Source organism: Heptranchias perlo, chromosome 39 (assembly GCF_035084215.1).
Source record: "Heptranchias perlo isolate sHepPer1 chromosome 39, sHepPer1.hap1, whole genome shotgun sequence".
Classification (NCBI taxonomy): domain Eukaryota; kingdom Metazoa; phylum Chordata; class Chondrichthyes; order Hexanchiformes; family Hexanchidae; genus Heptranchias; species Heptranchias perlo.
In genome coordinates, this window is record NC_090363.1 from 20,379 (window position 1) to 308,736 (window position 288,358).

General features: G+C 48.3%; 3 protein-coding genes across 6 annotated transcripts in view; 2 read left to right on the forward strand and 1 right to left on the reverse strand.

Moving 5' to 3' along the window:
* The first annotated feature begins 6,334 nt into the window (after positions 1 to 6,334).
* LOC137305031 (HEPACAM family member 2-like) lies at positions 6,335 to 120,399 on the forward strand. Of its 2 annotated transcripts, none has more exons than XM_067973798.1 (5): positions 6,335 to 6,488; positions 87,140 to 87,481; positions 93,840 to 94,115; positions 105,753 to 105,887; positions 119,895 to 120,399. In XM_067973798.1, the coding sequence occupies exons 1-5, from the start codon at positions 6,437 to 6,439 to the stop codon at positions 119,999 to 120,001; spliced, it is 912 nt and encodes a 303-aa protein (XP_067829899.1). In that variant the 5' UTR covers positions 6,335 to 6,436; the 3' UTR covers positions 120,002 to 120,399. The 2 variants fall into 2 exon arrangements, with proteins under 2 accessions (XP_067829899.1, XP_067829898.1); XM_067973797.1 differs by having other exon boundaries at positions 6,345 to 6,488; positions 105,750 to 105,887.
* A 105,558-nt stretch (positions 120,400 to 225,957) lies between these two features.
* On the reverse strand, positions 225,958 to 267,112 carry LOC137304865 (uncharacterized). Of its 3 annotated transcripts, none has more exons than XM_067973662.1 (8): positions 267,004 to 267,112; positions 264,819 to 265,145; positions 258,883 to 259,224; positions 231,470 to 231,739; positions 229,725 to 229,838; positions 229,487 to 229,588; positions 227,640 to 227,768; positions 225,958 to 226,437 (listed from the first exon to the last, which is right to left on the reverse strand). In XM_067973662.1, exons 1-8 carry the CDS (start codon positions 267,041 to 267,043, stop codon positions 226,346 to 226,348), a joined length of 1,416 nt encoding a protein of 471 aa, XP_067829763.1. In that variant the 5' UTR covers positions 267,044 to 267,112; the 3' UTR covers positions 225,958 to 226,345. The 3 variants fall into 3 exon arrangements, with proteins under 3 accessions (XP_067829763.1, XP_067829762.1, XP_067829764.1); XM_067973661.1 differs by having other exon boundaries at positions 225,958 to 226,440; XM_067973663.1 differs by lacking the exon at positions 229,487 to 229,588 and having other exon boundaries at positions 225,958 to 226,440.
* Positions 267,113 to 267,590: 478 nt separating this feature from the next.
* LOC137305033 (cell surface A33 antigen-like) overlaps positions 267,591 to 288,358 on the forward strand; it is a 55,998-nt gene continuing 35,230 nt past the window's right edge. Inside the window, exons 1-2 of the mRNA XM_067973799.1 lie at positions 267,591 to 267,775; positions 274,737 to 275,090. Of these exons, the coding sequence (XP_067829900.1) occupies positions 267,733 to 267,775; positions 274,737 to 275,090 (397 nt within the window). The 5' untranslated portion in view covers positions 267,591 to 267,732. The remainder of the gene's footprint in view (positions 267,776 to 274,736; positions 275,091 to 288,358) is intronic.

The window sequence follows — 288,358 nt, forward strand, 5'->3', positions numbered from 1 at the left end:
GAGAGGGACAGAGTGGGGAGAGACGGGGAGAGGGACAGAGTGGGGAGAGACGGGGAGAGGGACAGAGTGGGGAGAGACGGGGAGAGGGACAGAGTGGGGAGAGACGGGGAGAGGGACAGAGTGGGGAGTGACGGGGAGAGGGACAGAGTGGGGAGTGACGGGGAGAGGGACAGAGTGGGGAGTGACGGGGAGAAGGACAGAGTGGGGAGAGACGGGGAGAGGGACAGAGTGGGGAGAGACGGGGAGAGGGACAGAGTGGGGAGAGACGGGGAGAGGGACAGAGTGGGGAGAGACGGGGAGAGGGACAGAGTGGGGAGTGACGGGGAGAGGGACAGAGTGGGGAGAGACGGGGAGAGGGACAGAGTGGGGAGAGACGGGGAGAGGGACAGAGTGGGGAGAGACGGGGAGAGGGACAGAGTGGGGAGAGACGGGGAGAGGGACAGAGTGGGGAGAGACGGGGAGAGGGACAGAGTGGGGAGAGACGGGGAGAGGGACAGAGTGGGGAGTGACGGGGAGAGGGACAGAGTGGGGAGAGACGGGGAGAGGGACAGAGTGGGGAGAGACGGGGAGAGGGACAGAGTGGGGAGAGACGGGGAGAGGGACAGAGTGGGGAGAGACGGGGAGAAGGACAGAGTGGGGAGTGACGGGGAGAGGGACAGAGTGGGGAGAGACGGGGAGTGGGACAGAGTGGGGAGAGACGGGGAGAGGGACAGAGTGGGGAGAGACGGGGAGAGGGACAGAGTGGGGAGAGACGGGGAGAGGGACAGAGTGGGGAGAGACGGGGAGAGGGACAGAGTGGGGAGAGACGGGGAGAGGGACAGAGTGGGGAGAGACGGGGAGAGGGACAGAGTGGGGAGAGACGGGGAGAGGGACAGAGTGGGGAGTGACGGGGAGAGGGACAGAGTGGGGAGAGACGGGGAGAGGGACAGAGTGGGGAGAGACGGGAAGAGGGACAGAGTGGGGAGTGACGGGGAGAGGGACAGAGTGGGGAGTGACGGGGAGAGGGACAGAGTGGGGAGAGACGGGGAGAGGGACAGAGTGGGGAGAGACGGGGAGAGGGACAGAGTGGGGAGAGACGGGGAGAGGGACAGAGTGGGGAGAGACGGGGAGAGGGACAGAGTGGGGAGAGACGGGGAGAGGGACAGAGTGGGGAGTGACGGGGAGAGGGACAGAGTGGGGAGAGACGGGGAGAGGGACAGAGTGGGGAGAGACGGGGAGAGGGACAGAGTGGGGAGAGACGGGGAGAGGGACAGAGTGGGGAGAGACGGGGAGAGGGACAGAGTGGGGAGAGACGGGGAGAAGGACAGAGTGGGGAGTGACGGGGAGAGGGACAGAGTGGGGAGAGACGGGGAGTGGGACAGAGTGGGGAGAGACGGGGAGTGGGACAGAGTGGGGAGAGACGGGGAGAGGGACAGAGTGGGGAGAGACGGGGAGAGGGACAGAGTGGGGAGAGACGGGGAGAGGGACAGAGTGGGGAGAGACGGGGAGAGGGACAGAGTGGGGAGAGACGGGGAGAGGGACAGAGTGGGGAGAGACGGGGAGAAGGACAGAGTGGGGAGTGACGGGGAGAGGGACAGAGTGGGGAGAGACGGGGAGAGGGACAGAGTGGGGAGAGACGGGGAGAGGGACAGAGTGGGGAGTGACGGGGAGAAGGACAGAGTGGGGAGAGACGGGGAGAGGGACAGAGTGGGGAGTGACGGGGAGAGGGACAGAGTGGGGAGAGACGGGAAGAGGGACAGAGTGGGGAGAGACGGGGAGAGGGACAGAGTGGGGAGAGACGGGGAGAGGGACAGAGTGGGGAGAGACGGGGAGAGGGACAGAGTGGGGAGAGACGGGGAGAGGGACAGAGTGGGGAGAGACGGGGAGAGGGACAGAGTGGGGAGAGACGGGGAGAAGGACAGAGTGGGGAGAGACGGGGAGAGGGACAGAGTGGGGAGAGACGGGGAGAGGGACAGAGTGGGGAGAGACGGGGAGAGGGACAGAGTGGGGAGAGACGGGGAGAAGGACAGAGTGGGGAGAGTGTGGACAGAGGGACAGAGGGGGGAGAGACAGGGAGAGGGACACAGTGGGGAGAGGGACAGAGGGGGGAGTGGGGGAGAGAGAGAGAGAGAGATAGAGGTGGAGGGGGAGAGACAAACAGGCAGAGTCAGAGGGGACGGGGCAGGGGAGTGACAGGTAGAAGGGGAGTCAGGGATGGGGGGTGTTATGGAGCCAGAGGGGAAAGGGAAGTGGAGAGAGATGGGGAGGGGGAGAGAGATGGAAGAGAGAAGGAGGGAGGAGAGACAGAGGAGGGAGCGAGACCGATGGGGAGAGAGTGAGACAGAGGGAGAGATAGAGACAGAGGGGGAAGGGGAGAGGGAGAGAGGGAGAAAGGAGGAGGGTGAGAGAAATAGGGAGTGAGACAGAGGGGGAGGGAGGCAAAGGGGCAGAGAGACAGAAGGAAGGGGGGAGAGAGAGAGGGGGTGAGAGAGAGAGGGAGAAGGGGAGAAGGGCAGGGGAGAGAGGGGGAGGGGAGAAGGGCAAGGGAGAGAGAGGGAGAGGGGGAGAGAGAGGAGGAGAGAGCACGAGGGAGAGAAAAGGGGAGAGAGAGGGAGAAAGAAATGAGGGGGCAGGAGAGACAGTGGGGTTAAGAAAGAGATAGAGGGGGAAATAGAGTGGGGGGGAGAGGCAGAGGGGGAGATGGAGGGAGAGAGATGGAGAAAGACAGAGTGGGGAGAGAGGGGGAGAGAGAGAGAGAAAGGGGGAGAGCACGAGGGAGAAAGAGATGAGGAGAGAAAGACGGTGGCGAGAGAGACAGAGGGGGTGAGAAAGAGATGGAGAAATAGAGTGGTAGAGAGAGGCAGAGGGGGAAAGAGATGGAGGGGAGATAGAGGGAGGGAGAGAGAGAGAGGTAGACAGAGGGGGAGAGAGGGGGTTGGGAAGGGACACGGGTAGAGAGACAGAGGGGAGGGGAGAGGTGGAGACTCAGAGTGGGGGAGGGGAAGGCGAGAGAGAGAGAGAGACAGAGTGGGGGGAGGGAGGGAGACAGAGGCGGAGAGAGAGAGAGACAGAGGGCGAGAGAGATGGAGTTGAGAGCCATAAAGGGTAGGGGAGAGAGACGGAGGGGGAGAGATGGGGGAAGAGGAGGAGGGGAGAGGGGGAGGGGATGAGACAGATGACAAGAGGGGTAAAGCGGAGAGACAGAGGGGAGAGGGGAGGAGAAGATAGACAGAGGATTGAGGGGGAAGGGAGAGACTGAGGTGGGGGAGGGAGAGACAGAGGAGGAAAGAGAGAGACAGAGGGGAAGAGACAGCAACAGAGGGGGGAGAGAGAGAGAGTCAAAGGGGGTAGAGAGAGAGACAGAGGGGGCAGAGTCAGAGAAAGATGGAGAAGGGGCAGAGAGAGAGACAGAGGGGGCAGAGAGAGAGACAGAGGGGGCAGAGAGAGAGATGGAGAGGGGGCAGAGAGAGAGAGATGGAGAGGGGGCAGAGAGAGAGAGATGGAGAGGGGGCAGAGAGAGAGATGGAGAGGGGGCAGAGAGAGAGATGGAGGGGGGGCAGAGAGAGAGATGGAGAGGGGGCAGAGAGAGAGAGATGGAGAGGGGGCAGAGAGAGAGATGGAGAGGGGGCAGAGAGAGAGAGTCAGAGGGAGGGGGCAGAGAGAGACGCACACACAGAGGGAAAGGGGGCAGAGAGATAGAGGGAGAGGGGGCAGAGACAGACAGACAGGAGGGAGAGGGGACAGAGAGAAACAGAGACAGGAGGGAGGGGGGACAGAGAGAGACAGAGACAGGAGTGAGAGGGGGCAGAGAGAGAGAGACAGACAGGAGGGAGAGGGGGCAGAGAGAGAGAGACAGGAGGGAGAGGGGGCAGAGAGCAAGATAGACAGGAAGGAGAGTGGGCAGCGAGAGAGAGATAGGAGGGGAGGGCGCAGAGAGAGACAGAGACAGCAGGGAGAGAGAGAGACAGGGAGAGGGGGCAGAGAGAGAGAGACAGACAGGAGGGAGAGGGGACAGAGAGACAGAGACAGGAGGGAGAGGGGGCAGAGAGAGACAGAGACAGGAGGGAGAGAGAGCAGAGAGACAGAGACTGGAGGGAGAGTGGGCAGAGAGAGGTAGAAACAGGAAGGAGAGGGGTCAGAGTGAGAGAGATCTAGAGACAGGAGGGAGGGGGGCAGAGAGAGACAGAGACTGGAGATAGAGGGGGCAGAGAGAGACAGAGACAGAAGGTAGAGGAGACAGAAAGGGAGAGACTCAGGAGGGAGAGGGGGCAGAGAGAGACAGAGAAAGGATGGAGAGGGGGCAGGGAGAGACAGAGACAGAGGTCTGAGGGAGAGGGGCAGAGAGAGTGAGATACAGGAGGGAAATGGGGCACAGAGAGAGAGAGGGCCAGGAGGGAGAGGGGGCAGAGATAGAGAGAGACAGGAGGGAGTGGGGACAGAGAGAGACATAGACAGGAGGGAGTGGGGGCGGAGAGAGACAGAGGCAGGGGGGAGGGGGGCAGAGAGAGACAGAGAAATGAGGGAGAGGGGGCAGAGAGAGATAGAGTCAGGAAGGAGAGGGGTCAGAGCGAAAGCGATCTAGAGACAGGAGGGAGGGGGGCAGAGAGAGAGAGAGAGAACATGAGGGAGAGGGGCCAGAGAGAGACAGATATTGGAGGGAGAGGGGCAGAGAGAGAGAGAGAGAACATGAGGGAGAGGGGCCAGAGAGAGACAGACAGGAGGGAGAGGGGGCAGAGAGAGTGACAGACAGGAGGGAAAGGGGGCACAGAGAAAGAGAGAGAGACAGGAGGGAGAGGGGGCAGAGAGAGACACACATACAGGAGGGAGAGGGGGAAGAGAGAGACAGAGACAGGAGGGAGTGGGGGCAGAGAGAGACAGAGACAGGAGGGAAAATGGCAGAGAGAGACTGACTCAGGAGGGAGAGGGGGCAGGGAGAGACAGAGACAGGAGGGAGAGGGGGCAGGGGAGAAAGGAGGGAGAGGGGCCAGAGAAAGACAGAGACAGGAGGGAGAGGGGCAGAGAGAGACAGAGACAGGAGGGAGAGAGGGCAGAGAGAGACAGAGACAGGAGGGAGAGGGGGCAGGGAGGGACAGAGAAAGGAGGGAGAGGGGGCAGAGAGAGACAGAGGCGGAAGATAGAGGGGGCAGATAGAGACAGAGTCCGGAGACGGAAGGGGGCAGAGAGAGACAGAAGCAGGAGACGAGGGAGAGGGGAAAGGGTGAAATATAGAGGAGGAGGGTGATAGACATGGGGGGAGAGAGGCAGGGGAGAGACAGGAGTGGGGAAAGGGTCAGGGCAGGGGGGAGAGACAGAGGTTGGGTGAGAAAGAAAGAGGGACAGGCGGAGGAGAGGTAGGTGGAGAGGCAGAGGGGAGAGAAAGACAGACAGACAGAGGGGGAGAGAGAGAGAGAGAGACAGACAGAGGAGGAGTGAGAGAGAGAGACAGAGGGGGAGAGAGAGAGACAGAGGGGGAGAGAGAGAGAGACAGAGGGGGAGAGAGAGAGAGAGAGAGACAGATGGGGAGAGAGAAAAAAAGAGGGGAGAGAGAAAGAGACAGAGGAGAGAGAGAGAGAGACAGAGGGGGAGAGAGAGAGAGAGACAGACAGAGGAGGAGACAGAGAGAGAGACAGAGGGGGAGAGAGAGAGAGACAGAGGGGGAGAGAGAGAGAGACAGAGGGGGAGAGAGAGAGAGACAGAGGGGGAGAGAGAGAGAGAGACAGAGGGGGAGAGAGAGAGAGACAGAGGGGGAGAGAGAGAGAGACAGAGGGGGAGAGAGAGAGAGACAGAGGGGGAGAGAGAGAGAGACAGAGGGGGAGAGAGAGAGAGACAGAGGGGGAGAGAGAGAGAGACAGAGGGGGAGAGAGAGAGAGACAGAGGGGGAGAGAGAGAGACAGAGGGGGAGAGAGAGAGAGACAGAGGGGGAGAGAGAGAGAGACAGAGGGGGAGAGAGAGAGAGACAGAGGGGGAGAGAGAGAGAGACAGAGGGGGAGAGAGAGAGAGACAGAGGGGGAGAGAGAGAGACAGAGGAGAGAGAGAGAGAGACAGAGGGGGAGAGAGAGAGAGAGAGAGGGGGAGAGAGAGAGACAGAGGAGAGAGAGAGAGAGACAGAGGGGGAGAGAGAGAGAGAGACAGACAGAGGAGGAGACAGAGAGAGAGACAGAGGGGGAGAGAGAGAGAGACAGAGGGGGAGAGAGAGAGAGACAGAGGGGGAGAGAGAGAGACAGAGAGCGACAGAGACAAAGATAGATAGAGGGGGAGAGAGACAAACATTGAGAAAAAGAGGGAGAGGGGAGAGAGAGAGGAGAGAGAGAGACCTTGGACACACACACCCTGCACACACATAACCTCCTTCCTAAACAGTCGCCACAACTGTTTCCTTTGCTATTCACGTGACGGGCTTGCTCTGATATTATTTACTGACTTGTTATTTCAGGAGGCGAGTGCTGGAACAGAAGACATGAAACTTCTGCTGATTGCTGCAATGCTGCAGATTTTGCAAACATTTACAGGTAAAGTAGCTTTCACATATGCTCGATTTTTAAGAATTATTGGCATTGGGAAGGAGTTTACACCGTCTCCTACAACATTCTGGACAGTAAAGAGCCTGGGAAATAGGCAGCTGCTCTTGATTCTTGTACACGACCGAATGCAGCTTTTAATTCCAACTAGGCAGCCTCCCGGGCCAGTTTTGTCTTTCTTCCCAGATAGACTGGAAGAGTCTGTAGCCTGTTGCTGCCAGTTTAATAGACTACTTGGATTGACAGCAACTAACAGCAGAAACCTTTAATCCCCATCCATTCCTATACACAGAAACGCTGGAGGTGATTTTAACCCCCAAGAACGGGTGGGTTGGGGGCGGGTGGGAGTTGAAAATAGTTGATTTTTGGGTCACGACCGCAACCCAGCTTTATTTCCAAGTTTAACTTGGGCGCGTGAAATTACAGGCTTCCCACTGGGAATGCAAAGTCCGAAAATTTTGCAGTTGAGACCCAAAAAAACAACTATTTTCAAATCCCACCCGCCCCCAACCCACCCGTTCTTGGGGTTTAAAATCACCCCCCACTATGTCCTATTGGAGCTGTATCAATACCTGACATTGTTGAGTCCTTGGCAGCTGCCCTCTGACCAGACTCACGGCATTCATTCAAATTACATTCTGGTGGTGTCTTTGACTTTTTTTCTTCTTTCTTCTCGGTACAGCAGGAAGGAGGCCATTTGGCCCATCGAGTCTATGCCAGCTCTATACAAGAGCAATCCAGCTAGTCTCACTCCCCCGCCCTTTCCCCTTAGTTCTGCAAATGTTTTCCTTTCAAGTACTTGTGCAATTCCTCTTTGAAGGCCATGATTGAATCTGCCTCCACCACCCCCTCGGGCAGTGCATTCCAGATCCTCACCACTCATGTTGCTCATGATAACATGGTGGGACAGCTGGGGCCTATCGCATACACATTCTGTGCCATGTGGGAATTTGTGTGTTTTGGAGAACCACATGTGCAGGAAGTGCCGCCAACTGCTCGAGCTTGAGCTCAGGGGAAGCTGGCATCACTACAGCGCATGCAGGAAGCTGAGAGTTTTGTGGATAGTAAGTTTCAGAAGGTGGTCACCCCACAGCTACTGAGAGTTCAGGTGGAGAGGGAGTGGGTGACCACCAGACAGACTAGGAGTAACAGGCAGGAGTTTCCTGGGAGTGTGGCACTCACAAACTGATATTCAGTGTTGAATACCAGTGAGGGTGTTGACACTGCAGGGAAGTGCAGTCAGGAGCAAATCCATGGCATTGTGGGAGACTCGGCTGCACAGGGGGGCAAAAGAAATGCAGTTGTTATGAGGATTCAATAGTCAGGGAGATAGACAGGCGTGTCTGCAACGCTGATGTGGGTCTCGCATGGCATGTCGCCAGGGTAAAGAATATCACTAAGAGGGTGCAGAACATTTTAAGGGGGAAAGGGGAACAGCCAGAAGTCGTGGTCCATGTGGGAACCAATGACATAGGAAAGAAAAGGGTTGAGGTCCTGCAGTCAGAGTTTCAGGAGCTAGGGAGGAAGTTAAAAAGCAGGACCTGAAAGGTAGTAATCTCTGGATTACTCCCAGTGCCACTTACTAGTGAGTAAAGGAATAGTAGGATAAGACAGGTTAATGCGTGGCTGGAGCAATGGTGCAGGAGGGAGGGCATCAGATTCCTGAGCATTGGGACCAGTTCTTGGGCAGGAGGGACCTGTTCAAGATGGACGGTTTGCACCTCAACAGAGGTGGGACCAATGTCCTTGCAGGGAGGTTAACTAGAACTGTGGGGGAGGGTTTAAACTAATTTGGGATGGGCACCAGGATGAAACATTAGAGAGGAGAAACAAGCTGCACAGAGGATTGGGAGGGGCAAATAGCACTATAGTAAAGAATAGTCCAGAAATAAGAGGGATCAGACTAGGGGCAAATGTGAGGCAATCTAAGATGAGATTGGAGTCCATGTGTGTAAATGCACGTAGCGTGTTAAATAAGGTTAGTGAGCTGCAGGCTCGAGTCACCACATGAGACTATGATATAGAGGCAATAACAGAGACCTGGCTCAAAGAAGGGGAGGATTGGGTACTTAATATTCCTGGCTACAAGATATTCAGGAAAGATAGGGAAGGAAAGAAAGGATCGGATGTGACAGTATTGATCAAAGAAACTATTATAGCACTGGAAAGGGATGATGTAGTTGAGGGGTCAAAGATAGAATCTATTTGGTTAGAATTAAGGAACAATAGAGGAGCTATTACACTACTGGTTGTAAACTATAGGCCACCAAATAGTGGGAAGGAGATAGAGGAGAACATTTGCAGGCTAATTACAGAAAGATGCAAAAAACTATAGAGTAGTGAAAACGGGGGACTTCAATTATCCCAATGTAGACTGGGACAGTAACAGTGTAAAGGGCAAAGAGGAGGAGGAATTCCTGAAATGTGTACACGAGAACTTTCTGGAACTGTGTGTTTCCAGCCCAACCAGGAAGGAAACAGTGCTTGATCTAGTTATGGGGAATGAAGTGGGGCAGGTGGAGCATGTTTCAGTGGGGGAGCATTTGGGGAACAGGGATCATAATATCATTAGGTTTAGAATAGTGATGGAAAAGGACAAGGTACAATCAAATGCGAGAATTCTTAACTGGAGGAGGGCAAATTTCAGTGAGTTAAAAAGGGCTCTTGCCCATGTGGATTGGAATCAAAAATTGGTCGGCAAAACATTAATTGAACAATGGGAGGCCTTCAAGGAGGAGATGGTTCGGGTACAGAGTAGACACATCCCTACGAGGGGGAAAGGAAAGGCATCCAAAGCTAGAGCTCCCTGGGTGACTAAAGATATAGAGATTAAAATGAAACAGAAAAACAAGGTTTATGATGAATGTAAGGTTCATAATACAGTAGAGAACCAGGCTGAATACAGAACGTACAGAGGAGATCTAAAAAAGAGAATAAGAGGGGCAAAGAGAGAGTAAGAGAATAGATTAGTGGCCAACATAAAAGAGAATCCAAAAGTATTTTATAAACATATAAATAGTTAAAGGATATTCAAAGGAAGGGTGGGGCTGATTAGAGACAAAAAATATCTTCTTGTGGAGGCAGAGGGCATGGCTGAGGTACTGAGCTACTTCACATCGGTCTTCACTAGAGAAGAGGATGCTGTCAATGTAGCAGTAAAGGAGGAGGTAGTAGCGATTTTGGATAAGATAAAAATAGATAAAGTGGAGGTACTTAAAAGGTTGGCAGTGCTCAAAGTAGAAAAGTCACTCGGCTTGGATGGGATGCATCCTAGGATAATGAGGGAAGTAAGGGTGGAAATTATAGACGTTCTGGCCACAACTCCACATCCAACTCCCCACCCTTTCACAGGGACACTGTACCCCATCCAACTCCCCACCCTTTCACAGGGACACTGTACCCCATCCAACTCCCCACCCTTTCACAGGGACACTGTACCCCATCCAACTCCCCACCCTTTCACAGGGACACTGTACCCCATCCAACTCCCCACCCTTTCACAGGGACACTGTACCCCATCCAACTCCCCACCCTTTCACAGGGACACTGTACCCCATCCAACTCCCCACCCTTTCACAGGGACACTGTACCCCATCCAACTCCCCACCCTTTCACAGGGACACTGTACCCCATCCAACTCTCCACCCTTTCACAGGGACACTGTACCCCATCCAACTCCCCACCCTTTCACAGGGACACTGTACCCCATCCAACTCCCCACCCTTTCACAGGGACACTGTACCCCATCCAACTCCCCACCCTTTCACAGGGACACTGTACCCCATCCAACTCCCCACCCTTTCACAGGGACACTGTACCCCATCCAACTCCCCACCCTTTCACAGGGACACTGTACCCCATCCAACTCTCCACCTTTTCACACAGACACAAGGATAGGATTAGTGAGAATGGATCTTAGCTCAGAAAATCAGGATGTACAATCAGTATGGGTGGAGCTAAGAAATAACAAGGAGCAGAAAACACTGGTGGGAGTAGTTTATAGGCCCCTTAACAGTAGTTATAATGTTGGACAACGTATAAATCAGGAAATTGAAGTAGCATGTAACAAGGGTAATGCAATAATCATGGGCAAACCAAATTGGCAAAAGTAGTTTGGAGGACAAGTTCATGGAATGCATTTGAGACAGTTTTCGAGATCAATATGTTGAGGAACCAACTAGGGAACAGGCTATTTTAGATCTAGTAATGTGTAATGAGACAGGGTTAATTAGTTAATTAGTAATCTTATAGTTAAGGATCCTCTAGGGCAGAGTGATCATCATATGATAGAATTTCATATTGAATTTGAGAGTGATGTAGTTAAGTCCAAAACCAGGGTTTTAAATTTAAACAAAGCCAATTACGGAGGTATGAGGGGCGAGGTAGCTACGGTAGATTGGGAAATTAGATGTAAAGATATGATGGTCGATAAGCAATGGTGAACATTTAAAGAAATAATTCATAATTCTCAACGAATATACATTCCGTTGAGGAATAAAAGCTCCATGGGAAAAGTGATCCAACCGTGGTTAACTAGAGAAGTTAGGGATGGTGTTAAATTAAAACACAAAAGGCATCAAGGGGTATGGGGAGAGAGCGGGAATATGGTATTGAGATAGAGGATCAGCCATGGTCATATTGAATGGCGGAGCAGGCTCGACCGGCCGAATGGCCTATTCCTGCTCCTATTTTCTATGTTAAGAAGAGGCTTGCAATGTTGCCAAAAAGAATAGCATGCCTGAGGATTGCGTGGGTTTTAGAAATCAGCAATGAATGACAAAGAAATTGATAAAGGGGGAGTGCAACAAAGGTTCACTGGATTGATTCCTGGGATGAGAGGGTTGTCCTTTGGGAAGAGATTGAGTAAAATGAGCCTATACTCTGTGGAATTTAGAAGAATGAGAGGTGATCTCATTAAAACATATAAAATTCTTAGAGGCCTTGACAGGGTAGATGGTGAGAGGTGGTTTCCCTTTGCTGGGGAGTCTAGAACTAGGGGGCATAGTCTCAGGATAAGGGGTCGGCCATTTAGGAACGAGATGAGGAAAAATTTCTTCACTCAGAGGGTTGAGAATCTTTGGAATTCTCTACCCCAGAGGGCTGTGGATGCTCAGTTGTTGAGTATATTCAAGGCTGAGATCGATAGATTTTTGCACACTCGAGGAATCGAGGGATATGGGGCTAAGGCAGGAAAGTGGAGTTGAGGTCGAAGATCAGCCATGATCTTATTGAATGGCGGAGCAGGCTCGAGGGGCCGTGTGGCCTACTCCTGCTCCTATTTCTGATGTTCTTAAAATTGAATATTAGAGTAAACGAGGAAGAAATATAAAAACAGATTGTAAGAGCTTCTACAAGTGTGTAAAAAGGAAGAGATTAGTGAAAGTGCATGTGGGTCCCTTAGAGGCTGAGACAGGAGAAATTATAATGGGGAATAAGGAAATGGCAGAGACGTTAAACAAATATTTTGTATCTATCTTCACAGTAGAAGACACAAAAATAATGGGGAACCAAGAGTCTAATAAGAGTGAGGAACTTAAAGTAATTAAGATTAGTAAAGAAAAAGTACTGGAGAAATTAATGGGACTAAAAGCCAACAAATCCCCTGGACCTGATGACCTACATCCTAGGGTTCTAAAAGAGGTGGCTGCAGAGATAGTGGATGCATTGGTTGTGATCGTCCAGAATTCCCTAGATTCTAGAACGGTCCTAGTGGATTGGAAGGTAGCAAATGTAACCCCGCTATTCAAGAAAGGAGGGAAGAGAGAAAACAGGGAACTGCAGGCCAGTTAGCCTGACATCAGTCATTGGGAAAATGCTGGAATCCATTATTAAGGACGTGGTAACAGGGCACTTAGAAAATCATAATATGATTAGGGAGAGTCAACATGGTTTTATGAAAGGGAAATCATGTTTTATAAAACTACTGGAGTTTTTTAAGGGTGTAACTAGCAGGGTAGATAAAGGGGAACCAGTGGATGTAGTATATTTGGATTTTCAAAAGGCATTTGATAAGGTGCCACACAAGAGGTTTGTTGACCGGAGGTCACCGGTTACATTTATTGGCTTAGTACAAAGAGGAGAAGAGTCAATTCTCTATTAATTCTCAATTCACTTTATTAACGTTGTTAGATTATGTACATATAGCTTATATGTCTGGTTAGATATAGGCATGCAGTTTACAGCAGGTTATACAGTTTAATACCCAAACTAGGATTTAAACGCGCACCCACTAGGTCTCTCTGACACTCCCTGAGTGGTCACAGAGTAGAAAGGATATTATATTACCCGGAAAGGGGAGCTGACGCTGGCCAGGTGTTCCGTTCTCTCTCTCTTGATGTTGTCTCCACGTCCCTGACGTAGGGTCTTCCACTTACGCGATGGTTAGTCTCCGGAGTCTCGCACTGGCACCGAGCCTGCAATTCTTCATTCTTATTCCAAGTCTTATCTCTTCGAGTTGTGTTGTCTTTCTCCTGTTGGCTTAGATTTTCTCGAGTGGTCGGTGTCATCCCCTGATTGGCTCTGTTCCAAGGGGTTAGGTAGCATCACCTCATTACTACTTTTCTAAATAAGGACTGGTGTCTCATTACATCCCCTTTGTCTCTTAGAAGCGTAACTAATTCAAACCGGTTCCGGCCAGCTCAGACCAGTGACTAAACTCCAGGTCACTTCAGTTCAAAAGCTACTTTTGCCTGAGTGTTAGCAATTTGGAATAAACTCAGTAGTTTTTGCAGCCCCTGGTCAACAGGTTGTTACACACGATTAGGGCTCCTGGGGTTGGGGGTAATATATTAGCATGGATTGAGGATTGGTTAACGGACAGAAAACAGAGAGTAGGGATAAACGGGTAATTTTCAGGTTGGCAGGTTGTAACTAGTGGGGTGCCACGAGGATCAGTGCTTGGGCCTCAGCTATTTACAATCTATATTAATGACTAAGATGAGGGGACCGAGTGTAATGTATCCAAGTTTGCTGATGATACAAAGCTAGGTGGTAAAGTAAGCTGTGAGGAGGACACAAAGAGTCTGAAAAAGGATACAGACAGGTTAAGTGAGTGGACGAGAAGGTGGCCGATGGAGTATAATGTGGAGAAATGTGAAAATATCCACTTTGGTACGAAGAATATAAAAGCAGAATATTTTTTAGAAGTGAGAGACTAAGAAATGTTGGTAGTCAGAGGGATTTGAGTGTCCTTGTACACGAATCATAGAAAGTTAACATGCAGGTGCAGCAAGCAATTAGGAAGGCAAATGGTGTGTTGGCCTTTATTGCAAGGGGGCTGGAGTGTAAGAGTAAGAAACATAAGAAATAGGAGCAGGAATAGGCCATTCGGCCCCTCGTGCCTGCTCCGCCATTCAATAAATTCATGGCTGATCTTCGACCTCAACTCCACTTTCCCGCCCAATCCCTATATCTTTTGATTCTCTTAGAGTCCAAAAATCTACCGATCTCAGTCTTGAATATACTCAACACCTCAGCAACCACAGCCCTCTGGGGTAAAGAATTCCAAAGATTCACAACTCTCTGAGTGAAGAGATTCCTCCTCATCTCAGTCTTAAATGGTCGACCCCTGATCCTGAGACTATGCCCCATAGCTCTAGACCCTCCAGTCAGCGGAAACAGGCTCTCAAGCCCCCTCAGAATCTTATATGTTTCAACGAGATCACCTCTCATTCTTCTAAACTCCAGGAGGTCTTGCTGCAATTATATAGGGCTCTGGTGAGACCACACCTCGAGAACTGGATACAGATTTGGTCTCCTTATCTAAGGAAGGATATACTTGCCTTAGAGGGGGTGCAACGAAGGTTCACTAGATTGATTCTTGGGATGAGAGAGCTGTCCTATGAGGAGAGATTGAGTAGAATGGGCCTATATTCTCTGGCCTTTAGAATAATGAGAGATGGTCTCATTGAAACATATTCAATTCTTAGAAGGTTTGACAGGGTAGATGCTGAGAGGCTGTTTCCCCTGGTTGGAGAGTCTAGAACTAGGGGGCATAGTCTCAGGATAAGGCGATTAGGACCGAGATGAGGGTTGATTTCTTCACTCAGAGGGTTGTGAATCTTTGGAATTCTCTATCCCAGAGGACTGTGGATGCTCAGTCATTGAGTATATTCAAGACTGAGATCGATAGATTTTTGGACACTAAGGGAATCAAGGGATATCGGGATCGAGCGGGAAAGTGGAGGAGAGGTGCAAGATCAGACATGATCTGATTGAACGGCGGAGCAGGCTAGAAGGGCCGTATGGCCTACTCCTGCCCCTATTTCTAATCCCCATCCAACTCCCTGCACTTTCACAGTGATACTGTACCCCATCAAATTCCCACCCTTTCAACACAAACACTGAACCCCATCCTATTCCCCACACTCTCACATATAGACACTGCACCCCATCCAACTCCCCACCTTACACACAGACACTGCACCCCATCCAACTCCACACTCCCTCACACTGACACTGCACCCCATCCAACTCCCCACTCCCTCACACAGACACTGCACCCCATCCAACTCCCCACCCTCTCACAGACACTGTACCCCATCCAACTCCCCACTCCCTCACACAGACACTGCACCCCATCCAACTCCCCACTCCCTCACACAGACACTGCACCCCATCCAACTCCCCACTCCCTCACACAGACACTGCACCCCATCCAACTCCCCACTCCCTCACACAGACACTGCACCCCATCCAACTCCCCACTCCCTCTCACAGACACTGCACCCCATCCAACTCCCCACTCCCTCACACAGACACTGCACCCCATCCAACTCCCCACTCCCTCACACAGACACTGCACCCCATCCAACTCCCCACTCCCTCACACAGACACTGCACCCCATCCAACTCCCCACTCCCTCACACAGACACTGCACCCCATCCAACTCCCCACTCCCTCACACAGACACTGCACCCCATCCAACTCCCCACTCCCTCTCACAGACACTGTACCCCATCCAACTCCCCACTCCCTCTCACAGACACTGTACCCCATCCAACTCCCCACTCCCTCACACAGACACTGCACCCCATCCAACTCCCCACTCCCTCACACAGACACTGTACCCCATCCAACTCCCCACTCCCTCACACAGACACTGTACCCCATCCAACTCCCCACTCCCTCACACAGACACTGCACCCCATCCAACTCCCCACTCCCTCACACAGACACTGCACCCCATCCAACTCCCCACTCCCTCACACAGACACTGCACCCCATCCAACTCCCAACTCTTTCACACACGCAAACTGTACCACATCTAATCCCCACCCGTTCACACAGACACAGTAGCTCATACAACTCCCCCCCCTTTCACACATACTGCACGCCACCCAACTCCCCACGCTTTCTCGCAGACACCGTACCCCATCCAATTACCCACCCTCTCACAGACACTATACTCCGTCCAACTCCCCACCCTTTCACAGAGACACTGTACCCCATCCCACTCCCCACCTTTCAGAGACACTGTACCCCATCCCACTCCCCACCTTTCACAGAGACACTGTACCCCATCCCACTCCCCCCCTTTCACACAGACACACTGTACCCCATCCCACTCCCCACCTTTCACAGAGACACACTGTACCCCATCCCACTCCCCCCCTTTCACAGACACACTGTACCCCATCCCACTCCCCACCTTTCACAGACACACTGTACCCCATCCCACTCCCCCCCTTTCACAGACACACTGTACCCCATCCCACTCCCCACCTTTCACACAGACACACTGTACCCCATCCCACTCCCCACCTTTCACAGAGACACTGTACCCCATCCCACTCCCCCCCTTTCACACAGACACACTGTACCCCATCCCACTCCCCACCTTTCAAAGAGACACTGTACCCCATCCCACTCCCCACCTTTCAAAGAGACACTGTACCCCATCCCACTCCCCCCCTTTCACAGAGACACTGTACCCCATCCCACTCCCCACCTTTCAAAGAGACACTGTACCCCATCCCACTCCCCACCTTTCAAAGAGACACTGTACCCCATCCCACTCCCCCCCTTTCACAGAGACACTGTACCCCATCCCACTCCCCACCTTTCAAAGAGACACTGTACCCCATCCCACTCCCCACCTTTCAAAGAGACACTGTACCCCATCCCACTCCCCCCCTTTCACAGAGACACTGTACCCCATCCCACTCCCCACCTTTCACACAGACACACTGTACCCCATCCCACTCCCCACCTTTCAAAGAGATACTGTACCCCATCCCACTCCCCCCCTTTCACAGACACACTGTACCCCATCCCACTCCCCCCCTTTCACACAGAGACACTGTACCCCATCCCACTCCCCACCTTTCACACAGACACACTGTACCCCATCTCACTCCCCACCTTTCAAAGAGACACTGTACCCCATCCCACTCCCCACCTTTCAAAGAGACACTGTACCCCATCCCACTCCCCCCCTTTCACAGAGACACTGTACCCCATCCCACTCCCCACCTTTCACACAGACACACTGTACCCCATCCCACTCCCCACCTTTCACAGAGACACTGTACCCCATCCCACTCCCCCCCTTTCACAGAGACACTGTACCCCATCCCACTCCCCACCTTTCAAAGAGATACTGTACCCCATCCCACTCCCCCCCTTTCACAGAGACACTGTACCCCATCCCACTCCCCACACTCTTCACCACAGACACACTGTACCCCATCCCACTCCCCACCCACCTTCACAGACCTGTACCCATCCCACTCCCCCCCTTCCCAGTCACCCCATACACTACCCCATCCCCACTCCCACACTTACACCATCCCACTCCCACTCCACAGCCACTACCACCCCCTTCACAGAGACACTGTACCCCATCCCACTCCCCACCTTTCACAGAGACACTGTAAACTACCCATCCCACTCCCCACCTTTCACAGAGAGACACTGTACCCCATCCCACTCCCACCTTTCACAGAGACACTGTACCCCATCCCACTCCCCACTCCCCTCCCCCTTCACAGACACACTTACCATACCCCATCCCACACCCACCTTTCACGACAGACCCACCCCCTAAGGACTGTACCCCCATCCCACTCCCCACCTTTCACAGAGACACTGTGTACCCCATCCCACTCCCCACCTTTCACAGAGACACTGTACCCATCCCACTCCCCACCTTTCACACGACAACCCTGACACCCATTCCCACAGACACACTGTCAAGACACTCCCATCCCACTCCCCCCCTTTCACAGAGACACTGTACCCCATCCCACTCCCCACCTTTCACAGAGACACTGTACCCCATCCCACTCCCCACCTTTCACAGAGACACTGTACCCCATCCCACTCCCCCCCTTTCACAGACACACTGTACCCCATCCCACTCCCCCCCTTTCACAGAGACACTGTACCCCATCCCACTCCCCACCTTTCACACAGACACTGTACCCCATCCCACTCCCCCCCTTTCACACAGACACACTGTACCCCATCCCACTCCCCCCCTTTCACAGAGACACTGTACCCCATCCCACTCCCCACCTTTCACAGAGACACTGTACCCCATCCCACTCCCCACCTTTCACAGAGACACTGTACCCCATCCCACTCCCCACCTTTCACAGAGACACTGTACCCCATCCCACTCCCCCCCTTTCACAGACACACTGTACCCCATCCCACTCCCCCCCTTTCACACAGACACACTGTACCCCATCCCACTCCCCCCCTTTCACACAGACACACTGTACCCCATCCCACTCCCCCCCTTTCACACAGACACACTGTACCCCATCCCACTCCCCACCTTTCACACAGACACACTGTACCCCATCCCACTCCCCACCTTTCACAGACACACTGTACCCCATCCCACTCCCCACCTTTCACACAGACACACTGTACCCCATCCCACTCCCCCCCTTTCACAGAGACATTGTACCCCATCCCACTCCCCACCTTTCACAGAGACACTGTACCCCATCCCACTCCCCACCTTTCACAGAGACACTGTACCCCATCCCACTCCCCACCTTTCACAGAGACACTGTACCCCATCCCACTCCCCACCTTTCACACAGACACACTGTACCCCATCCCACTCCCCCCCTTTCACAGAGACATTGTACCCCATCCCACTCCCCACCTTTCACAGAGACACTGTACCCCATCCCACTCCCCACCTTTCACAGACACACTGTACCCCATCCCACTCCCCACCTTTCACAGAGACACTGTACCCCATCCCACTCCCCACCTTTCACAGAGACACTGTACCCCATCCCACTCCCCACCTTTCACAGACACACTGTACCCCATCCCACTCCCCACCTTTCACAGAGACACTGTACCCCATCCCACTCCCCCCCTTTCACAGAGACACTGTACCCCATCCCACTCCCCACCTTTCACAGAGACACTGTACCCCATCCCACTCCCCCCCTTTCACAGAGACACTGTACCCCATCCCACTCCCCCCCTTTCACAGAGACACTGTACCCCATTCCACTCCCCCCCTTTCACACAGACACACTGTACCCCATCCCACTCCCCCCCTTTCACACAGACACACTGTACCCCATCCCACTCCCCACCCTCTCACACAGAGACACTGTACCCCATCCCACTCCCCCCCTTTCACACAGACACTGTACCCCATCCCACTCCCCACCTTTCACACAGACACACTGTACCCCATCCCACTCCCCACCTTTCACAGAGACACTGTACCCCATCCCACTCCCCACCTTTCACAGAGACACTGTACCCCATCCCACTCCCCACCTTTCACAGACACACTGTACCCCATCCCACTCCCCCCCTTTCACACAGACACACTGTACCCCATCCCACTCCCCACCTTTCACAGACACATTGTACCCCATCCCACACCCCACCTTTCACAGACACACTGTACCCCATCCCACTCCCCACCTTTCACACAGACACACTGTACCCCATCCCACTCCCCACCTTTCACACAGACACACTGTACCCCATCCCACTCCCCACCCTCTCACACAGAGACACTGTACCCCATCCCACTCCCCACCTTTCACACAGACACACTGTACCCCATCCCACTCCCCACCTTTCACAGACACATTGTACCCCATCCCACTCCCCCCCTTTCACAGAGACACTGTACCCCATCCCACTCCCCCCCTTTCACAGACACACTGTACCCCATCCCACTCCCCACCCTTTCACACAGACACACTGTACCCCATCCCACACCCCACCTTTCACAGAGACACTGTACCCCATCCCACTCCCCACCCTTTCACACAGACACACTGTACCCCATCCCACTCCCCACCCTTTCACACAGACACACTGTACCCCATCCCACACCCCACCTTTCACAGACACACTGTACCCCATCCCACTCCCCACCCTTTCACACAGACACACTGTACCCCATCCCACACCCCACCTTTCACAGAGACACTGTACCCCATCCCACTCCCCCCCTTTCACAGACACACTGTACCCCATCCCACTCCCCACCCTTTCACACAGACACACTGTACCCCATCCCACACCCCACCTTTCACAGAGACACTGTACCCCATCCCACTCCCCACCTTTCACAGAGACACTGTACCCCATCCCACTCCCCCCCTTTCACAGACACACTGTACCCCATCCCACTCCCCACCCTTTCACACAGACACACTGTACCCCATCCCACACCCCACCTTTCACAGAGACACTGTACCCCATCCCACTCCCCACCCTTTCACACAGACACACTGTACCCCATCCCACTCCCCACCCTTTCACACAGACACACTGTACCCCATCCCACTCCCCCCCTTTCACAGAGACACTGTACCCCATCCCACTCCCCACCTTTCACACAGACACACTGTACCCCATCCCACACCCCACCTTTCACAGAGACACTGTACCCCATCCCACTCCCCACCTTTCACACAGAGACACTGTACCCCATCCCACTCCCCCCCTTTCACACAGACACACTGTACCCCATCCCACTCCCCACCTTTCACAGAGACACTGTACCCCATCCCACTCCCCCCCTTTCACAGAGACACTGTACCCCATCCCACTCCCCCCCTTTCACAGACACACTGTACCCCATCCCACTCCCCACCCTTTCACACAGACACACTGTACCCCATCCCACACCCCACCTTTCACACAGACACTGTACTCCATCCCACTCCCCCCCTTTCACACAGACACACTGTACCCCATCCCACTCCCCCCCTTTCACAGACACACTGTACCCCATCCCACTCCCCCCCTTTCACAGAGACACTGTACCCCATCCCACTCCCCCCCTTTCACAGACACACTGTACCCCATCCCACTCCCCACCCTTTCACACAGACACACTGTACCCCATCCCACACCCCACCTTTCACACAGACACTGTACTCCATCCCACTCCCCCCCTTTCACACAGACACACTGTACCCCATCCCACTCCCCCCCTTTCACAGACACACTGTACCCCATCCCACTCCCCCCCTTTCACACAGACACACTGTACCCCATCCCACACCCCACCTTTCACAGAGACACACTGTACCCCATCCCACTCCCCCCCTTTCACACAGACACATTGTACCCCATCCCACACCCCCCCTTTCACACAGACACACTGTACCCCATCCCACTCCCCCCCTTTCACACAGACACACTGTACCCCATCCCACTCCCCCCCTTTCACACAGACACACTGTACCCCATCCCACTCCCCCCCTTTCACACAGACACATTGTACCCCATCCCACACCCCACCTTTCACAGACACATTGTACCCCATCCCACTCCCCACCTTTCACAGACACATTGTACCCCATCCAAATCCCCACCCTCTCACAGACACTGTACCCCATCCCACTCCCCACCCTTTCACAGAGACACTGTACCCCATCTAACTCCTCACCTCTCACACAGACAAACATAGTGAGAGAGGAAGTATTAAGGGGATTAGCATCTTTGAAAGTAGATAAATCGCCAGGCCCCGATGAAATGTATCCCAGGCTAAGAGAAGGAAGGAAGGAAATAGCGGAAGCTCTGATCATCATTTTCCAATCCTCACTGGATACAGGCGTGGTGCCGATGGATTGGAGGATTGCTAATGTTGTGCCGTTGTTTAAAAAGGGAGAAAGGGATCGACCGAGTAATTATAGGCCAGTCAGTCTAACCTCAGTGGTGGGCAAATTATTGAAATCGATTCTGAGGGACAGCACAAATCGTCATTTAGAAAGTCTCCGGTTATGGATTTGTTAAGGGAAAGTCGTGTCTGACGAACTTGATTGAATTTTTTGAGCAGGTAACAAGGAGGGTCGATGAGGGTAATGTGTTTGATGTTGTCTACATGGATTTTAGCGAGGCTTTTGACAAGGTCCCAAATGGCAGACTGGTCAAAAAAGTAAAAGCCCATGGGATCCAAGGGAAAGTGGCAAATTGGATCCAAAATTGGCTCAGTGGCAGGAAGCAAAGGGTAATGGTCGACGGGTGTTTATGCGACTGGAAGGCTGTTTCCAGTGGGGTTCCCAAAGCTCAGTACGAGGTCCCTTGCTTTTTGTGGTATATATTAATGATTTGGACTTAAATGTAGAGGGCATGATCAAGAAGTTTACAGATGATATAAAAATTGGCCGTGTGGTTGATAGTGAGGAGGAAAGCTGTAGACTGCAGGAAGATATCAATGGACTGGTCAGGTCCGGAGAAGTGTGAGGTAATGCATTTGGGGAGAGCAAACAAGGCAAGGGAATACACAATAAATGGGAGGATACTGAGAGGTGTAGAGGAACAAAGAGACCTTGGAGTGCATGTCCACAGATCCCTGAAGATAGCAGGACAGGTAGATAAGGTGGTTAAAAAGGCATAAGGGATACTTTCCTTTATTAGCCGAGGCATAGAATATAAGAGCAGGGAGGTTATGCTAGAACTTTATAAAACATTGGTTCGGCCACAGATAGAGTACTGCATACAGTTCTGGTCACCACATTACAGGAAAGATGTGATTGCACTAGAGAGAGTACAGAGAAGATTTGCGAGGATGTTGCCAGGGCTGGAGAATTTTAGCTATGAAAAGATTGGGTAGGCTGGGGTTGTTTACTGTGGAACAAAGGAGGCTGAGCTGAGATTTAATTGAAGTGTATAAAATTATGACAGGACTAGATAGAGTGGATAGGGAGGACCTATTTCCCTTAACAGAGGGGTCAGTGACCAGGGGGCATAGATTTAAAATAATTAGTAGGAGTATTAGAGGGGAGCAGAGGAAAAGTTTTTTACCCAGAGGGTGGTGGGGGTCTGGAACTCTCTGTCTGAAAGGGTGGTAGAGGCAGAAACCCTCAACTCATTCAAAAAGTACCTGGATGTGCACTTCAAGTGCTGTAACCTACAGGGCTACGGACCAAGTGCTGGAAAGTGGGATTAAGCTGGATAACTCTTTTTCAGCCGGCACGGACATGATTGGCCGAATGGCCTCTTCCTGTGCCGTAAGTTTCTATGATATAAAGATTCTATGATTTTATGATTCTTCCCGATCCAACATCCTATCACCTCAAAATCACTGCACCCCATCCAACTGCCCACTCCCTCTCACAGACACTGGACCCCATCCAACTCCCCACTCCCTCTCACAGACACTGGACCCCATCCAACTCCCCACTCCCTCTCACAGACACTGTACCCCATCCAACTCCCCACTCCCTCTCACAGACACTGGACCCCATCCAACTCCCCACTCCCTCTCACAGACACTGGACCCCATCCAACTCCCCACTCCCTCTCACACCGACACTGCACCCCATCCAACTCCCCACTCCCTCTCACACACACTGTACCCCATCCAACTCCCCACTCCCTCTCACACCGACACTGCACCCCATCCAACTCCCCACTCCCTCTCACACACACTGTACCCCATCCAACTCCCCACTCCCTCTCACAGACACTGTACCCCATCCAACTCCCCACTCCCTCTCACACTGACACTGTACCCCATCCAACTCCCCACTCCCTCTCACAGACACTGTACCCCATCCAACTCCCCACCCTCTCACACACACTGTACCCCATCCAACTCCCCACCCTCTCACAGACACTGCACCCCATCCAACTCCCCACCCTCTCACAGACACTGTACCCCATCCAACTCCCCACCCTCTCACAGACACTGTACCCCATCCAACTCCCCACCCTCTCACAGACACTGTACCCCATCCAACTCCCCACTCCCTCTCACAGACACTGCACCCCATCCAACTCCCCACCCTCTCACACAGACACTGTACCCCATCCAACTCCCCACTCCCTCTCACAGACACTGGACCCCATCCAACTCCCCACTCCCTCTCACACTGACACTGTACCCCATCCAACTCCCCACTCCCTCTCACACTGACACTGTACCCCATCCAACTCCCCACTCCCTCTCACAGACACTGGACCCCATCCAACTCCCCACTCCCACTCACACCGACACTGTACCCCATCCAACTCCCCACTCCCTCTCACAGACACTGCACCCCATCCAACTCCCCACTCCCTCTCACAGACACTGTACCCCATCCAACTCCCCACTCCCTCTCACACTGACACTGGACCCCATCCAACCCCACCCTCTCACACAGACACTGTACCCCATCCAACTCCCCACTCCCTCTCACAGACACTGGACCCCATCCAACTCCCCACTCCCTCTCACACCGACACTGTACCCCATCCAACTCCCCACTCCCTCTCACAGACACTGTACCCCATCCAACTCCCCACTCCCTCTCACAGACACTGTACCCCATCCAACTCCCCACTCCCTCTCACACTGACACTGTACCCCATCCAACTCCCCACTCCCTCTCACAGACACTGTACCACATCCAACTCCCCACTCCCTCTCACAGACACTGTACCCCATCCAACTCCCCACTCCCTCTCACAGACACTGTACCCCATCCAACTCCCCACTCCCTCTCACACCGACACTGCACCCCATCCAACTCCCCACTCCCTCTCACAGACACTGGACCCCATCCAACTCCACACTCCCTCTCACAGACACTGGACCCCATCCAACTCCCCACTCCCTCTCACAGACACTGTACCCCATCCAACTCCCCACTCCCTCTCACAGACACTGCACCCCATCCAACTCCCCACTCCCTCTCACAGACACTGTACCCCATCCAACTCCCCACTCCCTCTCACAGACACTGCACCCCATCCAACTCCCCACCCTCTCACACTGACACTGCACCCCATCCAACTCCCCACTCCCTCTCACAGACACTGGACCCCATCCAACTCCCCACTCCCTCTCACACCGACACTGGACCCCATCCAACTCCCCACTCCCTCTCACAGACACTGTACCCCATCCAACTCCCCACTCCCTCTCACAGACACTGTACCCCATCCAACTCCCCACTCCCTCTCACACCGACACTGCACCCCATCCAACTCCCCACTCCCTCTCACACTGACACTGTACCCCATCCAACTCCCCACCCCCTCTCACAGACACTGTACCCCATCCAACTCCCCACTCCCTCTCACACCGACACTGTACCCCATCCAACTCCCCACCCTCTCACAGACACTGTACCCCATCCAACTCCCCACCCCCTCTCACAGACACTGTACCCCATCCAACTCCCCACCCTCTCACAGACACTGTACCCCATCCAACTCCCCAACCCCTCTCACAGACACTGTACCCCATCCAACTCCCCACCCTCTCACAGACACTGTACCCCATCCAACTCCCCACTCCCTCTCACAGACACTGTACCCCATCCAACTCCCCACTCCCTCTCACAGACACTGTACCCCATCCAACTCCCCACTCCCTCTCACAGACACTGCACCCCATCCAACTCCCCACCCCCTCTCACAGACACTGTACCCCATCCAACTCCCCACTCCCTCTCACAGACACTGTACCCCATCCAACTCCCCACTCCCTCTCACAGACACTGTACCCCATCCAACTCCCCACTCCCACTCACACCGACACTGTACCCCATCCAACTCCCCACTCCCTCTCACAGACACTGCACCCCATCCAACTCCCCACTCCCTCTCACAGACACTGTACCCCATCCAACTCCCCACTCCCTCTCACAGACACTGCACCCCATCCAACTCCCCACTCCCTCTCACAGACACTGTACCCCATCCAACTCCCCACTCCCTCTCACACTGACACTGGACCCCATCCAACTCCCCACTCCCTCTCACACCGACACTGGAACCCATCCAACTCCCCACCCTCTCACAGACACTGTACCCCATCCAACTCCCCACCCTCTCACACAGACACTGTACCCCATCCAACTCCCCACTCCCTCTCACAGACACTGGACCCCATCCAACTCCCCACTCCCTCTCACACCGACACTGTACCCCATCCAACTCCCCACTCCCTCTCACAGACACTGTACCCCATCCAACTCCCCACTCCCTCTCACAGACACTGTACCCCATCCAACTCCCCACTCCCTCTCACACTGACACTGTACCCCATCCAACTCCCCACTCCCTCTCACAGACACTGTACCACATCCAACTCCCCACTCCCTCTCACAGACACTGTACCCCATCCAACTCCCCACTCCCTCTCACAGACACTGTACCCCATCCAACTCCCCACTCCCTCTCACACCGACACTGCACCCCATCCAACTCCCCACTCCCTCTCACAGACACTGGACCCCATCCAACTCCCCACTCCCTCTCACAGACACTGGACCCCATCCAACTCCCCACTCCCTCTCACAGACACTGTACCCCATCCAACTCCCCACTCCCTCTCACAGACACTGCACCCCATCCAACTCCCCACTCCCTCTCACAGACACTGTACCCCATCCAACTCCCCACTCCCTCTCACAGACACTGCACCCCATCCAACTCCCCACCCTCTCACACTGACACTGCACCCCATCCAACTCCCCACTCCCTCTCACAGACACTGGACCCCATCCAACTCCCCACTCCCTCTCACACCGACACTGGACCCCATCCAACTCCCCACTCCCTCTCACAGACACTGTACCCCATCCAACTCCCCACTCCCTCTCACAGACACTGTACCCCATCCAACTCCCCACTCCCTCTCACACCGACACTGCACCCCATCCAACTCCCCACTCCCTCTCACACTGACACTGTACCCCATCCAACTCCCCACCCCCTCTCACAGACACTGTACCCCATCCAACTCCCCACTCCCTCTCACACCGACACTGTACCCCATCCAACTCCCCACCCTCTCACAGACACTGTACCCCATCCAACTCCCCACCCCCTCTCACAGACACTGTACCCCATCCAACTCCCCACCCTCTCACAGACACTGTACCCCATCCAACTCCCCAACCCCTCTCACAGACACTGTACCCCATCCAACTCCCCACCCTCTCACAGACACTGTACCCCATCCAACTCCCCACTCCCTCTCACAGACACTGTACCCCATCCAACTCCCCACTCCCTCTCACAGACACTGTACCCCATCCAACTCCCCACTCCCTCTCACAGACACTGCACCCCATCCAACTCCCCACCCCCTCTCACAGACACTGTACCCCATCCAACTCCCCACTCCCTCTCACAGACACTGTACCCCATCCAACTCCCCACTCCCTCTCACAGACACTGTACCCCATCCAACTCCCCACTCCCTCTCACACCGACACTGTACCCCATCCAACTCCCCACCCTCTCACAGACACTGTACCCCATCCAACTCCCCACCCTCTCACAGACACTGTACCCCATCCAACTCCCCACCCTCTCACAGACACTGTACCCCATCCAACTCCCCACCCCCTCTCACAGACACTGTACCCCATCCAACTCCCCACCCTCTCACAGACACTGTACCCCATCCAACTCCCCACCCCCTCTCACAGACACTGTACCCCATCCAACTCCCCACTCCCTCTCACACCGACACTGTACCCCATCCAACTCCCCACCCTCTCACAGACACTGTACCCCATCCAACTCCCCACTCCCTCTCACACCGACACTGGACCCCATCCAACTCCCCACTCCCTCTCACACTGACACTGCACCCCATCCAACTCCCCACTCCCTCTCACACAGACACTGTACCCCATCCAACTCCCCACCCTCTCACAGACACTGTACCCCATCCAACTCCCCACCCTCTCACAGACACTGTACCCCATCCAACTCCCCACTCCCTCTCACAGACACTGGACCCCATCCAACTCCCCACTCCCTCTCACACCGACACTGTACCCCATCCAACTCCCCACTCCCTCTCACACCGACACTGTACCCCATCCAACTCCCCACCCTCTCACAGACACTGTACCCCATCCAACTCCCCACCCCCTCTCACAGACACTGTACCCCATCCAACTCCCCACTCCCTCTCACAGACACTGCACCCCATCCAACTCCCCACTCCCTCTCACAGACACTGGACCCCATCCAACTCCCCACTCCCTCTCACAGACACTGGACCCCATCCAACTCCCCACTCCCTCTCACAGACACTGGACCCCATCCAACTCCCCACTCCCTCTCACAGACACTGTACCCCATCCAACTCCCCACTCCCTCTCACAGACACTGTACCCCATCCAACTCCCCACTCCCTCTCACACCGACACTGTACCCCATCCAACTCCCCACCCTCTCACACAGACACTGTACCCCATCCAACTCCCCACTCCCTCTCACAGACACTGGACCCCATCCAACTCCCCACTCCCTCTCACACCGACACTGTACCCCATCCAACTCCCCACTCCCTCTCACACTGACACTGTACCCCATCCAACTCCCCACTCCCTCTCACAGACACTGTACCCCATCCAACTCCCCACTCCCTCTCACACTGACACTGGACCCCATCCAACTCCCCACTCCCTCTCACAGACACTGTACCCCATCCAACTCCCCACTCCCTCTCACACTGACACTGTACCCCATCCAACTCCCCACTCCCTCTCACAGACACTGTAACCCATCCAACTCCCCACTCCCTCTCACAGACACTGTACCCCATCCAACTCCCCACTCCCTCTCACAGACACTGTACCCCATCCAACTCCCCACTCCCTCTCACAGACACTGTACCCCATCCAACTCCCCACTCCCTCTCACAGACACTGTACCCCATCCAACTCCCCACTCCCTCTCACAGACACTGTACCCCATCCAACTCCCCACTCCCTCTCACACTGACACTGGACCCCATCCAACTCCCCACTCCCTCTCACCGACACTGGACCCCATCCAACTCCCCACTCCCTCTCACAGACACTGGACCCCATCCAACTCCCCACCCTCTCACAGACACTGTACCCCATCCAACTCCCCACTCCCTCTCACAGACACTGGACCCCATCCAACTCCCCACTCCCTCTCACACCGACACTGTACCCCATCCAACTCCCCACCCTCTCACAGACACTGTACCCCATCCAACTCCCCACTCCCTCTCACAGACACTGTACCCCATCCAACTCCCCACCCTCTCACAGACACTGTACCCCACCCAACTCCCCACTCCCTCTCACACACACTGTACCCCATCCAACTCCCCACCCTCTCACAGACACTGTACCCCATCCAACTCCCCACTCCCTCTCACAGACACTGTACCCCATCCAACTCCCCACCCTCTCACAGACACTGTACCCCATCCAACTCCCCACTCCCTCTCACAGACACTGTACCCCATCCAACTCCCCACTCCCTCTCACACTGACACTGTACCCCATCCAACTCCCCACCCTCTCACAGACACTGTACCCCATCCAACTCCCCACCCTCTCACAGACACTGTACCCCATCCAACTCCCCACTCCCTCTCACAGACACTGTACCCCATCCAACTCCCCACCCTCTCACAGACACTGTACCCCATCCAACTCCCCACTCCCTCTCACACCGACACTGGACCCCATCCAACTCCCCACTCCCTGTCACAGACACTGTACCCCATCCAACTCCCCACTCCCTCTCACAGACACTGTACCCCATCCAACTCCCCACTCCCTCTCACAGACACTGTACCCCATCCAACTCCCCACCCTCTCACAGACACTGTACCCCATCCAACTCCCCACCCTCTCACAGACACTGTACCCCATCCAACTCCCCACTCCCTCTCACAGACACTGGACCCCATCCAACTCCCCACTCCCTCTCACAGACACTGGACCCCATCCAACTCCCCACTCCCTCTCACACTGACACTGTACCCCATCCAACTCCCCACCCTCTCACACCGACACTGCACCCCATCCAACTCCCCACTCCCTCTCACACAGACACTGTACCCCATCCAACTCCCCACTCCCTCTCACAGACACTGTACCCCATCCAACTCCCCACTCCCTCTCACAGACACTGCACCCCATCCAACTCCCCACTCCCTCTCACAGACACTGCACCCCATCCAACTCCCCACTCCCTCTCACAGACACTGTACCCCATCCAACTCCCCACTCCCTCTCACAGACACTGTACCCCATCCAACTCCCCACTCCCTCTCACTGACACTGCACCCCATCCAACTCCCCACTCCCTCTCACAGACACTGTACCCCATCCAACTCCCCACTCCCTCTCACAGACACTGGACCCCATCCAACTCCCCACCCTCACACCGACACTGTACCCCATCCAACTCCCCACTCCCTCTCACAGACACTGTACCCCATCCAACTCCCCACTCCCTCTCACAGACACTGGACCCCATCCAACTCCCCACTCCCTCTCACAGACACTGGACCCCATCCAACTCCCCACTCCCTCTCACTGACACTGGACCCCATCCAACTCCCCACCCTCTCACACCGACACTGCACCCCATCCAACTCCCCACCCTCTCACACCGACACTGTACCCCATCCAACTCCCCACCCCCTCCCACAGACACTGGACCCCATCCAACTCCCCACTCCCTCTCACACCGACACTGGACCCCATCCATCTCCCCACTCCCTCTCACAGACACTGGACCCCATCCAACTCCCCACTCCCTCTCACAGACACTGTACCCCATCCAACTCCCCACTCCCTCTCACAGACACTGTACCCCATCCAACTCCCCACCCTCTCACAGACACTGTACCCCATCCAACTCCCCACTCCCTCTCACAGACACTGTACCCCATCCAACTCCCCACTCCCTCTCACAGACACTGTACCCCATCCAACTCCCCACCCTCTCACAGACACTGTACCCCATCCAACTCCCCACTCCCTCTCACACACACTGCACCCCATCCAACTCCCCACTCCCTCTCACACTGACACTGTACCCCATCCAACTCCCCACCCTCTCACAGACACTGTACCCCATCCAACTCCCCACTCCCTCTCACAGACACTGTACCCCATCCAACTCCCCACTCCCTCTCACAGACACTGTACCCCATCCAACTCCCCACTCCCTCTCACAGACACTGTACCCCATCCAACTCCCCACCCTCTCACAGACACTGTACCCCATCCAACTCCCCACTCCCTCTCACACCGACACTGGACCCCATCCAACTCCCCACTCCCTCTCACAGACACTGTACCCCATCCAACTCCCCACTCCCTCTCACAGACACTGTACCCCATCCAACTCCCCACCCTCTCACAGACACTGTACCCCATCCAACTCCCCACCCCCTCTCACAGACACTGTCCCCCATCCAACTCCCCACCCTCTCACAGACACTGTACCCCATCCAACTCCCCACCCCCTCTCACAGACACTGTACCCCATCCAACTCCCCACTCCCTCTCACACCGACACTGTACCCCATCCAACTCCCCACCCTCTCACAGACACTGTACCCCATCCAACTCCCCACCCTCTCACAGACACTGTACCCCATCCAACTCCCCACCCTCTCACAGACACTGTACCCCATCCAACTCCCCACCCCCTCTCACAGACACTGTACCCCATCCAACTCCCCACTCCCTCTCACACCGACACTGTACCCCATCCAACTCCCCACCCTCTCACAGACACTGTACCCCATCCAACTCCCCACTCCCTCTCACACCGACACTGGACCCCATCCAACTCCCCACTCCCTCTCACACCGACACTGTACCCCATCCAACTCCCCACTCCCTCTCACACTGACACTGGACCCCATCCAACTCCCCACTCCCTCTCACAGACACTGGACCCCATCCAACTCCCCACTCCCTCTCACAGACACTGTACCCCATCCAACTCCCCACTCCCTCTCACAGACACTGTACCCCATCCAACTCCCCACTCCCTCTCACACCGACACTGTACCCCATCCAACTCCCCACCCTCTCACACAGACACTGTACCCCATCCAACTCCCCACTCCCTCTCACAGACACTGGACCCCATCCAACTCCCCACTCCCTCTCACACCGACACTGTACCCCATCCAACTCCCCACTCCCTCTCACACTGACACTGTACCCCATCCAACTCCCCACTCCCTCTCACAGACACTGTACCCCATCCAACTCCCCACTCCCTCTCACACTGACACTGGACCCCATCCAACTCCCCACTCCCTCTCACAGACACTGTACCCCATCCAACTCCCCACTCCCTCTCACACTGACACTGTACCCCATCCAACTCCCCACTCCCTCTCACAGACACTGTAACCCATCCAACTCCCCACTCCCTCTCACAGACACTGTACCCCATCCAACTCCCCACTCCCTCTCACAGACACTGTACCCCATCCAACTCCCCACTCCCTCTCACAGACACTGTACCCCATCCAACTCCCCACTCCCTCTCACAGACACTGTACCCCATCCAACTCCCCACTCCCTCTCACAGACACTGTACCCCATCCAACTCCCCACTCCCTCTCACACTGACACTGGACCCCATCCAACTCCCCACTCCCTCTCACCGACACTGGACCCCATCCAACTCCCCACTCCCTCTCACAGACACTGGACCCCATCCAACTCCCCACCCTCTCACAGACACTGTACCCCATCCAACTCCCCACTCCCTCTCACAGACACTGGACCCCATCCAACTCCCCACTCCCTCTCACACCGACACTGTACCCCATCCAACTCCCCACCCTCTCACAGACACTGTACCCCATCCAACTCCCCACTCCCTCTCACAGACACTGTACCCCATCCAACTCCCCACCCTCTCACAGACACTGTACCCCACCCAACTCCCCACTCCCTCTCACACACACTGTACCCCATCCAACTCCCCACCCTCTCACAGACACTGTACCCCATCCAACTCCCCACTCCCTCTCACAGACACTGTACCCCATCCAACTCCCCACCCTCTCACAGACACTGTACCCCATCCAACTCCCCACTCCCTCTCACACACACTGTACCCCATCCAACTCCCCACTCCCTCTCACAGACACTGTACCCCATCCAGCTCCCCACTCCCTCTCACACTGACACTGTACCCCATCCAACTCCCCACCCTCTCACAGACACTGTACCCCATCCAACTCCCCACCCTCTCACAGACACTGTACCCCATCCAACTCCCCACTCCCTCTCACAGACACTGTACCCCATCCAACTCCCCACCCTCTCACAGACACTGTACCCCATCCAACTCCCCACTCCCTCTCACACCGACACTGGACCCCATCCAACTCCCCACTCCCTGTCACAGACACTGTACCCCATCCAACTCCCCACTCCCTCTCACAGACACTGTACCCCATCCAACTCCCCACTCCCTCTCACAGACACTGTACCCCATCCAACTCCCCACCCTCTCACAGACACTGTACCCCATCCAACTCCCCACTCCCTCTCACAGACACTGTACCCCATCCAACTCCCCACTCCCTCTCACAGACACTGGACCCCATCCAACTCCCCACTCCCTCTCACAGACACTGGACCCCATCCAACTCCCCACTCCCTCTCACACTGACACTGTACCCCATCCAACTCCCCACCCTCTCACACCGACACTGCACCCCATCCAACTCCCCACTCCCTCTCACACAGACACTGTACCCCATCCAACTCCCCACTCCCTCTCACAGACACTGTACCCCATCCAACTCCCCACTCCCTCTCACAGACACTGCACCCCATCCAACTCCCCACTCCCTCTCACAGACACTGCACCCCATCCAACTCCCCACTCCCTCTCACAGACACTGTACCCCATCCAACTCCCCACTCCCTCTCACTGACACTGCACCCCATCCAACTCCCCACTCCCTCTCACAGACACTGTACCCCATCCAACTCCCCACTCCCTCTCACAGACACTGGACCCCATCCAACTCCCCACCCTCACACCGACACTGTACCCCATCCAACTCCCCACTCCCTCTCACAGACACTGTACCCCATCCAACTCCCCACTCCCTCTCACAGACACTGGACCCCATCCAACTCCCCACTCCCTCTCACAGACACTGGACCCCATCCAACTCCCCACTCCCTCTCACTGACACTGGACCCCATCCAACTCCCCAACCTCTCACACCGACACTGCACCCCATCCAACTCCCCACTCCCTCTCACAGACACTGTACCCCATCCAACTCCCCACCCCCTCTCACAGACACTGTACCCCATCCAACTCCCCACTCCCTCTCACACCGACACTGTACCCCATCCAACTCCCCACCCTCTCACAGACACTGTACCCCATCCAACTCCCCACCCTCTCACAGACACTGTACCCCATCCAACTCCCCACCCTCTCACAGACACTGTACCCCATCCAACTCCCCACCCCCTCTCACAGACACTGTACCCCATCCAACTCCCCACTCCCTCTCACACCGACACTGTACCCCATCCAACTCCCCACCCTCTCACAGACACTGTACCCCATCCAACTCCCCACTCCCTCTCACACCGACACTGGACCCCATCCAACTCCCCACTCCCTCTCACACCGACACTGTACCCCATCCAACTCCCCACTCCCTCTCACACTGACACTGGACCCCATCCAACTCCCCACTCCCTCTCACACCGACACTGTACCCCATCCAACTCCCCACTCCCTCTCACACCGACACTGTACCCCATCCAACTCCCCACTCCCTCTCACAGACACTGTACCCCATCCAACTCCCCACTCCCTCTCACAGACACTGCACCCCATCCAACTCCCCACTCCCTCTCACACCGACACTGTACCCCATCCAACTCCCCACTCCCTCTCACACCGACACTGGACCCCATCCAACTCCCCACTCCCTCTCACAGACACTGTACCCCATCCAACTCCCCACTCCCTCTCACAGACACTGCACCCCATCCAACTCCCCACTCCCTCTCACACCGACACTGCACCCCATCCAACTCCCCACCCTCTCACAGACACTGGACCCCATCCAACTCCCCACTCCCTCTCACACCGACACTGGACCCCATCCAACTCCCCACTCCCTCTCACACTGACACTGTACCCCATCCAACTCCCCACCCTCTCACAGACACTGTACCCCATCCAACTCCCCACCCTCTCACAGACACTGCACCCCATCCAACTCCCCACTCCCTCTCACACCGACACTGTACCCCATCCAACTCCCCACCCTCTCACAGACACTGTACCCCATCCAACTCCCCACTCCCTCTCACAGACACTGTACCCCATCCAACTCCCCACTCCCTCTCACAGACACTGTACCCCATCCAACTCCCCACTCCCTCTCACAGACACTGTACCCCATCCAACTCCCCACTCCCTCTCACACCGACACTGCACCCCATCCAACTCCCCACCCTCTCACACAGACACTGTACCCCATCCAACTCCCCACTCCCTCTCACAGACACTGCACCCCATCCAACTCCCCACTCCCACTCACACCGACACTGCACCCCATCCAACTCCCCACTCCCACTCACACCGACACTGTACCCCATCCAACTCCCCACTCCCTCTCACAGACACTGGACCCCATCCAACTCCCCACTCCCTCTCACAGACACTGCACCCCATCCAACTCCCCACTCCCTCTCACAGACACTGTACCCCATCCAACTCCCCACTCCCTCTCACAGACACTGTACCCCATCCAACTCCCCACTCCCTCTCACAGACACTGTACCCCATCCAACTCCCCACTCCCTCTCACAGACACTGGACCCCATCCAACTCCCCACTCCCTCTCACAGACACTGTACCCCATCCAACTCCCCACCCTCTCACACAGACACTGGACCCCATCCAACTCCCCACTCCCTCTCACAGACACTGGACCCCATCCAACTCCCCACTCCCACTCACACCGACACTGTACCCCATCCAACTCCCCACCCTCTCACAGACACTGCACCCCATCCAACTCCCCACTCCCTCTCACACCGACACTGTACCCCATCCAACTCCCCACTCCCTCTCACAGACACTGTACCCCATCCAACTCCCCACTCCCTCTCACAGACACTGTACCCCATCCAACTCCCCACTCCCTCTCACACCGACACTGTACCCCATCCAACTCCCCACTCCCTCTCACACCGACACTGTACCCCATCCAACTCACCACTCCCTCTCACACACACTGTACCCCATCCAACTCCCCACCCTCTCACAGACACTGTACCCCATCCAACTCCCCACTCCCTCTCACACCGACACTGTACCCCATCCAACTCCCCACTCCCTCTCACACCGACACTGTACCCCATCCAACTCCCCACTCCCTCTCACACCGACACTGTACCCCATCCAACTCCCCACCCTCTCACAGACACTGTACCCCATCCAACTCCCCACTCCCTCTCACACCGACACTGGACCCCATCCAACTCCCCACTCCCTCTCACAGACACTGTACCCCATCCAACTCCCCACCCTCTCACAGACACTGTACCCCATCCAACTCCCCACTCCCTCTCACAGACACTGTACCCCATCCAACTCCCCACCCTCTCACAGACACTGTACCCCATCCAACTCCCCACTCCCTCTCACACTGACACTGTACCCCATCCAACTCCCCACTCCCTCTCACAGACACTGTACCCCATCCAACTCCCCACTCCCTCTCACACTGACACTGTACCCCATCCAACTCCCCACCCCCTCTCACAGACACTGTCCCCCATCCAACTCCCCACCCTCTCACAGACACTGTACCCCATCCAACTCCCCACCCCCTCTCACAGACACTGTACCCCATCCAACTCCCCACTCCCTCTCACACCGACACTGTACCCCATCCAACTCCCCACCCTCTCACAGACACTGTAACCCATCCAACTCCCCACCCTCTCACAGACACTGGACCCCATCCAACTCCCCACCCTCTCACAGACACTGTACCCCATCCAACTCCCCACCCTCTCACAGACACTGTACCCCATCCAACTCCCCACCCCCTCTCACAGACACTGTACCCCATCCAACTCCCCACCCTCTCACAGACACTGTACCCCATCCAACTCCCCACCCCCTCTCACAGACACTGTACCCCATCCAACTCCCCACTCCCTCTCACACCGACACTGTACCCCATCCAACTCCCCACCCTCTCACAGACACTGTACCCCATCCAACTCCCCACCCTCTCACAGACACTGTACCCCATCCAACTCCCCACCCTCTCACAGACACTGTACCCCATCCAACTCCCCACCCTCTCACAGACACTGGACCCCATCCAACTCCCCACTCCCTCTCACACCGACACTGGACCCCATCCAACTCCCCACTCCCTCTCACAGACACTGTACCCCATCCAACTCCCCACTCCCTCTCACACCGACACTGGACCCCATCCAACTCCCCACTCCCTCTCACACCGACACTGGACCCCATCCAACTCCCCACCCTCTCACAGACACTGTACCCCATCCAACTCCCCACTCCCTCTCACACCGACACTGGACCCCATCCAACTCCCCACTCCCTCTCACAGACACTGTACCCCATCCAACTCCCCACCCCCTCTCACAGACACTGTACCCCATCCAACTCCCCACCCTCTCACAGACACTGTACCCCATCCAACTCCCCACCCCCTCTCACAGACACTGTACCCCATCCAACTCCCCACTCCCTCTCACACCGACACTGTACCCCATCCAACTCCCCACCCTCTCACAGACACTGTACCCCATCCAACTCCCCACTCCCTCTCACACCGACACTGGACCCCATCCAACTCCCCACTCCCTCTCACAGACACTGTACCCCATCCAACTCCCCACTCCCTCTCACACCGACACTGGACCCCATCCAACTCCCCACTCCCTCTCACACCGACACTGGACCCCATCCAACTCCCCACCCTCTCACCGACACTGTACCCCATCCAACTCCCCACTCCCTCTCACAGACACTGTACCCCATCCAACTCCCCACTCCCTCTCACACTGACACTGGACCCCATCCAACTCCCCACTCCCTCTCACAGACACTGTACCCCATCCAACTCCCCACTCCCTCTCACACCGACACTGGACCCCATCCAACTCCCCACTCCCTCTCACACCGACACTGGACCCCATCCAACTCCCCACCCTCTCACAGACACTGGACCCCATCCAACTCCCCACTCCCTCTCACACCGACACTGTACCCCATCCAACTCCCCACTCCCTCTCACAGACACTGTACCCCATCCAACTCCCCACTCCCTCTCACAGACACTGTACCCCATCCAACTCCCCACTCCCTCTCACACCGACACTGCACCCCATCCAACTCCCCACCCTCTCACAGACACTGTACCCCATCCAACTCCCCACTCCCTCTCACAGACACTGTACCCCATCCAACTCCCCACTCCCTCTCACAGACACTGTACCCCATCCAACTCCCCACTCCCTCTCACAGACACTGTACCCCATCCAACTCCCCACTCCCTCTCACAGACACTGTACCCCATCCAACTCCCCACCCTCTCACAGACACTGTACCCCATCCAACTCCCCACTCCCTCTCACAGACACTGTACCCCATCCAACTCCCCACTCCCTCTCACACCGACACTGCACCCCATCCAACTCCCCACCCTCTCACACAGACACTGTACCCCATCCAACTCCCCACTCCCTCTCACAGACACTGCACCCCATCCAACTCCCCACTCCCTCTCACACTGACACTGTACCCCATCCAACTCCCCACTCCCTCTCACAGACACTGCACCCCATCCAACTCCCCACACCCTCTCACACAGACACTGTACCCCATCCAACTCCCCACTCCCTCTCACAGACACTGCACCCCATCCAACTCCCCACTCCCACTCACACCGACACTGTACCCCATCCAACTCCCCACTCCCTCTCACACCGACACTGCACCCCATCCAACTCCCCACTCCCTCTCACAGACACACACTGTACCCCATCCAACTCCCCACTCCCTCTCACACCGACACTGTACCCCATCCAACTCCCCACTCCCTCTCACACACACTGTACCCCATCCAACTCCCCACTCCCTCTCACACTGACACTGTACCCCATCCAACTCCCCACTCCCTCTCACACCGACACTGTACCCCATCCAACTCCCCACTCCCTCTCACACCGACACTTTACCCCATCCAACTCCCCACTCCCTCTCACACCGACACTGTACCCCATCCAACTCCCCACTCCCTCTCACACCGACACTGTACCCCATCCAACTCCCCACTCCCTCTCACACCGACACTGCACCCCATCCAACTCCCCACTCCCTCTCACACAGACACTGTACCCCATCCAACTCCCCACCCCCTCTCACAGACACTGTACCCCATCCAACTCCCCACCCCCTCTCACAGACACTGTACCCCATCCAACTCCCCACCCCCTCTCACAGACACTGGACCCCATCCAACTCCCCACTCCCTCTCACAGACACTGCACCCCATCCAACTCCCCACTCCCTCTCACAGACACTGGACCCCATCCAACTCCCCACCCTCTCACAGACACTGTACCCCATCCAACTCCCCACCCTCTCACAGACACTGGACCCCATCCAACTCCCCAACTCTTTACAATCTATGTTAACGATTTGGAAGAGGGGACCGAGTGTAACATATCAAAGTTTGCAGATGATACAAAGATGGGAGGGAAAGTGGAGAGTGAGGAGGACATAAAAAACCTATAAGGGGATATAGACAGGCTGTGTGAGTGGGCGGAGATTTGGCAGATGCAATACAATATTGGAAAATGTGAGGTTATGCACTTTGGCAGGAAAAATCGGAGAGCAAGTTATTATCTCAATGGCGAGAAACTGGAAAGTACTGCAGTACAAAGGGATCTGGGGGTCCCAGTGCAAGAAAATCAAAAGGTTAGTTTGCAGGTGCAGCAGGTGATCAAGAAGGCCAATGGAATGTTGGCTTTTATTGCTAGGGGGATAGAATATAAAAACAGGGAGGTATTGCTGCAGTTATATAAGGTATTGGTGAGACCGCACCTGGAATACTGCATACAGTTTTGGTGTCCATACTTAAGAAAGGACATACTTGCTCTCGAGGCAGTACAAAGAAGGTTCACTCGGTTAATCCCGGGGATGAGGGGGTGGACATATGAGGAGAGGTTGAGTAGATTGGGACTCCACTCATTGGAGTTCAGAAGAATGAGAGGCGATCTTATTGAAACATATAAGATTGTGAAGGGGCTTGATCGGGTGGATGCGGTAAGGATGTTCCCAAGGATGGGTGAAACTAGAACGAGAGGGCATAATCTGAGAATAAGGGGCTGCTCTTTCAAAACTGAGATGAGGAGAAACTTCTTCACTCAGAGGGTAGCAGGTCTGTGGAATTTGCTGCCCCAGGAAGCTGTGGAAGCTACATCATTAAATAAATTTAAAACAGAAATCGACAGTTTCCTAGAAGTAAAGGGAATTGGGGGTTACGGGGAGCGGGCAGGAAATTGGACATGAATTTAGATTTGAGGTTAGGATCAGATCAGCCATGATCTTATTGAATGGCGGAGCAGGCTCGAGGGGCCGATTGGCCTACTCCTGCTCCTATTTCTTCTGTTCTTATGTTCTTATGTTCCCCACTCCCTCACAGAGACACTGTACCCCATCCAACTCCCCACCCTCTCACACAGGAGGACACTGCCCCTCCAACACTGCTCCACAGACACTGTTCCTCTCACACTGTTCCTCACTCACTGTTCCTCACACACTGTTCCTCTCACACTGTTCCTCTCACACTGTTCCTCTCACACTGTTCCTCACTCACTGTTCCTCACACACTGTTCCTCTCACACTGTTCCTCTCACACTGTTCCTCTCACACTGTTCCTCACTCACTGTTCCTCACACACTGTTCCTCTCACACTGTTCCTCTCACACTGTTCCTCTCACACTGTTCCTCACACACTGTTCCTCACACACTGTTCCTCTCACACTGTTCCTCACACACTGTTCTCACTCACTGTTCCTCTCACACTGTTCCTCTCACACTGTTCCTCACACACTGTTCCTCTCACACTGTTCCTCACACACTGTTCCTCACACACTGTTCCTCTCACACTGTTCCTCACACACTGTTCCTCACACACTGTTCCTCTCACACTGTTCCTCACACACTGTTCCTCTCACACTGTTCCTCACACACTGTTCCTCACACACTGTTCCTCTCACACTGTTCCTCACACACTGTTCCTCACTCACTGTTCCTCACACACTGTTCCTCACTCACTGTTCCTCTCACACTGTTCCTCACACACTGTTCCTCTCACACTGTTCCTCTCACACTGTTCCTCACACATTGTTCCTCACACACTGTTCCTCACACACTGTTCCTCGCACACTGTTCCTCACACACTGTTCCTCTCACACTGTTCCTCTCACACTGTTCCTCTCACACTGTTCCTCTCACATTGTTCCTCTCACACTGTTCCTCTCACACTGTTCCTCTCACACTGTTCCTCTCACACTGTTCCTCACACACTGTTCCTCTCACACTGTTCCTCTCACACTGTTCCTCTCACACTGTTCCTCACACATTGTTCCTCACACAGTGTTCCTCACACAGTGTTCCTCACACAGTGTTCCTCTCACACTGTTCCTCACACATTGTTCCTCACACATTGTTCCTCACACAGTGTTCCTCTCACACTGTTCCTCACACACTGTTCCTCACACACTGTTCCTCACACACTGTTCCTCTCACACTGTTCCTCTCACACTGTTCCTCACACACTGTTCCTCACACACTGTTCCTCTCACACTGTTCCTCACACATTGATCCTCTCACACTGTTCCTCACACATTGATCCTCTCACACTGTTCCTCACAAACTGTTCCTCACACACTGTTCCTCACAAACTGTTCCTCACACACTGTTCCTCACACACTGTTCCTCTCACACTGTTCCTCACACATTGATCCTCTCACACTGTTCCTCACACACTGTTCCTCTCACACTGTTCCTCACACACTGTTCCTCACACACTGTTCCTCTCACATTGTTCCTCTCACACTGTTCCTCACACACTGTTCCTCTCACACTGTTCCTCAGGCACTGTTCCTCTCACACTGTTCCTCTCACACTGTTCCTCTCACACTGTTCCTCTCACACTGTTCCTCTCACACTGTTCCTCACACACTGTTCCTCACACACTGTTCCTCTCACACTGTTCCTCTCACACTGTTCCTCACACACTGTTCCTCTCACACTGTTCCTCTCCCACTGTTCCTCTCACACTGTTCCTCTCACACTGTTCCTCAGGCACTGTTCCTCTCACACTGTTCCTCACACACTGTTCCTCACACACTGTTCCTCAGGCACTGTTCCTCACACACTGTTCCTCACACACTGTTCCTCTCACACTGTGCCTCACACACTGTTCCTCTCACACTGTTCCTCAGGCACTGTTCCTCACTCACTGTTCCTCACACACAGTTCCTCTCACACTGTTCCTCACTCACTGTTTGTCTCACACTGTTCCTCACACATTGTTCCTCACTCACTGTTCCTCTCACACTGTTCCTCACTCACTGTTCCTCTCACACTGTTCCTCTCACACTGTTCCTCACACACTGTTCCTCACACACTGTTCCTCTCACACTGTTCCTCTCACATTGTTCCTCACACACTGTTCCTCTCACAGTCACTGTTCCTCTCACACTGTTCCTCACACACTGTTCCTCACACACTGTTCCTCTCACACTGTTCCTCACACACTGTTCCTCACACACTGTTCCTCTCATACTGTTCCTCTCACACTGTTCCTCACACACTGTTCCGCTCACACTGTTCCTCTCACACTGTTCCTCACACACTGTTCCTCACACACTGTTCCTCACACACTGTTCCTCTCACACTGTTCCTCACACACTGTTCCTCTCACAGTCACTGTTCCTCTCACACTGTTCCTCTCACACTGTTCCTCACACACTGTTCCTCTCCTCACACACTGTTCCTCTCACACTGTTCCTCACACACTGTTCCTCTCACAGTCACTGTTCCTCACACACTGTTCCTCTCACACTGTTCCTCACACACTGTTCCTCACACACTGTTCCTCTCACACTGTTCCTCTCACACTGTTCCTCTCACACTGTTCCTCACACACTGTTCCTCTCACACTGTTCCTCTCACACTGTTCCTCTCACACTGTTCCTCACACACAGTTCCTCTCACACTGTTCCTCACTCACTGTTTGTCTCACACTGTTCCTCACACATTGTTCCTCACTCACTGTTCCTCTCACACTGTTCCTCACTCACTGTTCCTCTCACACTGTTCCTCTCACACTGTTCCTCACACACTGTTCCTCACACACTGTTCCTCTCACACTGTTCCTCTCACATTGTTCCTCACACACTGTTCCTCTCACAGTCACTGTTCCTCACACACTGTTCCTCTCACACTGTTCCTCACACACTGTTCCTCACACACTGTTCCTCTCACACTGTTCCTCACACACTGTTCCTCACACACTGTTCCTCTCATACTGTTCCTCTCACACTGTTCCTCACACACTGTTCCGCTCACACTGTTCCTCTCACACTGTTCCTCACACACTGTTCCTCTCACACTGTTCCTCACACACTGTTCCTCACACACTGTTCCTCACACACTGTTCCTCTCACACTGTTCCTCACACACTGTTCCTCACACACTGTTCCTCTCACACTGTTCCTCACACACTGTTCCTCACACACTGTTCCTCTCACACTGTTCCTCACACACTGTTCCTCACACACTGTTCCTCTCACACTGTTCCTCACACACTGTTCCTCTCACAGTCACTGTTCCTCACACACTGTTCCTCTCACACTGTTCCTCACACACTGTTCCTCACACACTGTTCCTCCCACACTGTTCCTCTCACACTGTTCCTCACTCACTGTTCCTCTCACACTGTTCCTCTCACACTGTTCCTCACACACTGTTCCTCTCACACTGTTCCTCTCACACTGTTCCTCTCTCACTGTTCCTCACACACTGTTCCTCACACACTGTTCCTCTCACACTGTTCCTCTCACACTGTTCCTCACACACTGTTCCTCTCACACTGTTCCTCACTCACTGTTCCTCTCACACTGTTCCTCACACACTGTTCCTCTCACACTGTTCCTCTCACACTGTTCCTCACTCACTGTTCCTCTCACACTGTTCCTCACACACTGTTCCTCTCACACTGTTCCTCTCACACTGTTCCTCACTCACTGTTCCTCTCACACTGTTCCTCACACACTGTTCCTCACACACTGTTCCTCTCATACTGTTCCTCTCACACTGTTCCTCACACACTGTTCCGCTCACACTGTTCCTCTCACACTGTTCCTCACACACTGTTCCTCTCACACTGTTCCTCACACACTGTTCCTCACACACTGTTCCTCTCACACTGTTCCTCACACATTGATCCTCTCACACTGTTCCTCTCACACTGTTCCTCTCACACTGTTCCTCTCACACTGTTCCTCACACACTGTTCCTCACAAACTGTTCCTCTCACACTGTTCCTCACACATTGATCCTCTCACACTGTTCCTCACAAACTGTTCCTCACACACTGTTCCTCACAAACTGTTCCTCACACACTGTTCCTCTCACACTGTTCCTCACACATTGATCCTCTCACACTGTTCCTCACAAACTGTTCCTCACACACTGTTCCTCTCACACTGTTCCTCACTCACTGTTCCTCACACACTGTTCCTCACTCACTGTTCCTCTCACACTGTTCCTCTCACACTGTTCCTCTCACACTGTTCCTCACACACTGTTCCTCACACACTGTTCCTCACAAACTGTTCCTCACACACTGTTCCTCACACACTGTTCCTCTCACACTGTTCCTCACACATTGATCCTCTCACACTGTTCCTCTCACACTGTTCCTCTCACACTGTTCCTCTCACACTGTTCCTCACTCACTGTTCCTGTCACACTGTTCCTGTCACACTGTTCCTCTCACACTGTTCCTCTCTCAGTCACTGTTCCTCACACACTGTTCCTCACACACTGTTCCTCACACACTGTTCCTCACACACTGTTCCTCTCACAGTCACTGTTCCTCACACACTGTTCCTCTCACACTGTTCCTCTCACACTGTTCCTCACACACTGTTCCTCTCACACTGTTCCTCTCACACTGTTCCTCTCACACTGTTCCTCACACACTGTTCCGCTCACACTGTTCCTCTCACACTGTTCCTCACACACTGTTCCTCTCACACTGTTCCTCACACACTGTTCCTCACACACTGTTCCTCACACACTGTTCCTCTCACACTGTTCCTCTCACACTGTTCCTCTCACACTGTTCCTCACACATTGTTCCTCTCACACTGTTCCGCTCACACTGTTCCTCTCACACTGTTCCTCACACACTGTTCCTCTCACACTGTTCCTCTCACACTGTTCCTCACACACTGTTCCTCTCACACTGTTCCTCTCACACTGTTCCTCACACATTGTTCCTCTCACACTGTTCCTCTCACACTGTTCCTCACAAACTGTTCCTCACAAACTGTTCCTCTCACACTGTTCCTCTCACACTGTTCCTCTCACACTGTTCCTCACACACTGTTCCTCTCACACTGTTCCTCACACACTGTTCCTCTCACACTGTTCCTCACACACTGTTCCTCTCACACTGTTCCTCTCACACTGTTCCTCTCACACTGTTCCTCTCACAGTCAGTGTTCCTCACACACTGTTCCTCTCACACTGTTCCTCACACACTGTTCCTCTCACACTGTTCCTCTCACACTGTTCCACACACACTGTTCCTCTCACACTGTTCCTCTCACACTGTTCCTCTCACACTGTTCCTCACACATTGTTCCTCTCACACTGTTCCTCTCACACTGTTCCTCACACACTGTTCCTCTCACACTGTTCCTCACACTGTTCCTCACACACTGTTCCTCTCACACTGTTCCTCACACACTGTTCCTCACATACTGTTCCTCTCACACTGTTCCTCACACATTGATCCTCTCACACTGTTCCTCTCACACTGTTCCTCTCACACTGTTCCTCTCACACTGTTCCTCTCACACTGTTCCTCACACACTGTTCCTCTCACACTGTTCCTCACACACTGTTCCTCTCACACTGTTCCTCACACACTGTTCCTCTCACACTGTTCCTCTCACACTGTTCCTCTCACACTGTTCCTCACACACTGTTCCTCACACACTGTTCCTCACACACTGTTCCTCACTCACTGTTCCTCACACACTGTTCCTCTCACACTGTTCCTCACACATTGTTCCTCACTCACTGTTCCTCTCACACTGTTCCTCACTCACTGTTCCTATCACACTGTTCCTCTCACACTCTTCCTCTCACACTGTTCCTCTCACACTGTTCCTCTCACACTGTTCCTCTCACACTGTTCCTCTCACACTGTTCCTCACACACTGTTCCTCTCACAGTCACTGTTCCTCTCACACTGTTCCTCTCACACTGTTCCTCTCACACTGTTCCTCACACACTGTTCCTCTCACACTGTTCCTCTCACACTGTTCCTCTCACACTGTTCCTCACACACTGTTCCGCTCACACTGTTCCTCTCACACTGTTCCTCACACACTGTTCCTCTCACACTCTTCCTCTCACACTGTTCCTCACACACTGTTCCTCTCACACTGTTCCTCTCACACTGTTCCTCACACACTGTTCCTCTCACACTGTTCCTCTCACACTGTTCCACACACACTGTTCCTCTCACACTGTTCTTCACACATTGTTCCTCTCACACTGTTCCGCTCACACTGTTCCTCTCACACTGTTCCTCACACACTGTTCCTCTCACACTGTTCCTCTCACACTGTTCCTCACACACTGTTCCTCTCACACTGTTCCTCTCACAGTGTTCCTCACACATTGTTCCTCTCACACTGTTCCTCTCACACTGTTCCTCACACACTGTTCCTCTCACACTGTTCCTCTCACACTGTTCCGCTCACACTGTTCCTCTCACACTGTTCCTCACACACTGTTCCTCTCACACTGTTCCTCTCACACTGTTCCTCACACACTGTTCCTCACACACTGTTCCTCTCACACTGTTCCTCTCACACTGTTCCTCTCACACTGTTCCACACACACTGTTCCTCACACACTGTTCCTCTCACACTGTTCCTCACACACTGTTCCTCTCACACTGTTCCTCACAAACTGTTCCTCACACACTGTTCCTCACACATTGTTCCTCACACACTGTTCCTCTCACACTGTTCCTCTCACACTGTTCCTCTCACACTGTTCCTCTCACACTGTTCCTCACACTGTTCCTCTCACACTGTTCCTCACAAACTGTTCCTCACACACTGTTCCTCTCACACTGTTCCTCACACACTGTTCCTCTCACACTGTTCCTCACAAACTGTTCCTCACACACTGTTCCTCTCATACTGTTCCTCTCACACTGTTCCTCACACACTGTTCCTCCCACACTGTTCCTCACAGACTGTTCCTCACACACTGTTCCTCTCACACTGTTCCTCTCACACTGTTCCTCTCACACTGTTCCTCTCACACTGTTCCTCACACACTGTTCCTCTCACACTCTTCCTCTCACACTGTTCCTCTCACACTGTTCATCACTCACTGTTCCTCTCACACTGTTCCTCTCACACTGTTCCTCTCACACTGTTCCTCACACACTGTTCCTCAGGCACTGTTCCTCACTCACTGTTCCTCTCACACTGTTCCTCACACACTGTTCCTCCCACACTGTTCCTCTCACACTGTTCCTCACACACTGTTCCTCTCACACTGTTCCTCTCACACTGTTCCTCTCACACTGTTCCTCACACACTGTTCCTCTCACACTGTTCCTCACAAACTGTTCCTCACACACTGTTCCTCACACACTGTTCCTCTCACACTGTTCCTCACACACTGTTCCTCTCACACTGTTCCTCTCACACTGTTCCTCTCACACTGTTCCTCTCACACTGTTCCTCTCACACTGTTCCTCACACACTGTTCCTCACACATTGTTCCTCACACACTGTTCCTCTCACACTGTTCCTCACTCACTGTTCCTCACACACTGTTCCTCTCACACTGTTCCTCTCACACTGTTCCTCACACACTGTTCCTCTCACACTGTTCCTCACAAACTGTTCCTCACACACTGTTCCTCTCACACTGTTCCTCTCACACTGTTCCTCACACATTGTTCCTCACACACTGTTCCTCTCACACTGTTCCTCACACACTGTTCCTCACTCACTGTTCCTCACACACTGTTCCTCTCACACTGTTCCTCTCACACTGTTCCTCTCACACTGTTCCTCACACACTGTTCCTCTCACACTGTTCCTCACACACTGTTCCTCACACACTGTTCCTCTCACACTGTTCCTCTCACACTGTTCCTCTCACACTGTTCCTCACACACTGTTCCTCACACACTGTTCCTCACACACTGTTCCTCACTCACTGTTCCTCACACACTGTTCCTCTCACACTGTTCCTCACACATTGTTCCTCACTCACTGTTCCTCTCACACTGTTCCTCACTCACTGTTCCTATCACACTGTTCCTCTCACACTCTTCCTCTCACACTGTTCCTCTCACACTGTTCCTCTCACACTGTTCCTCTCACACTGTTCCTCTCACACTGTTCCTCACACACTGTTCCTCTCACAGTCACTGTTCCTCTCACACTGTTCCTCTCACACTGTTCCTCTCACACTGTTCCTCACACACTGTTCCTCTCACACTGTTCCTCTCACACTGTTCCTCACACACTGTTCCGCTCACACTGTTCCTCTCACACTGTTCCTCACACACTGTTCCTCTCACACTCTTCCTCTCACACTGTTCCTCACACACTGTTCCTCTCACACTGTTCCTCTCACACTGTTCCTCACACACTGTTCCTCTCACACTGTTCCTCTCACACTGTTCCACACACACTGTTCCTCTCACACTGTTCTTCACACATTGTTCCTCTCACACTGTTCCGCTCACACTGTTCCTCTCACACTGTTCCTCACACACTGTTCCTCTCACACTGTTCCTCTCACACTGTTCCTCACACACTGTTCCTCTCACACTGTTCCTCTCACACTGTTCCTCACACATTGTTCCTCTCACACTGTTCCTCTCACACTGTTCCTCACACACTGTTCCTCTCACACTGTTCCTCTCACACTGTTCCGCTCACACTGTTCCTCTCACACTGTTCCTCACACACTGTTCCTCTCACACTGTTCCTCTCACACTGTTCCTCACACACTGTTCCTCACACACTGTTCCTCTCACACTGTTCCTCTCACACTGTTCCTCTCACACTGTTCCACACACACTGTTCCTCACACACTGTTCCTCTCACACTGTTCCTCACACACTGTTCCTCTCACACTGTTCCTCACAAACTGTTCCTCACACACTGTTCCTCACACATTGTTCCTCACACACTGTTCCTCTCACACTGTTCCTCTCACACTGTTCCTCTCACACTGTTCCTCTCACACTGTTCCTCACACTGTTCCTCTCACACTGTTCCTCACAAACTGTTCCTCACACACTGTTCCTCTCACACTGTTCCTCACACACTGTTCCTCTCACACTGTTCCTCACAAACTGTTCCTCACACACTGTTCCTCTCATACTGTTCCTCTCACACTGTTCCTCACACACTGTTCCTCCCACACTGTTCCTCACAGACTGTTCCTCACACACTGTTCCTCTCACACTGTTCCTCTCACACTGTTCCTCTCACACTGTTCCTCACACACTGTTCCTCTCACACTCTTCCTCTCACACTGTTCCTCTCACACTGTTCATCACTCACTGTTCCTCTCACACTGTTCCTCTCACACTGTTCCTCTCACACTGTTCCTCTCACACTGTTCCTCACACACTGTTCCTCAGGCACTGTTCCTCACTCACTGTTCCTCTCACACTGTTCCTCACACACTGTTCCTCCCACACTGTTCCTCTCACACTGTTCCTCACACACTGTTCCTCTCACACTGTTCCTCTCACACTGTTCCTCTCACACTGTTCCTCTCACACTGTTCCTCTCACACTGTTCCTCACACACTGTTCCTCTCACACTGTTCCTCACAAACTGTTCCTCACACACTGTTCCTCACACACTGTTCCTCTCACACTGTTCCTCACACACTGTTCCTCTCACACTGTTCCTCTCACACTGTTCCTCTCACACTGTTCCTCTCACACTGTTCCTCACACACTGTTCCTCACACATTGTTCCTCACACACTGTTCCTCTCACACTGTTCCTCACTCACTGTTCCTCACACACTGTTCCTCTCACACTGTTCCTCTCACACTGTTCCTCACACACTGTTCCTCTCACACTGTTCCTCACAAACTGTTCCTCACACACTGTTCCTCTCACACTGTTCCTCTCACACTGTTCCTCACACATTGTTCCTCACACACTGTTCCTCTCACACTGTTCCTCACTCACTGTTCCTCACACATTGTTCCTCACACACTGTTCCTCTCACACTGTTCCTCTCACACTGTTCCTCACACACTGTTCCTCTCACACTGTTCCTCACAAACTGTTCCTCACACACTGTTCCTCTCACACTGTTCCTCTCACACTGTTCCTCACACATTGTTCCTCACACACTGTTCCTCACTCACTGTTCCTCACACACTGTTCCTCTCACACTGTTCCTCTCACACTGTTCCTCTCACACTGTTCCTCAAACACTGTTCCTCTCACACTGTTCCTCACAAACTGTTCCTCACTCACTGTTCCTCACACACTGTTCCTCTCACACTGTTCCTCACACACTGTTCCTCGCACACTGTTCCTCACACACTGTTCCTCTCACACTGTTCCTCACACACTGTTCCTCACACACTGTTCCTCTCACACTGTTCCTCACACACTGTTCCTCCCACACTGTTCCTCACAGACTGTTCCTCACACACTGTTCCTCTCACACTGTTCCTCACACACTGTTCCTCACACACTGTTCCTCTCACACTGTTCCTCTCACACTGTTCCTCACTCACTGTTCCTCTCACACTGTTCCTCTCACACTGTTCCTCTCACACTGTTCCTCTCACACTGTTCCTCAGGCACTGTTCCTCTCACACTGTTCCTCTCACACTGTTCCTCAGGCACTGTTCCTCTCACACTGTTCCTCTCACACTGTTCCTCACTCACTGTTCCTCTCACACTGTTCCTCACACACTGTTCCTCTCACACTGTTCCTCTCACATTGTTCCTCACACACTGTTCCTCTCACACTGTTCCTCTCACACTGTTCCTCTCACACTGTTCCTCTCACACTGTTCCTCACTCACTGTTCCTCACTCACTGTGCCTCACACACTGTTCCTCTCACACTGTTCCTCAGGCACTGTTCCTCACTCACTGTTCCTCACACACTGTTCCTCTCACACTGTTCCTCTCACACTGTTCCTCACACACTGTTCCTCAGGCACTGTTCCTCACTCACTGTTCCTCACTCACTGTTCCACTCACACTGTTCCTCACACATTGTTCCTCACTCACTGTTCCTCTCACACTGTTCCTCACTCACTGTTCCTCACACACTGTTCCTCTCACACTGTTCCTCACACATTGTTCCTCACTCACTGTTCCTCTCACACTGTTCCTCACTCACTGTTCCTCATACAATGTTCCTCTCACACTGTTCCTCACAGACTGTTCCTCACACACTGTTCCTCACACACTGTTCCTCTCACACTGTTCCTCTCACACTGTTCCTCACACACTGTTCCTCTCACAGTCACTGTTCCTCTCACACTGTTCCTCTCACACTGTTCCTCACACACTGTTCCTCTCACACTGTGCCTCACACACTGTTCCTCTCACACTGTTCCTCAGGCACTGTTCCTCACTCACTGTTCCTCACACACTGTTCCTCACACATTGTTCCTCACTCACTGTTCCTCTCACACTGTTCCTCACTCACTGTACCTCCCACACTGTTCCTCACAGACTGTTCCTCATACACTGTTCCTCTCACACTGTTCCTCACTCACTGTTCCTCTCACACTGTTCCTCTCACACTGTTCCTCTCACACTGTTCCTCACACACTGTTCCTCACACACTGTTCCTCACACACTGTTCCTCATTCACTGTTCCTCACACACTGTTCCTCTCACACTGTTCCTCTCACACTGTTCCTCATTCACTGTTCCTCACACACTGTTCCTCACACACTGTTCCTCTGACACTGTTCCTCACACACTGTTCCTCTGACACTGTTCCTCACACACTGTTCCTCTCACACTGTTCCTCATTCACTGTTCCTCACACACTGTTCCTCACACACTGTTCCTCTCACACTGTTCCTCACACACTGTTCCTCTCACACTGTTCCTCTCACACTGTTCCTCACACACTGTTCCTCACACACTGTTCCTCACACACTGTTCCTCTCACACTGTTCCTCATTCACTGTTCCTCACACACTGTTCCTCTCACACTGTTCCTCACTCACTGTTCCTCTCACGCTGTTCCTCTCACACTGTTCCTCTCACACTGTTCCTCTCACACTGTTCCTCACACACTGTTCCTCACACACTGTTCCTCACACACTGTTCCTCTCACACTGTTCCTCATTCACTGTTCCTCACACACTGTTCCTCTCACACTGTTCCTCTCACACTGTTCCTCTCACACTGTTCCTCATTCACTGTTCCTCACACACTGTTCCTCACACACTGTTCCTCTGACACTGTTCCTCACACACTGTTCCTCTGACACTGTTCCTCACACACTGTTCCTCTCACACTGTTCCTCATTCACTGTTCCTCACACACTGTTCCTCTCACACTGTTCCTCTCACACTGTTCCTCACTCACTGTTCCTCTCACGCTGTTCCTCTCACACTGTTCCTCTCACACTGTTCCTCACACACTGTTCCTCTCACACTGTTCCTCACTCACTGTTCCTCTCACACTGTTCCTCTCACGCTGTTCCTCTCACACTGTTCCTCTCACACTGTTCCTCACTCACTGTTCCTCACACACTGTTCCTCTCACACTGTTCCTCACTCACTGTTCCTCTCACACTGTTCCTCTCACACTGTTCCTCTCACATTGTTCCTCACACACTGTTCCTCACACACTGTTCCTCACACACTGTTCCTCTCACACTGTTCCTCTCACACTGTTCCTCTCACACTGTTCCTCACACACTGTTCCTCTCACACTGTTCCTCTCACACAATGTTCCTCTCACACTGTTCCTCTCACACTGTTCCTCTCACACTGTTCCTCTCACACTGTTCCTCACAAACTGTTCCTCTCACACTGTTCCTCACACACTGTTCCTCTCACACTGTTCCTCACTCACTGTTCCTCTCACACTGTTCCTCACACACTGTTCTCTCTCACACTGTTCCTCTCACACTGTTCCTCTCACACTGTTCCTCACTCACTGTTCCTCTCACACTGTTCCTCACACACTGTTCTCTCTCACACTGTTCCTCTCACACTGTTCCTCTCACATTGTTCCTCTCACACTGTTCCTCTCACACTGTTCCTCTCACACTGTTCCTCACACACTGTTCTCTCTCACACTGTTCCTCTCACACTGTTCCTCTCACACTGTTCCTCACACACTGTTCCTCACACATTGTTCCTCACACACTGTTCCTCTCACACTGTTCCTCTCACACTGTTCCTCTCACACTGTTCCTCTCACACTGTTCCTCACACACTGTTCCTCACACACTGTTCCTCTCACACTGTTCCTCACTCACTGTTCCTCACACACTGTTCCTCACACACTGTTCCTCTCACACTGTTCCTCATTCACTGTTCCTCACACACTGTTCCTCACACATTGTTCCTCACACATTGTTCCTCACTCACTGTTCCTCACACACTGTTCCTCTCACACTGTTCCTCTCACACTGTTCCTCACTCACTGTTCCTCACACATTGTTCCTCACACACTGTTCCTCTCACACTGTTCCTCTCACACTGTTCCTCTCACACTGTTCCTCACACACTGTTCCTCACACATTGTTCCTCACTCACTGTTCCTCACACATTGTTCCTCACACACTGTTCCTCTCACACTGTTCCTCTCACACTGTTCCTCTCACACTGTTCCTCTCACACTGTTCCTCTCACACTGTTCCTCACACACTGTTCCTCACACATTGTTCCTCACTCACTGTTCCTCACACACTGTTCCTCTCACACTGTTCCTCTCACACTGTTCCTCACACACTGTTCCTCTCACACTGTTCCTCACTCACTGTTCCTCACACACTGTTCCTCACACACTGTTCCTCACACACTGTTCCTCACACATTGTTCCTCACACACTGTTCCTCACTCACTGTTCCTCTCACACTGTTCCTCTCACACTGTTCCTCACTCACTGTTCCTCTCACATTGTTCCTCACTCACTGTTCCTCTCACACTGTTCCTCACACACTGTTCCTCTCACACTGTTCCTCACACACTGTTCCTCTCACACTGTTCCTCACACACTGTTCCTCTCACACTGTTCCTCACACACTGTTCCTCTCACACTGTTCCTCACACACTGTTCCTCACACACTGTTCCTCACTCACTGTTCCTCTCACACTGTTCCTCACTCACTGTTCCTCACACACTGTTCCTCTCACACTGTTCCTCACACACTGTTCCTCTCACAGTCACTGTTCCTCACACACTGTTCCTCTCACACTGTTCCTCACACACTGTTCCTCTCACACTGTTCCTCACACACTGTTCCTCTCACACTGTTCCTCAGACACTGTTCCTCACACACTGTTCCTCACAGACTGTTCCTCTCACACTGTTCCTCACACACTGTTCCTCTCACAGTCACTGTTCCTCACACACTGTTCCTCTCACACTGTTCCTCTCACACTGTTCCTCACACACTGTTCTCTCTCACACTGTTCCTCACACACTGTTCCTCACACACTGTTCCTCTCACACTGTTCCTCACACACTGTTCCTCTCACACTGTTCCTCTCACACTGTTCCTCACACATTGTTCCTCTCACACTGTTCCTCACACACTGTTCCTCTCACACTGTTCCTCTCACACTGTTATAGAATCATAGAATCACAGAAGTTACAACATGGAAACAGGCCCTTCGGCCCAACATGTCCATGTCGCCCAGTTTATACCACTAAGCTAGTCCCAATTGCCTGCACTTGGCCCATATCCCTCCATACCCATCTTACCCATGTAACTGTCCAAATGCTTTTTAAAAGACAAAATTGTACCCGCCTCTACTATTGCCTCTGGCAGCTCGTTCCAGACACTCACCACCCTTTGAGTGAAAAAATTGCCCCTCTGGACCCTTTTGTATCTCTCCCCTCTCACCTTAAATCTATGCCCCCTCGTTATAGACTCCCCTACCTTTGGGAAAACATTTTGACTATCGACCTTATCTATGCTCCTCATTATTTTATAGACTTGTATAAGATCACCCCTTAACCTCCTGCTCTCCAGGGAAAAAAGTCCCAGTCTGTCTAACCTCTCCCTGTAAGTCAAACCATCAAGTCCCGGTAGCATCCTAGTAAATCTTTTCTGCACTCTTTCTAGTTTAATAATATCCTTTCTGTAATAGGGTGACCAGAACTGTACACAGTACTCCAAGTGTGGCCTCACCAATGCCCTGTACAACTTCAACAAGACATCCCAACTCCTGCATTCAATGTTCTGACCAATGAAACCAAGCATGCTGAATGCCTTCTTCACTACCCTATCCACCTGTGACTCCACTTTCAAGGAGCTATGAATCTGTACTCCCAGATCTCTTTGTTCTATAACTCTCCCCAACGCCCTACCATTAACGGAGTAGGTCCTGGCCCGATTCGATCTACCAAAATGCATCACCTCACATTTATCTAAATTAAACTCCATCTGCCATTCATCGGCCCACTGGCCCAATTTATCAAGATCCCGTTGCAATCCTAGATAACCTTCTTCACTGTCCACAATGCCACCAATCTTGGTGTCATCTGCAAACTTACTAACCATGCCTCCTAAATTCTCATCCAAATCATTAATATAAATAACAAATAACAGCGGACCCAGCACCGATCCCTGAGGCACACCGCTGGACACAGGCATCCAGTTTGAAAAACAACCCTCCACAACCACCCTCTGTCTTCTGTCGTCAAGCCAATTTTGTATCCAATTGGCTACCTCACCTTGGATCCCATGAGATTTAACATTATGTAACAACCTACCATGCGGTACCTTGTCAAATGCTTTGCTGAAGTCCATGTAGACCACGTCTACTGCACAGCCCTCATCTATCTTCTTGGTTACCCCTTCAAAAAACTCAATCAAATTCGTGAGACATGATTTTCCTCTCACAAAACCATGCTGACTGTTCCTAATTAGTCCCTGCCTCTCCAAATGCCTGTAGATCCTGTCCCTCAGAATACCCTCTAACAACTTACCCACTACAGATGTCAGGCTCACTGGTCTGTAATTCCCAGGCTTTTCCTTGCCGCCCTTCTTAAACAAAGGCACAACATTTGCTACCCTCCAATCTTCAGGCACCTCACCTGTAGCGGTGGATGATTCAAATATCTCTGCTAGGGGACCCGCAATTTCCTCCCTAACCTCCCATAACGTCCTGGGATACATTTCATCAGGTCCCGGAGATTTATCTACCTTGATGCGCGTTAAGACTTCCAGCACCTCCCTCTCTGTAATATGTACACTCCTCAAGACATCACTATTTATTTCCCCAAGTTCCCTAACATCCATGCCTTTCTCAACCGTAAATACCGATGTGAAATATTCATTCAGGATCTCACCCATCTCTTGTGGTTCCGCACATAGATGACCTTGTTGATCCTTAAGAGGCCCTACTCTCTCCCTAGTTACCCTTTTGCCCTTTATGTATTTGTAGAAGCTCTTTGGATTCACCTTTGCCTGATCTGCCAAAGCAATCTCATATCCCCTTTTTGCCCTCCTGATTTCTCTCTTAACTCTACTCCGGCAATCTCTATACTCTTCAAGGGATCCACTTGATCCCAGCTGCCTATGCATGTCATATGCCTCCTTCTTCTTTTTGACTAGTGCCTCAATCTCCCGAGTCATCCAAGGTTCCCTACTTCTACCAGCCTTGCCCTTCACTTTATAAGGAATGTGCTTACCCTGAACCCTGGTTAACACACTTTTGAAAGCCTCCCACTTACCAGACGTCCCTTTGCCTGCCAACAGACTCTCCCAATCAACTTCTGAAAGTTCCTGTCTAATACCATGAAAATTGGCCTTTCCCCAATTTAGAATTTTAACTTTTGGGCCAGACCTATCCTTCTCCATAGCTATCTTAAAACTAATGGAATTATGATCACTGGTCCCAAAGTGATCCCTCACTAACACTTCTGTCACCTGCCCTTCCTTATTTCCCAAGAGGAGGTCAAGTTTTGCCCCCTCTCTAGTCGGGCCATCCACATACTGAATGAGAAATTCCTCCTGAATACACTCAACAAATTTCTCTCCATCCAAGCCCCTAATGCTATGGCTGTCCCAGTCAATGTTGGGAAAGTTAAAGTCCCCTACTATTACCACCCTATTTTTCTTGCAGCTGTCTGTAATCTCCTTACATATTTGCTCCTCAATTTCCCGTTGACTATTTGGGGGTCTGTAGTACAATCCTATCAAAGTGATCTCTCCCTTCTTATTTTTCAGTTCTACCCATATAGACTCAGTGGGCGAACCCTCGGATATATCCCCTCTCACTACTGCCGTGATGTTCTCCCTAATCAAGAACGCAACTCCCCCTCCTCTCTTACCTCCTGCTCTATCTTTCCTATAGCATCTGTACCCTGGAACATTGAGCTGCCAGTCCTGCCCCTCCCTTAGCCATGTTTCAGTAATAGCTATAACATCCCAGTCCCATGTACCCATCCATGCCATGAGTTCATCTGCCTTGCCCATCAGACTTCTTGCATTGAAATAAATGCAGTTTAATCTAGACTTCCCTTGGTCTTTGCCCTGCTTTCTCAGACCATCTGTCCGGTCATGTTCTGTACACTCTCCCTTACTGCCTTTTGTTTCTGTCACCACTTTATTTCCCACTGACTTCCTGCATCGGTTCCCATCCCCCTGCCACATTAGTTTAAACCCTCCCCAACAGCACTGGCAAACACTCCCCCTAGGACATTGGTTCCAGTCCTGCCCAGATGCAGACTGTCCAATTTGTACTGGTCCCACCTCCCCCAGAACCGGTTCCAATGGCCCAGGAATTTGAATCCCTCCCTCTTGCACCATCTCTCAAGCCACGTATTCATCTTAGCTATCCTGTCATTCCTACTCTGACTAGCCCGTGGCACTGGTAGCAATCCTGAGATTACTACCTTTGAGGTCCTACTCTTTAGTTTAACTCCTAACTCCCTAAATTCAGCTTGTAGGACCTCATCCTGTTTTTTACCTATATCGTTGGTGCCTATATGCACCACGACAACTGGCTGTTCACCCTCCCCCTCCAGAATGTCCTGCAGCCGCTCCGAGACATCCTTGACCCTTGCACCAGGGAGGCAACATACCATCCTGGAGTCTCGGTTGCGTCCGCAGAAACGCCTGTCTATTCCCCTTACAATCGAGTCCCCTATCACTATAGCTCTGCCACTCTTTTTCCTGCCCTCCTGTGCAGCAGAGCCAGCCACGGTGCCATGAACCTGGCCACTGCCACCTTCCCCTGGTGAGCCATCTCCCCCAACAGTATCCAAAACGGTATACCTGTTTTGGAGGGAGATGACCGCAGGGGACCCCTGCACTGCCTTCCTACTCTTCCTCTGTCTGTTGGTCACCCATTCACTATCTCCCTCAGTAATTTTTATCTGCGGTGTGACCAACTCACTGAACGTGCTATCCACGACTTTCTCAGCATCGCGGATGCTCCAAAGTGAGTCCATCCGCAGCTCCAGAGCCGTCAAGCGGTCAAACAATAGCTGCAGCTGGACACACTTCCCGCAGGTGAAGGAATCAGGGAGACAGGAAGGAGCCCTGAATTCCCACATCCCACAAGAGGAACATGACACGGCGCTGGGATCTCCTGCCATGACTTAACCCTTAAATTAGCTTAAGAACAACTACAAAATCAAGAGAAAAAAAAAGGAAAGAAAAACTACTTACCACTCCCTTTAAGGAGTTTACTCCTTTAAATTGTTCTCAATTTAGAGAATGTTAACTACACCAGGGACCTTGATTGACTAAAAAATAAACGCTACTTCCTATAAGACCTGCAGACCTTCCCTTTCCTTTCACTTCAGTTACTGTCGATAAGTAGAAATACTCACCTGAACCTACTCACCAATCAGGTGCCTCCCCTGTGTCGCGTCCCGATCTGATTCCTGACGTCACTTCGAACTCGGTCGCAGCTCCGCTCGGCTCGGCTCCTCTCAGCTGTTCTCAGCGCTCTGAAATCCCGCCTTTTATCGGACGCTCCCTCCGCTCGGCTCGGCTCCTCTCACACTGTTCCTCTCACACTGTTCCTCACACACTGTTCCTCACACACTGTTCCTCTCACAGTCACTGTTCCTCACACACTGTTCCTCTCACACTGTTCCTCACACACTGTTCCTCTCACACTGTTCCTCTCACACTGTTCCTCACACACTGTTCCTCACACACTGTTCCTCACACTGTTCCTCTCACACTGTTCCTCACACACTGTTCCTCTCACACTGTTCCTCTCACACTGTTCCTCACACACTGTTCCTCTCACAGTCACTGTTCCTCACACACTGTTCCTCTCACACTGTTCCACACACACTGTTCCTCTCACACTGTTCCTCTCACACTGTTCCTCACACACTGTTCCTCTCACACTGTTCCTCTCACACTGTTCCTCACACACTGTTCCTCACACACTGTTCCTCTCACACTGTTCCTCTCACACTGTTCCTCTCACACTGTTCCTCTCACACTGTTCCTCTCACAGTCACTGTTCCTCACACACTGTTCCTCTCACACTGTTCCTCACACACTGTTCCTCTCACACTGTTCCTCACACACTGTTCCTCTCACACTGTTCCTCTCACACTGTTCCTCACAAACTGTTCCTCTCACACTGTTCCTCACACACTGTTCCTCACACACTGTTCCTCACACACTGTTCCTCACTCACTGTTCCTCACACACTGTTCCTCACACACTGTTCCTCACACACTGTTCCTCTCACACTGTTCCTCTCACACTGTTCCTCACACACTGTTCCTCACTCACTGTTCCTCACACACTGTTCCTCACACACTGTTCCTCACACACTGTTCCTCACACACTGTTCCTCTCACACTGTTCCTCTCACATTGTTCCTCACACACTGTTCCTCTCACACTGTTCCTCACTCACTGTTCCTATCACACTGTTCCTCACACACTGTTCCTCTCACACTGTTCCTCACACACTGTTCCTCTCACATTGTTCCTCACACACTGTTCCTCTCACACTGTTCCTCACTCACTGTTCCTATCACACTGTTCCTCTCACACTGTTCCTCTCACACTGTTCCTCTCACACTGTTCCTCTCAAACTGTTCCTCACACACTGTTCCTCTCACACTATTCCTCACTCACTGTTCCTCTCACACTGTTCCTCTCACACTGTTCCTCACTCACTGTTCCTCTCACACTGTTCCTCTCACACTGTTCCTCACACACTGTTCCTCTCACACTGTTCCTCTCACACTGTTCCTCACACACTGTTCCTCTCACACTGTTCCTCACTCACTGTTCCTCTCACACTGTTCCTCACTCACTGTTCCTCTCACACTGTTCCTCTCACACTGTTCCTCTCACACTGTTCCTCTCACACTGTTCCTCACACACTGTTCCTCTCACACTGTTCCTCACACACTGTTCCTCACACATTGTTCCTCTCACACTGTTCCTCACTCACTGTTCCTCTCACACTGTTCCTCTCACACTGTTCCTCAGTCACTGTTCCTCTCACACTGTTCCTCTCACACTGTTCCTCTCACACTGTTCCTCTCACACTGTTCCTCTCACACTGTTCCTCTCACACTGTTACTCACACACTGTTCCTCACACATTGTTCCTCTCACACTGTTCCTCACTCACTGTTCCTCTCACACTGTTCCTCTCACACTGTTCCTCAGTCACTGTTCCTCTCACACTGTTCCTCACTCACTGTTCCTCACTCACTGTTCCTCTCACACTGTTCCTCTCACACTGTTCCTCTCACACTGTTCCTCACACACTGTTCCTCTCACACTGTTCCTCACACACTGTTCCTCACACATTGTTCCTCTCACACTGTTCCTCACTCACTGTTCCTCTCACACTGTTCCTCTCACACTGTTCCTCACTCACTGTTCCTCATTCACTGTTCCTCACTCACTGTTCCTCTCACACTGTTCCTCTCACACTGTTCCTCACAAACTGTTCCTCTCACACTGTTCCTCACACACTGTTCCTCACACACTGTTCCTCACTCACTGTTCCTCACACACTGTTCCTCACACACTGTTCCTCACACACTGTTCCTCACACACTGTTCCTCACACACTGTTCCTCACACACTGTTCCTCACTCACTGTTCCTCACACACTGTTCCTCTCACATTGTTCCTCACACACTGTTCCTCTCACACTGTTCCTCACTCACTGTTCCTATCACACTGTTCCTCACACACTGTTCCTCTCACACTGTTCCTCACACACTGTTCCTCTCACATTGTTCCTCACACACTGTTCCTCTCACACTGTTCCTCACACATTGTTCCTCTCACACTGTTCCTCTCACACTGTTCCTCTCACACTGTTCCTCACACACTGTTCCTCTCACACTGTTCCTCACTCACTGTTCCTATCACACTGTTCCTCTCACACTGTTCCTCTCACACTGTTCCTCTCACACTGTTCCTCTCAAACTGTTCCTCACACACTGTTCCTCTCACACTGTTCCTCACTCACTGTTCCTCTCACACTGTTCCTCTCACACTGTTCCTCACTCACTGTTCCTCTCACACTGTTCCTCTCACACTGTTCCTCTCACACTGTTCCTCTCACACTGTTCCTCTCACACTGTTCCTCACACACTGTTCCTCTCACACTGTTCCTCTCACACTGTTCCTCACACACTGTTCCTCTCACACTGTTCCTCACTCACTGTTCCTCTCACACTGTTCCTCACTCACTGTTCCTCTCACACTGTTCCTCTCACACTGTTCCTCTCACACTGTTCCTCTCACACTGTTCCTCACACACTGTTCCTCACACACTGTTCCTCACACATTGTTCCTCTCACACTGTTCCTCACTCACTGTTCCTCTCACACTGTTCCTCTCACACTGTTCCTCAGTCACTGTTCCTCTCACACTGTTCCTCACTCACTGTTCCTCTCACACTGTTCCTCTCACACTGTTCCTCTCACACTGTTCCTCTCACACTGTTCCTCACACACTGTTCCTCACACACTGTTCCTCTCACACTGTTCCTCACACACTGTTCCTCTCACATTGTTCCTCACACACTGTTCCTCTCACACTGTTCCTCTCACACTGTTCCTCACACATTGTTCCTCTCACACTGTTCCTCTCACAGTCACTGTTACTCACACACTGTTCCTCTCACACTGTTCCTCACACACTGTTCCTCTCACACTGTTCCTCTCACACTGTTCCTCTCACACTGTTCCTCACACACTGTTCCTCTCACACTGTTCCTCTCACACTGTTCCTCACAAACTGTTCCTCTCACACTGTTCCTCACACACTGTTCCTCACACACTGTTCCTCACTCACTGTTCCTCACACACTGTTCCTCACACACTGTTCCTCACACACTGTTCCTCTCACACTGTTCCTCTCACACTGTTCCTCACACACTGTTCCTCACTCACTGTTCCTCACTCACTGTTCCTCACACACTGTTCCTCACACACTGTTCCTCACACACTGTTCCTCTCACACTGTTCCTCTCACACTGTTCCTCACACACTGTTCCTCTCACATTGTTCCTCACACACTGTTCCTCTCACACTGTTCCTCACTCACTGTTCCTATCACACTGTTCCTCACACACTGTTCCTCTCACACTGTTCCTCACACACTGTTCCTCTCACATTGTTCCTCACACACTGTTCCTCTCACACTGTTCCTCACTCACTGTTCCTATCACACTGTTCCTCTCACACTGTTCCTCTCACACTGTTCCTCTCACACTGTTCCTCTCACATTGTTCCTCACACACTGTTCCTCTCACACTGTTCCTCACACACTGTTCCTCTCACACTGTTCCTCACTCACTGTTCCTATCACACTGTTCCTCTCACACTGTTCCTCTCACACTGTTCCTCTCACACTGTTCCTCTCAAACTGTTCCTCACACACTGTTCCTCTCACACTGTTCCTCACTCACTGTTCCTCTCACACTGTTCCTCTCACACTGTTCCTCACTCACTGTTCCTCTCACACTGTTCCTCTCACACTGTTCCTCTCACACTGTTCCTCACACACTGTTCCTCTCACACTGTTCCTCTCACACTGTTCCTCACACACTGTTCCTCACACACTGTTCCTCTCACACTGTTCCTCACTCACTGTTCCTCTCACACTGTTCCTCACTCACTGTTCCTCTCACACTGTTCCTCTCACACTGTTCCTCTCACACTGTTCCTCTCACACTGTTCCTCACACACTGTTCCTCTCACACTGTTCCTCACACACTGTTCCTCACACATTGTTCCTCTCACACTGTTCCTCACTCACTGTTCCTCTCACACTGTTCCTCTCACACTGTTCCTCAGTCACTGTTCCTCTCACACTGTTCCTCTCACACTGTTCCTCTCACACTGTTCCTCACACACTGTTCCTCTCACACTGTTCCTCTCACACTGTTCCTCACACACTGTTCCTCACACACTGTTCCTCTCACACTGTTCCTCACTCACTGTTCCTCTCACACTGTTCCTCACTCACTGTTCCTCTCACACTGTTCCTCTCACACTGTTCCTCTCACACTGTTCCTCTCACACTGTTCCTCACACACTGTTCCTCTCACACTGTTCCTCACACACTGTTCCTCACACATTGTTCCTCTCACACTGTTCCTCACTCACTGTTCCTCTCACACTGTTCCTCTCACACTGTTCCTCAGTCACTGTTCCTCTCACACTGTTCCTCACTCACTGTTCCTCTCACACTGTTCCTCTCACACTGATCCTCTCACACTGTTCCTCTCACACTGTTCCTCTCACACTGTTCCTCACACACTGTTCCTCACACACTGTTCCTCACACACTGTTCCTCTCACACTGTTCCTCACACACTGTTCCTCTCACATTGTTCCTCACACACTGTTCCTCTCACACTGTTCCTCTCACACTGTTCCTCACACATTGTTCCTCTCACACTGTTCCTCTCACAGTCACTGTTACTCACACACTGTTCCTCTCACACTGTTCCTCACACACTGTTCCTCTCACACTGTTCCTCTCACACTGTTCCTCTCACACTGTTCCTCACACACTGTTCCTCACACACTGTTCCTCTCACACTGTTCCTCTCACACTGTTCCTCACAAACTGTTCCTCTCACACTGTTCCTCACACACTGTTCCTCACACACTGTTCCTCACTCACTGTTCCTCACACACTGTTCCTCACACACTGTTCCTCACACACTGTTCCTCTCACACTGTTCCTCTCACACTGTTCCTCACACACTGTTCCTCACACACTGTTCCTCACTCACTGTTCCTCACACACTGTTCCTCACACACTGTTCCTCACACACTGTTCCTCACACACTGTTCCTCTCACACTGTTCCTCTCACACTGTTCCTCACACACTGTTCCTCTCACATTGTTCCTCACACACTGTTCCTCTCACACTGTTCCTCACTCACTGTTCCTATCACACTGTTCCTCACACACTGTTCCTCTCACACTGTTCCTCACACACTGTTCCTCTCACATTGTTCCTCACACACTGTTCCTCTCACACTGTTCCTCACTCACTGTTCCTATCACACTGTTCCTCACAGACTGTTCCTCTCACACTGTTCCTCTCACACTGTTCCTCTCACACTGTTCCTCACACACTGTTCCTCTCACATTGTTCCTCACACACTGTTCCTCTCACACTGTTCCTCACTCACTGTTCCTATCACACTGTTCCTCACACACTGTTCCTCTCACACTGTTCCTCACACACTGTTCCTCTCACATTGTTCCTCACACACTGTTCCTCTCACACTGTTCCTCACTCACTGTTCCTATCACACTGTTCCTCACACACTGTTCCTCTCACACTGTTCCTCACACACTGTTCCTCTCACATTGTTCCTCACACACTGTTCCTCTCACACTGTTCCTCTCACACTGTTCCTCTCACACTGTTCCTATCACACTGTTCCTCACACACTGTTCCTCTCACATTGTTCCTCACACACTGTTCCTCTCACACTGTTCCTCTCACACTGTTCCTCTCACACTGTTCCTCTCAAACTGTTCCTCACACACTGTTCCTCTCACACTGTTCCTCACTCACTGTTCCTCTCACACTGTTCCTCTCACACTGTTCCTCACTCACTGTTCCTCTCACACTGTTCCTCTCACACTGTTCCTCTCACACTGTTCCTCACACACTGTTCCTCTCACACTGTTCCTCTCACACTGTTCCTCACACACTGTTCCTCACACACTGTTCCTCTCACACTGTTCCTCACTCACTGTTCCTCTCACACTGTTCCTCTCACACTGTTCCTCACTCACTGTTCCTCTCACACTGTTCCTCTCACACTGTTCCTCTCACACTGTTCCTCTCACACTGTTCCTCTCACACTGTTCCTCACACACTGTTCCTCTCACACTGTTCCTCACACACTGTTCCTCACACATTGTTCCTCTCACACTGTTCCTCACTCACTGTTCCTCTCACACTGTTCCTCTCACACTGTTCCTCAGTCACTGTTCCTCTCACACTGTTCCTCTCACACTGTTCCTCTCACACTGTTCCTCACACACTGTTCCTCTCACACTGTTACTCACATACTGTTCCTCACACATTGTTCCTCTCACACTGTTCCTCACTCACTGTTCCTCTCACACTGTTCCTCTCACACTGTTCCTCTCACACTGTTCCTCTCACACTGTTCCTCTCACACTGTTCCTCACACACTGTTCCTCTCACACTGTTACTCACACACTGTTCCTCACACATTGTTCCTCACACACTGTTCCTCACACACTGTTCCTCTCACACTGTTACTCACACACTGTTCCTCACACATTGTTCCTCACACACTGTTACTCACACACTGTTCCTCACACACTGTTCCTCTCACACTGTTCCTCAGTCACTGTTCCTCTCACACTGTTCCTCACTCACTGTTCCTCTCACACTGTTCCTCTCACACTGTTCCTCTCACACTGTTCCTCTCACACTGTTCCTCACACACTGTTCCTCTCACACTGTTCCTCACACACTGTTCCTCACACATTGTTCCTCTCACACTGTTCCTCACTCACTGTTCCTCTCACACTGTTCCTCTCACACTGTTCCTCAGTCACTGTTCCTCTCACACTGTTCCTCACTCACTGTTCCTCTCACACTGTTCCTCTCACACTGTTCCTCTCACACTGTTCCTCACACACTGTTCCTCTCATACTGTTCCTCTCACACTGTTCCTCACACACTGTTCCTCTCACACTGTTCCTCACACACTGTTCCTCACACACTGTTCCTCACTCACTGTTCCTCTCACACTGTTCCTCACTCACTGTTCCTCATTCACTGTTCCTCACACACTGTTCCTCTCACACTGTTCCTCTCACACTGTTCCTCATTCACTGTTCCTCACTCACTGTTCCTCTCACACTGTTCCTCACTCACTGTTCCTCATTCACTGTTCCTCACACACTGTTCCTCTCACATTGTTCCTCTCACAGTTCCTCACTCACTGTTCCTCACACACTGTTCCTCACACACTGTTCCTCACACACTGTTCCTCACACACTGTTCCTCACACACTGTTCCTCACTCACTGTTCCTCACACACTGTTCCTCACACACTGTTCCTCACTCACTGTTCCTCACACACTGTTCCTCTCACATTGTTCCTCACACACTGTTCCTCTCACACTGTTCCTCACTCACTGTTCCTATCACACTGTTCCTCACACACTGTTCCTCTCACACTGTTCCTCTCACACTGTTCCTCTCACATTGTTCCTCACACACTGTTCCTCTCACACTGTTCCTCACACACTGTTCCTCTCACACTGTTCCTCACTCACTGTTCCTATCACACTGTTCCTCTCACACTGTTCCTCTCACACTGTTCCTCTCACACTGTTCCTCTCAAACTGTTCCTCACACACTGTTCCTCTCACACTGTTCCTCACTCACTGTTCCTCTCACACTGTTCCTCTCACACTGTTCCTCACTCACTGTTCCTCTCACACTGTTCCTCTCACACTGTTCCTCTCACACTGTTCCTCTCACACTGTTCCTCACACACTGTTCCTCTCACACTGTTCCTCTCACACTGTTCCTCACACACTGTTCCTCTCACACTGTTCCTCACTCACTGTTCCTCTCACACTGTTCCTCACTCACTGTTCCTCTCACACTGTTCCTCACTCACTGTTCCTCTCACACTGTTCCTCACTCACTGTTCCTCTCACACTGTTCCTCTCACACTGTTCCTCTCACACTGTTCCTCTCACACTGTTCCTCACACATTGTTCCTCTCACACTGTTCCTCACTCACTGTTCCTCTCACACTGTTCCTCTCACACTGTTCCTCAGTCACTGTTCCTCTCACACTGTTCCTCACTCACTGTTCCTCTCACACTGTTCCTCTCACACTGTTCCTCTCACACTGTTCCTCTCACACTGTTCCTCTCACACTGTTCCTATCACACTGTTCCTCTCACACTGTTCCTCTCACACTGTTCCTCACACACTGTTCCTCACACACTGTTCCTCTCACACTGTTCCTCACTCACTGTTCCTCTCACACTGTTCCTCACTCACTGTTCCTCTCACACTGTTCCTCTCACACTGTTCCTCTCACACTGCTCCTCTCACACTGTTCCTCACACACTGTTCCTCTCACACTGTTCCTCACACACTGTTCCTCACACATTGTTCCTCTCACACTGTTCCTCACTCACTGTTCCTCTCACACTGTTCCTCTCACACTGTTCCTCAGTCACTGTTCCTCTCACACTGTTCCTCTCACACTGTTCCTCTCACACTGTTCCTCTCACACTGTTCCTCTCACACTGTTCCTCTCACACTGTTCCTCTCACACTGTTACTCACACACTGTTCCTCACACATTGTTCCTCTCACACTGTTCCTCACTCACTGTTCCTCTCACACTGTTCCTCTCACACTGTTCCTCAGTCACTGTTCCTCTCACACTGTTCCTCTCACACTGTTCCTCTCACACTGTTCCTCTCACACTGTTCCTCACACACTGTTCCTCTCACACTGTTCCTCACACACTGTTCCTCTCACACTCTTCCTCACTCACTGTTCCTCAGTCACTGTTCCTCTCACACTGTTCCTCACACACTGTTCCTCTCACACTGTTCCTCTCACACTGTTCCTCTCACACTGTTCCTCTCACACTGTTCCTCTCACACTGTTCCTCTCACACTGTTCCTCACTCACTGTTCCTCTCACACTGTTCCTCACTCACTGTTCCTCTCACACTGTTCCTCTCACACTGTTCCTCAGTCACTGTTCCTCTCACACTGTTCCTCACACACTGTTCCTCTCACACTGTTCCTCTCACACTGTTCCTCTCACACTGTTCCTCACACACTGTTCCTCTCACACTGTTCCTCACACACTGTTCATCACTCACTGTTCCTCACACACTGTTCCTCACTCACTGTTCCTCACACACTGTTCCTCTCACACTGTTCCTCACTCACTGTTCCTCTCACACTGTTCCTCACTCACTGTTCCTCATTCACTGTTCCTCACACACTGTTCCTCTCACACTGTTCCTCTCACACTGTTCCTCACAAACTGTTCCTCTCACACTGTTCCTCACACACTGTTCCTCACACACTGTTCCTCACTCACTGTTCCTCACACACTGTTCCTCACACACTGTTCCTCACACACTGTTCCTCTCACACTGTTCCTCTCACACTGTTCCTCACACACTGTTCCTCTCACACTGTTCCTCACACACTGTTCATCACTCACTGTTCCTCACACACTGTTCCTCACTCACTGTTCCTCACACACTGTTCCTCTCACACTGTTCCTCACTCACTGTTCCTCTCACACTGTTCCTCACTCACTGTTCCTCATTCACTGTTCCTCACACACTGTTCCTCTCACACTGTTCCTCTCACACTGTTCCTCACAAACTGTTCCTCTCACACTGTTCCTCACACACTGTTCCTCACACACTGTTCCTCACTCACTGTTCCTCACACACTGTTCCTCACACACTGTTCCTCACACACTGTTCCTCACACACTGTTCCTCATTCACTGTTCCTCACACACTGTTCCTCTCACAATGTTCCTCTCACACTGTTCCTCACTCACTGTTCCTCTCACACTGTTCCTCTCACACTGTTCCTCTCACACTGTTCCTCTCACACTGTTCCTCACACATTGTTCCTCTCACACTGTTCCTCACTCACTGTTCCTCTCACACTGTTCCTCTCACACTGTTCCTCAGTCACTGTTCCTCTCACACTGTTCCTCACTCACTGTTCCTCTCACACTGTTCCTCTCACACTGTTCCTCTCACACTGTTCCTCTCACACTGTTCCTCTCACACTGTTCCTATCACACTGTTCCTCTCACACTGTTCCTCTCACACTGTTCCTCACACACTGTTCCTCACACACTGTTCCTCTCACACTGTTCCTCACTCACTGTTCCTCTCACACTGTTCCTCACTCACTGTTCCTCTCACACTGTTCCTCTCACACTGTTCCTCTCACACTGCTCCTCTCACACTGTTCCTCACACACTGTTCCTCTCACACTGTTCCTCACACACTGTTCCTCACACATTGTTCCTCTCACACTGTTCCTCACTCACTGTTCCTCTCACACTGTTCCTCTCACACTGTTCCTCAGTCACTGTTCCTCTCACACTGTTCCTCTCACACTGTTCCTCTCACACTGTTCCTCTCACACTGTTCCTCTCACACTGTTCCTCTCACACTGTTCCTCTCACACTGTTACTCACACACTGTTCCTCACACATTGTTCCTCTCACACTGTTCCTCACTCACTGTTCCTCTCACACTGTTCCTCTCACACTGTTCCTCAGTCACTGTTCCTCTCACACTGTTCCTCTCACACTGTTCCTCTCACACTGTTCCTCTCACACTGTTCCTCACACACTGTTCCTCTCACACTGTTCCTCACACACTGTTCCTCTCACACTCTTCCTCACTCACTGTTCCTCAGTCACTGTTCCTCTCACACTGTTCCTCACACACTGTTCCTCTCACACTGTTCCTCTCACACTGTTCCTCTCACACTGTTCCTCTCACACTGTTCCTCTCACACTGTTCCTCTCACACTGTTCCTCACTCACTGTTCCTCTCACACTGTTCCTCACTCACTGTTCCTCTCACACTGTTCCTCTCACACTGTTCCTCAGTCACTGTTCCTCTCACACTGTTCCTCACACACTGTTCCTCTCACACTGTTCCTCTCACACTGTTCCTCTCACACTGTTCCTCACACACTGTTCCTCTCACACTGTTCCTCACACACTGTTCATCACTCACTGTTCCTCACACACTGTTCCTCACTCACTGTTCCTCACACACTGTTCCTCTCACACTGTTCCTCACTCACTGTTCCTCTCACACTGTTCCTCACTCACTGTTCCTCATTCACTGTTCCTCACACACTGTTCCTCTCACACTGTTCCTCTCACACTGTTCCTCACAAACTGTTCCTCTCACACTGTTCCTCACACACTGTTCCTCACACACTGTTCCTCACTCACTGTTCCTCACACACTGTTCCTCACACACTGTTCCTCACACACTGTTCCTCTCACACTGTTCCTCTCACACTGTTCCTCACACACTGTTCCTCTCACACTGTTCCTCACACACTGTTCATCACTCACTGTTCCTCACACACTGTTCCTCACTCACTGTTCCTCACACACTGTTCCTCTCACACTGTTCCTCACTCACTGTTCCTCTCACACTGTTCCTCACTCACTGTTCCTCATTCACTGTTCCTCACACACTGTTCCTCTCACACTGTTCCTCTCACACTGTTCCTCACAAACTGTTCCTCTCACACTGTTCCTCACACACTGTTCCTCACACACTGTTCCTCACTCACTGTTCCTCACACACTGTTCCTCACACACTGTTCCTCACACACTGTTCCTCACACACTGTTCCTCATTCACTGTTCCTCACACACTGTTCCTCTCACAATGTTCCTCTCACACTGTTCCTCACAAACTGTTCCTCTCACACTGTTCCTCACACACTGTTCCTCACACACTGTTCCTCACTCACTGTTCCTCACACACTGTTCCTCTCACACTGTTCCTCACACACTGTTCCTCACACACTGTTCCTCACTCACTGTTCCTCACACACTGTTCCTCACACACTGTTCCTCACTCACTGTTCCTCACACACTGTTCCTCTCACATTGTTCCTCACACACTGTTCCTCTCACACTGTTCCTCACTCACTGTTCCTATCACACTGTTCCTCACACACTGTTCCTCTCACACTGTTCCTCACACACTGTTCCTCTCACATTGTTCCTCACACACTGTTCCTCTCACACTGTTCCTCACACACTGTTCCTCTCACACTGTTCGTCACTCACTGTTCCTATCACACTGTTCCTCTCACACTGTTCCTCTCACACTGTTCCTCTCACACTGTTCCTCTCAAACTGTTCCTCACACACTGTTCCTCTCACACTGTTCCTCACTCACTGTTCCTCTCACACTGTTCCTCTCACACTGTTCCTCACTCACTGTTCCTCTCACACTGTTCCTCTCACACTGTTCCTCTCACACTGTTCCTCTCACACTGTTCCTCACTCACTGTTCCTCTCACACTGTTCCTCTCACACTGTTCCTCACACACTGTTCCTCTCACACTGTTCCTCACACACTGTTCCTCACACACTGTTCCTCTCACACTGTTCCTCTCACACTGTTCCTCACACACTGTTCCTCACACACTGTTCCTCTCACACTGTTCCTCACTCACTGTTCCTCTCACACTGTTCCTCACTCACTGTTCCTCTCACACTGTTCCTCTCACACTGTTCCTCTCACACTGTTCCTCACACACTGTTCCTCTCACACTGTTCCTCACACACTGTTCCTCACACATTGTTCCTCTCACACTGTTCCTCACTCACTGTTCCTCTCACACTGTTCCTCTCACACTGTTCCTCAGTCACTGTTCCTCTCACACTGTTCCTCACTCACTGTTCCTCTCACACTGTTCCTCTCACACTGTTCCTCTCACACTGTTCCTCACACACTGTTCCTCTCACACTGTTCCTCACACACTGTTCCTCTCACACTGTTCCTCACACACTGTTCCTCACACACTGTTCCTCTCACACTGTTCCTCACTCACTGTTCCTCTCACACTGTTCCTCTCACACTGTTCCTCAGTCACTGTTCCTCTCACACTGTTCCTCACTCACTGTTCCTCTCACACTGTTCCTCTCACACTGTTCCTCTCACACTGTTCCCCACACACTGTTCCTCTCATACTGTTCCTCTCACACTGTTCCTCACACACTGTTCCTCTCACACTGTTCCTCACACACTGTTCCTCACTCACTGTTCCTCTCACACTGTTCCTCACTCACTGTTCCTCATTCACTGTTCCTCACACACTGTTCCTCTCACACTGTTCCTCTCACACTGTTCCTCTCACACTGTTCCTCTCACACTGTTCCTCTCACACTGTTCCTCTCACACTGTTCCTCACACACTGTTCCTCTCACACTGTTCCTCTCACAGTCACTGTTCCTCACACACTGTTCCTCTCACACTGTTCCTCACACACTGTTCCTCACACACTGTTCCTCTCACAGTGTTCCGCTCACACTGTTCCTCTCACAGTCACTGTTCCTCTCACACTGTTCCTCACACACTGTTCCTCACACACTGTTCCTCTCACACTGTTCCTCACACACTGTTCCTCACACACTGTTCCTCTCATACTGTTCCTCTCACACTGTTCCTCTCACACTGTTCCTCTCACACTGTTCCTCACTCACTGTTCCTCTCACACTGTTCCTCACTCACTGTTCCTCTCACACTGTTCCTCTCACACTGTTCCTCTCACACTGTTCCTCTCACACTGTTCCTCACACACTGTTCCTCTCACACTGTTCCTCACACACTGTTCCTCTCACACTGTTCCTCACACATTGTTCCTCACACACTGTTCCTCTCACACTGTTCCTCTCGCACTGTTCCTCTCACACTGTTCCTCACACACTGTTCCTCTCACACTGTTCCTCTCACACTGTTCCTCTCACACTGTTCCTCACACACTGTTCCTCTCACACTGTTCCTCTCACACTGTTCCTCACACACTGTTCCTCTCACACTGTTCCTCTCGCACTGTTCCTCACACACTGTTCCTCTCACACTGTTCCTCACACATTGTTCCTCACATACTGTTCCTCTCACACTGTTCCTCACACACTGTTCCTCTCACACTGTTCCTCTCACACTGTTCCTCTCACACTGTTCCTCTCACACTGTTCCTCTCACACTGTTCCTCAGGCACTGTTCCTCACACACTGTTCCTCTCACACTGTTCCTCTCACACTGTTCCTCACACACTGTTCCTCTCACACTGTTCCTCTCACACTGTTCCTCACACACTGTTCCTCTCACACTCTTCCTCACTCACTGTTCCTCTCACACTGTTCCTCTCACATTGTTCCTCTCACACTGTTCCTCTCACACTGTTCCTCACACACTGTTCCTCTCACACTCTTCCTCACTCACTGTTCCTCTCACACTGTTCCTCTCACACACTGTTCCTCACTCACTGTTCCTCACACACTGTTCCTCTCACACTGTTCCTCTCACACTGTTCCTCACACACTGTTCCTCTCACACTCTTCCTCACACACTGTTCCTCTCACACTGTTCCTCACACACTGTTCCTCTCACACTGTTCCTCTCACACTGTTCCTCACTCACTGTTCCTCACACACTGTTCCTCTCACACTGTTCCTCTCACACTGTTCCTCTCACACTGTTCCTCACTCACTGTTCCTCACACACTGTTCCTCTCACACTGTTCCTCTCACACTGTTCCTCTCACACTGTTCCTCTCACACTCTTCCTCACTCACTGTTCCTCTCACACTGTTCCTCTCACATTGTTCCTCTCACACTGTTCCTCACTCACTGTTCCTCTCACACTGTTCCTCTCACACACTGTTCCTCTCACACTGTTCCTCTCACACTGTTCCTCTCACACTCTTCCTCACTCACTGTTCCTCTCACACTGTTCCTCACACACTGTTCCTCTCACACTGTTCCTCTCACATTGTTCCTCACACACTGTTCCTCACACACTGTTCCTCTCACACTGTTCCTCACACACTGTTCCTCACACACTGTTCCTCACACACTGTTCCTCACTCACTGTTCCTCTCACACTGTTCCTCTCACACTGTTCCTCACTCACTGTTCCTCTCACACTGTTCCTCACACACTGTTCCTCTCACACTGTTCCTCTCACACTGTTCCTCACTCACTGTTCCTCTCACACTGTTCCTCACACACTGTTCCTCTCACACTGTTCCTCTCACACTGTTCCTCTCACATTGTTCCTCACACACTGCTCCTCTCACACTGTTCCTCTCACACTGTTCCTCACTCACTGTTCCTCTCACAATGTTCCTCACTCACTGTTCCTCTCACACTGTTCCTCACTCACTGTTCCTCTCACATTGTTCCTCACTCACTGTTCCTCACTCACTGTTCCTCTCACACTGTTCCTCACACACTGTTCCTCACTCACTGTTCCTCTCACACTGTTCCTCACTCACTGTTCCTCACTCACTGTTCCTCTCACACTGTTCCTCACTCACTGTTCCTCACTCACTGTTCCTCACTCACTGTTCCTCTCACACTGTTCCTCTCACACTGTTCCTCACACACTGTTCCTCACTCACTGTTCCTCACTCACTGTTCCTCACTCACTGTTCCTCTCACACTGTTCCTCACACACTGTTCCTCACACACTGTTCCTCTCACACTGTTCCTCACTCACTGTTCCTCTCACACTGTTCCTCACTCACTGTTCCTCACTCACTGTTCCTCACACACTGTTCCTCACTCACTGTTCCTCTCACACTGTTCCTCACTCACTGTTCCTCACTCACTGTTCCTCACTCACTGTTCCTCACACACTGTTCCTCTCACACTGTTCCTCACTCACTGTTCCTCTCACACTGTTCCTCACTCACTGTTCCTCACTCACTGTTCCTCACTCACTGTTCCTCACACACTGTTCCTCTCACACTGTTCCTCACTCACTGTTCCTCTCACACTGTTCCTCACTCACTGTTCCTCACTCACTGTTCCTCACTCACTGTTCCTCACTCACTGTTCCTCACTCACTGTTCCTCACTCACTGTTCCTCACACACTGTTCCTCACTCACTGTTCCTCACTCACTGTTCCTCTCACACTGTTCCTCTCACATTGTTGCTCTCACACTGTTGCTCTTTGCTCTCACACTGTTCCTCACACTGTTTCTCAGCAAATACAGAGCTAGTGTAATAATGGCTGGGGAAAGTTATTATTGAATTGATTTGTCATTTTTAAATTAAAACAATGGGTCTATTTTGCCGGCTTTTCCTGAAAGCTTGAGGGGGTCTCTGTTTCACAAACTCAGAAACTGACCCTCAAAATATCAGACTTGTGGCTGTTTGCTGCAGAGGGACTAGTCGAGAATTTGTGATGTCACTTGACCTACTGGATACAGACACTCACTGTTCCTCACTCACTGTTCCTCACACACTGTTCCTCACTCACTGTTCCTCTCACACTGTTCCTCACTCACTGTTCCTCACTCACTGTTCCTCACTCACTGTTCCTCACACACTGTTCCTCTCACACTGTTCCTCACTCACTGTTCCTCTCACACTGTTCCTCTCACACTGTTCCTCACTCACTGTTCCTCACTCACTGTTCCTAACTCACTGTTCCTCACTCACTGTTCCTCACTCACTGTTCCTCACTCACTGTTCCTCACACACTGTTCCTCACTCACTGTTCCTCACTCACTGTTCCTCTCACACTGTTCCTCTCACATTGTTGCTCTCACACTGTTGCTCTTTGCTCTCACACTGTTCCTCACACTGTTTCTCAGCAAATACAGAGCTAGTGTAATAATGGCTGGGGAAAGTTATTATTGAATTGATTTGTCATTTTTAAATTAAAACAATGGGTCTATTTTGCCGGCTTTTCCTGAAAGCTTGAGGGGGTCTCTGTTTCACAAACTCAGAAACTGACCCTCAAAATATCAGACTTGTGGCTGTTTGCTGCAGAGGGACTAGTCGAGAATTTGTGATGTCACTTGACCTACTGGATACAGACACTCAGTGAAGACTCGAGACATTATCTTATTTTGTCTGATTGTGATCGTGGTGATTGGTCCTCACGCCCATATTGCTTGCTCTCTCGTTTGTTCAGGCTGTTAGCTCATTGGTGGATAAGTCTTAAAGTCGATTCCCAAAGTCTGTTAGTATCAGCAACTTGTGCTTGATGCCAATTAATGGGGACAATACGAGTGGCTCCAGGGCTCAGTCCTTGCACGATATGACCCACTTCACATCCAGCCATGGGGGGAAGTTAACATTGAAAGGTATAATTTCCTCAGTATCACAGTACTGAACAGGGCCCGGGTACAGCTCTGGCGTTAGGGCATTGACAGATCATAGAACCCAGAGTCAGAGGTCAGAAAGGGTGCTGAGTTTGATAAAATAGTTCAAGTTCTTAATACCACAAGCGGTTTGATGGTGGGATCTAAGTTTATAATTCAGTTCCTGTTTTGCTAGCTCTTGTTTTCTCCGTATTTACCTGGTGTGTTTCTGGCAGTTTGAGGTTTAAGTCTGTGCGAAGAAATTGCTTGAGGTTAGTCTGCTGGTGGGAGTGATAATGTGTGAAACTCCAGCCCGCACTTCCTGCTGTCACCAGTGTAGTTCAGATTGATCACAACCAGAGGCCGATCCTCAGTGTGGAGTCGAGCCAGGAGATCAGGAAGCTTCCAGCTCGGATTCCTGACCTCTGCAGCAGAAGGTTTTAATTTATCCTTTAAATGTGAATGACAGAATAGACACATTCCTACGGGGGAAAGGAAGGGCATCCAAAGCTAGAACTCCCTGGATGACTAAAGATACAGAGATTAAAATGAAACAGAGAATGGAGGCTTAGGACAAATGTAAGGTTCATAATACAGTAGAGAACCAGGCTGAATACAGAACGTACAGAGGAGATCAAAAAAAGGAATAAGAGGGGCAAAGAGAGTAGATTATTAGAATAGATTCGTGACTAACATAAAAAGGAACTCAAACATCTTTTATAAATATATAAATAATAAAAGAGTAATCAAAGGAAGAAGATCTTCTTGATCTTCTTGTGGAGGCAGAGGGCATGGCTGAGGTACTAAATGAATACTTCACATCTGTCTTCACTAGAGAGGATGCTGCCATTGTAGTTGTAAAGGAGGAAGTGGTAGCGATATTGGACAGGATAAAAATAGATAAAGAGGAGGTACATAAAAGATTGGCAGTACTCACAGTAGAAAAGTCACACAGTCCAGATGGGATCCATCCTGGGTTACTGAGGGAAGTAAGGGTGGAAATTGTGGAGGCTCTGGCCAAAATCTTCCAATCCTCCTTAGATATGGGACTTGCAGCCAGAGGACTGGAGGATTGCAAATGTCACACCCCTGTTAAAAAAGGGGCAATTACAGGCAAGTCAGCCTAACATCGATGGTGGGGAAATTTTTAGATTCAATAATCCGGGACAAAATTAATTGGAACTTGGAAAAGTATAAGCTAATCAGTACGGATTTGTTAAAGGAAAATCATAGAATCATAGAAGGTTACAGCACGGAAGGAGGCCATTCGGCCCCTCGAGTCTGCTTCGACTCTATGAAAAAGCAATCCAGTTAGTCCCACTGCCCCGCCCTTTCCCTGTAGCCCTGCACATTTTTTCATTTCAATTACTTATCCAGTTCCCTTTTGAAGGCCATGATTGAATCTGCCTCCATCACCCCCTCGGGCAGTGCATTCCAGATCCTAACCACTTGCTGTGTAAAAAAGTTTTTCCTCATGTCACCTTTGGTTCTTTTGCCAGTCACCTTAAATCTATGTCCTCTGGTTCTTGACCCTTCCGCCAATGGGAACAGTTTCTCTCTATCTACTCTGTCTGGATCCTTCATGATTTTGAACCTCGATCAAATCTCCTCTCAACCTTCTCTGTTCCAAGGAGAACAACCCCAGCTTCTCCAGTCTATCCACGTAACTGAAGTCCCTCATCCCTGGAATCATTCTAGTAAATCTCTTCTACACCCTCTCTAAGGCCTTCACATCCTTCCTAAAGTGCGGTGCCCAGAACTGGACACAATACTCCAGTTGTGGCCGAACCAGTGTTTTATAAACGTTCATCATGACTTCCATACTTTTGTACGCTATGTGTTTATTTATAAAGCCCAGGATCCAGTATGTTTTTTTAACCGCTTTCTTAACCTGCCCTGCCACCTTCAATGATTTGTGCACATATACCCCCAGATCTCTCTGTTCCTGTACCCCTTTTAGAGTTGTGCCCTCTAGTTTATATTGCCGCTCCTCATTTTTCCTACCGAAATGCATCACTTTGCATTTTTCCATGTTAAACTTCATCTGCCACGTGTCCGCCCATTCCACCAGCCTGTCTATATCCTCTTGAAGTCTATCACTATCCTCCTCACTGTTCACTACCCTTCCAAGTTTTGTGTCATCCGCAAATTTTGAAATTGTGCCCTATACTCCCAAGTCCAAATCATTAATATATATCAAGAAAAGCAGTGGTCCCAGCACCGACCCCTGGGGAACACCACTGTACACCTCCCTCCAGTCCGAAAAACAACCATTCACCACTAATCTCTTGTCATTTGGCCAATTCTGTATCCATGTTGCTATTGCCCCCTTTATTCCATGGGCCGCAATCTTAGTAGCAAGCCTACCATGTGGCACTTTATCAAACGCTTTTTGAAAATCCATATACACCACATCAGCTGCATTGCCCTCATCAACCCTCTCTGTTACCTCATCAAAAAACTCTATCAAGTTGGTTAAACACGATTTGCCTTTAACGAATCCGTACTGGCTTTCCCTAATTAATCCACACTCGTCCAAGTGACTGTTAATTATGTCCCGGATTATCGTTTCCAAAAGTTTCCCCACCACTGAGGTTAAACTGACTGGCCTGTAGTCCATGGGTTTATCCTTACACCCTTTTTTGAACAACGGTGTAACATTTGCAATTCTCCAGTCCTCTGGCACCACCCCCGTATCTAAGGATGTTTGGAAGATTATGGCCAGCAGCTCCGCAATTTCCACCCTTACTTCCCTCAGCATCCTAGGATGCATCCCATCCGGACTGGGTGACTTATCTACTTTACGTACAACTAGCCTTTCTAGTAGCTCTTCTTTCTCAATTTTTAGCCCATCCAGTATCTTAACTATATCTTCCTTTACTGAGACTCTGGCAGCATCTCCTTCCTTGGTAAAGACAGATGGAAAGTGCTCATTTAGTACCTCGGCCACGCCCAATGCTTCCTTGAGCAGATCTCCTTTATGGTCCCTAATCCAAGAACTCTAACCACTCTAAAGTAAAGAAAATCATGTTTGGCGAACTTGATTGAGTTCTTTGATGAAGTAATGGAGAGGGTTGATGAGGGTAGTGTGGTTAATGTTGTGTATATGGACTTTCACAAGGCATTTGATAAAGTGCCACATAATAGACTTGTTAGTAAAATTAAAGCCCATGGGATTAAAGGGACAGAGGCAGCGTGGATACAAAATTGGCAGAGAGACAGAAAGCAGAGAGTTGGGCACCTGGTTGTTCTTCGAGCCGGCGCGGACACGATGGGCCGAATGGCCCCCTTCTGTGCTGTATCTTTTCTATGGTTCTATAGTTGTGGTGAACGGTTGTATTTCAGACTGGAGCGAAGTATACAGTGGTGTTCCCCACGGGTCAGTAATAGGATCACTGCTCTTTTTGATATATATCAATAACCTGGACTTGGGTATAGAGGGTATAATTTCAAAGTTTGCAGATGACACGAAACTCGGAAATGTAGTAAATAGTGAGGCGGATAGTAACAGACTTCAGGAGGACAGAGACAGACTGGTGAAATGGGCAGACACATGGCAGGATGAAATTTAACGCAGTGAAATGTGAAGTGATACATTTTGGTAGGAAGAATGAGGAGAGGCAATATAAACTAAATGGTACAATTTTAAAGGGGGTGCAGAAACAGAGAGACCTGGGGGTTTATGTACACAAATCTTTGAAGGTGGCAGGACAAGTTGAGAAGGCTGTTAAAAAAAAGCATACGGGATCCTGGGCTTTATTAACAGAGTACAAAATATTACCCCGCTGTTCAAGAAAGGAGGGAGAGAGAAAACAGGGAACTACAGGCCAGTTAGCCTGAAAACAGGGAATTACAGGCCAGTTAGCCTGACATCAGTCGTCGGGAAAATGCTGGAATCCATTATTAAGGAAGTGGTAACAGGGCACTTAGAAAATCATAATATGATTAGGCAGAGTCAACATGGTTTTATGAAAGGGAAATTGTGTTTGACAAATTTATTAGAGTTTTTGAGGATGTAACTAGCAGGATAGATAAAGGGGAACCAGTGGATGTCGTATATTTGGATTTTCAAGTGGCATTCAATAAGGTGCCACATAAAAGATTGTTTAACAAGATAAGGGCTCATGGGATTTGGGGTAATATATTAGCATGGATAGAGGATTGGTTAACGGACAGAAAAGAGAGCGTAGGAATAAACAGGTCATTCTCAGGTTGTCAGGCTGTAACTAGTGGGGTGCTGCAAGGATCAGTGCTTGGGCCTCAGCTATTTACAATCTATATTAATGACTTAGATGAAGAGACCGAGTGTAATGTATCCAAGTTTGCTGACGATGCAAAGCTAGGTGAGAAAGTAAGCTGTGAGGAGGACACAGCTGTCGGGAAATGTGAGGTTATTCACTTTGGTAGAAAGAATAGAAAAACAGAATATTTTTTAAATGGTGAGAAACTATTAAATGTTGGTGTTCAGAGGGATTTGGGTGTCCTTGTACATGAAACACAGAAAGTTAACATGCAGGTACAGCAAGCAATTAGGAAGGCAAATGGCATGTTGGCCTTTATTGCAAGGGGGTTGGAGTACAAGCATAAGGAAGTCTTGCTGCAATTGTTCGGGGCTTTGGTTAGACCACAACTGGAGTACTGTGTACAGTTTTGGTTTCCTTACCTAAGGAAGGATATACTTGCCTTAGAGGCAATGCAACAAAGGTTCATTAGATTGATTCCTGGGATGAGAGGGTTGTCCTATGAGGAGAGATTGAGTAGTATGGACCAATAATCTCTGGAGTTTAGAAGAATGAGAGGTGATCTTGTTGAAACATGCAAGATTCTTAGAGGGCTTGACAAAATAGATGCTGAGAGGCTGTTTCCCCTGGCTGGAGGGTCTAGAACTAGGGGGCATAGTCTCAGGATAAGAGGTCGGCCATTTAGGACTGAGACGAGGAAAAATTTCTTCACTCAGAGGGTTGTGAATCTTTGGAATTCTCTACCCAGTGGGCTGTGATGCTGAGTCGTTGAGTATATTCAAGGCTGAGATCGATAGATTTTTGGCTCCAAGGGAATCAAGGGATTATGGGGATCAGGCAGGAAAGTGGAGTTGAGGTTGAAGATCAGCCATGATCTTATTGAATGGCGGAGCAGGTTCGAGGGGCCGTTTGGCCAGAATGGAACGGGTGGGATGGGAGTCATGTGTGGGCCAGACTGGAATGGGTGGGATGGGAGTCATGTGTGGGCCAGACTGGAATGGGTGGAACAGGAGTCATGCGTGGGCCAGATTGGAACGGGTTGGACGGGAGTCATGTGTGGGCCAGACTGGAACGGGTTGGACGGGAGTCATGTGTAGGCCAGACTGGAATGGGTGCAACAGGAGTCATGTGTAGGCCAGATTGGAACGGATGGGACGGGAGTCATGCGTGGGCCAGACTGGAACAGGTTGGACGGGAGTCATGTGTGGGCCAGACTGGAACGGGTTGGACGGGAGTCATGTGTGGGCCAGACTGGAACAGGTGGGACGGGAGTCAAGTGCAGGCCAGATTGGAATGGATGGGACGGGAGTCAAGTGTAGGCCAGATTGGAATGGATGGGACGGGAGTCAAGTGTAGGCCAGATTGGAATGGATGGGACGGGAGTCAAGTGTAGGCCAGATTGGAATGGGTGGGACAGGAGTCATGTGTAGGCCAGATTGGAACGGGAGGGATGAGAGTCATATGTGGGCCAGACTGGAACGGGTGGGACAGGAGTCATGTGTGGGCCAGACTGGAACGGGAGTCACGTGTCGGCCAGACTGGAATGGTTGGGACAGGAGTCATATGTGGGCCAGACTGGAACGGGTGGGACAGGAGTCATGTGTGGGCCAGACTGGAACGGGAGTCACGTGTAGGCCAGACTGGAATGGTTGGGACAGGAGTCATATGTGGGCCAGACTGGAACGGGTGGAATGGGAGTCACCTGTAGGCCAGATTGGAACGGGTGGGACGGGAGTCATGTGTGGGCCAGATTGGAACGGGTGGGACGGGAGTCACATGTAGGCCAGATTGGAACGGGTGGGACAGGAGTCATGTGTGGGCCAGACTGGAACGGGAGTCACGTGTAGGCCAGACTGGAATGGTTGGGACAGGAGCTATGTGTAGGCTGGACTGGAACGGGTGGGACTGGAGTCACATGTAGGCCATGGTGGGACTAGGGTTGCCAACTATGGTTGGAGGCATTCCTGGAGGTTTAATCACGTGATGTTTTGACCATATGACACCTGACCATGTGACATCTAATCATATGACTTCTACAAATGTTACTGAATTTATCTTATAAGTCATTTATAAATATAATGTAAATCTGAGGCTCCAGTACAGATCTCTGGGGGATACCACTAGTCACATCCTGCCAATTTGAGTACATGCCCATTATCCCTACTCTCTCTCTCCTATCTCCTAACCAATTCGCTACCCATATCAATTGGCTGCCTCCAATTCCATGCTCTCTCATTTTTATTAATAGTTGTTTGTGCGCCACCTTATCGAATGCCTTCTAGAAGTTCATATAAATAACATCAATAGACACTCCCTTATCTACCACGTTAGTGACCTCAAAAAATTGCAAAAGGTTAGATTTGATTTACCCTTTATAAATCCACGCCAGCTCTCTCTGTCCAAGTGCTCAGTCACTCTGTCCCTAGTAACAGATTCTAGTAACTTCCCCACAACAGACATTAGACCAATAGGCCTAGAATTTCCTAGTTTCTCTCTTCTACCCTTCTTAAATAGTGAAGTGACATTGGCAATTTACCAAAGCATTGGGACAATTCCTGAATCAAGATAGTAAGACACATCAAGTTATAGTGAAACTACAGCACAGAAACAGGCCATTCGGCCCAACTGCTCCATGCCGGTGTTTATGCTCCACAGGAACTTCCTCCCTCCCTACTTTATCTCACCCTATCAGGATATCCTTCTATTCCTTTCCCCCTCCTGTGCTTATCAAGCTTCCCCTTTAATGGATCTATGCTATTTGCCTCAACTACTCCTTGTGGTAGCAAGTTCCACATTCTAACCACTCTCTGGGTAAAGAAGTTTCTCCTGAAATATTGCATTTATTAGTGACTATTTTCTATTTCTGGCCTCTAGCTTTGGACTCCCCCACAAGCCAAAACATCTTCTCTACATCTACCCTATCAAACCCTAGCATTATCTTAAGGACGTCCATTAGGTCACCCCTCAGCCTTCTCTTTTCTAGAGAAAAGAGCCCCAGCCTGTTCAGCCTTTCCTGATAAGTATATCTTTTCAGTTCTGGTATCATCCTTGTGAATCTTTTTTGCACCTTCTCCAATATATATCCTTTTTACAATATGGAGACCAGAACTGTGCACAGTACTCCAAGTGTGGTCTAACCAAGGTTCTATACAAGTTTAACATAACTTCTCTGCTTTTCAATTCTATCCCTCTAGAAATGAACCCCAGTGCTTGATTTGCCTTTTTTATGACCTTACTAAACATGTTGCTACTTTTAGTGATTTGTGTATCTGTACCCCCCAATCCCCCTGCTCTTCTATCCCATTTAGACTCTTATTGTCCAAGCAGTATGTGGCCTCCTTACTCCTACCAAAATGCACCACCTCACACTTACCTGTATTGAAATTAATTTGCCAATTACCTACCCATTCTGCAAGTTTATATTAGGAAAAAGAGGGTGGTCAAGAGCGATGTGGGCCCCTTAAAAACTGATAATGGGGATATTATAAATGAAATTAAGGAAATAGCAGACATGTTAAATGATTACTTTTTTTTTGTTCGTTCATGGGATGTGGGCGTCGCTGGCGAGGCCGGCATTTATTGCCCATCCCTAATTGCCCTTGAGAAGGTGATGGTGAGCTGCCTTCTTGAACCGCTGCAGTCCGTGTGGTGAAGGTTCTCCCACAGTGCTGTTAAGAAGGGAGTTCCAGGATTTTGCGTCAGTATTTACAGTAGAGGAAGAGATAGCATGCTGGACACCCCAAGAAAACTAATTTTGAATCAGGGACGGGGACTCACCATAATTAATGTAAGCAAATTAACAGTAATGAAGAAAATAATGGCATTAAAGAGTGTCAGATCCCCAGGACCGGAAGGTTTCCATCCCAGGATTTTAAAGGAAGTAGGTCAGGACAATGCAGATGCCCTAACTATAATCTTCCAAAGTTCTCTCACTTCAGGAATCGTTCCTTTAGATTGGAAAATTGCACATGTCACTCCGCTATTTAAGAAAGATGAGAGAGGGAAACCACGGAATTATAGACCAGTTAGCCTAACATCTGTTGTCGGGAAATCACTAGAGTCTGTAACTAAGGATAGACTGAACACCTTGAAAATTTTCAGCTGATCAGAGAGAGCCAGCATGGATTTGTAAAGGGTAGGTCATGCTTGACGAACCTGATTGAATTTTTTGAAGAGGTGATTAAAATAATGGACAGGGGAATGTGTATGGATGTTGTTTATATGGACTTCTAGAAGGCATTCGATAAAATCCCTCATAAGAGGCTATTAGCTGAAGTTGAAGTTCGTGGAATTGAGGGCAAATTATTGACCTGGTTAGGAAATTGGCTGAGCGGCAGGAGACAGAGTGTAGGGATAATGGGCAGGTTTTAAAATAGGCAGGATGTGACCAGTGGTGTCCCCAGGGATCTGCGTTGGGGCCTCAACTATTCACTGTATTTATTAACTTAAATGACGTGATAGAGAGCCACACATCAAAGTCTGCAGATGTCACAAAGATAGGCAGCATTGTAAGCAGTGTCGATGGAAGCATAAAATTACAGAGTCATTAATAGATCAAGTGAATGGGCAAAACTGTGGCAAATGGATCTCAGTGTAGGCAAGTGTGAGGTCACCCACTTTGGACCTAAAAAGGATAGACCAGAGTACTTTCTAAATGGTGAAAAGCTCGAAACAATGGAGGTCCAAAGAGACTTAGGGGCCCATGTACATCGATCATTAAAATGTCACGGACAGGTACAGAAAATAATCAAAAAGGCTAATGGAATGCTGCTGGCCTTTATATCTAGAGGGCTAGAATACAAGGGGGTAGAAGTTATGCTACAGCTATACAAAGCCCTGGTTAGAGCCCACCTGGAGTGCTGTTTTCAGTTCTGGGCGCTTCACCTTAGGAAGGATATATTGGCCTTGGAGGGAGTACAGCGCAGATTTACTAGAATGATACCTGGACTCCAAGGGTTAAATTACGAGGAGAGATTACACAAACTAGGGTTGTGTTCCTTGGAATTTAGAAGGTTACGGGTTGATTTGATCCAAGTCTTCAAGATATTAAGTGTAGATAGAAAGAAATTATTTCCGCTGGTTGGGGAGTGTCTGCCCATTTCACCAGTCTGTCTCTGTCCTCCTGAAGTCTGTTACTATCCTCCACATTGTTTACTGCATTTCCGAGTTTTGTGTCATCTGCAAACTTTGAAATTATACCCTTTATACCCAAGTCCAGATCATTAATATATATCAAAAAGAGCAGTGGTCCTAATACTGACCCCTGGGGAATACCACACCCTCCAGTCTGAAAAACAACCATTCACCGCTACTCTCTGCTTTCTGTCCTTTGGCCAATTTAATATCCACACTGCCTCTGTCCCTTTAATCCCATGGGCTTTAATTTTGCTAACCAGTCTATTATGTGGTACTTTATCAAATACCTTTTGAAAGTCCACATACACAACATCAACCACACTACCCTCATCAACCCTCTCCGTTACTTCATCAAAGAACTCAATCAAGTTAGTCAAACATCATTTTCCTTTAACAAATCCGTGCTGACTTTCATTTATTAGCCCAGACTTTTCCAAGTGCCAACTAATTTTGCCCAGGATTATTGTCTCTAAAAGTTTCCCCACCACCGACGTTAGGCCTGTAAGCAGAGAGTTCTTCTGGTTTCTTGGTCAACATTTATTGCTCAACCAACATCACCAAATCAGATGATGTTTGTGGGATCTTGTTGTGCACAAATTGGCTGCTACATTTGTCTACATGACAACAGTGACTGCACTTTAAAAAGAGTCCATTGCCTGTAAAATGCTTTGGATATCCTGAGGACATGATAAAGTTGCACGATGCAATTTCTCGCTTTACTCCTGCTTGTTCTGATCCCCACTTTGTGAAACACCTTGACATGTTTTGCTGGGGTAAGGACGCTATATGAGTGCAATGGGACATGCTTCTCAGAGAGGGCTAAAGATTATTGTTGAAACAGAATAGAGAAGAGGAAGTTTTAATCATTCAAACAAAGTTGACGTGGAAATTCTTAATATAAACAATGGAGGCAAAACAGGTTACTGACCCAGCGTGAACTTAGTGCATACAAAAGTGACCTCTTCGAACAGAAACAACATTTTGTCAGTTACTGAAAGAACTGAATATTACAGAGGGCTGTGAACATTCTGTGCATTGTATCTAGTTGTGTAAACACTTTTTTTTATAGGCAAAGGGACTGTTTTAGCAGATACCCAACAGAACGTAATGAACGGAATCATTGACCAGACTGTGCTTCTACCTCTAAAGCACAACATCAGTCGGCCAAGTGAAGTATTTAATTTGGAGTGGCGTGTAATTCGCAAGGCACCGAGTTCAATCCTCACATTCTCACCCAGCTCCTCTTTCCCATACATCTCAGAGGCCTTTAAAAAACGAGTGAATTTCTCTAAGTCCAATGCAGAATTGTCCCTTAAAAACATACAAATGACGGATGAAGGGACTTATGAACTTGAAGTGACGACATCAGATGGGAAATCGACTAAATGCTCAATCTTTCTAACTGTAAATCGTAAGTTGATTTCACTTCCTTGAATGAGCTCATTGTACTTTTTATATTCGGTGACTTCCTTCTTCATTTTGTGCAGTCGAAGGTTGCTTTAACTTGTCATCTGCACAGATGCCACTGATAAAGATCAAAACAATTTTAAAACCACCTGGCCTGCGGCCTGAAACTTACAACCACGTTACACAGTCCCCTGAATCAATATTAATTGACTGCAGCCACTATTTACCGAAAAGAACAGGGGGTCAATTCTCACTCTGAGGGAGGGGTAACGGGGGTCACACTCCGCCCATGTGGACCTGCAATCCGATCCTGCTTCCCCTGCATCCCTTTCAATGCCACCCCTTCCCCTGACCCCCCCTTATATTCCACCCCTTCCCCTGACCCCCCCCTTATATTCCACCCCTTCCCCTGACCCCCCGTTATATTCCAGCCCTTCCCCTGACCCCCCCCTTATATTCCAGCCCTTCCCCTGACCCCCCCTTATATTCCACCACTTCCCCTGACCCCCCCTTATATTCCACCCCTTCCCCTGACCCCCCCTTATATTCCAGCCCTTCCCCTGACCCCCCCTTATATTCCAACCCTTCCCCTGACCCCCCCTTATATTCCACCACTTCCCCTGACCCCCCCTTATATTCCAACCCTTCCCCTGACCCCCCCTTATATTCCACCACTTCCCCTGACCCCCCCTGATATTCTTCCCCTGACCCCCCTTATATTCCACCCCTTCCCCTGACCCCCTCTTATATTCCAGCCCTTCCCCTGACCCCCCTTATATTCCACCCCTTCCCCTGACCCTCCCTTATATTCCACCACTTCCCCTGACCCCCCCTTATATTCCACCCCTTCCCCTGACCCCCCCTTATATTCCAGCCCTTCCCCTGACCCCCCCTTATATTCCAACCCTTCCCCTGACCCCCCCTTATATTCCACCACTTCCCCTGACCCCCCCTTATATTCCAACCCTTCCCCTGACCCCCCCTTATATTCCACCACTTCCCCTGACCCCCCCTGATATTCTTCCCCTGACCCCCCTTATATTCCACCCCTTCCCCTGACCCCCTCTTATATTCCAGCCCTTCCCCTGACCCCCCTTATATTCCACCCCTTCCCCTGACCCCCCCTTATATTCCACCACTTCCCCTGACCCCCCCTGATATTCTTCCCCTGACCCCCCTTATATTCCACCCCTTCCCCTGACCCCCTCTTATATTCCAGCCCTTCCCCTGACCCCCCTTATATTCCACCCCTTCCCCTGACCCTCCCTTATATTCCACCCCTTCCCCTGACCCCCTGATATTCCACCCCTTCCCCTGACCCCCCCTTATATTCCAACCCTTCCCCTGACCCCCCTTATATTCCACCCCTTCCCCTGACCCCCCTTATATTCCAACCCTTCCCCTGACCCCCCCTTATATTCCAACCCTTCTCCTGACCCCCCTTATATTCCACCCCTTCCCCTGACCCCCCTTTATATTCCACCCCTTCCCCTGACCCCCCCTTATATTCCAGCCCTTCCCCTGACCCCCCCTTATATTCCAGCCCTTCCCCTGACCCCCCTTATATTCCACCCCTTCCCCTGACCCCCCTTTATATTCCACCCCTTCCCCTGACCCCCCCTTATATTCCAACCCTTCCCCTGACCCCCCTTATATTCCACCCCTTCCCCTGACCCCCCTTTATATTCCACCCCTTCCCCTGACCCCCCCTTATATTCCACCCCTTCCCCTGACCCCCCTTTATATTCCACCCCTTCCCCTGACCCCCCCTTATATTCCAGCCCTTCCCCTGACCCCCCTTTATATTCCACCCCTTCCCCTGACCCCCCCTTATATTCCAGCCCTTTCCCTGCCTCCCTAATATTCCAGCTGTTTTATCTTCCCGCCTTATATTCCAGCCGCTCCTCTGCCCCCCCGCCTTATATTCCAACTGTTTCCCCTGCTGCCTTTAGATTCCAGCCCTTCCCCTGGCCAACTTTACATTCCAGCTGTTTCCCCTCCCCTCCCTTATATTCATGGTTTACCTTTTTCAGCTAATTATTGAACTCTGTGCCCTTCACATGTCGACCCCTCCCCCACAGAAGATAAATAATTATTGATAGTGAGGTAATGTATGAGGGGGTGTGGGTCACGATGTTGAATCCCTACCTGATGCTGGTCTCTGTCCAAGGGTTTGCTGAGCACCATCAGACCTGCTCCTGTGTATATCTAAGAAACATAGGAAACATAAGAAATAGTAGCAGGAGTAGGCCACACGGCCCCTGGAGCCTGCTCCGCCATTCAATAAGATCATGGCTGATCTTCAACCTCAACTCCACTTTCCCGCCCGATCCCCGTGTACCTTGATTTCCCTAGGGTTCAAAAATCTATCGATCTCAGCCTTGAATATTTTCAACGACTCAGCATCCACAGCCCTCTGGGGTAGAGAATTCCAAAGATTCACAGTCCCCTGAGTGAAGAAATTCCTCCTCATCTCAGTCCTAAATGGCTGACCCCTTATCCTGAGACTATGCCCCCTAGTTCTAGACTCCCCAGCCAGGCGAAACAACCTCTCAGCATCTACCCTGTCAAGGCCTCCAAGAATTTTATACATTTCAATGAGATCACCTCTCATTCTTCTAAACTCCAGAGAGTATAGGCCCATTCTACTCAATCTCTCCTCATAGGACAAACCTCTCATCCCAGGAATCAATCTAGTGAACCTTCGTTGCACCGCCTCTAAGGCAAGTATATCCTTCCTTAGATAAGGAGACCAAAACTGTACACAGTACTCCAGGTGAGGTCTCACCAAAGCCATATAATTTGTAGTAAGGCTTCCTTACTCTTGTACTCCAATCCCCTTGCAATAAAGGCCAACGTGCCATTTGCTTTCCTAATTTCTTGCTGTATCTGCATGCTAACATTTTGTGATTCTTGTACGAGGACACCCAAATCTCTCCGAACACCAACATTTATTAGTTTCTCACCATTTAAAAAATATTCTGTTTTTCTATTCTTCCTACCAAAATGAATAACCTTACACTTCCCCACATTATACCCCATCTGCCACCTTCTTGCTCACTCACTTAAAGGGGGTACATAGGAACATAGGAACAGGAGTAGGCCGTTCAGCCCCTCAAGCCTGCTCCGCCATTTGATAAGATCATGGCTGATCTGTGATCTAACTCCATATACCTGCCTTTGGCACATATCCCTTAATATCTTTGGTTGCCAAAAAGCTCAGATTTAAATTTAGCAATTGAGCTAGCATCAGTTGCCGTTTGCAGAAGAGAGTTCCAAACTTCTACAACCCTTTGTGCGTAGAAATGTTTTCTAATCTCGCTCCTGAAAGGTCTGGCTCTAATTTTTAGACTGTGCCCCCTACTCCTAGAATCCCCAACCAGCGGAAATAGTTTCTCTATCCACCCTATCTGTTCCCCTTAATATCTTATAAACTTCGATCAGATCACCCCTTAGCCTTCTAAACTCTAAAGAATACAACCCCAATTTGTGTAATCTCTCCTCGTAACTTAACCCTTGAAGTCTGGGTATCATTCTAGTAAACCTACGCTGCACTCCCTCCAAGGCCAATATGTCCTTCCAAAGATGCGGTGCCCAGAACTGTTCCAGGGTTTTGTATAGCTGCAGCATAACTTCTGCCCCCTTGTACTCTAGTCCTCTAGATATAAATGCCAGCATTCCATTAGCCTTGTTGATTATTTTATGCACCTGTTCATGACACTTCAATGATCTTTGTACCTGAACCCCGAAGTCCCTTTGCACATCCACAGTTTTTAACTTTTTACCATTTAGAAAGTACCCTGTTCTACCCTTTTTTGATCCAAAGTGGATGACCTCACATTTGCCTACACTGAATTCCATTTGCCACAGTTTTGCCCATTCACCTAATCTATCAATATCGCTTTGTAATTTTATGTTTCCATCTACACTGCTTACAATGCCACCAATCTTTGTGTCATCGGCAAACTTAGATATGAGACTTTCTATGCCTTCATCTAAGTCGTTAATAAATATTGTGAATAATTGAGGCCCCATGAAAGATCCCTATGGGACTCCACTAGTCACATCCTGCCAATGTGAGTACCTACCCATTATCCCTACTCTCTGTCGCCTTTCGCTCAGCCAACTTCCTAACCAAGTCCGTACTTTTCCCTCGATTTCATGGGATTCTATCTTAGCCAACAGTCACTTATGCGGGACTTTATCAAATGCCTTCTGGAAGTCCATATAAATAACATCCATTGACATTCCCCTGTCCACTACTTTAGTCACTTGTTTTTTGGGTCGCGACCGCAACCCGGCTTTATTTCCGGGTTTAATGTTGGTGCGTAAAAGTACAAGCTTCCCACTGGGAAAGTCTGCAAAATTTTGCGGTTGCGACCGAAAAAAACAACTATTTTCAACTCCCACCCACTCCCAACCCACCTGTTCTTGTGGTTTTAAATCACCCCCAACGTGTCTATATCCCTTTGCAGACTCTTTGTGTCCTCCTCACAGCTTACTTTCCCACCTAGCTTTGTATCGTCAGCAAACTTGGATACATTACATTCGGTCCCTTCATCTAAGTCATTAATATAGATTGTAAATAGCTGAGGCCCAAGTACCGATCCTTTTGGCACCCCACTAGTTACAGCCTGACAACCTGAAAATGACCCGTTTATCTCCACTCTGTCTTCTGTCTGTTTACCAATCCTCAATCCATGCTAATATATTACCCCCAACCCTACAAGCTCTTATCTTGTTAAACAACCTTTTATGTGGCACCTTATTGAATGCCTCTTGAAAATCCAAATATACGACATCCATTGGTTCCCCTTTATCTATCCTGCTAGTTACATCCTCAAAAACTCTAATAAATTTGTCAAACACAATTTCCCTTTCATAAAACCATGTTGACTCTGCCTAATCATATTATGATTTTCTAAGTGCCCTGTTACCACTTCCTTAATAATGGATTCCAGCATTTTCCCGACGACTGATGTCAGGCTAACTGGCCTGTAGTTCCCTGTTTTCTCTCTCCCTCCTTTCTTGAATAGCGGGGTTACATTTGCTGCCTTCCAATCCGCTGGGACCGTTCTGGAATCTAGGGAATTTTGGAAGATCACAACCAATGCATCCACTATCTCTGCAGCCACCTCTTTTAGAACTCTCCGATGTAGGCCATCAGGTCCAGGAGATTTGTCAGCTTTTAGACCCATTATTTCTCCAGTACTCTTTCTCTACTGATACTAATTACTTTAAGTTCCTCACTCTCATTATCCCCTTGGTTCCCCACTATTTCTGGTATGCTTTTTCTGTCATCTACTGTGAAGATAGATACAAAATTTTTGTTTAACGTCTCTGCCATTTCCTGATTCCCCATTATAATTTCTCCTGTCTCAACCTCTAAGGGCCCAATGTTTACTTTTGCTGCTCTCTTCCTTTTTACACACTTGCAGAAGTTCTTACAATCTGTTTTTATATTTCTTGCTAGTTTACTTTCATATTCTATTTTCTCCTTTTTAATCATTTTTTTGGTCATCTAAAACTCTCCCAATCCTCAGGCTTATTACTCTTCTTGGCAACATTATAGGCCTTTTCTTTTAATCTAATACTGTCCTTAACTTCTATAGTTAGCCACAGATGGATCACTTTTCCTGTGGAATTTTTATTTCTCAATGGAATATATATTCATTGAGAATATTAAAATATTAAAATATTTATTTAAATTTTTGCCATTGCTTATCTACCGTCAAACCCTTTCATCCAATTTCTTAGCCAACTCGCCCCTCATGCCTATGTAATTGGCTTTATTTAAGTTTAAGACTCTAGTTTCTGACTTAAGTTCATCACTCTCCCTGGTTTCCTCCCCATTTCCATTCGAGTGACAAGTTTCACCATCTGATTCTCTTCCTCTTAATTTCAAATACCCATTAACTTGCATTGTTAAAATGCTCAGAAAGCCCAGTTTTTGCATTTTTAGATTATAGCTGTTTCTTCCTGCAGATTTCTATAAAGTGGAACGATTTAATTGTGGAAGTTATCTGTTACTAAATAAAGATTTAGGGGGTAACCTAACTCACTGGGCGGGAAACCCAGGGGTCGAGTAGAGAAACAGTTTTACCCCCCCACCCTGCTCCACTCAGTGACTTCAGTGGGGAGTAAAATCAGGGCGGAGTGTAAAACCAGTGTGACATCCAGTCCCGTCAGTTCCCAGATGGATACGTTAGCTTAAAATTACTCCCATTACATCAGCTGTTGCCTGGAGGTTGTGTATTTATATTTCTTCTCAGTGTTTCTTCCAGTCCCTCATGGAGGTGCTTTATAATATTTGCCTACTTTTGCCAGTCTCTGGTTTATATATTGTGTGTTTATTTACACAGACCCTGTGTCTATTCCACAAATTGAAATAGTTCCAGAGGCTCCTCAGACAGGAAACAATGTGACCTTGCATTGCTCGGCCCTGGAGGGGAATATCATACATTACAACTGGTACAGATGTGACATGCCTCTGTCACATGGAGTGAACTACCACCTGTCGCAGAACAACAGCTCACTGACCGTGCTAAATGTGCAGCAATCAGACGTCGGCACTTACAGGTGCAACGTAACAAACCGCATCAGCAACAAACACAAGGACTTTGTTTTACAACTCTGCTGTAAGTGTCTCACTCAGTCATTCACTTCTGTTGGATCTCGTAAGTTGAGTTAAACGTAGTGGGTGCTGAATTGGGCCATGTAGTGCCCGTTGTTTCGGCACTACACGGCCTCTCTGACATTCAAGATGGCGTCTTGGATGCACATGCACGTTTCCAGCATGACTTGTGCTGGAAGCCATCTTGGTATAGGAGATAGCGCAGGCGCAAATACCGAACGCTGGAATCATGTAAAGTAGGGAGAAAATGCATGCAATCGGTGTGCAACGCTGATTTAAAACGATAGACACCATTTTGGACCTTAACGCTCAACTCAACGCACAGTCATAACCCCGACCATCTGAACGTGTCTTAGAGTGCCTGAAGGACCCCCACCAGCACTATTTAAAGGGTCCATGCAGGTGTTGCAGGTTAGTTGCTGGATTATTGCTTCTGGCTGCTGGTGGAGTAGGAAGTGTTTTTTGACGCTCCCTATTCTTACTGAGAGTTCCTGAAGTACATTTGAGAGTGTTTAGCAGGTACTGCCTTACGGGTCGGAAAGTTACAGCCGTGGTTGAACAACATTCCTGGCAACCATGGGCAGTCTGCTAGGGCTCCCACTGGGCATTGAGCACGACAGGGAGCATGCAGAGAGGCCACCCTGCGAGGAGACGGAGGACGAGGAGGCGCAGGGCACTAAGCAGGAGGCCCTACCCAATGAGGGCCTTCTCTTACCTCAATATGACCAAGGAGGATTGCATCCTATGCCTGAGGTTCACCAAGGAAGCCGTCACCGAGATCTGTCAACTGGGTGCGACCACAATTGCAGCCTCAGAGCAGGGCGAGGACAGCATTGCCTGGGGCTGTGAAGGTCACCGTGGTGCTGAATTTCTAGGGCTCAGGAGCATTTCAGGCCTCTGCAGGTGACATGTGCAACATCTCGCAGTATGCATGCTCTGCTGCATGAGGGAGGTCACAGACGCACTGTACCACATGAGGAACAGGTTCATCACCTTCCCCCTCCACAGAGACAAGCAGAACGAGCGAGCACAAGGGTTCACCCGCATTGCTAGCTAGCTTCCCCATGGTGCAGGGTGCCATTGACTGCATGCATATTGCCCTGCATATCACCCCCTGTGCTCGCTGACCTACACTGGCTCCCGATCTGGTAACGCCTCAATTTTAAAATTCTCATTCTTGTTTTCTAATCCCTCCATGGCCTTGCCCCTCCCTATCTCACTATCTCACTAACCCCCTCCAGCCCTACAACTCCCCCCACCCCCATACCCTTGAAAACTCTTGGTTCCTCTGACTCTGGGCTCTTGTGCTCTTTCCCTTTGCTTCGCTGTTGGCAGCCGTGCCTTCAGCTGCCTAGGCCCCATGGCCTGACATTTCCTCCCTAAATCTCTCTACCTCTCTACATCCTCATCCTCCTCGAAGACCTTCGTTAAGACCATCCTCTTTGACCAAGCTTTTGGTCACCTGTCCTTTTCATTCTTTCTGCTTACACCTCTGTGCAGTGCCTAGGGACATTTGTCTGCAATAAAGATGCTATATAAAGGCTCTATATTAATACCGAGTGCAGTTTTGGCTGCGCTGGTGCTTGATGTAACGGGCTGGATTTTGCTTTGAGCGGTGCCTGCCGTTCGTTGGACTTGCACTTGGCCATAGACTTTCTATGAACTTTTGCACGGCAAGTTCCTGTAAATTAGAGATCCAAATGGCAGGGTGCCCTCTCCAGGGCATCTGGGATCTGTGTGAACAGGACAAGCAGCTGTGTATCTCCTTAATCAAACAGAATGAAGCATCGTTCATAACAGTGCAGTCTGAACCAGGAAGTGTAAGTTAGAATAGTGAATTCAATGTCAAATCAGGTACAGAAAGAGAAATAAAAGAGGGTAAGAAAGAATGAATCAGACAGAGATAAAAGAGACAAAGACAAAGTTTTAAAAAAATAATTGATTAAAATTTTTTTTAATGTCCAACAATAAATAAAATCTGAAGGAATGTGACTCTATGCTTGTTAAAGTTAATTTTCAGTGCCAGAGAGGTTGTTTGGCAGTAATTAAGACTTACCACACTGTTAAAATGGTACTTAGACTTGAAATGACTTCACTTAACTTTTTTTGGAGACTTTAGTCCGTATCTATCAGGTAAGTACAAGAATTTCACACCGTTCAGTTTAAACGGGGAGTCAGACGTCGAGATGCCGTTTGCACGCAGCTTTTGGAGGAGCATGTAACCTGGTACAGCAACTTCCCGATTTAAAAAAAAATCCATTCATGGATGTGGGCGTCGCTGGCGAGGCCGGCATTTATTGCCCATCCCTAACTGCCCTTGAGAAGGTGGTGGTGAGCCGCCTTCTTGAACCGCTGCAGTCCGTGTGGTGAAGGTTCTCCCACAGTGCTGTTAGGAAGGGAGTTCCAGGATTTTGACCCAGCGACGATGAAGGAACAGCGATATATTTCCAAGTCGGGATGGTGTGTGACTTGGAGAGGAACGTGCAGATGGTGTTGTTCCCATGTGCCTGCTGCCCTTGTCCTTCTAGGTGGTAGAGGTCGCGGGTTTGGGAGGTGCTGTCGAAGAAGCCTTGGCGAGTTGCTGCAGTGCAACTTTTGGATGAAACATAGAAACATAGGAAAGAGGAGCAGGAGTAGGCCATTCGGCCCTTCGAGCCTGCTCCGCCATTCAATATGATCATGTCTGATCCTTTATCTCAATACCATATTCCCGCGCTCTCCCCATACACCTTGATGTCTTTTGTGTCTAGAAATCTATCTATCTCCTTCTTAAATATATTCTGTGACTTGGCCTCCACAGCCTTCTGTGGTAGAGAATTCCATAGGTTCACGACCCTCTGAGTGAAGAAAATTCTCCTCATCCCAGTCCTAAATGTCCTACCCCGTATCCTGAGACTGTGACCCCTCGTTCTGGACCCCCAGCCAGGGGAAACATCCTCCCTGCATCCAGTCTGTCTAGCCCTGTCAGAATTTTATACATTTCAATGCGATCCCCTCTCATTCTTCTAAACTCAAGTGAATACAGGCCGAGTCGACCCAATCTCTCCTCATACCATCTCAGGAATCAGTATGGTGAACCTTCGCTGCACTCCCTCTATGGCAAGTATATCCTTTCTTAGGTAAGGAGACCAAAACTGCTCACAATACTCCAGGTGTGGTCTCACCAAGGCCCTGTATAACTGCAGTAAGACATCCTTGCTCCTGTACTCAAATCCTCTTGCAATGAAGGCCAACATATCATTCGCCTTCCTAACTGCTTGCTGCACCTGCATGTTTGTTTTCAGTTACTGGTGTACAAGGACACCCAGGTCCCTTTGTACATCAACATTTCCCAATCTATCACCAATTAAATAATACTCTGCCTTTCTGTTTTTCCTTCCGAAGTGGATAACTTCACATTTACCCATGTTATACTGCATCTGCCATGTATTTTCCCACTCACTCAACTTGTCTAAATCATCTTGAAGCCTCTTTGCATCCTCCTCACAACTCAAGATCCCACCTAGTTTTGTGTCGTCAGCAAACTTGGAAATATTACATTTGGTTCCCTCATCCAAATCATTGATATATATTGTCAATAGCTGGGGCCCAAGCACTGATCCCTGTGGTACCCCACTAGACACTGCCTGCCACCCTGAAAAAGACTCATTTATTCCTACTCTCTGTTTCCTGTCTGTTAACCAATTTTCAATCCATATCAATTTATTACCCCCAATCCCATGTGCTTTAATTTTGCACACTAACCTCTTATGTGGGATTTTATCAAAGGCCTTCTAAAAATCCAAATAAACCAAATCCACTGGTTCTCCCTTATCTATTCTACCAGTTACATCCTCAAAAAACTCCAGTAGGTTTGTCAAACACAATTTTCCTTTCATAAATCCATGTTGACTTTGTCCAATCCCATTGACATTTTCTAAGTGTCCTGTTATCACATCCTTTATAATAGACTCCAGCATTTTCCCCACTACTGATGTTGGGCTAACCAGCCTGTAGTTCCCTATTTTCTCTCTTCTTCCTTTTTTAAATAGTGGGGTTACATTTGCTTCCCTCCAATCTGCAGGAACTGTTCCATAATCTATAGAATTTTGGAAGATGACAACCAATGCATCCACTATTTCCATAGCTACCTCTTTCAGTACTCTGGGATGCAGATTATCAGGCCCTGGGGACTTATCAGCTTTCAGTCCCGTTAATTTCTCCAGTACTGCTTTTTTTACGAATACTAATTTCCTTTAATTCCTCCTTCTCACTAGTCCATTGGTTCCCTAGCATTTCTGTGAGGTTATTTGTGTCCTCTTCCGTGAAGACAGAACCAAAGTATTTGTTTAATTGCTCTGCCATTTCCTTGTTCCCCATTATAAATTCTCCTATTTCTGACCGTAAGGGACCTACATTTGTCTTCACTAATCTTTTTCTTTTTACATACTTGTAGAAGCTTTTACAGTCTGCTTTTATGTTCCATGCAAGTTTACTCTCATACTCTATTTTTCCCTCTTAATCAATCTCGGTCCTTTTTTGCTGAATTCTAAACTGCTCCCAACCCTCAGGCTTGCTACTTTTTCTGGTGGTACACACTGCAGCCACGGTGCACTGGTCATGGAGGGAGTGAATGTTTAGGGTCATGGATGGGGTGCCAATCAAGCGGGCTGCTTTGTTCTGGATGGTGTCGAGCTTCTTGAGTGTTGTTGGAGCTGTACTCATCCAGGCAAGTGGAGAGTATTCCATCACACTCCTGACCTGTGCCTTGTCGATGGTGGATAGGCTTTGGGGAGTCAGGAGATGAGTCACTCACCGCAGAATACCCAGCCTCTGACCTGCTCTAGTAGCCACAGTATTTATGTGGCTGATCCAGTTAAGTTTCTGGTCAATGGTGACCCCCCAGGATGTTGATGGTGGGGGATTTGGTGATGGTAATGCTGTTGAATGTCAAGGGGAGGTGGTTAGACTCTCTCTTGTTGGAGATGGTCATTGCCTGCCACTTGTCTGGCGTGAATGTTACTTGCAACTTATGAGCCCAAGCCTTGATGTTGTCCAGGTCTTGCTGCAGGCGGGCACGGACTGTTTCAGTATCTGAGGGGTTGCAAATGGAACTGAACACCGTGCAATCATCAGCGAACATCCCTATTTCTGACCTTATGAAGGAGGGCAGGTCATTGATGAAGCAGCTGAAGATTGTTGGGCCTAGGACACTGCCCTGAGGAACTCCTGCAGCAATGTCCTGGGGCTGAGATGATTGGCCTCCAACAACCACTACCATCTTCCTTTGTGTTAGGTATGACTCCAGCCACTGGAGAGTTTTCCCCCTGATTCCCATTGACTTCAATTTTACTAGGGCTTCTTGGTGCCACACTCGGTCAAATGCTGCCTTGATGTCAAGGGCAGTCACTCTCACCTCACCTCTGGAAGTCAGCTTTTTTGTCCATGTTTGGACCAAGGCTGTAATGAGGTCTGGAGCCAAGTGGTCCTGGCGGAACCCAAACTGAGCATCGGTGAGCAGGTTATTGGTGAGTAAGTGCCACTTGATAGCACTGTCAACGACACCTTCCATCACTTTGCTGATGATTGAGAGTAGACTGAAGGGGCGGTAATTGGCCGGATTGGATTTGCACATAAATAAACGGTGATCGTTGTTAGTCTCACTGTTATTTTATGGCAAAATCTGGCCCTATAGCTCTGCAGAAAGTGAATCACTGATCCCAGGAATGAGGGCTGGAGAAACTAAGACTGTGTTCCCCTCAAACTGGTTTCAGAGGTGATCAAAATGTTAAAAAGGATTAGATCAGGTAATGGTAGTAGTTAAATCCAAGACCAGTAGAGATTCTGTGGGCTGTGTGAGATATAAAGAACAGCAAATGGATACTAAGAAAGTAGTAAGAGCTGCAAAAGGGAACATGAGAAAAACCTTGCCTATTAGTCTAACATCTGATGTGGGGAAGTCACTAGAATCTGTTATTATGGACGGAGTGACTGAGCAGAGAGAGAGCTAGCATGGATTTATAGGAACATAGGAACAGGAGTAGCCCATTCAGCCCCTCAAACTTGTTCCTCCATTCAATGAAATCATGGCTGATCTGTGACCTAACTCCATATACCTGCCTTAGCCCCATATCCCTTAATACCTTTTGGTTAAGAAAAAATCTATCAATCTCAGATATAAAATTAACAATTGAGCTAGCATCAACTGCCGTTTGCGGAAGAGAGTTCCAAACTTCTACCACCCTTTGCATGTAGAAGTGTTTCCTAACTTCACTCCTGAAAGTCCTGACTCTAATTTTTGTCCCCTGGTCCTGGACTCTCCAACCGGCGGAAATAGTTTCTCTCCATCCACCCTATCTGTTCCCCTTAATATCTTGGAAACTTCAATCAAATCACCCCTTAATCTTCTAAATTCCAAGGAACACAACCCTAGTTTGTGTAATCTCTCCTTGTAATTTAACCCTTGGAGTCCAGGTATCATTCTAGTAAATCTGCGCTGCACTCCCTCCAAGGCCAACATATCCTTCCTAAGTTGTGGTGCCTAGAACTGAAAATAGTACTCCAGGTGTGGTCTAACCAGAGCTTTGTATAGCTGTAGCATAACTTCTACTCCCTTGTATTCTAGCCCTCTAGAATATAAAGGCCTGCATTCCATTAGCCTTTTTGATTATTTTCTGTACCTGTCCGTGACATTTTAATGATCTATGTACATGGACCACTAAGTCTCTTTGGACCTCTGTTGTTTCGAGCTTTTCACCATTTAGAAAGTACTCTGGTCTATCCTTTTTAGGTCCAAAGTGGATGTCCTCACACTTGCCTACATTGAAATCCATTTGCCACAATTTTGCCCATTCACTTAATCTATTAATATCTCTCTGTAATTTTATGCTTCCATCGACACTGCTTACAATGCTGCCTATCTTTGTATCATTGGCAAACTTTGTTATGTGGCTCTCTATCACGTTATCTAAGTTGTTAATAAATACAGTGAATAGTTGAGGCCCCAACACAGATCCCTGTGGGACACCACTAGTCACATCTTCCTCAGAAAATAGTAGGATGGCTTAGAGTGAACTAGAAGAATACTTGCCCAAATCAAGAGGCTCAGATAACCATTCGTGCCATGAACCAGGCTTGCCCTTTTAAATTATTGCTACCCAACACTGCTTATAGTGGAGTTTTCCATGTGTGTTTACACTTTTTTAATTAAATCCCTGTTTTTTTTTAAAGCTTTAATTTTTCTCCTTGTTCCTTTTAGGTTCTTCAGCTCTTATGACTAGCACTATTTCTAGGCTTAGAGGGCAGGCAGGTGACCTCTTCAAAGTACCGTCCTTGCTGCTCTTGGGTACAGAGAGGTGCACGGCTTGATTTGGATAATGGATTTGTTTCAAAATTCTGTTTCTTTTTCCCATATCTGTCGCCTCTTTCTAGTCTACCAGGCTGAAATCATGCACTCTACCACTGTGACATTTTCAGTTGACTCATTGTTTGGGGCTAAATAGAACATGAAATGGGTAGAGAAAGGGAGAAATAAGAGAATCAGATGAACTTTTAATGAAAAGAATATTCCCAAATCTTCCCAATTTTAGTACCGGCCCATTATCCCAACTCTCTGTCTCCTGCCGTTCAGCCAATTTCCTAACCAGGTCAATAATTTGCCCTCAATTACATGAGCTTCAACTTTAGTTAACAGTCTCTCGTGAGGGACTTTATTGAATGCCTTCTGGAAGTCCATATAAACAACATCCATAGACATTCCCCTGTCCACTACTTTAGTCACCTCTTCAAAAAATTCAATCAGGTTCGTCATGCTGGCTCTCTCTGATCAGCTGAAAATTTTCAAGGTGTTCAGTTACTCTATCCTTAATTATAGACTCCAGTAATTTCCCGACAACAGATGTTAGGCTAACTGGTCTATAATTCCCTGGTTTCCCTCTTTCAACTTTTTTAAATAGCGGAATGAGATGTGCAATTTTCCCAGGAATCTCTACTAGGGCCTCAGCTTTTCACTATATTTATAAATGATTTCAATGAAGGAAATAGTCTAACCACCTCCCCTTGACATTCAACGGCATTACCATCGCCGAATCCCCCACCATCAACATCCTGGGGGTCACCATTGACCAGAAACTGAACTGGACCAGCCATATAAATACTGTGGCTACGAGAGCAGGTCAGAGGCTGGGTATTCTGTGGCGAGTGACTCACCTCCTGACTCCCCAAAGCCTTTCCACCATCTACAAGGCACAAGTCAGGAGTGTGATGGAATACTCTCCACTTGCCTGGATGAGTGCAGCTCCAACGACACTCAAGAAGCTCGACACCATCCAAGATAAAGCAGCCCGCTTGATTGGCACCCCATCCACCACCCTAAACATTCACTCCCTTCACCACCGGCGCACTGTGGCTGCAGTGTGTACCATCCACAGGATGCACTGCAGCAACTCGCCAAGGCTTCTTCGACAGCACCTCCCAAACCCGCGACCTCTACCACCTAGAAGGACAAGAGCAGCAGGCGCATGGGAACAACACCACCTGCACGTTCCCCTCCAAGTCACACACCATCCCGACTTGGAAATATATTGCCGTTCCTTCATTGTCGCTGGGTCAAAATCCTGGAACTCCCTTCCTAACAGCACTGTGGGAGAACCGTCACCACACGGACTACAGCGGTTCAAGAAGGCGGCTCACCACCACCTTCTCGAGGGCAATTAGGGATGGGCAATAAATGCCGGCCTCGCCAGCGACGCCCACATCCCGTGAACGAATAAAAAAAATAGAGATCTGTATATCCAAGTTTGCTGATGATACCAAGTTAGGTGGCAAAATGAATAATATAGATGGGAGGAGAGAGTTACAAAGGGACAAAGTGAGTGGGCAAAAACTGTGGCAGGGGGATTCGGCGATGGTAATGCCGTTGAATGTCAAGGGGAGGTGGTTAGACTATTTCCTTCATCGAAATCATTTATAAATATAGTGAAAAGCTGAGGCCCTAGTAGAGATTCCTGGGAAAATTGCACATCTCATTCCGCTATTTAAAAAAGTTGAAAGAGGGAAACCAGGGAATTATAGACCAGTTAGCCTAACATCTGTTGTCGGAAAATTACTGGAGTCTATAATTAAGGATAGAGGACCTAAGAAAGATCAGAGTATTTTCTAAATGGCAAGAAGCTGGAACTGTGGAGGAGCAGAGAGATTTAGGGCTCTATTTTCACACCCGCGATCGGGTGCGTTCCTGGCGGGGGGGCTACGAAAATCGGGGATTCCCGGGGTGGGTCAGGAGCCCGGCTCCAACCTGCTCCATTTCCGGGTTCCCCACTGACGCGCTGACATGCGTGCGCAGCCCCCGCATGTGGGACTCCCGCCGGCAATTAAAGCCAGCGGCAACCACTTAAGGTATTTGTCTAGGTATTTCAAGTCGTTTAGAGACCTGATTAATGTGATATTTTAGGAGGGATTGGATGTTGCAAACAACTGGGACTGTTTCCCGTACTGGGGGAAACACTCCTAGTTGAAATGGACGTGTTGCAGCCATCAGCCTGTGGCAGCTGCAAAGGTCCATTTGACAGGTGGGGGGGGGGGAAGACCCTCACTCATTGCAGGAGGCCACTCTGTCACTTTGGACAAAATTTGGCCTCCACCACCCTCCTCCTAACAACAAAATTCACCAACCTGCACACTTACCCCGGGGTCCAGACACATGTACCTACTTTGCGGACCCCCTCAGATGCACATCTCGGATGGGGGCCACCGTAGCTGCAGTCATGACCTCCTCGGAGGGTGAACAGCATCACCAGCCTCGCCGGCCACGCCGTCCACTCTGACACGTGGAGCTCCACAATACAGTGCTGTGACACACCCACCTGCACAGCAGGAGGGAGGGCAACCGCAGAGAGAGATGCGTCGCAGAGGGCACTACCCTCGCCACAGGGTCCACAGACCGAGGCTCAGCTTCCTGGACCTCTCTGAGCAGCAGTGCACACGGAGGCTGAGTCACTCGACATGTAGTCGTGGACATCTGCAGCCTCCTTCATGCCGAGCTGCTCCCGGCTGGCCCGAGCACCATCTTCTTACCTGTCGCTGTCAAAGTCACCACTGCCCTCAACAACTTCTCCTCCGCATCCTTCCAGGGTGCCACCGGGGACATCGCCGACGTCTCTCAGTCGTCTGCACATAAGAGCCCTGCAAATACACCTACACCCACTCTGCAGTGACACAATGGGTGGCATCAGTGTGGGTCTTCATTGTGATCCTCAGGAAAGGGCATTATTGCACAAACCAGACAAGATTTGCAAAGATGTGGCAGTAGTGGTGCCAATATAATATGTAATGTGAGTTGCTCAGAAATTAAATATAAGTAAAAACCATGACAAACCCTCAAACACCCTCGTGCATCCCCTTCATGCTCACGACACGTTTGCCTTACGCTGCCTACTGCACATATGTGATGCATGTCCTGTGGCTGCAGCACAGGTAGTGGCAGGTTGAGTGAGGCTGACTGTGAAAGAGATGCATGAGAGGGTGAGTATGAGATAGAGCCGTGAGATTGAATGAGGATTGGGTTGAGTGGTAGTGGCGAGGTGAGTATGTGCAGGTAAGATGAGGATGAGGTTTGAGTGGGTGTGAGGGGTGATGTGACAGAGTAATGTTGGCAGTGCAGAAGGAGATGTGGGGTGGGGGCAGTGAGTGTAGGGGAATGAGTAAGTGTACTCACTTTGGCTGACCTACTTAGGTCATTGCAGCGCCTCCTGCACTGTATGCAGGTGGGCGATATGTTGGTGGTGCAGGTGACCTCCTCTGCCACCTCGAGGCCTTCTTGGTGGCAGAGGCAGGCTGCTTCCTCCCGCCCGCCGGGGGGAAGATCTCTGTCCTCCCCCTCCTCCTCACCCCATCCAATAAGAGCTGGAGTGAGGCATCATTAAACCTGGGAGCAGCCTTCCCCCTGGGCTGCTCCATGCTGTAATTTTTCCTATTTCTTGCAGCATCAGTCAGTGGAGGACTGCCCCTTTAAATAGAGCTCCTCCAGCTGACAGACCTTACTGCGCATGTGCAGTCTGCCCGCTGCGCAGCTCAGCAGCGGGGAACCCGGAACAACAGGTAAGTGGATCCAATAAGCCTGCGATTGCGCGCGGGGCAGACTGATTTCACCGGGCGCGTTACCCTCGCGCCCAATCGACCCCCCACCGTGAACCCGCCGCCATGGTAATATCGGGCCCTTAGGGTCCAAATAAAGAAAAACTAAAAGCTAGTGGACAGGTACAAAAAATTATTAAAAAGAATAATGGAATGTTAGCCTTTATCTCAAGTTGCTTGGATACAAAATACGCACTGGAAGCATAAAAGGGAGTTTAGAAGAGACTTTCTCTGAATGTAGAATGATTTGCCAAAAGTAGTGATTGATGCAAATCCAATTACAGCATTCAAAAAGGACTGAATAATTGCCTAAAATATGTAAAAAGGTCTTGTGGGTTGGAGGGAGGACTGGAAAACGGGTTTAGTTTGGGTGAAAAGGAGGAAATGAAACTCTATAAAATACCCAAGGGGGTCTCAATTCAGCAAAGATGGGTATTAGATGGGTATGGAACATCCTCCCTCTGTGCTAAAATCTCTAGTGTTTCTGTGACAGTGCTCATTCATTACTAAATTATTCCATTCATAGCAGCACCATCAAGACCAAACCCAGCAGGCTATGGATACATAGGGTATGGCGGCTATCCGGGGTACTTAGGCTACACAATCATCATTGTGTTGTGTTACCGGTGGAAGAAGCAAGCATTGAAAGCCTCCAAGGAGAGTGGTATGTATACAGCAATAAAGCACGAACACAATGCTACGTAGAACAATTCTAACACTGCGATATTATTGGGTATGTTTATGACAGTAAGTCATTAAAAGAATATAACTAGATTATGGGTATATAACAGTAACAGATTAACAGACTGTTACCAGATGGGTATACAATGGTAACACATTAACAGATTGTTATTAGATGGGTATATAATAGTAACACATTAACAGATTGTTATTGGATGGGAATATAATGGTAACACATTAACAGATTGTTATTAGATGGGAATATAATGGTAACACATTAACAGATTGTTATTAGATGGGAATATAATAGTAACACATTAACAGATTGTTATTAGATGGGTATATAATGGTAACACATTAACAGATTGTTATTGGATGGGTATATAATGGTAACACATTAACAGATTGTTATTAGATGGGTAGATAATGGTAACACATTAACAGATTGTTATTAGATGGGAATATAATAGTAACACATTAACAGATTGTTATTAGATGGGTATATAATGGTAACACATTAACAGATTGTTATTGGATGGGAATATAATGGTAACACATTAACAGATTGTTATTAGATGGGAATATAATGGTAACACATTAACAGATTGTTATTAGATGGGAATATAATAGTAACACATTAACAGATTGTTATTAGATGGGTATATAATGGTAACACATTAACAGATTGTTATTAGATGGGTATATAATGGTAACACATTAACAGATTGTTATTGGATGGGTATATAATGGTAACACATTAACAGATTGTTATTAGATGGGTATATAATGGCAACACATTAACAGATTGTTATTAGATGGGTAGATAATGGTAACACATTAACAGATTGTTATTAGATGAGTATATAATGGTAACACATTAACAGATTGTTATTAGATGGGTATATAATAGTAACACATTATTAGATTGTTATTAGATGGGTATATAACGGCAACACATTAACAGATTGTTATTAGATGGGTAGATAATGTTAACACATTAACAGATTGTTATTAGATGAGTATATAATGGTAACACATTAACAGATTGTTATTAGATGGGAATATAATGGTAACACATTAACAGATTGTTATTAGATGGGAATATAATGGTAACACATTAACAGATTGTTATTAGATGGGTATATAATGGTAACACATTAACAGATTGTTATTAGATGGGTATATAACGGCAACACATTAACAGATTGTTATTAGATGGGTAGATAATGGTAACACACTAACAGATTGTTATTAGATGGGAATATAATGGTAACACAGTAACAGATTGTTATTAGATGGGTATATAACGGCAACACATTAACAGATTGTTATTAGATGGGTAGATAATGGTAACACATTAACAGATTATTATTAGATGGGTATATAATGGTAACACACTACAGATTGTTATTGGATGGGTATATAATATTAACACATTAACAGATTGTTATTAGATGGGTATATAATGGTAACACACTAACAGATTGTTATTAGATGGGTATATAATGGTAACACACTAACAGATTATTGTTAGATGGGTATATAATGGTAACACACTAACAGATTATTATTAGATGAGTATATAATAGTAACACACTAACAGATTATTGTTAGATGGGTATATAAAAGTAACACATTAACAGATTGTTATTAGATGGGTATATAATATTAACACATTAACAGATTGTTATTAGATGGGTATATAATGGTAACACACTAACAGATTGTTATTAGATGGGTATATAATGGTAACACACTACAGATTGTTATTGGATGGGTATATAATATTAACACATTAACAGATTGTTATTAGATGGGTATATAATGGTAACACACTACAGATTGTTATTGGATGGGTATATAATATTAACGCATTAACAGATTGTTATTAGATGGGTATATAATGGTAACACATTAACAGATTATTATTAGATGGGTATATAATGGTAACACACTACAGATTGTTATTGGATGGGTATATAATATTAACACATTAACAGATTGTTATTAGATGGGTATATAATGGTAACACATTAACAGATTATTATTAGATGGGTATATAATATTAACACATTAACAGATTGTTATTAGATGGGTATATAATGGTAACACATTAACAGATTGTTATTAGATGGGTATATAATGGTAACATACTAACAAATTGTTATTAGATGAGTATATAATAGTAACACACTAACAGATTATTGTTAGATGGGTATATAAAAGTAACACATTAACAGATTGTTATTAGATGGGTATATAATATTAACACATTAACAGATTGTTATTAGATGGGTATATAATGGTAACACACTACAGATTATTATTAGATGGGTATATAAAAGTAACACATTAACAGATTGTTATTAGATGGGTATATAATGGTAACGCATTAACAGATTGTTATTAGATGGGTATATAATATTAACACATTAACAGATTGTTATTAGATGGGTATATAATGGTAACACATTAACAGATTGTTATTAGATGGGTATATAATGGTAACACATTAACAGATTGTTATTAGATGGGTATATAATGGTAACACATTAACAGATTGTTATTAGATGGGTATATAATATTAACACATTAACAGATTGTTATTAGATGGGTATATAATGGTAACACATTAACAGATTGTTATTGGATGGGTATATAATGGTAACACACTAACAGATTGTTATTAGATGGGTATATAATGGTAACACATTAACACATTGTTATTAGATGGGTATATAATATTAACACATTAACAGATTGTTATTAGATGGGTATATAATGGTAACACATTAACAGATTGTTATTGGATGGGTATATAATGGTAACACACTAACAGATTGTTATTAGATGGGTATATAATGGTAACACATTAACAGATTGTTATTAGATGGGTATATAATATTAACGCGTTAACAGATTGTTATTAGATGGGTATATAATGATAACACATTAACAGATTGTTATTAGGTGGGTATATAATGGTAACACATTAACAGATTGTTATTAGATGGGTATATAACGGTAACACATTAACAGATTGTTATTAGATGGGTATATAATGGTAACACATTAACAGATTGTTATTAGATGGGTATATAACGGTAACACATTAACAGATTGTTATTGGATGGGTATATAACGGTAACACATTAACAGATTGTTATTAGGTGGGTATATAATGGTAACACATTAACAGATTGTTATTAGATGGGTATATAATGGTAATACACTAACATATTGTTATTAGATGGGTATATAATAGTAACACATTAACAGATTGTTATTAGATGGGTATATGATGGTAACACATTAACAGATTGTTATTAGATGGGTATATGATGGTAACACATTAACAGATTGTTATTAGATGGGTATATAATGGTAACACACTATCAGATTGTTATTAGATGGGTATATAATGGTAACACATTAACAGATTGTTATTAGATGGGTATATAATGGTAACACACTAACAGATTGTTATTAGATGGGTATATAATGGTAACACATTAACAGATTGTTATTAGATGGGTATATAATATTAACGCGTTAACAGATTGTTATTAGATGGGTATATAATGATAACACATTAACAGATTGTTATTAGGTGGGTATATAATGGTAACACATTAACAGATTGTTATTAGATGGGTATATAACGGTAACACATTAACAGATTGTTATTGGATGGGTATATAACGGTAACACATTAACAGATTGTTATTAGGTGGGTATATAATGGTAACACATTAACAGATTGTTATTAGATGGGTATATAATGGTAATACACTAACATATTGTTATTAGATGGGTATATAATGGTAACACATTAACAGATTGTTATTAGATGGGTATATGATGGTAACACATTAACAGATTGTTATTAGATGGGTATATGATGGTAACACATTAACAGATTGTTATTAGATGGGTATATGATGGTAACACATTAACAGATTGTTATTAGATGGGTATATAATGGTAACACATTAACAGATTGTTATTAGATGGGTATATGATGGTAACACATTAACAGATTGTTATTAGATGGGTATATAATGGTAACACATTAACAGATTGTTATTAGATGGGTATATAATGGTAACACATTAACAGATTGTTATTAGATGGGTATATGATGGTAACACATTAACAGATTGTTATTAGATGGGTATATGATGGTAACACATTAACAGATTGTTATTAGATGGGTATATGATGGTAACACATTAACAGATTGTTATTAGATGGGTATATAATGGTACCACATTAACAGATTGTTATTAGATGGGTATATAATGGTAACACACTATCAGATTGTTATTAGATGGGTATATAATGGTAACACATTAACAGATTGTTATTAGATGGGTATATAATGGTAACACATTAACAGATTGTTATTAGATGGGTATATAATGGTAACACACTATCAGATTGTTATTAGATGGGTCTATAATGGTAACACATCAACAGATTGTTATTAGGTGGGTATATCATGGTAACACATTAACAGATTGTTATTAGGTGGGTATATCATGGTAACACATTAACAGATTGTTATTAGATGGGTATATAATGGTAACACACTATCAGATTGTTATTAGATGGGTATATAATGGTAACACATTAACAGATTGTTATTAGATGGGTATATAATATTAACACATTAACAGATTGTTATTAGATGGGTATATAATGGTAACACACTATCAGATTGTTATTAGATGGGTCTATAATGGTAACACATTAACAGATTGTTATTAGGTGGGTATATCATGGTAACACATTAACAGATTGTTATTAGATGGGTATATAATGGTAACACACTATCAGATTGTTATTAGATGGGTATATAATGGTAACACATTAACAGATTGTTGTTAGATGGGTATATCGGAACATCGGAACAGGAGTAGGCCATTCAGCCCCTCGTGCCTGCTCCACCATTTGATAAGATCATGGCTGATCTGTGATCTAACTCCATATACCCGCCTTTGGCCCATATCCCTTAATACCTTTGGTTGCCAAAAAGCTATCTATTTCAGATTTAAATTTAGCAATTGAGCTAGTATCAATTGCCGTTTGCGGAATAGAGTTCCAAACTTCTACCACCCTTTGTGTGTCGAAATGTTTTCTAATCTCGCTCCTGAAAGGTCTGGCCCTAATTTTTAGACTGTGCCTCCTACTCCTAGAATCCCCAACCCGCGGAAATAAGAACATAAGAACATAAGAAATTGGAGCAGGAGTAGGCCAATCGGCCCCTCGAGCCTGCTCCGCCATTCAATAAGATCATGGCTGATCTGATCCCAACCACAAATCTAAAGAACACAAGAAGTCGGAGCAGGACCCGGCCACATAGCCCCTGGGCCCTCTCCGCCACCCACAGGGCATTGACCGATCCGAACTCAGCTTCATGTCCAATTTCCTGCCCGCTCCCCATAACCCCGAATTCCCTTTACTTCTAGGAAACTGTCTATTTCTGTTTTAAATTTATCTAATGATGTAGCTTCCACAGCTTCCTGGGGCAGCAAATTCCACAGACCCACCACCCTCTGAGTGAAGAAGTTTCTCCTCATCTCAGTTTTGAAAGAGCAGCCCCTTATTCTAAGATTATGCCCCCTAGTTCTAGTTTCACCCATCTTTGGGAACATCCTTACTGCATCCACCCGATCAAGACCCTTCACAATCTTATATGTTTCAATAAGATCGCCTCTCATTCTTCTGAACTCCAATGAGTAGAGTCCCAATCTACTCAACCTCTCCTCATATGTCCGCCCCCTCATCCCCGGGATTAACCGAGTGAACCTTCTTTGTACTGCCTCGAGAGCAAGTATGTCTTTTCTTAAGTATGGAGACCAAAACTGTATGCAGTATTCCAGGTGCGGTCTCACCAATACCTTATATAACTGCAGCAATACCTCCTTGTTTTTATATTCTATCCCCCTAGCAATAAAAGCCAACATTCCGTTGGCTTTCTTGATCACCTGCTGCACCTGCATACCAACTTTTTGATTTTCTTGCACTAGGACCCCCAGATCCCTTTGTACTGCAGTACTTTCCAGTCTCTCGCCATTAAGAAAATAACTTGCTCTCTGATTTTTCCTGCCAAAGTGCATAACCTCACATTTTCCAATATTATATTGCATCTGCCAAATCTCCGCCCACTCACCCAGCCTGTCTATATCCCCTTGCAGGTTTTTTATGTCCTCCTCACTCTCTACTTTCCCTCCCATCTTTGTATCATCTGCAAATTTTGATATGTTGCACTCGCTCCCCTCCTCCAAATCGTTAATATAGATTGTAAAGAGTTGGGGACCCAGCACCGACCCCTGTGGAACACCACTGGTTACTGGTTGCCAGTCCGAAAATGAACCATTTATCCCAACTCTCTGCTTCCTGTTCGATAACCAATCCTCCACCCATGCCAGAATATTACCCCCAATCCCGTGATTTTTTATCTTAAGTAATAATCTTTTATGTGGCACCTTGTCGAATGCCTTCTGGAAGTCTAAATACACTATGTCCACTGGTTCCCCTTTATCCACCCTATACGTTATATCCTCAAAGAACTCAAGCAAATTTGTCAGACATGACTTCCCCTTCATAAAGCCATGCTGACTTTGTCCTATTAAATTATGCTTATCTAAATGTTCCGTTACTGTCTCCTTAATAATAGACTCCAAAATTTTACCCACCACAGATGTTAAGCTAACTGGCCTATAATTTCCAGCCTTCTGCCTACTACCCTTTTTAAATAACGGTGTTACATTAGCAGTTTTCCAATCTGCCGGGACCTCTCCTGAGTCCAGGGAATTTTGGAAAACTATCACCAAAGCATCCACAATCCCTACTGCCACTTCCCTCAAGACCCTAGGATGGAAGCCATCAGGTCCAGGGGATTTATCCGCCTTGAGTCCCATTAATTTACTGAGTACCATCTCCTGAGTGATTTTAATCGTATTTAGCTCCTCCCCCCCTAGAGCCCCCTGTTTGTCCAGTGTTGGGATATTCTTAGTGTCCTCTACTGTAAAGACTGAAACAAAATATTTGTTCAGCATTTTTGCCATCTCCATGTTTCCCACCATTAATTTCCCGGTCTCATCCTCTAAAGGACCTACGTTTGCCTTAGCCACCCTTTTTCTTTTTATATAACTATAGAAACTCTTGCTATCTGTTTTTATATTTTTTACTAATTTCTTTTCATAATCTAACTTCCCTTTCTTAATCAATCCTTTAGTTACTTTTTGCTGTCTTTTGAAGAATTCCCAATCTTCTATCCTCCCACTAAGTTTGGCTACCTTATATGTCCTTGTTTTTAGTCGGATACTATCCTTGATTTCTTTACTTAGCCACGGATGGCTGTCATTTCTTTTACACCCTTTTTTCCTCAGTGGAATATATTTATTTTGAAAGTTGTAAAATAACTCCCTAAATGAACACCACTGCTCATGTACCGTCTTACCCTTTAATCTATTTTCCCAGTCCACTTTAATCAATTCCGCTCTCATACCATCATAGACTCCTTTATTCAAGCTCAGTACGCTTGTTTGAGAATCAACCTTCTCACCCTCTAATTGGATATGGAATTCAACCATGTTGTGGTCGCTCGTTCCAAGGGGATCCTTAACTAGGACATTATTAATTAATCCTGACTCATTACACAGGACCAGGTCCAAGGTTGCCTGCCCCCTTGTAGGATCAGTTACATACTGCTCAAGAAATCCATCCCTGATGCACTCAATGAACTCGTCCTCAAGGCTGCTCTGCCCAATTTGATTTGTCCAGTTAATATGATAATTAAAATCCCCCATAATTATGGCTGTTCCCTTATTACATGCCCCGACTATCTCCTGATTAATACTTCTTCCAGCAGAGTTGCAACTATTAGGAGGCCTATATACTACGCCCACTAATGTTTTTTTTCCCTTATTATTCCTTATCTCCACCCAAACTGTTTCATTATCTTGATGCTTTGTCCCAATATCATTTTTCTGTATTACAGTGATTCCTTCCTTTATTAACATAGCCACCCCACCTCCCCTTCCTTCCTGCCTGTCCTTCCTGATTGTTAAATACCCTGGCATATTTAATTCCCAGTCGTTGTCACCCTGCAGCCATGTTTCTGTAATGGCCACAAGATCATACCCATACGTAGTTATTTGTGCCGTTAACTCGTCCATTTTATTACGAATGCTACGTGCATTCAGATAAAGAACTTTCAAATCTGTTTTGTGACGCTTAGTTCCTGCTTTTTCCTTTTTTAACACTTTACCTATTACTCCATACCTTCTGTCCCTTCCTGTTACGCTTTCCTCTCTCTCCCTGCTCAGGTTCCCAACCCCCTGCCACTTTAGTTTAAACCCTCCCCAACAGCACTAGCAAACACTCCTCCTAGGACAGCGGTCCCGGCCCTGCCCAGGTGCAGACCGTCCGGTTTGTACTGGTCCCACCTCCCCCAGAACCGTTTCCAGTGTCCCAGGAATTTGAATCCCTCCCCCTTGCACCATTCCTCTAGCCACGTATTCATTTGAAATATCCTCCTATTTCTACTCTGACTAGCACGTGGCACTGGCAGCAATCCTGAGATTACTACCTTTGAGGTCCTATTTTTTAATTTACCTCCTAACTCCCTATATTCCGCTTTTAGGACCTCATCCCCTTTTTTACCTATATCGTTGGTGCCTATGTGCACCACGACAGCTGGCTGTTCGCCCTCCCCCTCCAAAATGTTCTGTAGCCGCTCCGAGACATCCTTGATCCTTGCACCAGGGAGGCAACACACCATCCTGGAGTCTCGGTTGCGGCCGCAGAAACGCCTGTCTATTCCCCTTACAATTGAGTCCCCTATCACTATAGCTCTGCCACTCTTTTTCCTGCCCTCCTGTGCAGCAGAGCCAGCCACGGTGCCATGAACCTGGCCGCTGTCACCTTCCCCTGGTGAGCCATCTCCCACAACAGTATCCAAAACGGTATACCTGTTTGAGAGGGGGATGGCCACAGGGGACCCCTGCACTACCTGCCTGCACCTCTTACTCTTCCTGGTGGTCACCCATTCACTTCCTGCCTGTACTGCCTTTACCTGCGGTGTGACCAACTCGCTAAACGTGCTATCCACGAGTTTCTCTGCATCGCGGATGCTCCACAGTGAGTCCACCCGCAGCTCCAGCTCCGAGATACGATCGGTCAGTAGCTGCAGGTGGACACACTTCCCGCACACATGGTCGGCAGGGACACTGGTAGTGTCCATGACTTCCCACATCTTGCAGGAGGAGCATATCACGGGTGCGAGGTCTGCTGCCATGACTTGCCTTAGCTGAGTTACCCCTTTTAAATTACGTTGAAATTAGAAAATGTTAACTATACTAGGGACCTAGGTTCACTAAAAAAAAACACTATCTGCTATAAAACCTGCAGATCTTCCCTTTCTTATTACTTTACTTACAGTAAAATGGTAGAAATACTCACCTGAACCTACTCACCAATCAGCTGCCTCCCCTGTGCCGCGTCACTTTCTGACTGGTGACGTCACCCCGAACTGCCGCTGGTCTCAGAGTCTCGCTCTCAGAGTAAGCTCTGGTCTCGCTCTCTCCGCGCTGTTTATATCCCCGCTCTGGTCTCGCTCTCTCCCGCCGCTCACCGACTGAACTCTCGCTCTCTCCGCGCTGTTTTTATCCCCGCTCTGGTCTCGCTCTCTCCTGCCGCTCACCGCTCTCAGGTCCACTACCGCTCTGCAGGAAAAGCAAGGCAAAGCAGCACCTCCTTCCCCCACTTCACCAAACTCCCACACGTACCGAACTCTCAGCACACTGTGTTCTCTATCCTTCCTATCTGTTCCCCTTAATATCTTATAAACTTCGATCAGATCACCCCTTAACCTTTGAAACTCCCGAGAATACAACCCCAATTGGTGTAATCTCTCCTCGTAACTTAACCCTTCATTCTAGTAAACCTACGCTGCACTCCCTCTAAGGCCAATATGTCCTTCCGTAGGTGCGGTGCCCAGAACTGCTCACAGTACTCCAGGTGCGGTCTAACCAGGGTTTTGTATAGCTGCAGCATAACTTCTTCCCCCTTGTATTCTAGTCTGCGAGAGCATTCCATTAGCCTTATTGATTATTTTCTGCACCTGTTCATGACACTTCAATGATCTATGTGCCTGAACCCCTAAGTCCCTTTGGACATGCACTGTTTTTAACTTTTTACCATTTAGAAAGTACCCTGTTCTATCCTTTTTTGATCCAAAGTGGGTGACCTCACATTTGTCGACATTGAATTCCATTTGCCACAGTTTTGCCCATTTGCCTAATCTATCAATTTCCCTTTGTAATTTAATGTTTTCATCTGCACTGCTTACAATGCCACCAATCTTTGTGTCATCGGCAAACTTCGATATGAGACTTTCTATGCCTTCATCTAAGTCGTTAATAAATATTGTGAATAATTGAGGCCCCAAGATAGATCCCTGTGGGACTCCACTAGTCACATCCTGCCAATGTGAGTACCTACCCATTATTCCTACTCTCTGTCGCCTTTCGCTCAGCTAACTTCCTAACCAAGTCCGTACTTTTCCCTCGATTCCATGGGCTTCTATCTTAGCTAACAGTCTCTTATGTGGGACCTTATCAAATGCCTTCTGGAAGTCCATATAAATAACATCCATTGACATTCCCCTGTCCACTACTTTAGTCACCTCTTCAAAAAATTCAGTCAGGTTTGTCAGGCACGACCTACCTTTCACAAATTCATGCTGACTCTCTCTGATCAACTGAAAATTCTTGAGGTGTTCAGTCACCCTATCCTTAATTATAGACTCCAGCATTTTCCCCACAACAGATGTTAGGCTAACTGGTCTATAATTCCCTGATTTCCCTCTCTCTCCTTTCTTAAAAGGGAACACATTAACTAATTGTTATTAGATGGGTATATAACGGTAACACATTAACTAATTGTTATTAGATGGGTGTATGACGGTAACACAGTAACAGATTGTTATTAGATGGGTATATAACGGTAACACATTAACAGATTGTTCTTTGATGGGTATATAATGGTTATACATTAACAGATTGTTTTTGGATGGGTATATAACGGGATGGGTATATAATGGGTATAACAGTCTAACCTCAATCATCAGTAAAGTGATGGAAGGTGTCATCGACAGTGCTATCAGGCGGCACTTACTCACCAATAACCTGCTCACCGATGCTCAGTTTGGGTTCCACCAGGACCACTCGGCTCCAGACCTCATTACAGCCTTGGTCCAAACATGGACAAAAGAGCTGAATTCCAGAGGTGAGGTGAGAGTGGCTGTCCTTGACTTCAAGGCGGCATTTGACCGAGTGTGGCACAAAGGATCCCTAGTAAAATTGAAGTCAATGGGAATCAGGGGAAAATTCTCCAGTGGCTGGAGTCATACCTAGCACAAAGGAAGATGGCAGTGGTTGTTGGAGGCCAATCATCTCAGCCCCAGGACATTGCTGCAGGAGTTCCTCAGAGCAGTGTCCTAGGCCCAACCATCTTCAGCTGCTTCATCAATGACCTTCCCTCCATCATAAGGTCAGAAATGGGGATGTTCGCTGATGATTCCACAGTGTTCAGTTCCATTCGCAACCCCTCAAATAATGAAGCAGTCCGAGCCCGCATGCAGCAAGACCTGGACAACATCAAGGCTTGGGCTCATAAGTGGCAAGTAACATTCGCGCCAGATAAGTGCCAAGCAATGACCATCTCCAACAAGAGAGAGTCTAACCACCTCCCCTTGACATTCAACGGCATTACCATCGCTGAATCCCCCACCATCAACATCCTGGGGGTCACCATTGACCAGAAACGCGACTGGACCAGCCATATAAATGCTGTGACTACAAGAGCAGGTCAGAGGCTGGGTATTCTGTGGTGAGTGACTCACCTCCTGACTCCCCAAAGCCTTTCCACCATCTGCAAGGCACAAGTCAGGAGTGTGATGGAATACTCTCCACTTGCCTGGATGAGAGCAACTCCAACAACACTCAAGAAGCTCGACACCATCCAGGACCAAGCAGCCCGTTTGATTGGCACCCCATCCACCACCCTAAACATTCACTTCCTTCACCACCGGCGCACAGTGGCTGCAGTGTGTACCATCCACAGGATGCACTGCAGCAACTCGCCAAGACTTCTTCGACAGCACCTCCCAAACCCGCGACCTCTACCACCTAGAAGGACAAGGGCAGCAGGCACATGGGAACACCACCACCTGCACGTTCCCCTGCAAGTCACACACCATCCTGACTTGGAAATATATCGCCGTTCCTTCATCGTCGCTGGGTCAAAATCCTGGAACTCCCTTCCTAACAGCACTGTGGGAGAACCTTCACCACACGGACTGCAGCTCTTCAGGAAGGCAGCTCACCACCACCTTCTCAAGGGCAATTAGGGATCGACAATAAATGCCAGCCTCGCCAGCGACGCCAACATCTCATGAACGAATAAAAAAAAATAGCGGTAACATATTAATAGATTGTTATTAGATGGGTATATAACAGTAAAACATTAACAGATTGTTATTAGATGGGTATATAATGGTAACACATTAACAGATTGTTATTAGATGGGAATATAACGGTAACACATTAACAGATTGTTATTAGATGGGAATATAATGGTAACACATTAACAGATTGTTATTAGATGGGTATATAACGGTAACACATTAACAGATTGTTATTAGATGGGAATATAATGGTAACACATTAACAGATTGTTATTAGATGGGTATATAATAGTAACACATTAACAGATTGTTATTAGATGGGTATATAACGGTAACACATTAACAGATTGTTATTAGATGGGAATATAATGGTAACACATTAACAGATTGTTATTAGATGGGTATATAATAGTAACACATTAACAGATTGTTATTAGATGGGTATATGATGGTAACACATTAACAGATTGTTATTAGATGGGTATATAATGGTAACACATTAACAGATTGTTATTAGATGGGTATATAATGGTAACACATTAACAGATTGTTATTAGATGGGAATATAATAGTAACACATTAACAGATTGTTATTAGATGGGTATATAATGGTAACACATTAACAGATTGTTATTAGATGGGAATATAATGGTAACACATTAACAGATTGTTATTAGATGGGTATATAATGGTAACACATTAACAGATTGTTATTAGATGGGTCTATAACGGTAACACATTAACAGATTGTTATTAGATGAGTATATAATGGTAACACACTATCAGATTGTTATTAGATGGGTATATAATGGTAACACATTAACAGATTGTTATTAGATGGGTATATAATGGTAACACATTAACAGATTGTTATTAGATGGGAATATAATGGTAACACATTAACAGATTGTTATTAGATGGGTATATAATGGTAACACATTAACAGATTGTTATTAGATGGGTATATAATGGTAACACATTAACAGATTGTTATTAGATGGGTCTATAACGGTAACACATTAACAGATTGTTATTAGATGGGTATATAATAGTAACACATTAAAAGATTGTTATTAGATGGGTATATAACTCACACTTGCAGGACTTAAGCACATAATGTAGACTGACACTTTACAGCTGCACTATTGGAGGTGTCGTCTTTCAGATAAGATGCTAAACCAAAGCCTGGCATTTGGGGTGGGTGTGAAATATCTGGGGAGTTCTGCCCTGTGTCCTGGCCAATATCTATCCCTCAACGAGCATCACCAAAACTAAATTATCTGGTCATTTATCTCATTGCTGTTTGTGGCACCTTGCTGTGTGCAAATTGGCTGCCCTGTTCCCTATATTACAACTGTAGCTGCACTTCAAATTATTTGTTTGGCAGTGAAGTGCTTTGGTATGTCCTGAGGTCATGAAATTTGCTACATAAATGTAAGCTCTTTCTTTTCTTTAATGAATTAATTGAATAGTTCTATCTGCCATCTAATATTTATCTGCTTTTTGTTTCAGATGCAATTTATGAAAACAGCCAAGTTAGTAAAAAGCAGTCACTAACTAATCCAGCTGAGACCAGGATTATGTGCAACATGCGAAAGAACGACAGAAGGGGAAGATAATGTATCATTAATCAGAAAGTATCTTCAACTGCAAATTGGCATAGCAACATATCTGAACAGAGTTTGGGAATATGTGGGTTTAATGCTACTCTGGTACATTTGCTGTGTGTTAGTCAGCACATTAATGTGATATTCACGAGTCAGTTTGGTGATACTCGGGGTTTCGTTTCATTCTGCTACAGTTATTGTAACCAAATTGTTTGATAGTTTATTTTAAAACAGCGAGTAGAGAACTTCGATACAGACACATTATCCTAAGATCAAGCACTATATGTACAATAAATAAAGCTGCAACGGGTCTCATCTATCATGATGTTTGATTGTGTATGTTTCTGCTTAGCAGCATAAGGACTACATCCTTTAAAAATAAAGTACCCAATAAAATTATGGACATCTGACACCAGTTGAGAGACTCCTTATTGACACTGTGCACATCTGTATTGTTTGTGACATTCTGCACATGTGCACATTTAGTCACACTGTGCACATCTGTACTGTTAGTGACATTCTGCACATGTGCACATTTAGTCACACTGTGCACATCTGTACTGTTGTGACATTCTGCATGTGTACATTTTGTCACACTTTGCACATCTGTACTGTTAGTGACATGTGCACATGTATATATTTAGTCACACTGTGCACATCTGTACATTTAGTCACACGGTGCACATCTGTACATTTAGTCACACTGTGCACATCTGTACATTTAGTGACATTGTGCACATCTGAAAGTATACTAGCATTATGTACATCTATAGGCTTACTGGCATTGTGTACACCTGTACATTAGTGACATTCTGTACATCTGTACATTTAGTGTAATTGTGTACTATCTGTATAGTTAATAACATTGTGTACATCTGTAAACTTACTGGCATTGTGCACAACTACATGTTTACCAGCATTGTGCACACATACATTTAGTGGCATTGTGCACATTTGTACATTTATTACACTGTGTACATCTCTACATTTAGTGATATTGTGCACATCTGTACATTTAGTGACATTATGCACATGTGTAGGCTTACTGTCAATGTGTACGTCTGTACCTTCAGTGACATTATAGAAAAATTTACGGCGTGGAAGGAGGCCGTTCAGCCCATCGTTTCTGTGCCGGTCGAAAAACAGCTACCGCTTTTCAGCACCTGGTCCGCAGCCTTGTAGGTTACGGCACTTCAAGTGCATATCCAAGTACTTTTTAAATGCGATGGAGGGTTTCTGCCTCCACCACCTTTCAGGCAGTGAGTTCCAGACCCCCACCACCCTCTGGGTGAAAACATTTCTCCTCAGCTCCTCTCTAATCTTTCAACCAATCACTTTAAATCTATGTCCCCTGGTTATTGACCTCTCCGCTAAGGGAACTAGATTCTTCCTATCCACTCTATCTAGGCCCCTCACAATTTTATACACCTCAATTAAATCTCCCCTCAGCCTCCTCTGTTCCAAAGAAAACAACCCCAGCCTATCCAATCTTTCCTCATAGGTAAAATTCTCCAGTCCAGGCAACATCCTCGTAAATCCCCTCTATACTCTCTCTAGTGCAATCACATCCTTCCTGTAATGTGGTGACCAGAACTGTACACAGTACTCAAGCTGTGGCCTAACTAGTGTTTTATACAGTTCTAACATAACCTCCCTGCTCCTATATTCTATGCTTCGGCTAATAAACGAAGGTCAGATAATAAAGGCACATTGTACACATCTGCACATTTAGTGACATTGTGTACATCTTTACACTTAGTGCACATCTTTACACTAGTGTTTGCAACCATCTTCAGCCAGAAGTGCTGAGTGGATGATCCATCTCGGCCTCCTCCCGATATCCCCACCATCACGGAAGCCAGTCTTCGGCCAATTCGATTCACTCCATGTGATATCAAGAAATGGCTGAGTGCACTGGATACAGCAAAGGCTATGGGCCCCGACAACATCCCGGCTGCAGTGCTGAAGACTTGTGCTCCAGAACTAGCTGCGCCTCCAGCCAAGCTGTTCCAGTACAGCTACAACACTGGCATCTATCCGACAATGTGGAAAGTTGCCCAGCTTTGTCCTGTCCACAAAAAGCAGGACAAATCCAATCCGGCCAATTACCGCCCCATCAGTCTACTCTCAATCATCAGCAAAGTGATGGAAGGTGTCGTCGACAGTGCTATCAAGTGGCACTTATTCACCAATAACCTGCTCACCGATGCTCAGTTTGGGTTCCGCCAGGACCACTCGGCTCCAGACCTCATTACAGCCTTGGTCCAAACATGGACAAAAGAGCTGAATTCCAGAGGTGAGGTGAGAGTGACTGCCCTTGACATCAAGGCAGCATTTGATCGAGTGTGGCACCAAGCAGCCCGAGTAAAATTGACGTCAATGGGAATCAGGGGGAAAACTCTCCAGTGGCTGGAGTCATACCTAGCACAAAGGAAGATGGCAGTGGTTGTCGGAGGCCAATCATCTCAGCCCCAGGACATTGCTGCAGGAGTTCCTCAGGGCAGTGTCCTAGGCCCAACCATCTTCAGCTGCTTCATCAATGACCTTCCCTCCATCATAAGGTCAGAAATGAGGATGTTCACTGATGATTCCACAGTGTTCAGTTCCATTCGCAACCCCTCAAATAATGAAGCAGTCCGAGCCCGCATGCAGCAAGACCTGGACAACATCAAGGCTTGGGCTCATAAGTGGCAAGTAACATTCGCGCCAGATAAGTGCCAGGCAATGACCATCTCCAACAAGAGAGAGTCTAAGCACCTCCCCTTGACATTCAACAGCATTACCATCACCGAATCCCCCACCATCAACATCCTGGGGGTCATCATTGACCAGAAACACGACTGGACCAGCCACATAAATACTGTGGCTACAAGAGCAGGTCAGAGGCTGGGTATTCTGTGGCGAGTGACTCACCTCCTGACTATCCAAAGCCTTTCCACCATCTACAAGGCACAAGTCAGGAGTGTGATGGAATACTCTCCACTTGCCTGGATGAGTGCAACTCCAACAACACTCAAGAAGCTCGACACCATACAGGATAAAGCAGCCCGCTTGATTGGCACCCCATCCACCACCCTAAACATTCACTCCCTTCACCACCGGTGCACAGTGGCTGCAGTGTGTACCATCCACAGGATGCACTGCAGCAACTTACCAAGGCTTCTTTGACAGCACCTCCCAAACCCGCGACCTCTACCATCTAGAAGGACAAGAGCAGCAGGGTCATGGGAACAACACCACCTGCACGTTCCCCTCCAAGTCACACACCATCCTGACTTGGAAATATATCGCCGTTCCTTCATCGTCGCTGGGTCAAAATCCTGGAACTCCCTTCCTAACAGCACTGTGGGAGAACCTTCACCACACGGACTACAGCCGTTCAAGAAGGCGGCTCACCACCACCTTCTCAAGGGCAATAAATGCTGGACTTATCAGCGATGCCCACATCCCATGAATGAACAAAATTTCTTTCTCTTCTCTCCTCTTCTGAAGCCCCTGATCCAGGTCCACACACATTCTGCCTATCTGAAATGTCCCCCACTGTCATCTGACTCAGTAAAGACAAGGGCCCAAAGTCAGGATATTCCAAGTCCTTTGGTAGCTAACTCGAACGGCCAGTGCAGGCTTGTGAGTCTGAACAGGCAAGGGATCATTTGGTAAAGTGCCATGGGCAGCTTGGAGCTTGAATGTATAGTATTGTGGGTAAAGCTGTCGGTTTGCACCTCTGACTTCACAGAGACTCCAACCCAGCAGTTCAGGGGCTACCTCCTAGAGCTCTCTCCCCCACATCAGCGAACGCTGCACAGGCCTGAGGTGGAGCCTGGGCCTTTCCTGCTCTGTGTGGGGGCTCAGTATCACGCCAAGTGAGATCAGCGAACGCTGCACAGGCCTGAGGTGGAGCCTGGGCCTTTCCTGCTCTGTGTGTGGGGGCTCAGTATCACGCCAAGTGAGATCAGCGAACGCTGCACAGGCCTGAGGTGGAGCCTGGGCCTTTCCTACTCTGTGTGTAGGGGCTCAGTATCACGCCAAGTGAGATCAGCGAATGCAGCACAGGCCTGAGGTGGAGCCTGGGCCATTAGAAACATAGAAACACAGAAAATGGGAGCAGGAGTAGACCATTCGGCCCTTCGAGCCTGCTCCGCCATTCAGTATGATCATGGCTGATCCTCTATCTCAATACCATATTCCCGCTCTCTCCCCATTACCCTTGATGCCTTTTGTGTCTAGAAATCTATCTAGCTCCTTCTTAAATATATTCAGTGACTTGGCCTCCACAGCCTTCTGTGGTAGAGAATTCCACAGGTTCACCACCCTCTGAGTGAAGAAATTTCTCCTCATCTCAGTCCTAAATGTCCTACCCTGTATCCTGAGACTGTGACCCCTCATTCTGGACTCCCCCCCCAGCCAGGGGAAACATCCTCCCTGCATCCAGTCTGTCTCGCCCTGTCAGAATTTTATACGTTTCAATGGGATCCCCTCTCATTCTTCTAAACTCAAATGAATACAGGCCAAGTCGACCCGATTGCCTTCCTAACTGCTTGCTGCACCTGCATGTTTGCTTTCAGTGACTGCTGTACAAGGACACCCAGGTCCCTTTGTACATCAACATTTCCCAATCTATCACCATTTAAATAATACTCCACCTTTCTGTTTTTCCTTCCGAAGTGGATAACTTCACATTTATCTACATTATACTGAATCTGCCATGTATTTGCCCACTCACTCAACTTGTCTAAATCATCTTGAAGCCTCTTTGCATCCTCCTCACAACTCACAATCCCACCTAGTTTTGTGTCGTCAGCAAACTTGGAAATATTACATTTGGTTCCCTCATCCAAATCATTGATATATATTGTGAATAGCTGGGGCCCAAGCACTGATCCCTGCAGTACCCCACTAGTCACTGCCTGCCACCCCGAGAAATACTTATTTATTCCTACTCTCTGTTTCCTGTCTGTTAACCAATTTTCAATCCATGCCAGTATATTCCCCCCAATCCCATGTGCTTTAATTTTGCACACTAACCTCTTATGTGGGACTTTATCAGAGGCCTTCTGAAAATCCAAATACACCACATCCACTGGTTCTCCCTTATCTATTCTACCAGTTACATCCTCAAAAAACTACAGTAGGTTTGTCAAACATGATTTCCCTTTCATAAATGCATGTTGACTTTGTCCAATCCCGTTGATATTTTCTAAGTGTCCTGTTATCACATCCTTTATAATAGACTCTAGCATTTTCCCTACTACTGATGTTAGGCTAACCGGTCTCACTAGTCCCTTCGTTCCCTTGCATTTCTGGGAAGTTATTTGTGTCCTCTTCCGTGAAGACAAAACCAAAGAATTTGTTTAATTGTTCAATTGCTCTGCCATTTCCTTGTTCCCCATTATAAATTCTCCCGTTTCTGACTGTAAGGGACCTACATTTGTCTTAGAATCATAGAATCATAGAAGTTTACAACATGGAAACAGGCCCTTCGGCCCAACATGTCCATGTCGCCCAGTTTATACCACTAAGCTAGTCCCAATTGCCTGCACTTGGCCCATATCCCTCTATACCCATCTTACCCATGTAACTGTCCAAATGCTTTTTAAAAGACAAAATCGTACCCGCTTCTACTACTGCCTCTGGCAGCTCGTTCCAGACACTCACCACCCTTTGAGTGAAAAAATTGCCCCTCTGGACCCTTTTGTATCTCTCCCCTCTCACCTTAAATCTATGCCCCCTCGTTATAGACTCCCCTACCTTTGGGAAAAGATTTTGACTATCTACCTTATCTATGCCCCTCATTATTTTATAGACTTCTATAAGATCACCCCTCAACTTCCTACTCTCCAGGGAAAAAAGTCTCAGCCTATCCAACCTCTCCCTATAAGTCAGACCATCAAGTCCCGGTAGCATCCTAGTAAATCTTTTCTGCACTCTTTCTAGTTTAATAATATCCTTTCTATAATAGGGTGACCAGAACTGTACACAGTATTCCAAGTGTGGCCTTACTAATGTCTTGTACAACTTCAACAAGACATCCCAACTCCTGTATTCAATGTTCTGACCAATGAAACCAAGCATGCTGAATGCCTTCTTCACCACCCTATCCACCTGTGACTCCACTTTCAAGGAGCTATGAACCTGTACTCCTAGATCTCTTTGTTCTATAACTCTCCCCAACGCCCTACCATTAACGGAGTAGGTCCTGGCCCGATTCGATCTACCAAAATGCATCACCTCACATTTATCTAAATTAAACTCCATCTGCCATTCATCGGCCCACTGGCCCAATTGATCAAGATCCCGTTGCAATCCTAGATAACCTTCCTCACTGTCCACAATGCCACCAATCTTGGTGTCATCTGCAAACTTACTAACCATGCCTCCTAAATTCTCATCCAAATCATTAATGTAAATAACAAATAACAGGCGGACCCAGCACCGATCCCTGAGGCACACCGCTGGTCACAGGCTTCCAGTTTGAAAAACAACCCTCTACAACCACCCTCTGTCTTCTGTCGTCAATCCAATTTTGTATCCAATTGGATACCTTACCTTGGATCCCGTGAGATTTAACCTTATGTAACAACCTACCATGCGGTACCTTGTCAAAGGCTTTGCTAAAGTCCATGCAGACCACGTCTACTGCACAGCCCTCATCTATCTTCTTGGTTATCCCTTCAAAAAACTCAATCAAATTCGTGAGGCATGATTTTCCACTCACAAAACCATGCTGACTGTTCCGAATCAGTCCCTGCCTCTCCAAATGCCTGTCGATCCTGTCTCTCAGAATACCCTCTAACAACTTATCCACTACAGATGTCAGGCTCACCGGTCTGTAGTTCCCAGGCTTTTCCCTGCCGCCCTTCTTAAACAAAGGCACAACATTTGCTACCCTCCAATCTTCAGGCACCTCACCTATAGCTGTCGATGATTCAAATATCTCTGCTAGGGGACCCGCAATTTCCTCCCTAACCTCCCATAACGTCCTGGGATACATTTCATCAGGTCCCGGAAATTTATCTACCTTGATGCGCGTTAAGACTTCCAGCACCTCCCTCTCTGTAATATGTACACTCCTCAAGACATCACTATTTATTTCCCCAAGTTCCCTAACATCCATGCCTTTCTTAACCGTAAATACCGATGTGAAATATTAATTTAGGATCTCACCCATCTCTTGTGGTTCCGCACATAGATGACCTTGTTGATCCTTAAGAGGCTTGAGCTGCCAGTCCTACCCCTCCCTTAGCCATGTTTCAGTAATAGCTATAACATCCCAGTCCCATGTACCCATCCATGCCCTGAGTTCATCTACCTTGCCCATCAGACTTCTTGCATTGAAATAAATGCAGTTTAATCTAAACTTCCCTTGGTCTTTGCCCTGCTTTCTCAGACCATCTGTCCGGTCATGTTTTGTACACTCTCCCTTACTGCCTTTTGTTTCTGTCACCACTTTACTTCCCATTGACTTCCTGCATCGGTTCCCATCCCCCTGCCACATTAGTTTAAACCCTCCCCAACAGCACTAGCAAACACTCCCCCTAGGACATTGGTTCCAGTCCTGCCCAGGTGCAGACCGTCCAATTTGTACTGGTCCCACCTCCCCCAGAACCAGTTCCAATGGCCCAGGAATTTGAATCCCTCCCTCTTGCACCATCTCTCAAGCCACGTATTCATCCTAGCTATCCTGTCATTCCTACTCTGACTAGCAAGTGGCACTGGTAGCAATCCTGAGATTACTACCTTTGAGGTCCTACTTTTTAGTTTAACTCCTAACTCCCTAAATTCAGCTTGTAGGACCTCATCCCGTTTTTTTACCTATATCGTTGGTACCTATATGCACCATGACAACTGGCTGTTCACCCTCCCCCTCCAGAATGTCCTGCAGCCGCTCCGAGACATCCCTGACCCTTGCACCAGGGAGGCAACATACCATCCTGGAGTCTCGGTTGCGTCCGCAGAAACGCCTGTCTATTCCCATCTCCCCCAACAGCATCCAAAACGGTATACCTGTTTGAGAGGGGGATGGCCACAGGGTACCCCTGTACTACCTGCCTGCACCTCTTACTCTGCCTGGTGGTCACCCATTCACTTCCTGCCTGTACACCCTTTACCTGCGGTGTGACCAACTCGCTAAATGTGCTATCCACGAGTTTCTCTGCATCGCGGATGCCCCACAGTGAGTCCACCCGCAGCTCCAGCTCCGAGATACGATCGGTCAGTAGCTGCAGGTGGACACACTTCCTGCACACATGGTCGGCAGGGACACTGGTAGTGTCCATGACTTCCCACATCTTGCAGGAGGGGCATATCACGGGTGCGAGGTCTGCTGCCATGATTTGCCTTAGCTTAGTTACCCCTTTTAAATTACGTTGAAATTAGAAAATGTTAACTATACTAGGGACCTCGGTTCACTAAAAAAAACACTACCTGCTATAAAACCTGCAGACCTTAAGTTTAGTTAATTAGTTAATTATAAATGTGGTTATGTTACCTGGTTTTATTGTAACCTAGCCCACAGTTCTAAGAAAAAGAAATACTCACCACCAACCACCCACCTGCTTTACCTGTGACTAACTGTTCACTAATCTTTTTCTTTTTCCATACTTGTAGAAGCTTTTACAGTCCGCTTTTATGTTCCTTGCAAATTTAGTCTTATACTCTATTTTTCCCCTCTTAATCAATGTCTTGGTCCTTTTTTGCTGAATTCTAAACTGTTCCCAATCCTCAGGCTTACTACTTTTTCTGGCAACTTTATATGACTCCTCTTTGGATCTAATGCCATCCTTAATTTCTTTTGTTAGCCATGGTTGGGCCGCTTTTCCTTTTGTGTTTTTGCGCCAGAAAGGAATGTATAATTGTTGCAATTCATGCATTCATTCCTTGAATGTTAGCCATTGCCTATCCACCATCATGCCTTTTAATGAAGCTTCCCAATCTATCATGGCCAACTCACTTCTCATACCACCGTCGTTTCCTACTCTGTGGGGGCTCAGTATCACGCCAAGAGAGGTCAGCGAACGCAGCACAGGCCTAAGGTGGAGCCTGGGCCTTTCCTGCTCTGTGTGTGGGGGATCAGTATCACGTTAGGCTGTGAATTTTCTAACTAAGCCATGCAATCGCTTTTCACTTACACATTCCTAATCCTCATTCTGTGCGAGTGAACAAACACCAGTCATTCCGTTAGATAACAATCTGTTACTTCCTGCCCCTGTATGTCTTTCTTTTATCCATGGACCTACATTTTAAATTGGAACCAGATCAAACAAGTTCTGTGACCTAGTTAATGTGGCATAGAACAGTTCCTACTGACAGATGGACAAGCTGAACGTGCTTTTGTGGTTTCAGGCTCAGCACAGAGTACGGGTCTGTGGTCTGAGGGTAAGTGCAGGCTGGGTCAAAGAACATAGTTCCATATTGAAATTTCTATGTTTTTTTTTCTTTGTAACACCCAGTCTTGGGCTGATAAGTAACAAGTAACATTCACACCACATAAGTGCCAGGCAATGACCGTCTCCAACAAGAGTCTAACCACTTCCCCTTGACATTCAACGGCATTACCATCGCCGAATCCCCCACTATCAATATCCTGGGGGTCACCATTGACCAGAAACGCGACTGGACCAGCCATATAAATACTGTGGCTACTAGAGCAGGTCAGAGGCTGGGTATTCGGTGGCAAGTGACTCACCTCCTGACTCCCCAAAGCCCTTCCACCATCTACAAGGCACAAGTCAGGAATGTGATGGAATACTCTCCACTTGCCTGGATGAGTGCAGCTCCAACAACACTCAAGAAGCTCGACACCATCCAGGACAAAGCAGCCCGCTTGATTGGCACCCCATCCACCATCCTAAACATTCACTCCCTTCACCACCGACGCACTGTGGCTGCAGTGTGTACCATCCAGAGGATGCACTGCAACAACTCGCCAAGGCTTCTTCGACAGCACCTGCCAAACCCACGACCTCTACCACCTAGAAGGACAAGGGCAGCAGGCACATGGGAACAACACCACCTGCACGTTCCCCTCCAAGTCACACACCATCCCATCTTAGAAATATATCGCCGTTCCCTCATCATCACTGGGTCAAAATCCTGGAACTCCCTTCCTAAGAGCACTGTGGGAGAACCTTCACCACACGGACTGCAGCGCTTCATGAAAGTGGCTCACCACCACCTTCTCAAGGGCAATTAGGGATGAGAAATAAATGCTGGCCTTGCCAGCGATGCCCACATCCCATGAATGAATTAAAAAAAAGGTTCCTTCCTTCCAGCTGTTACACAGGGAGGTTCCTTCCAGCTGTGGGACTGGGAGCATAGAATTGCATAGAATTTAAAGCACTAAAACACGTCATTCGGCTGGTGTTTATAGGAATAGGAGTAGGCACTCGAGCCTGTTCCACCATTCAATTAGATCATAACTGATTTGGATCTTATCTCCATCTACCCGCCTTGGTTCCGTAACCCTTAATACCTTTGCCTAATAAAAATCTTGCGAGCTCTGTTTTGAAATTTTCAATTCACCCACAGCTAGTATTTTTTGGGGGAGAGAGTTCCAGATTTCCACTCCCCTTTGTGTGAGGAAATGCTTCCTGATATCATCCCTGAACGGCCTAGCTCTAATTTTAAGGTTATGCCCCCACCAGAGGAAATAGTTTCTCTCTATCTACCCTATAAAATCCTTTCATCATCTTAAACACCTCAATTAGATCACCCCTTTTTAAAAATTCGTTCAAGGGATGTGGGTGTTGCTGGCAAGGCCAGCATTTATTGCCCATCCCTAATTGCCCTTGAGAAGGTGGTGTTGTTCCCATGAGCCTGCTGCCCTTGTCCTTCTAGGTGGTAGAGGTCGCGGGTTTGGGAGGTGCTGTCGAAGAAGCCTTGGCGAGTTACTGCAGTGCATCCTGTAGATGGTACACACTGCAGCCACGGTGCGCCAGTGGTGAAGGGAATGAATGTTTAGGGTGGTGGATGGGGTGCCAATCAAGCGGGCTGTTTTGTCCTGGATGGTGTCGAGCTTCTTGAGTGTTGATGGAGCTGCACTCAGCCAGACAAGTGGAGAGTATTCCATCACATGGTGTGAATGTTACTTGCCACTTATCAGCCCAAGCCTGGATGTTGTCCAGGTCTTGATGCATGCGGGCTCGGACTGCTTCATTATCTGATGGGTTGCGAATGGAACTGAACACTGTGCAATCATCAGCAAACATCCTCATTTCTGACTTTACTATGGAGGGAAGGTCATTGATGAAGCAGCTGAAGATGGTTGGGCCTAGAACACTGCCCTGAGGAACTCCTGCAGCAATGTCCTGGGGTTGAGATGATTGGCCTCCAACAACCACTACCATCTTTCTTTGTGCTAGGTATGACTCCAGCCACTGGAGAGTTTTCCCCTGATTCCCATTGACTTCAATTTTACTAGGGTTCCTTGGTGCCACACTCGGTCAAATGCTGCCTTGGTGTCAAGGGCAGTCACTCTCACCTCACCTCTGGAATTCAGCTCTTTTGTCCATGTTTGGACCAAGGCTGTAATGAGCTCTGGAGCCGAGTGGTCCTGACGGAACCCAAACTGAGCATCAGTGAGCAGGTTATTGGTGAGTAAATGCCGCTTGATAGCACTGTTGACGACACCTTCCATCACTTTACTGATGATTGAGGGTAGACTGATGGGGCGGTAATTGGCCGGATTGGATTTGTCCTGCTTTTTGTGGACAGGACATACCTGAGCAATTTTCCACATTGTCGGATAGATGCCAGTATTGTAGCTGTACTGGAACAGTCTGGCTAGAGGCGCGGCTAGTTCTGGAGCACAAGTCTTCAGCACTACAGCTGGGATGTTGTCAGGGCCCATAGCCTTTGCTGTATCCAGTGCACTCAGCCGTTTCTTGATATCACGTGGAGTGAATCGAGTTGGCTGAAGACTGGCTTCTGCGATGGTGGGGATATCGGGAGGAGGGTGAGATGGATCATCCACTCGGAACTTTTGGCTGAAGATGGTTGCAAATGCTTCAGCCTTGTCTTTTGCACTCACAGTGCTGGGCTCTGCCATCATTGAGAATGGGGATGTTCACAGAGCCTCCTCCTCCTGTTAGTTGTTTAATTGTCCACCACCATTCATAACTGGATGTGGCAGGACTGCAGAGCTTTGATCTGATCCGTTGGTTGTGGAATCGCTTTGCTCTGTCTATAGCATGTTGCTTCCACTGTTTAACATGCATGTAGTCCTGAGTTGTAGCTTCATGGCACCTCATTTTTAGGTACATCTGGTGCTGCTCCTGGCATGCTCTTCTACACTCCTCATTAAATCAGGGTTGATCCCCTGGCTCGTTGGAAATGGTAGAGTGAGGAATATGCCGGGCCACGAGGTTACAGATTGTGCTGAAATACAATTCTGCTGCTGCTGATGGCCCACAGCGCCTCATGGATGCCCAGTTTTGAGCTGCTAGATCTATTCCGAATCTATCCCATTTAGCACGGTGGTAGTGCCACACAACACGATGGATGGTGTCCTCAGTATGAAGACGGGACTTCGTCTCCACGAGGACTGTGCGGTGGTCACTCCTACCAATACTGTCATAGACAGATGCATTTGCAACAGGTAGATTGGTGAGGACGAGGTCAAGTAGGTTTTACCCTCGTGTTGGTTCGCTCACCACCTGCCGCTGGCTCAGTCTGGCAGCTATGCCCTTCAGGACTCGGCCAGCTCAGTCAGTAGTGGTGCTACCGAGCCACTCTTGGTGATGGACATTGAAGTCCCCCACCCAGAGTACATTCTGTGCCCTTGCTACCCTCAGTGCTTCCTCCAAGTGGTGTTCAACATGGAGGAGGACTGATTCATCAGCTGAGGGAGGGTGGTAGGTGGTAATCAGCAGGAGGTTTCCTTGCCGATGTTTGACCTGATGCCATGAGATTTTATGGGGTCCAGAGTCAAAGTTGAGGACTCCCAGGGCCACTCCCTCCTGACTGTATATCAGTGTACCGCCACCTCTGGAAGGAAGGAACTTCCCTGTGTAACAATTGGAAGGAAGGAACCTCCCCCGTAACATTGGAAGAGGGGACCCTCCAGGTGTAACAACTGGAAGGAAGGAACCTCCCTGTTTAACATCTGGAAGAGAGGAACCGCCCCTGTGTAACAGCTGGAAGGAAAGAACCTCCCCATGTAACAGCTGGAAGGAAGGATCCTTCCCGTGTAATAGCTGGAAGGAGGGAACCTCCCTGTGTAACAGCTGGATAGAAGCAATGTCCCCATCTGGAAGAGGAAGATACTGTTTGACATTCTGCGAGGCCCACTTTACACATGGGAAGGTCACCTGTGCCGTCTCTAAACATATGTTCTGCTTTATACTAACACGGCCAATTTCACTGGGATGAGAACAGATCTGGCCCGGGTAAATTGGAATCATAGATTGGCAGGCAAAACTATAATTGAACAGTGGGCGACCTTTAAAGAGGAGATGATTTTGATATAGACAAGGTACATTCCAACAGGGAGAAAGGTAGGGCAACTAAAGCCAGAGCTCCCTGGATGAAAAAGGAGATAGAGAGTGAGATGAAACGGAAAAAAGGGGCGTATGACAGGTATCAGGTTGATAACACAAGTGAGAACCACAGAGAATATAGAAAGTTCAGAGGGGAAGTGAAAAAGGAAATAAGAGGGGCAAAGAGAGAGTATGAGAATAGACTGGCGGCCAACATAAAAGGGAATCCAAAAGTCTTCTACAGACATGTTAACAGTAAACGGATAGTAAGAGGAGGGGTGGGGCCTATTAGGGACCATAATGGAGATCTACTCGTGGAGGCAGAGGGGATGGCCGAGGTACTAAATGAGTACTTTGTATCAGTCTTTACCAAGGAAGGAGATGCTGCCAGAGTCTCAGTAAAGGAAGATATAGTTAAGATACTGGATGGGCTAAAAATTGAGAAAGAAGACGGACTAGAAAGGCTAGCTGTACGTAAAGTAGATAAGTCACCTGGTCCGGATGGGATGCATCCTAGGATGCTGTGGGAAGTCAAGGGAGAAATTGTGGAGGTACTGGCCATAATCTTCCAAACATCCGTAGATACGGGGGTGGTGCCAGAGGACTGGAGAATTGCAAATGTTACACCCTTGTTCAAAAAAGGGTGTAAGGATAAACCCAGCAACTACAGGCCAGTCAGTTTAACCTCGGTGGTGGGGAAACTTTTGGAAACAATAATCCAGGACAGAATTAACAGCCACTTGGATGAGGGTGGATTGATTAGGGAAAGCCAGCACGGATTTGTTAAAGGCAAATCGTGTTTAACCAACTTGATAGAGTTTTTTGATGAGATAACAGAGAGGGTTGATGAGGGCAATGCAGTTGATGTGGTGTATATGGACTTTCAAAAGGCGTTTGATAAAGTGCCACATGGTAGGCTTGCTATTAAGATTGCGGCCCATGGAATAAATGGGGCAATAGCAACATGGATACAGAATTTGCTAAATGACAGGAAACAGAGAGTAGTGGTGAACGGTTGTTTTTCGGACTGGAGGGAGGTGTACAATGGTGTTCCCCATGGGTTAGTGCTGGGACTACTGTTTTTCTTGATGTATATTAATGACTTGGACTTGGGTGTACAGGGCACAATTTCAAAATTTGCAGATGACACAAAACTTGGAAGTGTAGTGAACAGTGAGGAGGATAGTGATAGACTTCAAGAGGACATAGACAGGCTGGTGGAATGGGCGGACACGTGGCAGATGAAGTTCTAAAACGTGAGGTGATGCATTTCGGTAGGAAAAATGAGGAGAGGCAATATAAACTCGAGGGCACAATTCTAAAAGGGGTAGAGGAAAAGAGGGATCTGGGGGTATATTTGCACAAATTGTTGAAGGTGGCAGGGCAGATTGAGAAAGTGGTTAAAAAAGCATACAGGGCCCTGGGCTTTATAAATAGAGGCATAGAGTACAAAAGTAAGGAAGTCATGATGAACCTTTATAAAACACTGGTTCGACCACAACTAGAGTATTTCTGGACTCCCCCACCAGAGGAAATAGTTTTTCTCTATCTACCCTATCAAATCCTTTCATCATCTTAAAACCTCAATTAGATCACCCCTTTTTTAAAAATTCGTTCATGGGATGTGGGCGTTGCTGGCGAGGCCAGCATTTATTGCCCATCCCTAATTGCCCTTGAGAAGGTGGTGGTGAGCCGCCTTCTTGAACCGCTGCAGTCCGTGTGGTGAAGGTTCTCCCACAGTGCTGTTAGGAAGGGAGTACCAGGATTTTGACCCAGAGACGATGAAGGATCGGCGATATATTTCCAAGTCGGGATGGTGTGTGACTTGGAGGGGAACGTGCAGATGGTGTTGTTCCCATGTGCCTGCTGCTCTTGTCCTTCAAGGTGGTAGAGGTCGCGGGTTTGGGAGGTGCTGTCGAAGAAGCCTTGGTGAGTTGCTGCAGTGCATCCTGTGGATGGTACACACTGCAGTCACTGTGCGCCGGTGGTGAAGGAAGTGAATGTTTAGGGTGGTGGATGGGGTGCCAATCAAGCGGGCTGCTTTGTCCTGGATGGTGTCGAGCTTCTTGAGTGTTGTTGGAGCTGCACTCATCCAGGCAAGTGGAGAGTATTCCATCACACTCCTGACTTGTGCCTTCTACATGGTGGAAAGGCTTTGGATAGTCAGGAGGTGAGTCACTCGCCGCAGAATACCCAGCCTCTGACCTGCTCTTGTAGCCACAGTATTTATATGGCTGGTCCAGTTAAGTTTCTGGTCAATGGTGACCCCCCAGGATGTTGATGGTGGGGGATTCGGTGATGGTAATGCCGTTGAATGTCAAGGGGAGGTGGTTAGACACTCTTTTGTCGGAGATGGTCATTGCCTGGCACTTGTCTGGCGCGAATGTTACTTGCCACTTATGAGCCCAAGCCTGGATGTTGTCCAGGTCTTGCTGCATGCGGGCTCAGACTGCTTCATTATTTGAGGGGTTGCGAATGGAACTGAACACTGTGCAGTCATCAGCGATCATCCCCATTTCTGACCTTATGATGGAGGGAAGGTCATTGATGAAGCAGCTGAAGATGGTTGGGCCTAGGACACTGCCCTGAGAAACTCCTGCAGCAATGCCCTGGGGCTGAGATGATTGGCCTCCAACAACTACTACCATCTTCCTTTGTGCTCGGTATGACTCCAGCCACTGGAGAGTTTTCCCCCTGATTCCCATTGACTTCAATTTTACTAGGGCTCCTTGGTGCCACACTCAGTCAAATGCTGCCTTGATGTCAAGGACAGTCACTCTCACCTCACCTCTGGAATTCAGCTCTTTTGTCCCTGTTTGGACCAAGGCTATAATGAGGTCTGGAGCCGAGTGGTCCTGGCGGAACCCAAACTGAGCATCTGTGTGCAGGTTATTGGTAAGTAAGTGCCGCTTGATAGCACTGTCGACGACACCTTCCATCACTTTGCTGATGATTGAGAGTAGACTGATGGGGCGGTAATTGGCTGGATTGGATTTGTCCTGCTTTTTGTGGACAGGACATACCTGGGCAATTTTCCACATTGTCGGGTCGATGCCAGTGTTGTAGCTGTACTGGAACAGCTTGGCTAGAGGCGCAGCTAGTTCTGGGCACCGCACTTTAGGAAGGATGTGAAGGCCTTAGAGAGGGTGCAGAAGAGATTTACCAGAGTGATTCCAGGGATGAGGGACCTAAATTACGTGGATAGGCTGGAGAACGTTGTTCTCCTTGGAACAGAGAAGGTTGCAAGGAGATTTGATAGAGGTATTGAAAATCATGAAGGGACTAGACAGAGTAGATAGAAAGAAACTGTTCCCATTGGCAGAAGGGTCAAGAACCAGAGGGCATAGATTTAAGGTGATTGGCAAAAGAACCAAAGGTGACATGAGGAAAAACTTCTTGACGCAGCGAATGGTTACAACCTGGAATGCACTGCCCAAGAGAGTGGTGGAGGCAGATTCAATCATGGCCTTCAAAAGGGAACTGGATAAGTCCTTGAAAGGAAAACATGTGCAGAGCTACAGGGATAGGGCGGAGGAGTGGGACTAGCTGGATTTCTCTTGCATAGAGCCAGCGCGGACTCGAAGGGCTGAATGGGCTCCTTCCGTGCTGTAACCTTTCTCTGATTCTGACTGAAATAATTAAATCTGGGCATAAGATTTTGGTGGTAGTTAAGGCCCACAATGTAACAGAGATTCAGGTAATATATCTATCCAAGCAGAAGCATCGAGAGCCATAACCAAATTTGGACATCCAGTCTCATCCTTGTCCCTGAGTCTAAACTCAATCCTTGAGAGAAGTCATATTTCTCAGATACACTTTAGTTCACGGGCTGCAACAACAGATAGAGGTAGGAACATCAGATCAAGGTCAGCACGAATGGTTGGAAGTAATGTATAACGTTTGACTACACCCATGGGTACAGATCGTGTCAATGTTGTTTTTAGAATCATCGTGTCATACAGCACAAGAGGAGGTCATTCGGCCCATTCATGCCTGTGCCGGCTCTTTGACAGAGCTATCCAATTAGTCCTACTCTCCTGCTCTTTCCCCAGAGCCCTGCCAATTTTTCCCTTCAAGTATTTATCCAATTCCCTTTTGAAAGTTATTATTGAATCTGCTTCCACCGCCCTTTCAGGCAGTGCATTCCAGATGTTGTTTGTTAAAGCCCAAGGAATAATGTTAGTAATTTGGATGGTTTTAATCTGCAGAGTTCGGAGAATGTTGAAGAGGGTAAAGTAGAGAAAGAATATGATGGAGATGATCGCTCTAATGAAGAGTAAATAAGGCGTATGCAGGGGAAGCATCAGAGGAATTGTTGAATGTGGAACCCTGGAAAAGGTATTTTCCTGAGTTCCAAGGAGGGGAATGTAGGACAGTGGATAATACAGTAGGAAAAACAGCTTACATTGGAACACAAGAACTTAAGAAATAGGAGCAGGAGTAGACCATACAGCCCCTTGAACCTGCTCCGCCATTCAATAAGATCATGGCTGATCTTCGACCTCAATTCCATTTTCCCATCCCACATCCCTTGATTCCCTTAGTGACAAAAAATCTATCGATCTCAGTTTTGAATATACTCAACGACTGAGCATCCACAGCCCTCTGGGGTAGAGAATTCCAAAGATTCACAACCCTCAATTAACAATACAGAAGTGGGTATTAATATCTCTGTATTATAAGAATGTATTCTGTGTGTTAAAGGCTAATACATGGCTTAGATTAGGTCGTTAGGATTCTGAGCGGGGAATGCTCAGTAAGCAGGAGGTGTATCAGCTTAACACAATTTATGAAGTATCAAAGGTTTTGTGTAAGAATTATAGCTTGGTTGGAGACAATGGGCTCAATTTTCAAAGGGCGGTGGAATGGCAGCGAGGGGGAGGGGGTCATTGGGCACGCGGGTAACCTGACTAATAAAATCTTACCTTTCCCCATGCGATTGCGAGTTAATTGGTGGCCCTTAACGTGCCGTTCGAAAGCTGCGCAGTAGGCGGACTGCGCACCCACATCACAGGCTGTCAGCTGGAGCGTCTGGATTTAAAGGGCCATTGCTCCAATGGCTTTTGCTGGAGCAAAGCCCAAAAAGACACAATGCAGCAGCACAGGGACAAGGCTGCTCCAAGATTTAATGATGCCTCACTCCAGGTGCTACTGGTCGGGTGAGGAGGAGGAGGGAACTGTTTTACTCGGCTGACAGGAGGAAGTGCCCTGCCTCTGCCACCAAGAAGGCCTGGCTCGAGGTGGCAGAGGAGGTCACCAGCAGGAGCAACATCTCCCGCACTTGGGTCCAGTGCAGCAAGCGTTTCAATGACTTAACTAGGTCAGCAAAAGCGAGTACACGCATTGTTTCTCCTACATTCCGTAGTGCACATCAAACCATCCCCCCAACTCATTCTGCACTGCCAAGACCACTTCATCACATCACTCCTCACACCCACTTAAGGCTCATCCTCAACTTACCTGCACTTCCTGAGCACTTCCTCACTTCCCTATTTGTCACCCCACCATGACCACTGACCTCAATCCTCATCCAATGTGATGTCTCTGTCTCATACTCACCCTCTGATGCACCTCTTTCATGGTCAGCCTCACCCAACGCAATGCATTCATTGGTTGGCCACTTCATCATCACTCACTCACACACCTGTAATTTCTCCCCTTCTAGGAGGAGAGCACAAAATGCACGCGAGAGGGCGAGGACTGGAGGGGTGGCCCAACAAGTAGTGGTCCTCATAGAGGCAGAGGAGGAGGCGTTGGAGATCAGCCGCACCCTCCAGTGCCTGTCCGTCGGGGACACCGAGACTGGCACCCCACAAATGTCTGGTGACACAACTTTAACATTCATCATACACAACATGAATTGATGTTAACAATGCTTGGCATGTTGAACACCTCAGTTTGCTCATTGCAACATAACACATCTGTGATGATGCTTAATATTGCCTTCTGTCCTACCCCGTATCCTGAGACTGTGACCCCCCCAGCCAGGGGAAACATCCTCCCTGAATCCAGTCTGTCTAACCCTGTCAGAATTTTATACGTTTCAATGAGATCCCCTCTGATTCTTCTGAACTCGAGTGAATACAGGCCTAGTCAACCCAATCTCTCCTCATACGACAATCCTGCCACCCCAGTAGCCACACATGTGAGCATGAGCAGACACTGGTGGCAGGGGCAGCTGTGGAGAGTCCGTGTCGGTGGGTGCACTCCCCTCTAGGCTCTGCTCAGCTGGACACAGTTGCTGAACCCCGAGAGCCATCCTGTAAAAGGAGAATGATCGAGGGACAGCAGCACATTTGCGAGATACTGGAACAGGTGCCATGAGCACTCTCCACAATAGCGCAGAGGATGGAGGAGTCCAACTCCTGCATTAGTGCAATGGTGGCACAGGTACGGGAGGGAATTTCTCGGACAGTGTCACAGGAATGTGAGCAACTGCCTGAGATAGTGTCGAAAGTAATTGCTGAAATATCTGAGATAGTGTCGTAAGTAATTGCTGAAATGTCTGAGATAGTGTCGCAGGTAACTGCAGAAATGTCTGAGATAGTGTCGCACGTAACTGCAGAAATGTCTGAGAGAGAGTCGCACGTAACTGCTGAAATGTCTGAGATAGTGTCGCAGGTAACTGCAGAAATGTCTGAGATAGTGTCGCAGGTAACTGCAGAAATGTCTGAGATAGAGTCGCAGGTAACTGCAGAAAAGTCTCAGATAGAGTCGCAGGTAACTGCAGAAATGTCTGAGATAGTGTCGCAGGGAACTGCAGAAATGTCTGAGAGAGAGTCGCACGTAACTGCTGAAATGTCTGAGATAGTGTCGCAGGTAACTGCAGAAATGTCTGAGATAGAGTCGCAGGTAACTGCAGAAATGTCTGAGATAGTGTCGCAGGGAACTGCAGAAATGTCTGAGATAGTGTCGCAGGTAACTGCAGAAATGTCTGAGATAGTGTCGCACGTAACTGCAGAAATGTCTGAGAGAGAGTCGCACGTAACTGCTGAAATGTCTGAGATAGTGTCGCAGGTAACTGCAGAAATGTCTGAGATAGTGTCGCAGGTAACTGCAGAAATGTCTGAGATAGAGTCGCAGGTAACTGCAGAAATGTCTCAGATAGTGTCGCACGTAACTGCAGAAATGTCTGAGATAGTGTCGCACGTAACTGCAGAAATGTCTGAGATGGTGTCGCAGGTAACTGCTGAAATGTCTGAGATAGAGTCGCACGTAACTGCTGAAATGTCTGATATAGAGTCGCACGTAACTGAGGAAATGTCTGAGATAGTGTCGCAGGTAACTGCTGAAATGTCTGAGATAGTGTCGCACGTAACTGCTGAAATGTCTGAGATAGTCGCACGTAACTGCGGAAATGTCTGAGATAGTGTCGCAGGTAACTGCGGAAATATCTGAGATAGTGTCGCAGGTAACTGCGGAAATGTCTGAGATAGTGTCGCACGTAACTGCTGAAATGTCTGAGATAGAGTCGCACGTAACTGCTGAACTGTCTGAGATAGAGTCGCACGTAACTGCGGAAATGTCTGAGATAGAGTCGCACGTAACTGCTGAAATGTCTGAGATAGTGTCGCACCTAACTGCTGAAATGTCTGAGATAGTGTCGCACGTAACTGCTGAAATGTCTGAGATAGAGTCGCAGGTAACTGCGGAAATGTCTGAGATAGAGTCGCAGGTCACTGCAGAAATGTCTGAGATAGAGTCGCAGGTAACTGCAGAAATGTCTGATATAGAGTCGCAGGTAACTGCGGAAATGTCTGAGATAGTGTCGCAGGTAACTGCGGAAATGTCTGAGATAGAGTCGCAGGTCACTGCGGAAATGTCTGAGATAGAGTCGCAGGTAACTGCAGAAATGTCTGATATAGAGTCGCACGTAACTGCTGAAATGTCTGAGATAGTGTCGCAGGTAACTGCAGAAATGTCTGAGATAGTGTCGCAGGTAACTGCAGAAATGTCTGAGATAGTGTTGCACGTAACTGCTGAAATGTCTGAGATAGTGTCGCACGTAACTGCTGAAATGTCTGAGATAGAGTCGCACGTAACTGCAGAAATGTCTGAGATAGTGTCGCACGTAACTGCAGAAATGTGTGAGATCGAGTCGCAGGTAACTGCGGAAATGTCTGAGATAGTGTCGCAGGTAACTGCAGAAATGTCTGAGATAGTGTCGCAGGTAACTGTGGAAATGTCTGATATAGAGTCGCACGTAACTGCAGAAATGTCTGAGATCGAGTCGCAGGTAACTGTGGAAATGTCTGAGATAGTGTCGCAGGTAACTGCAGAAATGTCTGAGATAGTGTTGCACGTAACTGCTGAAATGTCTGAGATAGTGTCGCACATAACTGCAGAAATGTCTGAGATAGTGTTGCACGTAACTGCTGAAATGTCTGAGATAGTGTCGGAGGTAACTGCTGAAATGTGTGAGATAGTGTCGCAGGTAACTGCTGAAATGTCTGAGATAGAGTCGCAGGTAACTGTGGAAATGTCTGAGATAGTGTCGGAGGTAACTGCTGAAATGTCTGAGATAGAGTCGCAGGTAACTGTGGAAATGTCTGAGATAGTGTCGCACGTAACTGCGGAAATGTCTGAGATAGAGTCACACGTAACTGTGGAAATGTCTGAGATAGTGTCGCAGGTAACTGCGGAAATGTCTGAGATAGTGTCGCACGTAACTGCAGAAATGTCTGATATAGTGTCGCACGTAACTGCGGAAATGTCTGAGATAGAGTCGCACGTAACTGCAGAAATGTCTGAGATAGTGTCGCACGTAACTGCAGAAATGTCTGATATAGTGTCGCACGTAACTGCGGAAATGTCTGAGATAGTGTCGCAGGTAACTGCGGAAATGTCTGAGATAGTGTCGCACGTAACTGCAGAAATGTCTGAGATAGTGTCGCACGTAACTGCGGAAATGTCTGAGATAGTGTCGCAGGTAACTGCAGAAATGTCTGAGATAGTGTCGCACGTAACTGCGGAAATGTCTGAGATAGAGTCGCAGGTAACTGTGGAAATGTCTGAGATAGTGTCGCAGGTAACTGCAGAAATGTCTGAGATAGAGTCGCAGGTAACTGTGGAAATGTCTGAGATAGAGTCGCAGGTAACTGTGGAAATGTCTGAGATAGAGTCGCAGGTAACTGCAGAAATGTCTGAGATAGAGTCGCAGGTAACTGCAGAAATGTCTGATATAGTGTCGCAGGTAACTGCAGAAATGTCTGAGATAGAGTCGCAGGTAACTGTGGAAATGTCTGAGATAGAGTCGCAGGTAACTGTGGAAATGTCTGAGATAGAGTCGCAGGTAACTGCAGAAATGTCTGAGATAGAGTCGCAGGTAACTGTGGAAATGTCTGAGATAGTGTCGCAGGTAACTGTGGAAATGTCTGAGATAGAGTCGCAGGTAACTGCTGAAATGTCTGAGATAGTGTCGCAGGTAACTGCTGAAATGTCTGAGATAGTGTCGCAGGTAACTGCGGAAATGTCTGAGATAGAGTCGCAGGTAACTGATGAAATGTCTGAGATAGTGTCGCAGGTAACTGTGGAAACGTCTGAGATAGTGTCGCAGGTAACTGTGGAAATGTCTGAGATAGTGTCGCAGGTAACTGCGGAAATGTCTGAGATAGAGTCGCAGGTAACTGCGGAAATGTCTGAGATAGAGTCGCACGTAACTGCAGAAATGTCTGAGATAGTGTTGCACGTAACTGCAGAAATGTCTGAGATAGTGTCGCACGTAACTGCAGAAATGTCTGAGATAGAGTCGCAGGTCACTGCAGAAATGTCTGAGATAGTGTCGTACGTAACTGCAGAAATGTCTGAGATAGAGTCGCACGTAACTGCGGAAATGTCTGAGACAGACTCGCAGGTAACTGCGGAAATGTCTGAGATAGTGTCGTACGTAACTGCAGAAATGTCTGAGATAGAGTCGCACGTAACTGCAGAAATGTTTGAGATAGACTCGCAGGTAACTGCGGAAATGTCTGAGATAGTGTCGCACGTAACTGCAGAAATGTCTGAGATAGAGTCGCACGTAACTGCAGAAATGTTTGAGATAGTGTTGCACGTAACTGCTGAAATGTCTGAGATAGTGTCGCACGTAACTGCTGAAATGTCTGAGATAGAGTCGCAGGTAACTGCTGAAATGTCTGAGATAGTGTCGCAGGTAACTGCGGAAATGTCTGAGATAGTGTGCACGTAACTGCAGAAATATCTGAGATAGAGTCGCACGTAACTGCAGAAATGTCTGAGATAGTGTCGCACGTAACTGCTGAAATGTCTGAGACAGAGTCGCACGTAACTGCTGAAATGTCTGAGATAGTGTCGCAGGTAACTGCAGAAATGTCTGAGATAGTGTCGCAGGTAACTGCAGAAATGTCTGAGATAGTGTCTCACGTAACTGCAGAAATATCTGAGATAGTGTCGCAGGTAACTGCAGAAATGTCTGAGATAGTGTCGCAGGTAACTGCAGAAATGTCTGAGATAGTGTCGCAGTTAACTGCAGAAATGTCTGAGATAGTGTCGCACGTAACTGAGGAAATGTCTGAGATAGTGTCGCAGGTAACTGCAGAAATGTCTGAGATAGAGTCGCAGGTAACTGCTGAAATGTCTGAGATAGTGTCGCAGGTAACTGCTGAAATGTCTGAGATAGAGTCGCAGGTAACTGCTGAAATGTCTGAGATAGTGTCGCAGGTAACTGCAGAAATGTCTGAGATAGTGTCGCAGTTAACTGCAGAAATGTCTGAGATAGTGTCGCACGTAACTGAGGAAATGTCTGAGATAGTGTCGCAGGTAACTGCAGAAATGTCTGAGATAGAGTCGCAGGTAACTGCTGAAATGTCTGAGATAGTGTCGCAGGTAACTGCTGAAATGTCTGAGATAGAGTCGCAGGTTACTGCTGAAATGTCTGAGATAGTGTCGCAGGTGACTGCTGAAATGTCTGAGATAGAGTCGCAGGTAACTGCAGAAATGTCTGAGATAGTGTCGCACGTAACTGCTGAAATGTCTGAGATAGAGTCGCAGGTAACTGCTGAAATGTCTGAGATAGAGTCGCACGTAACTGCAGAAATGTCTGATATAGTGTCGCATGTAACTGCATAAGTGTCTGAGATAGTGTCGCAGGTAACTGCAGAAATGTCTGAGATAGTGTCGCACGTAACTGCAGAAATGTCTGAGATAGTGTCGCAGGTAACTGCTGAAATGTCTGAGATAGTGTCGCACGTAACTGCAGAAATGTCTGAGATAGTGTCGCACGTAACTGCTGAAATGTCTGAGATAGTGTCGCACGTAACTGCTGAAATGTCTGAGATAGAGTCGCAGGTAACTGCTGAAATGTCTGAGATAGTGTCGCAGGTAACTGTGGGAATGTCTGAGATAGTGTTGCACGTAACTGCTGAAATGTCTGAGATAGTGTCGCACGTAACTGTTGAAATGTCTGAGATAGTGTCGCACGTAACTGTTGAAATGTCTGAGATAGTGTCGCAGGTAACTGTGGAAATGTCTGAGATAGTGTCGCAGGTAACTGTGGAAATGTCTGAGATAGAGTCGCAGGTAACTGCTGAAATGTCTGAGATAGTGTCGCAGGTAACTGCTGAAATGTCTGAGATAGTGTCGCAGGTAACTGCGGAAATGTCTGAGATAGAGTCGCAGGTAACTGATGAAATGTCTGAGATAGTGTCGCAGGTAACTGTGGAAACGTCTGAGATAGTGTCGCAGGTAACTGTGGAAATGTCTGAGATAGTGTCGCAGGTAACTGCGGAAATGTCTGAGATAGAGTCGCAGGTAACTGCGGAAATGTCTGAGATAGAGTCGCACGTAACTGCAGAAATGTCTGAGATAGTGTTGCACGTAACTGCAGAAATGTCTGAGATAGTGTCGCACGTAACTGCAGAAATGTCTGAGATAGAGTCGCAGGTCACTGCAGAAATGTCTGAGATAGTGTCGTACGTAACTGCAGAAATGTCTGAGATAGAGTCGCACGTAACTGCGGAAATGTCTGAGACAGACTCGCAGGTAACTGCGGAAATGTCTGAGATAGTGTCGTACGTAACTGCAGAAATGTCTGAGATAGAGTCGCACGTAACTGCAGAAATGTTTGAGATAGTGTCGCACGTAACTGCAGAAATGTCTGAGATAGAGTCGCACGTAACTGCAGAAATGTTTGAGATAGTGTTGCACGTAACTGCTGAAATGTCTGAGATAGTGTCGCACGTAACTGCTGAAATGTCTGAGATAGAGTCGCAGGTAACTGCTGAAATGTCTGAGATAGTGTCGCAGGTAACTGCGGAAATGTCTGAGATAGTGTGCACGTAACTGCAGAAATATCTGAGATAGAGTCGCACGTAACTGCAGAAATGTCTGAGATAGTGTCGCACGTAACTGCTGAAATGTCTGAGACAGAGTCGCACGTAACTGCTGAAATGTCTGAGATAGTGTCGCAGGTAACTGCAGAAATGTCTGAGATAGTGTCGCAGGTAACTGCAGAAATGTCTGAGATAGTGTCTCACGTAACTGCAGAAATATCTGAGATAGTGTCGCAGGTAACTGCAGAAATGTCTGAGATAGTGTCGCAGGTAACTGCAGAAATGTCTGAGATAGTGTCGCAGTTAACTGCAGAAATGTCTGAGATAGTGTCGCACGTAACTGAGGAAATGTCTGAGATAGTGTCGCAGGTAACTGCAGAAATGTCTGAGATAGAGTCGCAGGTAACTGCTGAAATGTCTGAGATAGTGTCGCAGGTAACTGCTGAAATGTCTGAGATAGAGTCGCAGGTAACTGCTGAAATGTCTGAGATAGTGTCGCAGGTAACTGCAGAAATGTCTGAGATAGTGTCGCAGTTAACTGCAGAAATGTCTGAGATAGTGTCGCACGTAACTGAGGAAATGTCTGAGATAGTGTCGCAGGTAACTGCAGAAATGTCTGAGATAGAGTCGCAGGTAACTGCTGAAATGTCTGAGATAGTGTCGCAGGTAACTGCTGAAATGTCTGAGATAGAGTCGCAGGTTACTGCTGAAATGTCTGAGATAGTGTCGCAGGTGACTGCTGAAATGTCTGAGATAGAGTCGCAGGTAACTGCAGAAATGTCTGAGATAGTGTCGCACGTAACTGCTGAAATGTCTGAGATAGAGTCGCAGGTAACTGCTGAAATGTCTGAGATAGAGTCGCACGTAACTGCAGAAATGTCTGATATAGTGTCGCATGTAACTGCATAAGTGTCTGAGATAGTGTCGCAGGTAACTGCAGAAATGTCTGAGATAGTGTCGCACGTAACTGCAGAAATGTCTGAGATAGTGTCGCAGGTAACTGCTGAAATGTCTGAGATAGTGTCGCAGGTAACTGCTGAAATGTCTGAGATAGTGTCGCACGTAACTGCAGAAATGTCTGAGATAGTGTCGCACGTAACTGCTGAAATGTCTGAGATAGTGTCGCAGGTAACTGTGGAAATGTCTGAGATAGTGTCGCACGTAACTGCTGAAATGTCTGAGATAGTGTCGCAGGTAACTGTGGAAATGTCTGAGATAGTGTCGCACGTAACTGCTGAAATGTCTGAGATAGTGTCGCACGTAACTGCTGAAATGTCTGAGATAGAGTCGCAGGTAACTGCTGAAATGTCTGAGATAGTGTCGCAGGTAACTGTGGGAATGTCTGAGATAGTGTTGCACGTAACTGCTGAAATGTCTGAGATAGTGTCGCACGTAACTGTTGAAATGTCTGAGATAGTGTCGCACGTAACTGTTGAAATGTCTGAGATAGTGTCGCAGGTAACTGTGGAAATGTCTGAGATAGTGTCGCACGTAACTGCTGAAATGTCTGAGATAGTGTCGCACGTAACTGCTGAAATGTCTGAGATAGTGTCGCAGGTAACTGCTGAAATGTCTGAGATAGTGTCGCACGTAACTGAAGAAATGTCTGAGATAGTTTCGCACGTAACTGCTGAAATGTCTGAGATAGTGTCGCACGTAACTGCTGAAATGTCTGAGATAGTGTCGCAGGTAACTGCTGAAATGTCTGAGATAGTGTCGCACGTAACTGCTGAAATGTCTGAGATAGTGTCGCAGGTAACTGCTGAAATGTCTGAGATAGTGTCGCAGGTAACTGCTGAAATGTCTGAGATAGTGTCGCACGTAACTGCTGAAATGTCTGAGATAGTGTCGCACGTAACTGTTGAAATGTCTGAGATAGAGTCGCACGTAACTGCAGAAATGTCTGAGATCGTGTCGCACGTAACTGTGGAAATGTCTGAGATAGAGTCGCACGTAACTGAAGAAATGTCTGAGATAGTGTCGCACGTAACTGAAGAAATGTCTGAGATAGTGTCGCACGTAACTGCTGAAATGTCTGAGATAGTGTCGCACGTAACTGCTGAAATGTCTGAGATAGTGTCGCACGTAACTGCTGAAATGTCTGAGATGGTGTCGCACGTAACTGCTGAAATGTCTGAGATAGAGTCGCAGGTAACTGTTGAAATGTCTGAGATAGTGTCGCAGGTAACTGTGGAAATCTCTGCGATGGAGAGAAGGCTCGCCTCCGTTGAGCTTCAGGCACAGCTGACAAATGAGTCCATTTCGACCCTGATAACGGTTGTTCAGACTCAGAGTGAACAACATTCTGCAGCCTTAAACAGGCTGACAGATACTTTAGAAGTGTCCTTCCAAGGCATCACACATGTCCTCCAAACTGTTGTCCAGCAGGGTGGTAGGAGTGATGTGGGCCTGGCCCAGGGGAGGGATGATGGCGAAAGGGCACATGGAAGTGAGGACGCCACTCAAAGCACTCCCACATCCCACCCGTTGACCCCCTCTCAACCAGTATCCTCAATGCTGCCTCCTCTCCAGGTGGCCAAGTCTGCCTCTGCACAGGTGCAGGTGGAGCAGTCTTTGGAGGGGCCCTCACGGGCTCCAAAACCCAGGGGGCGTAGGCCGAAAGCATCTAAGCAGTCAGGGCATGAACATGAGCAACCTGCCACTGCCTCTGCTGCAGCCACAGGGGATGCACCACGTAGAAGCGGTAGGAAGGGAAAGGCGAAGGATTTGTGATCAGGAAGGGGATGCACGAGAGTGTCTGACAAACTGTCATGTTTTTCATTTATATTTGGTTTTTGTTAAAGTCATATTAAATGTTATCATTCTAACCACTACTGCCACGTCTTGCCCATTCTTGACTGGCTTTCATGATAGGGCCCTTTCATGAGCTTCACCATGAACGGTGACACTTGATGCCACCCATTAGGTCACATTACAGTGGGTGTTTGTGTAGTTGCAGGACTGTTTTGTGCAGGGGGGGAGGGGGGCCTGATGCTTGCACTGGTCTTTCCAGGTGGTCTGTGGACTGAACTCTTCTCACTTACTGATCTTACGAGAGCCATTCACATATGAGTGACTCCCTGGCCTCACGAGTAGCCAAGTGAGCTGCTGCTCTGCCTATGGGTTCCTCATCCTCATCCTCATCCTCCTCCTCCTCAATGTGGATGGCAGAAGTGGATGGTGGATGAGGGGATGGGGCCTCCTCAACTGGAACCCCTCTCTGTTGTGTCGTGTTGTGCAGGATACAACACACAACTATAGTGCGACCCACTCTCACTGGTGTGTATTGAAGCGCTCCCTCAGAACAATCGAGGCACCGAGATTGAATTTTGAGCAGCCGTGTCGCACGTTCAATTATAGACCTGGTGGCGATGTGGCTGTCATGGCATCGACGCTGATGGGATTCCTCTACTATACAAACAGTACACTATATAAACAGTACACTATACAAACAGTACACTATATAAACAGTACACCATACAAACAGTATACTATATAAACAGTACACTATATAAACAGTACACTATACAAACAGTACACGATACAAACGGTACACTATACAAACAGTACACGATACAAACGGTACACTATACAAACAGTACACTATACAAACAGTACACTATATAAACGGTACACTATACAAACAGTACACTATACAAACAGTACACTATATAAACAGTACACTATATAAACAGTACACTATACAAACAGTACACGATACAAACGGTACACTATACAAACAGTACACGATACAAACGGTACACTATACAAACAGTACACTATACAAACAGTACACTATATAAACGGTACACTATACAAACAGTACACTATATAAACAGTACACTATATAAACAGTACACCATACAAACAGTATACTATATAAACAGTACACTATATAAACAGTACACTATACAAACAGTACACGATACAAACGGTACACTATACAAACAGTACACGATACAAACGGTACACTATACAAACAGTACACTATACAAACAGTACACTATATAAACGGTACACTATACAAACAGTACACTATACAAACAGTACACTATATAAACAGTACACTATATAAACAGTACACTATACAAACAGTACACGATACAAACGGTACACTATACAAACAGTACACTATACAAACAGTACACGATACAAACGGTACACTATACAAACAGTACACGATACAAACGGTACACTATACAAACGGTACACGATACAAACAGTACACTATACAAACAGTACACGATACAAACAGTACACTATACAAACAGCACACTATATAAACAGTACACTATACAAACAGTACACTATACAAACAGCACACTATACAAACAGTACACCATACAAACAGTACACTATACAAACAGCACACTATATAAACAGTACACGATACAAACAGCACACTATATAAACAGTACACTATACAAACAGTACACGATACAAACAGTACACTATACAAACAGCACACTATATAAACAGTACACTATACAAACGGCACACTATACAAACAGCACACTATACAAACAGCCTCACTATATAAACAGCCTCACTATATAAACAGCACTTTATATAAACAGCCTCACTATATAAACAGCCTCACTATATGAACAGCGCCACTATATAAACAGCCTACTACATAAACAGCCTCACTATATAAACAGCACTTTATATAAACAGCCTCACTATATAAACAGCCTCACTATATAAACAGCGCCACTATATAAACAGCCTACTACATAAACAGCCTCACTATATAAACAGCACTTTATATAAACAGAACTTTATATAAACAGCCTCACTATATAAACAGCCTCACTATATAAACAGCACTTTATATAAACAGCTCACTATATAAACAGCCTCACTATATAAACAGCACTTTATATAAACAGCCTCACTATATAAACAGCCTCACTATATAAACAGCACTTTATATAAACAGCCTCACTATATAAACAGCCTCACTATATAAACAGCACTTTATATAAACAGCACTTTATATAAACAGCCTCACTATATAAACAGCCTCACTATATAAACAGCACTTTATATAAACAGCCTCACTGTATAAACAGCCTCACTATATAAACAGCCTCACTATATAAACAGCACACTATATAAACAGCACTTTATATAAACAGCCTCACTATATAAACAGCCTCACTATATAAACAGCAATTTATATAAACAGCCTCACTATATAAACAGCCTCACTATATGAACAGCGCCACTATATAAACAGCCTACTACATAAACAGCCTCACTATATAAACAGCACTTTATATAAACAGCCTCACTATATAAACAGCCTCACTATATAAACAGCGCCACTATATAAAAAGCCTACTACATAAACAGCCTCACTATATAAACAGCACTTTATATAAACAGAACTTTATATAAACAGCCTCACTATATAAACAGCCTCACTATATAAACAGCACTTTATATAAACAGCTCACTATATAAACAGCCTCACTATATAAACAGCACTTTATATAAACAGCCTCACTATATAAACAGCCTCACTATATAAACAGCACTTTATATAAACAGCCTCACTATATAAACAGCCTCACCATATAAACAGCCTCACTATATAAACAGCACTTTATATAAACAGCCTCACTATATAAACAGCACTTTATATAAACAGCCTCACTGTATAAACAGCCTCACTATATAAACAGCCTCACTATATAAACAGCACTTTATATAAACAGCCTCACTATATAAACAGCCTCACTATATAAACAGCACTTTATATAAACAGCACTTTATATAAACAGCCTCACGAAATAAACAGCCTCACTATATAAACAGCACTTTATATAAACAGCCTCACTATATAAACAGCACTTTATATAAACAGCCTCACTATATAAACAGCACACTATATAAACAGCACTTTATATAAACAGCCTCACTATACAAACAGCCTCACTATATAAACAGCACTTTATATAAACAGCACACTATATAAACAGCACTTTATATAAACAGCCTCACTATATAAACAGCCTCACTATATAAACAGCACTTTATATAAACAGCCTCACTATATAAACAGCACTTTATATAAACAGCCTCACTATATAAACAGCACTTTATATAAACAGCCTCACTATATAAACAGCCTCACTATATAAACAGCACTTTATATAAACAGCCTCACTATATAAACAGCACTTTATATAAACAGCCTCACTATATAAACAGCACTTTATATAAACAGCCTCACGATATAAACAGCCTCACTATATAAACAGCACTTTATATAAACAGCCTCACTATATAAACAGCCTCACTATATAAACAGCACTTTATATAAACAGCACTTTATATAAACAGCCTCACTATATAAACAGCCTCACTATATAAACAGCACTTTATATAAACAGCCTCACTATATAAACAGCACTTTATATAAACAGCCTCACTATATAAACAGCCTCACTATATAAACAGCACTTTATATAAACAGCCTCACTATATAAACAGCCTCACTATATAAACAGCACTTTATATAAACAGCACTTTATATAAACAGCCTCACTATATAAACAGCCTCACTATATAAACAGCACTTTATATAAACAGCCTCACTATATAAACAGCCTCACTATATAAACAGCACTTTATATAAACAGCACTTTATATGAACAGCCTCACTATATAAACAGCCTCACTATATAAACAGCACTTTATATAAACAGCCTCACTATATAAACAGCCTCACTATATAAACAGCACTTTATATAAACAGCCTCACTATATAAACAGCACACTATATAAACAGCCTCACTATATAAACAGCACTTTATATAAACAGCCTCACTATATAAACAGCCTCACTATATAAACAGCACTTTATATAAACAGCACTTTATATGAACAGCCTCACTTTATATGAACAGCCTCACTATATAAACAGCCTCACTATATAAACAGCACTTTATATAAACAGCCTCACTATATAAACAGCCTCACTATATAAACAGCACTTTATATAAACAGCCTCACTATATAAACAGCACACTATATAAACAGCCTCACTATATAAACAGCACTTTATATGAACAGCCTCACTATATAAACAGCCTCACTATATAAACAGCACTTTATATAAATAGCACTTTATATAAACAGCCTCACCATATAAACAGCACTTTATATAAACAGCACTTTATATAAACAGCCTCACCATATAAACAGCACTTTATATAAACAGCCTCACTATATAAACAGCCTCACTATATAAACAGCACTTTATATAAACAGCCTCACTATATAAACAGCACTTTATATAAACAGCCTCACTATATAAACAGCACTTTATATTAACAGCCTCACTATATAAACAGCACTTTATATAAACAGCACTTTATATAAACAGCCTCACTATATAAACAGCCTCACTATATAAACAGCACTTTATATAAACAGCCTCACTATATAAACAGCCTCACTATATAAACAGCACTTTATATAAACAGCACTTTATATAAACAGCCTCACTATATAAACAGCACACTATATAAACAGCCTCACAATATCAACAGCACACTATATAAACAGCACTTTATATAAACAGCCTCACTATATAAACAGCGCCACTATATAAATAGCACTTTATATAAACAGCCTCACTATATACACAGCCTCACTATATAAACAGCGCCACTATATAAATAGCACTTTATATAAACAGCCTCACTATATAAACAGCACTTTATATAAACACCCTCACTATATAAACAGCCTCACAATATCAACAGCACACTATATAAACAGCACTTTATATAAACAGCCTCACTATATAAACAGCCTCACTATATAAACAGCACTTTATATAAACAGCCTCACTATATAAACATCACTTTATATAAACAGCCTCACTATATAAACAGCCTCACTATATAAACAGCACTTTATATAAACAGCCTCACTATATAAACAGCACACTATATAAACAGCCTCACTATATAAACAGCACACTATATAAACAGCACTTTATATAAACAGCCTCACCATATAAACAGCGCCACTATATAAATAGCACTTTATATAAACAGCCTCACTATATAAACAGCGCCACTATATAAACAGCACTTTATATAAACAGCCTCACTATATAAACAGCCTCACTATATAAACAGCACTTTATATAAACAGCACTTTATATAAACAGCCTCACTATATAAACAGCCTCACTATATAAACAGCACTTTATATAAACAGCTCACTATATAAACAGCACTTTATATAAACAGCACTTTGTATAAACAGCCTCACTATATAAACAGCCTCACTATATAAACAGCACTTTATATAAACAGCACTTCATATAAACAGCCTCACTATATAAACAGCACTTTATATAAACAGCCTCACTATATAAACAGCCTCACTATATAAACAGCACTTTATATAAACAGCCTCACTATATAAACAGCACTTTATATAAACAGCGTCACTATATAAACAGCACTTTATATAAACAGCCTCACTATATAAACAGCACTTTATATGAACAGCCTCACTATATAAACAGCGTCACTATATAAACAGCCTCACTATATAAACAGCACTTTATTTAAACAGCCTCACTATATAAACAGCACTTTATATAAACAGCACTTTATATAAACAGCCTCACTATATAAACAGCCTCACTATATAAACAGCACTTTATATAAACAGCCTCACTATATAAACAGCGTCACTGTATAAACAGCACTTTATATAAACAGCCTCACTATATAAACAGCCTCACTGTATAAACAGCACTTTATATAAACAGCCTCACTGTATAAACAGCCTCACTATATAAACAGCACTTTATATAAACAGCCTCACTATATAAACAGCACTTTATATAAACAGCCTCACTATATAAACAGCACTTTATATAAACAGCCTCACTATATAAACAGCACTTTATATAAACAGCCTCACTATATAAACAGCACTTTATATAAACAGCCTCACTATATAAACAGCACTTTATATAAACAGCCTCACTATATAAACAGCACTTTATATAAACAGCCTCACTCTATAAACAGCACTTTATATAAACAGCCTCACTATATAAACAGCCTCACTATATAAACAGCACTTTATATAAACAGCCTCACTATATAAACAGCACTTTATATAAACAGCCTCACTATATAAACAGCGTCACTATATAAACAGCACTTTATATAAACAGCCTCACTATATAAACAGCACTTTATATGAACAGCCTCACTATATAAACAGCGTCACTATATAAACAGCGTCACTATATAAACAGCACCACTATATAAAAATAAAAGGCGAAAGTAAACAAGGGTCCCTTCAAGGCTGAGACTGGAGAAATTTTAATGGGGAATAAGGAAATGGCAGAGACATTAAACAAATATTTTGTATCTGTCTTCATAGTAGAAGACACAAAAAAATACCAGAAATAATGGGGAACCAGGGTTCTAATGAGAGTGAGGAACTTAAAGTAGTTAATGTTATTAAAGTAAAAGGGGGTGATTTTAGGAGGCAAATACGGGTGCGTTGGCGGCGGGGGGCTCCGAAAATCACACAAATCCCGTTCGGGTTTGGAAGCCGGCTCCAACCTGTCGGCTTCCGAGTTTCCCCTGGACCCACCTATGTGTGTGCGGGTGACCCGAAAATGGAAGTCCCGCCAGCAATTAAAGAGCCAAATGTACCTCATTGAGGTACTTAAGGCACTTTACCTGTGACAGATGAAGGAATTAGAAAGATTTTTAACTTACCTGGGCGGCTTGCCCACTGCTTCTGATTCACGGCCGGTCTTCCGTTCCAGTGCCAGATAACGTCTGACTCTCTCTTTCCCGCACCATCCTCGCATTGCAGCTCCTGATGGTAGCCAGCCTGTCAAAATCAGGCTAGCTGCCGGGCATGAAATCCGGAAAGGACGTTAACCATTATCAATCAACGTGCAATTGCATCGGAAACGGTAAGTTTGGTTCATGCAGGTTTGCCATGCACTCAATCGCCCCCCCCCCCCCCCCGCTACCATCCCGCCTCCCCACTAATATCGGGGCCAAAGTATTGGAAAATTAATGGGACTAAAAGCCGACAAGTCTCCTAGACCTGATGGCCTATATCCTGGGGTTCTAAAAGAGGTGGCTGCAGAGATAGTGGATGCATTGGTTGTGATCTTCCAAAATTCCCTATATTCTAGAACGGTCCCAGCGGATTGGAAGGTAGCAAATGTAACCCCGCTATTCAAGAAAGGAGGGAGAGAGAAAACAAGGAACTACAGGCCAGTTAGCCTGACATCAGTCGTCAGGAAAATGCTGAAATCCTTTATTAAGGATGCGCTAACAGGGCACTTAGAAAACCATAATATCATTAGGCAGAGTCAATATGGTTTTAAGAAAGGCCAATCATGCTCGACAAATGCATTAGAGTTTTTTGAGGATGTAACTAGCAGGGTAGATAAAGGGGAACCAGCAGATGTAGTATATTTGGATTCTCAAAAGTTATTCGATAAGGCGCTATACAATCGGTTATTACACAAGACAAGGGCTCATGGGGTTGGGGGTAATATATTAGCATGGACAGATGATTGGTTAACAGACAGAAGACAGAGAGTCGGGATAAACGGGTCATTTTCAGGTTCTGTAACTAGTGGGGTGCCGCAGGGATCAGTGCTTGGGCCTCAGCTATTTACAATCTATATTAAAGACTTAGACGAAGGGACCGAGTGTAACGTATCCAAGTTTGTTGACGATACAAAGCTTGGTGGGAAAGTAAGCTGTGAGGAGGACACGAAGAGTCTGCAAAGGGATAAAGACAAGTTAAGTGAGTGAGCAAGAAGGTGGCAGATGGGGTATAATGTGGGAACTGTGAGGTTATTCAGTTTGGTAGGAAGAATAGAAAAATGGAATATTTTTTAAATGGTGAGAAACTATTAAATGTTGGTGTTCAGAGAGATTTGGGTATCAAATACAAAATGCAGAAAGTTAACATGCAGGTACAACAAGCAATTAGGAAGGCAAATGTCAAGTTGGCCTTTACTGCAAGGGGGTTGGAGTACAAGAGTGAGGAAGTCTTGCTGCAATTGTATAGGGCTTTGACGAGACCAGAGCTGGAGTAGCGTGTACAGTTTTGGTCTCCTTATCTAAGGAAGGATATACTTGTCTTAGAGGCGGTGCAACGAAGGTTCACTAGATTGATTCCTGGGATGAGAGGGTTGGCCTATGAAGAGAGATTGAGTAGAATGGGCCTATACTCTCTGGAGACTAGAAGAATGGTGAGCTCATTGAAACATATAGGATTCTGAGAAGCCTTGACATGATAGATGCTGAGAGGTGGTTTCCCTTTGCTGGAGAGTCTAGAACTAGGGGGCATAGTCTCAAGATAAGAGGTCAGCCATTTAGGACTGAGAAGAGGAGGAATTTCTTCACTGAGGGTTGCGAATCTTTGGAATTCTCTTCCCCAGCTGTGGGTTGTGGCTGCTCAGTTGTTGAGTATATTCAATTGTAAACAATTTTACAACACCAAGTTATAGTCCAACAGAATCATGGGATATGGGTATCAGGCAGGAAAGTGGAGTTGAGGTTGAAGATCAGCTATGATCTTATTGAGTGGCGGAGCAGGCTCGGGGGCCTGTATGGCCTATTCCTGCTCCTATTTCTTATGTTCTTAGAAACAGTACCACTATGTAAACAGCCTCACTGTATAAACGTTATATAGTCTGGTACTTTATCTTGTAATGGTATACTCCGGTACTTTATCTTGTAATGATATACTCTGGTACTTTGTCTGGTAACAATATACTCTGGTAATTTATCTTGTAATGGTATACTCTGGTACTTTGTTTTGTAATGGTGTACTCTGGTACTTTACCTTGTAATGGTATACTCCAGTACTTTATCTTGTAACATACACTCCAGTACTTTATCAACAACAATAACAACTTGCATTTATATAACGCCTTTAATGGTCGTAAAACATCCCAAAGCGCTTCACAAGAGTGATTATCAAACAAAATTTCACTCCGAGCACATAAGGAGGTATTAGGACAGGTGACCAAAAGCTTGGCAGAGAGGTAAGTTTTAAGGAGCGTCTTAAAGGAAGAGAGGGAGGTAGAGAGGCGGAGAAGCTTAGGGAGTAAATTCCAGAGTTTAGGGCCTAGGCAGCTGAAGGCACGGCTGCCAATGGTGCAGCGATTAAAATCGGGGATGGGCAAGAGACAAGAATTGGAGGAGCGCAGAGATCTCGGAGGGTTGTGGGGCCGGAGGAGGTTACAGAGATAGGGACGGGCGAGGCCATAGAGGGATTTGAAAACAAGGATGAGAATTTTAAAATTGAGACGTTCCCAGACCGGGAGCCAATGTAGGTCAGTGAGCACAGGAGTGATGGGTGAACGGGCCTTGGTGCGAGTTAGGATACGGGCAGCAGAGGTTTGGATGAGCTCAAGTTTATGGAGGGTGGAAGATGGGAGGCCGGTCAGGAGAGCACCAGTCTGGAGGTAACAAAGGAACAGATGAGGGTTTCAGCAGCAGATAAGCTGAGGCAGGGGCGGAGATGGATGATGTTATGGAGGTGGAAGTAGGCGGTCTTGGTGATGGAGCGGATATGTGGTCGGAAGCTCATCTCAGGGTCAAATAGGATGCCAAGGTTGCGAACGTCTGGTTCAGCCTCAGACAGTGGTCAGGGAGAGGGATGGAGTCGGTAGCCAGGGAACAGAGTTTGTGGTGGGGACCAAAGACAATGGCTTCGGTCTTCCCAATATTTAGTAATATTTATCTTGTAATGGTATACTTTGATACTTTATCTTGTAATGATGTACTCTGGTACTTTATCTTGTAATGATGTACTCTGGTACTTTACCTTGTAATGATGTACTCTGGTACTTTACCTTGTAATGATGTGAACTGCTCAACATCGTAGCTTTTGTTTTCTTTTACTCTTTTAACTTCTTTAAATGTGACAGGGTTGTTCTCTTCTTTCTGCACTGTGAATATAAATAAATGTTGCATTCCATCAGTGTCTGAATCTGAAAATAGCTCGTGTCCTCCATACGAATGGAGGGTTGGATAGTTTCTCCTTTCTATGAAGGCACTGCATGATTAAGGGGCAGGTTGGTGTGATTTGTAAAACAATGGTTAAGCTCATAACAAGGTAATACAATAATTGTGGGGGACTTTCATTTTCACAGTTTGGGAAAACCAAATTGGCAAAATGGTTTGGAGGATGAGTTCATGGAATGCATTCGAGACAGATTTCTAGAACAATATGTTGAGGAACCTACTAGAGAACAAGCTATTTTGGATCTAGTAATGTGTAATGAGACAGGGTTAATTAGTAATCTGATAGTAAAGGATCCTCTGGGGCAGAGTGATCATAATATGATAGAATTTCATATTGAGTTTGAGTTTGATGTATTTAAGTCTGAAACTAAGGTCTTAAATTTAAATAAATTACATAGGTATGAGAGGCAAGTTGGCCAAGGTAGATTGGGTAATTAGATTAAAAGATACGACAGTAGATAAGCAATGGTGAACATTTAAAGAAATAGTTCATAATTCTCAACGAATATACATTCCGTTGAGGAATTAAAAACTCCACGGGAAAAGTTAACCGTGGCTAACTAGAGAAGTTAAGGGTAGTATTAGATTAACAGACGAGGCTTACAATGTTGCCAAAAATAGTAAGCCTGAGGATTTGGAAGGGTTCAGAAATCAGCAAAAGGGTGCCCAAGAAATTGATAAGGAGGGAGAAAATTGAATATGAGCGTAAACTAGCAAGAAATATAAAAACAGGTTGTAAGAGCTTCTACAAGTATTTAAAAAGGAAGAGATTAGCAAAAGTAAACATGAGTCCTTTAGAGGCAGAGACAGGAGAAATTATAATGGTGAATAAGGAAGTGGCAGAGACGTTAAAAACATATTTTATTTCTGTCTTCACAGTAGAAGACACAAAAAGCATACTGGAAATAATGGGGAACCAAGGGTCTAATAAGAGTGAGGAACTTAAAGTAATAAGTATTGGATTAATCTTAATCTTAAAGTAATAAGATTAGTAAAGAAAAAGTATTGGAGAAATTAACGGGACTAAAAGCTGACAAATCCCCTGGACCTGATGACCTATATCCTAGGGTTCTAAAAGAGGTGGCTGCAGAGATAGTGGATGCATTGGTTGTGATCGTCCAGAATTCCCTAGATTCTAGAATGGTCCCCATGGATTGGAAGGTAGCAAATGTAACATCGCCATTCAAGAAAGGAGAGAGAGAGAAAACAGGGAACTACAGGCCAGTAAGCCTGACATCAGTCGTCGGGAAAATGCTGGAATCCATTTTTAAGGACGTAGTAACAGGGCACTTAGAAAATCATAATATGACTAGGCAGAGTCAACATGGTTTTATGAAAGGGAAATCGTGTTTGACAAATCTATTAGAGTTTTTTGAGGATGTAACTAGCAGGGTAGATAAAGGAGAACCAGTGGATGTAGTATATTTGGATTTTCAAAAGGCATTTGATAAGGTGCCACACAAGAGGTTGTTACACAAGATTAGGGCTCATGGGATTGGGGGTAACATATTAGCATGGATTGAGGATTGGTTAACGGACAGAAAACAGACAGTAGGAATAAACGGGTCATTTTTGGGTTGGCAGGTCGTAACTAGTGGGGTGCTGCAAGAATCAGTGCTTGGGCCTCAGCTGTTTACAATATATATTAATGACTTAGATGAGGGGACTGAGTGTAATGTATCCAAGTTTGTTGACGATACAAAGCTCGGTGGGAAAGTAACCTGTGAGGAGGACGGAAAGAGGCTGCAAAGGGATATAGACAGTTACATGAATGGGTGAGAAGGTGGCAGATGGAGTATAAAGTGGGGAAATGTGAAATTATCCACTTTGATCGGAAGAATAGAAAAGCAGAATATTTTTTAAAAGGTGAGAGGCTAAGAAATGCTGGTAGTCAGAGGGAATTGGGTGTCCTTTTACCTGAATCGCAAAAAGTTAACATGCAGGTACAGCAAGCAATTGGGAAGGCAAATGATATGTTAGCCTTTATTGCAAGGGGATTGGAGTACAAGCATAAGGAGGTCTTGTTGCAATTATATAGGGATCTGGTAAGAGCACACCTGGAGCACTGCGTACAGTTCGGTCTCTTTACCCAAGGAAGGAAATACTTGCCTTGGAGGAGTGCAACGAAGGTTCATTGGATTGATTCCTAGGATGAGAGGGTTGTCCTATGAAGAGAGATTGAGTAGAATGGGCCTATCCTCTCTGGAGTTTAGAAGAATGAGAGGTGATCTCATTGAAAGGTATAAAATTCTTAGAGGGCTTGAAAATTGTCCTCACTCAGAGGATTGTGAATCTTTGGAATTCTCTATCCCAGAGGGCTGTGGATGTTCAGTTGAGTATATTCAAGACTGAGATCGATAGATTTTTGGACTCTAGGGAATCAAGGGATCTGGGGGTAGGGCAGGAAAGGAGTTGAGGTGGAAGATCAGCCATGATCTGGTTGAATGGCGGAGCAGGCTCCAGAGACCGTATGGCCTACTCATGCTCCTATTTCTTATGTTCTTATAAACCCATTAACAAGAGACAATACCTCAAAGTGTAGTTGATAAACTGAAGGAGATAAAATTGGGACAATTATCTATAAATTGAGATGTTTTTTCGATGAGATCCAGATCCACTTTAGCGTTCACATCCATGTCAATCAATGCTAGCGTGCAGTGCCTTGGAGAACTGTTAGCACCATTCACAATGAGGAGAAGGCTGGCGTTCCACAGCAGGAGGTCACCAGCTATTAATATTCCTTCTAGACGAATGTAGCTTCGGACCATCATTGGGCTGCTGTGAGCAGCCTCACTTTATCAGTGAAATTATCAGGAAAGGTAGGAGAATTGACCACTGCAATACAGCCAATTGGAACACTGACCACTGCAATATGGCCGATAGGAGCACTGACCACTGCAATACAGCTGATAGGAGCACTGACCACTGCATTACGGCCAATAGGAGCACTGAACAATGCAATACAGCTAGTAGGAGCAATGACTACTACAATATGGCCAATCGGAGCACTCAACAATGCAACACGGCCAATAGGAGTACTGATTACTGCAATACGGCCAATAGGAGCACCCAACAATGCAATACAGCCAAAAGGAATACTGGCCACTGCATTACGGCCAATAGGAGCAGTGAAGAATGCAATACGGCCAATAGGAGCACTGCACTGCAATTTGGCCAATAGGAGCACCGACCATTGCAATACGGCCAATAGGACTACTGACCATTGCAATACAGCCAATAGGAGCACTGACCACTGTAAAACGGCCACAAGGGGCACTGACCACTGCAATATGGCCAATAGGAGCACTGAACACTGAAATACGGCCAATAGGAGTACTGACAACTGAAATACGGCCAATAGGAGCAGTGACCGCTGAAATACGGCCAATAGTAGCAGTGAACAGTGCTATACAGTCAATAGGAGCACTGACCAGTACAGTGCAGCCTATGGGAGCACTGACCATTGCAATTCGGTCAATAGGAGCACTGACCACTGCAATACGGGCAATCGGAGAATTGACCACTGAAATTCATCCAACAGGAGTACTGACTGCTGAAGTACGGCCAATAAGAGCACTGAACAGTGCTGTACAGTCAATAGGAGACTGACCAGTGCAATGCAGCCACTAGGGGCACTGACCAGTGCAGTGCGGCCAATGGGGGCACTGACCACTGCAATTCACCTAATAGGAGCACTGACCACTGCAATACGGCCAATAGGAGCACTGAACACTGAAGAATGGCCAAGAGGAGAACTGACCGCTGAAATACGGCTAATAGGAGCACTGACCAGTGCAGTGCAGCCACAAAGGGCACTGACCAGTGCAGTGTGGCCAATGGGAGCACTGACCACTGCAATTTGGCTAATAGGAGTACTGAACACTGAAATACGTCCAATAGGAGTACTGAACAATGCAATCCGGCCAATAGGAGTACTGATTACTGCAATACGGCCAATAGGAGCACCCGACAATGCAATATGGCCAATAGGAGCACTGACCACTGCAATAGGAACAATAGGAGCACTGACCACTGCATTACGGCCAATAGGAGCAATGAAGAATGCAATACAGCCAATAGGAGCACTGACCACCGTAAAATGGCCAATAGGAGTATTGACCACTGCACTACGGCCAATAGGAATATCGACCACTGCAATACAGCCAATAGAAGCACTGACCACTGCAATTCGGCCACAAGGGGCACTAACCACTTCAATACAGCCGATAGGAGCATTGAACGCTGAAATTTTTTTTTATGTTCGTTCATGGGATGTGGGCGTCGCTGGTGAGGCCGGCATTTATTGCCCATCCTTAATTGCCCTTGAGAAGTTGGTGGTGAGCCACCTTCTTGAACCGCTGCAGTCCGTGTGGTGAAGGTTCTCCCACTGTGCTGTTAGGAAGGGAGTTCCAGGATTTTGACCCAGCGACGATGAGGGAACGGCGATATATTTCCAAGTCGGGATGGTGTGTGACTTGGAGGGGAACGTGCAGGTGGTGTTGTTCCCATGTACCTGCTGCTCTTGTCCTTCAAGGTGGTAGAGGACGCGGATTTGGGAGGTGCTGTCGAAGAAGCCTTGGCGAGTTGCTGCAGTGCATCCTGTGGATGGTACACACTGCAGTCACAGTGCGCCGGTGGTGAAGGGAGTGAATGTTTAGGGTGGTGGATGGGGTGCCAATCAAGCGGCTGCTTTGTCCTGGATGGTGTCGAGCTTCTTGAGTGTTGTTGGAGCTGCACTCATCCAGGCAAGTGGAGAGTATTCCATCACACTCCTGACTTGAGTGTTGTAGATGGTGGAAAGGCTTTGGGGAGTCAGGAGGTGAGTCACTCACCGCAGAATACCCAGCCTCTGATCTGCTCTTGTAGCCACAGAATTTATATGGCTGGTCCAGTTAAGTTTCTGGTCAATGGTGACCCCCATGATGTTGATGATGGGGGATTCGGCGATGTTAATGCCAAAGGGAGGTGGTTAGACTCTCTCTTGTTGGAGATGGTCATTGCCTGGCACTTATCTGGCGCGAATGTTACTTGCCACTTATGAGCCCAAGCCTGGATGTTGTCCAGGTCTTGATGCATGCGGGCTCGGACTGCTTCATTATTTGAGGGGTTGTGAATGGAACTGAACACTGTGCAATCATCAGCGAACATCCGCATTTCTGACCTTATGATGGAGGGAAGGTCATTGATGAAGCAGCTGAAGATGGTTGGGTCTAGGACACTGCCCTGAGGAACTCCTGCAGCAATGTCCTGGGGCTGAGATGATTGGCCTCCAACAACCATAGGAGCACTGAGCACTGAAATACGGCCAATAGGAGTACTGACCGCAGAAATGTAGCCAATAGGAGCACTGAACAGTGCTGTACAGTCAATAGGAGCACTGTCCAGTGCAGTGCAGCTGCAAGGGGCACTGACCAGTGCAGTACGGCCAATGGGAGCACTGACCACTGCAATATGGCCAATAAGAGCACTGACCACTGCAATACGGCCAATAGGAGCACTGAACACTGAAATACGGCCAATAGGAGTACTGACCCCTGAAGTACAGCCAATAGGAGAACTGAACAGTGCTGTACAGTCAATAAGAGCACTGACCAGTGCAGTGCGGCCACAACAGGCACTGACCAGTAGAGTGCGGCCAATAGGAGCACTGAAGAATGCAATACGGCCAATAGGAGCACTGCACTGCAATTTGGCCAATAGGAGCACCGACCACTGCAATACGGCCAATAGGACTACTGGAACATAGGAACATAGGAACAGGAGTAGGCCATTCAGCCCCTCGTGCCTGCTCCGCCATTTGATAAGATCATGGCTGATCTGTGTTCTAGCTCCATACACCTGCCTTTGGCCCATATCCCTTAATACCTTTGGTTGCCAAAAAGCTATCGATCTCAGATTTAAATTTAGCAATTGAGCTAGTATCAATTGCCGTTTGTGGAAGAGAGTTCCAAACTTCTACCACCCTTTGTGTGTAGAAATGTTTTCTAATCTCGCTCCTGAAAGGTCTGGCTCTAATTTTTAGACTGTGTCCCCTACTCATAGAATCCCCAACCAGCGGAAATAGTTTCTCTCTATCCACCCTATCTGTTCCCCTTAATATCTTATAAACTTCAATCAGATCGCCCCTTAACCTTCTGAACTCTAGAGAATACTGACCACTGCAATACAGCCAATAGGAGCACTGACCACCGTAAAACGGCCAATAGGAGCATTGACCACTGCACTATGACCAATATGAATATTGACCACTGCAATACAGCCATAGGAGCACTGACCACTGCAATTTGGCCAATAGGAGTACTGACCGCAGAAATATGGCCAATAGGAGCACTGAACAGTGCTGTACAGTCAATAGGAGCACAATAGGTGTACAAAATTATGAGGGGTCTAGATAGAGTAGACAGGAAATACCTGTTTCCCCCAGCGGAGAGTTCAAGAACTAGAGGACTTAGATTTGAGCTGATTGGCGGAAGGATGAGAGGGGACATGAGGAAAAACTTTTTTACCCAGAGGGTGGTGGGTGTATGGAATTCGCTGCCTGAATTGGTGGTAGAGGCAGGGACCCTCAATTCTTTTAAAAAGTACCTGGACCTACACCTAAAGTGCTGTAAGCTGCAGGGCTACGGACCGGGTGCTGGAAGGTGGGATTAGAATGGGCACCTGGTTGTTCTTCGAGCCGGCGTGGGCCGAATGGCCCCCTTCTGTGCTGTATCTTTTCTATGGCTCTATAGTTCTATTAGGGATCAGCATAAATGAATTAGAATAATAAATAGCAAACAGTAATGAGTAAATGGTACAATGTTTAATACAGAAACTGTTGGGCTGTGCTACATGCCATACTAGGTCGCATGGGTTCCAAGGGTTAGATCTTGAAGGAGCTTTGTATGTCGTGCCTCAACTTCATTCAAAGAAGACTGAACTTTTTGGTGGGAATCTACTCTTCTCCATGATTTGTACAAACACTTCATATAGAATCATAGAATCATAAAATCTCACAGCACAGGAGGAGGCAATTTGACCATCATGCCTGTGCCAGCTCTTAGAAAGAGCCATCCAATTTAATCCCCAGCTTTTTCCCCATAACCCTGCAAATGAGTCCTCTTCAAGTACATGTCCAATTGCCTCTGAAAGTTCCTATGGAATTGGCTTCCAGGTTGTGCATTCCAGATTAACAACTATCTGGGTGAAAAAATTCTCCTAATTTCACCTCTAGTTCTTTTGCCAATATTGTTGTGGTTGCTGGCTGTTAAAAGTGAGTTTGGGCAGTCTCAATCCAGTGGGCATTGATCTACAGCACATACCTTACCCTCCTTTGGCATTAATGGGCAGTCTCACTGAAGTGGGAAATGAAAAAAGTGACTAGCCTGGAGCACAGAGTTGGGCTGGGACTCGGAGCTGGGATGAGCTGGGACGAGCTGGGGCTGGGAGCTGGGATGAGTTGGGGCTTGGAGCTGGGAGCTGGGGCTTGGAGTTGGGAGCTGAAGCTGGGATGAGCGGGAGCTGGGAACTGGGAGCTGGGAGCTGGGGCTTGGAGCTGGGAGTTGGGGCTTGGAGTTGGGAGCTGAGAGCTGGGATGAGTTGGGGCTTGGAGCTGGGAGCTGGGGCTTGGAGTTGGAAGCTGGAGCTGGGATGAGCGGGAGCTGGGAGCTGGGGCTTGGAGCTGGGAGCTGGGGCTTGGAGTTGGGAGCTGGAGCTGGGATGAGCGGGAGCTGGGAGCTGGGGCTTGGAGCTGGGATCTGGGGCTTGGAGTTGGAAGCTGGAGCTGGGATGAGCAGGAGCTGAGAGCTGGGATTGGGGGCAGGGCCTGGGACAAGCTGGGATGAACTGGGGTTGGGAGCTGGAGGCGATTACAATACCAGGAATTACCTGCGCAGTCCACATGTGCAGCAAGAGCATTTCTGGGACAGTTCTGGCTGGTTTGGGATACTTGCTAGGTACACATTGGGAATTATGGGAAGTAACAGCTGGCATTATGGAAGGAAGAAAGAAGATGATCTCCTGGGAGCTGTCTGCGTGAGCTGGTCATCAGAACATGTAGCGAGGGGTGAAAACCAGCAACACATGTAACAGTCGAGAAAATGCATTCGTAACTTTCAAAAACAAACTGTGTTGAAAATGAAATCAACATTTATCATAGTATCACAGTAGGTACAGCACAGGAGGAGGTCATTCGGCCCATCGTGCCTGTGTTGGCTCTTTGAAAGAGCTATCCAATTTGTCCCATTCCCCTGCTCTTTTCCCAAAGCCCTGTAAATTTTTCCTCTTCGAGTATTTATCCAATTCCCTTTTGAAAGTTATTATTGAATCTGCTTCCACCGCCCTTTCACGCAGCGCATTCCAGATCATAACAACTCGCTGTGTAAAAAAATGTTTCCTCATGTTGCCTCTGGTTCTTTTGCCGATCACCTTAAATCTGTGTCCTCTGGTGACTGACCCTGCTGCCACTGGAAACAGTTTCTCCTTATTTACTCTGTCAAAACCGTTCATGATTTTGAACACAATATTGGAAAATGTGAGGTTATGCACTTTAGCAGGAAAAATCAGGGAGCAAGTTATTATCTTAATGGCGAGAAACTGGAAAGTACTGCAGTACAAAGGGATCTGGGGGTCCGAGTGCAAGAAAATCAAAAAGTTAGTATGCAGGTGCAGCAGGTGATCAAGAAGGCCAACGGAATGTTGGCTTTTATTGCTCGGGGGATAGAATATAAAAACAGGGAGGTATTGCTGCAGTTATATAAGGTATTGGTGAGACCGCACCTGGAATACTGCATACAGTTTTGGTGTCCATACTTAAGAAAAGACATACTTGCTCTCAAGGCACTGGAAAGAAGGTTCACTCGGTTAATCCCGGGGATGAGGGGGTGGACATATGAGGAGAGGTTGAGTAGACTGGGACTCTACTCATTGGAGTTCAGAAGAATGAGAGGCGATCTTATTGAAACATATAAGATTGTGAAGGGGCTTGATCGGGTGGATGCGGTAAGGATGTTCCCAAGGATGGGTGAAACTAGAACTAGGGGGCATAATCTTAGAATAAGGGGCTGTTCTTTCAAAACTGAGATGAGGAGAAACTTCTTCACTCAGAGGGTAGTAGGTCTGTGGAATTTGCTGCCCCAGGAAGCTGTGGAAGCTACATCATTAAATAAATTTAAAACAGAAATCGACAGTTTCCTAGAAGTAAAGGGAATTAGGGGTTACGGGGAGCGGGCAGGAAATTGGACATGAATTTAGATTTGAGGTTAGGATCAGATCAGCCATGATCTTATTGAATGGCGGAGCAGGCTCGAGGGGCCGATTGGCCTACTCCTGCTCCTGTTTCTTATGTTCTTATGTAACACCTCGATCAAATCTCCCCTTAACCTTCTCTGTTCTAAGGAGAACAATCCCAGCTTCTCCAGTCTCTCCACATAACTGAAGTCCCTCATCCCTGGTACCATTCTAGTAAATCTCTTCTGCACCATCTCTAAGGCCTTGACATCCTTCCTAAAGTGTGGTTCCCAGAATTGAAAAAAATTCTCCGGCTGAGATCTAACCCGTGTTTTATAAAGGTTCAGCATAACTTCCTTGCTTTTGTACTCTATGCCTCTATTTATAAAGCCCAGGATCCCAAATGCTTTTTAACAGCCTTCTCAACTTGTCCTGCCACCTTCAAAGATTTGTGTACATAAACCCCCAGGTCTCTCTGTTTCTGCAGCCCCTTTAAAATTGTACCATTTTGTTTATTTTGCCTCTCCACATTCTTCCTACCCAAATGCAACACTTCACACTTCTCTGTGTTAAATTCCATCTGCCATGTGTCTGCCCATTTCACCAGTCTGTCTCTGTCCTCCTGAAGTCTGTTACTATCCTCCACATTGTTTACTACATTTCCGAGTTTCATGTCATCTGCAAACTTTGAAATTACACCCTCTATACCCAAGTCCAGGTCATTAATATATCAAAAAGAGCATTGGTCCTAATACTGACCCCTGGGGAACACCACTGTATACTTCCCTCCAGTCTGAAATACAACCGTTCACCGCTACTTTCTGCTTTCTGTCCCTTAGCCAATTTAATATCCACGCTGCCTCTGTCCCTTTAATCCCATGGGCTTTAATTTTGCTAACAAGTCTATTATGTGGTACTTTATCAAATGTCTTTTCATAGTCCACATACACAACATCAACCGTACTACCCTCATCAACCCTCTCCGTTACTTCATCAAAGAACTCAATCAAGTTAGTCAAACATGATTTTCCTTTAACAAATCCGTGCTGACTTTTATTTATTAGCCCAGACTTTTCCAAGTGTCAATTAATTTGGTCCCAGATTATTATCTCCAAAAGTTGCCCCACCACCAACGTTAGGCTGACTGGCCTGTAATTGCTGGGTTTATCCCTCTCCCCTTTTTTGAACAGGAGTGTAACCTTTACAATCCTCCAGTCCTCCAGCACCATCCCCATATCTAAGGAGGCTTGGAAGATTGTGGCCAGAGCCTCTGCAATTTCCACCCTTACTTCCCTCATTAACCTCGGATGCATCCCATCTGGACTGTGTGATTTTTCTACTGTGAGTACTGCCAATCTTTTAAGTACCTCCTCTTTATCTATTTTTATCCTGTCCAATATCGCTACCACTTCCTCCTTTACAACTACAATGGCAGCATCCTCTCTAGTGAAGACAGATGTGAAGTATTCATTTAGTACCTCAGCCATGCCCTCTGCCTCCACAAGAAGATCTCCTTTTTTGTCCCTGATCGGTCCCATGCTTCCTTTGACTATTTATATGTTTATAAAAGACTTTTGGATTCCCTTTTATGTTAGCCGCTAATCTATTCTCTTACTCTCTCTTTGCCCCTCTTATTCTCTTTTTTAGATCTCCTCTGTACTTTCTGTATTCAGCCTGGTTCTCTACTGTATTATGAACCTTACATTCATCATAAACCTCCTTTTTCTGTTTCATTTTAATCTCTGTATCTTTAGTCATCCAGGGAGCTCTAGCTTTGGATGCCTTTCCCTTCCCCCTCGTAGGGACGTGTCTACTCTGTACCCAAACCAACTCCTCCTTGAAGGCCTCCCATTGTTCAATTAATGTTTTGCCGACCAATTTTTGATTCCAATCCACCTGGGCAAGAGCCCTTTTTAACTCACAGAAATTAGCCCTCCTCCAGTTTAGTATTTTTACACTTGATTGTACCTTGTCCTTTTCCATAACTATTCTAAACCTAATGATATTATGATCACTGTTCCCCAAATGCTCCCCCACTGAAACATGCTCCACCTGCCCCACTTCATTTCCCAGAACTAGATCAAGCACTGTTTCCTTCCTGGTTGGCCTGGAAACACACAGTTCCAGAAAGTTCTCGAGCGCATTTCAGGAATTCCTCCCCCTCTTTGCCCTTTACACTGTGACTGTCCCAGTCTATATTGGGATAATTGAAGTCCCCCATTATCACTACTCTATAGTTCCTGCATCTTTCTGTAATTTGCATGCAAATGTTCTCCTCTATCTCCTTTCCCACTCTTTGTTGGCCTATTATATGCACCCAGCAGCGTAATGGCTCCTCTATTGTTCTAACCAAATGGATTCTGTCTTTGACCCCTCAACCACATCATCCCTTTCCAGTGCTATAATAGTTTCTTTGATCAATACTGTCACGTCCCCTCCATTCATTCCTTCCCTATCTTTCCTGAATACCTTGTAGCCAGGAATACTAAGTACCCAATCCTCCCCTTCTTTGAGCCAGGTCACTGTTATCGCCAAATATCATAGTACCATTTGGCGACTTGAGCCTGCAGCTCACCAACCTTATTTACCACGCTACTTGCACACACCCAAACTCATCTTAATCTGCCTCGCATTTTGCCCCAGTCTGATCCCTCCTATTTCTGAACTATTCCTTACTCCAGTGCTATTTGTCTCTCCCAGTTCTCTGTGCACCTTGTTTCTCCTCTCCAATGTTTCATCCTGGTTCCCCTCCCCCTGCCAATTTAGTTTAAAACCTCCCCACAGCACTAGTTAACCTCCCCGTGAGGACATTGTTCCTTGCTTTGTTGAGGTGCAACCCGTCCACCTTGAACATATTTCTAATACCATTACAGCAATGTAAATATATATTGAATACAATGCTAGCAACAGCTCCAAGATGTGCCAGTGTGACAGGTACTTACTGAACTTGATGTGAAAGAGAACAAACGTCCCTAGACCGCACACATAGAGTATCACATACAGAATAATATTTACAGCCAGACCATGGTGTGGAAATCGGCAATTTTGAACTGTGGACACAAGTGCGACAGTCTTAGTTACAGCTCAAAGGTTGTTGGAGCAGACTACAGTGAACATCACTGAGATAGACAGGCAGTATTATGAGTGGTTTACACACATACCATAGGGTTTAATTCTTAGCGTATCCTAAAATTAAAGAAAATACAAGATTGGATAGGATATCATCTACACCAGGTGCATGATTTGAAAAGAAAATACGTGGTAAATCCCCAATAACAGCTCAGACCACAGTCTCCCTAACACCAGATCAGGAAACTACCTCCTCAACACCAGATCAGGAAACTATCTCAACACCAGATCAGGAAACTATCTCCTCAACACCAGATCAGGAAACTATCTCCTCAACACCAGATCAGGAAACTATCTCCCCAACACCAGATCAGGAAACTACCTCCCCAACACCAGATCAGGAAACTATCTCCTCAACACCAGATCAGGAAACTACCTCCTCAACACCAGATCAGGAAACTATCTCCCCAACACCAGATCAGGAAACTACCTCCCCAACACCAGATCAGGAAACTATCTCCCCAACACCAGATCAGGAAACTATCTCCTCAACACCAGATCAGGAAACTACCTCCCCAACACCAGATCAGGAAACTATCTCCTCAACACCAGATCAGGAAACTACCTCCCCAACACCAGATCAGGAAACTATCTCCTCAACACCAGATCAGGAAACTACCTCCTCAACACCAGATCAGGAAACTATCTCCTCAACACCAGATCAGGAAACTATCTCCTCAACACCAGATCAGGAAACTATCTCCCCAACACCAGATCAGGAAACTATCTCCTCAACACCAGATCAGGAAACTACCTCCCCAACACCAGATCAGGAAACTATCTCCTCAACACCAGATCAGGAAACTATCTCCTCAACACCAGATCAGGAAACTACCTCCTCAACACCAGATCAGGAAACTATCTCCCCAACACCAGATCAGGAAACTACCTCCCCAACACCAGATCAGGAAACTACCTCCCCAACACCAGATCAGGAAACTACCTCCTCAACACCAGATCAGGAAACTACCTCCTCAACACCAGATCAGGAAACTATCTCCCCAACACCAGATCAGGAAACTACCTCCCCAACACCAGATCAGGATACTACCTCCTCAACACCAGATCAGGAAACTACCTCCCCAACACCAGATCAGGAAACTATCTCCTCAACACCAGATCAGGAAACTATCTCCTCAACACCAGATCAGGAAACTACCTCCTCAACACCAGATCAGGAAACTATCTCCTCAACACCAGATCAGGAAACTACCTCCCCAACACCAGATCAGGAAACTACCTCCTCAACACCAGATCAGGAAACTATCTCCTCAACACCAGATCAGGAAACTACCTCCTCAACACCAGATCAGGAAACTACCTCCCCAACACCAGATCAGGAAACTACCTCCTCAACATCAGATCAGGAAACTACCTCCTCAACACCAGATCAGGAAATTATCTCCTCAACACCAGATCAGGAAATTATCTCCTCAACACCAGATCAGGAAACTATCTCCCCAACACCAGATCAGGAAACTACCTCCTCAACACCAGATCAGGAAACTACCTCCCCAACACCAGATCAGGAAACTACCTTCCCAACACCAGATCAGGAAACTACCTCCCCAACACCAGATCAGGAAATTATCTCCTCAACACCAGATCAGGAAACTATCTCCCCAACACCAGATCAGGAAACTACCTCCTCAACACCAGATCAGGAAACTACCTCCCCAACACCAGATCAGGAAACTATCTCCTCAACACCAGATCAGGAAACTACCTCCCCAACACCAGATCAGGAAACTATCTCCTCAACACCAGATCAGGAAACTACCTCCCCAACACCAGATCAGGAAACTATCTCCTCAACACCAGATCAGGAAACTACCTCCCCAACATCAGATCAGGAAACTATCTCCTCAACACCAGATCAGGAAACTATCTCCCCAACACCAGATCAGGAAACTATCTCCTCAACACCAGATCAGGAAACTACCTCCTCAACACCAGATCAGGAAACTATCTCACCAACACCAGATCAGGAAACTACCTCCTCAACACCAGATCAGGAAACTATCTCCTCAACACCAGATCAGGAAACTATCTCACCAACACCAGATCAGGAAACTATCTCCCCAACACCAGATCAGGAAACTACCTCCTCAACACCAGATCAGGAAATTATCTCCTCAACACCAGATCAGGAAACTACCTCCCCAACACCAGATCAGGAAACTACCTCCTCAACACCAGATCAGGAAACTATCTCCCCAACACCAGATCAGGAAACTACCTCCCCAACACCAGATCAGGAAACTATCTCCTCAACACCAGATCAGGAAACTAGCTCCCCAACACCAGATCAGGAAACTATCTCCTCAACACCAGATCAGGAAACTAACTCCTCAACACCAGATCAGGAAACTATCTCCTCAACACCAGATCAGGAAACTACCTCCCCAACACCAGATCAGGAAACTATCTCCCCAACACCAGATCAGGAAACTATCTCCCCCGCACCAGATCAGGAAACTATCTCCTCAACACCAGATCAGGAAACTACCTCCTCAACACCAGATCAGGAAACTACCTCCTCAACACCAGATCAGGAAACTACCTCCTCAACACCAGATCAGGAAACTACCTCCTCAACACCAGATCAGGAAACTACCTCCCCAACACCAGATCAGGAAACTACCTCCTCAACACCAGATCAGGAAACTATCTCCTCAACACCAGATCAGGAAACTACCTCCTCAACACCAGATCAGGAAACTACCTCCCCAACACCAGATCAGGAAACTACCTCCTCAACACCAGATCAGGAAACTACCTCCTCAACACCAGATCAGGAAACTACCTCCTCAACACCAGATCAGGAAACTATCTCCCCAACACCAGATCAGGAAACTACCTCCTCAACACCAGATCAGGAAACTACCTCCTCAACACCAGATCAGGAAACTACCTCCTCAACACCAGATCAGGAAACTATCTCCCCAACACCAGATCAGGAAACTACCTCCTCAACACCAGATCAGGAAACTACCTCCTCAACACCAGATCAGGAAACTATCTCCCCAACACCAGATCAGGAAACTACCTCCTCAACACCAGATCAGGAAACTACCTCCTCAACACCAGATCAGGAAACTACCTCCTCAACACCAGATCAGGAAACTATCTCCCCAACATCAGATCAGGAAACTACCTCCTCAACACCAGATCAGGAAACTATCTCACCAACACCAGATCAGGAAACTATCTCCTCAACACCAGATCAGGAAACTACCTCCTCAACACCAGATCAGGAAACTATCTCCTCAACACCAGATCAGGAAACTACCTCCTCAACACCAGATCAGGAAACTATCTCCTCAACACCAGATCAGGAAACTATCTCCTCAACACCAGATCAGGAAACTACCTCCTCAACACCAGATCAGGAAACTATCTCCTCAACACCAGATCAGGAAACTATCTCCTCAACACCAGATCAGGAAACTATCTCCTCAACACCAGATCAGGAAACTATCTCCCCAACACCAGATCAGGAAACTACATCCTCAACACCAGATCAGGAAACTATCTCCTCAACACCAGATCAGGAAACTATCTCCTCAACACCAGATCAGGAAACTATCTCCTCAACACCAGATCAGGAAACTATCTCCCCAACACCAGATCAGGAAACTACCTCCTCAACACCAGATCAGGAAACTACCTCCCCAACACCAGATCAGGAAACTACCTCCTCAACACCAGATCAGGAAACTACCTCCTCAACACCAGATCAGGAAACTACCTCCTCAACACCAGATCAGGAAACTATCTCCCCAACACCAGATCAGGAAACTACCTCCCCAACACCAGATCAGGAAACTACCTCCCCAACACCAGATCAGGAAACTACCTCCTCAACACCAGATCAGGAAACTACCTCCTCAACACCAGATCAGGAAACTATCTCCTCAACACCAGATCAGGAAACTATCTCCTCAACACCAGATCAGGAAACTATCTCCTCAACACCAGATCAGGAAACTATCTCCTCAACACCAGATCAGGAAACTATCTCCTCAACATCAGATCAGGAAACTATCTCACCAACATCAGATCAGGAAACTACCTCCTCAACACCAGATCAGGAAACTATCTCCTCAACACCAGATCAGGAAACTATCTCCCCAACACCAGATCAGGAAACTACCTCCTCAACACCAGATCAGGAAACTATCTCCTCAACACCAGATCAGGAAACTACCTCCTCAACACCAGATCAGGAAACTATCTCCCCAACACCAGATCAGGAAACTACCTCCTCAACACCAGATCAGGAAACTACCTCCTCAACACCAGATCAGGAAACTATCTCCCCAACACCAGATCAGGAAACTACCTCCTCAACACCAGATCAGGAAACTACCTCCTCAACACCAGATCAGGAAACTACCTCCTCAACACCAGATCAGGAAACTATCTCCACAACATCAGATCAGGAAACTACCTCCTCAACACCAGATCAGGAAACTATCTCACCAACACCAGATCAGGAAACTATCTCCTCAACACCAGATCAGGAAACTATCTCCTCAACACCAGATCAGGAAACTATCTCCCCAACACCAGATCAGGAAACTACTTCCTCAACACCAGATCAGGAAACTATCTCCTCAACACCAGATCAGGAAACTATCTCCTCAACACCAGATCAGGAAACTATCTCCTCAACACCAGATCAGGAAACTATCTCCCCAACACCAGATCAGGAAACTACCTCCTCAACACCAGATCAGGAAACTACCTCCCCAACACCAGATCAGGAAACTACCTCCTCAACACCAGATCAGGAAACTACCTCCTCAACACCAGATCAGGAAACTACCTCCTCAACACCAGATCAGGAAACTATCTCCCCAACACCAGATCAGGAAACTACCTCCCCAACACCAGATCAGGAAACTACCTCCCCAACACCAGATCAGGAAACTACCTCCTCAACACCAGATCAGGAAACTACCTCCTCAACACCAGATCAGGAAACTATCTCCTCAACACCAGATCAGGAAACTATCTCCTCAAAACCAGATCAGGAAACTATCTCCTCAACACCAGATCAGGAAACTATCTCCTCAACACCAGATCAGGAAACTATCTCCTCAACATCAGATCAGGAAACTATCTCACCAACATCAGATCAGGAAACTACCTCCTCAACACCAGATCAGGAAACTATCTCCTCAACACCAGATCAGGAAACTATCTCCCCAACACCAGATCAGGAAACTACCTCCTCAACACCAGATCAGGAAACTATCTCCTCAACACCAGATCAGGAAACTACCTCCTCAACACCAGATCAGGAAACTATCTCCTCAACACCAGATCAGGAAACTACCTCCTCAACACCAGATCAGGAAACTATCTCCTCAACACCAGATCAGGAAACTACCTCCTCAACACCAGATCAGGAAACTACCTCCTCAACACCAGATCAGGAAACTATCTCCCCAACACCAGATCAGGAAACTACCTCCCCAACACCAGATCAGGAAACTATCTCACCAACATCAGATCAGGAAACTACCTCCTCAACACCAGATCAGGAAACTATCTCCTCAACACCAGATCAGGAAACTATCTCCCCAACACCAGATCAGGAAACTACCTCCTCAACACCAGATCAGGAAACTATCTCCTCAACACCAGATCAGGAAACTACCTCCTCAACACCAGATCAGGAAACTATCTCCTCAACACCAGATCAGGAAACTACCTCCTCAACACCAGATCAGGAAACTATCTCCTCAACACCAGATCAGGAAACTACCTCCTCAACACCAGATCAGGAAACTACCTCCTCAACACCAGATCAGGAAACTATCTCCCCAACACCAGATCAGGAAACTACCTCCCCAACACCAGATCAGGAAACTATCTCCCCAACACCAGATCAGGAAACTACCTCCCCAACACCAGATCAGGAAATTATCTCCTCAACACCAGATCAGGAAACTATCTCCCCAACACCAGATCAGGAAACTACCTCCCCAACACCAGATCAGGAAACTACCTCCTCAACACCAGATCAGGAAATTATCTCCTCAACACCAGATCAGGAAACTATCTCCCCAACACCAGATCAGGAAACTACCTCCTCAACACCAGATCAGGAAACTACCTCCCCAACACCAGATGAGGAAACTATCTCCTCAACACCAGATCAGGAAACTACCTCCTCTACACCAGATCAGGAAACTACCTCCCCAACATCAGATCAGGAAACAATCTCCTCAACACCAGATCAGGAAACTATCTCCCCAACACCAGATCAGGAAACTATCTCCTCAACACCAGATCAGGAAACTACCTCCTCAACACCAGATCAGGAAACTATCTCACCAACACCAGATCAGGAAACTACCTCCTCAACACCAGAACAGGAAACTATCTCCTCAACACCAGATCAGGAAACTATCTCACCAACACCAGATCAGGAAACTATCTCCCCAACACCAGATCAGGAAACTATCTCCCCAACACCAGATCAGGAAACTACCTCCCCAACACCAGATCAGGAAACTACCTCCCCAACACCAGATCAGGAAACTATCTCCCCAACACCAGATCAGGAAACTATCTCCCCCGCACCAGATCAGGAAACTATCTCCTCAACACCAGATCAGGAAACTACCTCCCCAACACCAGATCAGGAAACTATCTCCTCAACACCAGATCAGGAAACTATCTCCCCAACACCAGATCAGGAAACTACCTCCCCAACACCAGATCAGGAAACTATCTCCCCAACACCAGATCAGGAAACTACCTCCCCAACACCAGATCAGGAAATTATCTCCTCAACACCAGATCAGGAAACTATCTCCCCAACACCAGATCAGGAAACTACCTCCCCAACACCAGATCAGGAAACTACCTCCTCAACACCAGATCAGGAAATTATCTCCTCAACACCAGATCAGGAAACTATCTCCCCAACACCAGATCAGGAAACTACCTCCTCAACACCAGATCAGGAAACTACCTCCCCAACACCAGATGAGGAAACTATCTCCTCAACACCAGATCAGGAAACTACCTCCTCAACACCAGATCAGGAAACTACCTCCCCAACATCAGATCAGGAAACTATCTCCTCAACACCAGATCAGGAAACTATCTCCCCAACACCAGATCAGGAAACTATCTCCTCAACACCAGATCAGGAAACTACCTCCTCAACACCAGATCAGGAAACTATCTCACCAACACCAGATCAGGAAACTACCTCCTCAACACCAGATCAGGAAACTATCTCCTCAACACCAGATCAGGAAACTATCTCACCAACACCAGATCAGGAATCTATCTCCCCAACACCAGATCAGGAAACTATCTCCCCAACACCAGATCAGGAAACTACCTCCCCAACACCAGATCAGGAAACTACCTCCCCAACACCAGATCAGGAAACTATCTCCCCAACACCAGATCAGGAAACTATCTCCCCCGCACCAGATCAGGAAACTATCTCCTCAACACCAGATCAGGAAACTACCTCCTCAACACCAGATCAGGAAACTACCTCCTCAACACCAGATCAGGAAACTACCTCCTCAACACCAGATCAGGAAACTACCTCCTCAACACCAGATCAGGAAACTACCTCCCCAACACCAGATCAGGAAACTACCTCCTCAACACCAGATCAGGAAACTATCTCCTCAACACCAGATCAGGAAACTACCTCCTCAACACCAGATCAGGAAACTACCTCCCCAACACCAGATCAGGAAACTACCTCCTCAACACCAGATCAGGAAACTACCTCCTCAACACCAGATCAGGAAACTACCTCCTCAACACCAGATCAGGAAACTATCTCCCCAACACCAGATCAGGAAACTACCTCCTCAACACCAGATCAGGAAACTACCTCCCCAACACCAGATCAGGAAACTACCTCCTCAACACCAGATCAGGAAACTACCTCCTCAACACCAGATCAGGAAACTATCTCCCCAACATCAGATCAGGAAACTACCTCCTCAACACCAGATCAGGAAACGATCTCACCAACACCAGATCAGGAAACTACCTCCTCAACACCAGATCAGGAAACTACCTCCTCAACACCAGATCAGGAAACTATCTCCTCAACACCAGATCAGGAAACTACCTCCTCAACACCAGATCAGGAAACTATCTCCTCAACACCAGATCAGGAAACTATCTCCTCTACACCAGATCAGGAAACTACCTCCTCAACACCAGATCAGGAAACTATCTCCTCAACACCAGATCAGGAAACTATCTCCTCAACACCAGATCAGGAAACTATCTCCTCAACACCAGATCAGGAAACTATCTCCCCAACACCAGATCAGGAAACTACCTCCTCAACACCAGATCAGGAAACTACCTCCCCAACACCAGATCAGGAAACTACCTCCTCAACACCAGATCAGGAAACTACCTCCTCAACACCAGATCAGGAAACTATCTCCCCAACACCAGATCAGGAAACTACCTCCCCAACACCAGATCAGGAAACTACCTCCCCAACACCAGATCAGGAAACTACCTCCTCAACACCAGATCAGGAAACTACCTCCTCAACACCAGATCAGGAAACTATCTCCTCAACACCAGATCAGGAAACTATCTCCTCAACACCAGATCAGGAAACTATCTCCTCAACACCAGATCAGGAAACTATCTACTCAACACCAGATCAGGAAACTATCTCCTCAACATCAGATCAGGAAACTATCTCACCAACATCAGATCAGGAAACTACCTCCTCAACACCAGATCAGGAAACTATCTCCTCAACACCAGATCAGGAAACTATCTCCCCAACACCAGATCAGGAAACTATCTCCTCAACACCAGATCAGGAAACTATCTCCTCAACATCACATCAGGAAACTATCTCACCAACACCAGATCAGGAAACTACCTCCTCAACACCAGATCAGGAAACTATCTCCTCAACACCAGATCAGGAAACTATATCCTCAACACCAGATCAGGAAACTACCTCCTCAACACCAGATCAGGAAACTATCTCACCAACACCAGATCAGGAAACTACCTCCCCAACACCAGATCAGGAAACTATCTCCTCAACACCAGATCAGGAAACTATCTCACCAACACCAGATCAGGAAACTATCTCCCCAACACCAGATCAGGAAACTATCTCCTCAACACCAGATCAGGAAACTACCTCCCCAACACCAGATCAGGAAACTACCTCCCCAACACCAGATCAGGAAACTACCTCCCCAACACCAGATCAGGAAACTACCTCCTCAACACCAGATCAGGAAACTATCTCCCCAACACCAGATCAGGAAACTATCTCCTCAACACCAGATCAGGAAACTACCTCCTCAACACCAGATCAGGAAACTACCTCCTCAACACCAGATCAGGAAACTACCTCCTCAACACCAGATCAGGAAACTATCTCCTCAACACCAGATCAGGAAACTACCTCCCCAACACCAGATCAGGAAACTACCTCCTCAACACCAGATCAGGAAACTATCTCCTCAACACCAGATCAGGAAACTATCTCCCCAACACCAGATCAGGAAACTATCTCCTCAACACCAGATCAGGAAACTACCTCCTCAACACCAGATCAGGAAACTACCTCCTCAACACCAGATCAGGAAACTACCTCCTCAACACCAGATCAGGAAACTACCTCCTCAACACCAGATCAGGAAACTACCTCCTCAACACCAGATCAGGAAACTATCTCCCCAACATCAGATCAGGAAACTATCTCCCCAACACCAGATCAGGAAACTATCTCCCCAACATCAGATCAGGAAACTATCTCACCAACATCAGATCAGGAAACTATCTCACCAACATCAGATCAGGAAACTATCTCACCAACATCAGATCAGGACATTATCTCCCCAATATCAAATCAGGAAACTACCACCCCAACACCAGGTCAGGAAACTATCTCCCCCACACCAGATCAAAAAACTATCTCCCCAAAACCAAATCAGGAAACTATCTCTCCAAGACCAGATCAGGAAACCATCACCCCAACATCACGTCAGGAAACTACCTCCCCACCTTCAGATCAGGAAATTATCTCCTCAACACTAGATCAGGAAACCATTACCCCAACATAACGTCAGGAAACTACCTCCCCAACTTCAGATCAGGAAATTATCTCCTCAACACCAGATCAGGAAACCATTACCCCAACATCACGTCAGGAAACTACCACCCCAACACCAGATCAGGAAACCACTTACCCAACATCAGGTCAGGAAACTATTTCCCCAACATCACATGAGGAAACTATCACCCCAACAACAGCTCAGGAAACTATATCTCCAACAACAGATCAGGAAACTATCACCCGAACAACAGATCAGGAAACTAACTCCCCAACATCAGATCAGGAAAATATCTCCCCAACATCAGATCAGGAAACTATCTCCCCGGTATTCGACTAGGAAACTATCTCACCCACAACAGATCAGGAAACTATCTCCGCAACATCAGCTCAGGAAACTATCACTCCAACACCAGATCAGGAAACTAACTCCCCAACATCAGATCAGGAAAATATCTCCCCAACATCAGATCAGGAAACTACCTCCCCAACACCAGATCAGGAAACTATCTCCCCGGTATTCGACTAGGAAACTATCTCACCCACAACAGATCAGGAAACTATCTCCTCAACATCAGATCAAGGAACTATCCATCCAATTTCAGATCGCAAAACTATCCCCCGAATTCCAGCTCAGGAAGGTCTCTCCACAAAACCAGATCAGGAAACTATATACCCAACATCAGAGCAGGAAACTATATCCCCAACATCGGATCAGGAAACTTCCGCCGCAACATCAGATCAGTAAACTATCGATCCAACATCAGATCAGGAAACTATCTCCTCAACATCAGGTAAGGAAATTGTCTCCACAATATCAGATCAGGAAACTATCCCCCCAATTTGAGATCATGAAACTATCCCCCTAATACCAGCTCAGGAAACTTTCTCCGCAACACCAATGCAGGCATCTATCTCCTCCACACCAGATCAGGAAACTATTTCTCCAACACCAGATCAGGAAACTATCACCACGACACCAGATCAGGAAACTTTGTCCTCAACACCAGATCAGGAAACCATCACCCCAACATCACGTCAGGAAACTACCTCCTCAACATCAGATCAGGAAACCACATACCCAACATCAGAGCAGGAAACAATATGCCCAACACCAGATCAGGAAACTATATCGCCAACATCATATCAGGAAACTATCTCCTCAAGATCAGATCAGGAAACTCTCTCCCCAACACCAGATTAGAAAACTATCTCCTCAACATCAGATCAGGAAACTCTCTCCCCAACACCAGATTAGAAAACTATCTCCTCAACATCAGATCAGGAAACTCTCTCCCCAACACCAGATTAGAAAACTATCTCTCCAACATCAGGTCAGGAAACTACCTGCCCAACACCAGATCAGGTAACTTTCTCCTCAACATCGGATCAAGAAACTATCTACTGCAACATCAGATCAGGAAACTATCTATCCAACATCAGAACAGGAAACTATATCCCCAACATCAGATCAGCAAACTATTTCCACAACATCAAATCAGGTAATTATCCCCCCAATTTGAGATCGCGAAACTATCCCCCGAATACCAGCGCAGGAAACTTTCCCCCCAACACCAACGCAAGAAGCCCTCTCCGCAAAACCAGATCAGAAAACTATCTACCCAACATCAGAGCAGGAAACTATATCCCCAACATCAGATCAGGAAACTTCTGCCGCAACATAAGATCAGTAAACTATCTATCCAACATCAGATCAGGAAACTATCTCTTCAACATCAGGTAAGGAAATTGTCTCCACAATATCAGATCAGGAAACTATCCCCCCAATTTGAGATCGTTAAACGATCCCCCCAATACCAGCTCAGGAAACTTCCCCCCCAACACCAACGCAGGCAGCTATCTCCGCAACACCAGATCAGGAAACTATCTCTCCAACACCAGATCAGGAAACTATCTCTCCAACACCAGATCAGGAAACTATCTCTCCAACACCAGATCAGGAAACTATCTCCCCAACACCAGATCAGGAAACTATCACCACGACACCAGATCAGGAAACTTTCTCCTTAACATCAGATCAGGAAACTATCTCCCCAACATCAGAGCAGGAAACTATCTCCCCAACATCAGATCAGGAAACTGTATCGCCAACATCAGATCAGGAAACTATCTCCCAAAGACGAGATCAGGAAACGATCTCTATAACACCAGATCAGGAAACCATCGCCCCAACATCATATCAGGAAACTATCTCCTCAAGATCAGATCAGGAAACTATCTCCTCAACATCAGATCAGGAAACTCTCTCCGCAACACCAGATCAGAAAACTATCTCTCTAACATCAGATCAGGAAATTACCTCCCCCTCCTCGATATTAGACCAGGAAACTATCTCCCCCACACCAGATCAGGAAACTATATCCGCAACACCAGATCTGGAAATGATCTCCCCAACACCCAGGAATCTATCTCCCCAATATCAAATCATGAAACTGTATCCCCAACATCAGATCAGGAAGCTATCTCTCCAACACCAGATCAGGAAACTATCTCTCTAATACCATGATGTGGAGATGCCGGTGATGGACTGGGGTGGACAAATGTAAGGAGTCTTACAACACCAGGTTATAGTCCAACAGTTTTATTTGAAATCACAATTCCTCCTTCGTCATCCAAGAAAGATGCTCCGTTTATCTGTCAGTAAATATAATTCAGGAGAAGTAAGTACATAAGAACATAAGAACATAAGAAATTGGAGCAGGAGTAGGCCAATTGGCCCCTCGAGCCTGCTCCGCCATTCAATAAGATCATGGCTGATCTGATCCTAACCTCAAATCTAAATTCATGTCCAATTTCCTGCCTGCTCCCCATAACCCCTAATTCCCTTTACTTCTAGGAAACTGTCGATTTCTGTTTTAAATTTATTTAATGATGTAGCTTCCACAGCTTCCTGGGGCAGCAAATTCCACAGACCCACCTCCTCATCTCAGTTTTGAAAGAGCAGCCCCTTATTCTAAGATTATGCCCCCTAGTTCTAGTTTCACCCATCCTTGGGAACATCCTTACCACATCCACCCGATCAAGCCCCTTCACAATCTTATATGTTTCAATAAGATCGCCTCTCATTCTTCTGAACTCCAATGAGTAGAGTCCCAATCTACTCAACCTCTCCTCATATGTCCACCCCCTCATCCCCGGGATTAACCGAGTGAACCTTCTTTGTACTGCCTCGAGAGCAAGTATGTCTTTTCTTAAGTATGGACACCAAAACTGTATGCAGTATTCCAGGTGCGGTCTCACCAATACCTTATATAACTGCAGCAATACCTCCCTGTTTTTATATTCTATCCCCCGAGCAATAAAAGCCAACATTCCGTTGGCCTTCTTGATCACCTGCTGCACCTGCAAACTAACTTTTTGATTTTCTTGCACTAGGACCCCCGGATCCCTTTGTACTGCAGTACTTTCCAGTTTCTCGCCATTAAGATAATAACTTGCTCTCTGATTTTTCCTGCCAAAGTGCATAACCTCACATTTTCCAATATTGTATTGCATCTGCCAAATCTCTGCCCCCTCACCCAGCCTGTCTATATCCCCTTGTAGGTTTTTTATGTCCTCCTCACTCTCTACTTTCCCTCTCATCTTTGTATCATCTGCAAACTTTGATATGTTACACTCGGTCCCCTCCTCAAAATCGTTAATATAGATTGTAAAGAGTTGGGGACCCAGCACCGACCCCTGCGGAACACCACTGGCTACAGGTTGCCAGTCCGAGAATGTACCATTTATCCCAACTCTCTGCTTCCTGTTAGATAACCAATCCTCCACCCATGCCAGAATATTACCCCCAATCCAGTGATTCTTTATCTTGAGCAATAATCTTTTATGTGGCACCTTGTCGAATGCCTTCTGGAAGTCCAAATGCACTACGTCCACTGGTTCCCCTTTATCCACCCTGTACGTTATATCCTCAAAGAACTCAAGCAAATTTGTCAGACATGACTTCCCCTTTGTAAAGCCATGCTGACTTTGTCCTATTAAATTATGTTTATCCAAATGTTCCGCTGCTGTCTCCTTAATAATAGACTCCAAAATTTTACTCACCACAGATGTTAGGCTAACTGGTCTATAATTTCCAGCCTTCTGCCTACTACCCTTTTTAAATAAGGGTGTAACATTAGCAGTTTTCCAATCTGCCGGGACCTTTGCCGAGTCCAGAGAATTTTGGAAAATTATTACCAAAGCATCCACAATCCCTACTGCCACTTCCCTCAAGACCCTCGGATGTAAGCCATCAGGTCCAGGGGATTTATCCGCCTTGAGTCCCATTAATTTACTGAGTACCAATTCCTTAGTGATTTTAATCGTATTTAGCTCCTCCCCCCCTAGAGCCCCCTGTTTGTCCAGTGTTGGGATATTCTTAGTGTCATTCAGGCTACATAAAAACTTGCACATACGGGGAGTGTCTGCCTCTTATCCTATCCATCTATTTTAATTTCTTTAAACCTGCCTATTCTATTGTTCCCTCTTCCTAGGATTTTCGGAGGCTTCCTCACCTGATGAAGGAGGAAGCCTCCGAAAGCTTGTGATTTCAAATAAAACTGTTGGACTATAATCCAGTGTTGTAAGACTCCTTACATTTCTCTAATACCAGATCAGGAAACTATCTCCCCAACACCAGATCAGGAAACTATCTCCCCAACACCAGATCAGGAAACTATCTCCCCCACACCAGATCAGGAAACTATCTCCCCAACATCAGATCAGGAAACTATCTCCCCCACACCAGATCAGGAAACTATCTCACCAACATCAGATCAGGAAACTATCTCACCAACACCAGATCAGGAAACTATCTCCCCAACACCAGATCAGGAAACTATCTCCCCAACACCAGATCAGGAAACTATCTCCCCAACACCAGATCAGGAAACTACCTCCCCAACACCAGATCAGGAAACTATCTCCCCCGCACCAGATCAGGAAACTATCTCCCCCACACCAGATCAGGAAACTATCACCACGACACCAGATCAGGAAACTTTCTCCTTAACATCAGATCAGGAAACTATCTCCCCAACATCAGAGCAGGAAACTATCTCCCCAACATCAGATCAGGAAACTGTATCGCCAACATCAGATCAGGAAACTATCTCCCAAAGACGAGATCAGGAAACGATCTCTATAACACCAGATCAGGAAACCATCGCCCCAACATCATATCAGGAAACTATCTCCTCAAGATCAGATCAGGAAACTATCTCCTCAACATCAGATCAGGAAACTCTCTCCGCAACACCAGATCAGAAAACTATCTCTCTAACATCAGATCAGGAAATTACCTCCCCCTCCTCGATATTAGACCAGGAAACTATCTCCCCCACACCAGATCAGGAAACTATATCCGCAACACCAGATCTGGAAATGATCTCCCCAACACCCAGGAATCTATCTCCCCAATATCAAATCATGAAACTGTATCCCCAACATCAGATCAGGAAGCTATCTCTCCAACACCAGATCAGGAAACTATCTCTCTAATACCATGATGTGGAGATGCCGGTGATGGACTGGGGTGGACAAATGTAAGGAGTCTTACAACACCAGGTTATAGTCCAACAGTTTTATTTGAAATCACAATTCCTCCTTCGTCATCCAAGAAAGATGCTCCGTTTATCTGTCAGTAAATATAATTCAGGAGAAGTAAGTACATAAGAACATAAGAACATAAGAAATTGGAGCAGGAGTAGGCCAATTGGCCCCTCGAGCCTGCTCCGCCATTCAATAAGATCATGGCTGATCTGATCCTAACCTCAAATCTAAATTCATGTCCAATTTCCTGCCTGCTCCCCATAACCCCTAATTCCCTTTACTTCTAGGAAACTGTCGATTTCTGTTTTAAATTTATTTAATGATGTAGCTTCCACAGCTTCCTGGGGCAGCAAATTCCACAGACCCACCTCCTCATCTCAGTTTTGAAAGAGCAGCCCCTTATTCTAAGATTATGCCCCCTAGTTCTAGTTTCACCCATCCTTGGGAACATCCTTACCACATCCACCCGATCAAGCCCCTTCACAATCTTATATGTTTCAATAAGATCGCCTCTCATTCTTCTGAACTCCAATGAGTAGAGTCCCAATCTACTCAACCTCTCCTCATATGTCCACCCCCTCATCCCCGGGATTAACCGAGTGAACCTTCTTTGTACTGCCTCGAGAGCAAGTATGTCTTTTCTTAAGTATGGACACCAAAACTGTATGCAGTATTCCAGGTGCGGTCTCACCAATACCTTATATAACTGCAGCAATACCTCCCTGTTTTTATATTCTATCCCCCGAGCAATAAAAGCCAACATTCCGTTGGCCTTCTTGATCACCTGCTGCACCTGCAAACTAACTTTTTGATTTTCTTGCACTAGGACCCCCGGATCCCTTTGTACTGCAGTACTTTCCAGTTTCTCGCCATTAAGATAATAACTTGCTCTCTGATTTTTCCTGCCAAAGTGCATAACCTCACATTTTCCAATATTGTATTGCATCTGCCAAATCTCTGCCCCCTCACCCAGCCTGTCTATATCCCCTTGTAGGTTTTTTATGTCCTCCTCACTCTCTACTTTCCCTCTCATCTTTGTATCATCTGCAAACTTTGATATGTTACACTCGGTCCCCTCCTCAAAATCGTTAATATAGATTGTAAAGAGTTGGGGACCCAGCACCGACCCCTGCGGAACACCACTGGCTACAGGTTGCCAGTCCGAGAATGTACCATTTATCCCAACTCTCTGCTTCCTGTTAGATAACCAATCCTCCACCCATGCCAGAATATTACCCCCAATCCAGTGATTCTTTATCTTGAGCAATAATCTTTTATGTGGCACCTTGTCGAATGCCTTCTGGAAGTCCAAATGCACTACGTCCACTGGTTCCCCTTTATCCACCCTGTACGTTATATCCTCAAAGAACTCAAGCAAATTTGTCAGACATGACTTCCCCTTTGTAAAGCCATGCTGACTTTGTCCTATTAAATTATGTTTATCCAAATGTTCCGCTGCTGTCTCCTTAATAATAGACTCCAAAATTTTACTCACCACAGATGTTAGGCTAACTGGTCTATAATTTCCAGCCTTCTGCCTACTACCCTTTTTAAATAAGGGTGTAACATTAGCAGTTTTCCAATCTGCCGGGACCTTTGCCGAGTCCAGAGAATTTTGGAAAATTATTACCAAAGCATCCACAATCCCTACTGCCACTTCCCTCAAGACCCTCGGATGTAAGCCATCAGGTCCAGGGGATTTATCCGCCTTGAGTCCCATTAATTTACTGAGTACCAATTCCTTAGTGATTTTAATCGTATTTAGCTCCTCCCCCCCTAGAGCCCCCTGTTTGTCCAGTGTTGGGATATTCTTAGTGTCATTCAGGCTACATAAAAACTTGCACATACGGGGAGTGTCTGCCTCTTATCCTATCCATCTATTTTAATTTCTTTAAACCTGCCTATTCTATTGTTCCCTCTTCCTAGGATTTTCGGAGGCTTCCTCACCTGATGAAGGAGGAAGCCTCCGAAAGCTTGTGATTTCAAATAAAACTGTTGGACTATAATCCAGTGTTGTAAGACTCCTTACATTTCTCTAATACCAGATCAGGAAACTATCTCCCCAACACCAGATCAGGAAACTATCTCCCCAACACCAGATCAGGAAACTATCTCCCCCACACCAGATCAGGAAACTATCTCCCCAACATCAGATCAGGAAACTATCTCCCCCACACCAGATCAGGAAACTATCTCACCAACATCAGATCAGGAAACTATCTCACCAACACCAGATCAGGAAACTATCTCCCCAACACCAGATCAGGAAACTATCTCCCCAACACCAGATCAGGAAACTATCTCCCCAACACCAGATCAGGAAACTACCTCCCCAACACCAGATCAGGAAACTATCTCCCCCGCACCAGATCAGGAAACTATCTCCCCCACACCAGATCAGGAAACTATCACCACGACACCAGATCAGGAAACTTTCTCCTTAACATCAGATCAGGAAACTATCTCCCCAACATCAGAGCAGGAAACTATCTCCCCAACATCAGATCAGGAAACTGTATCGCCAACATCAGATCAGGAAACTATCTCCCAAAGACGAGATCAGGAAACGATCTCTATAACACCAGATCAGGAAACCATCGCCCCAACATCATATCAGGAAACTATCTCCTCAAGATCAGATCAGGAAACTATCTCCTCAACATCAGATCAGGAAACTCTCTCCGCAACACCAGATCAGAAAACTATCTCTCTAACATCAGATCAGGAAATTACCTCCCCCTCCTCGATATTAGACCAGGAAACTATCTCCCCCACACCAGATCAGGAAACTATATCCGCAACACCAGATCTGGAAATGATCTCCCCAACACCCAGGAATCTATCTCCCCAATATCAAATCATGAAACTGTATCCCCAACATCAGATCAGGAAGCTATCTCTCCAACACCAGATCAGGAAACTATCTCTCTAATACCATGATGTGGAGATGCCGGTGATGGACTGGGGTGGACAAATGTAAGGAGTCTTACAACACCAGGTTATAGTCCAACAGTTTTATTTGAAATCACAATTCCTCCTTCGTCATCCAAGAAAGATGCTCCGTTTATCTGTCAGTAAATATAATTCAGGAGAAGTAAGTACATAAGAACATAAGAACATAAGAAATTGGAGCAGGAGTAGGCCAATTGGCCCCTCGAGCCTGCTCCGCCATTCAATAAGATCATGGCTGATCTGATCCTAACCTCAAATCTAAATTCATGTCCAATTTCCTGCCTGCTCCCCATAACCCCTAATTCCCTTTACTTCTAGGAAACTGTCGATTTCTGTTTTAAATTTATTTAATGATGTAGCTTCCACAGCTTCCTGGGGCAGCAAATTCCACAGACCCACCTCCTCATCTCAGTTTTGAAAGAGCAGCCCCTTATTCTAAGATTATGCCCCCTAGTTCTAGTTTCACCCATCCTTGGGAACATCCTTACCACATCCACCCGATCAAGCCCCTTCACAATCTTATATGTTTCAATAAGATCGCCTCTCATTCTTCTGAACTCCAATGAGTAGAGTCCCAATCTACTCAACCTCTCCTCATATGTCCACCCCCTCATCCCCGGGATTAACCGAGTGAACCTTCTTTGTACTGCCTCGAGAGCAAGTATGTCTTTTCTTAAGTATGGACACCAAAACTGTATGCAGTATTCCAGGTGCGGTCTCACCAATACCTTATATAACTGCAGCAATACCTCCCTGTTTTTATATTCTATCCCCCGAGCAATAAAAGCCAACATTCCGTTGGCCTTCTTGATCACCTGCTGCACCTGCAAACTAACTTTTTGATTTTCTTGCACTAGGACCCCCGGATCCCTTTGTACTGCAGTACTTTCCAGTTTCTCGCCATTAAGATAATAACTTGCTCTCTGATTTTTCCTGCCAAAGTGCATAACCTCACATTTTCCAATATTGTATTGCATCTGCCAAATCTCTGCCCCCTCACCCAGCCTGTCTATATCCCCTTGTAGGTTTTTTATGTCCTCCTCACTCTCTACTTTCCCTCTCATCTTTGTATCATCTGCAAACTTTGATATGTTACACTCGGTCCCCTCCTCAAAATCGTTAATATAGATTGTAAAGAGTTGGGGACCCAGCACCGACCCCTGCGGAACACCACTGGCTACAGGTTGCCAGTCCGAGAATGTACCATTTATCCCAACTCTCTGCTTCCTGTTAGATAACCAATCCTCCACCCATGCCAGAATATTACCCCCAATCCAGTGATTCTTTATCTTGAGCAATAATCTTTTATGTGGCACCTTGTCGAATGCCTTCTGGAAGTCCAAATGCACTACGTCCACTGGTTCCCCTTTATCCACCCTGTACGTTATATCCTCAAAGAACTCAAGCAAATTTGTCAGACATGACTTCCCCTTTGTAAAGCCATGCTGACTTTGTCCTATTAAATTATGTTTATCCAAATGTTCCGCTGCTGTCTCCTTAATAATAGACTCCAAAATTTTACTCACCACAGATGTTAGGCTAACTGGTCTATAATTTCCAGCCTTCTGCCTACTACCCTTTTTAAATAAGGGTGTAACATTAGCAGTTTTCCAATCTGCCGGGACCTTTGCCGAGTCCAGAGAATTTTGGAAAATTATTACCAAAGCATCCACAATCCCTACTGCCACTTCCCTCAAGACCCTCGGATGTAAGCCATCAGGTCCAGGGGATTTATCCGCCTTGAGTCCCATTAATTTACTGAGTACCAATTCCTTAGTGATTTTAATCGTATTTAGCTCCTCCCCCCCTAGAGCCCCCTGTTTGTCCAGTGTTGGGATATTCTTAGTGTCATTCAGGCTACATAAAAACTTGCACATACGGGGAGTGTCTGCCTCTTATCCTATCCATCTATTTTAATTTCTTTAAACCTGCCTATTCTATTGTTCCCTCTTCCTAGGATTTTCGGAGGCTTCCTCACCTGATGAAGGAGGAAGCCTCCGAAAGCTTGTGATTTCAAATAAAACTGTTGGACTATAATCCAGTGTTGTAAGACTCCTTACATTTCTCTAATACCAGATCAGGAAACTATCTCCCCAACACCAGATCAGGAAACTATCTCCCCAACACCAGATCAGGAAACTATCTCCCCCACACCAGATCAGGAAACTATCTCCCCAACATCAGATCAGGAAACTATCTCCCCCACACCAGATCAGGAAACTATCTCACCAACATCAGATCAGGAAACTATCTCACCAACACCAGATCAGGAAACTATCTCCCCAACACCAGATCAGGAAACTATCTCCCCAACACCAGATCAGGAAACTATCTCCCCAACACCAGATCAGGAAACTACCTCCCCAACACCAGATCAGGAAACTATCTCCCCCGCACCAGATCAGGAAACTATCTCCCCCACACCAGATCAGGAAACTATCTCCCCAACACCAGATCAGGAAACTATCTCCCCCGCACCAGATCAGGAAACTATCTCCCCAACACCAGATCAGGAAACTATCTCCCCAACACCAGATCAGGAAACTATCTCCCCAACACCAGATCAGGAAATTTTCTCCTCAACATCAGATCAGGAAACTATATCCCCCACACCAGATCAGGAAACTATCTACCCAACACCAGATCAGGAAACTATCTCCCCAACATCAGATCAGGAAACTATCTACTCAACATCACAGCAGGAAACTATCTCCCCAACATCACAGCAGGAAACTATCTCCCCCACACCAGATCAGGAAACTATCTCCCCAATTTGAGATCGCGAAACTATGTCCCGAATACCAGCTCAGGAAACTGTCCCTCCAACACCAATGCAAGAAGCTCTCTCCACAAAGCCCAACCAGGAAACTATCTCCCCAACTCCAGATCACGAAACTATCTCCCCAACACCAGATTACGAAACTATCTCCCCAACACCAGCTCAGGAAACCTTCAGATAAAGAGACTGTATATACTCATGTTGGTGGTTCACTGCTTTCTACTCTGAAATACTCACTATTTTGTTTTGCTTTGTCGATCGGCAGAGCTGCAATTATGACAGCAAAAGCTTCACATCCAAGAAAGATGCTCCGTTTATCTGTCAGTAAATATAATTCAGGAGAAGTAAGTAACAATCAGGCTACATAAAAACTTGCACATAAGGGGAGTGTCTGCCTCTTATCCGATCCATCTATTTTAATTTCTTTAAACTTGCCTATTCTATTGTTCCCTCTTCCTAGGATTTTACTGCTTAACATCATTCCTGTATATAGTTTCAAATCTCAGAGCACATTTCTATAAATAACAGCTCAGGAACACAGGCAGAGACCATTGCCTGGAAATTTGATCAGGCCTGAAATCAGGTGTGCAGGGGGAGGGCACACTGCACATGCCTGTTAGTAATGACTTAGACAGCACGTAATATTCATGCCACTTGCTGATTATAATCACGCAGGTGTACAGCCAGCAGATGTACAGCCAACGCTGCTCACACTATTGATTGGCTGTTTGTCTAATGGGGGAGTGTGGGGGGGACTGATAGCCGGCGTCCTCAACACAACCAGGCACACAATCAGGCTCCAAGGTTCTCTGATGCTGCACTGGAGCCCTTGGTGCAGGCAGTATATAGGGGGAGGGAAATCATCCTCCCCACAGAGGGCAGGAAGCCCTCCAGGCATCTTCATCGCAGACAGTGGGAGGAAATCGTCCACCGCCAGCCTAGCACCCAGGACATGGCGGCAAGAAATGTAATGATGCAACGAGAGTCATTAAGGTAAGAAGACTGCTCTCGTACTCTCTGCTCACAGCTGCACCACTTACAGCCTCATTAATTGCAACACTGACAATACTCACAAGACTCCCCTCCCTACTGCTCTTCACACTCCTACAATCAATGCATCACATTTCACCACACCTCCTTCGCCTCACACTCATACACTCACCACTGTTACAATCCTCACCTCACATCTCACACACAGACCATCAACTATTCGACCATGAAAGCCACACTCTCTGAACACCTCACAAGACTCTCACTAACACACCTCCCTCTTTCTCGCAGGACAATAGCAGACAACAGGCTGAAACTGGAGGAGAAGGAGCTCGCCTGCAGACCCTCTCCCTCTTGAAGAGAGGGTCCTGGCCAATACGGGAAGGTGCAGAGTGGTGGCTGTGGCCACCGGTGATGCTGGAGGATACATCGCACAGAGTTTCTGCATTCCTAATTTTTTTTAAATTCGTTCACGGGATGTGGGCGTCGCTGGCGAGGCCGGCATTTATTGCCCATCCCTAATTGCCCTTGAGAAGGTGGTGGTGAGCCGCCTTCTTGAACCGCTGCAGTCCATGTGGTGAAGGTTCTCCCACAGTGCTGTTAGGAAGGGAGTTCCAGGATTTTGACCCAGCGACGATGAAGGAACGGCGATATATTTCCAAGTCAGGATGGTGTGTGACTTGGAGGGGAACGTGCAGGTGGTGTTGTTCCCATGTGCCTGCTGCTCTTGTCCTTCTAGGTGGTAGAGGTCGTGGGTTTGGGAGGTGCTGTCGAAGAAGCCTTGGCGAGTTGCTGCAGTGCATCCTGTGGATGGTACACACTGCAGCCACAGTGCGCCGGTGGTGAAGGGAGTGAATGTTTAGGGTGGTGGATGGGGTGCCAATCAAGCGGGCTGCTTTATCTTGGATGGTGTCGAGCTTCTTGAGTGTTGTTGGAGCTGCACTCATCCAGGCAAGTGGAGAGTATTCCATCACACTCCTGACTTGTGCCTTGTAGATGGTGGAAAGGCTTTGGGGAGTCAGGAGGTGAGTCACTCGCCGCAGAATACCCAGCCTCTGACCTGCTCTAGTAGCCACAGTATTTATATGGCTGGTCCAGTTAAGTTTCTGGTCAATGGTGACCCCCAGGATGTTGATGGTGGGGGATTCGGCGATGGTAATGCCGTTGAATATCAAGGGGAGGTGGTTAGACTCTCTCTTGTTGGAGATAGTCATTGCCTGGTAGTCAGCGTACATGTGGAATCTGACGTGTTTTTGAATGATGTCGCCGAGGGGCAGCATGTAGATGAGAAATAGGAGGGGACCAAGGATAGATCCTTGGGGGACTCCAGAGGTAACGTTACGGGAATGGGAAGAGAAGCCATTGCAGGTGATTCTCCAGCTATGATTGGATAGATAAGAATGGAACCAATTAGGGCCACGTGGACTTTAGAGGCTAGTTTAGAGAAGGTGTCTGCACATGGTGAATCACAAGTGCACAGGAGCAAGGGCAGTAGTGTATGAGGGCACAGGTGCCAGCTCACCTGCACAGGACTCAGATGCTGACTTCGAGGGTCCAGGCTGCTGAAGAAGGCTGATGGGCACCTACCAGAAAATAAGAAGCGCACCTAGGAACCTCCAACTTCTCTCAAGACTTGGTGCAGCACATGGAGACTATTCTGTCCAACGAGTGGTCAGATCCATCAACACCACAGTGGAATCCACCATGATGGAGCACGTCATGACAGCTCTGACAGCTTCCATGGCAGCTCACACTACTTGGCATGGTAGCTCAGATAGCCGCATCTTGGCTTTGGGGGCCAGAGTTGACTGGCTTCCAGAGCATCACATCATTCCAGCACTCAGTTCTCCACAGAACCCGAGGAGTGTGGAGGCGGTGTCCCAGGAGAGTGGCCTTGGCACCATGGGAGAGGCTGTCATTTCTCAGAATGACAGTATTCATGCTCCACTGCCACCCACTCCACCAGTGCCCTTGATACTAGAGTGAGGTGATCAATTTTGATCCTTTACTTGTGAGGTGATCAATCTCAGATCCTTTACTAGTGAGGTGAGCAATCCCAGATCCTTTACTAATGAGGTGATCAATCTCAGATCCTTTACGAGTGAGGTGATCTCTCCCGATGCTTTCCTTGTGAGGTGATCAATCTCAGATCCTTTACCAGTGAGTTGATCAATCTCAAACTTTTACTAGTGAGGTGATCAATCTCGCCCTTCACTAGTGAGCTGATCAATCTTGATCTTTTACCAGTGAGGTGATCAATCTTGATCATTTACTAGTGAGGTGATCTCTCTCAATGCTTTCCCTGTGAGGTGATCTATCTCAGATCATTTACTAATGAGGTGATCTATCTCAGATCCTTTACTAGTGAGGTGATCAATCTCAGATCCTTTACTAGTGAGGTGATCAATCTCAGATCCTTTACTAGTGATGTGATCTATCTCAGATCATTTACTAATGAGGTGATCAATCACAGATCCCTTACAAGTGAGGTGATCAATCACAGATCTTTTACTAGTGAGGTGATCTATCTCAGATCCTTTATTAATGAGGTGATCAATCTCAATCCTTTAATAGTGAGGTGATCAATCCCAGATCCTTTACTAGTGAGGTGATCAATCTCAGATCTTTTACTAGTGAGATGATCAATCTCAGATCTTTTACTAGTGAGATGATCAATCTCAGATCCTTTACTAGTGAGGTGATCAATCTCAGATCTTTTACTAGTGAGATGATCAATCTCAGATCCTTTACTAGTGAGGTGATCTGTCTCAGATCCTTTACTGGTGAGGTGATCAATCTCAGATCCTTTACTAGTGAGGTGATCAATCTCACGTCTGTTACTAGTGAGGTGATCAATCCCAGATGCTTTACTCGTGAGGTGAACAATCTCAAACCTTTACTAGTGAGGTGATCAATTTAAATCCTTTACGAGTGAGGTGATCAATCCCAGATGCTTTACTAGTGAGGTGATCAATCTCAATCCTTTACTAGTGAGGTGATCAATGTAAATCTTTTACTAGTGAGGTGGTCTATCTCAGATCCTCTGCTGATGAGTTTATCAATCCCAGATCCTTTACTAGTGAGGTGATCAATCTCAGATCCTTAACTTGTGAGGTGATCAATCTCACATCTGTTACTAGTGAGGTGATCAATCCCAGATCCTTTACTGGTGAGGTGATCAATCTCAATCCTTTACTGGTGAGGTGATCAATCCCAGATGCTTTACTGGTGAGGTGAACAATCTCAGATCCTTTACTAGTGAGGTGATCTATCTCAGATCCTTTACTAGTGATGTGATCTATCTCAGATCATTTACTAATGAGGTGATCAATCACAGATCCCTTACAAGTGAGGTGATCAATCTCAGATCTTTTACTAGTGAGGTGATCAATCTCAATCCTTTACTAGAGGTGATCAATCACAGATATTTACTAGTGAGGTGATCAATCTCAGATCCTTTACCAGTGAGATGATCAATCTCAGATCGTTTACTGGTGAAGTGATCAATCCCAGATGCTTTACTAGTGAGATGATCAATCCCAGATCCTTTACTAGTGAGGTGATCAATCTCAATCCTTTACGATTGAGATAGAATCATAGAATCATAGAATCATAGAAGTTACAACATGGAAACAGGCCCTTCGGCCCAACATGTCCATGTCGCCCAGTTTATACCACTAAGCTAGTCCCAATTGCCTGCACTTGGCCCATATCCCTCGATACCCATCTTCCCCATGTAACTGTCCAAATGCTTTTTAAAAGACAAAATTGTACCCGCCTCTACTACTGCCTCTGGCAGCTCGTTCCAGACACTCACCACCCTTTGAGTGAAAAAATTGCCCCTCTGGATCCTTTTGTATCTCTCCCCTCTCACCTTAAATCTGTGCCCCCTCGTTATAGACTCCCCTACCTTTGGGAAAAGATTTTGACTATCGACCTTATCTATGCCCCTCATTATTTTATAGACTTCTATAAGATCACCCCTTAACCTCCTACTCTCCAGGGAATAAAGTCCCAGTCTGTCTAACCTCTCCCTGTAAGTCAAACCATCAAGTCCCGGTAGCATCCTAGTAAATCTTTTCTGCACTCTTTCTAGTTTAATAATATCCTTTCTATAATAGGGTGACCAGAACTGTACACAGTACTCCAAGTGTGGCCTCACCAATGCCCTGTACAACTTCAACAAGACATCCCAACTCCTGCATTCAATGTTCTGACCAATGAAACCAAGCATGCTGAATGCCTTCTTCACCACCCTATCCACCTGTGACTCCACTTTCAAGGAGCTATGAATCTGTACTCCTAGATCTCTTTGTTCTATAACTCTCCCCAACGCCCTACCATTAACGGAGTAGGTCCTGGCCCGATTCGATCTACCAAAATGCATCACCTCACATTTATCTAAATTAAACTCCATCTGCCATTCATCGGCCCACTGGCCCAATTTATCAAGATCCCGTTGCAATCCTAGATAACCTTCTTCACTGTCCACAATGCCACCAATCTTGGTGTCATCTGCAAACTTACTAACCATGCCTCCTAAATTCTCATCCAAATCATTAATATAAATAACAAATAACAGCGGACCCAGCACCGATCCCTGAGGCACACCGCTGGACACAGGCATCCAGTTTGAAAAACAACCCTCGACAACCACCCTCTGTCTTCTGTCGTCAAGCCAATTTTGTATCCAATTGGCTACCTCACCTTGGATCCCATGAGATTTAACCTTATGTAACAACCTACCATGCGGTACCTTGTCAAATGCTTTGCTGAAGTTCCTTTTCTGGTGAGGTGATCAATCCCAGATGCTTTACTAGTGAGATGATCAATCCCAGATCCATTACTAGTGAGGTGATCAATCTCAGATCCTTTACTAGTGAGGTGAACAATCTCAGATCCTTTACTGTTAGGTGATCAATCTCAGATCCTTTACTAGTGAGGTGATCAATCTCAGATCCTTTACTAGTGAGGTGATCAATCTCAGATCCTTTACTAGTGAGGTGAACAATCTCAGATCCTTTACTAGTGAGGTGATCAATCTCAATCATTTACGAGTGAGGTGATCAGTCTTAGGTCCTTTACGAGTGAGGTGATCAATCTCAATCCTTTACTAGTGAGTTGATCAATCTCAGATCCATTACTAGAGGGGTGATCAATCTCACGTCTGTTACTAGTGAGGTGATCAATCCCAGATGCTTTACTGGTGAGGTGATCAATCTCAATCCTTTACTAGTGAGATGATCAATCTCAATCATTTACAAGTGAGGTGATCAGTCTTAAGTCCTTTACTAGTGAGGTGATCAATCTCAATCCTTTACTGGTGAGGTGATCAATCTCAGATCCTTGACTGGTGAAGTGATCAATCTCACGTCTGTTACTAGTGAGGTGATCAATCCCAGATGCTTTACTGGTGAGGTGATCAATCTCAATCCTTTACTCATGTGGTGTTCAATCTCAGATCCTTTACTAGTGAGGTGATCAATCTCAGATCCTTTACTAGTGAGGGGATCAATCTCAATCCTTTACTGGTGAGGTGATCAATGTAAATCTTTTACTAGTGAGGTGGTCTATCTCAGATCCTCTACTGATGAGTTTATCAATCCCAGATCCTTTATGAGTGAGGTGATCAATCTCAATCCTTTACTGGTGAGATGATAAATCTCAGATCCTTTACTAGCGAGTTGATCAATCTCAGATCCGTTACTAGCGTGTTGATCAATCCCAGATCCTTTATTAGTGAGGTAATCAATCTCAATCCTTTACTAGTGAGGTGATCTATCTCAGATCCTTTACTGGTGAGCAGATCAATCTCAATCCTTTACTGGTGAGGTGATCAATCTCAGATCATTTACTAGTGGGGTGATCAATCCCAGATGCTTTACTAGCGAGATGATAAATCCCAGATCCTTTACTAAAGGGGTGATCAATCTCAGATCCTTTACTAGTGAGGTGATCAATCTCACGTCTGTTACGAGTGAGGTGATCAATCCCAGATCCTTTACTGGTGAGGTGATCAATCTCAGATCCATTACTGGAGGGGTGATCAATCTCACGTCTGTTACTAGTGAGGTGATCAATCCCAGATGCTTTACTAGTGAGGTGATCAATCTCAATCCTTTACTAGTGAGATGATCAATCTCAATCATTTACGAGTGAGGTGATCAGTCTTAAGTCCTTTACTAGTGAGGTGATCAATCTCAATCCTTTACTGGTGAGGTGATCAATCTCAGATCCTTGACTGGTGAAGTGATCAATCTCACGTCTGTTACTAGTGAGGTGATCAATCCCAGATGCTTTACTGGTGAGGTGATCAATCTCAATCCTTTACTCATGTGGTGTTCAATCTCAATCCTTTACTAGTGAGGTGAACAATCTCAGATCCGTTACCAGTGAGATGATCAATCTCAGATCCGTTACTAGCGAGTTGTTCAATCCCAGATCCTTTACTAGTGAGGTGATCAATCTCAATCCTTTACTAGTGAGATGATCAATCTCAGATATTTACTAGTGAGGTGATCTATCTCAGATCCTTTACTGGTGAGGTGATCAATCTCAGATCCTTTCCTTGTGAGGTGATCAATCTCACATCCTTTACTAGTGAGGTGATCAATCTCAGATCCTTTACTAGTGAAATGATCAATCCCAGATCCTTTACTAGTGAGGTGATCGATCTCAATCCTTTACGAGTGAGATGATCAATCCCAGATCCTTTACTGGTGAGGTGATCTATCTCAGATCTTTTACTAGTGAGATGATCAATCTCAGATCCTTTACTAGTGAGGTGATCAATCTCAATCCTTTACTAGTGAGATGATCAATCTCAATCATTTACGAGTGAGGTGATCAGTCTTAAGTCCTTTACTAGTGAGGTGATCAATCTCAATCCTTTACTGGTGAGGTGATCAATCTCAGATCCTTTACTGGTGAAGTGATCAATCTCACGTCTGTTACTAGTGAGGTGATCAATCCCAGATGCTTTACTGGTGAGGTGATCAATCTCAGATATTTACTAGTGAGGTGATCTATCTCAGATCCTTTACTGGTGAGGTGATCAATCTCAGATCCTTTCCTTGTGAGGTGATCAATCTCACATCCTTTACTAGTGAGGTGATCAATCTCAGATCCTTTACTAGTGAAATGATCAATCCCAGATCCTTTACTAGTGAGGTGATCGATCTCAATCCTTTACGAGTGAGATGATCAATCTCAGATCCTTTACTAGTGAGGTGATCTGTCTCAGATCCTTTACTGGTGAGGTGATCAATCTCACGTCTGTTACTAGTGAGGTGATCAATCCTAGATGCTTTACTAGTGAGGTGATCAATCTCAATCCTTTACTAGTGAGGTGATCAATGTAAATCTTTTACTAGTGAGGTGGTCTATCTCAGATCCTTTACTGATGAGTTTATCAATCCCAGATCCTTTACTAGTGAGGTGATCAATCTCAATCCTTTACTAGTGAGGTGATCAATCTCAATCCTTTACGAGTGAGATGATCAATCTCAGATCTTTTACTAGTGAGATGATCAATCTCAATCATTTACGAGTGAGGTGATCAGTCTTAGGTCCTTTACTAGTGAGTTGATCAATCTCAGATCCTTTACTAGTGAAGTGATCAATCTCACGTCAGTTACAAGTGAGGTGATCAATCCCAGATGCTTTACCAGTGAGATGATCAATCTCAGATCGTTTACTGGTGAGGTGATCAATCCCAGATGCTTTACTAGTGAAATGATCAATCCCAGATCCTTTACTAGTGAAATGATCAATCCCAGATCCTTTACTAGTGAGGTGATCGATCTCAATCCTTTACGAGTGAGATGATCAATCCCAGATCCTTTGCTGGTGAGGTGATCTATCTCAGATCTTTTACTAGTGAGATGATCAATCTCAGATCCTTTACTAGTGGGGTGATCAATCTCACGTCTGTTACTAGTGAGGTGATCAATCCCAGATGCTTTACTCGTGAGGTGAACAATCTCAAACCTTTACTAGTGAGGTGATCAATGTAAATCCTTTACGAGTGAGGTGATCAATCCTAGATGCTTTACGAGTGAGGTGATCAATCTCAATCCTTTACTAGTGAGGTGATCAATGTAAATCTTTTACTAGTGAGGTGGTCTATCTCAGATCCTTTACTGATGAGTTTATCAATCCCAGATCCTTTATGAGTGAGGTGATCAATCTCAATCCTTTACTGGTGAGGTGAACAATCTCAGATCCTTTACTAGTGAGGTAATCAATCTCAGATCCTTTACTGGTGAGGTGATCGATCTCAGATCCTTTACTGTGAGGTGATCAATCTCAGATCCTTTACTAGTGAGGTGATCAATCTCAGATCCTATACTGGTGAGGTGATCAATCCCAGATCATTTACGAGTGAGATGATAAATCTCAGATCCCTTACTAGCGAGTTGATCAATCTCCGATCCGTTACTAGCGAGTTGATCAATCCCAGATCCTTTATTAGTGAGGTAATCAATCTCAATCCTTTACTAGTGAGATGATCTATCTCAGATCCTATACTGGTGAGGTGATCAATCTCAATCCTTTACTAGTGAGGTGATCTATCTCAGATCCTATACTGGTGAGGTGATCAATCTCAATCCTTTACTGGTGACGTGATCAATCTCAGATCATTTACTAGTGAGGTGATGAATCTCAGATCATTTACCAGTGAGGTGATCAATCCCAGATGCTTTACTCGTGAGGTGATCAATCTCAGATCCATTACTAGAGGGGTGATCAATCTCACGTCTGTTACTAGTGAGGTGATCAATCCCAGATGCTTTACTGGTGAGGTGATCAATCTCAATCCTTTACTAGTGAGATGATCAATCTCAATCATTTACAAGTGAGGTGATCAGTCTTAAGTCCTTTACTAGTGAGGTGATCAATCTCAATCCTTTACTGGTGAGGTGATCAATCTCAGATCCTTGACTGGTGAAGTGATCAATCTCACGTCTGTTACTAGTGAGGTGATCAATCCCAGATGCTTTACTGGTGAGGTGATCAATCTCAATCCTTTACTCATGTGGTGTTCAATCTCAGATCCTTTACTAGTGAGGTGATCAATCTCAGATCCTTTACTAGTGAGGGGATCAATCTCAATCCTTTACTGGTGAGGTGATCAATATAAATCTTTTACTAGTGAGGTGGTCTATCTCAGATCCTCTACTGATGAGTTTATCAATCCCAGATCCTTTATGAGTGAGGTGATCAATCTCAATCCTTTACTGGTGAGATGATAAATCTCAGATCCTTTACTAGCGAGTTGATCAATCTCAGATCCGTTACTAGCGTGTTGATCAATCCCAGATCCTTTATTAGTGAGGTAATCAATCTCAATCCTTTACTAGTGAGGTGATCTATCTCAGATCCTTTACTGGTGAGCAGATCAATCTCAATCCTTTACTGGTGAGGTGATCAATCTCAGATCATTTACTAGTGGGGTGATCAATCCCAGATGCTTTACTAGCGAGATGATAAATCCCAGATCCTTTACTAAAGGGGTGATCAATCTCAGATCCTTTACTAGTGAGGTGATCAATCTCACGTCTGTTACGAGTGAGGTGATCAATCCCAGATCCTTTACTGGTGAGGTGATCAATCTCAGATCCATTACTGGAGGGGTGATCAATCTCACATCTGTTACTAGTGAGGTGATCAATCCCAGATGCTTTACTAGTGAGGTGATCAATCTCAATCCTTTACTAGTGAGATGATCAATCTCAGATCCTTTACTGGTGAAGTGATCAATCTCACGTCTGTTACTAGTGAGGTGATCAATCCCAGATGCTTTACTGGTGAGGTGATCAATCTCAATCCTTTACTCATGTGGTGTTCAATCTCAGATCCTTTACTCGTGAGGTGATCAATCTCAGATCCGTTACCAGTGAGTTGATCAATCTCAGATCCGTTACTAGCGAGTTGTTCAATCCCAGATCCTTTACTAGTGAAGTGATCAATCTCAATCCTTTACTAGTGAGATGATCAATCTCAGATCCTTCACTAGTGAGGTGATCAATCTCAGATCCTTTACTGGTGAGGTGATCAATCTCAGATCCTTTACTTGTGAGGTGATCAATCTCACGTCTGCGACTCGTGAGGTGATCAATCCCAGATGCTTTACTAGTGAAATGATCAATCCCAGATCCTTTACTAGTGAAATGATCAATCCCAGATCCTTTACTAGTGAGGTGATCGATCTCAATCCTTTACGAGTGAGATGATCAATCCCAGATCCTTTACTGGTGAGGTGATCTATCTCAGATCTTTTACTAGTGAGATGATCAATCTCAGATCCTTTACTAGTGAGGTGATCTGTCTCAGATCCTTTACTGGTGAGGTGATCAATCTCAGATCCTTTACTAGTGGGGTGATCAATCTCACGTCTGTTACTAGTGAGGTGATCAATCCCAGATGCTTTACTCGTGAGGTGAACAATCTCAAACCTTTACTAGTGAGGTGATCAATGTAAATCCTTTACGAGTGAGGTGATCAATCCTAGATGCTTTACGAGTGAGGTGATCAATCTCAATCCTTTACTAGTGAGGTGATCAATGTAAATCTTTTACTAGTGAGGTGGTCTATCTCAGATCCTTTACTGATGAGTTTATCAATCCCAGATCCTTTATGAGTGAGGTGATCAATCTCAATCCTTTACTGGTGAGGTGAACAATCTCAGATCCTTTACTAGTGAGGTAATCAATCTCAGATCCTTTACTGGTGAGGTGATCGATCTCAGATCCTTTACTGTGAGGTGATCAATCTCAGATCCTTTACTAGTGAGGTGATCAATCTCAGATCCTATACTGGTGAGGTGATCAATCCCAGATCATTTACGAGTGAGATGATAAATCTCAGATCCCTTACTAGCGAGTTGATCAATCTCCGATCCGTTACTAGCGAGTTGATCAATCCCAGATCCTTTATTAGTGAGGTAATCAATCTCAATCCTTTACTAGTGAGATGATCTATCTCAGATCCTATACTGGTGAGGTGATCAATCTCAATCCTTTACTAGTGAGGTGATCTATCTCAGATCCTATACTGGTGAGGTGATCAATCTCAATCCTTTACTGGTGACGTGATCAATCTCAGATCATTTACTAGTGAGGTGATGAATCTCAGATCATTTACCAGTGAGGTGATCAATCCCAGATGCTTTACTCGTGAGGTGATCAATCTCAGATCCATTACTAGAGGGGTGATCAATCTCACGTCTGTTACTAGTGAGGTGATCAATCCCAGATGCTTTACTGGTGAGGTGATCAATCTCAATCCTTTACTAGTGAGATGATCAATCTCAATCATTTACAAGTGAGGTGATCAGTCTTAAGTCCTTTACTAGTGAGGTGATCAATCTCAATCCTTTACTGGTGAGGTGATCAATCTCAGATCCTTGACTGGTGAAGTGATCAATCTCACGTCTGTTACTAGTGAGGTGATCAATCCCAGATGCTTTACTGGTGAGGTGATCAATCTCAATCCTTTACTCATGTGGTGTTCAATCTCAGATCCTTTACTAGTGAGGTGATCAATCTCAGATCCTTTACTAGTGAGGGGATCAATCTCAATCCTTTACTGGTGAGGTGATCAATGTAAATCTTTTACTAGTGAGGTGGTCTATCTCAGATCCTCTACTGATGAGTTTATCAATCCCAGATCCTTTATGAGTGAGGTGATCAATCTCAATCCTTTACTGGTGAGATGATAAATCTCAGATCCTTTACTAGCGAGTTGATCAATCTCAGATCCGTTACTAGCGTGTTGATCAATCCCAGATCCTTTATTAGTGAGGTAATCAATCTCAATCCTTTACTAGTGAGGTGATCTATCTCAGATCCTTTACTGGTGAGCAGATCAATCTCAATCCTTTACTGGTGAGGTGATCAATCTCAGATCATTTACTAGTGGGGTGATCAATCCCAGATGCTTTACTAGCGAGATGATAAATCCCAGATCCTTTACTAAAGGGGTGATCAATCTCAGATCCTTTACTAGTGAGGTGATCAATCTCACGTCTGTTACGAGTGAGGTGATCAATCCCAGATCCTTTACTGGTGAGGTGATCAATCTCAGATCCATTACTGGAGGGGTGATCAATCTCACGTCTGTTACTAGTGAGGTGATCAATCCCAGATGCTTTACTAGTGAGGTGATCAATCTCAATCCTTTACTAGTGAGATGATCAATCTCAGATCCTTTACTGGTGAAGTGATCAATCTCACGTCTGTTACTAGTGAGGTGATCAATCCCAGATGCTTTACTGGTGAGGTGATCAATCTCAATCCTTTACTCATGTGGTGTTCAATCTCAGATCCTTTACTCGTGAGGTGATCAATCTCAGATCCGTTACCAGTGAGTTGATCAATCTCAGATCCGTTACTAGCGAGTTGTTCAATCCCAGATCCTTTACTAGTGAAGTGATCAATCTCAATCCTTTACTAGTGAGATGATCAATCTCAGATCCTTCACTAGTGAGGTGATCAATCTCAGATCCTTTACTGGTGAGGTGATCAATCTCAGATCCTTTACTTGTGAGGTGATCAATCTCACGTCTGCGACTCGTGAGGTGATCAATCCCAGATGCTTTACGAGTGAGGTGATCAATCTCAATCCTTTACTAGTGAGGTGATCAATGTAAATCCTTTACGAATAAGGTGATCAATCCCAGATGCTGCACGAGTGAGGTGATCAATCTCAATCCTTTACTAGTGAGGTGATCAATGTAAATCTTTTACTAGAATCATAGAATCATAGAAGTTTACAACATGGAAACAGGCCCTTCAGCCCAATATGTCCATGTCGCCCAGTTTATACCACTAAGCCAGTCCCAATTGCCTGCACTTGGCCCATATCCCTCGATACCCATCTTACCCATGTAACTGTCCAAATGCTTTTTAAAAGACAAAATTGTACCCGCCTCTACTACTGCCTCTGGCAGCTCATTCCAGACACTCACCACCCTTTGAGTGAAAAAATTGCCCCTCTGGACCCTTTTGTATCTCTCCCCTCTCACCTTAAATCTATGTCCCCTCGTTATAGACTCCCCTACCTTTGGGAAAAGATTTTGACCAACTACCTTATCTATGCCCCTCATTATTTTATAGACTTCTATAAGATCACCCCTCAACTTCCTACTCTCCAGGGAAAAAAGTCCCAGTCTATCTCACCTCTCCCTATAAGTCAAACCATCAAGTCCCGGTAGCATCCTAGTAAATCTTTTCTGCACTCTTTCGAGTTTAATAATATCCTTTCTATAATAGGGTGACCAGAGCTGTACACAGTATTCCAAGTGTGGCCTAACTAATGTCTTGTACAACTTCAACAAGACATCCCAACTCCTGTATTCAATGTTCTGACCAATGAAACCAAGCAAGCTGAATGCCTTCTTCTCCACCCTATCCACCTGTGACTCCACTTTCAAGGAGCTATGAACCTGTACTCCAAGATCTCTTTGTCCTATAACTCTCCCCAACGCCCTACCATTAACGGAGTAGGTCCTGGCCCGATTCGATCTACCAAAATGCATCACCTCACATTTATCTAAATTAAACTCCATCTGCCATTCATCGGCCCACTGGCCCAATTTATCAAGATCCCATTGCAATCCTAGATAACCTTCTTCACTGTCCACAATGCCACCAATCTTGGTGTCATCTGCAAACTTACTAACCATGCCTCCTAAATTCTCATCCAAATCATTAATATAAATAACAAATAACAGCGGACCCAGCACCGATCCCTGAGGCACACCGCTGGTCACAGGCCTCCAATTTGACAAACAACCCTCTACAACCACCCTCTGTCTTCTGTCGTCAATCCAATGTTGTATCCAATTGGCTACCTCACCTTGGATCCCGTGAGATTTAACCTTATGTAACAACCTACCATGCGGTACCTTGTCAAAGGCTTTGCTAAAGTCCATGCAGACCACGTCTACTGCACAGCCCTCATCTATCTTCTTGGTTACCCCTTCAAAAAACTCAATCAAATTCGTGAGACATGATTTTCCTCTCACAAAACCATGCTGACTGTTCCTAATCAGTCCCTGCCTCTCCAAATGCCCGTAGATCCTGTCTCTCAGAATACCCTCTAACAACTTACCCACTACAGATGTCAGGCTCACCGGTCTGTAGTTCCCAGGCTTTTCCCTGCCGCCCTTCTTAAACAAAGGCACAACATTTGCTACCCTCCAATCTTCAGGCACCTCACCTGTAGCGGTGGATGATTCAAATATCTCTGCTAGGGGACCCGCAATTTCCTCCCTAACCTCCCATAACGTCCTGGGATACATTTCATCAGGTCCCGGAGATTTATCTACCTTGATGCGCGTTAAGACTTCCAGCACCTCCCTCTCTGTAATATGTACACTCCTCAAGACATCACTATTTATTTCCCCAAGTTCCCTAACATCCATGCCTTTCTCAACCGTAAATACCGATGTGAAATATTCATTCAGGATCTCACCCATCTCTTGTGGTTCCGCACATAGATGACCTTGTTGATCCTTCAGAGGCCCTACTTTCTCCCTAGTTACTCTTTTGCCCTTTATGTATTTGTACAACCTCTTTGGATTCACCTTTGCCTTATCTGCCAAAGCAATCTCATGTCCCCTTTTTGCCCTCCTGATTTCTCTCTTAACTCTACTCTGGCAATCTCTATACTCTTCAAGGGATCCACTTGATCCCAGCTGCCTATGCATGTCATATGCCTCCTTCTTCTTTCTGACTAGGGCCTCAATCTCCCGAGTCATCCAAGGTTCCCGACTTCTACCAGCCTTGCCCTTTACTTTATAAGGAATGTGCTTACCCTGAACCCTGGTTAACACATTTTTGAAGGACTCCCACTTACCAGACGTCCCTTTGCCTGCCAACAGACTCTCCCAATCAACTTCTGAAAGTTCCTGTCTAATACCATCAAAATTGGCCTTTCCCCAATTTAGAATTTTAACTTTTGGGCCAGACCTATCATTCTCCATAGCTATCTTAAAACTAATGGAATTATGATCACTGGTCCCAAAGTGATCCCTCACTAACACTTCTGTCACCTGCCCTTCCTTATTTCCCAAGAGGAGGTCAAGTTTTGCCCCCTCTCTAGTCGGGCCATCCACATACTGAATGAGAAATTCCTCCTGAATACACTCAACAAATTTCTCTCCATCCAAGCCCCTAATGCTATGGCTGTCCCAGTCAATGTTGGGAAAGTTAAAGACCCCTACTATTACCACCCTATTTTTCTTGCAGCTGTCTGTAATCTCCTTACATATTTGCTCCTCAATTTCCCGTTGACTATTTGGGGGTCTGTAGTACAATCCTATCAACGAGATCTCTCCCTTCTTATTTTTCAGTTCTACCCATATCGACTCCGTGGGCGAACCCTCGGATATATCCTCTCTCACTACTGCCGTGATGTTCTCCCTAATCAAGAACGCAACTCCCCCTCCTCTCTTACCTCCTGCTCTATCTTTCCTATAGCATCTGTACCCTGGAATATTTAGCTGCCAGTCCTGCCCCTCCCTTAGCCATGTTTCAGTAATAGCTATAACATCCCAGTCCCATGTACCCATCCATGCCCTGAGTTCATCTGCCTTGCCCATCAGACTTCTTGCATTGAAATAAATGCAGTTTAATCTAGACTTCCCTTGGTCTTTGCCCTGCTTTCTCAGACCATTTGTCCGGTCATGTTTTGTACACTCTCCCTTACTGCCTTTTGTTTCTGTCACCACTTTACTTCCCACTGACTTCCTGCATCGATTCCCATCCCCCTGCCACTTTAGTTTAAACCCTCCCCAACAGCACTAGCAAACACTCCCCCTAGGACATTGGTTCCAGTCCTGCCCAGATGCAGACCGTCCAATTTGTACTGGTCCCACCTCCCCCAGAACCGGTTCCAATGTCCCAGGAATTTGAATCCCTCCCTCTTGCACCATCTCTCAAGCCACGTATTCATCCTAGCTATCCTGTCATTCCTACTCTGACTAGCCCGTGGCACTGGTAGCAATCCTGAGATTACTACCTTTGAGGTCCTACTCTTTAGTTTAACTCCTAACTCCCTAAATTCAGCTTGTGGGACCTCATCCCATTTTTTACCTATATCGTTGGTACCTATATGCACCACGACAACTGGCTGTTCACCCTCCCCCTCCAGAATGTCCTGCAGCCGCTCCGAGACATCCCTGACCCTTGCACCAGGGAGGCAACATACCATCCTGGAGTCTCGGTTGCGTCCGCAGAAACGCCTGTCTATTCCCCTTACAATCAAGTCCCCTATCACTATAGCTCTGCCACTCTTTTTCCTGCCCTCCTGTGCAGCAGAGCCAGCCACGGTGCCATGAACCTGGCCGCTGTCACCTTCCCCTGGTGAGCCATCTCCCACAACAGTATCCAAAACGGTATACCTGTTTGAGAGGGGGATGGCCACAGGGGACCCCTGCACTACCTGCCTGCACCTCTTACTCTTCCTGGTGGTCACCCATTCACTTCCTGCCTGTACTGCCTTTACCTGCGGTGTGACCAACTCGCTAAACGTGCTATCCACGAGTTTCTCTGCATCGCGGATGCTCCACAGTGAGTCCACCCGCAGCTCCAGCTCTGAGATACGATCGGTCAGTAGCTGCAGGTGGACACACTTCCTGCACACATAGTGAGGTGATCTATCTCAGATCCTTTACTGGTGAGGTGATCAATCTCAGATCCTTTACTTGTGAGGTGATCAATCTCACGTCTGTTACTCGTGAGGTGATCAATCCCAGATGCTTTACTAGTGAGGTGATCAATCTCAATCCTTTACTAGTGAGGTGATCAATGTAAATCCTTTACGAGTGAGGTGATCAATCCCAGATGCTGTACTAGTGAGGTGATCAATCTCAATCCTTTTCTAGTGAGGTGATCAATGTAAATCTTTTACTAGTGAGGTGGTCTATCTCAGATCCTTTACTGATGAGTTTATCAATCCCAGATCCTTTACGAGTGAGGTGATCAATCTCAATCCTTTACTAGTGAGGTGAACAATCTCAGATCCTTTACTAGTGAGGTGAACAATCTCAGATCCTTTACTAGTGAGGTGAACAATCTCAGATCCTTTACTAGTGAGGTGAACAATCTCAGATCCTTTACTGGTGAGGTGATCAATCTCAGATCCGTTACTAGTGAGATGATAAATCTCAGATCCGTTACTGGCGAGTTTATGAATCTCAGATCATTTACTAGTGAGGTGTTCAATCTCAATCGTTTACCAGTGAGATGATTAATCTCAGATCCTTTACTAGTGAGGTGATCAATCTCAGATCATTTCCCAGTGAGGTGATGAATCTCAGATGCTTTACTAGCGAGTTGATCAATCCCAGATCCTTTATTAGTGAGGTAATCAATCTCAATCCTTTACTAGTGAGATGAACAATCTCAGATCCTTTACTGGTGAGGTAATCAATCTCAGATCATTTACTAGCGAGTTGATCAATCTCCGATCCGTTACTAGCGAGTTGATCAATCCCAGATCCTTTATTAGTGAGGTAATCAATCTCAATCCTTTACTAGTGAGATGAACAATCTCAGATCCTTTACTGGTGAGGTAATCAATCTCAATCCTTTACTAGTGAGGTAATCTATCTCAGATCCTTTACTGGTGAGGTGATCAATCTCAGATCCTTTACTGGTGAGGTGATCAATCTCACGTCTGTTACTAGTGAAGTGATAAATCCCAGATGCTTTACTAGTGAGGTGGTCAATCTCAATCCTTTACTAGCGAGTTGATCAATCTCAGATCCTTTGCTCGTGAGGTAATCAATCTCAATCATTTACTGGGGAGGTGATCAATCTCAGGTCCTTTACTAGTAAGTTGATGAATCTCAGATTCATTACTAGCGAAGTGAACAACCTCAGATCCTTTACCAGTGAGTTGATCAATCTCAAACCTTTACCAGTGAGGTGACCAATCTCGCCCTTTCCTCGTGAGCTGATTAAACTCGATCTTTTACCAGTGAGGTGATCAATCTTGATCATTTACTAGTGAGGTGATCTCTCTCGATGCTTTCCCTGTGAGGTGATCGATCTCAGATGCTTTACTAGTGACATGATCAATCTCAATCCTTTACTAGAGGTGATCAATCTCAATCCTTTACTAGAGGTGATCAATCTCAATCCTTTACTAGAGGTGATCAATCTCAGATCCTTTACTAGTGAGGTGATCAATCTCAATCCTTTACTAATGAGGTGATCAATCTCAATCCTTTACTAATGAGGTGATCAATCTCAGATCCTTTACTAGTGAGGCGATCAATCTCAATCATTTACTAGTGAGGTGATCAATCTCAATCCTTTACTAATGAGGTGATCAATATCAGATCCTTTACTGGTGAGGTGATCAATATCAGATCCTTTACTGGTGAGGTGATCAATTTCAGATCTGTTACAAGTGAGGTGAAAAATCTCAGATCCTTTTCTCGTGATGTGATCTCTCTCGATGCTTTCCTAGTGAGGTGATCAATCTTGATCCTTTATTAGTGAGGTGATCAATTTTGATCCTTTACAAGTAAGATGATCAATCTTGATCCTATACTAGTGAGGTGATCAATCTCAATTCTTTACTCGTGTGGTGTTGAATCTCAGATCCTTTACTAGTGAGGTGATCAATCAGAAAGGCTCGATTTCCTTATGTAGTTCGATACTCCAGTTTAAAGAAATTTCTTTGGCCCATCTCGGTTTCTAGAGATGTCCATTTGGTCTTGGAATGGCGGAGCAGCTCGACCTCCCCGCCCCCTCCCCTCACTTGGGATGAATGCTGTTGAGGCACCCTTGCAAGTGTGCAGGCGGCCCGTCCAGGTTTGCAAGTGACCGGCGGGAAACAGTGAGAGCGGAGTGAGGTTAAAAACAGCGCACAGCGAGAGCGGGAGTTCACCGGAGCGGCGGGAAACAGCGAGAGCGGAGCGAGGATAAAAACAGCGCACAGCGAGAGCGGGAGTTCACCGGAGCGGCGGGAAACAGCGAGAGCGGAGCGAGGATAAAAACAGCGCACAGCGAGAGCGGGAGTTCACCGGAGCGGCGGGAAACAGCGAGAGCGGAGCGAGGATAAAAACAGCGCACAGCGAGAGCGGGAGTTCACCGGAGCGGAGCGAGGTTAAAAACAGCGCACAGCGAGAGCGGGAGTTCACCGGAGCGGCGGGAAACAGCGAGAGCGGAGCGAGGATAAAAACAGCGCACAGCGAGAGCGGGAGTTCACCGGAGCGGAGCGAGGTTAAAAACAGCGCACAGCGAGAGCGGGAGTTCACCGGAGCGGAGCGAGGATAAAAACAGCGCACAGCGAGAGCGGGAGTTCACCGGAGCGGAGCGAGGTTAAAAACAGCGCACAGCGAGAGCGGGAGTTCACCGGAGCGGAGCGAGGTTAAAAACAGCGCACAGCGAGAGCGGGAGTTCACCGGAGCGGAGCGAGGATAAAAACAGCGCACAGCGAGAGCGGGAGTTCACCGGAGCGAGGATAAAAACAGCGCACAGCGAGAGCGGGAGTTCACCGGAGCGGAGCGAGGTTAAAAACAGCGCACAGCGAGAGCGGGAGTTCACCGGAGCGGAGCGAGGATAAAAACAGCGCACAGCGAGAGCGGGAGTTCACCGGAGCGGAGCGAGGATAAAAACAGCGCACAGCGAGAGCGGGAGTTCACCGGAGCGGAGCGAGGATAAAAACAGCGCACAGCGAGAGCGGGAGTTCACCGGAGCGAGGATAAAAACAGCGCACAGCGAGAGCGGGAGTTCACCGGAGCGGAGCGAGGATAAAAACAGCGCACAGCGAGAGCGGGAGTGGAACGACCACGTTCCTATAAAAATCAAAGAGTGACGTCACAGGTGCAGCGGGTTGGTGATTGGTGAGACTGGAGCCGATTGGTGAGTAGGTTCAGGTGAGTATTTCTACCATTTTACTGTAAGTAAAGTAATAAGAAAGGGAAGGTCTGCAGGTTTTATAGCAGGTAGTGACCGATCGTATCTCGGAGCTGGAGCTGCGGGTGGACTCACTGTGGAGCATCCGGCGATGCAGAGAAACTCGTGGATAGCACGTTTAGCGAGTTGGTCACACCGCAGGTAAAGGCAGTACAGGCAGGAAGTGAATGGGTGACCACCAGGAAGAGTAAGAGGTGCAGGCAGGTAGTGCAGGGGTCCCCTGTGGCCATCCCCCTCTCAAACAGGTATACCGTTTTGGATGCTGTTGGGGGCGATGGCTCACCAGGGGAAGGTGACAGCGGCCAGGTTCATGGCACCGTGGCTGGCTCTGCTGCACAGAAGGACAGGAAAAAGAGTGGCAGAGCTATAGTGATAGGGGACTCGATTGTAAGGGGAATAGACAGGCGTTTCTGCGGACGCAACCGAGACTCCAGGATGGTATGTTGCCTCCCTGGTGCAAGGGTCAGGGATGTCTCGGAGCGGCTGCAGGACATTTTGGAGGGGGAGGGTGAACAGCCAGTTGTCGTGGTGCATATAGGTACCAACGATATAGGTAAAAAATGGGATGAGGTCCCACAAGCTGAATTTAGGGAGTTAGGAGTTAAACTAAAAAGTAGGACCTCAAAGGTAGTAATCTCAGGATTGCTACCAGTGCCACGGGCTAGTCAGAGTAGGAATGACAGGATAGCTAGGATGAATACATGGCTTGAGAGATGGTGCAAGAGGGAGGGATTCAAATTCCTGGGCCGTTGGAACCGGTTCTGGGGGAGGTGGGACCAGTACAAATTGGACGGTCTGCATCTGGGCAGGACTGGAACCAATGTCCTACGGGGAGTGTTTGCTAGTGCTGTTGGGGAGGGTTTAAACTAATGTGGCAGGGGGATGGGAACCGATGCAGGAAGTCAGTGGGAAGTAAAGTGATGACAGAAACAAAAGGCAGTAAGGGAGAGTGTACAAAACATGACCGGACAGATGGTCTGAGAAAGCAGGGGCAAAGACCAAGGGAAGTCTAGATTAAACTGCATTTATTTCAATGCAAGAAGTCTGATGGGCAAGGCAGATGAACTCAGGGCATGGATGGGTACATGGGACTGGGATGTTATAGCTATTACTGAAACATGGCTAAGGGAGGGGCAGGACTGGCAGCTCAATGTTCCAGGGTACAGATGCTATAGGAAAGATAGAGCAGGAGGTAAGAGAGGAGGGGGAGTTGCGTTCTTGATTAGGGAGAACATCACGGCAGTAGTGAGAGGGGATATATCCGAGGGTTCGCCCACTGAGTCTATATGGGTAGAACTGAAAAATAAGAAGGGAGAGATCACGTTGATAGGATTGTACTACAGACCCCCAAATAGTCAACGGGAAATTGAGGAGCAAATATGTAAGGAGATTACAGACAGCTGCAAGAAAAATAGGGTGGTAATAGTAGGGGACTTTAACTTTCCCAACATTGACTGGGACAGCCATAGCATTCGGGGCTTGGATGGAGAGAAATTTGTTGAGTGTTTTCAGGAGGAATTTCTCATTCAGTATGTGGATGGCCCGACTAGAGAGGGGGCAAAACTTGACCTCCTCTTGGGAAATAAGGAAGGGCAGGTGACAGAAGTGTTAGTGAGGGATCACTTTGGGACCAGTGATCATAATTCCATTAATTTTAAGATAGCTATGGAGAATGATAGGTCTGGCCCAAAAGTTAAAATTCTAAATTGGGGAAAGGCCAATTTTGATGGTATTAGACAGGAACTTTCAGAAGTTGATTGGGAGAGTCTGTTGGCAGGCAAAGGGATGTCTGGTAAGTGGGAGGCTTTCAAAAATGTGTTAACCAGGGTTCAGGGTGAGCACATTCCTTATAAAGTGAAGGGCAAGGCTGGTAGAAGTAGGGAACCTTGGATGACTCGGGAGATTGAGGCCCTAGTCAAAAAGAAGAAGGAGGCATATGACATGCATGGACAGCTGGGATCAAGTGGATCCCTTGAAGAGTATAGAGATTGCCAGAGTAGAGTTAAGAGAGAAATCAGGAGGGCAAAAAGGGGACATGAGATTGCTTTGGCAGATAAGGCAAAGGAGATTCCAAAGAGCTTCTACAAATACATAAAGGGCAAAAGAGTAACTAGGGAGAGAGTAGGGCCTCTGAAGGATCAACAAGGTCATCTCTGTGCGGAACCACAAGAGATGGGTGAGATCCTAAATGAATATTTCACATCGGTATTTACGGTTGAGAAAGGCATAGATGTTAGGGAACTTGGGGAAATAAATAGTGATGTCTTGAGGAGTGTACATATTACAGAGAGGGAGGTGCTGGAAGTCTTAACGCGCATCGAGGTAGATAAATCTCTGGGACCTGATGAAATGTATCCCAGGACGTTATGGGAGGTTCGGGAGGAAATTGCGGGTCCCCTGGCAGAGATATTTGAATCATCGACAGCTACAGGTGAGGTGCCTGAAGATTGGAGGGTAGCAAAAGTTGTGCCTTTGTTTAAGAAGGGCGGCAGGGAAAAGCCTGGGAACTACAGACCGGTGAGCCTGACATCTGTAGTGGGTAAGTTGTTGGAGGGTGTTCTGAGAGACAGGATCTACGGGCATTTGGAGAGGCAGGGACTGATTAGGAACAGTCAGCATGGTTTTGTGGGAGGAAAATCATGTCTCACGAATTTGATTGAGTTTTTTGAAGGGGTAACCAAGAAGATAGATGAGGGCTGTGCAGTAGACGTGGTCTACATGGACTTTAGCAAAGCCTTTGACAAGGTACCGCATGGTAGGTTGTTACATAAGGTTAAATCTCATGGGATCCAAGGTGAGGTAGCCAATTGGATACAAAATTGGATTGACGACAGAAGACAGAGGGTGGTTGTAAAGGGTTGTTTTTCAAACTGGAGGCCTGTGACCAGCGGTGTGCCTCATGGATCCGTGCTGGGTCCGCTGTTATTTGTTATTTATATTAATGATTTGGATGAGAATTTAGGAGGCATGGTTAGTAAGTTTGCAGATGACACCAAGATTGGAGGCATTGTGGACAGTGAAGAAGGTTATCTGGGATTGCAACGGGATCTTGATAAATTGGGCCAGTGGGCCGATGAATGGCAGATGGAGTTTAATTTAGATAAATGTGAGGTGATGCATTTTGGTAGATCGAATCGGGCCAGGACCTACTCCGTTCATGGTAGGGCGTTGGGGAGAGTTATAGAACAAAGAGATCTAGGAGTACAGGTTCATAGCTCCTTGAAAGTGGAGTCACAGGTGGATAGGGTGGTGAAGAAGGCATTCAGCATGCTTGGTTTCATTGGTCAGAACATTGAATACAGGAGTTGGGATGTCTTGTTGAAGTTGTACAAGACATTAGTAAGGCCACACTTGGAATACTGTGTACAGTTCTGGTCACCCTATTATAGAAAGGATATTATTAAACTAGAAAGAGTGCAGAAAAGATTTACTAGGATGCTACCGGGACTTGATGGTTTGACTTATGGGGAGAGGTTGGATAGACTGAGACTTTTTACCCTGGAGAGTAGGAGGTTAAGGGGTGATCTTATAGAAGTCTATAAAATAATGAGGGGCATAGATAAGGTAGATAGTCAAAATCTTTTCCCAAAGGTAGAGGAGTCTATAACAAGGGGGCATAGATTTAAGGTGAGAGGGGAGAGATACAAAAGGGTCCAGAGGGGCAATTTTTTCACTCAAAGGGTGGTGAGTGTCTGGAACGAGCTGCCAGAGGCAGTAGTAGAGGCGGGTACAATTTTGTCTTTTAAAAAGCATTTGGACAGTTACATGGGTAAGATGGGTATAGAGGGATATGGGCCAAGTGCAGGCAATTGGGACTAGCTTAGTGGTATAAACTGGGCGACATGGACATGTTGGGCCGAAGGGCCTGTTTCCATGTTGTAAACTTCTATGACCCCCATCCCTGGAATGTTGTCAAGGATGAGCTGGGGTGTTCTGCTCTGTTGCATTCATGCTGGCAGAGTAGTGATTTGCAGAGTGGGGATTTGCAGAGTGGGGATTTGCAGACTGGGGCCCTGGGGATTTGCAGACTGGGGCCCTGGGGATTTGCAGAGTGGGGCCCTGGGGATTTGCAGACTGGGGCCCTGGGGATTTGCAGAGTGGGGCCCTGGGGATTTGCAGACTGGGGCCCTGGGGATTTGCAGACTGGGGCCCTGGGGATTTGCAGACTGGGGCCCTGGGGATTTGCAGACTGGGGCCCTGGGGATTTGCAGAGTGGGGACTTGGGGATTTGCAGAGTGGGGACTTGGGGATTTGCAGAGTCGGGCCCTGGGGATTTGCAGAGTGGGGCCCTGGGGATTTGCAGAGTGGGGCCCTGGGGATTTGCAGAGTCGGGCCCTGGGGATTTGCAGAGTCGGGCCCTGGGGATTTGCAGAGTGGGGCCCTGGGGATTTGCAGAGTGGGGCCCTGGGGATTTGCAGAGTCGGGCCCTGGGGATTTGCAGAGTGGGGCCCTGGGGACTTGCAGGCCGAAGGTCAAGGAACATAAAGATAAATTTGTAGTTCGGTGAATGTGAACTCACAGGTTTCTCCATCACCCTTATCTCAACAGGAAGTCTCCTGGAAGCTGACGTTTGCAGACACATTGACCAGGATTGTGAGGGAAGGACTGACAGGGAACAGGAAACCCTCAGTGGAGTCATGCCCACCTGCTTCACCATCTCCTGTAACCCCTCATGTTGCATTGCTGGAGCTAGATTGTCCTTTTCTCAGATGGGGTAATTGCCTGAACTGAAGTTGTGTCATGCCTTCTGTTAAATGCTGCCTTCTCCTGCAGGCACATACAAGACGTTGATGAATTACTGCAGCCTCATGGTCCCCTGCGGCGTGAGCAGTGAACTTTGCCATTTCTAGTCAGAAAGAGTTGCAGGTTGCAGTCACTGTGCTGCTGGTTTATTTTCATGTGTTAGACCCTTGCAGGTGGCTTGTGTGGAGTGAGTGTGACTAGTGACTCAATCCTTACTGTGCAGAATACTGCCAATCCTTTCATGATGCTATTTTAACTGGCTGAGTGAGGGGAAGCACACGGCAGTTCCACATGGGCACAAACAGTTTTAAATCTGTGCAAACGGTCACGCTTACTTTCTCCTCCTGATAAGGTCATTAAAATTCTTACGCCTCGCTCCCATGTCTTTGGCATGGTGCTGCTGCTATTGGTGACCTCTGGCATCCTTTGCCACAGCCCTTCATGAGCTTCCTGCCATGGTGGGAAAACAGAATATCCCTCCTCTACTCCCTGCAACAACTGCTCAGTAGCCTCCTCACACAGCAGGGTGTCCTTATGGAACCTGCCCTCCTTACCAACATACTGATGGATTGCATCGTGGGTCTTTTCTCCTTTGCCCTGTCACTCTTACAATGATTTCTGGTAACAATTACTCCTCACAAGCACAGCAGAGTGCCTGTCTGCAAGGTTTTGGCTTCCACACTCTTCACCACTGCTCAGGGTTTCTGTCTCCCTCTGCAGGATCTCTCAAGGCCCCGTGATGCTCCAGCCCCTTTAAGCTCAGGTACAGGAAGGGGAGAGCGTGACTGTTAGGGGCTGTCCAAAGGGGGAGGAGCAGAATAGAAGTGTAATAGTTATCGGGGATTCAATAATTAGGGGGATTGAGAGCATCCTCTGCAGCCACGATCAAGAGTCCCGAAGGGTGTGTTGCCCACCTGGTTGCAGGGTAAGGGATATCTCGATGCGGCTGAAAAGGAATTTGGAAAGGGAGGGGGAGGATCCAGGGTTATTCCTAATTTCTAACCATAGAGTCTCCACTGATTGCTTTCCCTTACCTATATCCTCTCTTACTACTGTTGTAATAGTATCTTTAACCACTAAGGCTACCCCTACTCCTTTCCCAATTTCCCTATCCTTTCTAAAGACATTATTAACTGGAATATTTAACTCCCAATCATGATCAGCTTGCAGCCATCTCTCAGTAATGGCCACCATGTTATGCCCTCTAAGCTGTATTTGAGCCTCTAGTTCACTCAATTTATTTCTTATACCTCGTGCGTTAGCATTTAAACTCTTATCGGGCAAGTAATCAGAATATTTTTAAATTCAATGTTAGGTTTGAAAAAGAGAAACTTAACACAGTTACTAAGATTCTAGATTTTGGTAAGGCTAACTTTTTAACAGGATGAGACAGAGACTAACAACAGCAAACTGGTCAAAACTGTTATCAAGTAAAACTACAGATGAACAATGGGAGGTGTTCAAAAAATAAATTAGCTTAATATAGGACCAATATATACCCCTAAAGGGCAAATTCCAAAAGAAACCTGCGAGGGCTATCAAGATGAACACAAAAAGTTTTTACAGTAACATTAGAAGAAAAAAGGGTAGTCAAGGGTAATGTGAGCCCTTTAAAAACAGATGTGGGTAATATTGCAAATGAAAATAAGGAAATGGCAGACTTGATAAATAATTACTTTTTGTCAGTCTTCACAGTAGAGGAAGAGGATAATATACCCAACATTCCAGGGAAACTAATAATGAATCAAGGACTGGAACTCACTAAAGCTAATGTAAGCAAGAAAACAATATTAGAAAAAATAATGGCACTAAAAATTGACAAATCTCGAGGACCTGATGGTTTCCACGCCAGGGTTTTAAAGGCAGTAGGTGAGGAAATTGCAGCTGCTTCAGCTATAATCTTCCAAAGCTCTCTCGATTCAAGAATTGTCCCTTTGATTGGAAAATTGCAAATGTAACTCCATTATTTAAGAAAGGTGAGAGAGAGAAACCAGGAAATTATAGACCTGTTAGTCTAACATCTGTTGTGGGGAAGTTATTGGAATCTATAATTAAGGACAGCATGACTGAGCACTTTGAGAAATTTGAACTGATTAGAGAGAGCCAACATGGATTTGTAAAGGGTAGGTCATGTCTAACGAACCGAATTGAATTTTTTGAGGCGGTAACTAAGGTAGTGGACAGAGGAATGTCTATGGATGTAGTTTATATGGACTTCCAGAAGGCATTCAATAAGGTTCCACACATGAGACAGTTAGCTAAAATTAAAGCTCATGGAATTGGAGGCTAATTATTGACCTGCTTAGGAGATTGGTTAGGCAGTGGAAGACAGAGAGTAGGGATAATGGGTATGTACTTGAATTGGAAGAAAGAGGCTAGTGGTGTCCCACAAGGATTAAATGAGTGGGCAAACTGTGGCAGATGGATTTCAACGCAGGTAAGTGTGAGGTCATCCATTTTGGATCAAAAAAGGATCAATCTGAGTATTTTTAAATGGTGAAAAGTTAGGTACAGTGGGGGTTCAAAGTGTTTTAGGGATCCATGTCCACACATCACTAAAATGCAGTTGTCAGGTACAAAAAATAATCAAAAAGGCTAATGGAATATTAGCCTTTATAACTGGAGGGCTAGAATATAAAGGGGAGAAAGTTTTATTACAGCTATCCAAAGCCCTGGTTAGACCACATCTGCAATACTTTGTACAGTTCTGGGCACTGCATTGTAGAAAAGATATAGTGGCCCTGGAAGGAGTGCAGCACAGATTCACCAGAATGTTACCAGGGCTCCAAGGGTTAGATTATGAGGAGAGATTACATAAACTAGTATTGTATTCCCTGGAATATAGAAAGTTAACGGGTGATTTGATTGAGGTTTTTAGGATTTTGAAAGGAATTGATAGGGTAGATAGAGAGGAACTTTTTCTGCTGGTGGGGGAATCTAGGACAAGGGGACAGAACCTTAAAATCAGAGCCAGGCCATTCAGGAGAGAAGTTAGGAAACACTTCTTCACACAAAGGGCGATAGAAGTGTGGAACTCTCTCCCACAAAAAGTAGTCGATGCTCAATTAATAATTTTAAATCTGAGATCGATAGATTTTTGCTAGCCAAGGGTATTAAGGGATATGGAGCCGAGGCAGGTGGATGGAGTTAAGAGACAGGTCAGCCATGATCTCCTTGATTGGCAGAACTGGTTCGAGGGGCTGAATGGCCTCCTCCTGTTCCAATGTTCCTATGAAAGTGTTATAAAGGAAAGCTGACTTGCAGATCAGTCACGTACAGGCGGGTGAGGAGATGGAGAAATGCTTGGGAGCCTTTGTGGTTGGCACATAATTCAATTCTCTATGGGAGCTGAAGAAGAGGAAATGCCTTTTTCAGCTCCATTACCTTCAGGTGACAGAGATTTTGAATTGCAGACAATTTATGAGCTCACATCACTGATGTTTATCCTTCCCCTTTTATCCCTGGGTTAATAACAGTCCTGCAGTGTGGAGGTCCAACCATTTCACTACACAGCTCTTCACTGGACCTTCCCCAATTGCTCAGTGAATTTATCCAGCCAATCAGAGCAGGAGGGTCCTGGATTCCATCCTCTGTCCTTTCTCAGTTAGCTGATCTCACCTGGGCCAGAGGTATAGGGAGGGGTTGAGGCAGCGGTAGGGGGTGACAGAGGGGGTGAGGCAGAGGGGAGGGAGGGGGAGGGGCAGAGATAGAGATAGAGGGAGGAGTGAGGGGCAGAGACAGAGGCAAAGGGAGCGAGAGAGGGAGGGATGAGGCAGGGGGAGGGGATGAGGCAGAGGAAGGGGCAGAGGGAGGGGGAGAGGCAGGGGGAGAGGCAGAAGGAGGGGGAGAGGGAGGAGGAGGGGCAGAGCGTGGGGGAGGAGCCGAGGGAGGGGAGAGACAGAGGGAGGAGAGAGGGAGGGGAAAGGGAGGGGAGAGGGAGGGGGAGGGGGCAAGGAAGGGGGAGAGGCAGAAGGAGCGGGAGAGGGAGGGGGTGAGGTTGAGGGAGGGGGAGAGGGAGGAGGAGGGGCAGAGGGTGGGGGAGGGGCAGAGGGAGGGGTGAGGCAGAGGGAAGGGGAGAGGCAGAGGGAGGGGAAAAGGAGGGAAGAGGGAGGGGAGGGGAGGGGGCAAGGGAGGGGGAGAGGCAGAAGGAGCGGGAGAGGGAGGGGGTGAGGTAGAGGGAGGGGAGAGGCAGAGAGAGGGGGTGAGAGAGGGGATGAGACAGAGGCAGAAGGAGGAGCAGGGAGAGATGGAGGTGGTGAGGCAGAGGGAGGGGAGAGGGAGGGGGTGTGGCAGAGGGAGGGGAGAGGGAGGGTGTACAGCAGAGGGAGGGGCAGAGACAGAGGCAGGGGGAGGGGCAGAGGGGGGAGAAGGAGGGGTTGAGGCAGAGGGAGGGGGAGAGGGAGGGGGTGAGACAGAGGGAGGGGAGAGGGAGGGGGTGTGGCAGAGGGAGGGGCAGAGACAGAGGCAGCGGGAGGGGAGAGGGAGGGGGTGAGGCAGAGGGAGGCGGTGAGGAGGGGGGTGAGGCAGAGGGAGGGGAGAGGGAGGGGGTGAGGCAGAGGGAGGTGGTGAGGCGGGGGGGTGAGGCAGAGGGAGGGGAGAGGGAGGGCTTGAGGCAGAGGGAGGAGAGAGGGAGGGGGTCCAGCAGAGGGAGGGGCAGACAGAGCCAGAGGGAGGGGGTGAGGCAGAGGGAGGGGGAGAGGGAGGGCTTGAGGCAGAGGGAGGGGAGAGGGAGGGGGTGAGGCAGAGGGAGGGGGTGAGGCAGAGGGAGGCAGAAGGAGAGGGAGAGGGAGCAGGTGAGGCAGAGTGAGGGGGAAAGGGAGGGGTGAGGCAGAGGGAGTGGGAGAGGGGAGGGAGGCAGAGGAAGAGGGTGAGGGGGAAGGGAGGGAGGTAGAGGGAGACGGAGAGGCAGAAGTAGAGGGGGAGGGAGAGGGTGGGCCAGAGACAGAGGGAGGGGCAGGGGCAGAAGTGCTACAATTGGCCACAGCACTCTTGATTTGAGAAGGAGAGACGAGCCAGGATTCCCACTCGTGAATCTCTACCCAGTGACCCCTATTGGAAGTGCAGGTGTGTAGATGTTGAGTGAGCACAGTGTGGGATTTGTCTCACTGCACAGGTTCACCTGACCGAGGTACTAGAGGGAAACTAGTGCTCCAACAGAACTGGGAGAGGGAGAAAAACCATAAGACCATAAGAGATAGGAACAGGAGTAGGCCATTCGGCCCCTCGAGCCTGCTCCGCCATTTAATGAGATCATGGCTGATCTGATTTTTACCTCAACTCCACTTTCCCGCCTTTTCCCCATATCCTTTGACTCCCTTGCTGATCAAAAAATTGTCTAACTCAGCCTTGAATGTATTCAATGACTCAGCCTCCACAGCTTTTTGGGGTAAAGAATTCCAAAGATTCATGACCCTCTGGGAGAAATTCCTCCTCATTTCCATCTTAAACGGGCGATCCCTTATTCTGAGACTATGCCCCCTAGTTTTAGATTCCCCCAAGAGGGGTAACATCCTCTCAGCATCTACCCTATCGAGGCCCCTCAGAATCTTGTATGTTTCAATAAGATCTCCTCTCATTCTTCTGAACTCCAATGAGTATAGACCCAACCTGTTCAATCTTTCCTCATAAGACAACCCTTCCATACCCGGAATCAACCTAGTGAACCTTCTCTGAACTGCCTCCAATGCAAGTATGTCCTTCCTTAAATAAGGGCACCAGAACTGTACGCAGTACTCCAGGTGTGGTCTCACCAGCATCCTGTACAGTTGTAGCATGACTTCCCTGCTTTTATACTCCATCCCCCTAGAAATAAAGGCCAATATTCCGTTTGCCTTACGGATTACCTGCTGCACCTGTATGTTGACTTTTTGTGTTTCATGTACAAGGACACCCAGATCCCTCTGTACTGCAGCATTTTGTAGTATTTCTCCATTCAAATAATATTTTGCTTTTTATTTTTCCTCCCAAAGTGGATGACTTCACATTTTCCCACATTATATTCCATCTGCCAAATTTTTGCCCATTCACTTAACCTGTCAGTATCCCTTTGCAGACACTTTGTGTCCTCAACGCAACTTGCTTTTCCACCTATCTTTGTATCATCAGCAAAATTGGCCACAAGACACTCTGTTCCTTCATCCAAGTCATTGATATATAATGTAAATAGTTGAGGCCCCAGCACTGAGCCCTGTGGCACCCCACTAGTTACAGATTGCTATTTTGAAAATGACCCTTTTATCCCGACTCTTTGTATTCTGTTAGTTAGCCAATCCTCTATCCATGCCAGTATATTACCCCCAACACCATGAGCTCTTATCTTGTGCAGTCTCCAAGTGTCCTGCTACTACTTCCTTAATAATGGATTCTAGCATTTTCCCAATGACAGATGTTAGGCTAACTGGTCTATAGTTACCTGCTTTCTATCTCACTCCCTTCTTGAATAGGGGTGTTACGTTTGCGGTTTTCCAATCCGCTGGGACTTTTCCAGAATCTAGTGAATTCTGGAAGATGACAATCAATGCATCCACTATCTCTGTAGCCACTTCCTTTAAGACCCTCGGATGCAAGCCATCAGGTCCAGGGGACTTGTCAGCCTTTAGACCCATTAGTTTACCGAGTACTTTTTCTCTGGTGATAGTGATTGTTTTTAGTTCCTCCCTTCCCTTCGCCCCTTGATTATCTACAATTATAGGTATTTTATTAGTGTCTTCTACTGTGAAGACAGATACAAAATATCTGTTCAGTTCCTCTGCCATTTCCTTGTTTTCCATTATTATTTCCCTAGTCTCATCCTCCAAGGGACCAATGTTTACTTTAGCTACCCTCTTCCTTTTTATATACTTGTAGAAGCTTTTACTGTCAGTTTTTATATTTCTTGCTAGTTTACTCTCATAAAACAGAATGGCCTCAGGTGACTGACTGGCATTGCACTCCAGTGAAAAGATAATTGATAAACTAATCAAACTTAGTGAGGATAAAACTCCTGGTCTGGTTGATTGCGTCCATGCATATTAAAAGAAGTTAGGGAAGAGATAGCAGAGGCACTATTACATATATATAAAAATTCATTAGAAAAGGGAATAGTGCCAGAGGATTGGTGGACAGCTAATGTGATTCCTATATTTAAAAAGGGAGATAGAACAAGTCCAGGAAACTATCAACCAGTTTGTTTAACATCGGGGATAGGAAAGATAATGGAATCCTTACTCAAAGATGTAACAGAAAAACATCTAGAAACCGAAAATATAATAAAGAATAGTCAGCACGGATTTCAGAAGGGAAAGTCATACTTGACTAATCTTATTGAATTCTTTGAAGAAGTAACAAAAAGAGTAGATGAGGGTGATATAGTAGATGTAATATACTTGGATTTTCAAAAGGCCTTCGATAAAGTACCGCATTGTAGACTCATGATTAAGGTCAGAGCTTGTGGAGTCAGGGGACAAGTAGCAGAATGGAGAGCAAGCTGACTACAAAACAGAATAGTTTGTAAGTGTGAGGTGGTGCATTTTGGTCGGAGAAATAAGGAGGCCAGAATAAGGAGGCCACATACTGCTTGGAAAATAAGAGTCTAAATGGGGTAGAGGAGCAGAGGGATCTGGGGTATAGATTCACAAATCACTAAAAGTAGCAACGAGGTTAACAAGGCCACAAAAATGCAAACAAAGCTCTGGGGTTTGTTTCTAGAGGAATAGAATTGTGATCATGTTAAACTTATATAGATGTACGGAGTCGTACAACACCAGGTTATAGTCCAACAGCTTTATTTGAAATCATAAGCTTTCGGAGCTTTGCTCCTTCGTCAGGTGAAGTGAGGAGGAGTTGCATAAAGGCACAGTCCTGTGACTCGGTCAACATTGTCTACCTCATACGTTGCAGGAAAGGATGCCTCGGAGCATGGTACATTGGCGAGACCATGCAGACACTGCGACAACGGATGAACGGACACCGCACAACAATCGCCAGACAGGAGGGTTCCCTCCCAGTCGGGGAACACTTCAGCAGTCAAGGATATTCAGCCTCCAATCTTCAGGTAAGCGTTCTCCAAGGCGGCCTTCGAGACACACAACAACGCAAAATTGTCGAGCAGAAATTGATAGCCAAGTTCCGCACCCATGAGGACGGCCTCAACCGGGATCTTGGGTTCATGTCACGCTACATGTAACCCCACCTGACGTAGAGTCATCCAGACTCAAGTCGTAGTTGGCTTGTTCTCCATACACAGATGCGGCCGGACCTGCTGCGATTTCCAGCAAAAAAAAAGTTATCTGTTTTTAATACAAACCCCAGCATCTGCTACATTTGACCCCTGGTGACACCACCTCAGTTTTCTTGGATGTAATGTTTCCCTGACTAACCTGTTTGAACACCATTCACTCCTTTGATTGCTGTGATTATCTGTCTGCCGAGGTGTGATAAAGGGCAGTTAGAAAGATTATCTGTAATCACCAGGCACTGTTCTCTGACTATATATGCTGTGCCTATATGCAACTCCTCCTCACTTCACCTGACGAAGGAGCAAAGCTCCGAAAGCTTGTGATTTCAAATAAAGCTGTTGGACTATAACCTGGTGTTGTGCAACTCCTTACATTTGTCCACCCCAGTCCATCACCGGCATCTGCACATCAAACTTATATAGAACCTTGGTTAGACCATACTTGTACAGTTCTGGTCTCCATATTACAAAAATGATATAGAGGCACTGGAGAAGGTGCAAAATAGATTTACAAAGATGATACCAGAACTGAGAGGTTATAACTATCAGGAAAGACTGAGCAAGCTAGAAAAGAGAAGGCTGAGGGGTGACCTGATAGAAGTCTTTAAGATAATGATAGGGTTTGATAGGGCAGATGTAGACAAGATGTTTCCACTTGTGGGGATGTCCAAAACTAGGGATCATAAATATAAGATAGTCACTAATAAATCCAATAGGGAATTCAGGAGAAACTTCTTTACCCGGAGAGTGGTTAGAACGTGGAACTCGCTACCACAAGGAGTAGTTGAGGCGAATAGTATTGATGCATTGAAGGGGAAGCTAGATAAACACAAGGGAGAAAGGAATAGAAGGATATGCTGATAAAGTGAGATGAAATAGGGAGGGAGGAGACTTGTGTGGAGCATAAATACTGGCATAGACCGGCTGGGCCGCATGGCCTGTTTCTGTGCTGTACATTCTATGTAACGTAATAAAATGAAAAAAACACAAACTGCTTCAAGACTGGCTGAGCTGGGGATAGGCGGCGCTTTGAAGCAAGGCCCCGGCAGAAACCTTAGCCACACTTCCTCTTTCAGAGGCTGACTGAGCTGCTGAGCTGTGTGTGCAGCATTTTCTGTTTTTAATTCAGTAGGAACAATGCTGACTCCCAGGCACCTTTCAGCTGCGCAGAGGGAGAGAACAGTGACAAATAACCAGCCGTAAATATTACTGTGTGAACTTACAGTTAGTGGACAAGAACGACAAAGACTGTTCAGCTGGACGTTGCAGGAAAAGGGTGACAACATAGACCAATACTGCTAAACCGTGGAGACACCCGATCCCTAAGCCAATTCTATATCCGATGGGAAATCCTGGCAAAGAAACCAAACAAACAGCATGGTGACATAGCTAGTGCCAAACGGTCACAATCAGATTCTATAATATATCACTTCCAGTTGTTACAGGAAAACTTTAGCTTAAAGATTAGAACAATGCAATTGGACACATTGTATAATGGAATAAAGAAACATATAGAATCATATAATTATAGAATGATACAGCACAGAAAGAGGCCATTCGGCCCATCCTGCCTGTGCCGGCTCTTTGAAAGAGCTATGCAATAGTTCCATGCCCCTAACCTTTCCCCATAGCCCTGTAAATGTTTCCTCTTCAAGTGTCCCAATAAAGGTGCTCCTACCTTCTATCTGTATTATCACAGGCAGTAACTGTCATATACATTTCTCATAAAAACGTTACAGCCAGTGACTGCTACAGGCCGTGACTGTTACAGGCCGTGAATGGCAAGAATGATTACAACAAAGTGAATACAATTCCTGCCGGTTTAGGCTGGGGTTCTGATCAGCACAATCAAGGTCCGGAAAAAGATGTGGACAAATATCGAACTCCAGTTTTAAAAGAAAACTGAAAGACGTGGCGAAAATGGAGTGACTGTTGCCTGGTTTTTACAGATCATAACAACACTGGGTGAAGTATGGAATCAGTAAGGCACTTGAATTAACTATGCTTCGACAGGTCATATACAATTTCCCTTTTTATGGATATTACCCAACCCACTCAGTGACTGAAGGAAACAACACACCCACAGATAAATTCCAGGAGGATCACAGAAACCCTGTAGTCTGTACAGGATATAACAGACGGTGACAGTTTTCCAGTCTATACTGGTGACATGCTCATCCTAATGGATCTGCATGCAAGCTGTCAGCACACAGCTCGCTGCACTCCACCCATTTCATTTTTCAAACCCTGAGCTCAGCATATCTTGTCCTAAGGACGTATGAATTGGGATTCGTCCAGGGGGCCTTATCAAACACGTTCCTTCATCACAACCAATGTGCAATCTATCCACAGACTCTACCCCCCCCCTCTCTAATCTCCATCCCCACCCCACGTTCAATCTATCCACAGACTCTACCCCACCCCCTCAAATCTCCATCCCCACCCCACGTTCAATCTATCCATAGACTCTACCCCCCCCTCTCTAATCTCCATCCCCACCCCACGTTCAATCTATCCACAGACTCTACCCCCCCCTCTCAAATCTCCATCCCCACCCCACGTTCAATCTATCCATAGACTCTACCCCCCAATCTCCATCCCCACCCCACGTTCAATCTATCCACAGACTCTACCCCCCCCCTCTCTAATCTCCATCCCCACCCCACGTTCAATCTATCCACAGACTCTACCCCCCCTCTCTAATCTCCATCCCCACCCCACGTTCAATCTATCCACAGACTCTACCCCCCCCCTCTCAAATCTCCATCCCCACCCCATGTTCAATCTATCCACAGACTCTACCCCCCCTCTCTAATCTCCATCCCCACCCCACGTTCAATCCCATCTCCAACCTGTGCTCCCTGTGAGTGTCGATTTCCCATATGGAGTGTGGGTCACTGATTCCGGCCTTGAATACTGTAATCCCATCTCCATCCTGTGCTTCCTGAGAGTGTAGGTCATTGAATCTGTTTTGTTAATTTATACATTTTATGATTAGATAGAACATGAACTGTTACTCAGAAATGTGGATGTTGTGTGAATTTAATCACAAACCAAACAGGATATCTACCTTCATGTATTTGGATGATTACAAATGCAACTAGCTGGCAGATAAAGGACAATACATGAAAGATCATAACCACAGCAGTCACCTGACGCCAATATTTTTCGACTGTAATGCAAGAAGATGAAAGCAGAAATATTTGCAGTGAATATCAACAAATTACAGGATTCAAATTTCACAGTGTAGATTTGGAATAGTCGATAAAGCAGTAACATAATAGTTTACACAAAGTGCCATTCATTACCTTGGTTCTTGTCAAGGGCTAAGATGATGAAGGTTGTTGCAGCAAAGGATGTTACGGTACTAACCAAAGCAATGACAGAGCCCACAAGAGCGTATTCATGAATAAACAGAATCCCTAAAACTCAAAAATACTCTTAAGTTATATTTTATAACATATTTTGAATGTATACATTTGATAAGAGACATTGTAACCATACACTGTGCATCAGAAAAAGGCCCAGCATCGAATCAACACACGGTTCCAAGAAGAAAATAGTGACATTCAGTTGAACATTACCCGATACAATGGGGCAGATTTTCAACTTGCCGTCCAGGCCTAAGCCTGGAATAAAACTGGGGCAGTGTCCCTAACAGGTGGTTAATCCACAACACCTGGGGGGGCAAGCTAAAAATCGACCTTAATCACTTTATTCTCTTTACTTATGAAACAATCTCACAAAGTACATGATAGAGACAGAGAGAGAAGGTCATTGAACCTGTCTTAGTTGATCCATCCAAAGGCCCTGCTGGCACCTCATCACAGCATTCAAGGCTTTCTTAAATGCTTCTAAGGTTTTCATCTCCACTGCCCTACCCATTCCAAGTAATTGCTTTTGATGTGAACTGACCATCATCAGTGCTAAATTTGCCTTTTGCCACTCCAAACCCGTGCTCCCTACTCCAACTGTCCTGGATTACTTTCAAGAAATGTTCAGATCTACCTTTTCTGTAACATTCAATAATTTTTACCCCTCTATAAGATCACCTCTTAGACCCCTCATTCCAAAGCTGAAGAGTAAAAGTGTCTCGAGTCGGTCCTCAGAACTCAGACCCCCAACACATGGGATTTGCCCCGTGACTCTTCTCTGCACTGCCTCCAACATTTGTGTATCTCCCTTGATACGGACCAGAACTGGACGCAGTGCTCAAGGTGGGTCTGACCAGAATCTGACCGGCATTACCATCGCCGAGTCCCCCACAATCAACATAATGGTGGTCACCATTGACAGGAAACTTAACTGGACAAGTCACATAAATACTATGGCTACAAGAGCAGGTCAGAGGCTGGGTATTCTGCGGCGAGTGACTCACCTCCTGACTCCCCAAAGCCTTTCCACCAGCTACAAGGCACAAGTCAGGAGTGTGATGGAATACTCTCCACTTGCCTGGATGAGTGCAGCTCCAACAACACTCAAGAAGCTCAACACCATCCAAGATAAAGCAGCCCGCTTGATTGGCACCCCATCCACCACCCTAAACATTCACTCCCATCACCACCGGCGCACAGTGGCTGCAGTATGTACCATCCACAGGATGCACCGCAGCAACTCGCCAAGGCTTCTTCAACAGCACCTCCAAAACCCGCGACCTCTACCACCTAGAAGGACAAGAGCAGCAGGTACATGGGAACAACACCACCTGCACGTTCCCCTCCAAGACACACCATCCCGACTTGGAAATATATCGCTGTTCCTTCATCGTCGCTGGGTCAAAATCCTGGAACTCCCTTCCCAACAGCAGTATGGGAGAACCTTCACCACACGGACTGCAGCGGTTCAAGAAGGCGGCTCACCACCACCTTCTCAAGGGCAATTAGGGATGGGCAATAAATGCCGGCCTCGCCAGCGACACCCACATCCCATGAACGAATAAAAAAAAGAATATAATCCCATATACCTCACACTGTATCAGACTGTGAAACATTACCCAGTACAATCAGAATATAATCCCATATATCTCATACTGTCTCAGACTGTGAAATCCTACCATTGACGGTGAGGAAATGTGAGTTGCTGCTTGTGCTGACCCCGTTTTTCACTGTGCAGGTATACAAGCCGCAATCTGAGACTTTCATGTCTTTAATAAACAGCGTGGTGTTATCAAATGCCAGCCTGTAATATGAACTCTTCAAAATTGGCTTGTTGTCTTTTTGCCACAAGATTCCACTTGCTTTTCCATTGTTCACAAAGCAGTTCAGCTCAACACGATCCACTACATAGGCGGGGTCCTGAACTATCATTGGTGCCAGTAGCTGTTCTGTCAAAAAATAAAGTCACATGGGTTGTGAAATCCAACTTGCAGATATCAACAAGTAGGAATGCTGCAATTACAAAAAAATTCCAATTTGAGGTGCAGAGAGGAATAAAGGAAAACATTCTAACAAAGGATGAAATGAACAGCAGGGAATTTAAGAGAGGAGGGGGCCATTCAGCCCACGAAGCTTACGCCAGGGCGAACACTTAAACGGGACCTTTTCAGCCTAATCCCAAGACCCACATCGTTTCTTTTCTTCCTTTTCTAATATTTATCCCACTGGCCTTTAAATGACATGAGCTCATGGCCATGTTCCAACAGCCGTCTGTTCAAATACATCGATAACATCCGCGTCAATCTTCCAATCATCACTCTCAGTCTGTTTCACTGTTACTGACCCTCAGTCTCTGTCCCCCTGTTACTGACCCTCAGTCTCTGTCCCCCTGTTACTGACCCTCAGTCTGTGTCCCTGTTACTGATCCTCAGTCTCTGTCCCTGTTACTGATCCTCAGTCTGTGTCCCTGTTACTGACCCTCAGTCTCTGTCCCCCTGTTACTGATCCTCAGTCTGTGTCCCTGTTACTGATCCTCAGCCTGTGTCCCTGTTACTGATCCTCAGCCTGTGTCCCTGTTACTGATCCTCAGTCTGTGTCCCTGTTACTGATCCTCAGTCTCTGTCCCTGTTACTGATCCTCAGTCTGTTTCACTGTTACTGATCCTCAGTCTCTGTCCCTGTTACTGACCCTCAGTCTCTGTCCCTGTTACTGATCCTCAGTCTGTGTCCCTGTTACTGAACCTCAGCCTGTGTCCCTGTTACTGATCCTCAGTCTGTGTCCCTGTTACTGACCCTCAGTCTCTGTCCCCCTGTTACTGATCCTCAGTCTGTGTCCCTGTTACTGATCCTCAGTCTGTGTCGCTGTTACTGATCCTCAGTCTCTGTCCCAGTTACTGATCCTCAGTCTGTGTCCCTGTTACTGATCCTCAGTCTGTTTCACTGTTACTGATCCTCAGTCTGTGTCCCAGTTACTGATCCTCAGTCTGTGTCCCTGTTACTGATCCTCAGTCTGTGTCCCAGTTACTGATCCTCAGTCTGTGTCCCTGTTACTGATCCTCAGTCTCTGTCCCTGTTACTGATCCTCAGTCTGTGTCCCTGTTACTGATCCTCAGTCTGTGTCCCTGTTACTGATCCTCAGTCTGTGTCCCTGTTACTGATCCTCAGTCTCTGTCCCTGTTACTGATCCTCAGTCTGTGTCCCTGTTACTGATCCTCAGTCTCTGTCCCTGTTACTGATCCTCAGTCTGTGTCCCTGTTACTGATCCTCAGTCTGTGTCCCTGTTACTGATCCTCAGTCTCTGTCCCAGTTACTGATCCTCAGTCTGTGTCCCTGTTACTGATCCTCAGTCTGTCCCCCTGTTACTGATCCTCAGTCTGTGTCCCTTTTACTGATCCTCAGTCTCTGTCCCTGTTACTGATCCTCAGTCTGTGTCCCTGTTACTGATCCTCAGTCTGTGTCCCTGTTACTGCTCCTCAGTCCGTGTCCCTGTTACTGCTCCTCAGTCTGTCCCCGTTACTGATCCTCAGTCTGTGTCCCTGTTACCGACCCTCAGTCTCTGTCCCTGTTACTGACCCACAGTCTCTGTCCCTGTTACTGATCCTCAGTCTCTGTCCCTGTTACTGGCCCTCAGTCTCTGTCACTGTTACTGACCCTCCGTCTGTGTCCCTGTTACTGATCCTCAGTCTCTGTCCCTGTTACTGATCCTCAGTCTGTGTCCCTGTTACTGACCCTCAGTCTGTCCCTGTTACTGATCCTCAGTCTGTGTCCCTGTTACTGACCCTCAGTCCGTGTCCCTGTTACTGACCCTCAGTCTGTCCCCCTGTCACTGATCCTCAGTCTCTGTCCGTGTTACTGATCCTCAGTCTGTGTCCCTGTTACTGATCCTCAGTCTCTGTCCCTGTTACTGACCCTCAGTCTCTGTCCCCCTGTTACTGACCCTCAGTCTGTGTCCCTGTTACTGATCCTCAGTCTCTGTCCCTGTTACTGACACTCAGTCTGTCCCCCTGTTACTGACCCTCAGTCTGTCCCCCTGTTACTGATCCTCAGTCTCTGTCCCTGTTACTGACCCTCCGTCGGTGTCCCTGTTACTGATCCTCATTCTCTGTCCCTGTTACTGACCCTCAGTCTCTGTCCCTGTTACTGACCCTCAGTCTGTGTCCCTGTTACTGATCCTCAGTCTCTGTCCCTGTCACTGACCCTCAGTCTCTGTCCCTGTTACTGATCCTCAGTCTCTGTCCCCCTGTTACTGACCCTCAGTCTCTGTCCCTGTTACTGACCCTCAGTCTGTGTCCCTGTTACTGACCCTCAGTCTGTGTCCCTGTCACTGATCCTCAGTCTCTGTCCCTGTTACTGACCCTCAGTCTCTGTCCCTGTTACTGACACTCAATCTCTGTCCCTGTTACTGACCCTCAGTCTCTGTCCCTGTTACTGATCCTCAGTCTCTGTCCCTGTTACTGACCCTCAGTCTCTGTCCCTGTTACTGATCCTCAGTCTGTGTCCCTGTTACTGATTCTCAGTCTCTGTCCCTCTGTTACTGATCCTCAGTCTGTGTCCCTGTTACTGATCCTCAGTCTCTGTCCCTGTTACTGACCCTCAGTCTGTGTCCCTGTTACTGATCCTCAGTCTCTGTCCCTGTTACTGACCCTCAGTCTCTGTCGCTGTTACTGACCTTCAGTCTGTGTCCCTGTCACTGACCCTCAGTCTCTGTCCCTGTCACTGACCCTCAGTCTGTGTCCCTGTTACTGACCCTCAGTCTCTGTCGCTGTTACTGACCTTCAGTCTGTGTCCCTGTCACTGACCCTCAGTCTCTGTCCCTGTTACTGACCCTCAGTCTGTCCCCCTGTTACTGATCCTCAGTCTGTGTCCCTGTTACTGATCCTCAGTCTGTGTCCCTGTTACTGACCCTCAGTCTGTGTCCCTGTTACTGACCCTCAGTCTCTGTCCCTGTTACTGACCCTCAGTCTCTGTCCCTGTTTCTGATCCTCAGTCTGTCCCCCTGTTACTGATCCTCAGTCTGTGTCCCTGTTACTGATCCTCAGTCTGTGTCCCTGTTACTGATCCTCAGTCTGTGTCCCTGTTACTGATCCTCAGTCTGTGTCCCTGTTACTGACCCTCAGTCTGTCCCCCTGTTACTGATCCTCAGTCTGTGTCCCTGTTACTGATCCTCAGTCTCTGTCCCTGTTCCTGATCCTCAGTCTGTCCCCCTGTTACTGATCCTCAGTCTGTGTCCCTGTTACTGACCCTCAGTCTCTGTCCCTGTTCCTGATCCTCAGTCTGTCCCCCTGTTACTGATCCTCAGTCTCTGTCCCTGTTACTGATCCTCAGTCTGTGTCCCTGTTACTGACCCTCAGTCTGTGTTCCTGTTACTGACCCTCAGTCTGTCCCCCTGTCACTGATCCTCAGTCTCTGTCCCTGTTACTGATCCTCAGTCTCTGTCCCTGTTACTGATCCTCAGTCTGTGTCCCTGTTACTGATCCTCAGTCTGTGTCCCTGTTACTGATCCTCAGTCTCTGTCCCTGTTACTGACCCTCAGTCGCTGTCCCTGTTACTGACACTCAGTCTGTCACCCTGTTACTGATCCTCAGTCTCTGTCCCTGTTACTGACCCTCACTCTGTGTCCCTGTTACTGATCCTCAGTCTCTGTCCCTGTTACTGATCCTCAGTCTCTGTCCCTGTTACTGACACTCAGTCTGTCCCCCTGTTACTGATCCTCAGTCTGTGTCCCTGTTACTGACCCTCAGTCTGTCCCCCTGTTACTGACCCTCAGTCTGTGTCCCTGTTACTGATCCTCAGTCTCTGTCCCTGTTACTGACCCTCAGTCTCTGTCCCTGTTACTGATCCTCAGTCTCTGTCCCCCTGTTACTGATCCTCAGTCTCTGTCCCTCTGTTACTCATCCTCAGTCTCTGTCCCTGTTAATGACCCTCAGTCTCTGTCCCTCTGTTACTGACCCTCAGTCTGTGTCCCTGTTACTGATCCTCAGTCTCTGTCCCTGTTACTGACCCTCAGTCTGTGTCCCTGTTACTGATCCTCAGTCTCTGTCCCTGTTACTGACCCTCAGTCTCTGTCCCTGTTACTGATCCTCAGTCTCTGTCCACCTGTTACTGATCCTCAGTCTCTGTCCGTCTGTTACTGATCCTCAGTCTCTGTCCCTGTTAATGACCCTCAGTCTCTGTCCCTCTGTTACTGACCCTCAGTCTGTGTCCCTGTTACTGATCCTCAGTCTCTGTCCCTGTTACTGATCCTCAGTCTCTGTCCCTGTTACTGACCCTCAGTCTCTGTCCCTGTTACTGACCCTCAGTCTGTGTCCCTGTTACTGATCCTCAGTCTCTGTCGCTGTTACTGACCTTCAGTCTGTGTCCCTGTCACTGACCCTCAGTCTCTGTCCCTGTCACTGACCCTCAGTCTGTGTCCCTGTTACTGACCCTCAGTCTCTGTCGCTGTTACTGACCTTCAGTCTGTGTCCCTGTCACTGACCCTCAGTCTCTGTCCCTGTTACTGACCCTCAGTCTGTCCCCCTGTTACTGATCCTCAGACTGTGTCCCTGTTACTGATCCTCAGTCTGTGTCCCTGTTACTGACCCTCAGTCTGTGTCCCTGTTACTGACCCTCAGTCTCCGTCCCTGTTACTGACCCTCAGTCTCTGTCCCTGTTCCTGATCCTCAGTCTGTCCCCCTGTTACTGATCCTCAGTCTGTGTCCCTGTTACTGATCCTCAGTCTCTGTCGCTGTTACTGACCTTCAGTCTGTGTCCCTGTCACTGACCCTCAGTCTCTGTCCCTGTTACTGACCCTCAGTCTGTGTCCCTGTTACTGACCCTCAGTCTCTGTCGCTGTTACTGACCTTCAGTCTGTGTCCCTGTCACTGACCCTCAGTCTGTCCCCCTGTTACTGATCCTCAGTCTGTGTCCCTGTCACTGACCCTCAGTCTGTCCCCCTGTTACTGATCCTCAGTCTGTGTCCCTGTTACTGATCCTCAGTCTCTGTCCCTGTTACTGACCCTCAGTCTGTCCCCCTGTTACTGATCCTCAGTCTGTGTCCCTGTTACTGATCCTCAGTCTGTGTCCCTGTTACTGACCCTCAGTCTGTGTCCCTGTTACTGACCCTCAGTCTCTGTCCCTGTTACTGACCCTCAGTCTCTGTCCCTGTTCCTGATCCTCAGTCTGTCCCCCTGTTACTGATCCTCAGTCTGTGTCCCTGTTACTGATCCTCAGTCTGTGTCCCTGTTACTGATCCTCAGTATGTGTCCCTGTTACTGATCCTCAGTCTGTGTCCCTGTTACTGACCCTCAGTCTCTGTCGCTGTTACTGACCTTCAGTCTGTGTCCCTGTCACTGACCCTCAGTCTCTGTCCCTGTTACTGACCCTCAGTCTGTCCCCCTGTTACTGATCCTCAGTCTGTGTCCCTGTTACTGATCCTCAGTCTGTGTCCCTGTTACTGACCCTCAGTCTGTGTCCCTGTTACTGACCCTCAGTCTCTGTCCCTGTTACTGACCCTCAGTCTCTGTCCCTGTTCCTGATCCTCAGTCTGTCCCCCTGTTACTGATCCTCAGTCTGTGTCCCTGTTACTGATCCTCAGTCTGTGTCCCTGTTACTGATCCTCAGTCTGTGTCCCTGTTACTGATCCTCAGTCTGTGTCCCTGTTACTGACCCTCAGTCTGTCCCCCTGTTACTGATCCTCAGTCTGTGTCCCTGTTACTGATCCTCAGTCTCTGTCCCTGTTCCTGATCCTCAGTCTGTCCCCCTGTTACTGATCCTCAGTCTGTGTCCCTGTTACTGACCCTCAGTCTCTGTCCCTGTTCCTGATCCTCAGTCTGTCCCCCTGTTACTGATCCTCAGTCTCTGTCCCTGTTACTGATCCTCAGTCTGTGTCCCTGTTACTGACCCTCAGTCTGTGTTCCTGTTACTGACCCTCAGTCTGTCCCCCTGTCACTGATCCTCAGTCTCTGTCCCTGTTACTGATCCTCAGTCTCTGTCCCTGTTACTGATCCTCAGTCTGTGTCCCTGTTACTGATCCTCAGTCTGTGTCCCTGTTACTGATCCTCAGTCTCTGTCCCTGTTACTGACCCTCAGTCGCTGTCCCTGTTACTGACACTCAGTCTGTCACCCTGTTACTGATCCTCAGTCTCTGTCCCTGTTACTGACCCTCACTCTGTGTCCCTGTTACTGATCCTCAGTCTCTGTCCCTGTTACTGATCCTCAGTCTCTGTCCCTGTTACTGACACTCAGTCTGTCCCCCTGTTACTGATCCTCAGTCTGTGTCCCTGTTACTGACCCTCAGTCTGTCCCCCTGTTACTGACCCTCAGTCTGTGTCCCTGTTACTGATCCTCAGTCTCTGTCCCTGTTACTGACCCTCAGTCTCTGTCCCTGTTACTGATCCTCAGTCTCTGTCCCCCTGTTACTGATCCTCAGTCTCTGTCCCTCTGTTACTCATCCTCAGTCTCTGTCCCTGTTAATGACCCTCAGTCTCTGTCCCTCTGTTACTGACCCTCAGTCTGTGTCCCTGTTACTGATCCTCAGTCTCTGTCCCTGTTACTGACCCTCAGTCTGTGTCCCTGTTACTGATCCTCAGTCTCTGTCCCTGTTACTGACCCTCAGTCTCTGTCCCTGTTACTGATCCTCAGTCTCTGTCCACCTGTTACTGATCCTCAGTCTCTGTCCGTCTGTTACTGATCCTCAGTCTCTGTCCCTGTTAATGACCCTCAGTCTCTGTCCCTCTGTTACTGACCCTCAGTCTGTGTCCCTGTTACTGATCCTCAGTCTCTGTCCCTGTTACTGATCCTCAGTCTCTGTCCCTGTTACTGACCCTCAGTCTCTGTCCCTGTTACTGACCCTCAGTCTGTGTCCCTGTTACTGATCCTCAGTCTCTGTCGCTGTTACTGACCTTCAGTCTGTGTCCCTGTCACTGACCCTCAGTCTCTGTCCCTGTCACTGACCCTCAGTCTGTGTCCCTGTTACTGACCCTCAGTCTCTGTCGCTGTTACTGACCTTCAGTCTGTGTCCCTGTCACTGACCCTCAGTCTCTGTCCCTGTTACTGACCCTCAGTCTGTCCCCCTGTTACTGATCCTCAGACTGTGTCCCTGTTACTGATCCTCAGTCTGTGTCCCTGTTACTGACCCTCAGTCTGTGTCCCTGTTACTGACCCTCAGTCTCCGTCCCTGTTACTGACCCTCAGTCTCTGTCCCTGTTCCTGATCCTCAGTCTGTCCCCCTGTTACTGATCCTCAGTCTGTGTCCCTGTTACTGATCCTCAGTCTCTGTCGCTGTTACTGACCTTCAGTCTGTGTCCCTGTCACTGACCCTCAGTCTCTGTCCCTGTTACTGACCCTCAGTCTGTGTCCCTGTTACTGACCCTCAGTCTCTGTCGCTGTTACTGACCTTCAGTCTGTGTCCCTGTCACTGACCCTCAGTCTGTCCCCCTGTTACTGATCCTCAGTCTGTGTCCCTGTCACTGACCCTCAGTCTGTCCCCCTGTTACTGATCCTCAGTCTGTGTCCCTGTTACTGATCCTCAGTCTCTGTCCCTGTTACTGACCCTCAGTCTGTCCACCTGTTACTGATCCTCAGTCTGTGTCCCTGTTACTGATCCTCAGTCTGTGTCCCTGTTACTGACCCTCAGTCTGTGTCCCTGTTACTGACCCTCAGTCTCTGTCCCTGTTACTGACCCTCAGTCTCTGTCCCTGTTCCTGATCCTCAGTCTGTCCCCCTGTTACTGATCCTCAGTCTGTGTCCCTGTTACTGATCCTCAGTCTGTGTCCCTGTTACTGATCCTCAGTATGTGTCCCTGTTACTGATCCTCAGTCTGTGTCCCTGTTACTGATCCTCAGTCTGTGTCCCTGTTACTGACCCTCAGTCTGTCCCCCTGTTACTGATCCTCAGTCTGTGTCCCTGTTACTGATCCTCAGTCTCTGTCCCTGTTACTGACCCTCAGTCTGTGTCCCTGTTACTGATCCTCAGTCTCTGTCCCTGTTACTGATCCTCAGTCTCTGTCCCTGTTACTGACACTCAGTCTGTCCCCCTGTTAATGATCCTCAGTCTGTGTCCCTGTTACTGACCGTCAGTCTGTCCCCCTGTTACTGACCCTCAGTCTGTGTCCCTGTTACTGATCCTCAGTCTCTGTCCCTGTTACTGACCCTCAGTCTCTGTCCCTGTTACTGATCATCAGTCTCTGTCCCCCTGTTACTGATCCTCAGTCTCTGTCCCTCTGTTACTGATCCTCAGTCTCTGTCCCTGTTAATGACCCTCAGTCTCTGTCCCTCTGTTACTGACCCTCAGTCTGTGTCCCTGTTACTGATCCTCAGTCTCTGTCCCTGTTACTGACCCTCAGTCTGTGTCCCTGTTACTGATCCTCAGTCTCTGTCCCTGTTACTGACCCTCAGTCTCTGTCCCTGTTACTGATCCTCAGTCTCTGTCCCTGTTACTGATCCTCAGTCTCTGTCCACCTGTTACTGATCCTCAGTCTCTGTCCCTCTGTTACTGATCCTCAGTCTCTGTTACTGACCCTCAGTCTGTGTCCCTGTTACTGATTCTCAGTCTCTGTCGCTGTTACTGACCTTCAGTCTGTGTCCCTGTTACTGACCCTCAGTCTCTGTCGCTGTTACTGACCTTCAGTCTGTGTCCCTGTCACTGACCCTCAGTCTCTGTCCCTGTTACTGACCCTCAGTCTGTCCCCCTGTTACTGATCCTCAGACTGTGTCCCTGTTACTGATCCTCAGTCTGTGTCCCTGTTACTGACCCTCAGTCTGTGTCCCTGTTACTGACCCTCAGTCTCTGTCCCTGTTACTGACCCTCAGTCTCTGTCCCTGTTGCTGATCCTCAGTCTCTGTCCCTGTTACTGATCCTCAGTCTCTGTCCACCTGTTACTGATCCTCAGTCTCTGTCCCTCTGTTACTGATCCTCAGTCTCTGTCCCTCTGTTACTGATCCTCAGTCTCTGTCCCTGTTAATGACCCTCAGTCTCTGTCCCTCTGTTACTGACCCTCAGTCTGTGTCCCTGTTACTGATCCTCAGTCTCTGTCCCTGTTACTGATCCTCAGTCTCTGTCCCTGTTACTGACCCTCAGTCTGTGTCCCTGTCACTGACCCTCAGTCTCTGTCCCTGTTACTGACCCTCAGTCTGTGTCCCTGTTACTGACCCTCAGTCTCTGTCGCTGTTACTGACCTTCAGTCTGTGTCCCTGTCACTGACCCTCAGTCTCTGTCCCTGTTACTGACCCTCAGTCTGTCCCCCTGTTACTGATCCTCAGTCTGTGTCCCTGTTACTGATCCTCAGTCTGTGTCCCTGTTACTGACCCTCAGTCTGTGTCCCTGTTACTGACCCTCAGTCTCTGTCCCTGTTACTGACCCTCAGTCTCTGTCCCTGTTACTGATCCTCAGTCTCTGTCCCTGTTCCTGATCCTCAGTCTGTCCCCCTGTTACTGATCCTCAGTCTGTGTCCCTGTTACTGATCCTCAGTCTGTGTCCCTGTTACTGACCCTCAGTCTGTGTCCCTGTTACTGATCCTCAGTCTGTGTCCCTGTTACTGACCCTCAGTCTCTGTCCCTGTTCCTGATCCTCAGTCTGTCCCCCTGTTACTGATCCTCAGTCTCTGTCCCTGTTACTGATCCTCAGTCTGTGTCCCTGTTACTGACCCTCAGTCTGTGTCCCTGTTACTGACCCTCAGTCTGTCCCCCTGTCACTGATCCTCAGTCTCTGTCCCTGTTACTGATCCTCAGTCTGTGTCCCTGTTACTGATCCTCAGTCTGTGTCCCTGTTACTGATCCTCAGTCTGTGTCCCTGTTACTGATCCTCAGTCTCTGTCCCTGTTACTGACCCTCAGTCTCTGTCCCTGTTACTGACACTCAGTCTGTCCCCCTGTTACCGATCCTCAGTCTCTGTCCCTGTTAATGACCCTCAGTCTGTGTCCCTGTTACTGATCCTCAGTCTCTGTCCCTGTTACTGATCCTCAGTCTCTGTCCCTGTTAATGACACTCAGTCTGTCCCCCTGTTACTGATCCTCAGTCTGTGTCCCTGTTACTGACCGTCAGTCTGTCCCCCTGTTACTGACCCTCAGTCTGTGTCCCTGTTACTGATCCTCAGTCTCTGTCCCTGTTACTGACCCTCAGTCTCTGTCCCTGTTACTGATCCTCAGTCTCTGTCCCCCTGTTACTGATCCTCAGTCTCTGTCCCTCTGTTACTGATCCTCAGTCTCTGTGCCTGTTAATGACCCTCAGTCTCTGTCCCTCTGTTACTGACCCTCAGTCTGTGTCCCTGTTACTGATCCTCAGTCTCTGTCCCTGTTACTGACCCTCAGTCTGTGTCCCTGTTACTGATCCTCAGTCTCTGTCCCTGTTACTGACCCTCAGTCTCTGTCCCTGTTACTGATCCTCAGTCTCTGTCCCTGTTACTGATCCTCAGTCTCTGTCCACCTGTTACTGATCCTCAGTCTCTGTCCCTGTTAATGACCCTCAGTCTCTGTCCCTCTGTTACTGACCCTCAGTCTGTGTCCCTGTTACTGATCCTCAGTCTCTGTCCCTGTTACTGATCCTCAGTCTCTGTCCCTGTTACTGACCCTCAGTCTGTGTCCCTGTTACTGATCCTCAGTCTCTGTCGCTGTTACTGACCTTCAGTCTGTGTCCCTGTCACTGACCCTCAGTCTCTGTCCCTGTCACTGACCCTCAGTCTGTGTCCCTGTTACTGACCCTCAGTCTCTGTCGCTGTTACTGACCTTCAGTCTGTCACCCTGTTACTGATCCTCAGTCTGTGTCCCTGTCACTGACCCTCAGTCTCTGTCCCTGTTACTGACCCTCAGTCTGTCACCCTGTTACTGATCCTCAGTCTGTGTCCCTGTTACTGATCCTCAGTCTGTGTCCCTGTTACTGACCCTCAGTCTGTGTCCCTGTTACTGACCCTCAGTCTCTGTCCCTGTTACTGACCCTCAGTCTCTGTCCCTGTTCCTGATCCTCAGTCTGTCCCCCTGTTACTGATCCTCAGTCTGTCCCCCTGTTACTGATCCTCAGTCTGTGTCCCTGTTACTGATCCTCAGTCTGTGTCCCTGTTACTGACCCTCAGTCTGTGTCCCTGTTACTGACCCTCAGTCTCTGTCCCTGTTACTGACCCTCAGTCTCTGTCCCTGTTCCTGATCCTCAGTCTGTCCCCCTGTTACTGATCCTCAGTCTGTGTCCCTGTTACTGATCCTCAGTCTGTGTCCCTGTTACTGATCCTCAGTATGTGTCCCTGTTACTGATTCTCAGTCTGTGTCCCTGTTACTGATCCTCAGTCTGTGTCCCTGTTACTGACCCTCAGTCTGTCCCCCTGTTACTGATCCTCAGTCTGTGTCCCTGTTACTGACCCTCAGTCTCTGTCCCTGTTACTGATCCTCAGTCTCTGTCCCTGTTACTGATCCTCAGTCTCTGTCCACCTGTTACTGATCCTCAGTCTCTGTCCCTCTGTTACTGATCCTCAGTCTCTGTTACTGACCCTCAGTCTGTGTCCCTGTTACTGATTCTCAGTCTCTGTCGCTGTTACTGACCTTCAGTCTGTGTCCCTGTTACTGACCCTCAGTCTCTGTCGCTGTTACTGACCTTCAGTCTGTGTCCCTGTCACTGACCCTCAGTCTCTGTCCCTGTTACTGACCCTCAGTCTGTCCCCCTGTTACTGATCCTCAGACTGTGTCCCTGTTACTGATCCTCAGTCTGTGTCCCTGTTACTGACCCTCAGTCTGTGTCCCTGTTACTGACCCTCAGTCTCTGTCCCTGTTACTGACCCTCAGTCTCTGTCCCTGTTACTGATCCTCAGTCTCTGTCCCTGTTACTGATCCTCAGTCTCTGTCCACCTGTTACTGATCCTCAGTCTCTGTCCCTCTGTTACTGATCCTCAGTCTCTGTCCCTCTGTTACTGATCCTCAGTCTCTGTCCCTGTTAATGACCCTCAGTCTCTGTCCCTCTGTTACTGACCCTCAGTCTGTGTCCCTGTTACTGATCCTCAGTCTCTGTCCCTGTTACTGATCCTCAGTCTCTGTCCCTGTTACTGACCCTCAGTCTGTGTCCCTGTCACTGACCCTCAGTCTCTGTCCCTGTTACTGACCCTCAGTCTGTGTCCCTGTTACTGACCCTCAGTCTCTGTCGCTGTTACTGACCTTCAGTCTGTGTCCCTGTCACTGACCCTCAGTCTCTGTCCCTGTTACTGACCCTCAGTCTGTCCCCCTGTTACTGATCCTCAGTCTGTGTCCCTGTTACTGATCCTCAGTCTGTGTCCCTGTTACTGACCCTCAGTCTGTGTCCCTGTTACTGACCCTCAGTCTCTGTCCCTGTTACTGACCCTCAGTCTCTGTCCCTGTTACTGACCCTCAGTCTCTGTCCCTGTTCCTGATCCTCAGTCTGTCCCCCTGTTACTGATCCTCAGTCTGTGTCCCTGTTACTGATCCTCAGTCTGTGTCCCTGTTACTGATCCTCAGTATGTGTCCCTGTTACTGATCCTCAGTCTGTGTCCCTGTTACTGATCCTCAGTCTGTGTCCCTGTTACTGACCCTCAGTCTGTCCCCCTGTTACTGATCCTCAGTCTGTGTCCCTGTTACTGATCCTCAGTCTCTGTCCCTGTTCCTGATCCTCAGTCTGTCCCCCTGTTACTGATCCTCAGTCTGTGTCCCTGTTACTGACCCTCAGTCTCTGTCCCTGTTCCTGATCCTCAGTCTGTCCCCCTGTTACTGATCCTCAGTCTCTGTCCCTGTTACTGATCCTCAGTCTGTGTCCCTGTTACTGACCCTCAGTCTGTGTCCCTGTTACTGACCCTCAGTCTGTCCCCCTGTCACTGATCCTCAGTCTCTGTCCCTGTTACTGATCCTCAGTCTGTGTCCCTGTTACTGATCCTCAGTCTGTGTCCCTGTTACTGATCCTCAGTCTGTGTCCCTGTTACTGATCCTCAGTCTCTGTCCCTGTTACTGACCCTCAGTCTCTGTCCCTGTTACTGACACTCAGTCTGTCCCCCTGTTACCGATCCTCAGTCTCTGTCCCTGTTAATGACCCTCAGTCTGTGTCCCTGTTACTGATCCTCAGTCTCTGTCCCTGTTACTGATCCTCAGTCTCTGTCCCTGTTAATGACACTCAGTCTGTCCCCCTGTTACTGATCCTCAGTCTGTGTCCCTGTTACTGACCGTCAGTCTGTCCCCCTGTTACTGACCCTCAGTCTGTGTCCCTGTTACTGATCCTCAGTCTCTGTCCCTGTTACTGACCCTCAGTCTCTGTCCCCCTGTTACTGATCCTCAGTCTCTGTCCCTCTGTTACTGATCCTCAGTCTCTGTCCCTGTTAATGACCCTCAGTCTCTGTCCCTCTGTTACTGACCCTCAGTCTGTGTCCCTGTTACTGATCCTCAGTCTCTGTCCCTGTTACTGACCCTCAGTCTGTGTCCCTGTTACTGATCCTCAGTCTCTGTCCCTGTTACTGACCCTCAGTCTCTGTCCCTGTTACTGATCCTCAGTCTCTGTCCCTGTTACTGATCCTCAGTCTCTGTCCACCTGTTACTGATCCTCAGTCTCTGTCCCTGTTAATGACCCTCAGTCTCTGTCCCTCTGTTACTGACCCTCAGTCTGTGTCCCTGTTACTGATCCTCAGTCTCTGTCCCTGTTACTGATCCTCAGTCTCTGTCCCTGTTACTGACCCTCAGTCTGTGTCCCTGTTACTGATCCTCAGTCTCTGTCGCTGTTACTGACCTTCAGTCTGTGTCCCTGTCACTGACCCTCAGTCTCTGTCCCTGTCACTGACCCTCAGTCTGTGTCCCTGTTACTGACCCTCAGTCTCTGTCGCTGTTACTGACCTTCAGTCTGTCACCCTGTTACTGATCCTCAGTCTGTGTCCCTGTCACTGACCCTCAGTCTCTGTCCCTGTTACTGACCCTCAGTCTGTCACCCTGTTACTGATCCTCAGTCTGTGTCCCTGTTACTGATCCTCAGTCTGTGTCCCTGTTACTGACCCTCAGTCTGTGTCCCTGTTACTGACCCTCAGTCTCTGTCCCTGTTACTGACCCTCAGTCTCTGTCCCTGTTCCTGATCCTCAGTCTGTCCCCCTGTTACTGATCCTCAGTCTGTCCCCCTGTTACTGATCCTCAGTCTGTGTCCCTGTTACTGATCCTCAGTCTGTGTCCCTGTTACTGACCCTCAGTCTGTGTCCCTGTTACTGACCCTCAGTCTCTGTCCCTGTTACTGACCCTCAGTCTCTGTCCCTGTTCCTGATCCTCAGTCTGTCCCCCTGTTACTGATCCTCAGTCTGTGTCCCTGTTACTGATCCTCAGTCTGTGTCCCTGTTACTGATCCTCAGTATGTGTCCCTGTTACTGATTCTCAGTCTGTGTCCCTGTTACTGATCCTCAGTCTGTGTCCCTGTTACTGACCCTCAGTCTGTCCCCCTGTTACTGATCCTCAGTCTGTGTCCCTGTTACTGATCCTCAGTCTCTGTCCCTGTTCCTGATCCTCAGTCTGTCCCCCTGTTACTGATCCTCAGTCTGTGTCCCTGTTACTGACCCTCAGTCTCTGTCCCTGTTCCTGATCCTCAGTCTGTCCCCCTGTTACTGATCCTCAGTCTCTGTCCCTGTTACTGATCCTCAGTCTGTGTCCCTGTTACTGACCCTCAGTCTGTGTCCCTGTTACTGACCCTCAGTCTGTCCCCCTGTCACTGATCCTCAGTCTCTGTCCCGGTTACTGATCCTCAGTCTCTGTCCCTGTTACTGATCCTCAGTCTGTGTCCCTGTCACTGATCCTCAGTCTGTGTCCCTGTTACTGATCCTCAGTCTCTGTCCCTGTTACTGACCCTCAGTCTCTGTCCCTGTTACTGACACTCAGTCTGTCCCCCTGTTACTGATCCTCAGTCTCTGTCCCTGTTACTGACCCTCACTCTGTGTCCCTGTTACTGATCCTCAGTCTCTGTCCCTGTTACTGATCCTCAGTCTCTGTCCCTGTTACTGACACTCAGTCTGTCCCCCTGTTACTGAACCTCAGTCTGTGTCCCTGATACTGACCCTCAGTCTGTCCCCCTGTTACTGACCCTCAGTCTGTGTCCCTGTTACTGATCCTCAGTCTCTGTCCCTGTTATGACCCTCAGTCTCTGTCCCTGTTACTGATCCTCAGTCTCTGTCCCCCTGTTACTGATCCTCAGTCTCTGTCCCTCTGTTACTGATCCTCAGTCTCTGTCCCTGTTAATGACCCTCAGTCTCTGTCCCTCTGTTACTGACCCTCAGTCTGTGTCCCTGTTACTGATCCTCAGTCTCTGTCCCTGTTACTGACCCTCAGTCTGTGTCCCTGTTACTGATCCTCAGTCTCTGTCCCTGTTACTGACCCTCAGTCTCTGTCCCTGTTACTGATCCTCAGTCTCTGTCCCTGTTACTGATCCTCAGTCTCTGTCCACCTGTTACTGATCCTCAGTCTCTGTCCCTCTGTTACTGATCCTCAGTCTCTGTCCCTGTTAATGATCCTCAGTCTCTGTCCCTCTGTTACTGACCCTCAGTCTGTGTCCCTGTTACTGATCCTCAGTCTCTGTCCCTGTTACTGATCCTCAGTCTCTGTCCCTGTTACTGACCCTCAGTCTCTGTCCCTGTTACTGACCCTCAGTCTCTGTACCTGTTACTGATCCTCAGTCTCTGTCCCTCTGTTACTGATCCTCAGTCTGTGTCCCTCTTACTGATCCTCAGTCTCTGTCCCTGTTACTGACCCTCAGTCTCTGTCCCTGTTACTGATCCTCAGTCTGTCCCCCTGTTCCTGATTCTCAGTCTGTGTCCCTGTTACTGATCCTCAGTCTGTGTCCCTGTTATTGATCCTCAGTCTGTGTCCCTGTTACTGATCCTCAGTCTGTGACCCTGTTACTGATCCTCAGTCTGTGACCCTGTTACTGACCCTCAGTCTCTGTCCCTGTGACTGATCCTCAGTCTGTCCCCCTGTTCCTGATCCTCAGTCTGTGTCCCTGTTACTGATCCTCAGTCTGTGACCGTGTTACTGATCCTCAGTCTCTGTCCCTGTTACTGACCCTCAGTCTCTGTCCCTGTTACTGACCCTCAGTCTGTGTCCCTGTTACTGATCCTCAGTCTGTGTCCCTGTTACTGACCTTCAGTCTCTGTCCCTGTTACTGACCCTCAGTCTGTGTCCCTGTTACTGATCCTCAGTCTCTGTCCCTGTTACTGACCCTCAGTCTCTGTCCCTGTTACTGATCCTCAGTCTGTGTCCCTGTTACTGACCCTCAGTCTGTGTCCCTGTTACTGACCCTCAGTCTGTCCCCCTGTCACTGATCCTCAGTCTCTGTCCCTGTTACTGATCCTCAGTCTCTGTCCCTGTTACTGATCCTCAGTCTGTGTCCCTGTTACTGATCCTCAGTCTGTGTCCCTGTTACTGATCCTCAGTCTCTGTCCCTGTTACTGACCCTCAGTCTCTGTCCCTGTTACTGAGACTCAGTCTGTCCCCCTGTTACTGATCCTCAGTCTCTGTCCCTGTTACTGACCCTCAGTCTGTGTCCCTGTTACTGATCCTCAGTCTCTGTCCCTGTTACTGATCCTCAGTCTCTGTCCCTGTTACTGACACTCAGTCTGTCCACCTGTTACTGACCCTCAGTCTGTCCCCCTGTTACTGACCCTCAGTCTGTGTCCCTGTTACTGATCCTCAGTCTCTGTCCCTGTTACTGACCCTCAGTCTCTGTCCCTGTTACTGATCCTCAGTCTCTGTCCCTCTGTTACTGATCCTCAGTCTCTGTCCCTGTTAATGACCCTCAGTCTCTGTCCCTCTGTTACTGACCCTCAGTCTGTGTCCCTGTTACTGATCCTCAGTCTCTGTCCCTGTTACTGATCCTCAGTCTCTGTCCCTGTTACTGACCCTCAGTCTCTGTCCCTGTTACTGACCCTCAGTCTCTGTCCCTGTTACTGATCCTCAGTCTCTGTCCCTCTGTTACTGATCCTCAGTCTGTGTCCCTCTTACTGATCCTCAGTCTCTGTCCCTGTTACTGACCCTCAGTCTCTGTCCCTGTTACTGATCCTCAGTCTGTCCCCCTGTTCCTGATTCTCAGTCTGTGTCCCTGTTACTGATCCTCAGTCTGTGTCCCTGTTACTGATCCTCAGTCTGTGACCGTGTTACTGCTCCTCAGTCTCTGTCCCTGTTACTGACACTCAGTCTGTCCCCCTGTTACTGAACCTCAGTCTGTGTCCCTGATACTGACCCTCAGTCTGTCCCCCTGTTACTGACCCTCAGTCTGTGTCCCTGTTACTGATCCTCAGTCTCTGTCCCTGTTATGACCCTCAGTCTCTGTCCCTGTTACTGATCCTCAGTCTCTGTCCCCCTGTTACTGATCCTCAGTCTCTGTCCCTCTGTTACTGATCCTCAGTCTCTGTCCCTGTTAATGACCCTCAGTCTCTGTCCCTCTGTTACTGACCCTCAGTCTGTGTCCCTGTTACTGATCCTCAGTCTCTGTCCCTGTTACTGACCCTCAGTCTGTGTCCCTGTTACTGATCCTCAGTCTCTGTCCCTGTTACTGACCCTCAGTCTCTGTCCCTGTTACTGATCCTCAGTCTCTGTCCCTGTTACTGATCCTCAGTCTCTGTCCACCTGTTACTGATCCTCAGTCTCTGTCCCTCTGTTACTGATCCTCAGTCTCTGTCCCTGTTAATGATCCTCAGTCTCTGTCCCTCTGTTACTGACCCTCAGTCTGTGTCCCTGTTACTGATCCTCAGTCTCTGTCCCTGTTACTGATCCTCAGTCTCTGTCCCTGTTACTGACCCTCAGTCTCTGTCCCTGTTACTGACCCTCAGTCTCTGTACCTGTTACTGATTCTCAGTCTCTGTCCCTCTGTTACTGATCCTCAGTCTGTGTCCCTCTTACTGATCCTCAGTCTCTGTCCCTGTTACTGACCCTCAGTCTCTGTCCCTGTTACTGATCCTCAGTCTGTCCCCCTGTTCCTGATTCTCAGTCTGTGTCCCTGTTACTGATCCTCAGTCTGTGTCCCTGTTATTGATCCTCAGTCTGTGTCCCTGTTACTGATCCTCAGTCTGTGACCCTGTTACTGATCCTCAGTCTGTGACCCTGTTACTGACCCTCAGTCTCTGTCCCTGTGACTGATCCTCAGTCTGTCCCCCTGTTCCTGATCCTCAGTCTGTGTCCCTGTTACTGATCCTCAGTCTGTGACCGTGTTACTGATCCTCAGTCTCTGTCCCTGTTACTGACCCTCAGTCTCTGTCCCTGTTACTGACCCTCAGTCTGTGTCCCTGTTACTGATCCTCAGTCTGTGTCCCTGTTACTGACCTTCAGTCTCTGTCCCTGTTACTGACCCTCAGTCTGTGTCCCTGTTACTGATCCTCAGTCTCTGTCCCTGTTACTGACCCTCAGTCTCTGTCCCTGTTACTGATCCTCAGTCTGTGTCCCTGTTACTGACCCTCAGTCTGTGTCCCTGTTACTGACCCTCAGTCTGTCCCCCTGTCACTGATCCTCAGTCTCTGTCCCTGTTACTGATCCTCAGTCTCTGTCCCTGTTACTGATCCTCAGTCTGTGTCCCTGTTACTGATCCTCAGTCTGTGTCCCTGTTACTGATCCTCAGTCTCTGTCCCTGTTACTGACCCTCAGTCTCTGTCCCTGTTACTGACACTCAGTCTGTCCCCCTGTTACTGATCCTCAGTCTCTGTCCCTGTTACTGACCCTCAGTCTGTGTCCCTGTTACTGATCCTCAGTCTCTGTCCCTGTTACTGATCCTCAGTCTCTGTCCCTGTTACTGACACTCAGTCTGTCCACCTGTTACTGACCCTCAGTCTGTCCCCCTGTTACTGACCCTCAGTCTGTGTCCCTGTTACTGATCCTCAGTCTCTGTCCCTGTTACTGACCCTCAGTCTCTGTCCCTGTTACTGATCCTCAGTCTCTGTCCCTCTGTTACTGATCCTCAGTCTCTGTCCCTGTTAATGACCCTCAGTCTCTGTCCCTCTGTTACTGACCCTCAGTCTGTGTCCCTGTTACTGATCCTCAGTCTCTGTCCCTGTTACTGATCCTCAGTCTCTGTCCCTGTTACTGACCCTCAGTCTCTGTCCCTGTTACTGACCCTCAGTCTCTGTCCCTGTTACTGATCCTCAGTCTCTGTCCCTCTGTTACTGATCCTCAGTCTGTGTCCCTCTTACTGATCCTCAGTCTCTGTCCCTGTTACTGACCCTCAGTCTCTGTCCCTGTTACTGATCCTCAGTCTGTCCCCCTGTTCCTGATTCTCAGTCTGTGTCCCTGTTACTGATCCTCAGTCTGTGTCCCTGTTACTGATCCTCAGTCTGTGACCGTGTTACTGATCCTCAGTCTCTGTCCCTGTTACTGACCCTCAGTCTCTGTCCCTGTTACTGACCCTCAGTCTGTGTCCCTGTTACTGATCCTCAGTCTGTGTCCCTGTTACTGACCTTCAGTCTCTGTCCCTGTTACTGACCCTCAGTCTGTGTCCCTGTTACTGATCCTCAGTCTGTGTCCCTGTTACTGACCTTCAGTCTCTGTCCCTGTTACTGACCCTCAGTCTCTGTCCCTGTTCCTGATCCTCAGTCTCTGTCCCTGTTACTGACCCTCAGTCTGTGTGTGTACTGATTCTCAGTCTCCGTCCCTGTTACTGATCCTCAGTCTCTGTCGCTGTTACTGACCCTCAGTCTGTGTCCCTGTTACTGATCCTCAGTCTGTGTCCCTGTTACTGACCCTCAGTCTGTGTCCCTGTTACTGATCCTCAGTCTCTGTCCCTGTTACTGATCCTCAGTCTGTCCCCCTGTTCCTGATCCTCAGTCTGTGTCCCTGTTACTGATCCTCAGTCTCTGTCCCTGTTACTGATCCTCAGTCTGTCCCCCTGTTCCTGATCCTCAGTCTGTGTCCCTGTTACTGATCCTCAGTCTCTGTCCCTGTTACTGATCCTCAGTCTGTCCCCCTGTTACTGATCCTCAGTCTGTGTCCCTGTTACTGATCCTCAGTCTCTGTCCCTGTTACTGATCCTCAGTCTGTCCCCCTGTTCCTGATCCTCAGTCTCTGTCCCTGTTACTGATCCTCAGTCTCTGTCCCTGTTACTGATCCTCAGTCTCTGTCCCTGTTACTGATCCTCAGTCTCTGTCCCCCTGTTACTGATCCTCAGTCTCTGTCCCTCTGTTACTGATCCTCAGTCTCTGTCCCTGTTAATGACCCTCAGTCTCTGTCCCTCTGTTACTGACCCTCAGTCTGTGTCCCTGTTCCTGATCCTCAGTCTCTGTCCCTGTTACTGACCCTCAGTCTGTGTCCCTGTTACTGATCCTCAGTCTCTGTCCCTGTTACTGACCCTCAGTCTCTGTCCCTGTTACTGATCCTCAGTCTCTGTCCCTGTTACTGATCCTCAGTCTCTGTCCACCTGTTACTGATCCTCAGTCTCTGTCCCTGTTAATGACCCTCAGTCTCTGTCCCTCTGTTACTGACCCTCAGTCTGTGTCCCTGTTACTGATCCTCAGTCTCTGTCCCTGTTACTGATCCTCAGTCTCTGTCCCTGTTACTGACCCTCAGTCTGTGTCCCTGTTACTGATCCTCAGTCTCTGTCGCTGTTACTGACCTTCAGTCTGTGTCCCTGTCACTGACCCTCAGTCTCTGTCCCTGTCACTGACCCTCAGTCTGTGTCCCTGTTACTGACCCTCAGTCTCTGTCGCTGTTACTGACCTTCAGTCTGTCACCCTGTTACTGATCCTCAGTCTGTGTCCCTGTCACTGACCCTCAGTCTCTGTCCCTGTTACTGACCCTCAGTCTGTCACCCTGTTACTGATCCTCAGTCTGTGTCCCTGTTACTGATCCTCAGTCTGTGTCCCTGTTACTGACCCTCAGTCTGTGTCCCTGTTACTGACCCTCAGTCTCTGTCCCTGTTACTGACCCTCAGTCTCTGTCCCTGTTCCTGATCCTCAGTCTGTCCCCCTGTTACTGATCCTCAGTCTGTCCCCCTGTTACTGATCCTCAGTCTGTGTCCCTGTTACTGATCCTCAGTCTGTGTCCCTGTTACTGACCCTCAGTCTGTGTCCCTGTTACTGACCCTCAGTCTCTGTCCCTGTTACTGACCCTCAGTCTCTGTCCCTGTTCCTGATCCTCAGTCTGTCCCCCTGTTACTGATCCTCAGTCTGTGTCCCTGTTACTGATCCTCAGTCTGTGTCCCTGTTACTGATCCTCAGTATGTGTCCCTGTTACTGATTCTCAGTCTGTGTCCCTGTTACTGATCCTCAGTCTGTGTCCCTGTTACTGACCCTCAGTCTGTCCCCCGGTTACTGATCCTCAGTCTGTGTCCCTGTTACTGATCCTCAGTCTCTGTCCCTGTTCCTGATCCTCAGTCTGTCCCCCTGTTACTGATCCTCAGTCTGTGTCCCTGTTACTGACCCTCAGTCTCTGTCCCTGTTCCTGATCCTCAGTCTGTCCCCCTGTTACTGATCCTCAGTCTCTGTCCCTGTTACTGATCCTCAGTCTGTGTCCCTGTTACTGACCCTCAGTCTGTGTCCCTGTTACTGACCCTCAGTCTGTCCCCCTGTCACTGATCCTCAGTCTCTGTCCCTGTTACTGATCCTCAGTCTCTGTCCCTGTTACTGATCCTCAGTCTGTGTCCCTGTCACTGATCCTCAGTCTGTGTCCCTGTTACTGATCCTCAGTCTCTGTCCCTGTTACTGACCCTCAGTCTCTGTCCCTGTTACTGACACTCAGTCTGTCCCCCTGTTACTGATCCTCAGTCTCTGTTCCTGTTACTGACCCTCACTCTGTGTCCCTGTTACTGATCCTCAGTCTCTGTCCCTGTTACTGATCCTCAGTCTCTGTCCCTGTTACTGACACTCAGTCTGTCCCCCTGTTACTGAACCTCAGTCTGTTTCCCTGATACTGACCCTCAGTCTGTCCCCCTGTTACTGACCCTCAGTCTGTGTCCCTGTTACTGATCCTCAGTCTCTGTCCCTGTTATGACCCTCAGTCTCTGTCCCTGTTACTGATCCTCAGTCTCTGTCCCCCTGTTACTGATCCTCAGTCTCTGTCCCTCTGTTACTGATCCTCAGTCTCTGTCCCTGTTAATGACCCTCAGTCTCTGTCCCTCTGTTACTGACCCTCAGTCTGTGTCCCTGTTACTGATCCTCAGTCTCTGTCCCTGTTACTGACCCTCAGTCTGTGTCCCTGTTACTGATCCTCAGTCTCTGTCCCTGTTACTGACCCTCAGTCTCTGTCCCTGTTACTGATCCTCAGTCTCTGTCCCTGTTACTGATCCTCAGTCTCTGTCCACCTGTTACTGATCCTCAGTCTCTGTCCCTCTGTTACTGATCCTCAGTCTCTGTCCCTGTTAATGATCCTCAGTCTCTGTCCCTCTGTTACTGACCCTCAGTCTGTGTCCCTGTTACTGATCCTCAGTCTCTGTCCCTGTTACTGATCCTCAGTCTCTGTCCCTGTTACTGACCCTCAGTCTCTGTCCCTGTTACTGACCCTCAGTCTCTGTACCTGTTACTGATCCTCAGTCTCTGTCCCTCTGTTACTGATCCTCAGTCTGTGTCCCTCTTACTGATCCTCAGTCTCTGTCCCTGTTACTGACCCTCAGTCTCTGTCCCTGTTACTGATCCTCAGTCTGTCCCCCTGTTCCTGATTCTCAGTCTGTGTCCCTGTTACTGATCCTCAGTCTGTGTCCCTGTTATTGATCCTCAGTCTGTGTCCCTGTTACTGATCCTCAGTCTGTGACCCTGTTACTGATCCTCAGTCTCTGTCCCTGTTACTGACCCTCAGTCTCTGTCCCTGTGACTGATCCTCAGTCTGTCCCCCTGTTCCTGATCCTCAGTCTGTGTCCCTGTTACTGATCCTCAGTCTGTGACCGTGTTACTGATCCTCAGTCTCTGTCCCTGTTACTGACCCTCAGTCTCTGTCCCTGTTACTGACCCTCAGTCTGTGTCCCTGTTACTGATCCTCAGTCTGTGTCCCTGTTACTGACCTTCAGTCTCTGTCCCTGTTACTGACCCTCAGTCTGTGTCCCTGTTACTGATCCTCAGTCTGTGTCCCTGTTACTGACCTTCAGTCTCTGTCCCTGTTACTGACCCTCAGTCTCTGTCCCTGTTCCTGATCCTCAGTCTCTGTCCCTGTTACTGACCCTCAGTCTCTGTCCCTGTTACTGACCCTCAGTCTCTGTCCCTGTTACTGACCCTCAGTCTGTGTCCCTGTTACTGACCCTCAGTCTGTCCCCCTGTCACTGATCCTCAGTCTCTGTCCCTGTTACTGATCCTCAGTCTCTGTCCCTGTTACTGATCCTCAGTCTGTGTCCCTGTTACTGATCCTCAGTCTGTGTCCCTGTTACTGATCCTCAGTCTCTGTCCCTGTTACTGACCCTCAGTCTCTGTCCCTGTTACTGACACTCAGTCTGTCCCCCTGTTACTGATCCTCAGTCTCTGTCCCTGTTACTGACCCTCAGTCTGTGTCCCTGTTACTGATCCTCAGTCTCTGTCCCTGTTACTGATCCTCAGTCTCTGTCCCTGTTACTGACACTCAGTCTGTCCACCTGTTACTGACCCTCAGTCTGTCCCCCTGTTACTGACCCTCAGTCTGTGTCCCTGTTACTGATCCTCAGTCTCTGTCCCTGTTACTGACCCTCAGTCTCTGTCCCTGTTACTGATCCTCAGTCTCTGTCCCTCTGTTACTGATCCTCAGTCTCTGTCCCTGTTAATGACCCTCAGTCTCTGTCCCTCTGTTACTGACCCTCAGTCTGTGTCCCTGTTACTGATCCTCAGTCTCTGTCCCTGTTACTGATCCTCAGTCTCTGTCCCTGTTACTGACCCTCAGTCTCTGTCCCTGTTACTGACCCTCAGTCTCTGTCCCTGTTACTGATCCTCAGTCTCTGTCCCTCTGTTACTGATCCTCAGTCTGTGTCCCTCTTACTGATCCTCAGTCTCTGTCCCTGTTACTGACCCTCAGTCTCTGTCCCTGTTACTGATCCTCAGTCTGTCCCCCTGTTCCTGATTCTCAGTCTGTGTCCCTGTTACTGATCCTCAGTCTGTGTCCCTGTTACTGATCCTCAGTCTGTGACCGTGTTACTGATCCTCAGTCTCTGTCCCTGTTACTGACCCTCAGTCTCTGTCCCTGTTACTGACCCTCAGTCTGTGTCCCTGTTACTGATCCTCAGTCTGTGTCCCTGTTACTGACCTTCAGTCTCTGTCCCTGTTACTGACCCTCAGTCTGTGTCCCTGTTACTGATCCTCAGTCTGTGTCCCTGTTACTGACCTTCAGTCTCTGTCCCTGTTACTGACCCTCAGTCTCTGTCCCTGTTCCTGATCCTCAGTCTCTGTCCCTGTTACTGACCCTCAGTCTGTGTGTGTACTGATTCTCAGTCTCCGTCCCTGTTACTGATCCTCAGTCTCTGTCGCTGTTACTGACCCTCAGTCTGTGTCCCTGTTACTGATCCTCAGTCTGTGTCCCTGTTACTGACCCTCAGTCTGTGTCCCTGTTACTGATCCTCAGTCTCTGTCCCTGTTACTGATCCTCAGTCTGTCCCCCTGTTCCTGATCCTCAGTCTGTGTCCCTGTTACTGATCCTCAGTCTCTGTCCCTGTTACTGATCCTCAGTCTGTCCCCCTGTTCCTGATCCTCAGTCTGTGTCCCTGTTACTGATCCTCAGTCTCTGTCCCTGTTACTGATCCTCAGTCTGTCCCCCTGTTACTGATCCTCAGTCTGTGTCCCTGTTACTGATCCTCAGTCTCTGTCCCTGTTACTGATCCTCAGTCTGTCCCCCTGTTCCTGATCCTCAGTCTCTGTCCCTGTTACTGATCCTCAGTCTCTGTCCCTGTTACTGATCCTCAGTCTCTGTCCCTGTTACTGACCCTCAGTCTGTGTCCCTGTTACTGATCCTCAGTCTGTGTCCCTGTTACTGACCCTCAGTCTCTGTCCCTGTTCCTGATCCTCAGTCTCTGTCCCTGTTACTGATTCTGTCTCCGTCCCTGTTACTGATCCTCAGTCTGTCCCCCTGTTCCTGATCCTCAGTCTGTGTCCCTGTTACTGATCCTCAGTCTCTGCCCCTGTTCCTGATCCTCAGTCTGTGTCCCTGTTACTGATCCTCAGTCTCTGTCCCCCTGTTCCTGATCCTCAGTCTGTGTCCCTGTTCCTGATCCTCAGTCTGTGTCCCTGTTATTGATCCTCAGTCTGTCCCACTGTTACTGATCCTCAGTCTCTGTCCCTGTTACTGATCCTCAGTCTCTGTCCCTGTTACTGACCCTCAGTCTGTCCCCCTGTTCCTGACCCTGAGTCTGTGTCCCTGTTACTGACCCTCAGTCTCTGTCCCTGTTACTGACCCTCAGTCTGTGTCCCTGTTACTGATCCTCAGTCTCTGTCCCTGTTACTGATCCTCAGTCTTTTTCCCTGCTACTGATCCTCAGTCTCTGTCCCTGTTACTGATCCTCAGTCTGTGTCCCTGTTACTGATCCTCAGTCTGTGTCCCTGTTATTGATCCTCAGTCTGTCCCCCTGTTCCTGATCCTCAGTCTGTGTCCCTGTTATTGATCCTCAGTCTGTCCCCCTGTTCCTGATCCTCAGTCTGTGTCCCTGTTATTGATCCTCAGTCTGTCCCACTGTTACTGATCCTCAGTCTCTGTCCCTGTTACTGATCCTCAGTCTCTGTCCCTGTTACTGACCCTCAGTCTGTCCCCCTGTTCCTGACCCTCAGTCTGTGTCCCTGTTACTGACCCTCAGTCTGTGTCCCTGTTACTGACCCTCAGTCTGTGTCCCTGTTACTGATCCTCAGTCTCTGTCCCTGTTACTGATCCTCAGTCTTTTTCCCTGCTACTGATCCTCAGTCTCTGTCCCTGTTACTGATCCTCAGTCTGTGTCCCTGTTACTGATCCTCAGTCTGTGTCCCTGTTACTGACCCTCAGTCTCTGTTACTGATCCTCAGTCTGTGTCCCTGTTACTGATCCTCAGTCTCTGTCCCCCTGTTACTGACCCTCAGTCTGTTTAGTGATCCTCAGTCTCTGTCCCCCTGTTACTGACCCTCAGTCTGTTTACTGACCCTCAGTCTGTGTCCCTGTTACTGATCCTCAGTCTCTGTCCCTGTTACTGACCCTCAGTCTCTGTCCCTGTTACTGACCCTCAGTCTGTCCCCCTGTTACTGATCCTCAGTCTGTGTCCCTGTTACTGACCCGCAGTCTCTGTCCCTGTTACTGACCCTCAGTCTGTGTCCCTGTTACTGACCCTCAGTCTCTGTCCCTGTTACTGATCCTCAGTCTGTCCCCCTGTTGCTGATCCTCAGTCTCTGTCCCTATTACTGACCCTCAGTCTCTGTTACTGACCCTCAGTCTGTGTCCCTATTACTGATCCTCAGTCTCTGTCCCTATTACTGACCCTCAGTCTGTGTCCCTGTTACTGATCCTCAGTCTCTGTCCCTATTACTGACCCTCAGTCTCTGTCCCTGTTACTGATCCTCAGTCTCTGTCCCTATTACTGACCCTCAGTCTCTGTCCCTGTTACTGACCCTCAGTCTGTCCCCCTGTTACTGATCCTCAGTCTGTGTCCCTGTTACTGACCCGCAGTCTCTGTCCCTGTTACTGACCCTCAGTCTGTGTCCCTGTTACTGACCCTCAGTCTCTGTCCCTGTTACTGATCCTCAGTCTGTCCCCCTGTTGCTGATCCTCAGTCTCTGTCCCTATTACTGACCCTCAGTCTCTGTTACTGACCCTCAGTCTGTGTCCCTATTACTGATCCTCAGTCTCTGTCCCTATTACTGACCCTCAGTCTGTCCCCCTGTTACTGACCCTCAGTCTGTGTCCCTGTTACTGATCCTCAGTCTCTGTCCCTATTACTGACCCTCAGTCTCTGTCCCTGTTACTGATCCTCACCCTGTGTCCCTGTTCCTGATCCTCAGACGGTGTCCCTGTTGCTAATCCTCAGTTTGTGTCCCTGTCTGGTGGGGGGGGGGGGATCAGGTCTTAAAATAAGGAGGGGGCTGGGTGTATAAAGTCGGGGTAGGAGGCAGAACACAGAATCGGGGGGGGGGGAGACAGAACACAGAATGGGAGCGCCGCCAATAGCAGCTGTAACGTTGCATCGGAAGATCTTACTACAAGACAGGAAATGTAACCCGAGTCGGGATGAACTTTTGGGAGTGACCCACAGCTCCCTGTGTGAAAGTGCTTTATTGAGATTCTCATCCATCACATTTACCTTGAACGTCTAGTTGTAAGTAAGCAATCTCATCCCCCTTAATAAGCTTGTTGCTTTCAATTGGATTTAAAATTACTTCATAAATTCCACTGTCCTCTACTTGTAAATGTTTCAGAATGAGACTTCCAGTGAGTGGATGAAATTCTGCTCGATATTTGTAGTAGGAACTGAAAAGAATCTTCCCTGCTGAATAGCTCACGATTGCACTCTCAGTTTTGAAGTTCAGGTATCGCCACATCAGTGATTCACGGTTTTTGGCCTGAAATCCAAGAACAGCTATGGCGGAATCTACCCTGCGAACGACGTGGATTAGACGATTCACTTTGTTGGTTTCTGTATCATCTGCAAGACATGAATTAGTAAAGTTTAACACAACACTTTTAGAATGAAATACTTTTCTGCTTCAAGATTGGTCCTCGCATTGCGGTGCGAAAATTTCCAAAAGGTGGAAGATGAAGAGGTGCCTGGCCTGGGTTAAAGCCATCAAACCAAACCCAGCCTGGGCTTTCAGCACATGAATATTCCAACTGGTGACGTGGCAATCTCAACAGTAACCTTTCCCATCGGAAATGTCCGGTGAAAAATAATCACTGTCCTCTTCAAAGCCAATGGGCCTGAGAAACGCACTGACCTGTTGGGGGTGTTGGCAATATTGATGCTAAAAGCATCATGACTGTGACAGGCTCTAGGGACCGGGTGGACTGCTCCTTTCCATCAATGTCATATCTTCACACACCCACCAATCTGGAAAGCAGGGCAGGGGGGAGGGGCAGAACACAGGGTGGGGAGGGGGAGGGGCAGGAGAAAGTGGGGGGAGAGAGTACAGTGGAGGGGGAGAGAGAGTACAGTGGAGGGAGAGAGAGAGAGTACAGTGGAGGGAGAGAGAGAGTACAGTGGAGGGAGAGAGAGAGTACAGTGGGGGTGTGGGAGAGTACAGTGGAGGGAGAGAGAGTACAGTGGAGGTGGGGAGAGAATACAGTGGAGGGAGAGAGAGAGTACAGTGGAGGGAGAGAGAGAGTACAGTGGAGGGAGAGAGAGAGTACAGTGGAGGGAGAGAGAGAGTACAGTGGAGGTGGGGGGAGAGAGTACAGTGGAGGTGGGGAGAGAGAGTATAGTGGAGGGAGAGAGAGTACAGTGGAGGTGGGGAGAGAGAGTACAGTGGAGGGAGAGAGAGTACAGTGGAGGGGGAGAGAGAGTACAGTGGAGGGGGAGAGAGAGTACAGTGGAGGGGGAGAGAGTACATTGGAGGGGGAGAGAGAGTACAGTGGAGGGGGAGAGAGAGTACAGTGGAGGGGGAGAGAGAGTACAGTGGAGGGGGAGAGAGTACATTGGAGGGGGAGAGAGAGTACAGTGGAGGGGGAGAGAGAGTACAGTGGAGGGGGAGAGAGAGTACAGTGGAGGGGGAGAGAGAGTACAGTGGAGGGGGAGAGAGAGAGTATAGTGGAGGGGGAGAGAGAGTACAGTGGAGGTGGGGAGAGAGAGTACAGTGGAGGGAGAGAGAGAGTACAGTGGAGGGAGAGAGAGTACAGTGGAGGGAGAGAGAGTACAGTGGAGGGGGAGAGAGTACAGTGGAGGGGGAGAGAGTACAGTGGAGGGGAAGAGAGTACAGTGGAGGGAGAGAGAGTACAGTGGAGGGAGAGAGAGTACAGTGGAGGGAGAGAGAGTACAGTGGAGTGAGAGAGAGTACAGTGGAGGGGGAGAGAGTACAGTGGAGGGAGAGAGAGAGTACAGTGGAGGGGGAGAGAGAGTATAGCAGAGAGGGGGAGAGAGAGTACAGCGGAGGGGGAGAGAGAGTACAGTGGAGGGGGAGAGAGAGTACAGTGGAGGTGGGGAGAGAGAGTATAGTGGAGGGAGAGAGAGTACAGTGGAGGTGGGGTGAGAGAGTACAGTGGAGGGAGAGAGAGAGTACAGTGGAGGGGGAGAGAGAGTACAGTGGAGGGGGAGAGAGAGTACAGTGGAGTGGGAGAGAGAGTACAGTGGAGGGGGAGAGAGAGAGTATAGTGGAGGGAGAGAGAGTACAGTGGAGGTGGGGAGAGAGAGTACAGTGGAGGGAGAGAGAGAGTACAGTGGAGGGAGAGAGAGTACAGTGGAGGGGGAGAGAGTACATTGGAGGGGGAGAGAGAGTACAGTGGAGGGGGAGAGAGAGTACAGTGGAGGGGGAGAGAGAGTACAGTGGAGGGGGAGAGAGAGAGTACAGTGGAGGGAGAGAGAGAGTACAGTGGAGGGAGAGAGAGTACAGTGGAGGGGGAGAGAGTACAGTGGAGGGGGAGAGAGTACAGTGGAGGGGAAGAGAGTACAGTGGAGGGAGAGAGAGTACAGTGGAGGGGGAGAGAGAGTACAGTGGAGGGAGAGAGAGAGTACAGTGGAGTGAGAGAGAGTACAGTGGAGGGAGAGAGTACAGTGGATGGAGAGAGAGAGTACAGTGGAGGGAGAGAGAGTACAGTGGAGGGGGAGAGAGAGTACAGTGGAGGGGGAGAGAGTACAGTGGAGGGGGACAGAGAGTACAGTGGAGGGGGAGAGAGAGTAAAGTGGAGGGAGAGAGAGAGTCCAGTGGAGGTGGGGAGAGTACAGCGGAGGGAAAGAGAGTACAGTGGAGGGGGAGAGAGAGTACAGTGGAGGGGGAGAGAGAGTACAGTGGAGGGGGAGAGAGTACAGTGGAGGGGGAGAGAGTACAGTGGAGGGGGAGAGAGAGTACAGTGGAGGGGGAGAGAGTACAGTGGAGGGGGAGAGAGAGTACAGTGGAGGGAGAGAGAGAGTACAGTGGAGGGAGAGAGAGAGTACAGTGGAGGGGGAGAGAGAGTACAGTGGAGGGGGAGAGAGAGTACAGTGGATGGAGAGAGAGAGTACAGTGGAGGGGGAGAGAGAGTACAGTGGAGGGAGAGAGAGAGTACAGTGGAGGGAGAGAGAGTACAGTGGAGGGGGAGAGAGTACAGTGGAAGGGGAGAGAGAGTACAGTGGAGTGGGAGAGAGAGTACAGTGGAGGGAGAGAGAGTACAGTGGAGGGGGAGAGACTACAGTGGAGGGAGAGAGAGTACAGCGGAGGGGGAGAGAGAGTACAGTGGAGGGGGAGAGAGTACAGTGGAGGGGGAGAGAGAGTACAGTGGGGGTGTGGGGAGAGAGAGTACAGTGGAGGGAGAGAGAGTACAGTGGAGGGAGAGAGAGAGTACAGTGGAGGTGGGGAGAGGGAGTACAGTGGAGGGTGAGAGAGTACAGTGGAGGTGGGGAGAGTACAGCGGAGGGAGAGAGAGTACAGCGGAGGGGGAGAGATAGTACAGCGGAGGTGGGAAGAGAGTACAGCGGAGGTGGGGAGAGAGTACAGCGGAGGTGGGGAGAGAGTACAGTGGAGGGAGAGAGAGTCCAGTGGAGGGGGAGAGAGAGTCCAGTGGAGGGGGAGAGAGTACAGTGGAGGGAGAGAGAGAGTACAGTGGAGGGGGAGAGAGAGTATAGCAGAGAGGGGGAGAGAGAGTACAGTGGAGGGGGAGAGAGAGTACAGTGGAGGGGGAGAGAGAGTACAGTGGAGTGGGAGAGAGAGTACAGTGGAGGGGGATAGAGAGTACAGTGGAGGGGGAGAGAGAGTACAGTGGAGGTGGGGAGAGAGAGTACAGTGGAGGGGGAGAGAGAGTACAGTGGAGGGGGAGAGAGAGTACTGTGGAGGGGGAGAGAGAGTACAGTGGAGGGAGAGAGAGAGTACAGTGGAGGGGGAGAGAGAGTACAGTGGAGGGGGAAAGAGAGTACAGTGGAGGGGGAGAGAGAGTACAGTGGAGGGGGAGAGAGAGTACAGTGGAGGGGGAGAGAGAGTACAGTGGAGGGGGAGAGAGAGTACAGTGGAGGTGGGGAGAGAGAGTATAGTGGAGGGAGAGAGAGTACAGTGGAGGTGGGGAGAGAGAGTACAGTGGAGGGAGAGAGAGAGTACAGTGGAGGGGGAGAGAGAGTACAGTGGAGGGGGAGAGAGAGTACAGTGGAGGGGGAGAGAGAGTACAGTGGAGGGAGAGAGAGAGTACAGTGGAGGGGGAGAGAGAGTACAGTGGAGGGGGAAAGAGAGTACAGTGGAGGGGGAGAGAGAGTACAGTGGAGGGGGAGAGAGAGTACAGTGGAGGGGGAGAGAGAGAGTATAGTGGAGGGGGAGAGAGAGTACAGTGGAGTTGGGGAGAGAGAGTACAGTGGAGGGAGAGAGAGAGTACAGTGGAGGGAGAGAGAGTACAGTGGAGGGAGAGAGAGTACAGTGGAGGGGGAGAGAGTACAGTGGAGGGGGAGAGAGTACAGTGGAGGGGAAGAGAGTACAGTGGAGGGAGAGAGAGTACAGTGGAGGGAGAGAGAGTACAGTGGAGGGGGAGAGAGAGTACAGTGGAGGGGGAGAGAGTACAGTGGAGTGAGAGAGAGTACAGTGGATGGAGAGAGTACAGTGGATGGAGAGAGAGAGTACAGTGGAGGGGGAGAGAGTACAGTGGAGGGGGAGAGAGTACAGTGGAGGGGGACAGAGAGTACAGTGGAGGGGGAGAGAGTACAGTGGAGAGAGAGAGAGAGAGTACAGTGGAGGGAGAGAGAGTACAGTGGAGGGAGAGAGAGTACAGTGGAGGTGGGGAGAGTACAGTGGAGGGAGAGAGAGAGTCCAGTGGAGGGAGAGAGAGTACAGTGGAGGGAGAGAGAGTACAGTGGAGGGAGAGAGAGTACAGTGGAGGGGGAGAGAGAGTACAGTGGAGGGAGAGAGAGTACAGTGGAGGGAGAGAGAGTACAGTGGAGGGGGAGAGAGTACAGTGGAGGGGGAGAGAGTACAGTGGAGGTGGGGAGAGTACAGCGGAGGGAGAGAGAGAGTACAGTGGAGGTGGGGAGAGTACAGCGGAGGGAGAGAGAGTACAGCGGAGGGGGAGAGAGAGTACAGCGGAGGTGGGGAGAGTACAGTGGAGGGAGAGAGAGTGCAGCGGAGGGGTAGAGAGAGTACAGTGGAGGTGGGGAGAGTACAGTGGAGGGAGAGAGAGAGTACAGTGGAGGTGGGGAGAGTACAGCGGAGGGAGAGAGAGTACAGTGGAGGGGGAGAGAGAGTACAGTGGAGGGAGAGAGAGTACAGCGGAGGGGGAGAGAGAGAGTACAGTGGAGGAAGAGAGAGTGCAGTGGAGGGGGAGAGAGAGTTCAGCGGAGGGGGAGAGAGTACAGTGGAGGGAGAGAGAGAGAGTACAGCGGAGGGGGAGAGAGTGTACAGCGGAGGGAGAGAGAGAGTACAGCGGAGGGGGAGAGAGAGTACAGCGGAGGGGGAGAGAGAGTACAGTGGAGGGGGAGAGAGAGTTCAGCGGAGGGGGAGAGAGTACAGTGGAGGGAGAGAGGGAGAGTACAGCGGAGGGGGAGAGAGTGTACAGCGGAGGGAGAGAGAGAGTACAGCGGAGGGGGAGAGAGAGTACAGTGGAGGGGGAGAGAGTACAGCGGAGGGGGAGGGAGAGTACAGCAGAGGGAGAGAGAGTACAGTGGAGGGGGAGAGAGAGTACAGTGGAGGGAGAGAGAGAGTACAGCGGAGGGGGAGAGAGAGTACAGTGGAGGGGGAGAGAGAGTACAGCGGAGGGGGAGAGAGAGTACAGCGGAGGGGGAGAGAGAGTACAGTGGAGGGGGAGAGAGAGTACAGCGGAGGGGGAGAGAGAGTACAGCGGAGGGGGAGAGAGAGTACAGCGGAGGGGGAGAGAGAGTACAGCGGAGGGGGAGAGAGAGTACAGCGGAGGGGGAGAGAGAGTACAGCGGAGGGGGAGAGAGAGTACAGCGGAGGGGGAGAGAGAGTACAGCGGAGGGGGAGAGAGAGTACAGCGGAGGGGGAGAGAGAGTACAGCGGAGGGGGAGAGAGAGTACAGCGGAGGGGGGAGGCAGAGCAGAGGCGATGGTCCTGCAGGAGATGAACTCCAGAGGATTGCTGCGTTGCGTGTCGAGGTGGCCTCATATGGCGGTTTGCTATTTACCGTCCAATGTTAATTCGGCAGACCGGTTCCTGCTCTCGTTTTTTTTCTTCACTTGATCAGAGCTGTTGCCCACTTCCAAACGCCGCATTAGGGGAGGTTCATTGCTGGGATTAACCTTTACTCGATCTTTGTAACCCTCACTGATGGCAGGATCTGATCTCCCTTGGTCATATTGTAAAAGTGGGCTCTTATTACCAGGGGTTACATACTGCCACCGGGTCACATCGTCGCTTTGGAGCCCTCCTTCTGGAAATCCAGGCAGTAGCAAAGAGGAATGTTCATCACCAAACACACGACTCCCACCAACAGCAGCACCTCCTGAAAAACCTGCAACATCATCACTGCTTGAGTTTGGTCGAATGGCAGTCAAATGCTGTTCTTTCCTTTCTATTCACAAGTCTAGGCGAAGGGCCCAGGGCCAGACCACAGGCCCAGGCCCAGACCCAGACCCAGGCCACAGGCCCAGACCACAAGCCAGGACCAGACCCAGACCCAGGCCACAGGCCCAGACCCAGACCATAGGCCCAGGAGGAGAACCAGACCACAGGCCCAGGACCAGCCCACAGGCCAAGGACTAGATAAGAGGTCAGGCCCCCAGTTTAACACCAGTCCCCCAATTTGACCCCAGTCCTCCAGTTTGACCCCAGTCCCCCAGTTAGACCCCAATCCCCTAGTTTGACCCCGGGCCCCAGTCCCCCAGTTTGACCCGAGTCCTCTAGTTTGACCCCAGTCCCCCAGTTTGACCCCAGTGCCCTAGTTTGACCCCAGACCCCCAGTTTGACCCCAGTCCCCTAGTTTGAACCCAGTGCCCCAGTTTGACCCCAGTCCTCCAGTTTGACCCCAGTCCTCTAGTTTGACCCAGGGCCCCAGTCCCCCAGTTTGACCCCAGTCCCCCAGTTTGACCCCAGTCCTCTAGTTTGACCCCAGTCCCCCAGTTTGACTCCAGGCCCCAGTTCCCCGTCCCCCAGTTTGACTCCAGGCCCCAGTTCCCAGTCCCCCAGTTTGACCCCAGTCCCCTAGTTTGACCCTGGGCCCCAGTCCCCCAGTTTAACCCCAGTCCCCCAGTTTGACCCCAGTCCTCCAATCCCCCAATTGGACCGTGGGCCCCCAGTTTGACCCCAGTCCCCTAGTTTAACCCCGGGCCCCAGTCCCCCAGTTTGACCCCAGTCCCCCAGTTTGACCCCAGGCCCGAGTTCCCCATCCCCCAGTCCCCTAGTTTGACCCCGGGCCCCCAGTTTGACCCCAGTCCCCCAGTTTGACCCCGGGCCCCAGTCCCCCAGTTTGACCCCAGTCCCCCAGTTTCACCCCAGTCCTCCAATCCCCCAATTGGACCCTGGGCCCCCAGTTTGACCCCAGTCCCCTAGTTTGACCCCAGGCCCCAGTTCCCCAGTTTGACCCCAGTCCCCTAGTTTGACCCCAGTCCCCCAGTTTGGCCCGAGTCCTCCAATCCCCCAATTGGACCCTGGGCCCGCAGTTTGACCCCAGTCCCCTAGTTTAACCCCGGGCCCCAGTCCCCCAGTTTGACCCCAGTCCCCTAGTTTGACCCCAGTCCCCCAGTTTGACCCCAGTCCCCTAGTTTAACCCCGGGCCCCAGTCCCCCAGTTTGACCCCAGTCCCCTAGTTTGACCCCAGTCCCCCAGTTTGACCCCAGTCCCCTAGTTTAACCCCAGTCCCCCAGTTTAACCCCGGGCCCCAGTCCCCCAGTTTGACCCCAGTCCCCTAGTTTAACCCCAGTCCCCCAGTTTAACCCCGGGCCCCAGTCCCCCAGTTTGACCCCAGTCCCCTAGTTTGACCCCAGTCCCCCAGTTTGACCCCAGTCCCCCAGTTTGACCCCAGTCCCCTAGTTTAACCCCGGGCCCCAGTCCCCCAGTTTGACCCCAGTCCCCTAGTTTGACCCCAGTCCCCCAGTTTGACCCCAGTCCCCCAGTTTGACCCCAGTCCCCTAGTTTAACCCCGGGCCCCAGTCCCCCAGTTTGACCCCAGTCCCCCAGTTTAACCCCGGGCCCCAGTCCCCCAGTTTGACCCCAGTCCCCCAGTTTAACCCCGGGCCCCAGTCCCCCAGTTTGACCCCAGTCCCCCAGTTTGACCCCAGTCCCCTAGTTTAACCCCGGGCCCCAGTCCCCTAGTTTGACCCAGATTGACCCCAGGACCCAATCATCGGCCCCTCCAGGTTCCAGCTCCTCACCCTGACAGGCCCAAAGCAGGCTGAGGTACTCGAGCCACATGCCAGGCCCGGGGCGTGCCGTTCGCTCCGGGCGATTTAGCCTCCCGTCACCACGGAAACGGGCCAGGCTCCGCTCCCAGCGCGAGGAGGAGGGGCGGGGCCTGGGGAGGGGCGGGGTCGGCAGAGTGGGCGGGGCCTGAGGAGAGGGGCGGGGTCGGTAGAGGGAGAGGGGCGGGGTCGGTAGACGGGGCGGGGCCTGAGGAGAGGGGCGGGGTCGGTAGACGGGGCGGGGCCTGAGGAGAGGGGTGGGGTCGGTAGACGGGGCGGGGCCTGAGGAGAGGGGCGGGGTCGGTAGACGGGGCGGGGCCTGAGGATATGGCCGGTGTCGGAAGACGGGGCGGCGCCTGAGGAGAGGGGCGGGGTCGGTAGACGGGGCGGGGCCTGAGGAGAGGGGCGGGGTCGGTAGACGGGGCGGGGCCTGAGGAGAGGGGCGGGGTCGGTAGACGGGGCGGGGCCTGAGGAGAGGGGCGGGGTCGGTAGAGGGGGCGGGGCCTGAGGTGACGATATATTGACCCGTCGGCGGCTGTGGAGAAAGGCGTGGCTGGATGAGGGAGGGGCGGAGCTAGATGACGGGGGCGTTCGGCCCGTTTCCCTGGAGACGGGAAACAGGGGCAGGGGGCCAGGCCGTCCGGCCGGGCCTGTTGGACACCGCAGGCTGTATCCTGTCTCGCTGCCACAGGCTCGGGCACCATGTGGTTCCGGACCTGCTTCGCCCTGGCGTGGGTATCTCAGGGTAAGGAACCGGGAAGCGGGCCCTGGGCCTGGGATTAAACGCGGTGTCAGTGTAAGGATTAATCCCAGAGGTCAGTGTAAGGATTAATCCCAGGGGTCAGTGTAAGGATTAATCCCGGGGGTCAGTGTAAGGATTAATCCCAGGGGTCAGTGTAAGGATTAATCCCGGGGGTCAGTGTAAGGATTAATAACGGGTGTCAGTGTAAGGATTAATAACGGGGGTCAGTGTAAGGATTAATCCCGGGGGTCAGTGTAAGGATTAATCCCAGGGGTCAGTGTAAGGATTAATCCCGGGGGTCAGTGTAAGGATTAATAACGGGTGTCAGTGTAAGGATTAATAACGGGGGTCAGTGTAAGGATTAATCCCGGGGGTCAGTGTAAGGATTAATCCCAGGGGTCAGTGTAAGGATTAATCCCAGGGGTCAGTGTAAGGATTAATCCCGGGGGTCAGTGTAAGGATTAATAACGGGTGTCAGTGTAAGGATTAATAACGGGGGTCAGTGTAAGGATTAATCCCGGGGGTCAGTGTAAGGATTAATCCCGGGGGTCAGTGTAAGGATTAATCCCAGGGGTCAGTGTAAGGATTAATCCCAGGGGTCAGTGTAAGGATTAATCCCGGGGGTCAGTGTAAGGATTAATAACGGGTGTCAGTGTAAGGATTAATCCCGAGGGCCAGTGTAAGGATTAATCCCGGGTGTCAGTGTAAGGATTAATCCCGGGTGTCAGTGTAAGGATTAATCCCGAGGGTCAGTGTAAGGATTAATCCCAGGGGTCAGTGTAAGGATTAATCCCGGGGGTCAGTGTAAGGATTAATCCCGGGTGTCAGTGTAAGGATTAATCCCGAGGGTCAGTGTAAGGATTAATCCCGGGTGTCAGTGTAAGGATTAATCCCGAGGGTCAGTGTAAGGATTAATCCCGGGGGTCAGTGTAAGGATTAATCCCGGGGGTCAGTGTAAGGATTAATCCCGGGTGTCAGTGTAAGGATTAATCCCGAGGGTCAGTGTAAGGATTAATCCCGGGGGTCAGTGTAAGGATTAATCCCGGGTGTCAGTGTAAGGATTAATCCCGAGGGTCAGTGTAAGGATTAATCCCAGGGGTCAGTGTAAGGATTAATCCCGGGGGTCAGTGTAAGGATTAATAACGGGGGTCAGTGTAAGGATTAATCCCGGGTGTCAGTGTAAGGATTAATCCCGGGTGTCAGTGTAAGGATTAATCCCGGGGGTCAGTGTAAGGATTAATCCCAGAGGTCAGTGTAAGGATTAATCCCGGGGGTCAGTGTAAGGATTAATAACGGGGGTCAGTGTAAGGATTAATCCCGGGTGTCAGTGTAAGGATTAATCCCGGGTGTCAGTGTAAGGATTAATCCCAGGGGTCAGTGTAAGGATTAATCCCGGGTGTCAGTGTAAGGATTAATCCCGGGTGTCAGTGTAAGGATTAATCCCAGGGGTCAGTGTAAGGATTAATAACGGGGGTCAGTGTAAGGATTAATCCCGGGGGTCAGTGTAAGGATTAATCCCGGGGGTCAGTGTAACGATTAATCCCGGGTGTCAGTGTAAGGATTAATCCCGGGTGTCAGTGTAAGGATTAATCCCGGGTGTCAGTGTAAGGATTAATCCCGGGTGTCAGTGTAAGGATTAATCCCGAGGGTCAGTGTAAGGATTAATCCCGAGGGTCAGTGTATGGATTAATTCCAGGGGTCAGTGTATGGATTAATCCCGGGTGTCAGTGTAAGGATTAATCCCGGGGGTCAGTGTAAGGATTAATCCCGGGGGTCAGTGTAAGGATTAATCCCGGGGGTCAGTGTAAGGATTAATCCCGGGTGTCAGTGTAAGGATTAATCCCGAGGGTCAGTTTAAGGATTAATCCCGAGGGTCAGTGTATGGATTAATTCCAGGGGTCAGTGTATGGATTAATCCCGGGTGTCAGTGTGAGGATTAATCCCGAGGGTCAGTGTAAGGATTAATCCCAGGGGTCAGTGTAAGGATTAATCCCAGGGGTCAGTGTAAGGATTAATAACGGGGGTCAGCGTAAGGATTAATCCCGGGTGTCAGTGTAAGGATTAATCCCGGGTGTCAGTGTAAGGATTAATCCCGGGTGTCAGTGTAAGGATTAATCCCGGGTGTCAGTGTAAGGATTAATCCCGAGGGTCAGTGTAAGGATTAATCCCGAGGGCCAGTGTATGGATTAATTCCAGGGGTCAGTGTAAGGATTAATCCCGGGTGTCAGTGTAAGGATTAATCCCGGGTGTCAGTGTAAGGATTAATCCCGGGTGTCAGTGTAAGGATTAATCCCGGGTGTCAGTGTAAGGATTAATCCCGGGGGTCAGTGTAAGGATTAATCCCGGGTGTCAGTGTAAGGATTAATCCCGGGTGTCAGTGTAAGGATTAATCCCGGGTGTCAGTGTAAGGATTAAATCCGGGGGTCAGTGTAAGGATTAATCCCGGGTGTCAGTGTAAGGATTAATCCCGGGTGTCAGTGTAAGGATTAATCCCGGGTGTCAGTGTAAGGATTAATCCCGGGTGTCAGTGTAAGGATTAATCCCGGGTGTCAGTGTAAGGATTAATCCCGGGTGTCAGTGTAAGGATTAATCCCGAGGGTCAGTGTAAGGATTAAATCCGGGGGTCAGTGTAAGGATTAAATCCGGGGGTCAGTGTAAGGATTAAATCCGGGGGTCAGTGTAAGGATTAATCCCGGGGGTCAGTGTAAAGATTAATCCCGGGGGTCAGTGTAAGGTTTAAATCCGGGGGTCAGTGTAAGGATTAATCCCGGGGGTCAGTGTAAGGATTAATCCCGGGTGTCAGTGTAAGGATTAAATCCGGGGGTCAGTGTGAGGATTAATCCCGGGTGTCAGTGTAAGGATTAATCCCGGGGGTCAGTGTAAGGATTAATCCCGGGGGTCAGTGTAAGGATTAATCCCGGGTGTCAGTGTAAGGATTAATCCCGGGTGTCAGTGTAAGGATTAAATCCGGGGGTCAGTGTAAGGATTAATCCCGGGTGTCAGTGTAAGGATTAAATCTGGGGGTCAGTGTCAGGATTAATCCCGTGGTGACTGTAAGGAATTAATAAAGTGGGCCGGATCAATGTAAACATTTTATCGACATCCTATTTAATATCAGCTTTAACTGTCATTATACAGCAGCGAAGAAATCAACGTGTGCTTTTAAGATCTGCTTTAACAATCATTACAGGATAAGGAATAAATCAACCTGTGGGGCTTGTGTCAGCTTGTACTGCCATTGCTGCCCATGAATTTGATCACCCTCTGGGGTTAATGGCAGCCTTAACATGCAATATAGGGCAAGGAAAAGATTCATATCTGGGGATTATGGTGGTTATTTTAGTCATTGCAGGGAAAAAAATTGCTCATGGTGTGTAAATATTAGTTTTGTGACGCATGTTTTTTTTATTCATTTATGGGATGTGGACGTCACTGGCGAGGCCGGCATTTATTGCCCATCCCTAATTGCCCTTGAGAAGGTGGTGGTGAGCCACCTTCTTGAACCGCTGCAGTCTGTGTGGTGAAGGTTCTCCCACAGTGCTGTTAGGAAGGGAGTTCCAGGATTTTGACCCAGCGACGATGAAGGAACGGCGATATATTTCCAAGTCGGGATGGTGTGTGACTTGGAGGGGAACGTGCAGGTGGTATTGTTCCCATGTGCCTGCTGCCCTTGTCCTTCTAGGTGGTAGAGGACGCGGGTTTGAGAGGGGCTGTCAACGAAGTCTTGGCGAGTTGCTGCAGTGCATCCTGTGGATGGTACACACTGCAGCCACTGTGCGCCGGTGGTGAAGGGAGTGAATGTTTAGGGGTTGGATGGGGTGCCAATCAGGCGGGCTGCTTTGTCCTGGATGGTGTCGAACTTCTTGAGTATGTATCACCATGCAGTTTAATATTAGCTTTAATTGTTAGTACAGTGCAAAAATAGATCAACATTTGGGGTTCATATAATGGTTCATTGTCACTACAGGGCAATTGTAAACAATTTTACAACACCAAGTTATAGTCCAGCAATTTTATTTTAAATTCACAAGCTTTCGGAGGCTTCCTCCTTCCTCAGGTGAATGTTGTGGAAAATCAATTTTAAAATAAAATTTCTGGACTATAACTTGGTGTTGTAAAATTGTTTACAATTGTCAACCCCAGTCCATCACTGGCATCGCCACATCATGACTACAGGGCAAGTAATGGATCAACAAGTTGGGTTAATAGCAGCAGTAACTCATTTAAAGGGCAGTGATCGTAATAACCTGAGGGGTTTCATTTTAGCTTTTTCACATCAGGGCAAAAAATAGATCAAAATGTGGAGTTTAATATTACCTTTAACTGTCATTACAAGATGAGGAATTGGTCAGGGTAAGGAATAGATGAACATGTGGTGTTTAATTGTCATTAACACAACTCCTGCCCACATTAAAAATGAAGAATGAAAGAGTTGCTCTTTCAGAGCCCAGGGTTGATGCCAAGGTTCCGTCTGCAGGAGCTGCCTCTCCAGATCACTGTGTGATGGTCAAAGCTCAAGGCCAAAAACAAAATGTGAATCAACACTGACATTTCAGCAAATCCAAGCAATTAGATTGTCAGTGTCGGGTGATCAGTCTCTGGGTTTTTGCCATTTGCAACTAGGTGAGTGAATAATGAGATATAAAGAATGAAACGTCAGGGAAATAATAGCTACGGAGATCTGTGGCCGGTCCCTCCCCTCATCTCTACTCTATCCATGGTCAGAACCTCGAGAGGCTTCTCATCCTTGGGAGGTAAAGTTGTTCGATGAGGTGCACCCTTCCAGTCAGAGTGTGCTGACAGTGTGTGTCCCTCTGCAGGCAGAGAGCAAATGGACAGAGGTTGGAATGAGGATCCTGAGACAGGTGACACCCAAACATCTGCCCAAAAACACCTTAGGGCAGATTTTACAAATCTGTGCTCCCAGTGTGGAGCCATTTCCACCAGAAGAATTCAGTCTACCCTGTTATGTGAATTTTGGAACGTGCAGCACGCAGCTATCTTTCATTGCAGGGCTACCAGCAGAAAAATTACCCCACTCCTGGGGTCGCCGATTCCTCCCTCCCCCCACTCACGGGGTCTCCTATTCCTCCCTCCCCCCACTCACGGGGTCTCCTATTCCTCCCTCCCCCCAGTCCTGGGGTCTCCTCTTCCTCCCTCCCCTCCCCCCAGTCCTGGGGTCTCCTCTTCCTCCCTCCCCTCCCCCCAGTCCTGGGGTCTCCTCTTCCTCCCTCCCCTCCCCCCAGTCCTGGGGTCTCCTCTTCCTCCCTCCCCTCCCCCCAGTCCTGGGGTCTCCTCTTCCTCCCTCCCCTCCCCCCAGTCCTGGGGTCTCCTCTTCCTCCCTCCCCTCCCCCCAGTCCTGGGGTCTCCTCTTCCTCCCTCCCCTCCCCCCAGTCCTGGGGTCTCCTCTTCCTCCCTCCCCTCCCCCCCAGTCCTGGGGTCTCCTCTTCCTCCCTCCCCTCCCCCCAGTCCTGGGGTCTCCTCTTCCTCCCTCCCCTCCCCCCAGTCCTGGGGTCTCCTCTTCCTCCCTCCCCTCCCCCCCAGTCCTGGGGTCTCCTCTTCCTCCCTCCCCTCCCCCCAGTCCTGGGGTCTCCTCTTCCTCCCTCCCCTCCCCCCAGTCCTGGGGTCTCCTCTTCCTCCCTCCCCTCCCCCCAGTCCTGGGGTCTCCTCTTCCTCCCTCCCCTCCCCCCAGTCCTGGGGTCTCCTCTTCCTCCCTCCCCTCCCCCCAGTCCTGGGGTCTCCTCTTCCTCCCTCCCCTCCCCCCAGTCCTGGGGTCTCCTCTTCCTCCCTCCCCTCCCCCCAGTCCTGGGGTCTCCTCTTCCTCCCTCCCCTCCCCCCAGTCCTGGGGTCTCCTCTTCCTCCCTCCCCTCCCCCCAGTCCTGGGGTCTCCTCTTCCTCCCTCCCCTCCCCCCAGTCCTGGGGTCTCCTCTTCCTCCCTCCCCTCCCCCCAGTCCTGGGGTCTCCTCTTCCTCCCTCCCCTCCCCCCAGTCCTGGGGTCTCCTCTTCCTCCCTCCCCTCCCCCCAGTCCTGGGGTCTCCTCTTCCTCCCTCCCCTCCCCCCAGTCCTGGGGTCTCCTCTTCCTCCCTCCCCTCCCCCCAGTCCTGGGGTCTCCTCTTCCTCCCTCCCCTCCCCCCAGTCCTGGGGTCTCCTCTTCCTCCCTCCCCTCCCCCCAGTCCTGGGGTCTCCTCTTCCTCCCTCCCCTCCCCCCAGTCCTGGGGTCTCCTCTTCCTCCCTCTCCTCCCCCCAGTCCTGGGGTCTCCTCTTCCTCCCTCCCCTCCCCCCAGTCCTGGGGTCTCCTCTTCCTCCCTCCCCTCCCCCCAGTCCTGGGGTCTCCTCTTCCTCCCTCCCCTCCCCCCAGTCCTGGGGTCTCCTCTTCCTCCCTCCCCTCCCCCCAGTCCTGGGGTCTCCTCTTCCTCCCTCCCCTCCCCCCAGTCCTGGGGTCTCCTCTTCCTCCCTCCCCTCCCCCCAGTCCTGGGGTCTCCTCTTCCTCCCTCCCCTCCCCCAGTCCCTGGGGTCTCCTCTTCCTCCCTCCCCTCCCCCCAGTCCTGGGGTCTCCACTTCCTCCCTCCCCTCCCCCCACTCCTGGGGTCTCCACTTCCTCCCTCCCCTCCCCCCCACTCCTGGGGTCTCCACTTCCTCCCTCCCCTCCCCCCACTCCTGGGGTCTCCACTTCCTCATCTCTACCAGTTTCCTCCCCTCCTGAAATCCTTAAATCTAATTTCAAAATGGGCAGTCACTAAGTCGTTCTGAACTTCCGTTGATATGATACAGTCCGTTCCAGGTGACTAACATCATGTAACTTTGGATTAAAGTTGCTGTGAAACACATTTTCCTCCCTTCCTTTGTCCACATTGTAGAATAATCAAACATTAGGTAATCTTTTGAAGATCATTCTCAAAGAGTATAACAACAAAGCTGATATTTCTTGCTGATCTATTAAACTCAACCTATTCATTTCTTGCAGTTTGTACGCAAGCTACGAAAAACTCGGAAACAGAAAAGTACATTTTTGGACCCTTACATAACTCCATTTTATTATCTGGAAATGTCCGAAAAATTATAGACGGCCAACAACTCCAGTGGTCCTTTCTTGACCGTTCACACAAGACATTGATATTGTACCATCCAGTTGGCGTTAGACCTGCAGCTTTCACCTCATATTATCAACACCGGTCAACATATTATGTATCGAACGGAAGCCTGGAGCTGCACAGATTGGAAATGGCTGACAGTGGTATTTATCAGCTGACCATACAAGGATATTACAGTGAGGCACCAAGCAAGCTATTTACTTACTTAGTAATCTTGGATGTTAAAGGTAAGAAGTGCTCATGGTTTGATAGATCATGTTATGTCACACTTGCACAATACAATATCTACCTTCAAAAACAAAATACTGCAGATGCTGGAAATCTGAAATAAAAACAGAAAATGCTGGAAAGCTCAGCAAGTGAGGCAGCATCTGTCTATCTACCTTCCTGTCCCAATCTACAGTTGAGCTGGCTTTCCTCACTCTGCTCTGCCTGCGTCTCCTCCTGCCAATCAGATATCTGTGCTTCCACACATTTCATAGAAAGGTTACAACACGGAAGGAGGCCATTCGGCCCATCGAGTCCGCGCCGGCTCTATGCAAGAGCAATCCGGCTAGTCCCACTCCCTATCCTTTCCCTGTAGCCCTGCAAATTTTTTCCTTTCAAAAACACTAACAAAAACACTTTCCTTTCTAAAACACTAAAAAAAAATTCCAGAAACGTGACAGACTTTTGAAAAACATTTCACTTGTAACCAAGCATTATTACAAGAGCCATTTCTCCACTGTGTCTTTATTCACCTACATTTTTGCCAAGTTCCAGGAGAACTGCTATCGTGAAATGGTTGTTAATGGGCACGTCACTGAAAGCGTCCGGGATTTAATGACCAGCTATTAACATCCCAGTCTCAAAGCAATCCCAGAATATTGTGTGGTATGACTGCTCTCACTCGATGTCTTAAAATGTCATTTACTGAAAGCATCACAGTCGATAAATTAGTACCATAATATTTTTATGGGAAAAATTAAACAAAAAGCAGAACAATCATATCCCTCAATATGAGGTCCAAATCCGCACAGATTCTTACAGCACAGGAGGCCAATCGACCCATCGTGCCTGTGCCGGCTCTCTAAATCAGCTATCCAATTAGCCCCACTCCCCCTGCTCTTTCCTCACAGTCCTGCAAATCTTTCCTTATCAAATTCCCTTTTGAAAGTTACTATTGAATCTGCTTCCACCGTCCTTTCAGGCAGTGCATTCCAGATCATAACAACTCACTGCATAAAACAAATCCTCATCTCCTCTCTGATTCTTTTGCCAATTATCTTAAATCTGTGTCCTCTGGTTACTGACCCTCCTGCCACTGGAAACAGTTTCCCCTACTCTATGAAAACCCCTCATGATTTTGAACACCTCTATTAAATCTCCCCTTAACCTTCTCTGCTCTAATTTGCTCTATCATTCCCTCTTACACGCACACACACTTACTGTTTCTGTGTGACTTTCCGTCCCTCGCTCCATCTTTCTCTCCCTCTCTTGCACTATCTCTGTCTGTCTGTCTATCCCTTATACTGCCTCTAGCTCTCTGTCCTTTTCACACTCGCTGTCTTTTTCTCTCTTACTGTATTTGTCTCTCTTCGCTTTTGGTCTTTCTCTTCCTCTCTGTCACTTTCTTTCTCTGTCTCTCTCTTTATCTTGCTTTCTTTCTGTCTCCTCACTGTATTCCCTCCATCTCTCTTTCGCACTCTTTTACTATCTCTTGCTGACTTTCTTTCTTTGTCTTTTTCTGCTTCTTGCTCACTGTCTCTCTCTGTATCGCACTCTGTCTCATTCCATCTTGCTTTCTAACTTGCTTTCTCTTTCGCTCTATATTGGTACCAATGACATAGGTAGAAAGAGGGATGAGGTCTTGCAGGCATATTTTAGGGAGTTAGGAAAGAGATTAATAAGCAGGACCTTAAAGGTAGTAATCTCCGGATTACTCCTGGTGCCATGCGCTAGTGTGCATTGAAATATGAGGATACAGCAGATAAATGCATGGCTGGAGAGATGGTGCAGGAGGGAGGGCTTTAGATTCCTGGAGCATTGCGACCGGTTCTGGGGGAAGTGGGACCTGTACAGGCTGGATGGGTTGCATCTCAATAGGACAGGGACCAATATTGTCGTGGGGAGGTTTGCTAGTGCCGTTGGGGAGGGTTTAAACTAGTTTGGCAGGGGGATGGGAATCTGGGCATAGATTCAGAAGGGAGAAATGCAGAGCTGGAAACGGAAGGCAGAAAATTAGTATGCGAGTTTGGAAGGCAGAGGAAACAAAGGCTAGAAAATAGACAACAATGCAGAACATACTGAGTCTTACAACACCAGGTTATAGTCCAACAGTTTTATTTGAAAATCACAAGCTTTCGGAGATTATCTCCTTCGTCAGGTGAGTGAGTGAATGAGAGGTTCTCAAATCGCATATCTTATATTAGGCTGGGACACCATCACACCAATCAAAGGTGTCGTTGGTGTTCAGATAGGTTAGCCATGGAAAACAGTAGGTCCCAGTATACTGAATACACAATGGGTCAAATTACACAGACAAAGAGAGAAAGAGACCCGAAAGGCAGTGAGAGATAGAGATAGAGAGAGAGAGAGAGAATGACCCGTTGTATTAAAAACAGATAACTTTTTTTTCCTGCTGGTGGGGTTACGTGTAGCGTGACATGAACCCAAGATCCCGGTTGAGGCCGTCCTCATGGGTGCGGAACTTGGCTATCAATTTCTGATCGACGATTTTGCGTTGACGTGTGTCTCGAAGGCCGCCTTGGAGAATGCTTACCCGAGGATTGGTGGCTGAATGCCCTTGACTGCTAAAGTGTTCCCCGACTGGGAGGGAACCCTCCTGTCTGGCGATTGTTGCACGGTGTCCGTTCATCCGTTGTCGCAGTGTCTGCATGGTCTCGCCAATATACCATGCTCCGGGGCAACCTTTCCTGCAACGTATGAGGTAGACAACGTTGGCCGAGTTACAGGAGTATGAACCATGTACCTGGTGGGTGGTGTCCTTTCGTGTGATGGTGGTATCTGTGTCGATGATCTGGCATATCTTGCAGAGGTTGCTGTGGCAGGGTTGTGTGGTGTCGTGGACGCTGTTCTCCTGAAAGCTGGGTAATTTGCTGCGAATGATGGTTTGTTTGAGGTTGGGTGGCTGTTTGAAGGCGAGTAGTGGAGGCGTGGGGATGGCCTTAGCAAGGTGTTCGTCGTCATTGATGACATGTTGAAGGCTGTGGAGAACATGGCGTAGTTTCTCCGCTCCGGGGAAGTACTGGACGACGAAGGGTACTCTGTTGGTTGCAAACCAAGAGAGAGAGGGGTTTCGAGCCTCCACCTATATACCCCTCTCCCACAATGGTCCTTGCCGTTAAATGAGGCACTTCATGTCTGTTTAATCAGTTCTTACAAAGTCCTTAAGAATCTTTGATGGCTTTTGATGGTCTCTCATCATGTTGCAATTGCTTTTCTCGATGGGACATTGTTAATTCCGATTTGTAGAGCACTTGCCACACGAGGCTTCCTTTTCATCCAACGTCCTAGGTGTCAATTGGTTCTGCTTTAAAACAAAGACATGGCCCCACCATGTCTGGAGCAGTTGCCTCTTTCAATGGCCGACTGCCTCTCTGATCGTCGACCACCTGCTGTAGGTTTTGTATTAAAACAGAGACATGTCTGAAGCAGTAATTCTCCCACATTTCACTGGATGTGTTGTTGATTCTCACCTATCCTTCCATCTTAGGATTTTAGTCAATGGCCAAAGTTTTCCATACTGAGGGAAAAGGTGGAATTCCCAGAATTTTTACAACAGCTAGTCTTTCTAGTACCTCTTCTTTATCAATTTTCAACCCATCCAGTATCTCAACTATATCTTCCTTTACTGAGACTCTGGCAGCATCTTCACCCTTGGTAAAGACAGAAGCAATGTACTCATTTAGTACCTCGGCCATCCCCTGTGCCTCCATGAGTAGATCATTCTCTGTCTGTCTCGCTCGCTTTCTGTCTCGCTCGCTTTCTGTCTCGCTCGCTTTCTGTCTCGCTCGCTTTCTGTCTCGCTCGCTTTCTGTCTCGCTCGCTTTCTGTCTCGCTCGCTTTCTGTCTCGCTCGCTTTCTGTCTCGCTCGCTTTCTGTCTCGCTCGCTTTCTGTCTCGCTCGCTTTCTGTCTCGCTCGCTTTCTGTCTCGCTCGCTTTCTGTCTCGCTCGCTTTCTGTCTCGCTCGCTTTCTGTCTCGCTCGCTTTCTGTCTCGCTCGCTTTCTGTCTCGCTCGCTTTCTGTCTCGCTCGCTTTCTGTCTCGCTCGCTTTCTGTCTCGCTCGCTTTCTGTCTCGCTCGCTTTCTGTCTCGCTCGCTTTCTGTCTCTCTCACTCTCTCACTCTCTCACTCTCTCACTCTCTCACTCTCTCACTCTCTCACTCTCTCACTCTCTCACTCTCTCACTCTCTCACTCTCTCACTCTCTCTCTCAGACTCTCACTCTCTCACTCTCTCATTCTCTCTCTCAGACTCTCACTCATTCTCTGTCTCTCTCACTCTCTCTCATTCTCTGTCTCTCTCACTCTCTCTCTCATTCTCTGTCTCTCTCACTCCCTCTCTCTCATTCTCTATCTCACTCACTCTCATTCTCTGTCCCTCTCACTCTCTCTCATTCTCTGTCTCTCACTCTCTCTCACGCTCACTCATTCTGTCTCTCTCACGCACTCATTCTCTCCCTCTCATCCTCTGTCACACTCACTCACTCTTATTTTCTTTCTCTCTCATTCTCTGTCTGTCTCACGCTCTCTCTGTCTCTGTCTCACTCACTCTCATTCTCTGTCTGTCTCACTCACTCTCATTCTCTATCTCTCTCACTCTCTGTCTCTGTCTCTCTCACTCTCTGTCTCTGTCTCTCTCACTCTCTGTCTCTGTCTCTCTCACTCTCTGTCTCTGTCTCTCTCACTCTCTGTCTCTCTCACTCTCTGTCTCTGTCTCTCTCACTCTCTGTCTCTGTCTCTCTCACTCTCCCTCATTCTCTGTCTCTCTCACTCTCCCTCATTCTCTGTCTCTCTCACTCTCCCTCATTCTCTGTCTCTCTCACTCTCCCTCATTCTCTGTCTCTCTCACTCTCCCTCATTCTCTGTCTCTCTCACTCTCCCTCATTCTCTGTCTCTCTCACTCTCCCTCATTCTCTGTCTCTCTCACTCTCCCTCATTCTCTGTCTCTCTCACTCTCCCTCACTCTCTGTCTCCCTCACTCTCTGTCTCCCTCACTCTCTGTCTCCCTCACTCTCTGTCTCCCTCACTCTCTGTCTCCCTCACTCTCTGTCTCCCTCACTCTCTGTCTCCCTCACTCTCTGTCTCCCTCACTCTCTGTCTCCCTCACTCTCTGTCTCCCTCACTCTCTGTCTCCCTCACTCTCTGTCTCCCTCACTCTCTGTCTCCCTCACTCTCTGTCTCCCTCACTCTCTGTCTCCCTCACTCTCTGTCTCCCTCACTCTCTGTCTCCCTCACTCTCTGTCTCCCTCACTCTCTGTCTCCCTCACTCTCTGTCTCCCTCACTCTCTGTCTCCCTCACTCTCTGTCTCCCTCACTCTCTGTCTCCCTCACTCTCTGTCTCCCTCACTCTCTGTCTCCCTCACTCTCTGTCTCCCTCACTCTCTGTCTCCCTCACTCTCTGTCTCCCTCACTCTCTGTCTCCCTCACTCTCTGTCTCCCTCACTCTCTGTCTCCCTCACTCTCTGTCTCCCTCACTCTCTGTCTCCCTCACTCTCTGTCTCCCTCACTCTCTGTCTCCCTCACTCTCTGTCTCCCTCACTCTCTGTCTCCCTCACTCTCTGTCTCCCTCACTCTCTGTCTCCCTCACTCTCTGTCTCCCTCACTCTCTGTCTCCCTCACTCTCTGTCTCCCTCACTCTCTGTCTCCCTCACTCTCTGTCTCCCTCACTCTCTGTCTCCCTCACTCTCTGTCTCCCTCACTCTCTGTCTCCCTCACTCTCTGTCTCCCTCACTCTCTGTCTCCCTCACTCTCTGTCTCCCTCACTCTCTGTCTCCCTCACTCTCTGTCTCCCTCACTCTCTGTCTCCCTCACTCTCTGTCTCCCTCACTCTCTGTCTCCCTCACTCTCTGTCTCCCTCACTCTCTGTCTCCCTCACTCTCTGTCTCCCTCACTCTCTGTCTCCCTCACTCTCTGTCTCCCTCACTCTCTGTCTCCCTCACTCTCTGTCTCCCTCACTCTCTGTCTCCCTCACTCTCTGTCTCCCTCACTCTCTGTCTCCCTCACTCTCTGTCTCCCTCACTCTCTGTCTCCCTCACTCTCTGTCTCCCTCACTCTCTGTCTCCCTCACTCTCTGTCTCCCTCACTCTCTGTCTCCCTCACTCTCTGTCTCCCTCACTCTCTGTCTCCCTCACTCTCTGTCTCCCTCACTCTCTGTCTCCCTCACTCTCTGTCTCCCTCACTCTCTGTCTCCCTCACTCTCTGTCTCCCTCACTCTCTGTCTCCCTCACTCTCTGTCTCCCTCACTCTCTGTCTCCCTCACTCTCTGTCTCCCTCACTCTCTGTCTCCCTCACTCTCTGTCTCCCTCACTCTCTGTCTCACTCACTCTCCCTCACTCTCTGTCTCACTCACTCTCCCTCACTCTCTGTCTCACTCACTCTCCCTCACTCTCTGTCTCACTCACTCTCCCTCACTCTCTGTCTCACTCACTCTCCCTCACTCTCTGTCTCACTCACTCTCCCTCACTCTCTGTCTCACTCACTCTCCCTCACTCTCTGTCTCACTCACTCTCCCTCACTCTCTGTCTCACTCACTCTCCCTCACTCTCTGTCTCACTCACTCTCCCTCACTCTCTGTCTCACTCACTCTCCCTCACTCTCTGTCTCACTCACTCTCCCTCACTCTCTGTCTCACTCACTCTCCCTCACTCTCTGTCTCACTCACTCTCCCTCACTCTCTGTCTCACTCACTCTCCCTCACTCTCTGTCTCACTCACTCTCCCTCACTCTCTGTCTCACTCACTCTCCCTCACTCTCTGTCTCACTCACTCTCCCTCACTCTCTGTCTCACTCACTCTCCCTCACTCTCTGTCTCACTCACTCTCCCTCACTCTCTGTCTCACTCACTCTCCCTCACTCTCTGTCTCACTCACTCTCCCTCACTCTCTGTCTCACTCACTCTCCCTCACTCTCTGTCTCACTCACTCTCCCTCACTCTCTGTCTCACTCACTCTCCCTCACTCTCTGTCTCACTCACTCTCCCTCACTCTCTGTCTCACTCACTCTCCCTCACTCTCTGTCTCACTCACTCTCCCTCACTCTCTGTCTCACTCACTCTCCCTCACTCTCTGTCTCACTCACTCTCCCTCACTCTCTGTCTCACTCACTCTCCCTCACTCTCTGTCTCACTCACTCTCCCTCACTCTCTGTCTCACTCACTCTCCCTCACTCTCTGTCTCACTCACTCTCCCTCACTCTCTGTCTCACTCACTCTCCCTCACTCTCTGTCTCACTCACTCTCCCTCACTCTCTGTCTCACTCACTCTCCCTCACTCTCTGTCTCACTCACTCTCCCTCACTCTCTGTCTCACTCACTCTCCCTCACTCTCTGTCTCACTCACTCTCCCTCACTCTCTGTCTCTCACTCTCTCTGTCTCTCTCTCTCGTCCTCTCTCTCTCTCGTTCCCTCTCTCGCTCGTTCCCTCTCTCGCTCGTTCCCTCTCTCGCTCGTTCCCTCTCTCGCTCGTTCCCTCTCTCGCTCGTTCCCTCTCTCGCTCGTTCCCTCTCTCGCTCGTTCCCTCTCTCGCTCGTTCCCTCTCTCGCTCGCTCCCTCTCTCGCTCGCTCCCTCTCTCGCTCGCTCCCTCTCTCGCTCGCTCCCTCTCTCGCTCGTTCCCTCTCTCGCTCGCTCCCTCTCTCGCTCGCTCCCTCTCTCGCTCGCTCCCTCTCTCGCTCGCTCCCTCTCTCGCTCGCTCCCTCTCTCGCTCGCTCCCTCTCTCGCTCGCTCCCTCTCTCGCTCGCTCCCTCTCTCGCTCGCTCCCTCTCTCGCTCGCTCCCTCTCTCGCTCGCTCCCTCTCTCGCTCGCTCCCTCTCTCGCTCGCTCTCTCGCTCGCTCGCTCTCTCGCTCGCTCCCTCTCTCGCTCGTTCCCTCTCTCGCTCGTTCCCTCGCTCGCTCTCTCGCTCGTTCCCTCTCTCGCTCGTTCCCTCGTTCCCTCTCTCGCTCGTTCCCTCTCTCGCTCGTTCCCTCGCTCGCTCGCTCGCTCGTTCCCTCTCTCGCTCATTCCCTCTCTCGCTCTCTCGCTCTCATTCTCTCTCTCTCATTCGCTCGCTCGCTCTCATTCTCTCTCTCTCATTCGCTCGCTCTCTCTCATTCGCTCGCTCTCTCTCATTCGCTCGCTCTCTCTCATTCGCTCGCTCTCTCTCATTCGCTCGCTCTCTCTCATTCGCTCGCTCTCTCTCATTCTCTCTCTCTCTCTCATTCGCTCGCTCTCTCTCTCTCTCTCTCTCTCTCATTAGAATCATAGAATCAGAGAAGTTACAACATGGAAACAGGCCCTTCGGCCCAACATGTCCATGTCGCCCAGTTTATACCACTAAGCTAGTCCCAATTGCCTGCACTTGGCCCATATCCCTCGATACCCATCTTCCCCATGTAACTGACCAAATGCTTTTTAAAAGACAAAATTGTACCCGCCTCTACTACTGCCTCTGGCAGCTCGTTCCAGACACTCACCACCCTTTGAGTGAAAAAATTGCCCCTCTGGATCCTTTTGTATCTCTCCCCTCTCACCTTAAATCTGTGCCCCCTCGTTATCGACTCCCCTACCTTTGGGAAAAGATTTTGACTATCGACCTTATCTATGCCCCTCATTATTTTATAGACTTGTATAAGATCACCCCTTAACCTCCTACTCTCCAGGGAATAAAGTCCCAGTCTGTCTAACCTCTCCCTGTAAGTCAAACCATCAAGTCCCGGTAGCATCCTAGTAAATCTTTTCTGCACTCTTTCTAGTTTAATAATATCCTTTCTATAATAGGGTGACCAGAACTGTACACAGTACTCCAAGTGTGGCCTCACCAATGCCCTGTACAACTTCAACAAGACATCCCAACTCCTGCATTCAATGTTCTGACCAATGAAACCAAGCATGCCGAATGCCTTCTTCACCACCCTATCCACCTGTGACTCCACTTTCAAGGAGCTATGAATCTGTACTCCTAGATCTCTTTGTTCTATAACTCTCCCCAACGCCCTACCATTAACGGAGTAGGTCCTGGCCCAATTCGATCTACCAAAATGCATCACCTCACATTTATCTAAATTAAACTCCATCTGCCATTCATCGGCCCACTGGCCCAATTGATCAAGATCCCGTTGCAATCCTAGATAACCTTCTTCACTGTCCACAATGCCACCAATCTTGGTGTCATCTGCAAACTTACTAACCATGCCTCCTAAATTCTCATCCAAATCATTAATATAAATAACAAATAACAGCGGACCCAGCACCGATCCCTGAGGCACACCGCTGGACACAGGCATCCAGTTTGAAAAACAACCCTCCACAACCACCCTCTGTCTTCTGTCGTCAAGCCAATTTTGTATCCAATTGGCTACCTCACCTTGGATCCCATGAGATTTAACCTTATGTAACAACCTACCATGCGGTACCTTGTCAAATGCTTTGCTGAAGTCCATGTAGACCACGTCTACTGCACAGCCCTCATCTATCTTCTTGGTTACCCCTTCAAAAAACTCAATCAAATTCGTGAGACATGATTTTCCTCTCACAAAACCATGCTGACTGTTCCTAATTAGTCCCTGCCTCTCCAAATGCCTGTAGATCCTGTCCCTCAGAATACCCTCTAACAACTTACCCACAACAGATGTCAGGCTCACTGGTCTGTAGTTCCCAGGCTTTTCCCTGCCGCCCTTCTTAAACAAAGGCACAACATTTGCTACCCTCCAATCTTCAGGCACCTCACCTGTAGCGGTGGATGATTCAAATATCTCTGCTAGGGGACCCGCAATTTCCTCCCTAACCTCCCATAACGTCCTGGGATACATTTCATCAGGTCCCGGAGATTTATCGACCTTGATGCGCGTTAAGACTTCCAGCACCTCCCTCTCTGTAATATGCACACTTCTCAAGACATCACTATTTATTTCCCCAAGTTCCCTAACATCCATGCCTTTCTCAACCGTAAATACCGATGTGAAATATTCATTCAGGATCTCACCCATCTCTTGTGGTTCCGCACATAGATGACCTTGTTGATCCTTAAGAGGCCCTACTCTCTCCCAAGTTACCCTTTTGCCCTTTATGTATTTGTAGAAGCTCTTTGGATTCACCTTTGCCTGATCTGCCAAAGCAATCTCATATCCCCTTTTTGCCCTCCTGATTCTCTCGCTCTCTCATTCTCTCGCTCTCTCATTCTCTCATTCTCTCATTCTCTCATTCTCTCATTCTCTCATTCTCTCGCTCTCTCATTCTCTCGCTCTCTCATTCTCTCGCTCTCTCATTCTCTCGCTCTCTCATTCTCTCGCTCTCTCCTTCTCTCATTCTCTCGCTCTCTCATTCTCTCGCTCTCTCATTCTCTCGCGCTCTCCTTCTCTCGCGCTCTCCTTCTCTCGCTCTCTCCTTCTCTCGCGCTCTCCTTCTCTCGCGCTCTCCTTCTCTCGCGCTCTCCTTCTCTCGCGCTCTCATTCTCTCGCGCTCTCGTTCTCTCTCGCGCTCTCGTTCTCTCTCGCGCTCTCGTTCTCTCTCGCGCTCTCGTTCTCTCTCTCGCGCTCTCGTTCTCTCTCTCGCGCTCTCGTTCTCTCTCTCGCGCTCTCGTTCTCTCTCTCGCGCTCTCGTTCTCTCTCTCGCGCTCTCGTTCTCTCTCTCGCGCTCTCGTTCTCCCTCTCGCGCTCTCGTTCTCCCTCTCGCGCTCTCGTTCTCCCTCTCGCGCTCTCGTTCTCCCTCTCGCGCTCTCGTTCTCCCTCTCGCGCTCTCGTTCTCCCTCTCGCGCTCTCGTTCTCTCTCTCGCGCTCTCGTTCTCTCTCTCGCGCTCTCGTTCTCTCTCTCGCGCTCTCGTTCTCTCTCTCGCGCTCTCGTTCTCTCTCTCGCGCTCTCGTTCTCTCTCTCTCGCGCTCTCGTTCTCTCTCTCGCGCTCTCGTTCTCTCACTCGCGCGCTCTCGTTCTCTCTCTCGCGCGCTCTCGTTCTCTCTCTCGCGCGCTCTCGTTCTCTCTCTCGCGCGCTCTCGTTCTCTCTCTCGCGCGCTCTCGTTCTCTCTCTCGCGCGCTCTCGTTCTCTCTCTCGCGCGCTCTCGTTCTCTCTCTCGCGCGCTCTCGTTCTCTCTCTCGCGCGCTCTCGTTCTCTCTCTCGCGCGCTCTCGTTCTCTCTCTCGCGCGCTCTCGTTCTCTCTCTCGCGCGCTCTCGTTCTCTCTCTCGCGCGCTCTCGTTCTCTCTCTCGCGCGCTCTCGTTCTCTCTCTCGCGCGCTCTCGTTCTCTCTCTCGCGCGCTCTCGTTCTCTCTCTCGCGCGCTCTCGTTCTCTCTCTCGCGCGCTCTCGTTCTCTCTCTCGCGCGCTCTCGTTCTCTCTCTCGCGCGCTCTCGTTCTCTCTCTCGCGCGCTCTCGTTCTCTCTCTCGCGCGCTCTCGTTCTCTCTCTCGCGCGCTCTCGTTCTCTCTCTCGCGCGCTCTCGTTCTCTCTCTCGCGCGCTCTCGTTCTCTCTCTCGCGCGCTCTCGTTCTCTCTCTCGCGCGCTCTCGTTCTCTCTCTCGCGCGCTCTCGTTCTCTCTCTCGCGCGCTCTCGTTCTCTCTCTCGCGCGCTCTCGTTCTCTCTCTCGCGCTCTCGTTCTCTCTCTCGCGCGCTCTCGTTCTCTCTCTCGCGCGCTCTCGTTCTCTCTCTCGCGCGCTCTCGTTCTCTCTCTCGCGCGCTCTCGTTCTCTCTCTCGCGCGCTCTCGTTCTCTCTCTCGCGCGCTCTTCGTCTCTCTCTCGCGCGCTCTCGTTCTCTCTCTCGCGCGCTCTCGTTCTCTCTCTCGCGCGCTCTCGTTCTCTCTCTCGCGCGCTCTCGTTCTCTCTCTCGCGCGCTCTCGTTCTCTCTCTCGCGCGCTCTCGTTCTCTCTCTCGCGCGCTCTCGTTCTCTCTCTCGCGCGCTCTCGTTCTCTCTCTCGCCGCGCTCTCGTTCTCTCTCTCGCGCGCTCTCGTTCTCTCTCTCTCTCGCGCGCTCTCGTTCTCTCTCTCGCGCGCTCTCGTTCTCTCTCTCGCGCGCTCTCGTTCTCTCTCTCGCGCGCTCTCGTTCTCTCTCTCGCGCGCTCTCGTTCTCTCTCTCGCGCGCTCTCGTTCTCTCTCTCGCGCGCTCTCGTTCTCTCTCTCGCGCGCTCTCGTTCTCTCTCTCGCGCGCTCTCGTTCTCTCTCTCGCGCGCTCTCGTTCTCTCTCTCTCGCGCGCTCTCGTTCTCTCTCTCGCGCGCTCTCGTTCTCTCTCTCGCGCGCTCTCGTTCTCTCTCTCGCGCGCTCTCGTTCTCTCTCTCGCGCGCTCTCGTTCTCTCTCTCGCGCGCTCTCGTTCTCTCTCTCGCGCGCTCTCGTTCTCTCTCTCGCGCGCTCTTCTCGTCTCTCTCTCGCGCGCTCTCGTTCTCTCTCTCGCGCGCTCTCGTTCTCTCTCTCGCGCGCTCTCGTTCTCTCTCTCGCGCGCTCTCGTTCTCTCTCTCGCGCGCTCTCGTTCTCTCTCTCGCGCGCTCTCGTTCTCTCTCTCGCGCGCTCTCGTTCTCTCTCTCGCGCGCTCTCGTTCTCTCTCTCGCGCGCTCTCGTTCTCTCTCTCCCGCGCGCTCTCGTTCTCTCTCTCGCGCGCTCTCGTTCTCTCTCTCGCGCGCTCTCGTTCTCTCTCTCGCGCGCTCTCGTTCTCTCTCTCGCGCGCTCTCGTTCTCTCTCTCGCGCGCTCTCGTTCTCTCTCTCGCGCGCTCTCGTTCTCTCTCTCGCGCGCTCTCGTTCTCTCTCTCGCGCGCTCTCGTTCTCTCTCTCGCGCGCTCTCGTTCTCTCTCTCGCGCGCTCTCGTTCTCTCTCTCGCGCGCTCTCGTTCTCTCTCTCGCGCGCTCTCGTTCTCTCTCGCGCTCTCGTTCTCTCTCTCGCGCGCTCTCGTTCTCTCTCTCGCGCGCTCTCGTTCTCTCTCTCGCGCGCTCTCGTTCTCTCTCTCGCGCGCTCTCGTTCTCTCTCTCGCGCGCTCTCGTTCTCTCTCTCGCGCGCTCTCGTTCTCTCTCTCGCGCGCTCTCGTTCTCTCTCTCGCGCGCTCTCGTTCTCTCTCTCGCGCGCTCTCGTTCTCTCTCTCGCGCGCTCTCGTTCTCTCTCTCTCGCGCGCTCTCGTTCTCTCTCTCGCGCGCTCTCGTTCTCTCTCTCGCGCGCTCTCGTTCTCTCTCTCGCGCGCTCTCGTTCTCTCTCTCGCGCGCTCTCGTTCTCTCTCTCTCGCGCGCTCTCGTTCTCTCTCTCGCGCGCTCTCGTTCTCTCTCTCGCGCGCTCTCGTTCTCTCTCTCGCGCGCTCTCGTTCTCTCTCTCGCGCGCTCTCGTTCTCTCTCTCGCGC

What these genes read in the sequence shown, in the direction of transcription:
- LOC137305031 (XM_067973797.1), top strand. Translation starts at nt 6,437, where the DNA reads ATGAAACTTCTGCTGATTGCTGCAATGCTGCAGATTTTGCAAACATTT. An exon ending in GATTTTGCAAACATTTACAG is followed by an intron (nt 6,489 to 87,139) that starts GTAAAGTAGCTT and finishes TTTTTTTTATAG; the next exon opens with GCAAAGGGACTGTTTTAGCA. An exon ending in GAAAGCCTCCAAGGAGAGTG is followed by an intron (nt 105,888 to 119,894) that starts GTATGTATACAG and finishes TTTTTGTTTCAG; the next exon opens with ATGCAATTTATGAAAACAGC.
- LOC137304865 (XM_067973661.1), bottom strand. Translation starts at nt 267,043, where the DNA reads ATGTGGCTCGAGTACCTCAGCCTGCTTTGGGCCTGTCAGG. An exon ending in CTTACAACTAGACGTTCAAG is followed by an intron (nt 231,740 to 258,882) that starts GTAAATGTGATG and finishes ATTTTTTGACAG; the next exon opens with AACAGCTACTGGCACCAATG. An exon ending in ACATTTCCTCACCGTCAATG is followed by an intron (nt 229,839 to 231,469) that starts GTAGGATTTCAC and finishes TTTGAGTTTTAG; the next exon opens with GGATTCTGTTTATTCATGAA.